Below are 232,550 nucleotides of genomic sequence, written 5' to 3' on the forward strand. Positions count from 1 at the left end.
CAGACAAAACCTCTTATCTTTCAGGCTAAGGGAAAATCACAAAACAAAACAGGCTAGTTGTTCCATGTTACGCTGGAAAGCTGTAAATAGGCAGAAAAGTAGATGGTGAAAACATAGTTTTGTACTAGCTCTACTCTTTAATACTCAGCAATACAAAATTAGTAAAGTTGGTCATAATTCTATTTGCAGATCAAGCGCTTAACAGAAAGCTGACCTAACAAGTTTTGACTAAGCACTCTGCTGAAAAAAACGTTCTTACCTGCGCTCTTATCTGTATTACAAAACTACTCAACTGTATTTTTAGAAAACACAATTTAGAAAAAGGATCCCTCATATCACGTCTTCTCCGTCTTGCCCATTCTGTCGTTTTTTCTTTTTATACAATGAAGAGCTTTTCTTGAGAGAATCATGTAACTGTGACAATACCGGTATTTCACCCCTCACTATTACACCCCATGAGCAGCACAGCTGGCCAAAATAAAAAGAGTCAGATTACAAAGTCGTTACTTACATTATGTTGTGTATACGGAGCAACAGAGCAATGTATTTTAGTTCTTAGGATACCCTCAGTTCTCTGTTACCCCAGGTCTCCCCAGCTGCTGCCTGGGCCCTTCTCTCTGTGGCAGCCCTTGGCAGCTAGCAAGGCTTAGACATCCTCGCCCCACTTCGCATCTTATCTGCCCACCTTTCTTAGGTGTAGGAGGTGCTGTTGCCAGGCTTTAGCTGCATCTGCCATTGCTGTTGGATTTTTTTTCTCTCTAATCTTCTATAAAAAACATTGTGGGGTGTTTTTTAGTGCCAAAAAGGCTTTGTGTTCCTTAGAGTCTGTTATATATTAACAGAAGTTATGTTTTGGTGAGTGAGGTTGGGCTTAAGTGCCCAATACAAAAATGCTGACTGTCAGATGTTTGCATCTCAATAAGGTTGTCTGTGCTGGAGAGCTTTCAGGGATAAAGTCCCAAATAGTTTAAGTATCACGCTGCATGTTTTCCTCTGCCACAACGGAGAACAGCTTAATAGCTTGCAAACATTTTTAGAACAGCACTTTTTCTCTTTTCTTACCAAAAAAAACTTCAGAATATTCTTAAGGCCTAGAAATACAATTCATTTTGTTAGCTGTGTTTTAAACTGAAATAAAGACAAGGGTCCCTAAGCCTTAAGATATTGTTTTTTATATATTCATTATTATGGAATGAGATTCTCCCCTAGAGGTAAAATTACCACCAGGATTGGGTAGGATGGTCTTGATCTCCTTTGCCAGGCAAAAAACAAACACTTCATTTTTCAATTTAAAATAAAACCCCTAATTTATTCTTAAAATCTTGAGGAAATGAAATACCTTTTGGGGCTGGGCATTTAAAGCTGGTTCCTTTGTAAAGGGTTGCAAGCTGTTTAAAATTTTTGTAATTTCTTCTAGAGACTCAACCAAATTATCCAACCTTATTAAGGTCTGTGTACAAGTTTATCTGAGCCGTAATCTTTTCTGAAGTGGCAGTTTTCAAGGGCTGGAAAATAAAACAGTGAGCACTATCACGTGTTACTGGCTGAGGAAATTAAAGACAACATCCAATGTCTGTTTGCTCATTACCATCGGGCTCCAAGCTTAGGAAACATTTGTTACACCCACTGGCACTGGTGTCCTTTCCACTGAAATGTTCTCTCCCTCTCATGCTCTCCAGCATCTCTGGAAGCTCTCCCCAAAGCTTCTGCTGAGATTACTGTATTTGCCTGCCTTGTCTCTCAAGCACACATACTCCTCCTTCTGCTCCGGACTTCAGCCCGCCTCTGCCTGCCTTACCTGAACTTCCATGAAACTCTTTCGCTTAGTGCACCTATCTGCTGCGTCCCATATCTGATCCCCTTTGAAGTCCATTCCATCAGCATTCTTCATGTTTCTTCTCCCAATACAAACTTTTTCAGTCACATACTTGTTCGACCTGCTTTATCACTCTTGCTTTATTAAACTAGGTTCATTAAGCTCGCTTAGTGCTGAGCCATTAAATCTTCCCTCTCTGCTGCTTTAAATTTCGCCTGCTGGATAATCCCCACACCCATCACTGTACCCCAACTAACCTATCTGCCTACTTATTTCTGCACTATCCTTCCGTAAATGCTGTTGCTTAAAATTGCTATGACTTAGTGAAACCTTTCTGCCATCTTCTTGTAGAAATATCTATTTTTTAGCCATAAAATCTCAAAAACCTCTCTTTAAACCTTTCACATTAAATCTCTTACTGTAACTTCCTTCTAACCTTCCTGTAAAATCCCCACTTAGGATCCATGGCATTTCTAATGTCAAATCTCCCCCTAAAAGTCAAATAATCCTCCAACATAGCACCACTATCCCTCTTGACTCTTCCTTTTAACCTTTTCTTACTAATGCTTTCCAAGCCCATGCTCTGCTGTCCTGCAGCAACACTTCTCTCTCCAACCACTTATGCTGCCTTACACCACATGCCTAGGATGCGACAAAACCTAGGGAAACACCTTTTGCAAGTGTCTTCCTCCTTGCACTCTTTTGTTATTCCCAGTTACATTGCTAACAGAACATTTAACATCTCTCTCAGAGATGGTCAAAAGTTAGGTGGCACTCCATAGTCTTGACAATTTGCCTCTTTCCCATGACTTCAGATCCCAGTGAAGGCATGAAGCTGTGAAGGGTAACGTGGAGATGCTGGGAGTCTTGTTTCTGGACAGTGAAGTGATTGCATGTTTTGTCTCTAACCAACTTCCTTTTTTTTAAGTACATAGAGGGCGTTTTTATTTCTGTTTACGTCTGTACTGTTTTCTCTTCAAATTCTCTCTTAATCTTCGTTTTAGCTCCTCTTACCTACCAAATTCTGCTATCACTTGGTCTTGGTTGTTTTTGTGTTTTTGTCTAAATGCGGATAAACTGCTGTCCCTTGCAATTTAATACCACTTTCTGCTACTTCTGAGCTATGCGCACTATCTAAATCTGAGAGGCTTAGCCTATCATCATGGATTTTTATTTCTTCAACTTTGCTTCCAGAAATTAATTAAATTATTCCTTTTTTTTTTCCCCCTCACTGGAGCTTGGTGTCACAGTGCTAACCTTCTGGCAAGGTTTTCCTCTGTAAGGTTCTAACAATTAATTATGTTCTAGTCACTGTAGTCAGTGGTTTAACTGGATTACCTTCTTAAGACTTGTGCCTGGAAACTCATACAAATCTGACAATCCCACTTTTATTGAAATATCAATTTTATCCTATTTGTTGTGCTACTGAATTGGATGCTCAAAGCTTTTTTTTCCAAGTGCTAGGGCCTGATTTGAAATCGTGCATGTCAGTACAGGAGAGCTTTATGAAATAGCTGGATTTATCAGGAGGTATTAGCATTCAAGATCAATCCTAGAGTCCATCTTCTAGTCTCGTTTCTGTATTTTTAAGAATATACCATTGAACTCTGCTAACATTTGACTAAAAATATCTACGTAGTTTCTTTGAACTAGTTTGGTTTGACAGACAAACTAGCATTGTTTCTTGCAGCTAAGTTCATTCAGCTGATGGAGGAGTGCAGTGTGAAAAGGAAAAAAACCCAAACTTACAGAAAAAGTTTGCTTGATTTTTGAAGTATTTCATCTTATAGTATGAGAAATTAGTGTGGAGATTGCCATCTGTCTCCCTCTGGCAGTTGTTGGATAAGAATGACAGTGGGGATGGGAATGGATGCAGTATCTGTGCAGATGACTTCAAAGGCACGATGAGAACATTTTCTGCCACAATCTCACTCTGTAAGATGGTCTGTGGCTGCTTCTTGTGTTCTGCACCGTATGAGGGTACAGAGCGATGACTTGGCTTATGAAGTTCAGTCAGCATAGCTTTGAAACAGTTTATTGAGAAACCATGCTACCTATTTTTTCCTGCCCAAATAGGTACTCTTAGGGCCAGATTGGAAGAGTGAACCCGGTAAGTATGCCCTAGAGCAACCTGTTGACGAGTAGGGATGAAAACCAGACATGGAGTCAAAACGTTACACAGTGAGGTCTAAGAAGGTAGAGAAAAACAGACGCTGACAAGCCTCACAGTGCTTAGGAGATAAGGGAGGAACGGGTGGATGCTATAAGGCAGGCTATAAATATGCTTGAGGACCAGCTTGCAAAAGGCATGGAAGCAAATCCCCTGATGGCAAATCAGCAGGGCCAGGATATGACGACCATACAAAAGAAGCACTTGGAGGAGACAGTTTTTCCATTATGGCCCTCGCTTTTGTGTTCACTGTGAAGGACCCTAGGTTGCATCTCAACAGTGGAGCTCTTCGTTATGGAGGATCCATGGAAATCAAAGTATCGGAAAGAAACAGAACAAATTGAGAAAGTGAAAAATAACAAATTGCCAAACTGATTGGCAGTGATAAGGTAGCGGATGGCATTCAGTGTAGATAAATGTCAAGTGACTTATGCTGCGGAAAATTTTCTAAGGTAACAAGCTACCTAGAAATACGTGAGCAGCGCTGAGTCTGTCAAACTAAAATGCTCCTGGAGGATGCCCATGCTGCCTCACAGTAAGAACACCAGAGAGTGTAACACGGAGGAATGGGATTTGTCTGTACACTGGCTCATTAGTCCAGCCTCTGCACTTGCCCTTTTGGGAACAAACTGCTCTCGGACAGAGGTGCCTCTGGTATCTTTGCGTTCCTCCATGAGAGAGCGAGCTCATGTAGTCTTCCAGACATAAGCTAGCCCTGGGTGTTTTCTGTGGCATGTCTTTGTGCCATGTTGTCCTCTAGACTCCTGAATTCTCGGGGATACCCTACGTGGACAGCTGGGCTGCCACCATCTTAGCTAGTGGGGGAGCTGCCAGGGTGCCAAGCTGTTGTGCCATCTAAGATACTGTCTGTCACCTTGGTAATGAAGAGCTGACTGTATCTATCCATAAGACAGGAATAATATCGTAGGCTTAAGTTACCCTTAAGACAAACTTAATTTATCTGAATAATACTACCTTTGTTGGTTTTTATATTTATGATATGTTTCCAGCACCTACAGAGCCTATTCTTCTTAAAGACAGCATCCTCTGGCCATACTCACCTCTATACAGCTAACTCTCATTACAGTTTAAAACATCATTAAACACATTTTGGTCCACACCAAAGACAATTCGGTTCCTGTCTTTCGTATCTCCAAATGTAAGCACACAAATGAATAATTAGAAACCAAATCTGGTGGTTACTGGCTCACTGTGAGTCTGTGTCTTGTTGGTACTGGTTACAATTCATAACCCTTCGGGGCCTTTTTATTAAAAAAAAAAAATAACAGCCCTCTAGCTCTTAAGAGTTATTTTTACTTTTTGAAGGACCAATACAAAGTCAGTAAAAATTAATCAGGTCTCTGGATTCTCACTGCTTACCTCTTGGTCAAACTGTTGTACCTGCATCCTTTTGATCTAACCTCATGCAGGTGATGAGCTGCATGCAGTAGGAAAGTGCAGCGGGCACAAAACTGTGTCCCAAAAGAATCATAGTTAGGGCTGACAGATCTCCTCGGAGAGCTGACTAAGAAACTTGGCCTTCACTGAAATGCAGTAGATGATGCATGCAGAATTCAGTGTGATGGCTTTTTACAACGCTTTGTTTGAGCTATCCGTTCATTTGGCAATTATTTTTCTCCTGCACCGCAGTATTCCGAGGGCCTACTGTGTTTCATATGATGAACCACATTGAAGTTGCCTTGTAAAAGGAATCGGGCAGATATTTCAGGAATTTAGTACTGGTTATTAGTAGCAATCATCTGGAAGTGTCCAAAACAAACACAAACAGCAATCAATCAATGGCTGTGACGTATCAGTGAGTGTAAGCAGAGGAGTGGGAAGCACTTGGAAGAGTTCAGTGTGTATGAAACCAGACTATAAAGGGAGAGAATAGCTTAAAGAACATAAAAAATAAAGCCCTCTTCCTATTGTTAAAATTATGTTGATATTTTATATTATGAAATTTATTTCAATGATACATGGTGAGGCTATAAACAACTAGGATGAAAGCTTGGGACTGCATTTTCTTGTAAGCAATTGGAAAAAAATCTGTGCGCCTGTCTTGTAATGATTTTATATAAATAAACATGGCCCGTGCTTAAAAATGAATTTTGTGTTTTGCTCATAATATACATTATTTACTGTTTCAAGGTGAAAACTGCCAAGGTATGTAAGATGACAAGCTTTAAATACATATTAAAAAGATATTTTAAGTTAAAAAGTTGCTTGAAAGAGGACAAACTGCATACTTCATCCTTTGTGTACAAGCAAATCCACAGCCAATGCTCAGATTGTAGTATTTATTCCCAAATTAGGCATTGGGACCGAACAGGCCTTGCCTTCTGTATTTGCTTTATTGTTGGACACTCAAAAAGGGATGAAAGGAAACTAATTAAGGAACAGTGAATGGCTGTTTGCCTGCAAACACCTCGATGGGTTGAAAACAAGGGAAGTGTAAGACCTTTTGTTTCTTTCACCCTGGAACTGTTTAGGGAGAAGGAGAAAGACAGGGAAGAGGCCTATGGGAAATATTCCTGAGGATTCCTGAGGAGGAGAATAACTGGATGAAGTGGGAACAGGTGACTTGCAGAGTATGCTTAGTTTATGGTAAAACCACCCCCTTGGATTAGAGAGAAACAAGAGTAGGTGGGAACTAAATGGCTGTGTAGAGACATTCCTACAGAGTAAAGGTTAGATTATCAGCGAAAAAAAAAAGATGCAGTGGTCAGGAGAAGATTAATGGGGTCTGTGAAACCATTAGGGATATGTGCGTCTGAGGAGTTCGGGATAAGGCGGTGAGAGAAAGGGGGGAGCAGGAGGTGAGTAACAGAGGTGGAGGGAGAGCACACAAAGTGTCAGGGCTGCTGGAGTTGTGGAGAGAGGAACTGTGGACAGTAGGGAAGTCAACAGAAGATACAACGGGAGAGCAATTAGCTCGGGAAGAAGTTACTAGTGATTAGTTCTGAAGGGGGAGTGAAACAGGAGAGAGAAGCAGCGAATGAGGAGAAAATGCAAGAAGCAAGCAGAAGGATGGGAGATGGTCTAATTGGGCAGGAATAGGCAGCAAGTACCAGAAGGATTGAATGAGAAGTGCAGGGAACTGAATGTCCAAGGAGGGTCTTGGTGATCTGGGTGGCACGCAGGAGCGACTGAGAAGACTGAGATGAGCAGAAGACAGAGGAGAGCCTGTTCTCACCAGCAGCTGTGGCATGTCAGTAAGCTTGTAGTGACTTGTTAGTAAAATATGAAAGGAGTTCTTACACTCAGTGTCTGTGTAGCAATTCTGAGTGCCACTCCCCAGACACGGGGAAATTCAGAGGGTGCTCAAGGTCGCAGGGGAAGTGGCTTCTGGGGTCTTTCGGTTATTGTGGCTATCACCCTGAATAAGAAGGAACGTAATTAGACCTCAAAGCCCTCTCTTGCAGAGAAAATTATTATATATGGTGGCTTGGAAATAGGGCAGAACCCTATCCACGCAGAGCTGGGAAGAAAAGGTTGAGGAGACTGGAGCGGGATGTGAGTGCCTGTGGTGTGCTCCACATGCTTGCAAGGCAACGAACAAGGAGGAGAGATTGAAGGGGGCAAAGGGAGGACTGCAAGGACCTCACAGTGTACAGAGTGCTCTGGTTACAAAGCAAAGCAACACGCTTACATAGTGATCATATAGAAAGGGGGTTGAGCACGACGGAGTTAACCAGTGTTTTGTCATTTCAGCCAAGTTCAGTGCTGCTATGAACTGCTGGCATGACAACTTCTGATATGGAGGATTATTTTTTTGCTATTCCCCTCTCTCAGCTGTAGCAGAGCTGTCCTGTGGTGCCTGGTGAGTGTCTGCTCATAGTCTCTAAGTCTCGTCACACAGCACGGGAGTGCTCACTGTGCAGCGTGTCCCCATCAGCGCTCACTGACAGATGCGTTCCCCCAGACCCACTGGCCAGCCCTCCTTGGGTTACACTTTCTGCCTCCCGAAGGGATAGAGTTCAGCTCACCGGCCAAGCCGAGAGCTCTCTGCCATTCCCAGGGCGTTAAATCACGCAGCTCCTTTCACAGGCTTTCAGCGTCCGATATTGAAGCGGAGTCCTTGCCGCGTTCAGGCTGACCCAGCGCATCCCTGGTGTCTAAATTCATTTGCGATGGCTGTTCTCTGCCACGCTCCATCTGTCACACTACAACCGGCTCAACTTACAGCAGAGGCAGAACTGCCGCGAGTCGCTGTCGTTGGAGCTGTTACCTACGTGCTGTTGAGAGGAAAAACAAGAGGGGGGGAAGCTGTAGAAGCCATGGTGCCCCCCCAGACAAGCACCGAGCGGGTCGCGCAGAGCTCTGGCGCAGAGCTGTGCGGCGGGGGGGCCGCTCGCCCCGCCGAGGAGCCCGGGAGGAGCCCGGGAGGCCGGAGCCCGGAGCCCCGCAGAAGCGAAGCCGTCTGGTGCCACCTCCCGGCCCCGCCGCCGCCAGCCGCCCTTCCCCGGGCCGGGGCTGCTCCGCCGGCTCGGAACTGATCCCGGTGTCAGCTTCTAGGCAGAAACTGGTAACGTACTATTAGCACGTCGGTCCCTAAGGAGCATTACATCCCCCTCACGCCACCCCCCTTGTAAGTTGCAATAGGGTCTCTCCTTTTCTACGCACCGGACCAAGGAAGCGTAACAAAAGCCCGTAGTGAAAGCTCCTGTATTTTCATAGAGCACTGGCGTTTTATACAAGGGGAGCTGAGGGCGAGTTACTTAACATAATGCAGCACCTATAGCCACGGAGTAAGTGGGAGGAAAGAACTTAGTGTAAAGTGCTGCTTTTCGTACAGCTGAAAATAGAGAGGTGAGCTGATAACAGCTGGAGAATCATGCCCGTGGTATCAGCAGTTGATGTAAATGTGGATTTTTATTTTTAAACAAACTCACTTTTTCATTAAATCTTTCTGGGCAGTGACTAGACTGTGTATCTCCACGTGTATTTTGTGTAAATTTTGTGTAAATGTGTATTTTGTACTAGCTGGTGTAATGAAGTCATGCTCTTTTCTTTGGAAGACTTGGGGTGCAGGTCTGGGTAACCACTCACACGGAGCAGTAGCTTAATTTTAGCTGTCAAGTAGCAACTCCCTCAGACCAGGCCTGTCGTTTTTTGAGGTAGAGACTTATCATTAAAACAGGGGTATATAATGTAGACACAAATGAGGGCATCAGGGCTATTTTCTGTTTTCTTTTGGGGGGAGATGAGGGGGCAAGGGGAGGCGCAGCAGCCGGCCGTGACAGGGCTCCCACCAGAGGCGGTGCAGGCAGATGGGGTGTGCAGGATGGTGAGATCTGCAGCAGCTTCTCCCTGCGCTTGTTTGCTAGAAGAGGGATTCAGCCCAGCGAGTCTCTCTGCTCGAAGGACTCCGTAGCGGAACAGGTGGAGCGCAGAAAGACAGTACGCAGAAAGAAATAGGTTCTTCTCACCCACCACCCCCCCACATTTTTTTCTCCAGCAAATAAAGGGAAAAGACCACACTGGAAGATGAATTGTGCTGTCTGGGCTAACTATGTCTGCTAAGCTTGAATAGGTTTGCAAAACAGACATGTAGAAACCAAGTAAGAAGGGTGAAATAATTAGAGTTGGAATGTGGGGCTTTTGTCCCTGCTGTAATTATCCCTGGGCCAGATCAGAAACATTAGACATCCAACAGGTGATGTTTTCAGAGGAAAAAAAGAACAGTTCCTCCGTTCTCTAAAGGCTACGTACTTTTCCTATCTAATCAGTAATACAAAATGGGGAGGTGCTGACACAAGCAAGAGTAGCCGATGACTTCATCAGTGTGGCAGCAGCTCTCCCTTCAAAGTGTGAGCAATTCATCGTGGGTTTGGGACGTTTTGTGGTTTTCTTAAATTCTGCCTTCTATGCAGGAACCTGCAGTCACCTTTAGGACTGTTCTAGTCTTACTTAATCTACACTGAGGCAGAGCACAATTACTATTGCTATTACTCTTACCAAACCCCGACTGCTGCTCTTGCAATCAAAACAAATGTAAAGCAAATAACTCTAGTCACCAGCATTTCTTACCCTTGTTATTAGTGGCTTTGACCTAAAAACTGGAGCAAACTGAATCACCACAGCTAAATGTTAACATTGTGTACGTAACCATGAACAGCAAGAACAACTTCTGAAAAACTTAAGCAAATAATTTCTGCTGTCCCCCAACAGACAAAATGGCTACTCCTGCATGGGGAAAAAAACCCCTGTAATTTCACAGAGGTGACCAGCACAGCTGCAATAAAACTATTCTAAGATTTAAAGCAGGTGGGAAAGCAGCCCTCTACAATGCAGTTACAATTGTTTCTCCACCCTCTTTAAAAATATGCTCCACAAAATCTTCTGTGATGTTAGTATGGCTGTGTTTTCTTTTTTAAACTGTACATTATGTAGTGAATTTGTGTCATCTTTTGCTGTGAGAGTCCTCCAGATTGTAGATGACAATTAAATTTCATCTATAAAGCATATTAACCTCTCAGCTGCACAATTAAAGTGTCAAAATTATCTACTGCCCGCACTGCATCATGTCAAGTTAGAGAAGCTGAAGCTACCACTAAAAGGGGAAAAGTGACTTTCAGTTAACTAAAAACATGGCTGCCTACACCTTCCGTACTGGAGAGGCTTGAGGCCACAGCTGCCCAGAGCCCTTGGCACCCCACACCCCACAGAGGACCTGGGCACGCTCTGGGAGGCCCAGCTGGAGCTCCCGGGACCCATGGCTACACCCCATTGCAGCATGGCAGATCTGACCACCTCCATTTAAGCTTCTGACCACAAGACCACAAGCAACACAATAGAGGCGAACGGGTGTGTGTTCCTTTCCAGAGGAGCTGTGCGCTACACAGACCTCAGGACGCCCATAAAGGAACTGTCACGTGCCAGCTGCGTGGAGTCAAGCCATTTCCAGGATCATCCAGATCAAGTAAGAGTCAGTGTAATGATTATTTTCATTATCACAACTTCATTTAACAATAAATTAATACCTCCTCTGAGCAGTAGTACAAGCCAGCAGCAAGGCATAATTCATAGTGTTGCTAACTTTGGACAATTTTTCTCCGTTCAGGCGTTGGGATGCGATGGGGCCCCCTGAACTCTTGGACTTCGGACCAGTTTTGTTCAGATGTGTCCCCTACCTTTCTCCATGTGAACTGTTCATTTTCTGACACGGTGTTGCCTTTCCACGTCCGGCATCGCGGCATACGCCCTCCATGCCACCTGCTTTTCTTTGTGTAGATTCCCCATCTACTGTCATACGGATGTTTTTGGCATTATGTGGTGCCCTCCCTCTTGCCTATAAACCTCTTGGCTAAGTCAGCTAGCAGGGGTAGGAGCCATCCTGTATGGAGCCCACTTCTGTATGATAAAGGTGGAGGAAATAATTAAAATTTCTCCTTTGATGCACATCTAAAGCAGGTTGTCTTCAGCTCCCCAAAAGCATGCTTTTTTCCTCTTCTATAAGATGACACATATATAGTTACTCTTTCTAAAAAAGAAATGAGAGAACACTTGTTCTGTGATAACACATTTGCTCTGAAAAGACCACCAAATGGACAGCAGCGGCCAGGAATATTGAACAGGTAAGATAAATACCCACTAGTTTAAAGTTCATCTGAGCACAAGCCAAAGTTTAGCATGGAAGGCATTTCTAAAGGAGAGAAACACCGAGACTCACATTTTGTACTTGGTGCTGCGCAAACAAATGCACCAACCTACAGAGTATGAATTATAACTGTTCTTTTTGGAGTCTAGCAAGGAAATAACAAAAGCCTAAAAGTGGTACGTAGGAGGAATTGGGGAGGTCCCGAGGGACTTGTTTATGATGTGGGAGATGAGGTGGGGAAAAAATGAAGTTCCAGCTCCAGAGTCTTTTCTTCTAGGTAGCTGCTACCGTTTGGAGCCATGAAGTCAGGCAGCCCTTACACAGCCACGCTGCCCCCACCCTCCCGGCCGCTTCCCCACGGGCGGTCACTCCTCCTCCCCAGGTTAAGGCCTCCTTCATGGCTGGGGCTGGTTCTGGGCATGCCCTTTGCCTCTTCACTCTCCAGCACCAGCTACTGCCTTGCCTCCGTATGTATTTGATGTTAATTCTGGGATGTGAAAGATCCCTTTCCACACTGTGACAAGTCCCCTGAAAATCTAAGTTGCTGTTTTGAATTACCATTTAAGCAATTAGTCGCTTAAGGAAGCCTGCCGGAGTCAGTAGCCAGAAATAATGTATTTCTTGTATGCAAACTGTCCCCTAAATAATAAAATAGTCCTCCACTACTCATTTTGCCTCTGTGGTAGCTGGATTTTCTGGGGATGTGTTTGATCTGCAAATCAAAATTGATCAGAAGAATATGATGGTGACACAAGTTTAGCAATTGCTTTGTGAGATTCAGTTAATATCACATAAAAAATGGTTCTCAGATTCTGCACACAGACAGGTTTATGTAAAATATATAAACATTTGTCCAAGTTGTTACAGATTGCATAAATATGGCATTTTTACTGTTGCATTTACAGATGTGCATGTACAAGGATGTGCAAATAAACACAATTTGATTACAATCTTTGAAAGGTACTTGAACTTTGCATCCAAGTAACGCAATGAATGAAAAATGCCCACCAAAGAATTTAAATAGCAGACTTATAACATGGTTTAAATTCATAACAAATTTCAATGTCTTCTCAGTAAAACTTTCACACATTTAAAATAGTTTGTATTCATTTTATTTGTATATGTCAAAATACAATTTTTTTTTCCAAAATAGTGGGTTTTGCAACTAGTTTCATGCAGATACAAGGTCTGCTCAGTACTACCAATAAAATCAATATAGCACAGTAGCCATTCATTTTTTAGATATAAAGAATAAATAACCTAAATATAAAACACTAAAATATTAGAAACATGTATTTAATCATTCACAGGCACCCAAACTTTACCAAATATAATCCAGAATATGCCTAACTGTCTTGTAACAGAACTCAATATGTTGCAGCCATTCAATTCTTTATGTTATGTTAGCGTGAGACAATGGAAGTCCCTATGGTTCAGACCCACCTCTCATACAGATCAATTACAATCAGATCTCTCAAACTATCTGTGTACCTTTAAAATCAAGAATCCTGAGCTTGGTAGTAAGAGCATAACCTTACATCTTCAAAAAACCAATCAACAGAGAGAGGACATCATGTCTTCCTTACCAAAACATATCCCACCCCCGTAAAACTAACCCCCAGCCCCCAAGTAGGCAGTAGAACACAATGACCTTTTTAAATGAAGGGGTACAAATTCACATTTAATATAGTATACAATATAATCAATAATACAATTGCTACTACAAGCTTTACAATGTACAATTTGTTTTAATGGCTGATCTGTTCAGTGGTTTTAGGCAATAAACTATGTGCCAATAGGATGTCGTATTTTGAATGCTTTAGTGAAAATATAAAAGCTGTTTCTAACAAAAGCGATCTTCACTTAAGTACTTTTTTTGTTTTTAAAGGCCACTGAAATGTATAAAATGGTCTGACACGATGGTGTTATCAAATTGGATGCCTTCTCACATGGCAACAACAGTGCATATAAACATTAATGTGAGTGTAACGGGTTATGTTTTTCAAATGATTTAGTACATTACTTTGGCTAGCACAACAGTTTTGGACAGCACTCAGATAAATACAGGTATGTGAAAGGTAGTGAAGCAGTTATATTTATGCAATTTTTTATTATGGTGAACACTATCAAATGAAAAAAAAATGGGAGGAAAAGATAATAAAGTATTTTATATAGTTTAGACATTTTGTAAAGATAGGGCTCCATACAATGTACAATGTCTAAATTCTTTATACCATAAAAATTAATGAACTTTGTTAAACACACTATTCTGGAGTAGCCTAATTTGCATTAACAGACATTTGCAATAGGGAAATATATTCAAGCATGCCACGTGGTGGTCTGAAAAATCAAACCAGTACACATTTATATATACAGCATCACTCAGTACCTGCTCAAATGAATGTGACGATTACAGGATCTAACGTCTTTCACTACAAACTTCTCTTTTTTTTTTTTTTCTTTAAAGTGACCAATAAAGGCAGGAAACAGGACTCTTAAAATATTTCTAGTTTCAACTGACTTTTAAAGCATTTTGTATAGGAAATAAATGCATATTGCACAAACAGTGAAAGCAAATGTTCCACCAAACATCTCTGTTCCAGGTGGTTGGACAATACAACTCTAGGTAGCTACACAAATACGTAATTTAAAAGGGTGTGTGGTCTCTGCAAATGGTAAAGCTGTGAAAACACTGTACAAAATCTGGTACATGAATAATTAGAAGGGAAAAAAATCCAAACTTAAGATTTAAGGAAAAACTGAGTATAGAAAAAAACCTGGGAATTGTGGCACAACAAAAACATTATTGAGTAACTGTCTTCTGTGAGAGCTGAAAGCTTTTGTTGATGTAAAAGTGTTTATGTACAACTAAGGCTTACTGGTTAAATATCTGAGGCGTATCTGGCCTTGAACACTTTCCTTATTATGCTGTAGCTGTAAACAAGATTTCTCAGTCATTTTATCTTCTCAGCAGCTGCATTTTAACAGAAACAATGATCTTGATACAAAAAAAACACACAGGTAAGAGGGCGTTTGGCAGGATATCTGAAAATGACAGTCTCCAAGGGATCTTCCCACACTTCCAGTGACTGCCACGCTATGGTCCACTGGAGTTACTAGTGATGTGCAATACCGTTATTTGCTGCTGCAGTAAACCCTTTATTTGGAAAGTTTGCTTATCACTCTGATCAAGGCCCCATTTTCATCTTTTAGCCTCTGGTTGTCTGCCTTCAGGTCTGGTAGCATCTATGAAAAATGAAACACGATGGTTATTTGCTGTTATATCCCAAGTAAAAGCAGCAAGACTAGACAAGCACTAGGGATAAAAATCTTTATTCAGCTTAAGCATCTTGGCAGTTCTCCCCCTTCATATCAATAGTTCAGAAAAATCTCACCTTTTAGCATGATACAGTTAAGAGTTACAGCTTAGGAGTTTTTATTTGCTTGGACTAGATGCACTAAAACTCAGTGGTGCAGATGACAAGCCTCTAACAAAAGCATTTACAGTAGCGTGAGGAGAGTAATTAAATGCTTCAAATTCCAGTGCAAAACAAAAAAAGTTAATTACCAACACTTTAAAGAGGCTTGTCTATGCTGCACTTGCACAGTTTCAAAAAAACATGCTGTGGCTAAGCATATCTACCGCTGTGCTCTTGGATGACTTCATCCTGATCAGATACAGTGTGATTCAGCTTGTTAGCTCATAGCATTAATCTTCCAGCCACTTCCAAACTCGTGTTGAAGCAGACATCCTATCATTTGAGATCATATCCCTGAATAGCATGGTTCACACAAGATCAGATCATTGAAAGAGATCACTGGAACACCAGGCTGCATACTCAGGCACACAAGTTAGGAGATGGCAAGTTAAGGTTGCCAAAGGAGATGGGTGACACACAAGCACAAAAGCTGGAAGGCAGAAGCCAAGTGAGGTGAGAGTTGGACAGGATCAGACACGAAAGGAGGACAAGTCAGTGCACAGAGGTTTGTACTGGGAGGATAGAACTTGTCAGAGAAACCAGAAGTAATCTCAGCAGTTCTCCATATCTACATTCACACACTGATAAGAAACCACCTGTAATACTCATGGCTAAATTACATGTATGGTTTCTAGCAGCAGGTTTACACAGGAGGTAACCACCTATTCCTGCAGAGCAGTTACTCAGTAACCTCAGGGGCAAGTGCACGCAAGAGGTCTAAGTCCAGCTAGTGACCTATGTAACAACTGCTATACAGTTTTTCATGATGAAGTTTCCTTGCCACTAGTTTTGTTTTCATTTTATTCAAGCAAAATTATAATTTCAACCCCATTATATTTAGAAAATTATAATGGAACAGAAATAACTAAGAAATTTAAAAATGCAGGGTTAATTAACTGTGCATTACACTAGACACTTCATTTCCCCATTTCCTCCAAAGGATTCCTGTCCACACTCAGTTCACCAAACAGCACATCCTCTCACAGACTAAAACATGAAGGTGCACTGAAGATGACTGAGGTTATAGGATCTCTAGTTTCTTTACCTGCCAATATCAGAGCATGTGAAATGAAGATGACAGGAGATCACAAGAGGAGAAGAGGTGGTCTCCACAGTTAAGAGTAAGTAAAAATCATTCTGCTAACTTCTGCTCCATGGTGGAGCACAGGGCAAGCCATCTAAACCGAGCTCTTCACAGAGCTGGAGGGAAGCTTCCATTACAGTCAAGTGAGAGCTGTGCTCTGAACAGGAAGTGCTGTAAAATGCTGGTTACTTTCAAAAACCATGTCAAGGTGTTTGAAATTGGGCAACACAAGTAATCATGTGGCAATTTTCAAGTACTATCTGTATTGTTTGTGAAAAACTACTACTGTACACGTGCCAGGCGTCATACCCAGATAACAGGCGCGCGTACCAAGCATTTGTGCACACACCTGTAATGTCAGGATAAACTCGAGGTTGTTCTATGACGTGTATCAGCAAACAATGAAAGAGCCATCTGTTCAGGCAAAGCAACTAACACCTTTCCTTCCTCCTTTTCATTCTGTTACGGACTTCATACCTAAGATACTGGGTGAAACCACAACAGCCTTCATCTAGCCATGTACAAGGAAGCAAGGGAGTCTGATTTGGTTCTTGGTAATTGTGTATCTCAACAATTGTTGTCATGTATGCCTTCCAGTGAAACCTCCAAGTAACTCCAGGAATCTCAAGAGTCCTCTTTCAACTCACTGACTAGGGAGACCTGCAGCCAATAATGCTTAATTACATACAGGCAGACCCACAGACTGGTATATTTTCTGGTGAACTATTTTAACAAAAAAGTCACTGTTCAAATTTAGAGCTTTAACATAATACAGTACCATTATATGTCTGCAAATCTCTGTAGATAAGATTTTAATCCTGATTAAACTAATAGGTAGAATAGGTATTAAGAAAGTATTTTCTCTTTTGTTGTGAGTCTGCTAAAGAATAAGGGAAGACTGGTAGGAGACAAAAGCAGTTATGAGTAATAGGAGATTGATCAGGGAGGATAAGCTCAAGTAACCTAAAATACTTATGCTTCTCATCTATACTAATCCTCACATACTTTAAACCTAGCCAAAAACATTTAGACAATTTTCTTGGAGCAGTGCATTCCTATGGTACTCGAACCTCTCATGAGGTGACACCACACACCTTTAATGTGCAGAGGCAGGAAAAAGTCTTGCAGTAAATTCAGTAAAATTACATTTACATATTGTACTTAACACTTTCAATCCAATTTGTTGCTCACTAAAGTAGCAGAGTATCTTCCTGTAATGAGATTCTTGAATAATGATTACCAATGCACTATTTTGCCTGTCTGTATTATAGGACTAGCTAGTAACTTTGCAGTGATGTCATTGAGCAAATAATTGTTCAATAATCACCTGACATGTCGAGCCAACTCAGATCTGTACAGTAACAATAATGTCTGTGTTTGCTGGAGGATTTAACAATTTTTACATACAAAACATCTTTGTAAGTTAAGATTACAGAAAGCTCAAGAACTGTTAAAGTACCTGTTCAGATTAATCAGGCAAACTGCTATGGTTAAACTACCAGCATAATGTCAAGCCTCCCTGCTATGTTTCCATTGCTTTTCTTTTGCTAGCCCAGCTCCTCCAGCTCCACAACGATCTGCCGTTGAAAACTCCCCCTACAAAAAGGAATACTGAATAGTTTTCTGTGGGTTAACACCCTGAGCTGGCTTACCATGGTTAAAGGAATGTCTGTGCTAGCAAAAAAAAAGATGGTATGGACGTGTGGCTGTGGACAGCAGTCATTAGATTAGCTCAGCTGTGTTGAAAAATCACATTGTGAGCTGAAGCTGATGTAAGACAGGCTGCCCTAAAAGGACGGCTCTCCCTCCTCATGCAGCAGTATGCTCCTGCTGCTTTCTGCGTGCTACTTCAGTGATTGAACAATGCTAGGGTGAGATGGATGAAATAATACAACAAATAAATGGATTTGGTTTCACCCAGGTCAGTGAGCTGACTTGACTCACTCAGCAAGGGTTAACACAAGGGAACACTGAGGAATGAAGGGCCTGGACCAGGAACAACCTTTCTATCCACATCATATTGTTAGACCAACTCCAGAAAGACAGGAGGCCAAAGGATAAACCTTCTCTTTATTTCATGCCTCTTAGTGGGGAAAACGTGAGATAGGACTCAGAGCAGAATGAAAAAATGCCTTGCTTCTAAGCGGGCAGGGGGGTAGGCGAGGGGAAACAGTTTAGCAAGAGTCACTGTGCAGAAGGAAAATTTGGTTTTCACCTACAGATCGCTGAAATTTCCACCCTATACAGCTGTTATATAAGAGGAGGAAGACAGGCATATAGCTTTCGTGTGGAATGAAACCACATTTTGTTCCTCATAGAAATTTTGAGCTTTCAGTGGGTTTCTGAAACAGCCCTGCAATAACACTAAGGACAACAAATGGGATTTTTTTTCCAAGGTGAAACTCAAACCAGTTCATACAGTTAACAGAAGGGGACTGAACCAGATGACCTAGTAAGTACGAACCAATCTGACACATGGCAGGTTTTTTTGTTTCTGTGTTTGTACAGTCCTTGCATGACAGAATTCCAGTCCATGACTGGAATGCCTATATATGTAGCAATATAAATCAATAACCTTACCTCAGTGCTAAAACTGGATTTTTTAAGCTGTTTAGATAAAAATAAGGATTGGCCAGAACCACATGGGAAGTTAATATGCGAAAATATTAATCGACTTGAAACTCCAATACATTTTTGAAAGGAAAGACTTTGGTCCCCTCTAAACACTAAAATACACAAATGTAAGAAATAAAGTTGCTAATGCAACTGTTCAGGAATGCACAGTACTGAAACCACTTCTCAAACCATCTTTAGTTGAGACTAGATTTGTATCAGTTCTATGCACTTCAATTATACTGCAGTAAGAAAGCTCAATTCTTAATTTCAATTTGTTAGAAAACTAGAGGCAAATCTATTTGAGCATTTACTCAAACATCAAAACAAAGGAGTGACTTCAGTGTACCCTAGTGCAAACTCAAATCCTTTCCATTGTTGCCAAGGTTTTAACATGTCAAAGGTCTCCTGGATCATTGCCAATTTATCTTCAAATAAGCCAGGACAAGCTTCAGTGCTAGTAAGGACAATACCACACCATACCACCTGTAGCTGGTACACCAGACACCATGCTTTAGCCACACTTCCATAACAGAACAGCAGTTAAGTCAGTTTCTGACACACAAGTGTTAATAGTAAAATTCTCCCAAGCACAAACTGAATGTCAACACCTGCCTGGCTACACAAAGGAGAAGGAAGAAATTACAAGTCCACAGAGCGCAGCTGCCTACAGGACCCTGACAGCTTGGCAACCACTCGGGTCAAGGCCCTATTCTCAGTCACCAGTCGCTCATTTATGTGTCTCAAAGATTGAATCTGCTTTATTTGTTGCAGGTTCTGCAGGAATCAAAGAAATAGGAGTGAAAACAAGAAAAAAACATGTACATTATGTTTAAAAGAACTAGAGATGAGGAGAACTGAAAGAAAACTTAGAAGAGACAGTCCTGTTTAAAGTAGATAAGTCACTGTGAAAGGAAAGTATCAAACAAGTGGCACATTCTTGAAAAGCAATCTAAGAACCAGCAGTGATTAGTCACAGCTTTCCAAAACAGTTCAAGATACATTAACAGTGAGAGGTATTCCTGGAATTCTTTACTTAACATCCTAATTGCACAAACTAAATCTCCTATTCCAAAGTCTGTAAATAATGACACATTTAACATATACTTTTACACAGCAGTGCAACAAATGATAGGAGGAGTATTTAATCTTTAATTCAAAACTTTCACATATTGCTTACTGAAAGTAAGCTTTTGAAAAAAGGCAATATATTTGCATACTCTATTTTTCTTGGAAGCCCAACCTTCCTTAACAGGAATTTACAGGTTGATGATAGAAGCTCACGTCCTGTCTTCCACTCTTAGACACAATTATTTTCCTATACCATAGTTTGCTTTCTACATATTTCACTCCTAAAGACCCCTCAAGGAACCACAGACATTGTGTCCTCCCTTACAGCAAACTCTCTTGGCCTGAATCCAAGGGAGCTGGAGGCATCGTGGTTGCCTTCTGCCTACATCTGCCTGTCAGCTTCAATTATTTCAACAAAACTCTGTCCATATATTTCAAAGAAAAGTACTTGGAAGTTAATGCTGTTTCCAAGCACCAGAGGGAGCTCAGAAATGAGCTTGAAAGGAAACTTTCTATGATCAATGACAAATATCAAATGTCAAAACAGTGGTACTTCTTTAAAATTTTGGAGTGTAAATGTTTTCTATTTTATCATGTTCCACTAGTTTTCTAGTCATACTTTAATTCCATCGGTTGGCCCTGTCCAATATTATATCCAAGGACACAATACAAAACAAAACTGTCAAATTTCTCACCCTTCTTAATCATATCAGAGGACTTAACATTGATAAACCAGGAAATGAGAAAAGTCATACCATGACTGGTTAAAAAAAAAAAAAGCCAGAAATGCATTTAAAAAGTATTTTCCTTCTGGGATTCAGTTTATACATAGTTGAAAAAAATGGAAATAAGTGCATGTGGTAAATGGTACTTATTTGTCAACATGTGAAATCTATCCACTGCTCTTTGTTAACTAAAAACTGATTATTATTCACTCTATACAAATTAAAGTTTTTCTTTTGACATTGGTAACATGCTGTCTACTACATAATTTAAAGAGCATGAGATAAAGGTTGATGCAACATTTAATGCTTAAATATCTACGGAATTACATGCTACTGTTATTTTTAAGTTAATAAAATACAGAGTATCACAATTCCATATTGATTAGATCAAGATATATTTCACTCCAACCATCTCTGAATGTTTCTTTTCAGCCAATATGTTATAGAAGCATAAGTCTCAGCACCTTCTTAGAAGTCCTACATGTACGACTGCTTACACCAGTGTAACAGCTTTGCTACAAGCTTTATGACATGAGTGATTTTGAAATGCAGCTATAACTTAGTTACTTTCTAATGAAATTATAGACCAGTAACACTGCCAGACTACAGGTGGCCCTGACCTAGTCACACACTTTGTTATTAATAGTTTAACATGCAATAGTTCGCTTACTTTCAGTTCCTCTTCCATTTCAGATATCCTTCTTTCTAGAGCTCTTCTTTCCTAAATAAAAAGATGTGTGTTAACACTGAACAATACCATTTTGTGTTAACACTGAACAATACCATTTTTTTAAAAATTACTGCTTGTAAATACTGTGGTAACAGTGAAATACTTAAAGTTTCAAAGATCATACAACCAAAAGCACAGTGTGGACAGGAAACTTGTGACAGCAGTGATACATAGAAATTCTGTCAAAATGGCATTTTTATATCTGAGGAGGAAGAGATACAGAAATTTACATCAAGACCTACAAAATATACCCCTTCCTTTACACAAATTTGGACAGGTCGTAAATACCATTTGTTTGGATTTAGTTTTCAGGATCTAGGCTTCCATAATAGCTGAATATAAAAGAAACGCAGAAAATGATCAGAAACAAACAAGAATATTAAAAAAAAACAAGCGCAAAAGCATAAGCTTTCACAGACAAGCAAACGTAGCTGAAACATCTGTCTCAGCTCAGTGGGATCTGTCCACACTATAACCTGCATCATAGTGTAGACACCCCCAAATTTACATTAAAGCAGTTCAGCTGAGTACCAAAGAAACCTAGCTACGTAAGACCACCTGCTTCTTGAGTAAATGTTTCCTGAATATTTTCTGCATTTCTAGTATAATTTTCTTCTCTCTCTTTTTTTTAAAAAAACCTCAGAAGCAGGACAAATTATCCTTTGTAGAGAACTTCAGGTTGTTTTGATTACACTGATTCCAGTACCCAAGCTAGCTTATGGAAAGTTAGCTTACGGTTTTCTATACTATGCTGCAGTCTGCTGCAGTGCAGACACACTACTATTTTTCTAAATGACATTATTTCGTTTAAACCTGCTTTTCAACACATCTGACAGATGAACAGCTAATGCAGCAGACTTCAGGGGTTTACAGCTTGATTGCTTGCTTTCCTGTGTCAGACAATGCAGTGTGTCTCATTTAAAAGCAGCTGCGGTTATCAGTACTCTACATTCAGATTTTTCCAAAGTGTGAAAGGCAAAAGCAACAGATTATTGCGAAGTGGACATATGCATCTGCATACAACGGTGTTATGCAAACAGCAAGCAGCATTGACTGAGGTGTGTAAAACTTTGGTTAGATCATACCGCCCAGGAGATACTGACTCTTGCTGGTCACCTTTCAGATATAAATCATTTGAATTTAGTTTAATCATAGTGCAGTTATACTCCAACATTTTCTCATTTTTGCAAACAACTTTAAAGGTTTATCAAAGTAAAAGATTACTGCAGTTGTTAGTACTTAACTCCTTTGTGAGTTAAGACTTTTCCCATAATGATACTGACTGACAGTAATGGGCATAGTAAGTACCAGCGAGTTAACTGCAGTAAACAAGTGACTAACAAAAAACCCACACCATCTTACATAACTTAGAATTGTACCGGTTACCTACTAGCTTTGTAGAATAACATATATTGTCAGTGTTCTTATATTAAGCGATATTTGACAATTCCTGCAATTACCAAGAGACGAATGATCAATGAATCTCAAAATTTCAGATGGTTAGAAATGGTTAGTCCTTTTGATGCATTTGCTTAACTAGCACGTTGAACTTGTCTAAGAACAACTATTAGCAATAAAAGCCTATTAAATAAAATCCTTATTTCACCAACTTTGTATACTTCACATTATATAAAAGAAACATTTAAATAGACTAGCCTAGATATACATTTTTTTGTGAAAACGTATTGTTCTGATTAGATGAAGATACGCTTCTCCTTTTCCTGAACTGCTTACTCTTTTAGGAACTGGCTTGAGGAATGACAACAAAATAACACATTGCAGTTCCACTGGGAAGATTTGCCAGTATTATTTGATTAGTCCCTGGACTCAAAGAAAGAGTTTGAAATTTATGCAGTCTAAAATTTTATTATATACTTCAACAACTCTGTAAGGTACACCAAGACACATTTGTAACCCCCAAAATGAAAAAAAATACATGCTAGTCTCTCAGCTTAAAAAATACAACAGCTTATTTGTATTTATCAAAGCAACTAGGAACCACAGGCTTGGTGCAGTGAGATTTGAGATATGGGGATTGACCCGAGTTATAAAATTATTAAGAAGTAAAACCAGATGTATATACCTGCATATATTTGTATATTTAGTAATACCAAAAAATAAACCTCTCCACAACCCAAATTCCCAGATGATGAATTCTAAATTTGGGGGAAACTGGTTAAAGGTACCTCCAATTCTGAATTCTGATCCAGACTGAACCCTTGCAGTTTGAGTTTTATTATCACATCACACGAAATTCTGCAAAGGACTTTTAGCATACTTTTCAGAGTGACAGGTTGTTAATGAAACCCTTATTTTTCCTATGTATTGCTAAGACTTTGCACCTGTGATCCGATCTGTACCCTCATCCCCATGGAATAGCCCCTTTCAGGTAAACAGTTCTCAAATGAACAATATTGACAACGCATCACCAAATCACGTCATGGAAGCACTTCTGAAGGCTGAGGTCAAATAAATTTAAAGCCAGTATTTTCTGATTTTTTTTACTGTGCAATTCTAGGCTTAATAAATGTTCCCATCTTCTTTACTGAAAAGGTATGTTTCAGCTTGAAAATGTCATAGTTCAAAGATGCCTTCAGATTCTTCTGTCAGCCTTTTATTTCTTCCAATTTATTCTCACCGCTTTTACTTTTTCCCCTCCCCTTTTCTCTACATAAATTATACAAACATCTGCAGTTTTATATTTTATTTTAGTGAAGTCATATACTTAGAAAAGCTCTACAATTTTTTTCTACCTTCTACATTTATATTGTTACACTACACATTAAAAAGGTATCTTTAAAATTATTCTTAAAGATCCACAATCTGAACTGAACTAGCTAAGCTTATTTCTAGAGATCAGCTATTGATGACTAGTGTGCCACCACAGCAAAGAAAGCCATTAGGATGGTGGGTTGCATCAACAAGGGCATTACCAGCAGAGATAAAGAAGTCATTATCCCACTCTGCTCAGTGCTTGTCAGGCCACACCTGGAATACTGTGTTCAGTTCTGGTCCCTGCTATATAAAGAAGATGTGGACAGGCTGGAGAGGGTCTGGAAAAGGGCCATAATGATCAAAGGACTGGGAAGCCTGCCATATGAGGAAAGGCTGAGAGAACTGGGTTTGTTCAGCCTCGATAAAAGGCTTAGGGGAGACCTTATCACTTTGTTCAGTACTTAAAGGGTGGCGACAAAGAAGATGGAGATTCCCTTTTTGCAAGGAGTCATATGGAAAAGACGGAAAACACGAGGGGTAATGGGTACAAGTTACTCCTCGGGAGATTCCTATTGGACACAAGAGGAAAATTTTTCACAATGACAATCAGCCATTGCAATAATCTCCCCAGGGAAGTGGTGGATTCCCCAGCATTGGACATTTTTAAGATTTGGCTGGACAGGGTGCTGGGCCATCTTGTCTACACTGTGCTTTTGCCAAGAGATGTTGGACCAGATGGTCCTTGAGGTCCCTTCCAACCTGCTATTCTATGATTCTAACATAGCCAATTGTTTTAATGCAATGGCCTGTTCTGGGAAAAAAGCAAAGCAGTAACTTAAAACCAAAATAATGTCTAGCTATGCAGTACTCAATGCTCTGCAGTATGGAACCTATAGAGTAATGGACACAGCTACATCTATGAAATAATTAAATGTCCGCTTGTGTGGCCATGATAGCAAGCAAGAAACCAATTAAAGCTGCTGATGAAATTTTTCTACTGATGAAATCACTGTCTACAGCAGGATGACAAAATTCAGGGAGAAATAGGTGCTAAAAGGCCGCTGCAATTATCTGGAGAGATTATTAAGATAAAGATAATGGAAGTTCAGGAAGTGCCTGAGAGCATTTCTACATCTCCATGTGCTCCTATAAAATCTACTAAGTCTTTGTTTATACACCAGACAGGTTTGTAGAACTAAAAATGGTTTTCTAAACCTCAAATATTGGAAAGTAAACATAAAAGGCTAGTGAATGTGAAGTTTATCAGGGATAAATAAATGTATACCATGTCACTTATTACTGTCAATGTCCATTTAGTTTTCTTCCTGTTTAAGTGTCTAGTGTGTCACTCCAGGATCAGAGGAGGAGAAAGACACATATGGCCAGGGTCATGACGGAAGCCAGGACCACAATAAAACCAGTGTAGTTTGCTTTATATTGCTGTGGAACTAAACTTTTATAGGGATGGATTTTAAACTAGCATGAAACTACAGCCTAAAATTATCACATGGCCAACTTCTGAAATAATTCCTGTAGTCTATCTCACATAGGGATTTATTACATGACTCCTTTCCCATTCAGTTTAGGGTTGTCTCTGACCCTGATGCACCTCCTCCCACACTGCTTACTCGTTCTTCTCCCTGTGCCCCAGTATCATATTCCCTCTGGAAAAAGTTACAGTACAAGGAAAGAGACAGATTATGATTAATTTTATATGATTAGCAGGTTTAAGGTCTCACTTCTGAGAGGTAGAAACAGCTACTTCATTACCAACAATAATTGGTAAAACAATATGCATGCCTCTGGAAAGCTCTGAGGAAATTAAAGTCTCTGAATGTTGGAAATGCATTAGAAGATGAGACGCTCTGAATCTGCTTAACCCTCCGGAGTGCCAACATTGTTTTGGATGAGATGGAACAAGCAGCAGATCCCTGGAGGGCAGTGTGGTTTAGAACCTGGTTATCACAAACCAACAGGGAACCTGAAGGCAATTCTTAAAGAGTAATTCCATCTCACGGTATCTCACATTCATTGCCACTTTGAAACCTAAACTCCTCAAATCTTCTAAAAAATGCAAGTTATAAGAAAGGCTTCTGTTCCCACTGAAATATATCCAAGCCACGGGTTGCAAAAGAAATTAAAACAAAGCCTGAATTTGAGTACTTAAGAGATCTTTGGCAGAAACTCACCCTTTTCTCCATTTCCAAGAGTGATCTGTCAGCAAATCTTTCTTGTCTCTGAAACACAAAATTAATAAAGACATTGGTACTTGTTCTTAAACAATATGAAACTGAGGAAAACCAATTCAATTGGACATTTTAGTATTCTGTCCAAAGTATGTCCTCAAAAGTATTTTAAAGTGTGTTCAGGGAAGTAACACTGAAATAAAGAATAAAGAAGAACGAACAGGATTTATCACGTACTTCCTCTGTGACCATCCCTAAGTACTTTAACCACTACACAGCCTTTGGCAAATAGGAGTAATATAGTATTCCTATCTAAAGGCATTACAAAACAAACATCTTTTTAATGTACTTCACTGATATTTACGGAGTGCACATGGAAGACACTTAAGTACCTACATAGGTGAACTGTAGCAAATGTGATCTGAGAATAGGAAACACTCTACAGCAATTTAAGACAAATTTACCTTTTGTGTACATATTTGGTATTACTGTATGCAGCACTGTTATCTGACAGCAGTTATCTGTAACCAGAGTACACTATTTGCTCTTCAGTTCTGAGATAAAGCTATCTAACCAGCCAGGAAGAACTGGCAGGTTATGCCAATCTGCTAGCAGGTTTATGAATTAATCCATCAGTCCTGACTGACAGCTTGAATATAAGCTTAACAGTGTAGAAAGTGTTTATCCCTACCCTGCAAAGAAGTTACAGATACATGCTGGCAAGAACCACTTACTACATAAACAGGCAGGAGGCAGTCTCACACATTTTGTTCACAGCTGAAGACCAGAATCCTGCCCTTTTTTCTCTTTAGAAACAGACAGGTGCTCTTCTTCACTCCCATCTTCGAGTAAGAAACAAAGCTGATGCCTAGTAAAGAGCAGCCCATACCCTGGGGGTGCTCCTAGTTTGCTATCTACCTTGTCAGCTAAGTACAGGCTTTTTTGTTTTATACAAACCTGAGTGGTCTTCTCCAGCTGTAGCTTAAGATCTGTAAGTTCCATGTTGGTATCATGTAACTGTGCTTTCAGTTTTTCATTTTCAGCTAGAATCTGTTCATAAAGCTAAGAGAAAATACTCATTTAAAAAAATACCAAATAATAATTCAGTGAGATTATCTGAAAAATTTAGAAACCATGATTGAGCTGCACGTAAAATGAACAAATACATTAATAGTCTAAGAAGTAAAAATCAGTTACAGATTTTAAAGACGTTTAGAATTAGAAAGCACTGTAAAGAACTGTTACCAAATATTTCTAGAAACAAGCAACTTTGCATAGGGAGCATACCACTTACCTTACACATATTAAAAAAAATACTTGCCACTTTTTTTTGCTTCAGACTTCACAGATTAGACACAAGAGTAAACTTTTCGACAAACTCCTCCTCTATTTTAAAGCAAGATCTAAACAAATTTTTACATCATATGTATGCAAGCTAGCAAACATAAAATACAAGGCTTCACATATGTATAAAGCAGTTTTAATGATACAATCAACTAAAAAAAGTATGATAGTATTTGTCATAAAAAATGGATCTTGGCTCCTCTGGATTTCTCTCTTGCATTGAAGAGAAAAGTGCAAGAGCCAGAAGCTGTTTTGTAATGTGTATTTTTCCCCAGTGTAGTGGTAGCTCTGCTCCTCCATTCAGCTGAGTTGCTTTAAGCAGCATTTGTGATGCAATGTGAGATTATTTCCAGACAATCTATGGAAAACAACAATAAAATTCTATTTTCACACCAAAATTATTGGACCAGATACCTTCTTAAAATCAGTGCTATCTTCTTTTTCTAGTCTACTGCAGTACGGTTTTCGATCTTCAAGGTAACTCTGTGACCCCGATCGCCCCTGCGCTGAATCGTAACGATCACCTGAAGACGTGCTGAGGGATCCTGTATCATATCTGTAAAAAAAAAGTTCTTATTTTTCTTTGCCTTTGTGTTCAAACTGAGACCACTTGCTGTATCAAACATTGTGAGTTTGCTGTTACCCAGCTGAAAACAACCAAATGCAATCATGTATTTTATATTTAAGCCACTACCTTCTAATTTGACGCAAATTTAATTTTTACATTCCCTCAGTACTTCAAGATTCTCTGTGTGAAGATGTTTTCAAATTGCTCAGTCTGCCAAGTAAGTGCCTGCACTGTATGCAGAGAAATCTTTTAAATTAAATTAAAATATTTAATTCAAGCAAATATTTACATGTCTTAAAGGACTTTATATTAGGATAGATAATTTAATTCTTCTCTATTTATAAAGAAGACCTATTTTAAAAAAAATTTATTACTTTAATTGAAGGGTTTTTAAAAAGTAATCTCTAAAATATTGGCCTAGATGAATTCTCCAAGTTTTTTTAGAGAAACCAAGGAGATTAAGACCACTTGTTGTGAATTCCAGCATATCAACATAAGCAGTTTATGAAACAAATCTTCAGTGAAGTCTTTATCCTATTAATCACTAAATTATAACGAGTATTAATAAAGTTTAGAATAATTTCACACTGCTTACTCTTCACTGATCACGTGCTGTAGTAGTTCTATTAACAGATTTTCAGCACAGACAGAACATAATAAAATCCAGTAATTAATTCTACAGGTCTAAAAACAAATGAAAACTTTTTTTTTAAAGAATGATTGATACTTCTGCATTTCTTTTTTAACAAATCTTAAGGAAATCTGATTTTCAGAGGCTCTAGTGCTTTTCTTGAGATTCCTTAGAAAATTTTCAGTAGGGTATTCTAAAAGAGGGGCAACAAGAACCTCTTGTCTTCTTTGTAAAAGCTGACTTCATACTGAAAAATTTGTAGGCAAGGGTACTGTATTCACTATGTTCTACAAAATGCCCAGCCTGCCTTCAGTGCACTACAAACACAGAGTCCAATACATTCCCCAGAATGGAGTAACCCACCCACACATGGAAAAAAATATTCAGTACTGTAGCTTTACAACCATATTTCATACAAATGTTAAATATCATTAATGCCTTTTAAAGCTCAATCCAGCTGACTACTGAGGTTAAGCTGAATTTGTACATAAAGAACTTAAAATGAGACTATGTAAAAAGTATAACAATTTTAAATTCATTTGTTTAAATTGCACATACCTTGAAAGGCTATCACTCTGAGGTGGGGAGAGGTAAAAGGAGAGAAAAAGAATAGATCAAGTCAATAATTTCATTAAATAAAATATATAGCAATCTGTGAACAAGTATAGCTAAACAGTTATGCTAAAGGCACACCCTATCCAACAGTATCCAACAGTATCTAAACATTGTCAAGCTTCGATTTTGTTATGTCTGGAACAGAAAAGAAATATGTTCTAGAATGTGCCTGCCAAAATATGATTTACAAGCATATTAACATTACACTCTAAAAGTTTGGACTGTCCTAAACATTGGAGTCATTTCAGCAGTCGGTGCGTTCTGCAATTTGCCTGCCTGTTATCAAAGGCATCAGAACTGTGCTTCCTGAATTCCCTGTTCCTCCTTCCTCTTCTCTAATATTAGCAATAATGTTTTGAAAGGTCAACATAATAATGACTTCAGCTCAAAATAATAATATAAAATAAGGTACAAGATCATAATTTCAACATAGGTCGATGGGAAACAAGCTACTATACCAACAACACAAGGAAGTACTTATTATACTTAATTTAAGTGACATAATTTCTTTTTTTTTATTACTTTCATTCATTCCAGGCACAAAGTTCACTCACTTTACTTGACAAGCGAAATTTAATTAGAAGTGATGACTTAAGAGTGAGGGAGTGCCCTCTAAGCATTACATCAGTTGTACAAACCTTTTTCTCCTCTGGGTGGTCAATACAGATTCATCATTTATTCCAATTATAATAACAATCTTGAGTGAAGACATTTCAGTCAAGAAACTCTACTGATGTATCATCACCTGGACATCCTCCAACATTATTCACCTAGCAGTTGCTGAAGCCTTCCTCATGGATGGGTTTTTTGGGGGGTGATGTGGTTTGTTTGGTTTCCTTTCTTTAGAAGGAAACTGTATTTTTTCAACTTGCATAAAAGAAAATAGCAACATTCTGCACAATAGACTCAATTTCCCCTTTGACATCTTGAAGTGCAGGTACTACGCATAGGTTATCAAAAGTACGTGCTCTAGCCTAACCACTCCTAATAAAACATTGTTATTTTCTAAGACCATGAATAATGCTGAGAACTCAAGAGATTTTGTAGAAAATGTCACAGTTGGGTGGCACACACCTATACATGGATAGTTTTTAAGCTACCAGCCATAACAAGATTAACTTCCATGTAAGTATGAGTCTTATCTTGCATTATTGTATGTTTAAGTAAGATCAGTGTGAGATTAGAGAATTCCATCATGTAATCAACGATGTACAAAAATCCCTTTTCCACTGCTTCCTTCTTACCTCAACAAAACAGAGGAAGATTTGTCCATAAAGACTTTAGGTTTTCTCTTTTTACCTTGAAGGAATGTTGTATACAGAAAAATGCTAAGCTGGTCCTTTTAACCTTTACCTACAATATAGGACAGCCACTACAAGGAAGTAAACCATTCCTACGTTATTTCTTAACAAATATGCTTTTTAAAGGTCATTTTTCTTTGCTTCTAGTGGACTCCCCATGGTGCCATGGGAATGTGACAACCTCCCAGATCTCCATTCCCCTGCTGCACTATAGTTTCCTGAATGGAAAGGCAAGTTATTAAGTCACACACAGTTCATTTTAGAAACAAAATTTTCCAGCTACACAGGGGAACAACATGAACTGGTGAAGTAAGAGAGCACTAATTACTAGAGGCAGGAAAATACAGATGCATTCCCATTCTCCTGGCTGAGGCTGGGACCCTGAGAAGCCGGACAAGGACTCCGTAATCTTCAGAAAACTGTACATCAGCAGTTTCCATTCCCTGAAAGCTGTGATGCCCTCTTCCTGCTGCTCAAGCACCATCCAGCCTCCACACCTCACTGTAAGAGCAGCACATTTCTCAAGCACATGCCTCTTCTTGTTCCCCTCACTTTTCACAAAACACTTTTGGGGTTGTTTTTTTTTTTTAGCACAGTCTTAGCAGTTTTCTTTCTTTATTTTCCCCTTCAATTTCTGTCAGTTCAGCTCATTCACAATTTTTGACATTTGACAAAAAAAAAAATGTGAAAAGGTGTTAAGTCTACACACTTTGCATTAAAGCCTGAGGAGAAATGATGCCAACACAGATATCCCCGTGCATCCAAATCACGAGACAGATGTTCTTCATACAGTTACAGAACTGAGCAGCCACAGTTACACTGGCTACACAAGCAGTAACGAAAAATTAAGACATACGTATCTTTAGCTACGCAACCTGAAATAACACTTACTTCTAATCCTGTACCATCAGCCTATACGGACCATAAGGGTGCCCCAAAAGAAACTGTGTATTTGAAAATGTACATTAAGCTTCTAGACAGGCACATTACATTTTATTGAGGTTAGGATAATTACTGGTAATGGAAATAAAATATCAATGTCAGGTGGAATTTGCTGTACTGTTATAAATCAGCATTTCTGTAAAACTGCCACAGCAGTGAAACCAAGAAACAAAATTTGAGTACAGCATTTAATCAACACTATTAATGCCAGTTTCTCATGTTTATTCCCACAGAATTAGAAGACCTAATGACATTTATTATCCTAATACTGCTAGCTTTCACCTTTCAGAAGTCACATATCTTATCTCTGGCAAACAAAAATTCAGTCCATTTAATTATAACCTAATCACAATTGTAGTACTTATTCAAATTCTTTTTTTTTTTAATACATCAAGCTGAAAAACAGGCTTCACAGAAACCCTTTTTCACTTAGAATCTCTCAGTTGCCAAAGTTCTGACTTCCTTATTTTTAAAGTGCTCTCCTACAACTTAGTTCTAAGATTATCCTTCTGCAGGAACACCAATCTCCTTTAAGTAACACGGCCTTTTTTGTGCAAATGGAAGACACTCTCAGCTCTTAACACTAAAAAGCCTAAACAAAATTTCATTAGAACAACCTCCAACTGTCAAAGTGCTTAGCAAAGTCTGACTTCTCTTTAATAGCTCTCCTTTATGGACAAATGATCAGCTAAGAAGTTAAAAGACAGTTCTAAAGAACAAGAAAGCACAAACTGGAATCTTATAGTTCTTTCAAAGACCTCTGAGGTGAGTAAGATAATAATTTTTCTGTTTTCTTAAAGATTTCAGACCAGAAATTATTTTGTCTAAGGTCCTTTTAATTTTCTTTGTAGCATGAACCCATGTGCAAGGCTTGTTCTTGTCCTCCTCCCTTTAGTTTAAATTTTTGAGTTACCGCCAAAGCCCTTGGAAGTTTATAGTTACCATCTTCTACCTCTGGCCTGCAGCTTCACCAAGCAAAAAAGCCAACAGCAGCACCACATAAGGGAGTAACAGAGAATTTCAGTATTTCCAAAGTTTCTGTCTTCTGAATAGCAGTACATTAAATAATCAACACAACTGAAAAAGCATAAATATTTTCTGAATGTCTTTCATTATAATTCTAGTTTATTCATATCTCTTTCCTCTTCTCTTCCTAGAACTGAAAAGGATTTATAAGCAAGTAATGATGGATTTCTACAACAAAGCAAAGTATGCAAGATTTCTGTCAAAGCGAAAGTAGATTTAGCAACTGCAAAAAGGAAAGTGCAGTTTCTTTAGGCATTTAAAAAATACGCAAAACAGTTGTTCATCAAGGAGAGGGAGTTACTTGAAATCTACATGATGTTTTAAATCTCTGATAAACTGTTTGTGTGCAAAGGAAAAAACAATCTTAATATGAAAACAATGAAATTATAATATATAAATTTTAAGATATCTCAGGATTATAATAATTACAAGGCTAGGACATTTTCCACAATTTTGATACTATACTGGAAATTCTGTACTAGGTTTGACAAAATTTGAAAAGAAAACTTAAAAACACATGAAATACTTATTTTGATGTTCAACTCACTTTCACTGTTTTCATATTTCCTGCAGCTGATGTGACAAAAGAGCTTATATCAACAAAGCAAAATCAATTTATGTAGCCAGGTGACAGTGAACTTGTTTCACACATTTGATTTATTTCAGAGCTCTCCATGAACTCAAATCTGTTATTACATTGATTTATAATGAAATCAAACTGCCAAAGTCTTCTGTATGAAGTATACAGGCTAGGAGAATGTTTTGACTCCTAAGTCAAGCCATGATTAGGCAGCCAGTTCTACACTTCTCCACCATCCCACCCCAACACACCCACCCTTTTAATCATAGATCATATTCATAATTTTGGGCCTGATTTACCACTATTTCACTGTAGCTTTATATGAGTCTAATTCTATCAGAAGCACCACATGCACTTTCTACCAAAATGAATTTCTACAGAACAGAATATGGAGTAATTACAGATCTAAGGATAACTATATGTACTAGTGGGAGGAAAGGAAACAGGACTATGCATTTATGTTATGTGACACGGAAATGAAAAATACAGCAAACCAAAACAGCATGGAATGAATCTCTTAACTGACGTATTTAAGGAATGTGTAACGGAAGCTTTTACAAAAAGGAGAAAAACTTCACTTGAGTTTTATCCCTCAGTAACGAACCTGATGCTGTAGTGTGTTACTCCAGGGTTTAGATCAAAAGGTATACATTCTGCTATACCACTGTATAGTACAGCTTAAGTCACTACTTCCTTTTAAACCCCTCTTCATCCTACTGTCACACACCATTCAGTTTACAAGGACTTTTTGCATCAAATCAAGCCTATTATACTGTTTTCCACTGACTTTTTAACAAGACTAATAATACTGAATTAGGATGTTCAGAAATCCACTTTCTTCAATAGAGAAATCAGGTACATTGCGCTCTTCAACTTTCTATGCTTCGTTATATTAACTTCTCATATTATTTGTTAATTACATTATTGACAGCATTGGGTTTAATTTTAAACATCAGTTTTAGCCATTGTTAGTATGTTAAAAATTGTTATTAAAGCCTGCAAACGAAATGGCACTGAACCATAGCCACAAATTATGAATCAGAAAGCACTCGTAAGAACACTACCATATGTACTCTTCTGATTGAATCCAACTGCAACAGCAATTTTACGATCAAAATGTATCTGTTAGAAAGTGAATATATTAATTATCTTTTTTAAATTACCTGAGTTTCTTTCTTATTTGTTCCTTCTTCTGAATCAGACTGGTGTTCCTGTTCATTTTCATCACTCTGGTGAAAGAGGTGGGAGAGGAAAAATAATTAAACTGTTGAAAGCTTACTAAGATTTTAAGGCATTCTACACTTTTAATATGAAAATCTAAGAGCAGCAGAATTCTACCTAAAATGTATAGAGCATATATGGGATATATGATGAAAATTCTCAAAGTACGTTTTCAGTACCAAAAGGAGGGGAAACAGAACGTTCCAATTGGCACATGAAAATGTGGCTTTTACAAAATTACATACTGATCCCATGACAAAGAAAAGGGAAAGGGAAACATCTCAAACATCCAACTATAACTCTTCTATTCTGACAGCAGTTCTTTCAGTTGTAAGTACGTGGCTACTTCTAACGTGCCAGATAATGAGTCTCATTCTTACAGCTTTGGTATGCATGCAATAGAAAGAATTGTTCAATGATTATTTTTTCCTTAGATTATGATTAATTCCTATTAAGTTGTGTTTATTATGGTATTTTAGAATTCTTTTTAGCATTATCAACATAACTTAGATTTAATTTTGATTTTGCTCCTGAAAGCTTCAAAACAGAGAAACACAAAATACATGACTTGAACAAGCATCAGTTTTTCCAGACCAATTAGTTATATACTGTATTACTCTAAACTATTCTCTATTTTAAGAATACACTATACACATTCCATATTGCTACAAGCTAAGGCTACAAACAAGCAGTAGCAGTAGTTTACTTACATCTTGAGTCCAAAAAGAAACTCCCGTTGATCGTCGTTTTTCTCTTGGTCGCCGCCTTTCCCTTATAGACTTAGGCTGTGACTTATCTTCTTCCTTTTCTTCCTCTTTTTTGCCTCCTTCTGTTAATAACAACTTCCTTATTCATTTAAGTGAGACACAATCTAATTTTCTGAAAATTTTCTAAAATAATTCTCAGTCTTTAAAATGCTTACAATTAATTTTTTTACCTGAAATAAATTCTCTAAAGAGCTTCTTACCACATACAGGGTTTGCTGTAATATACATTCCTCAGAATATAGCTCTAAAATACTGCAAATATTGTTCCAATTCTTGAACAGCAGCTGCAAAATACTAATTCCATCTCAGCCACCTAAACAAAATGTTTCAATGTAACAGTAATACACTACAAATTGGACTTAAAATTTCATTTTCAAAACTGTCACATAATAATTCAAACATCTGTGTCCATAGGTGCATAAAAGTACAAAATAAGAGAAGATAGTTCTTCACTATCCTTCATCAAACAACTTTTGTTTTGCTTACATCAAGAATTCGATATTAAAAAAACCCACAACTTTTAAAAAGTCTCTTAAGTCCTCCTTAGAGAGTCTTTCTGTTCATGACAGTCCTCTCCATTTTTGCTCTAAGGAAGAATAAAACGGGATCTCCTAGATTAGATTAATACTATATCACATATTTCCTTTTTCTTTAAAAGAAATGCAACTGCAATTCAAAACCAACATAATACCTCAGGATCGTGTTTGTTCCCCTGTGTTTACAAGTAATTTGTACCAAAAAAAAATTAAACAAGCCTGCCCAAACCAAATTTATTTACCTATTATCATGCAGTCTATTCAGTCTGCTCCTCTTTTATTAAAGAAAGAAACCACAGATTTGAGTTGAGACAGAAGCACTTAACTTTACCATCACTAGTCTTCAGAGGCAAATAAGCATTTTAGTGTCAAGCAAGAATTAAACAGAAAAGAAGGAAATACAAATATTCATGGTGAACATATACGTTTCCTAATTAAATAAATGATGATTTTACCTCTGGGCTTTCAGATGGTAATGTATTTCTCCTCCTAAAGTCATAATTTGAAAAAAAACCCTGCTGTAGCTAATATTTACCCATAAAAATCTTTTCCATAGAACAGCAGAAAGAGTTTCCTAGAGTAAGCATGCATTACCAAAGAATCTTAATCCACATTTCAGTTCATGTTAGAACAGAAGGAAAAAAATCAGAAAGCATATCCCTGAAGCTTAGCCCCAAAAACCTCCTCAGAAAATACCAGTCCAGGGAACGTGGCAATACTGCTATATAGTTCATGGAGATTTGATCAATGGATCATTTAATCTGATCCTCCGTATAACAGACTTATAAATTTCAATCAGTAATCCTATTCAAGTTTCTGGTCAATAACTTGAATTAAAGTATTTCACAGAATCACAGAATCACAGAATGTTAGGGATTGGAAGGGACCTCGAAAGATCATCTAGTCCAATCCCCCTGCCGGAGCAGGATTGCCTAGACCATATCACACAGGAACGCGTCCAGGCGGGTTTTGAATGTCTCCAGAGAAGGAGACTCCACAACCTCTCTGGGCAGCCTGTTCCAGTGTTCAGTCACCCTTACAGTAAAGAAGTTTTTCCTCAAATTTAAGTGGAACCTCCTGTGCTCCAGCTTGCACCCATTGCCCCTTGTCCTGTCAAGGGATGTCACTGAGAAGAGCCTGGCTCCATCCTCTTGACACTTGCCCTTTACATATTTATAAACATTAATGAGGTCACCCCTCAGTCTCCTCTTCTCTAAGCTAAAGAGACCCAGCTCCCTCAGCCTCTCCTCATAAGGGAGATGTTCCACTCCCTTAATCATCTTTGTGGCTCTGCGCTGGACTCTCTCTAGCAGTTCCCTGTCCTTCTTGAACTGAGGGGCCCAGAACTGGACACAATACTCCAGATGCGGCCTCACCAGGGCAGAGTAGAGGGGGAGGAGAACCTCTCTCGACCTGCTGACCACACCCCTTCTAATACACCCCACGATGCCATTGGCCTTCTTGGCCACAAGGGCACACTGCTGGCTCATGGTCACCCTGTTGTCCACTAGGACCCCCAGGTCCCTTTCCCCTACGCTGCTCTCCAACAGCTCTGTCCCCAACTTGTACTGGTACATGGGGTTGTTCTTGCCCAGATGCAGGACTCTACACTTGCCCTTGTTATATTTCATTAAATTTCTCCCCGCCCAACTCTCCAGCCTGTCCAGGTCTCTCTGAATGGCTGCGCAGCCTTCCGGCACATCAGCCACTCCTCCCAGTTTTGTGTCATCAGCGAACTTGCTGACAGCGCACTCTAATCCCTCATCCAAGTCATTAATGAATATATTGAATAGAACTGGTCCCAGAACCGACCCTTGCGGAACTCCGCTAGACACAGACCTCCAACTGGACTCTGTCCCGCTATTGACTTTCTCCCAAGTCAACTGTGGCATGCCTCTGAGAGAGAACAAGAGATCACACTGTATGTCACCAGCCTCCTCCTCTGACCAGCAACTGATCATGCACAACATCTCTGAGAATTATAGCAGGTGATTCATATTTGAAATGAGGGCAAAAACTGACAACAAAGAAAAGCTTTTCCCTGACCTCTCAATCACACATCTGATCCTCAGTTTAAGATTACATAAACCAGTTAAGTATCTAGAAGTATGGTTTCATTACATATTGTGAACTACCACTAAAAATATCACCCTTCCTTTGTTTTCAGCTGCTAATGAAACTGAGAGGTCCTTAAAGCATTAAAGCATCATTCCAATCCTTCAGTGTCAAAGGACTGAAACAAAACCCCAGTTATTTAGCAATTACTTAATCAAGGAAATTAATCCTCCTCAATACCTGCAAGTAGTTAAATTCTGAAATGTGGTATTTTATTATAGTTGCTGTGTTAAAGAGGAAATGAAAGCATTATGCGGATTCTGACAGTAGTATACTTGACGTTTTTATGACCCACCAATGGAAAACACAGATTCACACTCTAAACAGCTGCAAAACACCACCAAGTATAGAAAATCTTTTTTCCTCTCGATATGCAAGTTTTGGATTTTCTTACAGAAGATAACAGTAAGATACATCCCTAGTGGTCTTACATACCGCACCCCATTTTGAACTATCTTTAGGAACACAAGCTGCCCTTTGACAACTAAAATAAAAAGAAAAACCCTCCTTCACAAACAGTACTCCTACCTCTCTCACTTTCCTTTGCTCCACTCCGAGAATAGGCAGAAGTTATACCTATAAGGCTGTTTGGTCTGTTTAGTTGACTTGAAGTTGAAAGAGAGCTAGTGGAGGTGGAGAGCGAAGTGGTGGATGATGAAGAAGTTGAAGTTGAAGTTGGTCTATAGCGATGATAAGGCTATTCAGCAGAAAAATGTCAAAATTAATTTACCAAGATTAAACAAATATAAATCACAGGATATTAAAACATTTATATACTTAAATAATTCTTACAGTAGTACCAAAATTAAAATATTATAGTTGGAGTTAAGATTCATTTAATTTCTCTACCTAAAGAGACCCATCATGAAAATACCTCTTCAACAGTTCGGGAATATCTTTGTCTATAATCATCATCTTTAGTTTCAGATTCTTTCTTTTCTTCTTGTTTTTCTTTGTCTTGCTTTTCTTTCTCTTCTTTTTCTTTTTCTTCATTTTCCTGTTCTCTGGTTCGCATGGGACGACTTCTTCCTATAGTTTTTTCAGCTTCTTGAAGATCTGTCAGTGTTACACCCTGTGAAAAGAGCAGTCAGCAAACAACGTTTCAATATATCACTCATATTAATATAGATTATCACATTATATAAATAAATATTTTAAAGACAAAATTCAGCTTAAGAAAATTAATTCTATCTATTAAGAAATAAATTTTAACATATATTTTACCTATAACCTTTTCTCTCAAATTTTGGAACCAAACATCCCTCTTGGATTAGTGGCAAGTGTTTGCTGTACCGTGATCTACCACAGATCCTCCAGCAACACAATTTTTAGTTGAACTAGTACATACAGATCACATAGAAAATTATCTAGAAATCATTTAAGAACCCACTAGATCCTTCCAATATCATTGTAAGCATACTAAATATTCTTGAAAGAACCCTAAAAATACAATACTTACCAAATTGTCAGAAACGACGATACTTTACAACTTCACTCACTGCAACTGGGTTTTTAGGTCAACACCACATAAAAAATTGCATTGACAGCACCAGAGAAAGTTGCAACTCATTTCTCATTTCCTTGTTACTCTGGGGCTAAAAACTAGTTTTGAAATAAGCTCAGAAAGCAAACAATTTTTTCAAGACAGCTTTTCTCTACTGCACTTTTCAGCTGATGTATCTTACTGCTCAAAACACTTCGTAACCTAATCTTCAAAGCCAACTTTGCAGCTTGTTAATTATTTAATCACTTTTTGTGTTGATAATGTTTTAATACAGTAATTCTTGGCAGCTTCTTCACTGTAAAGATTCAACAATAGTTGGCCTGTGGTTTGACCATCTCTCAGGGCTCTGAATTAGTATCAAGAGGTAAAAAAGAACTCCAGTAAGATAAGGTTGTATCAAGCAGTGTGGATCTCTCAACAGGAAAGGTATCCAGAAATATTTGAGGGGTTTAAAACTGCAAAGATTTGAAAGTAACATCAATAAACAATGTAGATACAGACTCGGCCTTAAAGCAGATAAGGACGATGGCTAGAGTATTTCTTTGTGCTGTTTTATCCAGGGACTATTTTGCTGATTATGCTGTTTGTCAGCAGAGACAAGAAGAGATGGGTAGACACACTCCAGAGGATAGTGGTTGGTAATTGCTCCACTGCCCAAAGAGCACTCAAGTACTGTTTAGAGATAATCTATTTTGCTACTGTCACATCCTTCTCTATGTTAGGATTGCACTGGTTGCAGTTCAGTACAAGATAGTTCTGATAGAAATTGGGAAGAACCACCAAATATATTAGTATGTAAACTAAGAGAGAGAAACGCTGAAAGGAGACACACAGTTAGATTCTAGATTATCAACAAGCAACAAAAACCTCTTCCTTAGTACTCTTCTGTGTCCACAGAAAGTAGGTTGAACATATTTTGTTCTATGCCATGGATCTTATCAGCTATCCGTATGCTGGTCAGGTCAATCACATTATCTTCAACAGTCCACGCACAGAAAAAAGACTTAGAAGTGTAAGTAAATACAGTACGCTATGCCTGCTTCTCAAGTATGAAGTCTTCAGCCAGAAGCGCATACCTGTTAGTTCTTGACAAATTCAAAGTCTTGGATTTAAACATCTACATAACATCAGATACAAGTACTTGAGTAAGCCATTTTACCATAATACAATCAAAAACTTCCTTTCAGTGGAGGAGCCTATGCTTTCAAATTTGTATTAAGTCACTCTTCAGTGATTAGAAAAAGCAATTTTCAGTACACAATGAAGGGTCCTAAAGCTTTCAGGGAAGAAAGGGAAAAAAATAGGCTTTATTTCATCTGGTACAAGTTGTTTTATACCAGGAAGACCCATCAGTTTATTTGGAGCTTTACTGGGAAATTAAAATGTCACAGTACTCAGGGAGCTACATGGGCATGTTTCCGTAATTGTAGAAGCTGTAATAAAACTATACCTGCGTAGATCTTCTAGACTGTCTGGCTTGCCTGGATCTAGCTTTTCTTTGGGACTCTGACTCTTCATCCCGCACTGGAGTGAGGTATGATCTATAGAGTTAATTACGAACAAAATTAGCAAATGATAATTTTTGTACAAATGCATTAAATTGTCAGAAAAAAACCCCACAACACGATATGACTGAAAACCAAAGCAGTTAGAAGAAAATCTTTAACTATATGAGACGGATTACCTTTTGGACATTTCATCTGTATCATAATGATCTATTCATTGAGACAGCAGCCTTACGACTCAAGTAAAATTCACAGTGTTTTCCTACTTAATTTAGATTTGTTTTTACCATTTTCTCTAAATACAACTGAAGCTTTTTCAGTATTTCACTAGTCTACTAACATAGGGGTAGCAGAACTCAAAGACTCAGCCAGTTACACATTTATACACAAAACACGTGTGCGTGCGTGTGTATTAACTTTTAACGTAACTTACAGGCTTTTAGAAAATGCTAAATGTACTGCTAATGCAGAAAACCTAATTATATCATCTATTGCACCAGAGATTAAAAATTCTTGAGGAGGTGGTTACCATATTTTCACATGAATCATCTATGCTTTGAGTAATCCAACTCCCTTTGAAAAAACTGTGCTTAAAAATAAATCCTCATGAAACCCATAAAAATCCATAATCAAAGCCAGAAGGCTACTAGAGTAGACACACAAGGTCTGGACTCTTTAAAGAAATTCTCCAACCCAGGCAACTGGGGTAAAAAAAGTATAGAGAGACACATATACCTGCATAAACATATATATTTGTATGTATGTTATATATAGATGTATGTACGTATGTAAAACCATCATTAAAGAACGTGAAGTTTTTAATGCATTTGTTGACTTTCAGAATATTCTGGGAATACTGTTATAATTTAACATTTTAAAAAAATCCTTAATTAGCTAAAAACTAGAAAAATTTGAAAAAACAAAATCAGAAGGTTGCTAAAATGTTGCTTAAAACACAAAACCTCTCTGAGTTTCTTTAGATCATAAAATTAGTTACATTAAAAAGAGTAGAGTCAGATTCCATAATATTTTCTGATCATCTATATTTAAAAAATTTAATTAGTTAAGAACAATTGGCTAATGATTCAAATATTTTATGTTTGAGAAGCCATTACCTATTAACACTTAAATCACTGACCTATGGAAAGAGCACTCTTTGGTCACCTAATTATATGTTTGTCAGTCTAGCACACACTAAAAACAGTGATAAAAAAATTCTAAGTTTTAAAAATAAACTTCAGTTACCCGGACTATGGCTTACCACCCATGTTCTATCTCTATTAAACAAATTACCCCCAAAATAGAGGAAAATATTTATAATTAGCTGTTATATTTACAAACGTAGAAATATCCCCTATCTTACCATTGTACAAAAACCACAAAACTATATTAATTTGAATTCCCTATCCTATTCTCTTGCGAATAGCATTTTTGATAGACTCTCCATTTTCCTAGAGCCCTAGGCCCCATCTGTAATAGGGAAAGGGTGCCTGGTAGCTGGTTTAGCTGACATGACCTGAAATACTACCTACCTAGGTGGCTTTGATTGCAGAGCAGCTGTAATCTTTAGGGCTTGAAAATTGCTACAAATTACTCCACATAACTTGCTCTTTAGTAACTGGTGTATGCGCCCCTATCCTCCAATAAATCTGCAATACTTTAAACCTCACTGAGGGAAAATGAAAACTCTCAATTTGCCAGGTGCACACTACAGCTACAGAAAGTGCCCTTCCCTCACATCCCCTGTGTATGCCTCACAGGTTACCTCTGCAGTATTGTTCATGATACAAAGGTTTAAAGATTCAAGTTTACCGTTCTCTTCCCTGTTTCTCTAAACCAATCCTAAAAATTGGCTAAAGAATATAGCTTCTTCAGCTACTCCCAAAAGGATGGACCATTACATGCTTCATTACCAGAAGTAGTTTATAAAGTGTTTACTTTTCAAATATTCTTTGAAAAACTATTTCAAACATACTTTCTAAATACGCACTTTCCATCTATAAATATGGATAAACAAACTGCTTTTCTTAAGAAAATATTTAGCGTATAATATTTCATACACAGGCAAGTTTTCCATGTGCATATAAACATATATAGATACACACACGCACATATATATATGTATCTGTATATATACAGATAGATACGCATGTGCTGATAGTTAGAGCACTACCTTCTCACATGCACGCAGTAAACATTCCAGTTTTGCTGATTTCTAAGACTTAATGGATATCTTAATATGCCATCAAGAATGCATCTGCAAGAGTATATTACACGATCAGCCTAGAGTCAGATAAAAGCAAGGAATTTCAGGCCAACTGCAGGTATCTAAAACATATGTAGTATATGCGCATTAGTACACACACACTAGTGATAGCAAACGAGACAGCAAAAGCCTTAATTCTAAATTTCCTTGCTTTTCTAGCTCATGTGAGACTGAAATAGCTTTTGCAGTTTAAAATTGCAACTACTTTTGAAAAAAAAAATGCATTTTACTGGTTTTGCTTTTGCTTTGTTGGGTTCAGTCAAATTTCACTACAGAAAATGCAGGTTCTGACTATGGTTGTTACTGAAATGGGTTGTAAGCACCTGTGGGCAACTCCTGAATCACAGTGGGAAAGAAAAAACATAAATGCCCATTTCATAGAAGTTATTTCACCTCAGCTTTGGGCAGGAATGGAAAACTATGGAAAAGAGACTATCCTAAAGAGTCCTAAAGCTATGAGAAATATTTAAACATTGTTGCTGCCTTAAGTGAACCAAAAAAATCCAGGTTTCTTCTGTAACAACGAACAAGCTTCAGTGCCTCTGTAAACATACAGAGATACACACATCAGGCACTGATACAGGAGTTACATTTCAAAACTACTACAGGAGCAACACAGAAATCTGAACTTGCATTTCAGCAGAAGGGTTAAAGGATAAACATTTATAAATATCCAGAAGAAGAACAACCCAGGGAAAGTTAACAGGAATTAACAACCTCATGAAAACTTATTTTTGCTTCCATAAATAGCAGGTAACAGCTCTTTATGGAAACAAATATGCACCAGTCTCAAAGCATCCTCCATGTAGCTATAACAGAAAAAACACCTTATTCTTAAAATAAGATTTACGTCAGATTGCTACTCATTCTTCATACTAAATAGCTCTTAAACCATTGCATTTACAACTGTGTATTACGTTTCAAATAGAAGAGACCCTAAATGATGCAATGAAATAAACAGAATGTGTTGGGTTCAATACTCTCTTCTCAGTAGTGCCAGGAATACAAAATGACTGAAAAAATGCTTCATTGTGACTTACTAGCATACTGCCAGTGGCACAGTACTCAATCAGCAGCAGTGCACTTGTAGTAAGTAATTAATTATTGATTTTCTTATTTTTAATTACGCACTTTTGCAGTTTCATTATGGGTATTTTTAAGAGGGCTCATTTAATCTATTAACAGAAACACAAATACAAAAATACTGCATACCAAATGAGAACCCAAGGCCAGCCAAAAATACACAACATCGAAGTTTAAATTTCATGAATGGTCTCTACCAGTACTAAGCTCTTAGATTAACCGAGGCACATTGCTAGTTGTTTCAATACGCAGCAAGCAAACAACACTGCTTTACATACTGTACTATCCAAATTTGTGGTAACCAAAACATTGCTTTAAATAAGAAAAAAATATAACTTTTGTAGAAGAGCAACATTACTCTTAGGACCTTTACACACCTCCGTCTCTCCCTGACCTCTGACGTTGAGGACACAGTGCCAGAAGTAGCTGTAGTCATGGCTGTGGTAGTGGCTGTAGCATTTACAACAGATGGTGCAACAGGAACGGTCACTGCTGTAGGAACACTGTCCTTTTCTTTCTCAGTACTATCCTCAGCCCACAAACGATTTGAGGTACTACAGCATAACAAGCAGCAACACAAAAAAAGAGAAAAGGAAACAGCTAAACAATGAAAGCACTTTACTAAACAACTAATAACATGTAAATTGAGGGATGGATTTTTTTAAAAGCAAACTGAGAAATGTCTCTACTATGAGAGCTCAACTTGAGCTATTAAATTGAATAAATTAAGAATTGAGCAGTTCACAATAACTGAACTTTTATTCTTCACACCCTTCTAACATTGGATTTATTCTTTTATACCAACATGGCTATCACTTTACAGCAGAAAGCCATTCCCAATTTTTGAGCCAAATTATACAAAATTAAACCGAATTTAACAAGAAAGTGAAAAAATCCAGAGCCCCAGGATCTACTAAACAAGAACGCATGCACATACATAAGCACACAGTAGACCTGACAAAAAAAAAAAAAAAAAAAAGGAAAAAAGAAGTGTGCTGGTGCCATTACCTGCTTTGTACACCTGCTGAAGTAGAACCCGTTGTACTCTTTGTAGTAGTGTTTGTGCTGGCAGGCAGTGTTTTCTGAAGACCAGCAGAAGAGGTAACTGTTGATGCAGTACTTGGAACATTAGAACTAATCAAATCATCCTGTCTTCTACCAAAGGAGCCACTGAAGGAGAGACATGTACAATGGGTGCATTTATATTACTTATCTTTGCTTATTAAAATATCACAAAGCTGTGAATGATCCATTAAATTCCTGCCCGTGTATTCTGTGTCTCAGGTGAGTCTTGGAAACTTCTGGGGTAAAAAAAGCGTCTTCAAAAGCCATTCTATTCACTATTTCCTTGACTAGGACTTTCAATTTATGACTTCAGAGGGCAGCAGCAGTGTCCCTTAGTTCCAACCATTTCTCCACAGAAAGAAGAGATAAAGAATGGCATCTCACTGGTTGATGTATGACACTGTTAATCGCATCTACTGAACGATTCATATAGGGCCCTCAATGTCCCATTTTTAAACTGCTGTTAAAAATGAGTGCCTGGATACCTGAGAAAATGCACAATTTTACTCCACAGCTTGTCAGAAAAGAAAATGTCATCAATATCACTCCTCTTATAATTTTCAATTAATTAAATCTACTGCTGTTTGTTTGGTTTTTTTGTGGTTTTTTTTGTTTTTTTTTGTTTTTTTTTTTGTTGTTTTTTTGTTTTGTTTTGTTTTTGTTTTTTGTTTTTTTTTAATTTAATAATTTCAAGAAATATTAACCTCCCACTCAGGCTTTTCCCTTGCTCTTCAAGTTGTAAAGAAAATCCAGTGGTTTCCACATTTTCATTCATTGGTTCTGGCTGAACAAATTTTGCATTACCAAGTCAGGATGCTTGCCCATGACCAAACCTCAGAAACCACAGTTAGGACAGACAGAGCATCATATTACTAACTGCAAAAGATTTAAGGAAAGATGCTTCTTTGTCATTCTGCAATTGATCATTTTTTCTATTACTATCAATTCTAAAATGACGAAGAAATAATTATACAAGAACAACTAAGGAACGACACCATTAAAGCACCACATGCAATTTAAAAGCCATGAGTACATTTTGTTTGAAGACTGAAGCATAAATATTGATAAAAGCTAACATGCAAAGATTGTTCTCAAATATCAACTGTTGATATTTTCCATCCAGAACAGGAAACCTGTGCAACATCTTTCCTAAACCTAAAGTTAGGAAAATTGAGTTTTCTTTTTCAGGCAGGAGGTTAGCTAAGATGTAAGACGTATTACGCTGTAGTAAACAGCCTGATTACATGCCACTGACAACATCAATCAAGACAAAAAAAAAAGTACTCATCATCATGGACATCATCAGCACGTATCAATATGCAGCTTAGCTACCTGAATGACCACCTTTTCTTTTCATGTTTATTTTAGATAGTTATTGCTTCACTAAGTCCAATGAAGAACTTTACTCACATAGCTACATTGAAACTACAAAATGGAGTAAAGTTAATCATGTATATATTTGCAGGATACAATTCCTTCTGAGAAAATCCTGCAAGATAGGAACCACGCGCACCTGAAAATTATTTTCATATTAATCAGCACTTACTTTGCATTCAAGTTAGCTTTATGTATGCATTCTATGATGCTGATACTCAAGGCAGGTGTGGTTATAATCTACCATTATGGAGAGCAGCCCAAGACCTCTGATACTGTCATGCAAAACCAAACTTTGAGACAGTACTTTTCCCCTTTTCTTTTCAGAGACCAAGCAGAGTTGTTTCTATTCCAATATTTAAAATAGTTGTCTTTGGCTACTGAACTAATCTGGAAAGATCCAAATGAACCTCAAACTGAAATAAACAATAGGAAAAAGGAAGCATATAATTTTAATTATATAGCAGTTGCTGCAACACTCTAAGCTAGTAAAACGGCATAGCTTTAAAATCAGCACAAGCATTGCCTCAGCATAAGTACATACTTTGCAATTATTATGAGCAACATTTCAACACGTCACCATTCAATTTTAAACTGTCCTTACAAAGTGATTCAGTACTTAATTTGTTTCTTCTAATTTGTAAGCTTGTTTTCATAAAAATAAAGATAAGAGAAAATCCCACACCTTCTTTGATAACTTGTGTTTAATGATGTAGGACCTTCATTCAAACTGTTTTTCTTGACATCTTCCTCCCATTTTCTCCTGGTGTAGGAACTGCCACCACGTATTGAGCTAGCAGATGAGTCCCTGTAAAAAAAGATTTTATTTTAGCAAACTCATCTTAAAGAAGGTTGTTCTTGATGTGAGCTGAAAAGGCATTTCAAATTAAGGATTAAAACCCTGGATAACACACTTAAAATAAACATAACCACACAGAACAGGAATAAAATGACCTTTAATGACAATCATTTACAAGCTCTTGTGGAAAAATACTACATTCATACTAACACTGTTAGAAATAGAATAGAAAAGTAGCATCAAAAGAAAAACTGCTAAAGAGGATTTAATCAACATGAAGTCAATCATCAGCTTTTATCTGTGAAAATTGCTGGCTTTGTTTTTCTCAAAAAAGGAACAAGAGGCTTTTCTGTTTGCTACTGAGATTATCCAGTGCAAGAAAGGGAAAACCTACCTGGGTTTTTTAGAAATCGATTTCATGGGAATTTTCATTCTTGGATGTTATTAAGAAGTTGTTCAAAAGCTGACTCGCCTTTAGAACAGGCCTGCAGTAGCCATTCCCGAGTGGCCTGCCATGTATCACTAGCTGACATTACTTTAGTCATAAGGAATTTCTAGCCTGTTGTTGCAGTTTACAGCAGCAAGAAACAGTCTTGCAAAAATCTACTTAGAAAAACTACCCCGAAAACTGATACTGAGATGTAAAAACCTGAATTTCTAATGAAAATGTCAGCTCAATATTTGAAGTAAAGTTCAGACAGAAGGAAGAAAAAAATACCTTTCACAAAGCTATACATAAAAGGCAACCAGGTGTGCGAAGGAAAATAGAACAAAATTTTGTAAAGATGTGTTTTATACTCAGATACCTTTGGCCTTCAGAATGTACCTCTTTTTGCACAAAAATTTATGCTAGCACTTCTGCGGTCGGAAACAACTTTAGAAAAGGATCAAACATAGGCCAGCACAGTGTTATCTCTTACAACCACAGAGAAACACAAATTCTGAGATATCATCTACCACAGAAAGGTCCTGCTGCATGACAAATTTTTCATAATTATGAAGGTTTCACTTTGCCAAGACACTACAGACTTCAGCACTTTTGCTGTAGCATTGGCTACTCGACTGAGGCTGGATGTCTGAGATTTGTTAATCTAAAAGCCCAGCTGGGATTCATTTTGAAGTCCTTTCCATTACTCACAGTACGATGTTAGCTGGATTACTATACATCATTGATAAACTAGACAAGCAGGTGTTCAGACAGGCAGAACAAGAACCCAGCATTAAGCTAAGTAACAAGGACAGAGATCTGGGACAAAGGCAGAAACCTTAATAATTTATTAAGGTACCTGTAGGGCAGATGGTTAAATTCTACATGTGAAGAAGGTCAGACTAAATGTCAAAAATCTCTTATAGCTTCAAGTAAGTAAGGTGGGTTGTCTGCCACATCATACACTAGGCAAAGTATTGGTGCCTAAATAGGCTGGTCTAAAAGCAGGCTTCCTCTCTGGTACACCAAGGAATACAGCAAGTTCTCAGCTCAATTGTTTGGTCAGCACTGGGACTAACAAGACTGATGACCCCAGTTCACCCAATGCATATGAGGAAAAATATGTTATTGCTGATACCCACTTTTGGAACTGTGTCTGTGAATAAGCCGCAAAGTTAAGACTGGCACGTCAAGGACACAAATAAACCTCAACACTGAAGCAAAATTGAATCCTTTTGTTACAAGCAATAACAGCTTCTAAGAAATAAAATTTCAATGAAATATTTATCCCAATCTTAAGGTATCATCTAGTTAAGACACTTTTGGAGAACAAGAGTTTTTGAGAAGATCTCAAAAGAATAAAAAATGAAATCATAATAATCCCTCATATAAACAAATCAAAACTGACTAATAAACTCAGCCTCAAAGAATATAGTACTCCAGAGAATGACAAGCACAAACAGAAACTCCAAACTGCCCTGTTACAGACATACAGATTAAAAAAACCTGGCCAAGTAACGTGAGAGACACTAACAAACTAAGCTGAACTTTAGGGGAATGTGAGAGCTGGAATATCCCTGTTTGGAAGCAGAATTTGTCACCCAGAGACTAAACTTAAGCAACAGCATTTTGCAAGTATAAGAAAAGACAGTATTTATCTTGTGTTTGCATTGAACTGAACCATTCTCAAGAGTAGCAACAAAGCAGCTCCTCTTCAGACATAAGGAGATTTATCAGTCTTATAGACAATGATTACAATAGCACATTTTGAGCAATGAGAGGATTTTCAGTTCAGGTCATCAACATTCAGCTATCTAGATATGATCCAACAGAAACAAGACATTAGGGAGGCTTCTAATTTTATACTATGCATTCGATATCAACTCCCGAAAATGTCAGAGGAGAACCTCAATAAAGGAGAGAAGAGAAAAATGGGAAGGTTCTGACAATATAAATATGCCATGAAAGTACCCCAAATCCTAACAGGTAACAAGCCTATGCACCTAAACTTTTTGTTTCTTTTATACTGAAAGCTACAGAAGAAATATCAACAAAGAAAGTAAAAATCTCCAAAAGACGACAGAAGGTCAACATGTAAACAACAGAAGAATTGCTTTTGTAACATAACCATGATTTTTGTAAATCACTGCTGCTGCACGATATGGTTGTAAGCAAAGACCATAAGAAACACAGTATTTTATTATTATCAAAATTATTTATTATTATTACAATGGAGCCGAGTAGCAGCACTTCATGGCTCAAGACAAAGCAGTAAAATGCTTTTAGCTCCCTTCAGTAGCTTAAAGTTTATGACTTCATATTTTGGATTTTATTTACTTTCTCCCTCAAGAACTCAACACTCATTGCCCAGTTCTGCTCCTGTCATATAACAACCTGGATTTTAAAAAGGGTCATTGTAATTTACAAGATCAAAAACCTTCAGGAACTGGATTATCCTATAGAGTAGGATAATGCTATAAATTATCATTGTCTTAAAATCTGTAAGTTTGTCAGCCACTTCAAAATCAAGTAATTTTATATTTAACAGATATGATAACTTCAGAGTCACCTGTTTTCTTTTTCATCAATGTCAGAGGTACTGGCCAGTCGTCTTGGTATTGTAGGTGCAACATATGCAAGTCTAGTTCCTTTTCCATCTTTCTCCTGAAAGACAAGTATTTTTTAGTAAGTGTTACTGTTATTGATTATACTGCTATTGGCTGGAAAAACATCACTATGACAACTTCAGCTGTATTTTTTGTGACCTGATTATACAAATTAGTTTTAAGCTTTAGTTAAATATCATAAGGACTACAATGGGAAAAGGAAACTATTTATGTTTTCATTCTAGTGATGCAAATGACTTGATTTCTCTTTTTTCTGCTTTGCTGCAGTACAGTTCCAAAACTGATTACTGAAAGCAACTGTTTTCATATTTTTGTATAGTATAGTGTAGTATGGTATAGTATAGTATGGCATTATTCTTAATCCTGAAAACATTTAAGCATTTGTACTTGAAACAGAACCACAAGTTCTATGCTGTTCAGTTACCTGTTTCAAATTAGTCCTTCACTTGGTTCAGTGTATTCATGTTAAATTATAGAACTAAATTTTTGTAAATAAAAAATGACGATGGAATACAAAAAGAGACGCCTTTTTTTATAAGATTCTTTCAACATCACTCCCCAAGTGATGCTGAAACTATCAAACCTCTGATCTCCCTTAACTGTAAAAACTACTACTAGCATTGCAAGTCCAAAAAGGGGAAAGCTCTAGACCTATGTACCATGTCACCAAACAATGAGGGTGCATACTACACTTTTAAAGAGACTACGCAGAAGCTGCATAACTTAACTTTTTGGAATTTTAGTAAAGAACAGATGTGTAATACAGTCTACAGAGAACATCTTACTTCTACAATACATCATAAATATCTATACTAAGTAAGGTAGATCCGTTCCTCAAAATGTTGTTTCACACTGAAAACGATTACCTTTTCTTTGTTGTCCAATGAAGAGGAAAGTCTAGGACTTGAAGCAGAACGCATAACACCTGCAGAGTCCTTTTCTTTTTGAGCTTCTTTGGAAGCAGTAATCTCTGCAAGTGCACCATAACTACCAGTTTTTCTAAGACCTAACCTCCACGAAGCAGGAGATTCATCTTTCCTCTCTTCTTCTTTGGGAGAAACCTTGGTTGTAGATGTTGGAAACTATAAAACACAGGTAAATAAATTTAGATTATTAATTTACATTACCTCTGGTAATTCATGCTCCTTGAAGAGATTTGAGAACACAACTGGTTTTAATAATCATAGAAGTGTTGAATTCATAGGGGGGGTTGTGGTGAGAATCAACCTACACACTCTTCTCTTGAATTAGTTAACGAGATAAGAAATGTAAGACTGGTCAATATATACTAGTCCTCTAAAAGTTAGCTTAGAAAAACCCACACTTTGTAATACACACTGTGGTAATGAGATGCAAACTTAGAAACATGCAAATCCAGTATCAATATTTTGATTAAATGTTATTTTGCAACCTGTACGCAAACCTGTGCACACCAGAACCTCACCATAGATTTTTCACCCTTATTGGGCACAAGAACAATGCCAGTTTTGCGCAAGCCCTGCCTCCATGATGCAGGATCTACTGACTCCACGACAGGCATGATAGGAGGAATGAAATCATACTAAAGCCAATTAAGACAAGACAAAGATGAAGATTGAAAGAATGGAAAACAGAAACAAAAGATTTTTTTAAAACCACATAGTTTGTTCCTACATTTATGTTATGTAGCTCTTCATTACAGCACAAAATACCAAAAAGCAGTAAGAGACTTAAAACCTTAGTAACAGATTCTTATTAAACACAACACAGCACGTTTAGGTAATTCAGAGACAGAATTACAGTTTGCATAGAAAGGACAGCGAAGCCTGTTGACCTAACAAGGTCCATGGTCTAAATCCTCATACGGTTGAGAATACTGAAAGATTCACACTAACGTAGCTCTTAACTTTCTTATCTTCTTATTATATTTCATTCACATCCCTTAATTACATCCAATGCTAGCTTAGCTATCAAACCCATACCTTCACTCCCAAACTCGCCTTACTTCAGTACCCTCAGACAGAAATCAGCATTACTGAATGCCATATAGGCTGAAAAAAACCCAAATTCAAGCTTAGTACACTGCACCTGTACCCCTCATGAGCAACATACAGTTTGGCCATCTATGGTTTAAAAGCAGAAGAGTAGCTGCAGTAGCACAGATGGTACAAACCTGAAAAGGCAGGTGCAAGAGTAGGTGCAAGATCACACGTACAGTGCTGTTTTACCTTCATCAGTAAAAACAGTTTAAAGCCTTTTTGTTCATTGATATGAGCTGCAACTGCTTCTCTAGATCACATGGACATGCTATCTATGTTACCAGATGATCAGTCTTGATATAAATGTGCATTTATCTTGTAGCTACAGAAAGGCCCTGAATTTTTCACATATAGTATTAGAAAGATAACTACAGTTTACTTTTAACCTGCACCTTTTACCTTCAAGACCAAAAGATAAGCCATTAATTAATGCATAATAAAATCAGAACAAACTAAATGCCAGTGTACTAGTAACTTATAAAAGGTTATCATTCAGCTTAAAATCACACTTATTTCTTCTTCTTATAAAGAAATTCTGCCCCCCCCTCACATTGTCATTTAATCATGTACCAAAAAATTATGTCTCTTTGACCATTCAACTCTGGAATATCAAGCCACACCCCAGCTAGCAACAATCTGGTAACGTCCTATTGCTGAAGGTCATATAGTTTAGAAAGCTTTTGAGCAATATGAAATAAATTGATTGGAAGGCACAAGCTAGGAAACTTCTGACTTCAAGATGAAGTTCAGACAATTACAAGGAAAATGAAGCGTTTGAAGTGTTAGGTATCTTAGAATCTCTAGCATGCAAAGATAATTAAGTGCAGTAAAAAAACTGGGTGGAAAGCACATCAATTAAACCGCCCAGCTCTCACAAGTGCTTGTATTACTGAAGTGATTTAAAAAAATAAACTATATAAAGTAGGCCTATTTCCTTGCAGTAAAGTTCACACTATGTATTTGAATTCATTCCAGTTAGGCGCCATCAGCAAACCAGCAATTACTCACAATGTCTTCCCTCCCTCACGCATTTGCTATGGTTTGTGTGGAGAACTTGTGGCTCTCGAGCTCTGCACAGCTCCTGAGCAATGCAAATGCAGCTCCCATGACAGAGAACCATAATTCCTTATTGAGCCAGAAGGAACTGTTTAGATTAGTGTCACAAGATCACCCTGAAATCTATCTGACTGCCTAGCCACAAAGCTCAGCGAGGGGTAACAGTAGTCATTCCTGCTGGTGAGCCATGCCCACAATTCCCCTTTTGCACTCATGTGTTTTTGAGATAAATCTTGTGGACGTCAGTCACAATGATTTTTGTAAAGCCTTTTTAGGAAGGTTGGCCCAACCCTATCGTACAGTAGCATATAATATGATGCAGTTAGGCAATATATTCCCTGCATCTGTTACATTAAAGTATACTTTGTAAGACAGATCATCATTAGGTTCTATTCTGAATATGAAAGTATAAATCCAATAAGCTCCTGGGAGCTAAATACAATACATACTATTAGCCCAGCAGTACGTCTTTTCTCTCTCTGTGGCTTCAGTATATCATGGCTACCGTTTCTCCTCAACGTGCTTTTCAGAAGCATCAGTAGAGGGTTACGCTTTGACTACGATGTGTATAGAAAAGTTGTAATGATTGACAAATGAAGCCTTACTGGTTTACTGTCTGGTTTGCTTTGATATTCCAGAAGTTTGACTTGTATACCACCTTCTGACTACGCATTATTATCTACTGTCATTTTTTCCCCCAGGCATACATATCTTCCCTTTGACAAGCAAAACAAAAATTCATTCCAATTAATGTTTCACATCAAGCTGTAAAAAGCTTTCTGCTAGCAATATGACTTTGCTAGGTGTGTTTTTGAGCTGTGCATTGAATAAATCATGTGTCCCAATTCTCTATGAGAATCTCCATGAGATCCTAACCATACTGAAATCAAGGGTGGGACGTACAGCACTTTCTACTTCTTATTTCAGGTATCATTTTCAACTTCTACACCTAAGCACTAGCTGAATGCTCTAAGGACTCCTTAAAGTACCTTAGTCATACCTGCCTCCCTTGCCTTAAGTGCATCACAAATACAGGCAGAGACAGACACTAGAACTGTAGTTTCTAAAAATTTTGCAGGCATCTGGAACAGAAAAGACTTTCAAAAGATGAAGTTTAGCCTCAGAAAACAAGAACTCCACTCACTGTGCAACAGATTTTTGCTTTTTTAAAAGGATCTTATGTTCAGCTATTTCATAGTTCTGTATTTTAGATCCCCGTTTAGAATCAAAACCACTCAAAATTTTAAAAAATTGAATGCAGTTTCTGCAGAAAAACGCAAAATATTTTAGGAATCAGTGCATATTTTCATCAATTCACTGGATAACCCATTCTACTTTTTATACAAGAATCAAAAAATGTATGCTTACACAGAAGAACAGGAATCTAAAATCATGAGAAAGGTATTTTATTTTACCTTCTTAACAGGTGATGTAGGTGCCCCTTGGCCACCGGCTACTGAAGGCGCTGTCACAGCTACTGATGCTGACTGTGTACTTGTGGTATTTGCATTATTAGTTACAGCTGCCAAGGTTTTGGTCTTATCTGCAAAACATTTACAAGATGTTAATCTTCATTCTTCATTCAAAATTTCTTCACTTCTACAACACAGAGTCGAATTTCTTTTAAACAAATTTGACAGTCAACTTTCGGAACAGCATTTTATTATTTATTCCTCAGTGTTTTCCCCCTCACTCCCAATCTGTATCTTAGGTCCATCTTTTTTTCCATAACCGTCATGCATGTAACATTTTTTTTGGTTATTCAGCAAGTGTTAACACTCAGAGATGCAGAGACAGAACCACAAAATCATTTGGGTTGAAAGTGACCTCAGGAGGTCACCTAATACAACCTCCTGCTCAAAGCAGCGTCAATATTGCATACAGACCAGGTTGCTCAGGGCTTTGGTAAGTCAGGTCTTTCTTGAAAACCTCTAGAGACAGAGATTCCACAGCCTCCCAAGTCAGCCTCTATTTTAGTAGAAGGCTAATGACCATACAGTAGGAGGTATGTTGGCATGTAACAGTTAATTTGAACTACAGAAGATGCTAATTCAAAGTAAAACATTTATTTTTGGATAACTGTGTATGTTGAGTGCAAAGAAATATTTAACTGCACAGAGAACCCAGCCAGGGATTCTGGTCACTGGAATGAGCTGAGCCAGGGACTTTCCTTCTAGAGCTCTGACTTTCCATTTGCTTCATTCCTTCTTTGTCCCTTGTTTTTCCTACCTAAATTTCACTACCTACTCTACTCTCTTCCGCTTGTCCTTCCTGCCCACATTTCTTCCTCTGTCCTTTGTCTGTGTACCTTAACCCCTCTTACACAAACATACAGAAAATGTCATGGTTGTGATACAACAACTGTTGTCACTGCACTTGCTTGTGCGTGAGCTTCATAATCCTACACCTCACTTCTGTTTCACCTTTTCAAATTGCACATTCATTGGAGTAGGATGCTACATCCTATTTGCGCAGTACAGAGCAACATGGGGTTCAATTCCCATTGGGTTTGGCCCTACTATAATCATACCTTTATGTCTATACTACCCATAGAGCATAGAAGCAGTTAATTTAGAAAGTATGCAATGTTTTCATACAGTGTTCTCACATCTAACATTCAAATTCAACAAAGTATCAATCTATGATTGGAAATCGTATAATTAATGGTATTGCTGTTACACACTTGTTTCAGTTACGGACGTAGCTGAACAGATGCTCTGAATAATTACTTATGCAGTAAACAAATACAAATATAAAAAAAAATCAGCTTACATGACTAACTGTGCACTTAACGGAAAGTTCTTTTTAAACACAAGTGAAAATAAATGGTGGTAAACTTCTAGGTCATGGTGATAAAAAGTTCAACAGGGCAATGCGGACTGATAGTACGATTTGAGACGATGCACAGGCAGATCTGCTGGAAATTTGCAAATGAGTAATACAGCTTTAAAATATACAGAAAAAGTTATCAGGAGTGAAAGCATGGAAGGAGAAAAATGGATTTTTCACAACTGTGTCCTGAAATTATTTCAAAGACAGCAAGAACACAGTTGTATGCAAGATTGAGCTAATATTGGCTAACTTTCAAAAAACATTAAATTAGCTCAAAGTAAGTAAGTTAAAAAACCTGAACTGCGGAAAAATTTATTTTTCAGCTTGTTTCCCTGTCCTTTAGGAGATGCTAGCTTCATATTCATATTTCTCTTCTTGGTCTTATGGACAGAAATGTATTTATTTTAACACTGTATTCTCACATAATCAGTGAAATGGAATGTAAGTTTTAGGGTAACATTTCAAATATCCCAATAGATTAGAAATCGCAGTTTCCAGTATTTCAGAATATTGAGCCCTGTTAAAATATTTTACAACCAGAATGCTCCTTATAATCTTAACATTTTTCACTAGAAAACTACCTTAAGCTGAATAATGGGAAAAAAGAGAAAGTACAAGCTTGGAATTTAGAGATGCAGCTCTACAGGGAAAAGCTTAAAGTCTAGCTTGCCAAATAAAGTATGATAAAGCCTTGTTGATACTAAAAAACCCAAAGTTTACATAAATTAATTCTTGTGTCACAGTCAAATTTTCCTGGCACAAACTATCTACTGGTAACGAAGAGAACACAGTTACCAGAGTCATAAAGTTCAGGAGACACTACAGTGACTGAGAAATTACTACATGTTATATATTACAAGTGTTTTGAGCTTATCAAAGCTCAGTCTCTGTAAATAACAGATGCAAGCATACTAAGGTGAAAGACTAATGACAAAGCCTGACAGACCTTTTTTCCAGCTTAATGATGAAATACTGGTTTATTTCAAAATACAAAAATAATGAAACCATAATAGACAGTTTGTTTTTGCAACTTTTATTTCTGCTTACATTAAACATTTATGATATATTGGTTAGCTCTAAAATCCCTCCTTAGTCTTATCTTTTCAGGTGAAGAAAATAGAATGTTTTAAAATGAGAACCGACAGCTCACCAAAAAGGGTTACTTATTTTAAAAAGTGGAAGTATAAAATACTAACAAGGTATTTCCAATGATGTCTTTGTCTATGTATTATATTGCTGCACTGTAATTCTAAAATTCTTTATCAGGATTGAACATACATCTTCAAACACTGATTACCCAACATTTGTTTTCTGATTTGAAAGAAAAAGATGCTGTGCTGTTCTTCAATCACTACTTGCTTTAAGACTCTCATAATTTTCAAGAAAAACCCCAAAAATTCCATTTAAGAGAGAAGTAGAGTAACGTGTTTCTTTGCATACAATTCTAAACTTTTCAAAGAACATTCCTCTTCGAATGAAGTTGTATGTGAAGTAACCATTACATTAAAATAGCACCTTTAAAAGTTTATTTCAGTACACACTGAAAATATATGCACCATTACTTTATGAATACCTGAGTCAAGATTGCCAGATTAATCGGTATTTACTTCAGGATGGCAAGAACAAATGAGAATGTTTGCACTTCTGCTGTTCCATTCTCTATACTAGTTCCACAAGCAAATACTGCTATGGAGCCTTCATTTCTGCACTGGTCTTCTAACTTCTTCAATGCTTTCTGACACGCTACTTAAGGCTTATATTATTCAAACTATTTAATTAAAAGTATCAATTGTTAAGTAGCCAATCAAATACGTAGGTTAATAGCTTCAACCTAAATAGCCACCAGTAAAGACATCTGTTACGACTTGACTTTAGACGTATATAAACTTGCTTTAAAATGACTGGAAGCTTAGTGAAATGCAGAAGAATAAGTGAAACTTAAAATACTTAACTCTGTATCATGTGATATTAAGTAAATAAATTTATAAAGTAAAAACTTAAAGACAGACAATACTCCAAATAATGTACCTGTCTCTGCTTCAGATTCCGAGTCATCATCCTCTTCCTCTTCACTAGAACAACTGGATTCATCCTTCTTTCCCTCCTCTTCCTCATCTGCTTTTTCTTGCTCCAGAGACTCTATACTAGATGCATTCTTCTCTTGCTCCATAATCAATGTCTCCTTACTGAGTTTGAAAAGAGAAATACTTACTAAATCCTGAAAAATTTACTAAAGCCTGTCAAGCAGGACTTTGTGAGAGCTTGTATAGTTACCTTTTTTACTAAGAGCTTATAGTTTTTCCTAGTTTACTTACTTTTTGAATGTTTTCTGTGTCTGATTATTATCCATGTTGGCTGTGGATTCAATTAGGGGAGATTTCTTTTCCCGTTTTTCGCTATGAAGCTTCAAAACATATAGAATGATGCAGTTAAATCAATAGAATGGTATCAGTGTGACGAAATTACAAACGGAGGGAAATCTCTAACTATTACAAACATTAGAACACGTATAAGCTTTCAAAGTGTTAAAGTTCAAAATTCTAAAATCTCAGAAACTCTCATTCCAAGTAAGTTGCTCATGGTTGATCCTTCAGATCATAAAATGCCCACTGGACAAGGCAAGCAGAAGATCACCTTCTTTCTTCCAAGGCTTTTTGGTCACCATAATTGACCAAATAAGGGCACAAAAGATCTTTTGAGATGACTGTGGCATTACCTGAATGGAAGCCCCAAATCAGACCTTTGTTTTTAATCTATATGCTGCTCTGAGCTGTATACCATAATCATATGTATAATAAAGTATAACATATACATGTATCTCTTTACATGAAAAAGGCCTACCAGATTCTGCTTCTTTTGTAATTCTTCTAAATATCCTAGAATATCTTCATCTGCCACATCAAATGCTGTCTGCCCCTGGAGAAGGGGAAGAAGTAAAACACCATAATTGTAGAGTAGAATTTAAATATAATGTATTGTGATGCCTTATCACATGATGATGCGGGTAACGAGCACATTCAGAGAGAAAAATTAGAAAGTATAAGCCAAGCTCTATTACAAACTGTTAGTCTGTCAGTAGTTGAAAACAATTTTGCAATATTACTTTTTTTTGAGTAATTGAAACACAAACATCTATACCTGATGAGTAAACACGTTTTTTAAGAGATAAAAACATGACTTCAATCAAATTTTGCTGTCCTTTGAAGGAAAAAAAAACTATCAAGGAAAAGAAAAGTAGATTGAAAGAATATGATTCTCACAATATTAGTTCCAAATAACTATTCCAATGGCAGTTGTATGGATGGATCCTGAGCAGTTCAGTATCCTGTCCATCTCAGACTACCATATACAGCTTGATTTTTTAAAGTTTAAATTATTTAAGCAAGCTATACTAAATTTAAGTAGTCGTGCTTTCACATTTTTACAGTAAAACTGTACTTTATATTTTACATTCAAGTTTAGAAAAGATCTCCTACAACCATTTGTTCTTATCCTCCCTTAGTGTATGATTTCCATGGGACATGTACGTGAATGAACAGATCATCATGTGATTCATTAACACAAAGTAATGCTGTCAGCTGGAATTTCTTCAGCTTGCCATATCTTACATCTACATATTCACTGCAATTCTCGACTACACCAGATGCCCACAGGACGTGAGATTCTATCTTTAAGGTCTGAATTGGTAAAGATTTCAAAAATTCCCTTTCTTCACCTCTACTTGAACACAAGAAGGGCTAAAGCTCACACAGTTTCATTAAGAAAGCCTAACTTACTATGATACTGCAATACAAAGTTTTGTATTTGGAAGTTTGCATTCAAATGCAAGAAGGCTGGAATCTAGCCAAAGTCATAGATCCACTGGAATAAATGCAGCAGCATCAACACGCAGGGTGGACATACCAAAATGCTGGGAGGATCATGCCAAGATCAGTCAAATACGTACTTCTGGACAATACCCAGCGATAAATACAGAGATGTCATTTAAAAGGGGTCACATGAGCTTATAAAGATAATTAAAGGTGTTCATGTTTGTTTATTTCAGTTTTCTCAAAATGTTAACTAAAGGCAAACGTATTCCTAATTACAGTGTGAAGGCTATCTTAACTAGTTAGAAAGGATGGACCTTCAAACCACTAATTTTCACATTCACAAAACTTCTGACCATACAGCAGAAGCACATGAACTTTTCAACAAGCATTACCCAAAAGAGCTTGAGGTCCTCTGACATTTGAACTATTCCATTTAGGATAACACAGCACTAACCTGGAAACTAAACAACATTATCTCAAGTTTATATTTGCATTATGACCACAGTTTTTAATATGGCCTTCTATTTCTAGGTAGCTATTAAGTAGGTTTATTTCAAAAAAATACGAGTTAGACCTACCTTGACCACAAAAAATCACTTTGCAAAAAACTGTTGTAGTTGGAAGGTTATTTCTAAACCCAGTCCATAAAAGTTAATACCTGAAGTCCAGTGCCTAAACAGTAATGGTTGAGTTCTCTGAGATGCTAAGCACCTACAACTGACACCAAATCCAGAGGAGTTTTCAATCTTTATATCTCCAAAGGCAAAAATGCTTACTAGCTTACTTAAGAACACAACAGGCAGAACTTTCCTAGCTTGCACAGACAAGCCCATACACCAAATAAACCAGCTTATATCTCTCTGTACCGCCCTTTATTCTTATTCTTGCCCCAGTTGAGTTGAACATACTTTCATAAGAGTGCTTTCTGGAATACCACCCTCCACATTTTCACAATCCCAGTAAAAATCTAACAGATAACTTGATAAACTGGCTTCTATTAATTGCATCAGCTTTTGATTGCCTGATACAAAATACAGTTATACAGTTCATATTCAGAAGTTCTATAAGCATTATACAGAAACAGAGCTGAAGCTATTTGAAATGTAATTCCAGATTTCACTGATTTTATTATAAGCAACCTCAATTTCTAAGGAAGAAAAAGCCGACAAACACTAAAAATGTTAAGCAGTAGTTTTGCCCTTACATAGAGTAAATACTTGCTAATTCATGTTCTGTATCTGCATGTTTCCCTAATTTATTTTTAAAAGTTTATGAAAAAATCCAATGAAGAATCCATCTTAAAAATTGGGCAGGTAATTTACATATACAGTATTGACAGAAATTGGAAGCAGATCAGAAACTATGTGTAAAACATGGTGCAAAGAGAAGAAAGAGAGCTTCAGCACTTACACAGTTGAATGAAGAGTTTTGGATCCTTGCCATGCCTATGTGAATCATGAATATATTTATATCTGTTGGGGAGCAAGATCTTGCAAAGCCAGCAAGCTACGCAGGCCTTTACGTAGAAGTCGAGAAAATATAGCTTAGGAAGCATCCAAGTTATGTCTAGGGAGTCCAGAGATGCCTACAAGCTTCCTTCAGCACACCCAAACCAGCATATAGTGATAACTCTTTACTATGCCAACACAAGCTGATTTTGAGAGTTAAAACACAACCCAAAGGCATCATCTTTGTCTTCAGTGATCAAATGAAAGCCTGTATGCAAACCATCAAGTCACTAATTTTGTACCTCTGAAATGTCAATAAACCCATTCTATTTTGAATTTCCCTGTCAAAGATTACATGGATCATTTAATACAGAACTAAGCATGAAGTGGGCCTAGAAATTAATTTAGACAATCGGAGAATTTAGTTTGGAACACAAACATGCTGTTTTGACAAAACATGCATTATATAAAGCTCCACGTACAGCAAACAGCAGTTGATCATCACTTTTCTTACCCTGGCTTCTAAAGTCACTTTAGAGACCAGAACTTTGTATCTTGACAAGGATTACATAAAAATCCTACCACTTTGTTGACAGCCTCCATATCACATAGGTTTTCCACTAAAATGCGACATGCTTCTTCTTTACCCCAGTGAGCAGCAGCATGAAGTGGTGTCCAGCCATCATAATCTTTAATATTTACATCGTAGCGAGCCTGTATTAAAAGCCTAAAGAAATTAAAAGAATTAGATATTGACACTGCTGGCAGGGATAAATAAATTGTCGTAAAATCATAAAATTATTCTACAATAATATCCTCCTTCTTTTTCACAGTACATATTTTTAGTTGGGCTATTGACAATTGATTGATTTTATTTCCTCACAGAAACATTTGCCTTTTCATTGTTCAGTAGGTGTATATACAATTTTAAGGAAAATTCAAGAAAAATAGCCTTTTCCATTTTCTTCTTTACTCACTTCCTCTTCATTCAAAGTCCACTATTTCTATAGTTAGATATTTTTCTCTACTTATGCAGTAATAGAGCGCAGCCCTTTTAAGGAAAGGAGAGCTGTAAAACATCAAAAATTGTTAGATACAGTGTTCTTATCCAGTAAATTATCAAAACCTCCTCCTATTCTAATATTATTTGCTTGAAATTTGCATCTCCTCCTGTTATTAACATTTGATGTTGTACAATCTACTGTTTATGTGCTTCAGTTGCTCTCTGAGAGGGACTAGAGCTCCTCAAATAGAGGAGCTGCTTTTCAGCCTGCACTGAACACCCAAATTCGGCATGGTTCTGATGTGAGTGTCAAAGTGATAACGGACACTTAACCTGACAAACAGTTTTGTGTAAAGGGTTATCAGCTCTCTGAAACACTGTTCATAATTATTAAAAATCACATAACTGTGAAGTATTCTTCTCAAAAAATTCTCTCAATTTCTCAAGAGCCAGTATACTTATAGTACTACCTTCCAATGAGTCAACTTTCACACACGCTCAGCCGCAAAGTCTTGCAGTCGTACATCCTACACAGAGCACACATTTTTGATAATTTGAAGCCATTATGAAAACTGCCTGCACGTATATTTTTCACCTCCTAGGAAAAATATATGGACTGGCCTACAAAAATGATACTAATTGAGAGAGCTAAGAAAAAAAAACCAGTTACAGATAAAACTCCCTTACAGGCACATGCTATTCTAAAACAAAAGTTCTTCTTTTCCAACAGAATAATTTCTCTTCATCATGTTGAAGCATCAGGGTTTTTTGAAGCAGAACTCCCATTCAGTAAATTGTGTGTAACAGTTATAATGATTAAAAAAAACTCTGTCATTCAGCTTCTGCATTGAAAAACATTACAAGGCTCTGAAGACCTTAAAGGCAGCAATACTTACACAGTCAGTGTGTGCTCATTTTCGTTCATGTTGTAATATATAACTGTTCCTAGTATTGCTAAAGGAGTCAAATACATTTACAATCACAGTAAAGCAATGTATTATTAAGTATGCTTTACTTAATAAAAGCAGAGCTTTGACAAAAAACAAATTAAACCTCTGTTACAGTATATACTTGTATTAATGAAAACCTACCTGTGAATTAGGGGACACCAAAAGCCTGAAGCTTTCCAGGAAAGATTTCAAGAGTCATGATTTTCAACAACAATATCAAAAAAGGAAAATTAAATTATCTATTATTTAGGTCTAAAAACCTTTAGTCTGGATTACAAACTTTGTTTTATGTATGCAAATAAATATGGTGTCTTGAAAATATGCATCAACTAGAATGCTAACTGCTATTATAAAAAGATATTAAGCTTGTTTACACAGTTGGCTTTAGAAACAGGGCAAGTTGTTTGTCCACTTTCTTCTTTTAAGTAAGTATTCAGGCTCAATATGTACACTGTGTTCACATTCTGAATGCCTTAATGTAGAAAGTTAACAGCAGCATGATTTATGAGTGCCTGAAAACATAAAATCAAGCTTTGAGGAAAAGATAGTTCCAGAGATTGTTATTTTCCAATATACAACCCCTAAAAGAAGTGTCCAATCCTATCGATTCCAAGCAGCATTACATCAACAAGACAATAAAATATGAAAAATTTCCATTTAAACCACACTTACTTTAAGACTTCTGTATAGCCCTTAGCAGCAGCTACATGAAGTGCTGTACCACCAGATTTTGCATGCCTGACATCATTTATATGGCCGCTGTTGAGCCACTGTCTTGCATCTCTTAGCATTATTCGTTCTTCTTCTTTTCGAGCTGCCTCTATATCAACCCCTAATTCAGATAGAGAGAGGGAGAGGGGAAGAGAGGACACAAAATATTTTAGTTCAAATACTTCAATTCAGTTATGTAACTAATCTTATACCATGTTTATGTGATACAATAAAATAACAGCTAAACAATATGAATAATGTTCACGGTTAGATATGAATATCTTTTTGAAGATGAAACTCAAGAGGTTATGGAAACATCCGTTACTGCATGACACTTTGCACGCATAATGCAATTTTTTCCCAAAAGAAGGGGAAAAAAAAAAGAAGAAAGCTATGAAAACTGGCTCTTCGATTTTAAGAATGTCCACCATCACAGTAATAATCACTGAAGTGACCTGTTAAAAAAAGAGAAAAATTGTATTTCGACCTTCTAAGCACCAAAATATAGGTCTGGTTCAATGTATCTGTAGAAAGTAGAAAACAGCTACAATTTTTTACAAGGAGATATCTATGGGAAGAGTAACAGCCTAGCTTCTCCACATTGATGATAAGAAAGATGGAGCTATGTTTTTTATACTTTCTAAAGAATATCTGGTTTGTCTTCTATCACTGCGAAACACAAACCTTATACTCAAATAGCCAAGCCTTTGGAAATCTCCCTTCATATCTCAGGTCAAAAAAATCAAAAACGCTGAAAACTTTTTATAGTACATCTCACAAAAAATGATCATACACTGATGAAAAGGGAGGTATGCCATATAACATTTACAAGTATACACATCAGCTTAAACAGATTGAAAAAAAACCCAGACCCTGAATGGGCAAAGCAAAGCACGTATTTGCAAGCATTTTTTAATTACTACCACATGGAGTGATCTAAAGAACATAGCAGGAAAGGGGTCTTGAAGAGCACTATGCACGAGCACTGGTCTATCTACACTGACTGAGCTGTGACAGCTTTGTGAGGAAAAGGGCCTTAGGAATTGTGGTCATCAAGAGAACAAATTGTATCTGGGGTGACCTTTAACAGAAAATCAGTGGGCCAACCTGCAGCAAAATTATTTTATGTGTATGATTTGTCTAATCTTGGACATATACTGTCCTTCTATCTTCTGAATTTTTAATTGCTCATGGAGCAAAGCATTAACTTGAACATAATAAAAATAAGTGAAATCTAGAAACAGGTACTGCTTTACTAGATAAAACCACAAACCTTGACAGTAGTCCCTATAGCCTATAAAATAGAAGTTAAGATGATTTTTTAAAAACACTTAAGAAATAGATGCTCCTTGACTCAGATCTAATTCCGCCTTTTCAGTATTTTCTGCTAAAGCTTCATCTGTCCCCAAATCGTTTTTCCCCAGCAAACCTGTTTCTATCACGTAACTCTCCTAACTGTCCAACTAATCAAAGCACAACAATATAAAGCAGACTGCAAACAAGACTGTGCAAAGCTAGAACATCTCTTTTCAAAACTTCTGCACATCATAATTAATTAATTTTAATTAATTTTCAAAGTCTTTATAATAAACAGCAATTTCAGGCTCTAATGTTTTCAAAGAAACTGTGAGCTATTAATCCTTTACAGGGTAAATGAATCCCCAGAATATGGAAACCAAATGAAATCCAGCTTGACTGCTGCCCATGTAGACATGCAGCAGAAACTGAGCTAAGGGATGAAGTGGCCTTCATTAAAGAAATTAAGATCACAAAATTAAAAGACACAGATAATATAGAGATGATCATATGCAGTGCAGTGCATCATTCTACTGTGTAAAACGTGATAAAACAGACTATAATAAAACAGATTCATGAAGCTCTTACCAATCCCCTGGCAACCAGAAACCCAGCGCAACAAACTGGCAAACTGAAAGCAATTATATTGGCACTGCTGAAATACCCTTAAGGCAGTGGATAGCAGGCTGATATATCTATTACGTTATGTATGAATTAGTATTTCACAGATGCTGCAACTCCCCAATTATAGTGCAAGAAAACCCTTGAAAATGACATGACCAAATCAAAATTACCTGAAATGCAGAAAGAAGGAATGTAATTATTACATGCTTTTGGAAACATAACATGTAATTTGTTTGGTTTGTGGTAGCATACGACAGTGCTACAACAGATTTCACTTCTTTTTTATTGTTCTTCCATCATTTCACACCATAGCAGATATTCCCTGTCTACAAATATGTAAAAAAAAAATAATTTAATTTAAAAAAAAACACACAAAGAAAGATCAATTGGAGAAAAGATTCTGTTCACTAAGTAAATCTGGTAAAACTTTATGCTAAGGATAGATGAAAAGATAAAACCTTATTAGGTATCATAAAATAACTGAGGCAGGTTATATATTAAGTGTTCTAAGCAGTTGACCGAACTCCTGGACTCGTTCACTTAATCAACTGAAACAATCATTTCAGTCTTGGCAATTTAATAAAAATTAATAGAATGATGTTTTATCAGAAACTGATGAAAACCCATAATCTGGAGACTATGTCTGCAAGATGCAGGAAGATACAAAAGATTGTTGAAGCTCTAAGCAGAGGAAAAAGCTAAAACGTACTTGTTTGAAAGAAGCCGTGGTAAAAATTAAAGATGCAAGTTTCTAAAACTCTCTCTCTCAAGAAAACCTGTGACTAAATAAATCTGAACAGAGATTAAATTTTACATATCTAATAATCTTTATAACCCTGACAGATACAAAGAATGAAAATAAGGAACTTTGAATCAATAATGGATTGATAATCATGTATTCTCATTCCTCCAGAAGGCTCCTACATATTGATGTGTGAACTACTGCAAACCGTAACTTCCTTGGGCCTTCACATCTGTTTGCCTTTCAGAATGACACAGCAGTGCAGATCAGCAGATCCTGGGAAAATAATTCTCTAGAGTACAGTCATTTACATGTTAGTGTTGCTGCAAAACACTACTACGCAAATAAATAGTTTATATATCATCTGTTAGTCACATTTATGTCAATGCCCTTTTTGCATGCCCAGGGTCTAACTGTGAATCCTTAGCATGAGTAACCTTCTCCACCTAAGAATCAGAATCTGACATAAGTTCCTATCAGCGTAAAACCATTCATGTGTGTGGCTGGTCTCTTTGAGGCACTTTTGTATAAAAGGAAGAAAAGGAAAAACTTCCTCCCAAACCCTGATCTTGAACTTCTAACAGGTAATATCTAAGTATACTTTCCAGGTATGCCTAAAGACCCAGTGAATTATGTCAAAATAGCAATATTTTTGCAGAAAAAGTAACTAATACTTAATACAGACTTCTATCAATATCACAAATGATTGCATTTCTGAAGCCCAAACAAGATACAATGGCTGCAGAGGACTAATGGTTGCATCAATACGTTATTTTACAAGACAGTAAAATTCTGATCATGTTTCAACAGAAGAAAGTATGAGAATCTTGCCAATCTAATAAAACACCCCACATTAATAACTGGCACAAAAATGTGTCCTGGTTTCATTGGGATTTTGTTAAACCCAGGACAGCTGACCCAGGCTGGCCCACAAGTGTATTCTATATCATTAATAACAAGTTCACTATAAAAGAGAGGGCTTGGAGGGGAGAGGTGGGGCTCTTTCTGCTCTTCTTATCTCTCTTCCCTTCTCCCTCTTCCTTACTGTGATTCCTGGAGCAACTTGCCAGTGATCTGTGGATAAGTATATTTTTGTCTGTTTTGTGTTGTCATTTATATTGATTTCTTCATTTCATTAAATCTAGTTAACTTCAACCTACAAGTCTTCCTCCTTTTCCCAATCCCCTTCCTCATTTGGGGAAGGGAGATTGGGTGAGAGAAAAACTGCTATTGTTTAGCCCTGGGTGCGGGCTTAACGAAGACAACTGGGAATTGAACTTTGTGTCACAGAAAAAAAAAAAGCTGCTCTCTGAGATAAGCTACACACAGTTCCCATTATTAACCACAGAAAAAGGAATGTAAACAGCCTTCTTTATACCTTGTACGGACCTTTCTCCTGGCTTTTGTTTTCCAGACTCTTTTAAGATATCAGGGAAAAAGAAAATGCTCATCATACGTTTCCAACACTTTCTTCATACAGCCCATAGATGGCAATGCGCTGCCTCCAGCCCCACTGCAGCCGGAGTATTCGCTCATAACACCAGCACACTTAACCTCTCTGGCAGTCTAACAACTTCTTAAATCGTTAATAATTTATTGCTAAACGTTTTCATTTTTTTTCTGATCAACAAGTGTTCTTGAACTGTTCCAAACACGTTGGAAAACAGTGTGCCGTCCAGTGAGCATTTAATGAAATTCAGCATGAATTTAAATGCTGAATCATTGTTTCAGGACTCCTCAGCCATATAAAGGCATGTTTTATAAATACTGCATGGAAGATCAACCCACTTTTTACTTCATGTAGTGAATGTTTATATACAAATGCAATAGTTCCCATTTTATCCACATAAACAAAGCTGAGTTACGCAATACATCCGAGAGAGTCTCCTTACATTTACCTGTCATCAAGGATGAGGAACGTTTGCTTCTCCTTGGAAAAGAAGTGATCTCTCTGATAGTTACTGAATAGCTACCATGCTGTATCATGAACTCCTGATTCGCCTCATGTCACCTCTCCCCACTAACTCACCTCCTGAGAATGTTTCCTACAATTCAAAATAACTGCTTAAGCAGTTAAAAATAATTTTAAGAGGACATCTGATGATAAACAGCTAAAAAATCACTTCAAACCGTTACACTTAACCCTGCTCAAGACCTGAGGAGAGGCGACATTTAAAACTGGCCAGGGCTAGCCGGGACTAAGGCCACAACTCTCTCAAGTCTGCTAGTTTTCACCAGTGCAAACGAAAGCCTTACACTACTGGCAAAAGACCACTTCCACAACTATGATCTGCTGAAACACTGCAGAGCAGAAAGATCAGGGATCATATCAAGATAAACATTTTTAATGAAGATAAAGCAGTGGCGCCTATACACATGGGGTTCGCCCATGATAGAGGTCTCAGCCATATGGAGAAACAACAAAACACGTTTTTTGTATAACACACAAAACAGTTAAAACCCACAGCATGCAAAGAGAATAGTTGTTCAGCACTACTTCGGAATAATTTCTATAAAACACCTAGTTTTGCTATCTGTGAAGTGTTCCTAACTGTGTCAAAAATCTTTACATCTTACCGAAGCATTTATGAAATTTATCCTCTCAGAAAATATAAAACTAAACTAGGTTTTAAGCTTAAAAAATAATTAAGCCAATAATTTCCCTTTGAAGACTTGGGTAGAAAAATGCTTTCCTTACTATCGGAGTGCTATGGCTTCATTTATAGGATAGCTAGTCCATCAGTTCAGAATTACTGCATAGTCCATTGTATCAACAGGGTCCCACTATATGCTCAGAGAACACAGGCAGCCTTGTCTGGGGATCTGCGGCTCACACAAGAGACACATGAAAAGATGCCTGAACCAAGGGTCACAATTTAGAAGTGTCACATATGGAGATCAGAATAACTGAAGACAGATATTGGACAATAACACTATGAAAAATCTCTTTGTTCATGTCCAACACTCCTTACAACAGAACTTGTAAAACAAGAAGATGAATTTGGATCACTGACCATGTCCTCTCCAGACAGGTCAGATTTTGGAATCTGAATGATAAAATAGGATGAGCAAACACTGCAGATCCTTCTTTTTATTAAGCCTGTAATGTAACATAGAGCTGAATTGTGTTGTGTTCTCTAACTTGTTTCTGTGAATTTAGAGTCTCCAGAGGCTCCTGGGTTTTATCCTGTTGTTAGACATGTCCTGAAAATATAATTTGATACCTGTAAAAATTAGGCATAAGAACAAACTGATGATCTGCAGAAGACTGAAGAGCTGCACAACTGGAAGGCTCTGTTTGAACTTTTCCGATAGACTGAAAGTCTGCAAAAGCAGCAAAAAGGGTGAGCTAACATGGTGATTCTCCTCGGGTTTCTAACAGAAACAAACATCAAATGTCATCACTTAAACATATCTGAAATCACAATGAACCTGACTGATCTTCCCAGGAGATCTTTTGCCACCAAACAATTGCTGATGCCAGTATGTAGGAAGCCACACTCACAGCATTAACTAAGCAACACAAAAATGAAACTATAATGACTGTAGGAATAAATACACACAAAAAGGCTGCAAGGCAAGAACGCTACAGAAAACATCTACTTAATTTTCATGCTGCATGTTTTAACTACACAGAGGTAAGATTTTTTGGCATCCATGTTTGTTTATTCTCAGAATAAATAGGCTGATCTTCCACTACTGGTAACACCGAAATGTGGCAGATCATTCCCTAGACCCCACAGTTAACTTGCATTATCAAAACTGCAGCACTGCTTTATTTTATACGAGGAGCAATGCTAAAGCTGGAGGGATAATTGCATTCAGCCACATGTATAGTCAAAGATGAAACAGTCACAATGCATCAGTGTTAATTCCACATGTCGCTCCAGTCTTCAAAAAGGGCAAGAAGGAGGACCCGGGTAACTATAGACCGGTCAGCCTCACCTCCATCCCCGGAAAGGTGATGGAACAACTTGTCCTTGGTGCTGTCTCTAGGCACATGAAGGATAGGGGGATCATTAGGGGCACTCAGCATGGCTTCACCAACGGGAAGTCATGCTTAACCAACTTGATAGCCTTTTATGAGGACATAACCCGGTGGATAGACGATGGTAAAGCTGTGGATGTGGTCTATCTCGATTTCAGTAAAGCGTTTGACACTCTCTCCCACAGCATCCTCGCAGCTAAACTGAGGAAGTGTGGTCTGGATGATCGGGTAGTGAGGTGGATTGTGAACTGGCTGAAGGAAAGAAGCCAGAGAGTGGTGGTCAATGGGACGGAGTCCAGTTGGAGGCCTGTGTCTAGCGGAGTCCCTCAAGGGTCGGTACTGGGACCAGTACTATTCAATATATTCATTAATGACTTGGATGAGGGAATAGAGTGCACTGTCAGCAAGTTCGCTGATGACACAAAACTGGGAGGAGTGGCTGACACAACAGAAGGCTGCGCAGCCATTCAGAGAGACCTGGACAGGCTGGAGAGTTGGGCGGGGAGAAATTTAATGAAATATAACAAGGGCAAGTGTGGAGTCCTGCATCTGGGCAAGAACAACCCCATGTATGAGTACAAGTTGGGGACAGACCTGTTGGAGAGCAGCGTAGGGGAAAGGGACCTGGGGGTCCTAGTGGACAGCAGGATGACCATGAGCCAGCAGTGTGCCCTTGTGGCCAAGAAGGCCAATGGCATCCTGGGGTGTATTAGAAGGGGTGTGGTCAGCAGGTCAAGAGAGGTTCTCCTCCCCCTCTACTCTGCCCTGGTGAGGCCGCATCTGGAATATTGTGTCCAGTTCTGGGCCCCTCAGTTCAAGAAGGACAGGGAACTGCTAGAGAGAGTCCAGCGCAGAGCCACGAAGATGATTAAGGGAGTGGAACATCTCCCTTATGAGGAGAGGCTGGGGGAGCTGGGTCTCTTTAGCTTGGAGAAGAGGAGACTGAGGGGTGACCTCATTAATGTTTATAAATATGTAAAGGGCAAGTGTCATGAGGATGGAGCCAGGCTCTTCTCAGTGACATCCCTTGACAGGACAAGGGGCAATGGGTGCAAGCTGGAACACAGGAGGTTCCACATAAAGATGAGAAAAAACTTCTTTACGGTGAGGGTGACCGAACACTGGAACAGGCTGCCCAGAGAGGTTGTGGAGTCTCCTTCTCTGGAGACATTCAAAACCCGCCTGGACGCGTTCCTGTGTGATATGGTCTAGGTAATCCTGCTCCGGCAGGGGGATTGGACTAGATGATCTTTCAAGATCCCTTCCAATCCCTAACATTCTGTGATTCTGTGATAGTATTAACTTTACATGCAAGTTAATCATGTGCTTTTGATGGCATCCTTAAAATCTTATTCCTGAGACAACTGTCTTGTGATTTAGTAAGATACACACTACAAATTCAGGTCCAGATTCATACCCTTTCTATTCCATTCTCATTCACAATCATTAAATATTTGCTATGATTTCATCCCTGCAGGTAAAAGCCCTTAGTTCTTACACCTTCAGACACAAATTCAGAAGGAGAGGTGCTGCACGCCTTCTTCCCTGCTTCTGTGAAACTGAAGCTCCTAAGTGGTCTAATAGCAAAACAAGTTAGGTAGAATACATATATATAAAAGCATTCATATATATATGTGTGTGTGTGTGTAAATATATATACATATATATACAAAAATATAAAATAGCATATATATATATATGTGCTATATATATAACCATAGGCTTTAGTGCTCTATTAAGACCACAAAGGCAGAAATGCTGTCAGGGATGTTCACAGTGTGGTCACTCTTCAGGACAGCATCCAGTTCCTGTTCTCCATAGAGGGAGGTCAAACCACTCTGAAGCACAGCCCTAGCAAGTTTTTTCTTATTTGACGTGGTGCCTCATTCAACAAATACATTTTTCGAATTATCTGAGAAAGACCAATCTTCTGAAAATCCTTTAGCTAGTCAGCAAGCCAACTGACATAACAATGCAAAAGGAATGCTTGGAAAATAGGTTTTCCATAGTAAATGCAATTTAGTATTTTATAACAACCTGAATTATCCGTTTATAAGCTAACAGCTAAAGTGTGGGAACACCTACATTCTTCTCAGACTTATAAAGATAGTACCATAGTTTATTGTAAGCTTTAAATATGAAATATGGAAACCATACTGAAATTTTCAGTGAATTGTGGCATTTAGTTTAGGTTCCCAATGCTAATTACACAATTGGGCTGTTCAAAATAATTAAATTTGAAAAAGAATAAAAATTAGCATGTCATGTTGAATCTCTGCATTCTAAAAATGTACACAAAACCCCCATATAATAAGTAATATTTTTTTTTAAAAAAAAGCAGTAACATATAAATAAGACATTTTGGAAGAGTTCTTTTCCCAAATAATGTCAATTTTACAAAGAACTACTACAGTCAATTAGTATAGCACATCAGTCAAGTCAAACATTTCAAAAACAACCTTAAAGAATTTAGGCTGAGGCACATTCCAGAAACAACTCTCCAGCAAAGATTGACAGTACTGTTAGAAAAGAGAACAACAACTGTATTTTTTCCAAACTAATTGAAACAGACAAATGCTAGTACAGACAAAAAAAAGATTTGCAACTATCTAATCTGATGTTCTTTGTGTTGTTAACTGTAAGAACTGTTAATCAAAATTCCATTAACACCACCAAATAATTGAATCAAAGCTTTTGTCAAATCTACAGTCTACTTCTGTATATCAGCAGGTATCTCTTATTTCCCCGCATATCATGTCATCCACTTTCTTCTTACCATTTGCTTTGGGCATTAAATGGGTTTACCCATACAAATTAAAACAGGGCAAAGCCTGAAGCAATTACTAGTTTACTGTTAAATTACGTAAATCTGTCTTAGAGATATAAATTCAATGCTACAAAAAAAGTAACATTTTCAAGGAGTAAGAAGCCTTTTAAGAGACAGGCAGGGGTCTAGAAGTAATGGAGATGCAGTCCCCTAGCATGCCTCCTATGAAGTCTCCGTCTTCACTCTGAATGTCGTTTTCCTTCAATAATTAACATAGCTCAGGCCCCATCACCCCAGTTCTTGTACAGGGAGTTCTGGGATAGCTGTGCATTTCTCTTGGACTCAAGATGGTCAGTCAAGAACAACTGAACATTCTTTCCTTTGTGGAATGGAAAAACCAGCAACTTTCAAAGACCTTTCCCTGGAAAACCCACCTGAGGATGGGAACATGGAAAACAGCAGTGTAGAACAGGAAACAAAACAGGGAAAAACTAATCAATATACTTTTCCAAAGGTCAATTTCTCTTGTAAAGACACCACTGCCAATACTGGCAATTTTCTAGGAGCAAGGTGCATAAATTTAAGGTACATATTTTTAAACAATACTGTAAAAACTTAACACCTCTATAGTGCTCTCAGAAGAGTACACAAAACCGGGAGAAACTTAAATGTTCATGATAGGTTCTCAGGCCTAAAATAAGTGCAATCTAAGACTCCTTATCCCAAGGAGTAGTTTCAGACATTTAGCATTGTAGAAGGGCATTCAAAAGTTCAGAAATAGACACAAAGGGTGATTTATGGGATACAGTATAGTTGTTTACTCTTGTTTAGTTATTCTAGGCTTTCTTGTAGTCAACGGAAAGAAACTGTTACCTTAGGCCCAGATTCACCTCATCCTAAAACTGACATCTGAGTCACCCTAGAAGTGCCTATTTTCTCTCCTCTCTCAGGCAGGAACTTCTTTAGACATAGTATAAAGCTGGAACATAGAAGTCTATATCCCAGATGCACTGAATACCATCCACAGTATCTGAACACCACCTAAATTCTGTTAAGTGAATGCAGGTATCCAATCAACACCTACGTTCAATACTTCTGACCTCTTTCTTCACAAGAGGCTGGGCTGAGTAAAAACACCTATAACAGCTTGAGTACTGTACATCGTATTTTCAATTCTCTTTAGAAAATAGATTGAGTGACTTTAAAACTCCTAATTTAGCATAAGTTTTCAAAAACATATGTAGTGTTCAATAAAAAAAAAACACCCTTCCATATTCAAAATTACCTTGTCTATTTACTTCATTTTGAAGCAGCTCTTCCATTGCCTCCTCTTCAGCAATATCTAATGGAGTGTCTCCTTCACTATTTACAGCTCCTACATGTGCTCCTTGACTAATTAAATACCTGCCAATAGAAAACCAAACTGTAAGCAACACAGTAAAGCTGATGCAAAAAAAATAGCAGCCACTAGGATATCATATGCAATGGGTATATACATGCACTCATACAATTAATAGAAACAACTATATTAGGTATAAGTAAAAAAACTCATGACTGTCTACAGTCCCTGTACGTCTTTTCATCATAATACCCATTAATACAAATAGCCCTCTGTTTGCTCTTCAGTTTGCCACAAAAACTTCCGACATGTTGAAATACATACTCGGAAGAACTGAAAGAAGAAAATGGTTAGATGATGAACAAAAGCAAACATAAGGTGAACACGGGTTGAACCACAGGCTTTCATAAGCTCCTCATATTAAGCCACTTTTCCTGGAACTTCTACATTCAGCGGCACATCATGTTTCTATACTTTGCGAGAATGATGACTCCTGGCCTCTGAGGCAGCTTCATGAAGTTAATAAAACCAGAATCATCTCTGCTCCTAACTATTCATAAGGTCAGTTTTCGGTGAGGAAAGAGGCGAGGGGGAGAAAGGAGCAGTACTTTACACTCTATTCCAATCCCACTAAGTGTTTTCTTACTTAAAGTACTACTGTCTCAGGAGTCAACAATCCAGACTGAGTGGAATTTATTTCTGAATTTCCAATTAAGTCAAATGTATCAATTCCAACAATAAGTCACAAAAGGATTATTTCATTGTATTAAACCATAAGCCTATAAAGTTACTGAGAACCTAAAGCTTAGCATATAGGCTGTTTCTAAGTAGACAAAAAACAATAATTAAAACATCAATACAGATCAGTCTTATACCTTCTGACTGTAACATTTCCACTACCCTAACAAATTCAACAGTTTGAGCCACAATAGGACTCAAAACAAGCAAAAAACTGCAAACGTACCTCTTGCCTTGAAGAGCTTAATTTACACTTTATATGTATTTGAGAAAAAACAACTCAGGAAATACTCAGACCTGAAGAACTAGTTATCCATTTGGTAACAGGTGTATGAAATCAAAAGTGCTTTCTTAACCTCACTATTGCAGAATGCCAAATTATGCAGGGGCCAATCACAAAATCACAACACTAATACAAATGCTTTAAAGTATTTCTGCTTAACTACTGCCAATTAACAATAACAGATTCCAGATCTAGAATCATATTTTCCATATCTTTATTCAATAACTCAGCATCAAGTACTCTCATACATTTCTATTTTTTTAACGTATGATTTAAATAGCACTTGTTATTAAGCCTCTGTAATTACGTCAAGATGACATAAGAACTGACAGATCACAAAATGAAAATTAATTCCCAGAAGTGTAACCATATCTCCTGGGATATGCATCATCAGCTGCCACCACTAGCTTTGATGCTGGTATGTGGTGTTGGTTTTCCACTGTTCCTCTGTGCTGCTGTGACTCTTATCTCTCTCCAGTTTAAAGATTTAACTTCTGCAGGAATGAAAAATTAATACAAAGTAACAACATTTCTGAAGATTACCAGTTGTACAGTTTTAACAGTGACACAGCCTTCCAGGTTACAGATCAGATAATTGCTATGCAGGGTGTCTGCTAAACAGGCAAAAACAGCAGTGGGGAAACTAAATTTCTTACAAAGACAGAACATTGATTCAAAATCAAAGTCAACCACTGACAAAAATATCTTTATAAAAAAATCTCAAGTCAACATGCGTGTTCTTTCAACCTGTTTTTTTTTTTTTTGTTTGTTTGTTTTTTAATATAGACATAAAAAAAGTGATGTTTAAAAAAAACCCTGATTTTTACTTGTTTCCACATAATACCTTTAGGGAAAATTTAAGCTGCTTTTGTAAGGAAAACACATTATCTCATTGAAGTGGTTGTATCTGGTCAACGAGGTCAGTAACTTATAGACACCATAAAAGGAGCAATGCATAAGTGTAGGGAATGAAAAAAGGCTACAGTGGCATTTCAGAAAGTTACTATTTAGATATATGAACAACTTCATGATTAAATGATCCTTTAAAGTAGACTCCAAAAATGAAGCTGCTTACAGACAAAAATCAGATCAGCAGAGCTAGGGGGATTAGTACAGCTGGAGAAGTCAAGTTATCTGAGTTCCCCTTTGCACGTGCTTAGAGGGCTTTGGTTCTCCTGGGTCAGCAAAGGAAGAATGGGAGAACCTGTCCCGAGTTCACAGGTTTTGAAGGGATGGGAGAAACAGAAGAAAGATGAAAGGCAGCACACTCCTCGCCAGGGAAGCAAGTAGTCCTTTCCCAACCTTCCTTCAGCCACTCCAACTAGGCCTCCCCTCTGCTATCCCCACCAAAAAATTAGCAGTGATCCCCTCAAGTAAATTAATAGTGAAAGCGCAATACTCATTATAAACCAAATTATTCAAAACCCAACTCTTTTAAAGACACCTTTTAAGCCTGGTAATGAAATCCATGTTTGTTCTGTTTTCCACATCATTCAGTAACAAATGACCCTGTCCTGGAAAAGTTTATGCATTTGTTCATCTTCATTTACACTAAAAACAGTTTCAGCAAAGCAATGACAGGGTTCAGATGGTGCATGAAGTCCCCCTGGTGCCTACAGGATTGTAGCTTTAATTAGGAAACCTAGAGCTGCCAAGGGAAAGGAGAGCAATCGTTTCAGACGTGTAGGTAACTTGACTCTGTATCATACAGAAAGGAAACAGATTTGGTAAACAAGACCAACAGAATGATGCTCTGCATTTGCAAGGTGTAGCTGAGCAGAAGCCAGTACCAGAATAATCCTAAAAATCAGTAGGTTTTGTTGGTTTTTTTTTTAAAAAAAAATTACTTTCCAAACAAATTGTACTTCAACCTAAATGTTAATTAAAAGTTATTGTATGACTTCATATATGGGTGTATTTGACATTTCAGTTATTCTGGTACCATATACTACAATCTTCACATGCAACAGCTTTATCATTGTGTGTAGGTATGTATGCATATTTAAAGAATCATCCACGTTTTGGAAAAAAAAAGGCAAATAATTGCTTGTATTTTATCTATATTAAGTAGGTGTTAACCTTCATCTTGAAATTTCATCTTTCTAAAGCAAGTAAACATAATATAACTTTAATTTCCTCAGCTAATATTTAATTGATACAGCTACATGTATGCAGTGAAAAAGAAACTGTAGCTGTGTAATAAAAAGTCCAGAACAATGTCCTTTGATACCATGTCCAGAAAAAGGTGCTTTTTTTGCAAACTTGGATGTAGTGGTAAAGTAAAAACATATATAGGACTCCCACCATCACCTACCCTCAAAACCAATTCTGGTTGAATTTTGTCTTTTGTAATTCACTTGTTGCTAAATGGTCATGTTCAACAGACAGCTACAGAAGAATAATTCAGAAAATCCAATGACAATTTATATAATATTCTGGTAGGTGCTCATTCAAAATGTAAATAAATGAGAAGAAAACAGTAGCTTGATCGATACCATGCTTATTTTTGGAGCTAAACCTTTCAAGTGTTGATATTGAAGGTAAAGGTACCTCTTTTAGACACTCTTGTGGTCTAAGTGCAGAGAACTGCAAGTATCCCAGAAATACTAGGAAAGACAAAAGCAGGAAAATAAAATAAAATCGTTCCTGATACTTTTGCCCTGATGCCTCCATGACAAGCATTATGCAGTCTGGGAAAGACTGGAAGAATAAGTTTACTTTGTGATACCACTGTTTTACGAAGGAAAAAATATTTCTATTTGAAATTTGCCTTCTAGGAATCACCGCTGTATACTCCTCAATAGCTACTACAGACTGAAATTAACAACGAAAAAAACATGAAGCATTTATTTTCTGTAATGATTATGAAACCCAGACTCTCTCCCATCATTTTATGGAAAATACATTTCAATACCTTTCATAAAGGGTTGGAATCTCAGTATCTCTGAGACAATAAATAAATAACAACCCTCTGAGACTACTGTACAAAAGCCAAACAGTCCACACCAAAACCATGCTCAGGAATTGGAAGTTAAAAATTTTACCTAGCAACTTGGCCTACATTCTGAATTAAAAATCAAACAAACAAAAAACCCTTACAGCTGACTTTTGTCAGCTATTAACAACATGCATATAGAGACACAAAGTAAAGAGAGAGGAAGACACCTCTCTCTGAAGGCAGTTACATCCAAACTTGAGTCTTATTTATGAATTTAGGAAGCATTTACTTAAGAATCTGGAAGACGCTCAAACTTTGGCTTTACTAAAGCTTGTTAGCTGCAGACAACAAGATATGCTGCAGGTAACATTTTAATATTATTTACCTCAGCAACAGAAAGAGGGGCCTATGTTTACATTCGAACCTTGCCCCAGTTCACAATATCTGGAATCAAGTTTGCAAAGGCATCAGGGATATAATTAACTTCAAGTATTCACTGAACCTGAAGGTCACCAGAACGGTGGTAAGCACAGGGCAAGGCAGAGAAGTGGCTGCTGAATTGATTCGGTTCATTAAAAATTGCTTACTGAGCTCATTGGAGACTCACTACTGAAAACAAGAGGTGCCTTCAGACTAGTCAGAAGACTGGACGGCAGTCTCCAACTCCCAAAATGTTAGCAGAGGGACCCTCCTAAAAAAATCTCTTGCTGAACAGAGCTTCAACGTGTTGTATATTAAAATAAATATGTTCAGTGTGGACTTTAAGGGAAACATGGCTTAATTGCTAGCAGGGGCACCAACCAACAGCACAACTGGTCTCCCAACAGCTTTTAGCTAACTAGCAATTTCAGCTAAACCAAGCTGCTTTTTTTTAAAATCCATAGATGGTGGAGTTTAAATTAATTCCATGAGTGTCTTAACTGAGTGATAATAGGAGCCAAAGACAGAAAAAGTGTCACTGTGTTCATGCAGCTGTGCAAACCATCATTTGAAGAAACAATGAATGAAAAAAAAAATTTGGTTTGGGTCTGGTTTGGTGGGGTTTTTTTATTTTGCAGCAAAAATACTTACAGGCAAGGCAAGCAAAGCTATACCTACCTGCATATACGGCATATCAAGAGATAAAATCACAGCTGCTATGTGATTCTTGAATTTTTAAGGTGCGCTTGACATATTAAAGAAAGGCCTAGCCTTTTTCTTTAAAAATCTTAAATAATACAAACTTGAAACAAATACAATAGCATTAGAACAACATTGTGCTAAATTCTGTTGTGGTACATAGTACATATATGCCCTGTGTCAGTGGGCAAGTTTCAAGGAAAATGTAGTCGGTGGAACACAAGTGAAGGGCCAGCACCCAGCCACCCCTCAAATACTCTGTCATGCACCCTCACACAGTCACGCTCACTTTTAAACACATTATTCAAAACCCATATATATGTAATAATAAAAAGTCACCATTTCACTATTTTTGAAATATATATGGTAACACTTGTAAGCACTTCATGGAGAGTGTTAAAATGCGTGCAACACGGGGCAGGTGGCCAGCAGGTCTCGCAAGGCATGGAGGAGCCCTCCTTGCCTGGGCAGGCGGCACCCCGCACAGCACCCTGCTCTGCACAGTAGGGGATGTCCTCACCCTCCTTAGTGACAACGTATGGATAATTTCTCTTGTCCTCCTTTCTCCACAGCTGAGCTACTCCTGCAGCTATCTTTTCTCTTCAATCTACAATTTATAGAAGAAAATGGAGACTCCACGTTCAATACTGGAACCAAAGCTGTAAAATTTTAATTGGGCCAAAAACACTTTCTCCTGCATCATATTAAGACCAATGTAGAAGAAATCAAATAACTTGAAAAACAATTAAGTCAAACTCATAGGGATGTCTTATTCAGGCACTCCGCAAAATGCCATCCCACGCTGTCAGTCGCTGCTGTGCCTCAATCTTCTGCCTCTACACATTTAGATTTTAATACAGACTGACATAAGAAGACAGGCTTCTGTGATGGCATTTAAATTAAAATCAAATCATGATAAAACTCAGGCACTTTTAAGGTTATGTTTCTTTGCAAATTCCATATGATTCTCACTCGCATCTTTCTCTCTTGGGAAAAAAATGCTGCAGCACTTTCTAAATAGGCATGCTCCCCCTATGAGCAGCATGATCAGGCAGCAGCTACATGAAACACCAAGTTAAGTAAGGCTGATTAGGATTATTTGGCAAAACTACATAATTATTATGTGATGATGATTTTAAGACAGCTGACACCAACAAGAGATCTGAGGTGAATTTATGATTTCCTCTTGCAGAACACAAGAGCTGAGAACTTCAGATAGCTAGAGATGTTTAAAAAAACGAATGCAAGAGCTCCTCCAGATAGCAGCAAATTCAGCTTCTGATTCTCCCTCGTGAAGCTGTTACGAAAGGCATCTTGGACAGACACACATCTTTGCTTCAAAACTGTCAAATACTCCCAAAGCTATCAAAGTAGTATGACACAGAGATGAGAAAAAAAATTCCCCCTATGCAAACAGCACTTTCTATCCATTCTAAATACTGTACCTCTATGAAAAACATATTTATGTTTATGAAGCCAAGACTCCACAAAGTACCAACACACCACTGAGCTCTGCACATAGCTGGCTGTCCCTAGCCTCCACTGCAACTTGCATGCCCAAGGAAGTACAGTAACTAGACTCACATCTGTTTTCATTCTTGGCGTGCAGGAGCATAGAAGAAACAGTATAGATAACAGTATCTGGTTAGTCTTAGTCCTCCTGTGTTCCAAGAAACCTCTGAAAAAAGCCAGCAACAAGCTCTAGAAATATTTGTACGTAGGCGGCCACCTAAACATTAACAGTGCAAAGATGGAACAGGAAAAATTCCTACTTGCAGCATATGAAAAGCAACTAAGCCTTCATATTTTACCATATCCATATAGAGGAAAGACATATGAGAGGTGGCAAAGCAATGTTTAGGCAAAATTAAACAGTGACTGAGAAGAAGAAAGTAGGAAACATGAAGAAAGCCATATAGAGAAACATGCTATAACCAACTTACCAAAAAAAAAAAAAAAAAGGAAGAAGAAAAAAAAAGAACTGGAGCCTGGTAATGACAGGATGAATACAGGGCAAAACCTTCAGCAGGAAAGAAAGAAAGCAAAACAAAAAGTATTTTTAAAGTGTATATCAAATGTTAATTTCATTATGCACTTTGTGAACAAGAGTTTTTCTCCCTTACTTTGAAGTCTGCACCCTCTAGTGCAAAAATGAAGGCTGAGTTTGAAAACTATCTTGTTGCAGCTGCAGAAGAGTACATACAGTAACTCTAGCTCACAATGCTCTCTATGCTCAGGATGCTTTCCTTAGCAAGTCTCCAAGCTTTAGTGCTGATTTACGGAAATGTCGTCAAGGTGAATACCTGGGATTGGGTTACATTGGATGAAAAGAAGAGGTAACAACAGCATGGAGGCAGAAAAGGAGGAGGAAGAAGGAAAACCATGCTGCTGCCCGCCTTCCTCAGCTAACTCCTCACCAAAAAGAGATGATCACACCACTAGCTCACCGCCCCTCCTGCCTTGTGCCAAGAGTAGCATTGCTGTATTTGGCTAGTGTAGCACCACAAATTCTGATTTTTAACTGCTCCTTTCTATTTCAGTGGAAGTTGTGAGTATGGACCTAACTTAACAAGCTTATTTTCCTCCAACAGCCACGTGTTGGCATTTGTATCAGAAAAAATTTAAACAAAGGTAAACTCTTTTACTGTGCTTAAACAGATATTAGCAAATATGATCGCTACATCACAGAACTTATCTTGTTTGCAATTATATCATGCAATAATATAGTGACCAAATCTCTCTACAAAGCAACATTACTATCACAGTGCAGCTTTTAGCATCACACAGTAGTACTGAACTCAGTCTGAACATTCAGGGGTGACCTCATTAATGTTTATAAATATGTAAAGGGCAAGTGTCATGAGGATGGTGCCAGGCTCTTCTCAGTGACATCCACTGACAGGACAAGGGGCAATGGGTGCAAGCTGGAACACAGGAGGTTCCACTTAAATTTGAGGAAAAACTTCTTTACGGTGAGGGTAACTGAACACTGGAACAGGCTGCCCAGAGAGGTTGTGGAGTCTCCTTCTCTGGAGACATTCAAAACCCGCCTGGACGCATTCCTGTGTGATATGGTCTAGGTAATCCCGCTCCGGCAGGGGGATTGGACTAGATGATCTTTCGAGGTCTCTTCCAATCCCTAACATTCTGTGATTCTGTGATTCGTTAGGTATCAGCAATCTGCAATTCATAGCTGTTGTTTACCTGTCCAGTCCACTTTGAACTTCCTTGAAAACACATTTCTTCGAAAAGAAACTCTTACTCTTCATTCAAATTTGATAAGCAGTACCTCATCTATAATCAAGAGGTTTCAAGTAATTCCTTTTTTATACTTTTTTCCTGTCATACCTGCCATTTATAAAAAAACCTACATATTTGTGTCTTAGTATCTGACTTGTATCCAAATAACTCACTCTCATCAATGCACAGCAGCCTTATGTCTCTAGAGATACCACACTATATTTATATGGATTTCAGAAGAATTCAAGCAGCTTTTATCCTGCCTCAGTTAGGGAAAAGACTAGAAAAATACACACAGATTAGGATCATTTGCACCGAAATGACATAGTTTAGGATATCCAACAAAAGACATAGCTGTAAGAAAGGATAAGTAGGTCTTAAGTTGCTTTAGTGTCATTAGAAAGTCTACTGTACGTGGCAGAATAGGGTCAAACTCACAATAGAGAAATACACTCAAGTAAAAGCTGAAAGAAAATAAAAACTGAGATGTACAGAAGTGAATCTACACCACATCCATGTTTTCTCCTAGAAAATAACACTCAAAACCAACTTTACTGTGAATTAAATTATTTCTATATCTGATAACTGAATAAATACTATATTCAGTATCTAATGGCACTAACAATTCCATAGATTCCATAGTCTAAGAAGAATCTATCGCTGCCTCTCTCTAGAACAGCAATTTTGAGTTAGTTGATGAGGCCCTCATAAGTGACGATACGCCATACTTACCAAGCACTTGCTTAATTCAAGACCTGGTTGCTCACGTATCTAGAGCTGCTCTCCCATGTTTCAGTCACACCTAGAAAATAGGAGTCGATCGGTGGCAACAGGCAGTTACAAGCCATCATCCAGGGAGAACCTGATGTGTTATGTTTCTCGGGAGTGTACCCGAGCTCCCAGGCTTCCATATGTATCGCTCTTCCATATGTCTTCTCTTCCACATGTACCACATTGAACTTCAGAATTCATAGGTCAGATTCTACTCTAAATTGTCCTCAGGACACCAATAAAACCAATGCTCTGTGATAAACAAGTAAGATCTTTCCTATGCATATCACTTCTCAAAGCAGCACGTTTTTTTTAGACATGAGCTGCACTTTCAAATTCTTTTTCAGCCAAAAATTAGAGTGCTCTGAGCTTTACATTGGGCATCAGTCCCTTGACTTTTCACTAGATCCAATGAACTGCTAACGCGTATTAAAAGAAAAAAGATACTTCCCACTAAATCGTATGTCCCTGAAGAAGATATCTCTGAACTTAAAGGTCTAGTAGATTTACCTTTAGAAGAACAGAAATGCAATGTACTTACTAACAAATATTTAGGGTCACAAGTGGAGATGCACACAGTAATCTAACATGAAGAAGACAGCTATACAGCACACACTGTTTTTGTGCACCCTAGAGTGACCAGCTCTCCTAGACTCCCTCAGTTGAACAAACAGGTATCAAATCAGTTAGGTCCTATAACTTCCTCTAACCCATCAACCATATCTCACTATGTATTTCTGTCAGCTGGTTTTTATCCAAACATCAGATCACACCTACACAGTAGATTAAACTCTACCATATAATGACATGATTTCAAAAAGGGAATTTCATCGTCAACCTAAACAACTTAATTAGTGTTTCATTATTCTTAGGATGTACACACGTACAGCAAAAACATGTTGAAAACAGTAGACTGCCACAGTACATCTTCATAAAAGAAAATACCGATACTAGTTCACTGATCTTCTCCCAAGTTTCTCCATTATTTTCTCTAATGGAATTTAGCTTTATCCTTGCAGATACCTAATACAAGTTCAGAGGAGGAGGAACTTTTATGTTGCTGATAAAGAATGAGCATCTCACTTTGATCTGAAGGAAAAAAAAAAAAAGACTACCATACTAGCATATTTTCTCTCCCATTAACTTTTTTTCCCAATCTGTTTTTCCAGAACGAAACAAGGCAGCAAATAGAAATGAATTAACTGAAACAATCTTCCAAAGCCTGCAGTGACCTTTTTGCAGCTCTCAAAACAAACATTGAATCTTTATCAGTATCACCTCGTAAGAAGTCAGTCATTCTTCTAGAAGAGCTGTTCTTTGGCTGGGAATAAATCTTCTTTCCCTGCTTTTAATTTGTCATGTGGCTTGTTTTATAATACAACCTTCTCATTTCCTGAGTGGGTTGTATCAAGTTTCGTCTTTGGTCCTTTTTCCTTTTAATTCTACTCCTCTAGTTAACATTTCCTTGTGTCATATAAAGTAATATCTTGAATCCTGACAAAAACGTTCATTCACCTTGTAGCACCTCTATCAGACCAAACCCCGCAATAGTTTGCATAATCAGTTTGTGTGGGGTTTATATCAGACCACCAACTTCACCTTGTCATTCACAAATCAAAACTTCTGATTACTCTCCAAAGATCCATTTCTAAATGGATCTCACTAATAACACCCCTTTATACTCAGCTAAAACCATAACTGGGAACAAAGCTAAAGCGGATGGGAGCCAGCCGTGATATTTTTATCAGTCAGCTTTGCCAAAGTAATGTCTTGGTCTTCTAGGATTATAATGGGTTACAACAAAAGAGTTTAGATTAAAAACACTCGAGTAAGTAATAGCTCCAGATGATCAAATTATTAAAACTTACAGAGAAATGGATTAGAAACAACTGCTTTGAAACATATTTCATGGCACCACCACCCTCAGATATCGTAGAAGAACATTCAACAGTACCAGCTGGTTCAGGCTCATGAGGTGGGAGATGAAGGAGGGAACTCTGCCTCAGCACAGGCAGCTCTCCACAGCCAGGCTTCTGATCAGAGGTACAAGCTATATCTGAAAAGCAGCCCAGACTTTTTTTTTTATATCCATGTATCTATGCTAACTGCTGCTGGCAGCTTACTGATCCAAAAGAGAATAAACCCTCCAAACCCCCGAAGGCTAGTATTACGCTAATAGTTCCCACATCTTTGTATGATCATTAGATAATGCAAAAGAGGGGGTAAGAGGCTGTGGAGGAGGGAAAACCAAGGAGAGAAGGGAATGACTGCCTACTTCTGCAGTAGACTCAAGTTAGATCACATTAAGCATATTGTGAAACTGCACTGAATTCCCTTTACTAGCTGTTGCCAAATGAGCACTGGTCCTATCCTTGTACCATGGGCAGGAATCACTCCCACCCAGCACCCGCAGCTTTCCCCGCAAGGCAATTAGAGCTGTAAGTAAACCACCTATCACTGAACATCTACGTATTCAACTACAGGTCTGCAGGACTGTCTCTCACTCCTCCATACACCAGACAATGATCACTCATTTAGTCTTAATGGACTGTTACTAAAATAGAGACATCCCGGGACAATGGCTTGCTGAGGTTCATCAAACTAGTATGGCTGGGTTCACTTTCAGGTGTCTGGAGTCTTGAAAACCAGGTGGGCGTCAGCAGCAAGGCAGTGGTTACACACAAGCCTTTTAAAGTCTGCTTTAAATATTAGGGGAAGGAGGGGATACAACATCGGAAACTTTGGGCAGGAAGGAAAGCAGGTGAGCTGGGTTTTAGAGAAGCGGAGTTGGTCAAGGTGCTATTCTCTTCCTAAATGAACTGAGTGAGGAGGCTCTGAACTTAAGAAGTTATTATCTTTCTAACTGTAATCGTATGCTTCAGCCTTTCAAACCTGAAAAACAAAGAAGGTGTATTTTGAAACTGTGCTAAGTCTTAGGATCTCTATGTGTAACTACGTGTATCAAACACGCCTCCCACACATAAAAGCAAGCATACTGAGTTAGACCAAACATCCTTTTAACATCTAGCCTGTCTCCAAAAGTGAGCACATCTTCAAGGAGAACAAAAACGGGGCAAATACACGCTACTTTTCCTGTAATACCCTTCCAGTCTCTAGCTACTTTCACAGATTTTCTGAATCTGATCCCATTTGTACGTATGTATTCTGCATTTGTATTTTTTTATGTATCCACCCTCAGTGGATTTCTCATCCCTTGAACTCATGTGAAATTTCAGTATCTACAGCAATATTTGGCAAACTGTTACTCAGATGTAGCACCCACTGCATGAAGGTGTAAAAACCCTATTCTTCCCTTAGGAGACATCTCCCTCCCCCTCATTTTCTTTGCACAAAAGTGTAACTGTCATGGACTTCTCTGGTATTTTTGAAAAATGCTTTTCTTACACTTGCTGGAAGATGCACCTTCTTTCATTCTGGGGAAAATGAAAAAAGCATTTGTATGTAAGTAGTAAAACCGTATTATAGCCTCTAAATACTTGCAAACAAGTTTCGAAATACATCAATTACGCACTCACAACTAGGCACGGTACAAATCCCACAAGAAAATACTTTTTTAACACAAACTTTAATTCTTGAACAGAAAAGAAATTTCTACCATTTCAGATTTATTTTACATTAATCTGGTAGAATACAAAACAGAATACAAAGCAGAGAGAAATAAAAAAGTAAGCATTTTAAAATTCTTTTTCTTAAATGCCACTTTGTACTATTTTTCCTGCTCTATTACATTTTTTGCATCCTAAAAAGTAATTTGTTTATTCCCTGATACTGAAATAATATACAAGCTTTTAAACTGTAGAAGAGATCTATCAGATAAAAAAATTCATTATATACATCCAAATAGTTTTACAAGAGTTTTACAAAGGTAAATCTAAGGGTCCTACCCATTAAATACCATCTTAAAGAATGCACACAAAATTTCTGTTTAAGTCCTCCTGCATTAAAGTTTGTTTCCACATAACTACAATTTTTCAAAGCATTTAATACTGACTTTTTAATGCATACTAACACAGTGGAGGAAAAAAGGCTCCTTTGTGTAAACCTTTCTGTATATGAAAAAAATTAAGAAGAACAGAAAAAGAGAACATTCTATACAAAAACCACCTGTTTTGGCAATTTTGAAGAATTTTCATTTAAAATATGTTCATATTACAATTACTTGTAAGATAATTCACATGACCATAAACTAGATGAACACTAACTTAAGTAGGCAATTCTAAAATTAAACTATTCAAAGAATTTCCAGTAAGCTGAAGCACTCCCAGCATTTACAGATCTCAGAAACATCAACAGAAACAAAAGAAGCAGTTTCCCTCCATGGCAGAGGTTTTGCTTTTACAGCACAACTCTCCATCTGCAACCAGCTGACACTTCTTTTCACACTAAACTACGTTCTCGTGCTGTATTTCACCTGAAGTGGGTTTCTACAAGACTAACATTTCTTAAACTGGAAGATGCATTTTTTAGAGGAGATGGGAAGCATATTCAAGAGAAGGTGGTTGTTCCAGAGGAGAATAAAAGTGAAATGGGGCAGGAGATGTTGCTGGGAGAAGATGCCATAGGACTGGTGAACACAGTGGAGGATGACAGGGAATATACCTGCACTGAGAAGCCCACTGGCCAGACAGCACAGTTAGTGAAAGCAAAATAAAAACCCCAATGAGTGCGGACCATGCCACCAATTCACTCAGCCCATTAGCAATTAGCATGGGACTAGTGCCAAAACATGGCTGAAGTGGTGGCTCCCTGAGATATCCAGGGTTTTTTCGGAGAAGCTCCCTACCACCTACATATCCGGTACTTCTCCCAGATCTCCAGCACACGGTGCACTCACCCAGGAACATCTGAGTAGCAGCAGGTGCTATTTAAGAAGAATGTGTTCATTGAGAGATAATCAGGTGTTCAGTGAAAGCACAGCGAGATGGGAAGGTTCCTGCACTGAACAAATGGGCAGGCACCATTCTGTATTAACCCAGAGTGACTCCCCGTCATTCCCATTTCCTGTACATAATAGGAAATGGGTGTTAGTAGCAAATGGATGGAACACACAGGACAGCTGAACTGTGACATTGTTTGTGTACTGATTCAATCACAGAAGCAATCTGAACAGGAACCTTTCTCACTCTAAGAAAGTACATTTTAACCACCCCAAATATAATCCTATGGAAGTCAAATGAGCACCAGAAGAAAAACTATCATAAAGATTGTACTACAAAGGTTTGTAACGATTAATTTTTTTTTCATTTTGAAAGCAGAGCCAAGGTTTCACATCCTATTAACAGATCCGCAAACTCCAACACACCCCATCTCAGTTACATTTCATAGACTCTAGCCCTAGTGATGATGAATCATGCAAGAGGTATCATGCCAAGTTAACAGAACTTCTGCTTTCTTTCCCCCTCTTTTAAGACCACAAAATGATGTACACGCATACATGAAGAATGTTAAGGTTGAAAGGGGAACAAAGTCAACATACAGAGGACATACCTAGTGCTAGAAAGTCCCTAAATTACATTCTAAACATAGAAATGCATTTCGTAACAGAAAGTATCTCCATCTCCTAGCTCTGTTGCTTTCTTAGACATAATTTTAGATTTTCAGACATGAAAACCTGAAATAATGAAAGTATGCTATCATGCCACATTTTTGTTATGAATTGTAAAAATACAAGCACTGTAAACAAAATCAATACATTACCTACATTTGCATATTTGGAGGATTTTACTATTTCAAGAGAAATAAATTCCAGCTATTTACACCTGAAGGAAGCCCTAAGAAGACTTAAGATGGCAGCAGAGGAAGCAGAAATAGATTGCTGAGTCTCCAATCTGAGAAGCTCTACAAAGCTGTGCAACAGGCAGCTCCACAGGAGGAGAAAGCGAAGGACAGGTCAGACTCTCCCCAGCTCTTCATTAAAAAAGTTAGGAAACACCAGAACCCATTCCCTAACTTTCTTCTCTCTTGCACCTTGCAAGAAAATAGGAAATGAACAGAAGCTGTTCTGTACAAAAATGCTAGTCCATATCATATACATCAGAGAGATGACAAACTATTAGCTGGAATCTTTTCAGAACTGTATATATAAGCTCCATAATTTACGAAATTAAAAGTTCCCTTCCATGAACCAGAAAATTTAGTGCTAAAAATGAAACATAGCAGATTCAGCCACAAACACACACTCTCATGTTTCCCAAGAAAGATGCATCCTCACTAAAGCAAATGCTGGACCCAGTGTTTACTATGGGCCAAATAAAAATCAAATTTCTATCCTCTGGTAATTTATTGTATCATCCTTTCATCTTCCCCCAGTTTTGCCTCAGCTGTAAATTCTGCTGTCAGTTTTGTAAATTATTTGAAGCTGAGCTCCTGAAGCAGCAGTTTGAAGAAAATCTGAACTCTACAGGCCTCATCAGATATAAATATTGCACCATTCCGGTTAGTTTAGCCTTCTCAGTTGTACATGGAAATTTGTTTCAACAGCTTATCTTCAAAACTCCTTGCACCTGAAAAACTCTGCTCTTCCAACAGCTTAGATGTCCCATATCCCACAGAATTATACTCCAATAATCTCACTTCTTTAAAGGATACCTAGAGAAAATATGCAGACAGGTCTTGTGCCAGTCTGAGAGAATGAAAAACAGACGACAGTCTTCAGCGATGTTACACATTTCAGATACTCAAGTCAATAGTGAAAAACTGTCTTGCGGACAAGAGACATCACTCTTTCTTTCCTGAACATCTGCCTACATTAGGCTGCAATGCCAAACCAATAACATTTATTCAACTTTTTCCTATTGTGGAAAAAGGCAGGTGTTTTACCTTCACTAAACTGAAGAAAGGCTTATATTATCTCAGTTTGTAGGGCAATTCTTGTCATAGTATAGCCAACAAGTAAACACTTCAGTGTGCATGCAAGAGAGATGACAGCACCAAATATCTGCACAGTGTAGAAAGGCAGATTACAGAAGCTAACAGTCAGTGTCCCAGTTATAGAAAGGATATACAAAGCACTTCACTCTATGAACACCCAAAAAAAAATTTTTTCCCAGTGAAAACGATATACAAAAGTGTCTCCAGAATTTTTCCTTTCCCTTAAGATTCAAGCAATTAAACCTCTCAAACTCACAGAACAGAACATCAATAAACTATCCCCTAAACTTACAATTTCCATCTTTCACCACTGTAATTACTACAGTAACGTAATTATGTGATAAAATACTACTTTATATTTTTTCCAAGTCTTACACTGGATTGGACGTCACACTGTGTTTAGCAGAATTAATGAAGTCTGTGTTTACCCAAAGGGTCTTAAGAAAGACGCTATTACCTTCTTTACTGCAAGAACAGTGTGTTGAAGAACACACAAGAACACCATATGCCACACATTTTCTCAAATCAATCATTACTTCAGGTTAAAACAGACAACCCCTGGAAAAATTTTATTTTAGCATATCTTCAGTGACCCTCAACAGGCTTCAAAAATAAAAAACCACTCCCGGAATTTAGTACTGAGTAAGCTTTGACTAATACTGTAACAGGCATCTAACTTCAACTGTAAGATTTTGCTCCACAGCCAAAACAATTAGCAAAAGTCACCACTTTATACCAGACCTGAAAAACAAAAGTTTCAAGACTGTAAAAACAATTGCAAAATTAATACCCTACACATAGACTTATCCTGGGATAATATTTCAGACTACTAATAAAATCTATATTTGAACTTCTTCCCCATGCCTCCTCCCATAACAACCATTTTACAAAAGAAAATAATTTTTAATAATCATCTGACAGTCATGAACAGTCTTAAATGTTTACACCTTATAGCTAATAAGATACAACATAAGAAAGCTAGGAGGAGAAAATGCAGTGCACAAATAGACACACAGCACACTTCACAACCAACACAGAATATGAAAGCATTCTCTCTCACTATTTGTCCTAGAAGCAACTGAAAAGACAATTTATGCATGCCATTTGCTTATAGTGCCCCTCTAACAATGTATTAGCAAAATATATGTATTTCAAAAAATAGAGGAAAAAGCCTTACTCTGCTATATCAAGATATCCACAGGAAGCAGCTGCATGTAGAGGTATCCAGCCTTCATTATCTGGTTGATTAATATTTGCTCCATTTTCCACCAGAAATTTCACCATATCTACGTTATCATCTATACAAGCCTATAAAGAAAGAAAGATTTAAGAAATAAGTTCATATTAAAGCTGTTCTACAATACTGTGCATCTTTAAGCAACATCTTCAGGAAAAAAGATACATATTTTCAGGTCTGATGAGGGAGTAGGGTTTATTTGTTGGGGTTTGACAGCAAGACAGGAAGAATTTGAGAGAAAAGCAGCAGGTGTTACAGTTTTGTAAAAAAAAAAAATATCCTTAAATAAATGAATTCAAACAGAGTTTCACAAAACCAACAGATATGATTTCCTCAGGTAAATTTGCTCCAGTTTCCTGAGGAGCCACTTACAGTCCCCACTGCAACCTTGCTCCCCAGTACAAAGAGGCTCCCTTTATAAAGCCCCCAGGCCCTCGCCCTCGCTCCATCCCAGGCCCAGCTCACTCACTTGAGTGGATACCACAACTGAATAAACAGCTACACCATGAAGTAGAATTGTGACCAAGAGGTGGGGAGCAGTTTGGAAAACAATACCATAATGTGGTTTTAATTATAATGCAGTCAAGACTACGGAGTATGGAAGGGGATGCTACGTTGCGTTTCAACACCCCCCTGCCGTTTTCTACTGCAGCATATTCTATTACCACCATATATCTTTTAATAGTCTATTAATCACTGCTGTTTATAAACTTACTTGAGAATCAGTCTGGCACATTGCAAAGATGTTATCATTTGTGCACATCTCTCAACTACCAAGCAAACAGTGTTGCCCAGATGCAAAACTACTGCTGCTCTCCAGATCTCCATCTTGACTGGCTCCTATTTTGCCTTTCTTCTCTGCGTTTGAGTATTTTTCTCACAGGGTGCTCAGTGAGTTTTCTTGCCAGCTTCCCTACTGCTGCCCTTAAAAGGTCAGAGCAACAGAGAGAAAAGTCCCTCTGCATTTCAGGACAGCAAGGACTCAAAACAGCTAGACCCCACAAGACTGGTATTAATTTTTTAGCTTAATAAATCAACAATATTACATAACCAGAAGGCTGAAACAAGAACTTTTACTGCTGGACTCTTAAATCCTTCTAGAGAATTATGCCTCTAATGAAATGCAATTAAGGTATAGATTTTACTTTTCAGAATACCTCTACAGAAATAAAGACTGAAAATTATATACTGCTTTATCATGGCAAAAAATCTCAGATTTCCTTATTTAAGCAATTGTGCCTTCCAAGATGAATCCTGACGCTTTCCTCCATTCTGTAGTGCTGAGGTAACAGCTACACCTTGAAGGAGATGTGTTGCTGCCCTGTTTAACCAGCCAAACAAAAACAGCAAGAAATTATCCCTCTTTGACCCCATTTGCTTTAGTTAGGCATGAACTTAAGGCTTTGTTTAGAATGTAACACAGAACTGTTTTAACAACGAGTCTCATCTGGGCTTGTTCATCCATAAACTTGCAGCTAGACTGCAACTAGACTGCAGTATACTGCTTGCATTATTTGTTTTTCAATTAAAAAAAAACACATTATTGAGTGAAAACTTTCAGAAGCATTCCTAACTTTTCAGGTATTCTTGAAAACTGCCTTTATCCCTAAAATCAGCAATTCTTTTAATAAAATAATTTACAAACATATGCCAACAATAGAGACTACAAATTCCTCAAGCATATTGTCTTCAATTTCTTCCACTTATCATCAGTGTACAATGCTTATATGCTAGTAACAAGCTCTGCAAGAAAAGAATCACCTCTCTTTGCAAGGCATTTTGTTACTTAAATGAAAAGGAACTAAATGCAAGACATCATTAACTCAGTTCAGGAGGAAAACAAATTCAAGAAATGCAGATGTTTACACTTAACAGAAACACTAACCTAGCCATATTTCACACATGCCATACATCCAGTTTTTCTGGATATCCAGTTTGCCTGACCATTGATATCCTATGCATAGTATAATATTCACCAATTTATTATAAGGAAAATAAATTTATATCAGAAAACTTTTAAATTGCCTAAGCATTTTATAGATCTTTTAATATTACATTTCAATATGCTGCATACTTGTGTATCTTAAAATCCCCTAAAATTCATAATCTGTGAAAAAAAGGATATCTTAAAGTTGATCAGCACTATTAAAAAAAAAAAAAAAGCCAGACCATCTGGTTGTAACAGAACCCAACACAGAACAATCCTTGCCCATTTTTCAAGTATACATAAGAAAAACTGGCAAGACATACTCATAAAAATACTGTTGCTAAGTGAATCAAAAGCTTACATATGCAGCACATTAAAAGACATATGACTAAGTGGCTAAAAATATTTGACCAAATTTGGGCAGTTTATTGTGCCATACATGGCAAGAATCAGGAGAGCTCAAATACACTTCTCATGTATTATCAGAACTCGCACATTCATGACAAACAAAGATAAACAATCTGTGAGATTATATATATTAGGATGATAGAAGAATAACTATTAAGATAATAAAAGAATTTATTGCATATGCAAATAGGAGAGTACTTGCATTACTAGTGATCACATTTGTGAGGTTTAAATACTGTTCCTCATAACTGATTATACATTCTGAACAACTGTTCTAACAGTTTCATTACGGGGCAACAGGAGCCACAGAAGCTGAAGCTGCTGAAATGAAAGACAGTTGTATAATTTAAAAAATACGACCTATGAGCTTCCTTGGAATAAAAATTACTTAAAAATTAGCCTTGTACCTGAAATACTTTATAGAAAACCCACTGTGGCCTCCAAGAAAGTTATTACCTAACTTAAGGTGAAGAAAAGCAAATGCAATTGATCCTATTGCTGAAGAACATGTATATAATATGTCCTATTTCTCCTTGTCCTCTTTTTCCCCTGAACAGCACCGCAGGTGTTTGAGGGACTCTATCACTCTCAGCACTTTCCATATGAAAGACACCTCTGACTATCAGCAGGTACCTTAAGTCAGAAAGCCAAGAAACAAATGTTATAAAAGAAATTTTATCTTAATGTTTTTCCATTTCTACTCCGATTGTCATTGCACTATCTTCGTAGTCCCTTCTAAAAGCAGTATTTATCAAGTGCCAGAAGTGCCTCTGTTGTTAAAGACTGACATCTCAACCCCAAAAGGAAAGCTTGTCAGAACAGCATGATAAACTTAAAGCAACAGCCTCCGAAAAGTCTGCCCTTCTAGACCTCAGCCTGAAAGTTATCACAAAGGAAAAAGCGACGTACATGTAAAATGTAAATAACAAGAGTTCCACTAATGTTACAGTGAATCAAAAAGACAAATTCCCACGATGACTTCTGTCCCAGTCTCTGCACAGAGGATAGATAGCCACAGGCCTTCCTCTTCCACGTCTGCTACAATCCTTCTAGGAATAATCTCAGTGCTTGGCATTCTTCTCCCCATCCCTGGTCTCTCCCTTCACAGTCCTTAGTTCCCACCTAGAGCCTCAGTTACCACTTAGTGAAACAACAGGTCATCTTAAAGCTCTTTCCAAGTATTTGCTCACTCGCTGAATCTGTAGAGCACCCACATCAGCCAGCTCCTGGGCAAGCAGAAGAGCCTGGGAGCTCACGCTCAAGCTTCCCTTCATCCCATGCACTGTCTCTCAACCCCATTCCCAGCCTCCACAAACTGGTAGAAAGGCAGCATTTCTGCATGAAGCACTCATTACCCTGCCAAATTTGATGGAAGTTAGCCAGCAGGCCCCAAACAGAACAACAGCTGGACAGTGCAATCATATAAACCTCATTTCCTTTGGGAACTAATTTAGAAACTAGGTTAATTAGTCATAAAGGAAGCAAAACAAAGTTGATAATACAAAGTCTGGTTACCTTTTCTGATAAGAACAGAGATGAAATCTCAAAGGAAGTATATTAAGGTTCAGGAAAGAAAATCTTTTTGTATTTGTACAACCTGAAACCTGGACTGCAAAGACCAGCAAAGATCAACAGCGCCTGGCTCCCACACAGACCAACCCCAGGGAGGTCCAAATTGTCCTGGAAACAACATGCCTATGATACGTGAAACAACTTTTTAAACTTTTCCCAGAAATACTTTCTGATCACTTAGAAGGGGATAACCAGATGCCTGCTGAACATGCTAGATTTTCACTGTCTTCACCATGACTTCGTATCCCAGTGCAAGTGGCATGTGATCTAGCTGGCTCTCCTTACTATCAGGTGTTAAATACATAGCTGAAGGGTAGACCTAAGTTAGTAAGTAACCTTAAAAACAGATAGCTTTAAAAGAGAGATCTACAGTGCTTGGTCTCTCAGTGAGTAACTACCCAAAGAATTCAGCAGACAGTACTCCTCCCCAGAAGACAGGAAAAACAAGTCTGTATTTTTTTAAAAAATCAGAAATCTTGTGCAGAAAGAGACAAGCAATCAGCTAGACTACTGTCCCATATACATGCAGCAAAGCTATACAGTATGTACCCGACATTGAACTACAATTTTTATCGTTTTTCCATCAATAATGAGATCTCATGAGGTAATGCCATCTAACAAGGTTTAGACGTTCGATATTTTACCAGTATTTTCTAGAGATTAAAACCTACCTTTTACTCTTACCTGATTAGTATCCTGATTTATTACACAAATTAAGATATTTTGCCTCTAATAGCAGAAAATAAACATTGTATATTCAACCTCTGTCATCACATTTCATTTTTCCTTATTTACTCTAAGTACTGAGAGGAGTCAAAAATATGAACATGGGATGATACATTAGACTTAAAGGGATAAAACAAGCCAAACAACCATTCTGAATTCCTGTGGGAATGCTGGAAACAGGAGAAAGACCTCACGCAGTGGCCTGGAGAACAGTTTATCTCTTCCTTTGCTTTATCTCATGAACCAAGTCCAGTGAGACCAATGGAACTAAGCAGGACATTTAACATTTTTGTTGACATACCGGAGAATCAAATTAAAGGAGGGCATCCACACCTAGCAGCAGAGCTGATTAAAAGCGGTTCCTGTTCTCTTCACCCTGGATTGCTTGTTCCCTCTGCCATCACATACCACACCCTTATAGCTACGCCAACATACTTTGCTGAACTGGATCTAAAGCAGATTAGAAAAGTAATTAGAATTTAAAATTAAATAAGTAAAGAAAGGACAGCAATAAACTATTAAGTTTATCTGACTAAAGAAGAACTATTTGCTTTGATTACATTAAAAAGATTTTTATATTCAGAGAAGCCTTGGTTCTGAAATTCATGTCCTAATTCCACTATCAGAGAAACAAGATTTTGTTTTACTATGAAATTTCACCCATTGCAAACCCTGTGCTAAAGCTTCTTGTTTCAAACCGACACTTTTCAAAAAACACATTTCTAAATTTCCAACCACTTCTACCACTCTCACTTTTGAATTTATAACACATTTTAGCCTACTTTCTTGTTTGTACAGACTTCCTAGGAAATTACATTACTCACTCTGTCTACCTGTCTGTCCTCCCTCCCTCAGCAAATTCAAATGAAATTGAGACAGGAATAGAGGCTGCAGAGAATTAAATTCACTATTACGTCATGAAATGGTGGTTTAAGGATGAGTCCTCTGAAATAACGCTGCCATAGAGCAGGTCACAGTGTGAAGTCAACAATTACCACTCCTACCTGGGTCCTTTCGCTGGCCCACCAGTGAGCTCAGCATCACCAGATAATACCCACGGTTTGACAGTCGGTCTCCATCTGCAATGATTTTTGCCCTCATGAGGAAAGATTTTGATAGGACAGAGGACATTACAGTTCACTAGTCACACTGTTTATGAGCATCTTCTGTTCATCTTCACTCTCCTTGGGGAAAAAAAAGAATAAACGTACATATTGCAATTCTTAATTTGTTTTCTTTCAATAAACTACTAATTGAGAAGGTATAAAAAGAAATTTGGTCAAAAGATCCAAAGCAAGCTTGAGTAACACCACCTTTGGTAGGTAACATATTCATGCTGCACATTAATTAAGAAAGCAGCACAAACAAGTGAACTGGCAGTAAGGCATATGAAATGAAATCATAAACCTTATCTAACTTCCAAGCTACAGATCTGAGGTAACCTGGCAGTTACAGCCACTAGAACAAAGGAGGAATATTTTTTGCACTTTAGATTTGTTTGCAGGTCATTAATTCAATGTTTTTGTATAAAGCATGACACCTTAAAAGTCTAATATTAGTAATAACAGTGTCCTAAGACTCACTATTTGGGAACGTTTCCAGGATAAAGGGTAATAAGAATGACCAAAAAATTAGGTCATGAAATATTAGTGATTATTACACTTATTTACTATTTAAGGAATGACTATAAAAGCATGTGTTTTACATTTGCTGAATATTCTTTTTTAATACAGTACATACAGGGTGGAAAGGCTGCTGTTGATGTCCACGTTTATGGTAAGAAACAGGGTAGTTCTGGTGTTGTAACAGAACTTCAGGCACTAAACTAGTATTATGGACGACAAATATTGCTCAATTATTAAATTAAGTATAATCTTCCCAGTGTTCATTTAGCCAACCCACAAGTCACAGCTTACGTTTTTCAGTGAGCTGGAGTAATAATGCATATCTCTGCATACTGATGAAATACACTTTTAGGATTAAGTATTTTACTTCTTTGAAGTATGTTTACTAGTAAAAATAGAATGGTTTACCTTGCAAATATTCTTGATAAACTAGTAATATTACCCTTTTGCTACACTAGTGTTGTTTAACTTGTTTGTAAATAATGTGTGTATGAGGCATGTGTGTGTATTTTCAGTTAAGAACAGCCTACTATTTAAAATCCTGCAGAGCTGGTCCATACAAAATTGTTAAAATGATAGCTTCCATATCCAATAACTCAAATTAACAAATCATTTCAAAAGCATCTCATTGCTTCTGCAAGTTTCAGCAGTTTCAAGTTTATTCTATTTCTCTCACCTCAGAATATGAGTCAATCTTGGCATAAATTTCAATGTAAACCCTTTCCCCCACTGCAGGGCAGCACACTTTTCTCCAGAGAAACTTCTTTGAACCGTTTCACTTCTAAGTGTAGAAAATGAGAATCCTTTTAGACACCTGCAACAGCAGGTGGGCAAGACACTCTCTCCTAAGGAGAAAACACCACTTCAGCCTGATGCAATGTTTCATGTCCATTCAGGTCTCATGGGGAAGGCATGCAGACTGTTGAAACTGAGCACCCACTAACCATCATTACTTAATTCGAATGCTGCAGAGCTGTCAAACATTGACAAAAATAGACAAATCATTCCAGAACTCAAACCTCTCTAGCCATTAATTCCAATTCATGTAAACCCCTTGTCATATGCATGAGTATATCTCAATAGAAGTTCACTTAGATTTTGTTTCAGCTCCAAGAGGTGGATAAAACCAGGAGCTGCATGAAACGGGTAATTGTTTAGCTCAAATATTCACTAAGAGCATAATGTCATTACTATACTACAACGTTGTCTTGTTTTCTGTTACACTGAACTACTAAATTAATTACATGCACTTAAGCTTTGCTAGTTTGTAATTTATAGTTAAACCCATAAATTCAATTAAGGGCATAATTCATGAAAAACACTAAAATCTATGGCTGTTGAGAGTGATATAATCTACATGTTATAAAACTAACTTAATCGGGGATTTCCCACTATTTAAACCCTAATGAATGCTTAATCATAGTTCTTAATCAGGACTGTAACAGAATACTTATATTTAAGTGGGTTTAGTGTGTTTCAGGTAAAGATAGAGTTATTCTTGTCCTCTAACCTCCTGCCGAGATAAATAAGGGGGAGAGCTGGCCATAACATGTTATTTACTATAACCAGAGATGTTACCATTCCTGTCAGTAATCCCAGTAATGGATCAAGACTCACTCTGATAGACATTATATGGACAAAACAACCCAGTCTAATGCCTGCTTTCCTATTCTTGCTGCACAGAACCCCAAATATTCCAGACTACCTAGTATTACATGCAAATCTGCTTTCAAATAAATATTTGTTTTCTTTTTTAGCTGCGTGCAAATGTATTTTCAGGGACACTTGAAATTGCCACACTAGAACTTCTCTCTTAATTAAAACTACCATACTGAATATTTATTATTAAACTTTACTGGTATTCATTTATTTCAACTCCAAATAAAATCTCAAGACAACCTGCCAAAAAAATATCTGCAAAAAGACTGCCAAAAATACCCAAACAAACCTGGAAAAATGAGATGTCATGGAAAAAAATGCTAGCCCTTACAAAATTATTTTAGAAGAGATCAAACCAAACAGCATTCAAAGACTAAAATACTGATACTGGAGTACTTCTATTTTCCTGAATGCCTTTTTCTCTCCTGGCTCAATATATTGACATGAAGTTGGTGAAGATACCGAACACAAAGGACTGTACGAAGCAACCTTTGCCTAAACTTCACACAAATAAGGCTCTCCCTTAAACTCATGGTATTAAGCATCTGAGAAACAACTTCTGCTGTTCCTTCTGGGTTCTTTCCATTTAAAAACAAAACTAGTACATGCTGTGGAACAACAGAACTTGTTTTTAAATGTAGATGCAGCTTTCTTAGTCAGCTTTATAACCACACCGCAGGTGAAAAGAGCATGAGTTTACTGAGCGAAACGGAGAAGTGAAGATCTGACTGACAGCATGGTATTACAGCTAGTACGATGTACAAATTCACAAGCTGTCTTGAACCCTCAAGGCTTAGGCAGGCAGGTATGTACAAATTACATATGACAGATTCTCATCTTAGCTACATGTTGTTGAAATGCCATTTCTCCAGCAGCACCAAATCTGTGAATTTGGGAGTTAAATCCAGAACTGAATTTCAGACTTATTCATTTCACAAATGGCGTTCTCATTCTGGTCTGTGCCTTCTCAGTTTGCTTTCTAAGGCAATATCAACAGTTGTGGCTCATGCACCATGCTCAGTAGCACACAGACATACAACCCTCCACATCTACCTCCTGACAGGTACAGAAGCAGTCTTTATTCACTGAAAGAAACGTTGTGTAGGAGGAGACAAAATTTTCATACTGTAAAATACCGTGCCGTTATGCAGCTATGCTTTCAAGTATTTATTGTTATAATTTCGGCAGATAGTGATTAGTTTTCACGGTCACACAATGTGTAAATACTAAATTTGAGAAGGAAAAAGCAATGTCATATAATATACGTATTTCTGTCCCAGTCAAATTTAAGAATATGCCAATCATATTTCAAATACTTACATTTTTTCGTCAGTAAACATAATCGGCTTTTAGCATATGGGCAACTAAGCAAGTCCATGTGCCAAAGCAGCTTTCCAGTTCAAAATACCTAACATACTGATACCCTCTAATACACTTTCTTAAGCAAATTAATCATCTAGGAAAACAAAAAGGTATCAAGAAAACTTACTAGAAGAATGTGTTTACATAAACAGGTTTGTTCACTTTTATGTTCCTTGGATTTAATTTAAACCACATTTGCCAAGTTCCCCTTTTTCCCTCTGCTTCTGACTATCACCTCTATACAGCTCCGAGTTCTTTGGAGAGGAAAACTGCGCTGCCTTGGAAGAAAGCAAATCAGCGCTCCACTGCGAACTTATGGGCTACATTAGTGATCTAGTCATCAACTGACATTTAATCTTCTGCTTTAGCAGGATTTAGGGGAAGTTCTCATTGCTTTCTAATTTTAGCCAAATGAAGTGGCAAAGCTGAGCAGAATAAAAGTAATAACAAGGAATTTAATAAAAACAATAATAATCCTTCATCCCATCAAGGGCAAAAACATACACGTTGATAGAGCATACTAAACTAACCAAGACAGACCTTCCATGTGCTCACTTTCCTACTACACGTTACTGTTGACAGTAAAAAGCACTTTTAACAGAAGAAACCAAGACTGCAGGTAGAAAAAGGCAGTAAGACACTCAAATTTGCAACTACACACCTATGAATGCTTCATTCAATTAGCACTTGCCATGTGTGCTTTTATCCTCATCAGTATACAATACATCAGAAGTAAAAGCGTATTTTCAGTAAGCTGATAAGGCTGGGATCGTTCAGGGCTTTTTTCCCGCCTAAGTAGGGGAATCTATGTAAATAAACAACTAATTTGTATAATTCAATTTAACACAATAGAATAAAAAAGTACATGTGAGGTATGAATGATATGTCAGATTTATATACGTTTCATATGTAAAAAATTAATATAGTCATGTCATACCTGGATGGAAAAAAGAATTAGAAGTAAAAGTGGCATTTTGAATTGCTTAAACATTAATCAAATTATCTTAAATGTGCTAAATATATTAGTTTATCAAAACTGCATTTTGTACACAAAACGAATTAAACAAAGGTAGTACTACACATAAACAGGAAACTTAACTGATTGTTTCTCATCATTTTCCAAATTTATGGAAAGAATATATTGCTACTCCTACTTTCTATTCCTAGGCTCGGAAAAGAAAAGCTCTCCTCCTGTAATATAAATCCCAGTAAATTTTTCAATTTATGATCAAACTTATGATTCACTGAATTGACTAGATAAATTGGAAAGCATTGTCAGCTCTTCAAAAATGGTACTCTCAAAGCTGACGTAGGTTGTAAATCAGCAGGTCCGGGATGAAAGCGGAGTATTCTGACAGTCTCGCTAAAATTTTAGCGGAAACCCAAGGACTGTCTAAAACCAACTAAACAGAGTTTTAGTGAAATTATCCAAAAGCAAATTAGCTAAACTTGTTACAGTAAATATCAAACAGTTGCTCTTTCTTAAAACTGTAATTTTTCATACAGAGTTTGTCTGTTCAGACGGTAACAAAGTGAGAAACCTGCAGCCCCCAGTCCTCGCAAGGTACCCCCCCAGTGTACCAGAAGTATCACCTCAGGGCAGCCGTAGCTCCGAAGCCGGGCAACACAGACATGCTGATAAACCTCCAGGATAATCCTGTTAGCATTTTAAACACCTAAAGGCAGCACAGTATGTTTTACACTCATCAGTAGCGTATACACATTTTAACTTCACTTTTCAACAGAAAAAACAAGAAGCAGCTCTCCAATTTTCCTTTTTAGAAAAGACTGGCTGTGGTACACACATATATACATAACTACATTTTTAAATAGCTCAATTCATTCCTGCCTTCAGAAATATATTCAGTACAAAACCTAAAGAAACTGGGACCTGGTTTGCTTTCTGATCTGCAGAAAGTTTGAAGAAATTACTCAGGAGAGCACATAAGGTATAGAAAATGCTAAAAAAATCAGTGTCGGGTAATTTCCATACACATTTTCATATTCCACCTTGTAGTTAAACACACAGCATCACTTGGAACAACCTGTCCAGAGCCGCCTTTCTCATTTAATCTGCACAAAGAAATGTCACTGTGATCCCCAAAAGCCAAGGTACTTGCAACAGACAAAGGTCACCAAGACTCAAATAAATCCTCTGCAAGGATAAGATCAACTCAGACTACACCTAAAGCCGAAATTCGAGTCAGACTAGGCACTTCAGGAATGCCTTCGAAGTTAAATAAGCATGTACTCAGGCTGTGCCTTCGCTAAATAATATTCTAAAATAACTTACATGAAATACATTGCCATGTTTTACTACACTTAACAAAACTGTTTGTACAAACAAATAAGGAGATGATAATCAAATGCGTTACAAGCCTCTGTCAAGTGTAAAGAAGACTAAAAAAAAATATTCAACACCAAACTCCCTCTCTCTCAAAGGCCAGCTATGCAGCTGTTCATCTACACAGATATGGTTTGCGACTTCTAAAAAAGGCACTTTTGCCACAGTGTAATTTAATCCTCTCTTTTCAATAGGTTAGCCACATCGTGCAACTGGCTGAGCAAACCCTGACCGGCTGGAACGAAGAGGAAACCTGCGCTCACTTGTGTGTGCTTCCTCTGCCCCGGCAGCAATCCCAGTCCCACCTCCAACAACTATCTTTCAAGTGCATTCAAATTTTTCACCAGAAGAAAATAACCGTGAGTACTTAACAGAGATTTCTAACAATTTACCTCCAGCCACACAAGTAAAAAAACAACATCCACCTTGTGAAATTTCTCTCTCCCAAAAGAGGATGATGGAAGTACCAGCTTTGACATCGGACTCCCCCTGGTCTATCTAAACAGGAAATACTCTGGTACAGTTGTCCCATTAGAAACTCATTATGAGAGGTCAACGAAGAAACTGCAAGTAATCACAAGTTCCTAGGAAACCACTTACATCCCAGTTACACTGAAAAATGGACAGCAAGACAACAGTCAACAAGTAAAATCTAAGTTTATATATATAGTTTATATAGGAACAGTGTAGCCAGCTGGTCTAGGGAAGCGATCGTCCCCCTGTACTCAGCACTGGTGAGGCCACACCTTGAATACTGTGTCCAGTTCTGGGCCCCGCACTTCAAGGAAGATGTTGAGGTGTTGGAGCAAGTCCAGAGGAGGGCGACCAAGCTGGTGAAGGCTCTGGAGGGTCTGACCTACGAGGAATGGCTGAGGGAGCTGGGGTTGTTTAGCCTGGAGAAGAGGAGGCTCAGAGGTGACCTTATTGCAGTCTACAACTACCTGAAGGGAGGTTGTAGTGGAGTGGGAGTTGGCCTCTTCTCCCAGGCAACTAGCGATAGGACAAGAGGACATAGCCTCAAGCTTCGCCAGGGGAGGTTCAGGTTGGACATTAGGAAGCATTTCTTCTCAGAAAAGGTCATTAGACATTGGAACGGGCTGCCCAAGGAGGTGGTGGAGTCACCATCTCTGGATGTGTTTAAGAAAAGACTGGACATGGCACTTAGTGCCATGGTCTAGCTGACATGGTGGTGTCAGGGCAATGGTTGGACTTGATGATCCCAGAGGTCTCTTCCAACCTGATTGATTCTGTGATTCTGTGACTCATCTACTACAGTATATACCACTATATATACACAATACACGGCATTTTAAAAGGGTCAATTTTCAAGTCTTTTTTTTTTTTTTTTTTAATGATTATCACAAGGACCAGAAGCCATCATTCTACAAAGCAATTTGATTAGGAAGCTACAGTAGTACAGAGAAAAAGCAAAGGAATGGCAGCAATTAAAAATAAAATGTTTAACAAATAAAACTGTGGAAATCAATACAAAATCAGAATTTTAAAAATGAGTATAAATAGTATAAACTTTAAGTAACAGAGAGTAGAAATTTGGAAGGAAAAGCTATGAACATCAACGAAAAAACACAGCTGTCAGGGGCAGGAATGCTAAGAATGGGAAAAAACCTAGCAATTATATAGGGCATATATATAAGAATAATATAGGAGAGAATTTGTCAACAAGTACCTCCACTTTGTGTTTTGAAAGAAGCAGAAAGTTTTCTTTGTCTTGCATAATGAGGATTATGTACCTTCTAGTCTACTAGTAATAAAGAAAAATGCTAAAAACTCACAGCTTACTGTTTAACTCAATAGATCTTGGTAATACAAATCACAAATATGCTTAGGCAGCTCTCTAGCCACTATTCAAGAACTTAAGGCAGCTTCAAGTTTGTGAATATTTATTTTCTTAACAGATCTTGAAATACCTGGGAAACAGCAGGACTGTTAACACTGTACCAGTGCTGCAAAGTAGTAACACAGATGCCTAAATGAGTTAGCTTGTCAGTCATGCTGGATAAAACAAATAAAAAACACACACAAAAAAATTCCATGTGACAGACATCAAGATAACTGAGGTTCATTAGGCTTATTAGCAGGAAGGCAACACTGTGCCAAGAGAGTTATATTGCTTCAAAGGCTTGCTTAGCTTCACCACCAGCACCACAGCTTTTTTTGCACGGTGGAGCTAGACCCGATCAACACTGAGGGACCCCAGCTGACACACATTCCTAAGACCTGGGGCACCAGCAAACACAGTTTTAAACCAACATGGGTCCAACAAGGCTTTTTAAGCTTGTAGCCTTGCCAGATGAAAGTTGACTCCACACAGGGCAACTGTTCATAAATATTCATGAAAACTTATTAGCAAAGACAACTTAGGTGCAGAACCTGAACAGGCCTTCCTCATCAGAGGACACCTTTAAGTACATCTCCTCAAATCTGAGTTAAACAGATTTCTCTTTTTTTGGCCATAGTAGCCCCTTATCACATCAAGTATCAAAGACTAACTTCATCGTTTTGGCACACAATGCATGAAAAGCCAGCAGGAATTGCATATTTTTGAGAAGCAGTTCTCTCAACCGCATCTGCAACCAGCGGCACTGTTGTTCTCCTCACGGCAATAAAGGGGAAAGCAAACCAGACTCCTCAGCTCCATATTTACTCTGATACAGGACAAAAGGAAGAGATACGCTGACTTCTGGTCATTATACTAAGAGAGTCAGTACACTAAGAATGTTACACCTTTGATCACTATATTTCAAAAGTAGCTTCTTTTTCTTCAAACTGCTGCATGTCCTCCAGTGCCGACAACGTCTCCAGCCCCATTCTGGTGTATTTGTATACTATGATTCATGCTGTACCACCTTCACCAAACACTTAGACAGTAGATCTGCAGCATCTCACATGGCAGGACTTAAGGACTCTCCAAGTCACAGCTGTGGTCACTGCCTATTCTGTGCAGCACGACCTGCACTACTTCTCTGCAAACGTCTAAGAGCTTACAAAAAGGGCAAGGATACAGCTGTACTTTGCCCATCCTCTACAGACCCTTTGGTCCCCACAAACCAAGTTATCTCCATGTGTAAAGGTAAACCTGTAGTCTAGTAACCTCTAAATTTTCCACTTCTCGCTAATGTTCTGAAGAGCAATTTTATCCAAGCAAGCAACAGGAAAATACTGTACCTAGATGAGCAATTGTAACCTATAGCATACATGCCAAAATCAGCACGGCTCTTGTGTCGTCTGCTCTTTTGCCAGAGCACAAGGAATTCACACATTCTTACACATGCTGTGGCAGTTCATCTCTAGCTTCTCAGTCCTGCATACCAGATTTTGGAAGCTAAGATATCAGTTTCAAGGAGATAAGGCACTTTTCACTTTTTTTTAAAGAAACTTGCCAGAAAAACAAAATATTTCTAAAAAAACGTTAAGTATTTATGCTCACTGCTTCATCAACAGTGTCACTTTGCAGGAAGCTTTCACTTGAGTCGAAGTAAGGCATTGACATATTTCTTCCACTATATCTGGCAGCACATAATACCACTTTCAAGTAGTTAGCAGAAGATACCTTTGGTAAAAGTTGTTGTAGTCAAATGCTGATAAAAACACATACTTTAAAAGTATTCTAATTGAGCTTATAGGATCTTCTTCCCCTGCGACTCTCGATTTTAGGCAGTTATAAGAAAATTATATCCCAGTTGATAATAATTAGATCCTCACCTAAATATTCTGCATTAGAATCTCTGACATTCAGGAGATGATAATGTTTCGAAGTACCCACAAATACCATCCCTAGTGGATAATTTGCATTTCTATGTTTCAAGATGAGTTTTAAGCAATATTCTGTTCCCTGCAGGAGATAGTGTTATAAAACCAGCAAACCCTAACTCCTTTGAGCTAACACACGCTAATCACTCAGGGCATGATTCTACAGGAGCTCACTGTTGACAAACAGGGAGGTCCCAGTCTCCCTCCTCATTCTCAACTGCACACTCCCAAAAGTATGTCAGACTCTCCATTAGCCAATTCAACTCATCAGCAAGGCAGAAACAACACTTTCTCCCTCCCCGCCCATTGAAATAAATAAATTTTAAAAAGGAGGGAAAGAAAACAGCATCGTGGGAGGAGGAAGCAAGGGCACGCCCTTTCAAGGCAGTGAAGTACAGTATTACCTTAGTTGCACCTGGAGCTGCAGCCACTTCTGACTTCCCTTCTCAGAAAGGATTCTGGAGAAAGGGGTAAAAGCCTACTTTTCTAATTATGTAGTAACTCATTTGTGTTAACTAACTTCCGAGAGACTGCTGACGTCTTTGAATTGTACCAGAACAGAAAACACACTGGCCTTCTCTTTACCAGGACTGTGTCAGCTTGAAAGAAATAACAAGAACCCAGAAGTCTGTTGTTTACCTGACCGTAGCAGTATGCACGTCATCATGAAATTAATCACAAATGTTTTAAAGTCTGTTTCTCGTGCATCAGACTGCTAGATAAACACGATTATTACCAAAGAACACAAAAACGAAAGCATACGCACGGCCTGAGCATGGGGAAAGTTTGTGTGCTGCAGAGTTTTTGCAGGTAACCATTCCGTGGCCCTGGCAGGGACAGAGCAGCGGCAGGGGCAGGGGTAGGGTTTGACAGGGAAGACTTCCAAGTTTCCTCATTTCAGACAAATGGACAAAGTCCCATCTGGTTTTCTCTACTATTCAATTATCCACCATTCATGCTGCAAACTGAAAGCTCCTGCAATGCGAACTGTTTTTAAAACTGGTTCTCAACTTATTTTCATGAAAGATCTATCCATCTGGCTGGGGACTATGCTCCAAATACCTTGGAGTGCGTGGTGAGAAACTGCCTTCACGTTAAACAGAAAAGAGAAACCCACTCCCTGACATGCCAGAAGACTACCTTCGCTGCCTTGAGCTTGCTTTTTCTCCTCTATGGTGCACACCTCTACAAGAATTCCTGGAGGGGAAAGCTATTCTGCCAGCTTAATTTACACTACTAAATTAGCCAAAACGTGCTTAAGCTTTATGCTTCTCTAAGGACTCTACTTTTACATTAAATATTCATTTATGCACAGACCTATATATAAGCAATAGTAAGGCCGAACAGCCAAATATTCCAGGACTGGGAAATGCCTTAATTAATGCTGCCTAAGCCAAAGCAACTGGCCCCACAAACATACGATCTGTGTACAGACAGATCTACATGATGTCTATTTCCCTGTGGCCAAAGGAACTAGTTTCATTCAATACATGAGATGATCAGTGCTTTCATAATGTGCAGCTACACAAAATCATGGAGTTTTCTTCACTGTTTAGTGTTCAGCCTGTAATAATTAAATCTTGTTCCAAATGGAACTCATTTTCTCATGGTCTCTTCCACCTACCAGTACTTACCACCATTTAGGTACATAAGCAGGATTTTCATAAAACCTCCACCACAGAAGTTATCATTTTACAGATGGTAAACATACAAAGGTCATCGTAAGCCATATCCCCTGATTTAACCACACAATTTGAAATACCATGGAACTGAGGTTTTAGAATATACATCACTTCATGTCTAAAGAAAAGCTTCCTTTCATTACACTTACAGCCACAGGGGCATAATGTTTCTACAGATTTCCCTGCAGTCTCCTGCCCCATATACAGAATCACAGAATCACAGAATGATAGGGATTGGAAGGGACCTCGAAAGATCATCTAGTCCAATCCCCCTGCCGGAGCAGGATTACCTAGATCATATCACACAGGAACGCGTCCAGGCGGGTTTTGAATGTCTCCAGAGAAGGAGACTCCACAACCTCTCTGGGCAGCCTGTTCCAGTGTTCAGTCACCCTCACCGTAAAGAAGTTTTTCCTCAAATTTAAGTGGAACCTCCTGTGCTCCAGCTTGCACCCATTGCCCCTTGTCCTGTCAAGGGATGTCACTGAGAAGAGCCTGGCTCCATCCTCTTGACACTTGCCCTTTACATATTTATAAACATTAATGAGGTCACCCCTCAGTCTCCTCTTCTCTAAGCTAAAGAGACCCAGCTCCCTCAGCCTCTCCTCATAAGGGAGATGTTCCACTCCCTTAATCATCTTCGTGGCTCTGCGCTGGACTCTCTCTAGCAGTTCCCTGTCCTTCTTGAACTGAGGGGCCCAGAACTGGACACAATACTCCAGATGCGGCCTCACCAGGGCAGAGTAGAGGGGGAGGAGAACCTCTCTCGACCTGCTGACCACACCCCTTCTAATACACCCCACGATGCCATTGGCCTTCTTGGCCACAAGGGCACACTGCTGGCTCATGGTCATCCTGTTGTCCACTAGGACCCCCAGGTCCCTTTCCCCTACGCTGCTCTCCAACAGCTCTGTCCCCAACTTGTACTGGTACATGGGGTTGTTCTTGCCCAGATGCAGGACTCTACACTTGCCCTTGTTATATTTCATTAAATTTCTCCCCGCCCAACTCTCCAGCCTGTCCAGGTCTCTCTGAATGGCTGCGCAGCCTTACAGTGTGTCAGCCACTCCTCCCAGTTTTGTGTCATCAGCGAACTTGCTGACAGTGCACTCTAGTCCCTCATCCAAGTCATTAATGAATATATTGAATAGAACTGGTCCCAGAACCGACCCTTGAGGGACTCCGCTAGACACAGACCTCCAACTGGACTCTGTCCCGCTGACCACTACTCTCTGGCTTCTTTCCTTCAGCCAGTTTACAATCCACCTCACTACCCGATCATCCAGACCACACTTCCCCAGTTTAGCTGCGAGGATGCTGTGGGAGACCGTGTCAAACGCTTTACTGAAATTGAGATAGACCACATCCACAGCTTTACCATCATCTATCCACCGGGTAACATCCTCTTTTTTCCCCCACTGATAAAGCAGAAGTCCCACAAGCAAAAGCATATTTTATCAGATGTCCTGAACTATCCCAAGAGCAAATCCTCTATACAGGCCCTATAACCTAGGTACGATGACATAAGAGTATTAAAAGGTTAATGTGCGTTAAGTCCAAGTACAGATTTCACAGACAACATTAATTACCTGATATCCAATACACCAACACCCAAGTTCCATTATTTCAGTATTCCCAGTATCAGCGTTCCTTTCCCACTTCCTTTTCCACACCACCAATTTATTTTCCTAACTCTCAGTTTCATCCTGATAGTCAGCCCACATCTGACAGCTTGCTTTTGCCTCCACTCTTCTGACTCACTCCTACAGCCCTACTCTATTTTTGCATCTTGCAGCTTCCTCCCCTGTGCTAGCGGAGGCAAAGAGGTCACAGCACAGATAGGACTAGCCTACCCCTAAATGAGTTTCAGAAGTCCACAGCAACCTGACATCTGTACTGCTTCCATGCTCTGACTTACCATATTCAAAATTAACTTAGATCACAGAATCAACCAGGTTGGAAGAGACCTCAGGGATCATCGAGTCCAACCGTTGCCCTGACACCACCCTATCAACTAGACCATGGCACTAAGTGCCATGTCCAGTCTTGTCTTAAACACTTCCAGAGATGGTGACTCCACCACCTCCTTGGGCAGCCCATTCCAATGTCTAATAACCCTTTCTGAAAAGAAATTCTTCCTAATGTCCAACCTGAACCTCCCCTGGCAAAGCCTGAGGCTGTGTCCTCTTGTCCTATCGCTAGTTGCCCGGGAGAAGAGGCCAACTCCCACTTCACTACAACCTCCCTTCAGGTAGTTGTAGACTGCAATAAGGTCACCTCGGAGCCTCCTCTTCTCCAGGCTAAACAACCCCAGCTCCCTTAGCCATTCCTCGTAGGTCAGACCCTCCAGAGCCTTCACCAGCTTGGTCGCCCTCCTCTGGACTCGCTCCAACCCCTCAACATCTTTCTTGAAGTGCGGGGCCCAGAACTGGACACAGTACTCAAGATGCGGCCTCACCAGTGCCGAGTAGAGAGGGACGATCACTTCCCTAGACTGGCTGGCTACACTATTCCTAATAGAGGCCAGGATGCCATTGGTCTTCTTGGCCACCTGGGCACACTGCTGGCTCATGTTTAGCGGGCTGTCGATCAGCACCCCCAGGTCTCTTTCCGCCGGGCCGCTTTCTAACCACTCTTCCCCCAGCCTGTAGCGCTGCATGGGGTTGTTGTGGCCAAAGTGTAAGACCCGGCACTTGTTCTTGTTGAACCTCATGCCGTTGGTCTCGGCCCATCTATCTAACCTGTCCAGATCCCTCTGTAGGGCCTTCCTACCCTCCAGCAGATCGACACTCCCACCCAGCTTGGTGTCATCTGCAAATTTGCTGAGGGTGCACTCAATCCCTATATCTAGATCATCAAATATAGATATATCAGTAAGTACAGTACTGCAGTTTTTCTTTAGGGCTTGGTAAATTCTGCTGGATATTAGCTTTTCTCTGCAGCACTCTTCTCTTCTGATGAATCTGAAAACGTTTGAAAAAAGGAGTTGTTCTGAAAAATCCTAGCACCTTCCAAAATGCTAGAATATTAGAAACATAGATCCATCCAAGAAGACTTGCTCTTTGCTTCTCCCAACCTGATTAAGTTTAAGAAAATCCATCCTCCTTTACAGCTCTTAGCTGAAAATAGTAAGAGAACAGACTTTGTAGAGATTCATAATTTTGATCAAAGGTAAGGACTGTCTTCCAGAAAAAGAACTCAGTAGGCCAGAATGCTTCCGCCTGGACTGATGACTGTATAATAAATGACTACAAAATCATGAATAAAGCAGAGAAAGTAAATAGGAATCAGCTGTTCACCCTTTCTACTAGTGTAAGGAGTTGAAGTCATTACATGAAACTAGTAAGAGCTGAAACCAAAAGGCATAAAGAAACAAAAGCCGCTTTTCTGAAAGCTGACTAGAATGCCCCACATCAGCAGAAGCAGAGATGACTTATTACTGAGCTCAGTAGATTGGCCTTTCCTTTTCAAGCAAATCAGGCACTGGAGCTATATGATTAACTGAAAGAGTCCTAAAGGCCTTAAGCAGCCCAGATATAGAAAAAAACCCTCTTTACTACAAGTCAAAAGAATACTATAGCATTTTTACTGCATACTACTCTCATCACAGGAGGGAAGTGACAAAGTGCTCTGTTTTCTCTTTTCTGCAATAGGAACTATGTTGTGTTTTTCATTAGTATTCCAAGTAAAGGTACTGACATTCTTGCATTCCCAATTTGTCATACTTCTTGTAAAACAGGATTCTGCAAATCTGAATAAAGAGATATGACTAAGTTTAACAGTCTAGCCTTTCATTCAGGAGGGTTTTTTAAAGTATAGGTATATAAGTTACCACAAGGAGAATTACAGTAAAGCTTATGTGCATCCTAATACTTGAGAGTAAATACAGGATAGCTTACCTCACTGCAAACATAGTCATTTTCAATGAGTGGTGCCACCATACTCAGATGCTCTTTCCAGAGGAACCTGAACCAGATCTCTCTTAAGCAATCCCTTAATATGCAAGCCTCAACAGGTGCTTATTTAAACTGTTAGCATCTATTCAAGCAGGTAACAAACAGGTCAAACACACAGAAAAAAAAGCATGCTGGATTCTGTGGACTAAACTTTGTTTATAACAGCTACAGGAATTATCACTTTACAAGCAGCTTGAGTAAAGGCACAACAGCTTATCTGATGGCAAAAGTTCATTATGCAACAAAACTGTATTATCAATGTGCTACTATTCTTTATTAAATTAGCATTCAATCTTTAGTATACAGTCACTGCCACAAAAGGAATTTCTTCTACTAGCTACATAGGCTCTTGCCACATTTTTAGTTTTAATAATTAGCTACCGTGCTACTGAAGGAGGCCAAGAAAGAGGGTATTATAGACAAAGCTAAAGTCAGCTGGGCTGGTTTTTTTTTTATGTTGTTGGATGGCTGCCTCCATTTCACTGAAACACTACAAAGCAAGCTGACCATATAAGGCACTGGGATTCCCATGGAAAATGCTTACACGAATCAGATCCATGCAGTCTTTTTAGTTTATACATTACAGTTAACGCGAACATTTGCACTACATTTTTAAAAGACACTTCAGAATTTAATCTTACAGATACAGCATTACTTTGGCCTTAACTGAGTTCGTGGAAGTAGCCTTCCAGAAGAATCTACAGCTTAACACTCAAATGAATACATTTCTTTACGTAATATTAGACCAGATCAATTTCAAAACTGCAGGCAGCATTCACAAACACAATGTCCTTGATTTTGGTGCAAATGAAAAGTACCAGAAAAGCCCAATTCACAATTCAGGGGTCTGACAGCAAATGAATCTCCCTGCTAGCTGCTGGCTGCAGCCTGCATTTATCAGAGGCAGCAACTTGCTGCACGGAAAGATTATTTGTAGCCTAGATTCCAACAAGAATAACTCTAACGAGCAAGGGCTTATAAGGAGATGGTAATACACAGTCTACAGAGAAAGGGCAGGAAGAACTGGAGAAAGCACCATTCTTGAACAGGCGGGGGTGCGAAACAGAGAGGATTGCAGGGCTACCACTTCAGAGGGGCAGGGGAGCTTTTGAGATGACGGAAGGAAAACGGTCAGTCTCCAAGAAAAGGCAAGAAAGAAATATATGCGGACTTTAGGGTTAGACAGACAAATACAGGAATACAAAAAGCCTCAGTGAGAGGTATGTGGCAGCATGACGATGGTATCTTCCTAGCTCCAGGATTTATTTTTCAGAAGGAATCAAGCACCTACATGTTAGGAAGCAACACTTCTAATACAGTCTCAAAATTACTAGAGAACTCTGCCATTCCTCTTATATCCAACCTTCACTTACTATTTGCATTTATTAAAAGGTTAATAAATTAATTTAATTAATGTCTTTTTAGGTATGAATTTCACAACACAGATCAATGCTTTGTGAGAACTCAATTTTGTCAATACATTCTACAGGTTGGTCAGCACTGGGTTTCCTTTTCAAACAGATATCCAAACCTCACAGTATTCTGTATACCAGACTACTGGTTCTGTTAAATTTACTAGGACATTTGCACCTGCTTTAGCTGGGACTAGAATATAATTCGTCAATCAACATATAGTCTATTGATACGTAAGGACAAAAAATGTCTGTAGTTTAAAACAATCTGAACAGAATTATTCCTTCCAATAAATTCCAGCTGCTGCCAGATCTTGCTGCCTTCTTGTACCTGAGAGAATATAAGCCATCTAACATAGACACTAACCTATGTACTAGTATTAAAAATAATACTCAGCAATTTTTGAAAGCATCCCTACTTCCTCATTACTATATGCACTGCTTACCAAATGCCTGTATGACACAGGCTCGTCTAGCATGATGCTGGAAGTTGGTATTTTCAATACAGAATTCTCCACCTAAAAATGTCCTTCCCCTAACAGAGGAGTGAAATTTCAGATTGTTGCTATCCCATCTATCATGGGAGCACGATATGTTCAGTGAAACAATGTGAAGTAATAACACAGTAATTAGCATCAGTCACCAGCAATTCTATCCATTAAATACTCAAAATTTAAATGCTTCCTCCATTGCATATGGCTTATGTTATTCATCTTTAATAGCTTTTTTGGGATTCCCTCTGTCACAGCCCAACTGCTTACAAACTGAATGACAACATCACCAATCTATTAGCTACTATTCCAATCACTCACATCAAAAAATCTGCAAAATGACTGGTAGTGAGAGCAACTTCATACATCCTCCATAAAAAGACAGGCGTTTCAAATTAATGTAACCATTTTCATTATATATTGTCTACAAAAGCATCTGAGTTTTTCCTGCAAGCCCACCGAAAAATTATGTTAACTATCACCGCACACACCACCCTCTCTAATGCCTAACCAGCCATCACATCACTATGGCACCCCTACACATAACAATTCCACTATCCAAAAACGAAAGTCAACTTTAAAGATTTTTCTTGAATTCTACATCCCCTATGTTTGCTGATTTTTTTCTTAATTTCCTAAGGAAGAGGAAGACTATGTTCCACTTACTTCAATGTTTGAATTTTATGTAATCATTAACCGGCATTTTTAGTTGAGGCAACAGTCAAGAGACAGGATTCCTATCTGGAAAAGCACATCCACTTTAGAGAAGGATGAACTTTCTGTTCTAAGTACAATACTGATTTGTATTTGTATCCACAACCAGAATATAACAGCCACAACTGATAAACACAAACAACTCTCTACTCATTGAGAACTTCAAGCACAGACTTCCAAGTACTAAAAGAACACATGGGGGTTTTTTCCTCAATGCAAATAAACAGATTCAGAACAGGATGGGCTGACAAAATAAAAAAGTTTATTTAGAGAGACAGTCATGAAGATTTGGGATAGAACATAAAAGCAGCAAGATTCAGAAATCTGACTTCTTTCTGGGGAAAGGCTAGTTTGGGCATCCAAGAACAAACTCTTCAAGCTCTATGAGGCAGGTAGGATGCACATCTTTGATCAAGTAAGATTTCACGTATAGATGTAATACTTATGGATGGCACTATGGTCTTCTAAGCATTAAACTTTAGAAAGGATTAACAAATCCACTGCTTTCTCATCTCATGAGATATTTATTTAACATACGCTAGCAGGGAGGATCTTTTCACCGTCATATAATATAAAACGGCTACCACTTTAAGTCAGAAGAGAACTTTCTGTCAAGAGACAATTTTCCTATTAAACTATGTAAGTATATACATACAGATCTCCTGAAGATGCCTATTCTATTCCAGTTGAGGTGTGAGTTACTGGCAAAAGTCACAAAAATCAGTAAGTCCAGACGTTCTAGGAACAATCTTTCACTTAGTTTCCCCCCAGCCCCAAATGGACTGGAAGATTTTGCTCATAACTAAAGAGGACTAACCATATAGCATGGTTTCACATGGTTTCACACTTACTAAGTTTAGTATGGAAGTTCAACATCAAAATCTAACTATCAGGAAAAGAAGATCATTCTGGACCAATAAAGACAGAAAAATGAACCCAGAGAAAATTTTCTGGGCCAGATCTCTACGAACTTTACATCTCAATTTTGCCTCATATATATTAAATTAAAAAAAAAGTGTGATGTTTAAGGCAGTCTTAAATCTCATAGCCACTAAGATTTCTATGATTAATAGTATAGGCAATTACACCAGTTAAAAAAAAAGTAGAAAAAGACAGTGTAGCCAAACAGGACCCATAATCAGTTTTATTACAGAAATTAAGTACGTATGTGTCACAGTTTAAAGCTGGGCCAGCTATTAACCAGGTGACAGATGCTCTCTGTTAACCCTCTCCCCCCCGCTAAGGGAAAGGGAAAGGGAAAAGGGAGAGAGACTTATGGGTTGGAAAGTTAAAACAGTTTTAATAAACTATAATAATGAAAAAGAGTATAATAACAATAATAATAGAAATAATCAAATATAATCAAATATATACAAATATATACAAAACCAAGACTGAGAGCTTGGAAATCCTCCTCAGGCAGAGTTGCTCCCCCCAGCACAGGCAGAGGGGAAAATGCAGTAGCTCCCCCCAGCACAGGCAGAGAGGAAAATGCAGTAGCTCCCCCTGCCATCACACCTGCAGGCTTTTAACTGGAAAATTGGCAAAGCTGGTACCAATCAGTGGAAGACAGGAGGGCCCCTCCCTCCTGGGCCCCACCTCCAGGAGGCAGTGGGTTAGTGATAAATAGGAAAGTGAGAATGACGTGTATGGGATGGAATACCTCGTTGGTGAATCTTGGGTCACCTGCCCTGTCTGCTCCTCCCTGCAGGTGCGACCCCCCTTCGGCTCTTCACTCATAAGCAGTGAGGAATTTAGCAGTGACCTTGGTTTCTCTAAGACTAATTGGCCTGGTTTGGGCCAAACCAGGACATTCCACCCCTTATTCCATACCATTCACGTCATACTCAGATCACCACTACCTTTTCATTTTCAAATATATATATACACGTATCACTAGTTTATGATTCTTCTCTATACAAAAAATTCATCAAGTTCATTTGGTTCAGGATTGTGGGTTTCCATCTGGCTAGCAGTCTCTCAGCAGTCTCTCTGGCTAGCAGTCTCTCTTTCGTCATGGTTCGTGCCCACGGGTTGCAGGTTAAAGATGTCAGACTCGAGGAGGTTACTGGACGCCACTTGATGAAGCTAGCTCCGGTCTCATCACCACTGTCTTAACCTGAAAGACACTTATGCAGTAACAACATACAGTTCAGAATTAAGTAGTCTCACCCAGAATCACATCACCTTCAGGGACACATCGGACTTCACCATCTTGCAACATCACCCACCAAGTACATCCAGGTCCCTGAGCAAAAGCAATCCCACGAATGGGTTTACCTTTGCCCGTTGCAGGAAGAACCCAGACAGTTTTTCCCAATAGATTCCTTTCATGCACCACAGGGACTTTATCTCCTTCTACTGTATGTAGAAGGTCTGACTGAGCAGGGCCAGCTCAATTGATAGATCCCCTGGTGTTAACTAACCAGGTAGCTTGTGCCAGATGTTTATCCCAGTTTTTAAAGGTTCCACCCCCCATTGCTTTCAGGGTAGTTTTTAACAGCCCATTATACCGTTCAGTTTTCCCAGAGGCTGGTGCATGATAGGGGATGTGATATACCCATTCGATGCCATGCTCTTTGGCCCAGTTGTCTATGAGACTGTTTTTGAAATGAGTCCCATTGTCCGACTCAATTCTCTCTGGCGTGCCGTGTCGCCACAAGATTTGCTTTTCAAGGCCCAGAATAGTGTTCCGGGCAGTGGCATGGGGCACAGGGTATGTTTCCAACCATCCGGTGGTCGCCTCCACCATGGTAAGCACATAGCGTTTACCCTGGCGGGTTTGAGGGAGTGTGATATAGTCAATTTGCCAGGCCTCCCCATATTTATATTTCAACCACCGCCCCCCATACCACAAAGGTTTTAACCGTTTGGCTTGCTTAATTGCGGCGCATGTTTCACAATCATGGATAACCTGTGCAATAGAGTCCATGGTTAAGTCCACCCCTCGGTCACGAGCCCATCTGTATGTTGCATCTCTTCCTTGATGACCTGAAGTGTCATGAGCCCACCGAGCTAAAATTAGTTCACTTTTGTGTTCCCAGTCCAAATCTATTTGGAACACTTTAGCAGCTTGATCCGCTTGTTGGTTGTTTCGATGTTCCTCAGTTGCCCGACTTTTAGGTACGTGAGCATCTACATGACGTACCTTCACGACTAGTTTCTCTAGCCGAGCAGCAATATCTTGCCACAATTCAGCAGCCCAAATAGGTTTCCCTTTGCGCTGCCAGTTGCTTCGCTTCCACTGCTTTAACCACCCCCACAAGGCATTTGCTACCATCCATGAGTCAGTATAAAGATACAGCCTTGGCCACTTTTCTCGTTCAGCAATGTCTAAAGCCAGCTGGATGGCTTTTACCTCTGCAAATTGACTTGATTCACCTTGTCCTTCTGCGGCTTCTGTGACTCGTCGTATGGGACTCCATACAGCAGCTTTCCACTTCCGATGCTTTCCTACAAGACGGCAGGATCCGTCGGTGAACAGGGCATACTGCTTCTCATCCTCTGGTAGTTCATTATATGGTGGGGCTTCTTCAGCACGTGTCACCTCCTTTTCTGGTGGCATTCCGAAGTCTTTGCCTTCTGGCCAGTCCATGATCACTTCTAAGATTCCTGGGCGATTAGGGTTTCCTATTCGAGCCCTCTGTGTAATTAATGCAATCCATTTACTCCATGTAGCATCAGTTGCATGATGGGTAGTGGGAACCTTACCCTTGAACATCCAGCCTAGTACTGGTAATCGAGGTGCTAGGAGAAGTTGTGCTTCAGTACCAATTACCTCTGAGGCAGCTCTAACTCCTTCATATGCTGCCAGTATCTCTTTTTCAGTTGGGGTGTAACTGGCCTCAGAGCCCTTGTATCCTCGACTCCAAAATCCTAGGGGTCGACCTCGAGTCTCCCCCGGTACTTTCTGCCAGAGGCTCCAGGTAGGACCATTGTCCCCAGCTGCAGTGTAGAGCACATTTTTAACATCTTGTCCCGTACGGACTGGTCCAAGGGCTACTGCATGCACAATCTCTTGTTTAATCTGTTCAAAAGCCTGTCGTTGTTCAGGGCCCCACTGAAAATCATTCTTCTTTCTGGTCACTTGATAAAGAGGGCGTACAATCTGGCTGTAATCTGGAATATGCATTCTCCAGAAACCCACAACGCCTAAGAAGGCTTGTGTTTCCTTTTTGTTAGTAGGTGGGGACATAGCTGTTATTTTGTTGATCACCTCTATCGGGATCTGGCGACGCCCATCTTGCCATTTAATCCCTAAAAACTGGATCTCCCGGGCAGGTCCCTTGACCTTGCCTCTTTTTATGGCAAAACCAGCTTTCAGAAGAATTTGGATTATTTTCTCCCCTTTGTCAAAAACTTCTGCTGCTGTATCACCCCACACAATGATGTCATCAATGTACTGCAAATGTTCTGGAGCTCCACCCTTTTCTAGTGCAGTCTGGATCAGTCCGTGGCAAATAGTAGGACTGTGTTTCCACCCCTGGGGCAGTCGATTCCAGGTGTACTGGATACCTCTCCAGGTAAAAGCAAACTGCGGCCTGCACTTTGGTGCCAAGGGAATAGAGAAAAATGCATTAGCAATGTCTATGGTGGCGTACCACTTGGCTGCCTTTGACTCCAGTTCGTATTGAAGTTCTAGCATGTCTGGCACAGCAGCACTCAGTGGTGGCGTAACTTCATTTAGGCCACGATAGTCCACAGTTAATCTCTATTCTCCATCAGACTTTCGCACTGGCCATATAGGACTATTAAAGGGTGAGCGAGTCTTGCCAATCACTCCTTGATTTTCTAATTGTCTAATCAGTTTGTGAATGGGGATCAGGGAGTCTCGATTGGTGCGATATTGTCGTCGGTGCACCGTGGTAGTAGCAATTGGCACCTGTTGTTCTTCAACCTTCAGCAACCCCACAACAGAAGGATCTTCTGAGAGGCCAGGCAAGGTAGACAGCTGTTTAATGTCCTCAGTCTCTACAGCTGCTATACCAAAGGCCCATCTATACCCTTTTGGGTCCTTAAAATACCCTCTCTTGAGGTAGTCTATGCCAAGGATGCACGGAGCATCTGGGCCAGTCACAATGGGGTGCTTTTTCCATTCATTTTTAGTTAGGCTCACTTCGGCCTCCAATACAGATAACACTTGAGATCCTCCTGTTACTCCTGAAATACTGATAGATTCTGCCCCTTTATGATCCGATGGCATGAGGGTGCACTGTGCACCAGTGTCTACCAAGGCTCGATACCTTTGTGGTTTTGATGTGCCAGGCCATCGAATCCACACAGTCCAATAAACTCGGTTGTCCCTCTCCTCCACCTGGCTGGAGGCAGGGCCCCCCTAATTAAGAAATGGATTCGTGCTGCTCACAGGGACTGGACCTTCATTTCTCCTATTCACACTTGGGAAAAAGTGATTTGAGGCCCATCTACCCTGGCTGGGGTCCTGCTCACTGGTAACTGGAGCAACCATCCTTATAGAAAAATTCTCTCTGGTATTTCTTTTAGCTTGCAACTCACGTACTCGTGCCTGTAGGGTACTGGTAGGTTGTCCATGCCATCTGCTCATGTCCTCCCCATAACCACGCAGGGCAAACCACAGGATACCTCGTGATGTGTTCCGTTTCCTTTGAGCTGGTCCTGTAGGAGAACGTTTTCTCTTAACAGCTGCAACACGCGCCTGCGTAGGTAGAGAGTCAAGTTTATTCTCGATCCTGGACAGTTTGTCTGACAGTTGTTTAAATGAGTCCTTGTTCTCCTTAGTCAGTTTTTCCACAGCCGAGATGCGGGTCTGCAGTGGGGAAGAAATACTATCTTCATACTGTCGCATACAGTTAGCCATTTCGCCCACACTAGATCGTGCCATAGCATCTTCTCCCCATACTAATATTGACAATGTATGGGTATATGTCGGTGGAGCATTCTTCACAACCTTCCGGAACATGGATCGGTTGCATTCCACTTCATCAGGATCTACAGGATCTACAATGTCCCACGGGTGTCTATAAATGATCTCTTGCACAGCCAGTTCTCTAAGGTAGTTAATACCTTTTTCTATAGTGGTCCATTTGCTTAGGTGACTCATAACGTCATCTTTATAGGGATACCTGCTCTTTACAGCTGACAAGAGTCGCCTCCAGAGACTGACAGTGTTTGACTTTCTTGCGAGCGCCTTATCAATACCACCATCTCTGGACAGGGATCCCAACTGTCTGGCTTCTCTGCCATCCAATTGCATGCTGTCTGCCCCATTGTCCCAGCATCGGAGCAACCAGGTAATAATAGGTTCACCGTCATAACGGCTGAAGTCTTTCCTCATATTTCTCAGGTCCTTCAGGGATAAGGAGTGGTAGGTTATCTCTACGTCCGAGTCCTCCTCTTGTGATAGTTCTGCTTTAGAAGGACCTTTCTTCTGTGATGGGTCTGCTTTAAAAGGACGATTGACGAAACCCCCATCTGTGTCGGGCCCTAACTCTGCCTGAGAAGGGCCCTCACCTGGGTCATATGATGGCTCTGCCTTAGAAGGCTCCGAGTCATCATCCTTCACTTCACGAGCTGATTTCTTTTGGTATTTCTTCCTGGTTACAGGAGCAATTGGTACAGATTCGATAGATGCTGGAGTCTGAGTAGATGCAGTGGCTGTCGTGGGAGTGCTGAGAGTCTGAGTAGCTGCAGTGGCCATCTTGGGGGGTGTAGCAGCTGTGGTACAGGCTGCCGAGGCTTCAGTGGGTTTAGTGGCTGTAGCGGCAGTACACACTGTAGGATCTGAGGTGGCTGCATAACACCTACAACTGTCCCTGCACCGATATTTAATCTTATCCCACATCAGAAACATATTCAGGACAACCAAAAATAAAAACATGCCACCTAGACAGCACCATCCTAATTTCGCAAAATCTGGTGGTATCAGCTTGGCAGAAAAGGAGAAGGTACTATTTCCCAAAGTAAAACTGGAAGTGTAATCATTAACAGAATCAGCTAAAGGACGCCTGGAGCGTGCAGATGAAGTCGCTGCTACTGATTCGTGATTAAAGCTGCCAATCATTGTGTCATAGAGATAAGAGATCGGAATAGTAACTGCCCAGTTTATCACAGCATAAATCAGTATCAAACCCCATACCAAAACAATACATTTCGACCAGCGCCCACTGCTAGACTGCATGTAAACATTCATAAGAAGCAAGCAATAACACAGTGCCCACAGCAGGTAAGGCATCATTGCAATACTCAATTGTGAAAGAAACTCCATAAAATGATGAGATAACACAGCATTCAAAAATGACATCACCATCTTCACTATCTGTTTTAACTTTCCAACCCCTCGTAAATCTCAAAGGAAGAAATGTGATATTCTCTCAGCTGAGCTCTCCGGGTCTCCTCCCACCAGAGCCAGGATTCAACTTATCAGAGCAACCTGTTGGAGCTTCTCTCGTGCCCCACGTTGGGCACCAATTAAATCTGTCACAGTTTAAAGCTGGGCCAGCTATTAACCAGGTGGCAGATGCTCTCTGTTAACCCTCTCCCCCCCGCTAAGGGAAAGGGAAAGGGAAAAGGGAGAGAGACTTATGGGTTGGAAAGTTAAAACAGTTTTAATAAACTATAATAATGAAAAAGAGTATAATAACAATAATAATAGAAATAATCAAATATAATCAAATATATACAAATATATACAAAACCAAGACTGAGAGCTTGGAAATCCTCCTCAGGCAGAGTTGCTCCCCCCAGCACAGGCAGAGGGGAAAATGCAGTAGCTCCCCCCAGCACAGGCAGAGGGCAAAATGCAGTAGCTCCCCCTGCCATCACACCTGCAGGCTTTTAACTGGAAAATTGGCAAAGCTGGTACCAATCAGTGGAAGACAGGAGGGCCCCTCCCTCCTGGGCCCCACCTCCAGGAGGCAGTGGGTTAGTGATAAATAGGAAAGTGAGAATGACGTGTATGGGATGGAATACCTCGTTGGTGAATCTTGGGTCACCTGCCCTGTCTGCTCCTCCCTGTAGGTGCGACCCCCCTTCGGCTCTTCACTCATAAGCAGTGAGGAATTTAGCAGTGACCTTGGTTTCTCTAAGACTAATTGGCCTGGTTTGGGCCAAACCAGGACAGTATGTGACCATGGTATAAATACACACACGAAGAGGAGATATGACAACTACATTTGTAAGATGACATTTTAGTCTGTTCTTAAATTTGCCCCCAACATTAACCACCTTTGAAACCTATGTGCCACACTGGGAATCAGAGCCATCGCTATTCAAGTTTGGAATTCATTTGGCTAGCACTCCCCCAAATTAAAAAGATCCCTTAAGGAGCTGTAATGCATTTAGATTTATGTGATTTTATCCAGAGGAGAGCTAACACTCCAGTTCTCAAGATCTTGTCATTGGGTTGTGCTAAGCAGTAATTTAACGGACTACTCAATTAGTTCTTATACCAATATTTTAGAAGTTACTGCACTCCAACTGCAAGCTTGTCTACCTCGTGACTTGCGAAATGGACAAATTAAACTTCTCTACACACAAGTGAATGAGCACAGGAATGTACAGGAGCTATGAACGAGTAAGTACTGTGCTTAAGTAGGCATTTACTCTATAATAATGACAGCACTGTAGTTCACAGTATCTACATCTCTAACTATCTAAAGTAAATGCACACTTAGTTCAGAACAACTATCATTATACCAAGCTACTTCAGATAACTTTATAGTAGCTACAACTGTATTTCTGTTCTGCAGGGTATCAATTTGCTAAAAGCACGTTTTATGTGGCCTTGGACTCAAAAAGCCACATATATGGGCTCTCTGTAGAAGAAATGCCTAAGGAAGTGTACTCACTCAATTCCTATGGGCATCCCAGGGATTGCCTCTGTGGCAGCTGGGATGGTGAGCTTTCATTTGGAAGGACTGTATTCGGTATTGAGACGCTTCTAGAATTCAACAGTTATTCTCTAACAGTCCTGCACTAAATATATAACATCAGGTTAACACTGAAGCAATATAGCACTAAGGCACTGATGGCCTTAGGAACGGCACAGAAAATATCTACTGCTCTGCTGAGGACTTACTCTTGTTAGACTAAATTAGGTTAGGCAAAAAACACAGCACAACTGTAGTGTGCTGCAGGCATATGAATATCATGAGCATGTCAAAGTCCTCTGCAATGTGCTAGCAGGTGAGAGGGAAATGAGATGGAAGGTGAGATTTTGCTTTTCAAGGTTAGTCTGGGCTATAGATTACTTTCTTCCCACGGAAATAATTAATGTCTGAGACAGAATAGGTTGCTAAAACAGCCAAGTACTTTGCACTTAAATATCCTAAGCTGAAGTGTACAAGGGGTGGTGTTCTACACAGACAACAGCTGATTCTGCACAGTCACTCTGGACCTTCTTATCCAGCCACTAGCAGTCACTAGTTTAAAATTTTAGGATTAGTTTGTATCTTGCCCCTTCCTCATTCCCCTCCTGCTGCCTAGGAACTGTGAGAAGAGAGGGTAATTGATTAGCAACAAAATTCAGCCCAGTAGTCTTTATGATCACTTAGGAAAAGAACAGAAATTCAGGTCAGGGCAAAACAAAAGCATACAGCCTTCTTAGTTTGATGAGCAACAATTTAGGAGTCTTAAGCCTTGTAAGGTCACAAAGAATAACAAGCACTCTTCTTTCAAAACCTACAAGAAGCTGACCTTGATCACTGGGACAGTGCTCATCCTCATTCTTATCACAAAGTTGCATCTCACAACTGTGGAGGATAGTTGTGAAAGAAGACAATGTTGCAGAACGCAACCATCACTTTCTGAAGTCAAAGTGAAGAAAAGTTCAGATCCAGACTAGTTGAATCCAAAACCAACTCAGTCACTTTCTGGCCAAGAAACTTCCAGTAACTTTGCAGTTGTTCTTTTTATCTTCATACAACACCATACTGTTGATATATTCATCAACAAAATCACGTGTATATATTTGCGTTAAAATCAATGTAGATGTTGAGTTTCAGAAGAAAAGGCTTTGTTTTACGACAATTATGAGAATTAATTCTCCCATTCCTAATGAAAAAGCAAGAGGACATCAGGGACACCAGCAGCAGCTCACTTATGAATGGATGAGGTTATCCAAACAGAAGAAACAGCTGAGTTGTGTCAAAGTGCCTCCACGTGAAGATGGCAAGCAAAACCAGTGGTGAGACAGAAGACAATTGCACCGCCTTGCTGCTCTAGAGGTTTGTGTTTACCACACTATTCCAAAAGTAGAGTATGTAATTATCCAGCAGACTACAAAAAAGTACTTTGATAGTGTCTGCAGTAAAACAGGTTTAGGTTATTACCATAGATGGTTCCTTCTGCTAAGTAATGTATTTAGTTAAAACAGATGCAAACTGTGTGTTAAATAAGAGCTGTTTATTGTTCTAGAGATGGGGAAAGCAATGCCTTTGCAAACTGGAAAGCTGCACTTAAGTTACAGCTATAGTTTTCGAGAATCTAGAATATATGATTTTAAATGTGGGGATTGACAAAAGGAAGCTCCAATGATACCAAGAAAGGGCTGTAGAGTTTGGCCCCAGCTGGACAAGCCTTATGGATAATTCCACTAAAGCTGTGGAATTTACAGGAGTTTAAGTGTTTCCAGGTGTAGAAGCAACATCTAGTTCTTGAGTCTGTGCTCATTACTGTCTATAGTAGAACCCTATAAAGACTTGTAAATAAATTAATCGTTTCTTAGGCAAGCATTGATAACTGAGATTTTCAGATGAAGGTGTCAGACGTGGATTAACATGGATTAACAGTATTCTTAGAAGAATGATTAATAGTATTTGGTTAAGCAGTTATCAAGTGTAACTTGAATCAATTTTATCACAAATAAAACAAAAAGACAACAAAAACAGATGAACTGTATTTATTTTCCTGGTGTTTTAAATCACTGCATTCAGGTAATTGTAGAGTCATTATCTCTAACAATGAGACTAGCAAATGTTGGACTTAAACTTGGCCAATGCCTACAAAGGTAACCCAAAGCCCTTGTTCAGAACTTCCCCATTTTATTTGGAAAGCTAATGCTATCTAGGGAAGAAGTCTATGCATGCTTGTGCCTTAAACCACTTATATAGTAGAGACATCATTCATGCAAGAGCCAACATCATCAGAGATCGGATGTGGGAAGGGAAAAGGAGTGTAAAACTGAGAATTATCACCTTGAAAAAGTGATGAAGAGTAAGCTGTGTTTAGTTTTCACTTCCTCTTGGGAAACCAGCTGACCAAGACACTTTTCTGTAATTTAGAACTCATTTGGATACCATAAAAACAGGAGTTAGTTCCTCCTATGTTATAAGCATGCTTAGGGAGTACTGAGGTTACAAAAGTGTCTATAAAATAAAAATAAACATCTACCCAATTGCAACATGCATTAAAACACAAGTTCCAGGTATTGTTTTGGTAGATACCTGCTATATGTCCAGCAATGCAGAGTATAACATTGCAGAATATGACTAGGTAGTTTAAGCAGAATATTCTAGTTATTAGCTGTAGTTTGGGCAAAGGTACATTTAGAACAACTTGAATTAGACAGGAATCCAAGGAAAGAAGCACCTCATTGTTAATTTGATTAACACCATTAATTTATACGAGACGTCTATGAACTAGCCTCATTCCTAACTATGAAGTAATGAGTCTCTAATTGCAGCAATCTTCCCTATTGACACTTAATATTTAAAATTAGGCTGTACTTAAGGTCTTGAACTGAAGATATGAGATCTAAATGAAGGTTAAATGCGGAACTGCAATACATGATTTTTCTTGCTCAGAAGGAAATGGCTTCTTTCTTTCATTTGAGATTTATTTGATCTACATCTCAGAACTCTGTTAGGTAGACACAGAACTGGAGAAGCTAAACAGTCGATGGTTCTCATGTTACCAGCAACCTCCTGATTACTTCAGTGACGTGTGCACTTTTACTGGCACAACCAGCAGAAAATGACAAAACTGGTACTACTGTCCTTATTCTTCAGGTGACATTCTAAACTGTGTAGCATGAGTTTCCTCAGTTAAATAGTACCTTAATCTCAGATAGCTGCACTCCCTTTGGCTTATGGTTCTTGAAATAAAGTAATAATTGACCAACCCTAGAATACCAAAGTATGAAATCTGTTTGGCAAAACTGGGAAATTTTAGTAAAAACTACACATGAACTATGTCTGAAGTGCTTGTGTAACAGGAAAACCAGCAGAATAGACTGATCTTCAACCTAGTTTATAAAGTGCTTAAACTTAACTTCTGTTCTAAGGGATTACTGTTTGCCTTTTAGCTAATTTCTGTTCTCAACTTGTACTGAGTCATTTTTTCCGTTACTGCAAGCTACTTTGTTTTTATTGGATGCTTTCAGTCAAAGCATGTTCAGAACATCACAACTTTAAAACTATGGTTAAAGCAAGATAATGTTTGCTGAAATTAACAATTAAAATGAGCTCAAAGCAAGAGTTATGGCCCATCTACTTTAAAAAACCCTGCAGAATACTTCATTACCAAAATATAAATTTAACCCATTCCTTTTTTTTTTTTTTTCATCAAGTAACAAACAGCAACAGTTTTATCACCTTTTGGATGGATGTTAGGGACTCAACATACAGATCTTTATCACCATGGATCTTAAGTTATACCATCACAGTTTTCATTTCTTACTTTAAGGTCTTGGCTTTATAGAAATGAAAGCTTAATAAAAACTACAGACTGTTAAAAGATCCTCTGCTTTGTCACAGTACAAATAAAGTCTCTGAATGGCAAGATTGCATATTTATTCCTTTAGTAGCTATTGCATTAAATACATGCATACACTATTACAAAAAACCCCACAGTTTACAGGATTGGATAATTTAACATATTTCACAGTATTCCAGTTTTCAAAGAGAAAAAAACACGTTTAAAAAGTTGAAGAAAAATTGCCCTAAAGAAGTTCTAAATAATTATTCCTACCCAACTACTCAAATTAAATTAATCTGGTAAGGAAGAAAAAAACCCACAAAACAAAAACTGAGCATCACAGGAACAGTGAACAATTTTTTTTTTCCCAGTATTACTACAGTTCCCCTCAATTTGCAGGTACAGATACAAATGGAGTACAACCTACCTTTGACAGAATAGTATAATAAGACAACAATTTATTTTCCTTAAACAAGAAACCTACATTAAAATGCAAGCTAGCATAATTTTATGTGTTTGATTGTATTCTTCCTCTCCAAACTTCATATACATCTTCCACTATGATGCACTGTAGAGCAGGAATGATGTCTTCAGAGGTCTGTACATAGTCTAGCACAAGTGAAGCCACTGTTTCATTAGGAATTTCTGCTGGGTCTGTATGTATGTTAGGCAGATTATGGAATAAAAGCTATTGAATACAGCAGTTACCACATAACTCCCTGTATTACTGTAACACCTACGAGCTCTAGACACAGACCAGAATCTCCAGAAGCATCTAAATCCACATCTGTGGAGCCATTCAGGTTTTCTGGAAAAGGTTTCTGCTTTGATAGCAAAAAATCTGAGTGTAGCAAAAACAGGAGAGTCTCCAAAAAGGGAAGGGGGAAAAAAAAAGAAAAAAAAAAAAAGAGATGAGCTTTAGTTAGCATGCCATCAAAAGTCCTGAACTCCACAAATACTGCTGAAGAACTAACCTGGGTATCTAAATTTCTGCATCCAATTCTAAGAATGACTATTCAAAGCAGACAACCTAAACCATACTTTCATTAAAAAAATACTTCTGTTCAAACTGATTGCTCATGAAGCCAGTGCACCTCATCTCTTCTCTTACTGACCTATTTGCACACTTGTCACATTAAAAGAAAAGGTAAAAAGCCAATCCAAGGCACAGACTGCTGCAAAATGTAGAAAGGTACTGCAAGATAACCTACATATTTAATAAATACTTGCTTAGTTATACAGCATTAAAGGTAAGAACTGCATTTTACATCTCTACTTTGTGGAATAAAGAATACTTTGCTGTAACAAAACTTGTTACTCTCTTTTCACATCAAATCTTTTCTATTTGGTATGCTGTTGCCATTCCTCCTCTTCACTAGTTTCTCCGCTTCCTACCTTACGCTTTTCAGGAACTAAGACCACTTAAGATGAGCACAACTTCTGTCCAGACTAACTTTGCAGTAGGTGGGAAGACTGTAACACATACTTACCTGCTAAAGAAATAAGCTCTTAGGTCTAGAAATAGGCTGAGCAGAGACATATCCCTTCTCTTCTCAACAGACTGAAGTTTGCACACTTGCATTTAGACTGGAATAACAGATTGAAGCTTGCGTTTAGACTGGAGCAAAACTCCTTGCTTGGTCTGACTGAAACAGGAGAGACCACAACACAAGCTATCGAGGTCAATATAATACCAAACAACATTCTAAAACTGTCTGTCTGCTAAATGTACCTAGTTAACAGAAGAGCAGAGATCATCTTACTCCTTCTGGTAACCTTGAAAAAGAAGGGCCAACCAGAATATAGCAGGAAACAGAAGACCGTTTGGTACCCCACTGCAGTAAGTACCCAGTCTCCATATATTTACTTGACTTCCATGGCCAGGGACCTGAGGAAGTCAGAATTCCTTAGACCCTATAAATCAAAAGCCACATAAATCAGACTAAAGCCTTTTTTTTTTTTTTAAAATAGAAGACAGCCATCCCATTTTTATTTCACCTAGGGACAAAGATTAAGTAAGTATCTTCCAGATTCCTCAGTGGCAGAAGTAGTACAGCCTTCCACTAGGCACTCAACAGCTGGCATCTAAAGATACTTTATATACTTTAAATACATCCCACCTCATAACAGAAAGTAGTACCATGTTCACAGTGTCTACTCCTTGAAAGCTGAATCAGAAGGTTGTGAAACCCATGCAACAGCAGCTTCTTGTCTTGAAGGCACAGTAGAAGACTTTTTTTAAAAAAATAATTTTAAGCAAACCGCAGCTCTACTTTGTCTTTCACCTTCTTCATGATCCTCCAAAAGAACGCTTTCCACCAAAAAGAATTCCTAGTCTGACCTGGCCATTGGGAAAGGATCCTAACCATTCTGCATATGTGTGCTATTGTATTAAGTTTTTTTGCAGCCCTAGGGCACAATTACAGGAGCCTTCTTTCTTTAAAGGCAATGTTTGAATATGGCTACCAGGACTGCAGTTTAAGGAGGCTACACCATTTTTCTTCCAGTTTATGTAGGACCCTTGGGAACATGTAAGCAGAACTGTTTGGTAGTTTGCCTGCATATATTCCCAGCTCCGCTTTTCTTACAAGTCAGATCTTTGTCAAAAACAAAACCGGAAGTAGCACTAGTTGGACACCTCCATCAAAACCTGAAATATACAGCAAGCTTTCACACAAGACCGAAAATTTCTACATGATGGTTTTGTAAGTTTAAATAGGTAGTCCCCTGGGAACAGCACAGAAAACTAGCCTTAGCATCAATACAATTTCACCCAGTTTTTGACTTTAATTTCCAAAGCTAAACCAAGGATGGAACAGTAAACCTTCCATCTAAGCAAGACCATTTATACTGAGGTCACAGTGGAACACAGATTCGTGGAAGTGTCATTTATAAGCATGTAGCTTCTGACTTCTGCTTTTGTAATAGCCCTTTTAATTCTACAGTTCCACAGTGACCTCTCAGACTGCAGGTAATCAGAGTCACTGCTGCACATGTAGGAAAACATGCACACAAAGTTGTCAAGCTATCCTAGTTTCCTGCCATTCGGTCTGTAAGAGCTGATTAAATGCTAATTAACAACTCCCTGAAACAGCAGCCACAGAAGTAGAGGTTGGGGGAATAGAGAGAGTTTGCTGTTTTAGGGGAGGAAGCTAGGTAAGACTTACAAAAAAACCCTAAACTTTGGATATTAAGCAGTGCCCTCATACAAATACTTGCTGGCTTCAGGTAAAAGATCTTTGGATCACAGATTGAAAGCAAGTGGCAAATACTGGAATCAACTGTCATTATGTTGTTGAACAGAAGAGCAAAGTTATGAATTTGCCTCAGTATTTATTTATCTCCAGGAATTCACAGCTGCTTGGCTCGAATTTCCATCTGCAAAATGAATGATTTCCATTTTAGGAGACCAACTTGCAGGAGGTCAGAGCAATCTGGCTATCCTCGATTACACATCATGGTTGGTTACAAGCTGAAGGATCTGCTTGTGCCAGTACATGCACAAAATATAATCTAAGTTCATCAAGTGTAGCAAAACTTCATCAGCTGAGGCAGAAGTTGCACTAAACTTTACTACTTAGATTCACCTACTACTGGAGAATTTAACGTCTGCTACTAGCAATTTTAGCTCAAGCGTTGGATGAAATTACAAATTCCATAATCCCATATCACAGTAATGGCGGGTAAGCATTTTTGCTTCATGCATTCAAAGACTTCTCTATCTTCAAATTCAGTGGCCATGTACAACTCAATGTCTGTTTGCTGACCAGCAAGTGCAGAACATCCATGCTTCTCCTTCCCCAGGAGTTGGGAAAAAAAAGGATTACTGGCTTAAGGCATTTAGTGGAAGTACAAAGTGTTATAACTGCTGGCATAATAAGGAAAGAATTATGACAATACAGAAAAATCACAATTCTTTCATTGTATGTGGTATGCATATTAAGTCCCAGGTCAAACCCAGCACAAACATAAATTAGAGAGGACAAAGTTAAAGCTTGCCAATTTGAACAGTCTTCTGAAAAAGTTACTGCTGACACATTCGCTTGAATTCCCAAGCTCGAAAAGAATGCTGTAAAACCTTAATGCACCAAAGATTCAGAGCCACAATTAAAGCCAAAATTTTAACTATTCGTTTTATGGCTGAAGAGTACTGTCAACCAGCTATGCACCTGTACTGTTGATTAATCAAGTCTGCCAAAACTCTAGTAAAACCAGTATGAAGACCCAGTAATAACATGGAGATATTACAGGTTAGTTACATCACTACTATACATCTGAAGGTTCTAGAGCACACCTGTCTATTCAACCCCAAACTCAAGGGATGCCACGAGAGTCAAACTATATGGCATGGAAACATCTCCTCCTAATAGCTGCAAAGAACAGCCGCTCAGACTGTTAAGAATTATTAACTATAAATGTAGCTTACACTTGAAGTGGGAAGGGAAGAAAAATATATACACTTACACCATAACCATCACAGCAGTCTGTTTTAAAGATACACTACCACTCTTTGGGCTAGAAAGTGAAAGTTCTTTAAGTGGAATAGATCAGAAAATCTGACGCCTCCAAATAATTTTAAAACTAGACAAACAATCAAAATCACTATGAGTTTGCTCTTACCTATAACCTCTTGATACTTGCTGATAAAGGATATCTGTTTCTGTTGCAAAAATATAACTTCTCTTCTCCACAGCCGCTTACAACTACAGCATCTTCCGCACAAGTTTTTCACTGAGCTTTACTTTGTATTGCAACTGCTACAGCCTTTACCATAACCAGTCCAATCCGACATTTTACACTCACTCATTCAGCAAGATGCAGCACTTCCCTTCGATTCTTGCTTTTGTGGACATTAGCTGTCACAGAGCCAAAGGGATAAACCTGATGACAAGTCAAAAGCCTCAGAATACACATTCAAATACGAGATAGCAAAGTAGCCAGAACTACCGGATCAACTACAGAAACAGGTGCCTTGCTGGCTAAAGAGGGGATTCTCGTGGCATGATGGACCAGTCCATTTAGCCAGTAACTTGCTGCCTAATTGCAATTTTCAGCTTACACATTGTGCCAAGCTTAAAGTGTAATTTTACAAATTAAGTGCTCTTCTCATCCCCTACACCCCCATAAAGCAGATGGGACAGACAAATTACCTTTCCCTGGTTATTCAAGCAGGCCACCAACAGTCTGCTACTCACCTTTATGTATCAGCGTAATCTTGTAAGCAGCAACTTCCCTCCATTCACATTCTCTTCTACATTGGCAACAGTATTATTGTATGACTAACGTGTTTCAGGGAAAGAGGGAATCATACTTTCCTCCAAGAGACTGACAGCTTGTTGCAATATTCACTGGAGCAGTTAATAACTTTTTTCCAAGCATTTTGTTACCATGGGGTCAGGTTCCACGAAGTGTCAAAAGTCAGTCACTGAAGTATATGGAAGTCTAAGTCTTATATTCAGAAATCAAGAAAATTGCAGGAAACCCACATACCACATTGTGCCTAAAACAGGCAAATTATCTGCATCTTAATGTAAGGATTTAAGAAAGATTCTTATACGCAACTTCTAAAGCCAGAGCATTACTAAAATTGGACTTCACTCAGAAATATTTGAGATTAAGAAGGCAAACAGCCTAACAGAGTTATCAATATTCTCAGTGAATCAAGACTCACTGGAAGTGCCAGAAGCATTTCAGACTACACCATGGGACTGACAAAAGCAAGAATTCACAAAAATCTTTGGTTCACATAATTGGCTTTACAGGAACAACTCCTCGCATTCTGCTATTCCTTGCATTAAGCAGCGTTAAAAGATTCCACAGAGAAATTTATAGTGCAATCATGGGTTTGGGGGCCTGGAGTGTCATCTTAGGTATCCTCATGAAGCCAAGAGGAGCAGAGATGTAAATATCCTGTGTCTCAATGGTTGCTGATACTACTAAAGAAAGGAAACGAACCTGCAACGGACCTTTCTTGGAGGAAGAAACCGAAGTAGGGCACATGCTGGGTTTCCATAAGCATCAGCACCTTGTTTAAGTCTCTACAGATGTAGACTTTAATTCAGAGCCTGCTTTTATAACTCTAAAAGCACAAATAACTAACCAGTGCTGCTTATTTATTAAAAGTTACAAGGCAGAAGAACTTGATTGCCAAGATCCAGTTTCTATAACACAAGCAGAGCAAGTAGACAGGAGGAAAGAAAAAGACAAAAAGGGGCAAATTACCTGGATTAAAAAATTCCTACCTCTGTCACTGTTCTATCTTACGATCAGGGCAATATTTTCTACCCTGTCTCTCCTTGTGCCCACCTTTGTCTAGGTCGAAGAAGTTCTTCAAAGAGCAACTCATGCAACTGTACGATGTCATATGGGTCTCACCTTTGGTAGCTGTCTGTGATTTATAAGTACTGAAGTGTATTGATAAAAAAGTTAGTGATGTCATTCCTAGTTAAGTGACACTCCTCAGTTTTACAGCCTACCACATGAGAAAAACTGCTAAACATCCGAAGCCAGATTTTAAACCATCTCTGTTTTAAAAATTGAAGTTTCTGGCTTAAGGTTTAAATGGTTTTAATACCCAACTAAGTAATATTTGTAGTTAAACTGCAATAAAGCAGTCCAAATCAGTTGACTTAGGCTGTTATTTGTTTAGATTCTGCATAAACACCTTCCAAGTAGTAACAGAATGCAAAGCATGTTATCAGATACATTATCAGCAGTGAAACATGACAAACCAAAATGAACAGGAAAAAAACACCAAGAAAATTCTCCCATATTTAAGTCATTTAACTTGGCTATAGAAAATAATATTAGATAATTATAGAGAAGAAGTGAAAAGTGCTCAAAATCCTAGAAGAAAGAAATTAAGGCAGCAAAGCCTTCCAAACGCAGTCACAAGAGCTTCTGTCTTGAAAAGACTAAGAACTTGTTACTGTATGTGCAGGTAAGCAAACAGCTGCTGAGATACAAAGTCCCTGGAGGATCTCCAAAAATGGGGAAATTACACATCAGCTCTTCAAGCAAACACTTGAGTCACATTTCCGTGTAGCTGATCATAAACTATGTCACTGAAGAACTATGTCTCTGATGCCAACAAGGCTTCTTAATACAAAGTTATTTTTAAGTGCTGTTTGGTCTTTTATCCGAATCCCCATAGCTTGCGTGCCTTCAGCTTTTACTGATGCTTTTTATTTATATGCCGTATTTTGAAGAAAACTTAAATGGAAAAATAAGACTACTATCATGTAAGTTTTTCCATGCCAGAACTTTGTTTTCATGTTTTAATACAGCATATACACCTGACATGACAGGTCACTTACTCTAAAAAACAATGCCAAACAATTAGTAGTATCAACAGCTTTTAAAATCCATCATCTTATTAATCAAGTATTTTGTTTTAGTAGGCTTTTCTGGCTTCTATAAAGTTTTTACAAGTCAAACTGAAGTTGACACCCAACAGCTGACCTTCCCTCAGGAACTGCTCCATACACATCCAGAAAAACTCCCCTATTTCCATGTTCCTCGTGCCAGAGAACCTACTAATGATTAGGCTCCAGAAAGCCATGGTAACTTGTTCACAGGTACAGCGATTCTCACATGGGTAGGCTTCTTGCAACAAAGCCAGATGACAGCTCTATACACATTTAAATCGATTTTAATCCCTCACAAACATGTCATCCAGTCAATCTGTCTGCTACACCATATACAAAACTTCACCCAATGCAGTGTGCCCTTCTCTTTTTGAGTTGTGTGTAAATTTTTTTCTTTCCTCTGTTGCACTGAACATGGAGATGAGCGTCTTCTCAGGTTACTGTACCATTCCTGCCTTGGCAATAGGATGGACAATTATGCTAGAATCAAGAGAAAGTCAAGTCACCGAATGATTACAGTAGGCTTATTTGAGTTTCAATGGGAAATCTGTAATCCTAGGCAGAAATTGGGAGGTTCTGAAAAGAAGTCTAGCTAATGGCACTTTGGATTAGGAATTGGCAATGACTATAGCATTCCGGACATAGCACACTTCTCAAACCGGACAAATTGAGTTCGTATATATAAATCTCAATTGGCAGATACAAAATAATGCAACTCCTTAAAGCGACTGGCTAACCAGTCATAGGCCTCCAATCACCTTAGCAAATATAACCAGGTATGGAATGTTGTAGGTGCTACACGACCTTTATGAATCATGAACTGAAAAGGCTGATTGAGAAAAAACTCAGAACTCCAATAGTCATTTTGCTGAAGAACTGTATTCAACTGTACTCAAAACCATATTAAATATTTGTACTAGTCTTTATTAAAGCTTGTTCAAGGTGGTAGTTTTTCTTGAAAGGAGAAGGGAAATGACATGTCTGTCTTCAGTAAGAACTTCGTGCTCAATGTGACATTCAAATACTTGGAGGAAGCCTCTAGCCTTAAACAAGACCAAAACCAACAAACTAAACCCAAATGCTAGCTAACTTTTAACTAGCAAGAAGATAAAGCAAACTGTCCTTCTCAGGCACACTAAGACAATATCACAGAATCACCTAGCACTTCAAGTCTACGATGCATGTTTGTCCAAACAGAATTTCCATCATCTGTGGTATATTCAGACCTATCCATATAGTATAGCTTGGCTTTTCTACGGACTGTGGGAAAAAGTGCTGTTTAAGAATTTAGATAATTGCTAGACTCCATTCAGTGTAAGATTTTTATTTTTTTTAAAATATAAAAAGCAGTATCTCAAGCTGCCACAAAAGAATTACATGATAAAAAAAAGTCAAAGGGACAGCTAAATGGAAATGGTCTTTTCCATTTTCCTTTTCCATTCTCTATAGGGACAAAAAGGAAAAGATGCCTAATCTGCATTTAGCTTTTTAGAAGTAACCTCATCATAAGACAGCACTGTCTTTAACATTGCTTAGACACTAGAACAGCACATGGATTCCAAACTTGACAGCCTTACGAAATTAGACTATCATTGCTATTCATTAGCGCAAAGCTAGCCTATTACTAGTTTTAAGTGAAGGGTAACTGCATATAGAGGTTAGCGCCAGGATAATCTAATTCAAGAACAACTCTCTAGAGGAAATTAGGGAAAGGATAAAATCCCCCCACATCTGTTACCCTACTTTCAGAAAAGCAAGTAATACCTCTTTTAAACAAGAATTCCTATATACAAGCAGCCAGAGGTTGCCTGTGTTTCCAGACTTCACATTGGTATCTACAGTTGCATCCAGCACTGGTTTATGTTGCCAAAGTCTAAGTTTCTTAAGACAGCCTCTTCCTGGATCCCAACTGCAGCTCCTCTAACTTAGGTCTTTCTTTTCACAAGCTATTAAAATCTATAAATTAATTTATATCCCCCACCCCCCTCAGTTTTACATTCATTACGTTTATACCTGGAGCTATTTGTGTAGTAAAATGAAAAGCAGCAAGTGCAACATATCCAGTACTATTTATTTGCAGCAGTTGAAACTTTTAACAAACAGTAGAGAAGGTATTCTGCAAGTCCAAACGCCACTTGAGCTTGCAAACACAGAGATATAATAACAATTGACACTTTTTTACTATATTATGGAGTACAGCATCCTCTTCAATTGCTGAGAAAACAATTGGAAAAGAGCTCCCCCACTCCCACATCTTCTTACATGGGTCAGTAACCAATAAAACTTTTTCACAAAATATGCAATGTCTCTCTGGCATTCACACTAAGTTGTTCTGTATTTTCCTTTGAAACTATAGTTTTTAAGTCACCACTGCTATATTTACCCACAGGTATAGGTAAAACTTGTTTATACAATAACTTCATGAGCTTTCTTTGAAGTCACATTCAATAGATCAGGCCAAAGCCAGGTAGACTGTGGATAAGATATGATATTGTAAATTGCAGGTAAAAATATGAAGAAATTATTTCACATAAAACCAAGTCTGAGGGCAGCTCAACTAAAACAGGGGGCCATTACATACGTGTCAGTGGCCGCCTTCAGCATTTTACGAGTATGGTACAAGTGTTAAGCACAAGAGCCACTAGATCTGTTAAGTTACTCCTTTCCAGAGATGAAGGAAGCTGTTTCTCTTCCTAAGCATACAAATACACAATAAGCACTGTGACATACAAGTATTAGCATTCAATACCACTATTACACACATACAAGCATAGCTATACAGAGACACAAGTGTCAAGCATTTGGCTAGGTTGTCTGCAAGCAAGTAGAAAATGTATAACCAGAAAGCCACATGCAGAGATTCACAAACAGAAGCCCACTGACAGCCACAGTGTTAGCACAACCCACCCTCTCTGCCCTGCTATACTCAGAAGCCAAGAAACTGACGTTACACAAAAATTCTTTTTTCAGAGATGAAGTATTAAACCTTTATTTTCCACTCTGTAGGAGAGACAAAGTGTAGACTCCTCACGAAAAAAATCTTTATCATTAGGACCTAAAATAATTCAAGTTGCAGTAGTTGAACAATATAAAAGTAGTCGCAAATTGTGAAGTTTGGCAAGCTTTCTAAAAACATTGTTTTATACGGTTTGATAGAATGAGATTATTACTTAACAACAGGAGTCCCAATTTGTCCCACAGGCACAATGCTGTCACCCCAGTCTTCACTTTTCATTTTGATGAAAACCTAAGGCAAGTCATTTCTGCCCAAGTTTGCAGCAAGTTCAGCACCTAAAGCACCAGGCTGGATTGATTTGAAAACATTTCAGAAGAACAGGTTAGCAATACAAGTTTAAGAGTTGTTGACTTTTTGTAACTAGACAAAAAAGAAAACTTAATGCTGCAACAGCAATAAGGAGGGTTACTTACATTTTATAGAATATAGGGAAGGTAGGCAAAATTAAGACTGATCGAGGAGATAATATCAATGGCTTTGGATTGTTTCATTTCTGGGATGGGGGGGCACACTTTTGGAAAACTCTCATTGATTTCATTAAGATTATTCACTTAATTAAGCCTACTCATTCAAGTATAATTGCATATACTTGTGAACACACTGCAAGCAACAACGCTTTTGTTAAAACTTGGGACGACACGCTTTGCAGCTTTAAAATAACAAATTTTCCACTTCAGTAACGGAAGCATAGGTTTTCAGTCAAGAATGCTAAAGCAAATTTCAGGACATTAGAGAGCCAAAAGTTTCAAAGCTAGAAGTCCGAGATGGCATTTTGGTTTCAAAAGGGGCCCACAAGGATCCCGGATTTGACAGAGGAATGCAGCTTCTTAGTGAAAGCTTCATCCAAGTTAAGTGTTTCAGAAGGTAGCACTGACCACACACATACATCACTGCACACACCTGTCATCGGTGTTCGCATTTGTTACCAGATGAAGGTATTGTTCTTTTGCCTTAGACAAATACTCCATTCAACAGTGAAATTTTAAGAAAAATACTGTTAGGTAAGTTCATCCTAGAAGTTTGTGGCAGAACTATTAACAAACAGGTTTCACATGGCTAACATTCATCTTAGTCATTCTGTGAAAGAACCAAAAAAATCACAGGAAAATGAAATTAACATGAAAACCGGCATATATGTATTTCAGATCCACAACACAAGGCCAAGACTTGCATGTAATCCCCTGACGTACAAGGAACCTCAAACACTCAAGTATGTATATAGAAGACACTTTGGTTACTCTTCTAGCTTCACTATCAGGATAGTAAAACAGCAACAGCAAAACTAAATAAATATTCACCACAGAACTAAAAATTGTGTAGTAATCACCACTCGCTGGCTAACTGATCACGTCAAAGCAAGCTGTCACAGTCTGAACTCAAGACCCTGAATTACAATTATAACATGGGAAAATAAATCAAAGGATATTTTAGAATGATTTTAGAAAAAAGAAAGAAAAAAAACAGTGAGACTTGGCCCCTGACAATGTTTTAGAGCTGGAACCATTTCTAACAACCACAGCTTACAGATATTTTAGTATCAAAATAGACGGTTATGTGCTAGTTATAGACCAAATGTAAAATTAGAGTATTCAGAAGTCACAGTTGTATAGGAACTATTTACTTGCAGCCTTGAAGACAAACTTAATTCTGTGTGGAGGCCCAAAACGAGGCTGCATTTGCTGGGTAAGTTTTTTTTTCAGGGGTTTCACCCTCTTCTTAAAGCCAACTCCACTCTTCACTCTGTTTAACAGACCTTTAGAAGCCATTAGTTTAAGAAATATATTGTTAATGGAGTAAGTGCTAACACCACTCAGGCATAAATGGGAAACAGACTTGTTCAAAGACTTGATCATATTGCTCTAATTTTGGTTTTGTGAATGAGTCGTCAAAGATTCAATGTTTCCAGGATAAGCACAGTGGCTGATTCAGTGTTCTCAAAAAACAACTGAAATAGAAAAGCTGGGTACCAGATCTTGTCAAAACAACGTATTAAAAAAAAGAAAGAAAATCCAGAAATGCTCCCCCGCTATCCCCAAGTATCCTGATTATCTTTTGCGTTCTTGTTCTATCCTTACAGCCTTGAAGTTACTAGAAAGGAAACAGCTGAGGAATGCTGCCACTCTTATGCCATGCTTTCCATTGACTGTCATTTCAGGAATGCATATAGGAAAGTAAAGCAGCTTGGAATGTCTCCACCCATCCAGCAGCATCAGAAACTGCCCAGCTTACCAACAGCTCCACTGCCTTGCAGCTGCATTCCAGTTTGCATTTTTATGGTTGCCCAGAGCAATGAAGAAAGATATATTGTTAAGCACTGATATAACATTTGTTAGGTAAACGTCCTCACACGTTGCATGCCCTATATGCATACACTCTATATTGTTACTACAGTAGGGCATAATTTACAATTTCTTGGTTGCAAGCATCTCACAAGGGGGTACTCACAGAATCACAGAATGTTAGGGATTGGAAGGGACCTCGAAAGATCATCTAGTCCAATCCCCCTGCCGGAGCAGGATTACCTAGATCATATCACACAGGAACGCGTCCAGGCGGGTTTTGAATGTCTCCAGAGAAGGAGACTCCACAACCTCTCTGGGCAGCCTGTTCCAGTGTTCGGTCACCCTCACCGTAAAGAAGTTTTTCCTCATATTTATGTGGAACCTCCTGTGTTCCAGCTTGCACCCATTGCCCCTTGTCCTGTCAAGGGATGTCACTGAGAAGAGCCTGGCTCCATCCTCATGACACTTGCCCTTTACATATTTATAAACATTAATGAGGTCACCCCTCAGTCTCCTCTTCTCCAAGCTAAAGAGACCCAGTTCCCTCAGCCTCTCCTCATAAGGGAGATGTTCCACTCCCTTAATCATCTTCGTGGCTCTGCGCTGGACTCTCTCTAGCAGTTCCCTGTCCTTCTTGAACTGAGGGGCCCAGAACTGGACACAATATTCCAGATGCGGCCTCACCAGGGCAGAGTAGAGGGGGAGGAGAACCTCTCTTGACCTGCTGACCACACCCCTTCTAATACACCCCAGGATGCCATTGGCCTTCTTGGCCACAAGGGCACACTGCTGGCTCATGGTCATCCTGCTGTCCACTAGGACCCCCAGGTCCCTTTCCCCTACGCTGCTCTCCAACAGGTCTGTCCCCAACTTGTACTCATGCTGTAGTTGTCCAAAACTACCACCACATTCCTTTCGGAGCATATTAGTTTGTCTAAGTCTAACCCATCTGAATATATTCTTGGATAGAATTAAAATAATTGCTAGAACACATGCATGTTCCTCAATTCCAAATCCTGTCAGCCCAGCCTCAGGGGTCACAATTACACAGAAAGAGGCAAGCAATTTGCTGGGCTTTCAATTTTTGAAAAGATTGCAGAAGTGTCTTACTAGCCCAAGCAACAACTTTGAGAAAGAGAGCCAGTGAGCATCCAAGGAAAGGGATAAACAAGTGAAGAACTGGCCAAAAGCCTGTCAAACCATCTGTTCCAACTACAATTTAGCATATACCCTTAAGCCTGGAATACAGATCCTCAGAAGACCTACGTTGTAGCTCTACTAATGATTTATACTGACTGCTTCTGTCTCCTAGTCTCAAATTTAGCTAACAAACTGAAATTTAGTAATTTGGAAAAAAATAACATGCTTGCTACTATAATGCCAAGATCACAAAGGCCTCAAATCAAGAGTGTTTTATTCAGTTTCATTCATACATTCAAGAGCACGTCATCTACTCTTACAAGGTGCTTTTGATGATTTATCATGAAAAAGTGTTCTAATACAAAGAATATGCCAGAATACATAGAAAAACATAGATAAAGCTTTACTGTAAAAACAGCATTAATGCTACAGTGAAATTCATAGCTATAGACCAGCAGAAATTGTCCCTGAACATTAGCTTCGTTAAATACTAAAGCCCTACCAGCTGAATTCATCCTTACGTTGAACACAGAACTCTTCCTCCATGACTAGGTAACTTTAAGAAATCTGTCAGTTACACCAACATGGCAACTTGCTTTAAATACTTAAAATAATTACTATATGCTAGAATTCACCTGGGTTGTTCTACTTGTGCAGAAGAAATACGCATAGCAATGAAAACTGCTATGTAACCAGACATAGAAATCCCAGGTTCAAACTTGACAGACTATGAAGAGGCCAAGAGACATTCAGAGACAACAAATCTGAAAACGTAAAAAGATTGTTACTTGCTTCTTTTATAAAACACCAAGCAGAACACAATTCTTTTGAATGAAGCATTTAAATTCCCACTATTAAAGTATATTATGAAGAAATCATATCCTTTTTCTCTTCTTGCCCCCATTTCAAAGGGTAAAAAAAAAAAAAAAAATGATCTTAGATGACAAGGTTGGTAGGAAGTTAACAAGTACCTACTGCAGAATCTGAACCTAGCTACTGTAACTATGGAGAGAAAGATCTATGGTCCACACAAGAACCAACTCCTATTACAATGGGGATTTTAAACAAATGTCTCTAGTCTAATCACTGAGTGAAGTCAACAGTACACTTATTTCAGGACTCCTTCTCTCTGTGCTTTGCTGTACAGATAGAGAATAAAAAAATAAATCAGGGTAACATAATACAAGCTGAGCAAACAACTCCAAAATTCACAGTTGTATATCATCTACAATGACAGCATCAGGGGGTTCACTGGGTGGGAGGTTGTTTCCCCTCCAGACAGTGAGATTTAGGCATTGGGTTCATAACTGAGTACAAACCTTTCTGTACAAAAGGAAGTTCTCTCACTTGACAGTCTGGAAAAATTAACAAGTTTACCATACACACCAGTATTTTCCCTCTCCAAAAGAGGCAGTGCAGAAGTCACAGCCAGGAGGTTACTAAGATAGCTTTGAGCTATTTCCATACCTTCCTTAACCTTGTTTGTTGAGCACTGCTGCTATGATGCAAACACCCTAGAGATTTAAGACTGTAGCAACGAGTCCTTTGCTCTTACGACTTGACACGCTCCGCATGCTGTGGCCCCAGCTCAAATACATGACCTATGTTATCATTCGTCAAAAAGGACCCCGACAGCGCAGCCTTAATGCCTTCTATCAAGTTCTAAGGCAAAGCGATCCAGTGCTGGTAGATTTTATGCCCCTTTTTCACCACTCCCTGCTGTTTGAAAGGATGGCGTAACAAGGACGACAGTTGATACCAACTGTAATGATACCCTTTACTTTATCTAAGTAAAGTTACCCTTTACTAGGAGGATGCCACCAGGAGTTCTGATAGAATTTTTCACATGAACTACTGCAGAAACTCCTGCAAAGGAAGGTAATCCTTATCCAAGAAATATATCCCATAGAACCCATAGGAAACAATAAGACAGCAATAACTGTCCTTAATCAGAAAGAGTAAGTGTTCAGCGAAACACACTTGTGAAGAGTTTCTCAGCATCTTAATTACTCCTGAGGGATCAAGGCAGCAGAGTCCTACAGCAGTGGCATCAAATCAAAATTTCTAACACTGAGTACTGCTATGCCTGCAAACTAATACATAACTATAATGTCGGTAAAACAGTCTCACCTTCATATTCAATTTAGTACTTGAAGAGTTGCAGAAAAACACTGATATTTGCAACAGAGAGATAGCTTTTGGGGAACTCTGCTTAATTAAACTGTACTTGTCCTGGACAAAAAAGAGCATGTGAATCCTTCATTAAGGATTAGGAGCCTCTCTTGCTGTTCAGCCTTCACCAGTGACAACATCTATAGTACTCAATGATCCCCATGCACAAAAGCCAAGTCAATTTCCCTTATCTTACCTCCAAAGCAGTACCCTCCCCAGGAAGAAGCAAGATCAAGACAGCAGGACACGCTCCTTTCATGCTATGTGGTGGAATTAGGCCGCAGCACCCACCTTCCTCACCCAGAGAGAATGAGGCCAAAAACCAGGTTACTACCTCCTAAGTCTGTGCAGCCTCAAAGAAAAAGGGCAGCCAAAAAGCTGGCTGCATAAATTGTCATAGCTAACCATAGCCTAATCTCAGCTGCCTTCTTTATCAGGAGCGTGCAGGTACTCCACAGTGCACAGCCCGTGCTCCCTGGGGAGCAGCATGAGCAGGAAATCCAGCCTTCCAGGGAACTGGTCACATCACAGTCCCTCCCCACCACACGCAGCCTTCCCACAGTGCTGCCCAGAAAGGGGGGCTCCTCTTTCCTGTACAAAGCTCTATATAACTTTGAGACAAACTACTTCCAGTCACTTAAGCAATAAATTCCAGTCAGAGCTAGTGAACCAAGTTCTCTTGTGGAAGGGAAGAAAAAAAGAGTCCAAACTCTGAGGAAGGATAGGTGCTAAGCTTTCAGGATGATAGAATTGAATCCCACTCAGAATAGGTATGTCTGCCATAGAAGGGACCAGGTTTACTGAAAACAGTATACAGTCTCTTCTTCACATTTTTTCAGAATATGCCACTTCCCCTGCAGAAACTGCGAGGTCACAGCTCACCTTTGGGCTTCATTTTTCTTTCAAGTTCTCCTTATATTCAATTGTTAAGGCAGATTAGAAAAGCTGCACTATCTGTAAATTAGATCTCATCCTGTGTGACAACTGTCTGGGAATGCAATACTTAAAAACAATCAACTTCAGCCTCCACTAAATTAACAGAACAGACATCTGATTGTAAATTTAAGGTCTAATTTAAAATCAAGTTTTCTGGTCTTACAGACATAAACACACAATATGTATATAACACAGGATATTGCAGCAGAATACATACTACCTTGCTGCAATATCCTACATTATATATATCTCCTATAGATAGAAAAGTGATATACCCAGTTTTGCCCTTCGTGCTGAAGGCCTAACCTGAACTTATGTTAAAACAACTTCTTAAAGAGAACAACATTTGAATCCGACATTACATACAGGAATAATAATTATCATCTAATGACAAATTTTCCCCCTTCTCCAAGATCTTTAACTCAAAGAAATTTAACTGACATGTCCTCAGATATGATGCACTCAAGTCCACTCATTTATGCATGTACAAACACAAAACAAAATCACTCATTGGCAGTGTCAAAGGATGAAGAAAGTACCTGTATATATACTCTCCCCCTTCCTCCTCTGAGTTACTAAGCCAATATTAATTTTTCTTTGCCATATGCATTAGGAGAAACAATTCTACATAAAGCTTTCTGATGGTGGTGGCATTCTACCCACTGATATAGGAAAAGTTTAGCTATTGGCTTCAGTAATAAAGCTTGAGGCTCCATTAAAGACCAGATCCAAAGTTCACCAGAATTTCAGATTAATGGTACTTTCCCCTCAGCACTTCCAACCACCTGGGCTGTAGAAAAGAAAACACAGCTTAAATCTCTTCCTCTAACTGTCATATCTAGCAGGAAAAACAAAGGCTGAATAGTATATTAAATATTTAATTCTATTCCTATTTCAGACCACGCATTTGTTCTCACTAACCACAAAAAACATTAGATGCAACACAAAAGGACACAACCCAAAATAGGTAGAGTCACTTCATCTTTGCTGAGATAAATTTATTCCTGTGAATCAGTAAAGTCGACAGGGGATCTGACAGACAACAACAAAAAAAACCCCAAACAAATAAACAAAAAACAACAAAGCAACAGCAAACCATGGCAGTCAAACACAACAACGTGGACTTCAACACAATTGACATCAGTCAGTCAAAACTACCAGGAAGAATGACAAGTTTTTGGAATGTCCTTTGGGAACAGATACAGCTTTCTTCCATGCCACAACCAAATCTGATTAAATGAATTCATGTTATAGACTGCATCATGTACTCTTTGCACCTTTTATATGGTATATTAGAGGAAAATAAGATTTATTGATAATAATGAAGTGAAGCCATTCAGAGGTGGGCAAGGGTTTGTTATATGCCTTTTTTTTTTTTAATAGCAACAGGCAACATTCATTTACTGGACTGCCTCAAGAGGATTATAACTTCACAACTGATCTTCTCATTTGCTTTTAATATCATAAAACCAGAAAAGTCTCTTTGGTATCACTAGAGGAGGGGAGAGGAGTGAGCAAGAGTTTTAGCAGTGATGTAAATCTTCACCTCTGTTCCCTTAGACTTTGCCCTTCCAAACTGCAAGCTGACTACGGGTAAAAAGAAGGGGAGAATAAGCTCAGGATGATCTTGATGAAAGCTTTGTTGTATATATAGTATCAAAGACATTTTGAAAATGCCATCTGGACTTCATGAAAAGAGATAACACCATTCACCTCTTATTCTAACAATAGAGTTAAACTAAACATCACCCTTTCCTACCAATCACTGAAGTACAGTAACTTGTAGACCCAACAACCTAACCAGTTAAAGGTATGACTTCTAATACAGAGCTCCCTGGAAGCATGAAGCAATCACGACTTGATTAGAGAAGGATAAATATGCAAAACCTCACTATGAAGTGACAGGCTAGCCTGAAGTCAGGTAACTGTGCTGCAGTAACATGCTGACAGGCTTAACCACAACACACATTCATTCTTCCAGTTCAGTTCACAACTGAAAGTAAGCCTATACCCTTTACCGGAGAGCAAGTGACAACTTATACACAGGAAATAGAGGAAACAGTAGTAGAATTTTACATCTTATGTTCAGGAGGAGATTCTAGACAGTACTATAGGGCAACTTACGTATTTGTAGAGCCTCACATCCTTAAGAAATTTATATGGGATGGATAAAATACATTAAACAAAAATGAGGTGATGAATTTAAGAAAAGCGCTGTATAACAACGTCCTAATTACCTCACCTAACCATTCTGTGAAAATTTCTACTTGATCAACCTACATCTCATAATCATTAAGATTTTTTTTTTTTTTAAACTACTGAACAACTTCTAAACTTAAGAACAAGAAGCTAGCCTGTCAAAGATCATTTTTTGATTTTTGGATATCCAGTGTATCCAATATTGTGTGGAAGCTTTTGGCCTTCTAAAGAAACAAAAACTATTCAGGCAAACCCGCATTATCTCCGGATTGCCACAGCCTTTCCTTATTTGGCTAACGTTTTGAGATTCCAATCAGACTGCTATGAAGTTCAACATGCACAAAGCATCCATTTTGAGGAAACTTCACAGCCAGTTTCCCTTCCATTCCCCCCCCTGCCCCAAGTGAAAGTTATCTCCCTCGGCACCAACCCCCCTCCCACATACCCACACCAGAACAAAGCAATATGGATTCGGTTTTTTTTACTGCTCTCCAACGCCACGAAAGAAAAATGTAAGAGCCCTGCTCCCCTTAAAGTTCAGCTCTCACACTGCGGCAGAAGCCCTCCCTACAGAAAGCAAGCAGCCTGTTATTGATACACGTTTCTATATTAGGAACAAAACACTGGTTCCCCTTAGAAACCGGAGAGAAATAGATGACCCGTCTTCTCCGCACGCCCGCCCGCACACACGAGCGGGGTTTAATCGGCTCAACTGCTGCGAAACCGGCGAGACGGGGGCAGCAGGGAACTGCCCCGGGACCCCGGGCAAGGGCCGGCCGGGGGAAGCGCCCCCGAGGCGGGCCCGACCCCTCACCTGCCGGCCGCCACCCCTCCGCCGGAGGGCACCTGTCCCCGTCCCCCCCGCCGCCTCCCGGGCACCACGGGGCAGGGCCCGCTCCCCCGTCCCTCCCGAGAGAGGCACTGCCATGAGGGGCAGCGAGGCGAGCGAAAGAGGGTCACCGGCACCTCCTCCCCAACGAAGGAGAGGCCCAACCGCCCCCTTCCGACGCCCGGCCTGCGGAGAGGGCGCGCAGCCTCTCACCCCTCCAGCCCAGCCAGCCTGGGCCGCTCCCCCGCGGCCCCCTCCGGCCGACCGGCCGGCCGCCCCCCCCCAGCCTGACCACGGTCGCCGCCGCCTCCCGCCCCGCGCTCCAGCCCCTCCCCGCCCCGACACCCCCCAGCGGAGGTGAGAGCAGCCGCCTCCGGCCCCTTCCTCCTCCACCTCCTCCCGGGGGGGCACTCCGCCGGCCGGCCTCGCTCCCCCCGCCCCCACCTTCCCAAGCCCCGGTCCCGTCGCCGAGCTCGCGCAGGCCCTCCCTGGCCGGCGGGAACGGCTCCGCACCGACCTGGTGGAGCGCGGTGAGCCCGTCCACATTGGCGTAGTTGATGTCGGCGCCCCGCTCCAGCAGCCGCAGCACCTCCTCGGTGTCCCCGCTGGAGCAGGCAGCCAGGAAGACGGCGCCGTCGTCGAACTTCACCTTGGTCTTTTTGCGCTTGACCACGGGCGGCTCCAAGTCGGTCTCGGAGCCGATCCAGCGCTTCAGCTGCTCGTTCCGCTTCTGCTTGGCGTCCGCCATCTTCATACCCCGCTCCTGCCTGGCCCCTCAGCTAACGCCGCACCGAGGATACACTATATACCGCCAGTATCCCACAGCGCACCGCGGGCCGCACTCGCCCTCGCTCACTCACCCACCCAGATGGAGGGCGCAGGGCGGGAGGGAACCGGAGGGGCGGGGCGGCGGCGGCCTCGTTAGCATAACCCCGCGAGATTTCCCGGGGGCGGGGAGGCGGGGCTGGGAGGTGCGGGGGGACTCAGGCGGAGGGGTCGGAGGGCGGGAACGGGCGCGCGAGCGGCGGGGCGGGGCCGTGGCGTCACTGGCGGGCGGTGGCGTGCCCGGCGGGGCGGGGCGGCGGCGGGGGGCCGGGCGGGGGAGTGGCGGCGTTGCCGCCGCCCTTGCCTGTGTTGTGACTGGGGCGAGAACGCCTCAGTTTGCCTCATCCCGGGCCCGTGAGTTCAAGAGTTCAGCCGAAGGGTCACCGGCTTCCCCTGCCCCGCCGCGGCGGAAATCCCCGCGATCGCGGGGGAAGAGCCGGGCCGAGAGAGGGCCTCGCCCGCTGCCTGCCTGGGCCTCGCCTCGGGGGCGGCTGGGGCACAGGCCTTGTCCCGCTGCGGCCTGAGTCTGCTGTCAAGGCTGAAAAAATACATTGAAAAAGCGATGAGGGCCTCGCCAATAAAACGACCATCACCGACGGTGACCGGGGACACGCCTCTCCCAACGAAGTGTGTAGGGAGGGCGAACAGTACGGGTTTTTGGGGCGTCTGGGGTAGGCCTTCAACCCCAAAAACCTAAGGCAGGCTTCGGGCGTGCGGCTCCCAGCGGCTTCTGGGGCTGGGAGCACCACGGCGCTCCTCCACCTCTCCCTCTTAGTTAAAGCTGCCGCCTGTCCCTGCCAGCGACCTTGCGCCACATGCAACAACGTCAGCGTTTCTGCCTGCATTGGCAAACAGGGCAAATGTTTGGAGGAAAGAAGGAAAGAAACGGGGCAACTTAATGAGGATCCTTTGTTTTGGGAGGTTAGACGTGTCCGCATTACGGCAGCTTGCGGTGCAAAAGCACCATCTCCCATTTGCTCTGACACTTCTGCGTGGCAGTGGACAAATCCCTGTGCTTATTGTTCGTTTTACTTAGAAATTCACTTCCGTTATCTGAAAACCTGAGGTAATAGATCCATCTTTTCTGTTGGGAGAAAAGAAGTAGTTACAAAGCATACAGCATTTGAAGACACAAAGACTAAAATGTATTCGTTCGCAGTTGCGACTTCTAGGAACCAAGCTGTTACACGTAGTAATTTTTTTTCCATGCGTAGCATGTTTTCTTTAGCTAAAAGCAATATGTATTTTGTTTTAAATTGAATCATCTCTGGGGATAAAATGTGGTTTTCAACTTACTGGAAAAAAAGTTTTATTTTCAACTAATTATAGGAAACAAAGTATAGTTTGAGAGGGTCACCAAACCTCATATACTTCATTTTGCATGGTTTGTTCTTTTCTAATTATAATGTCTCTTTCTTAATGGTGGGCAGTCTCACAGCCTACTCAGGCTTCTTCTTTCCATTTTTATTGATTAAAATGTCAGCGGCATTTCACAAGAAGTAATACTTGTAAGGTACCTGCAGCTATGTGTTGTTCTTAATGTCTTTCAGAACCCATTTTGATCTGGAGCTATTTGTAGAGCATCCATCAGATTTACTCATACAGCAATGCGTGAGATACTATGCACTGACAGTTTGCAGGCGCAATGTGATTGTGACGAAAGACGACATCTTGTAGTCAAGGTGAAAGATGTGCCAGAGGAAGAATTGCAGTCTAAGTAGGTGAATGACCTTACCTGGCACCTAATTTATACCTTCCCATTGACAGCCTGTGTGAGTATCCAGAGGTCAGGTTTAGGCTCCTGTGTTTGGAAGTATGGCTGACTCTGCATAGTGCACTTCAGAAGCAGTCTTCGCAGTCTTTATTAGTCACACAGGTGATTGAGTTGTGCTTTGGCATAGCACTGGGACCATCGGGCCAGTATGGAAAGTTAACAGCCAGGAGCTTGGCTACATCGACTGACTCATGTCTAAGGAGGGGATTTGTGCAGGCTGCAGCTGCCTGCTCTGGTCTTGTCCTCGTGGGCAAACTTTCTTGGGGACAGACTCTCAATCCAGTGCCATTTCCTAAGGAGCTGAAAACTATAACCCAGAAAAAGGTAACAAAAGATAAAAGGTAACTCCTTCTTCCCCAGATGTCTCTGATATTTTACATGTACCCTCCCCAACATGCTGCTTCTCTTTCTCTCTCTCACAGTTGGCTGTCTGAAAATTTGACTCTTCAAAGAAACCGCATAGCTGAAGAATGCAATACACTGATTTCATCAAGCAATATTTAAATCAAGTGCTTTATTAGCAGCAAAGTAATTCAAGGCAAATTGATAGGCACTTGTTCAAAATGCAGTCTCTTAGGAATGTCATTGTCATGGAGCATGTTTTTAGGTTTCCATCAGAGCTCCAGTCCCCTCTCCTTGACTTCATTCCTCCAGCTCAGCTTTTTCTTTCTGGTCACGGATCCTCCTTTAACTCCTTCAGTTCACTCTCCTTGGCTTGTTAGCAAAATGCAGAGGTTCCACAGCTCAGAAAGCACACCCCTGTCTGTTCTTAAGTATCCTACAGTCTAGTTTTGAAGACCAGATCTAATACTTCACTTTTGTTCCTTTCTCCAGGGCATTTTTCACTGATTCAGCTCCAGCTTTTCAGTGAACTTCAGCAAATATCTTTCCTCACACTGCAGCTATTTGTATATTCTGCATTTTTTACTTTATTTTTCCTTGACTTTTTCGTTTTTTTGGGTTGCACCTCATTTGGGAGTTATGTTATCTTTGAGGCTTTTTACAGACTCCACAGGCAACATAAAACTCATTTGTGGAGCCAGCTGAAATTCAGATACTCCCTATATATGGAGTATATATGCCTTTCCGAGATAGCTGTGTGCTCTGCAGTAAATTATATGTGGTCTTTGAACGTGATCTAGCAAAGCATGTGGTCTTCCTCAAGCAAAAAGTAGTGCTGTCATTCATGTAGAATGGTTAATCTCTGCAATTGTTCACATTTTCTGTATTCAACAAAATTCAGAACAAAAAGGGAATAATGATAAAAGTAATAATAATTCTTAAAACTTGTTTTTAATTTCTGTACTTTTCCTGTCTCATATCTCACATAAAAGTTTATAACTTCAATAGCAAAGGCATACTGGGCCATATACTTTACCCCATCCTACCAGTCTGATGTCATTCAATTTCATTGTAAAATCAGTGTAACTGAGAGGAGATGAGACTTTCTACAGCTTCTAATTCAGTACTAATTGAGATGAACATATACAATTACAAATAATATTTGCTGCAGAAACCTGATATTCTTTTCCAATTATCTACCTAAGCACGGAGGGTGAAGTTCATCTGTGCAGAGGGTTAGACCCAACTCTACATATTAAGGCTGTCTTTGAAAACCATATTGAAAGTGAGTATAAAATTTGTTCCAAAAAAGTTATTACTGCTAAGACAATATCACAAGACTGAATTACTGCATAAGTGTGCATGTGTGTTTACAATAATAATATTATGCTAACAAGAGACATTTGTCATTTTAGGTATCATCTGATGTGTACAACTTCAGGACGCACTAAGTAGACCTAGTTTTACCAGACTATTTTGATGTATCTCTACCAGACTACCCAACACACTAGATGTGCAGTAAAATCCTTTGTTCGCATGTAGATATGTAACACTAAAGGTGACTGAATATGTAATTTTCCACATACAAATACTAGCACTGAATTCAGTAGGACTACTTTTCTCTAGAGGTAACCATGTAAACATTTGCAGAGATAGCATCTATGCGTGTACATATTTTCAGTTAATTTAATGGCAGGCTTCAAGTGATCAATAAAATGATTTAGCAACGGGATTGTTATCAGTGTGCTTTCTGGTTTTCCATTTTTTCTTAAAAGCATGACAACCATCATTCAAAGCTATTTCACACAGGCTTCTGGAACACAGAAGCACACAGATGAAGCTTTTGCACTACCCAAAATAGTCCGCTTCTGGGATGTAGAGTTTTTGTTCTGACCTCCTAAGGATAATTGTTGTCTTGTCTTTCATCTTGAACAGCAACAGACACAGTGGGGCTTCTAAAAATTTTGTCCTAACATTTTTCTCTCCCCAGTGAAGAAAACTAATATATCAAAGTTAATTTCATTGACTCCAGCACTGGGAAAAATGGATAATTTGAAGAGATAGTGACAAATACTGTATATATTGACACAAAACTTCCTAATAAATCTTCTAGATTTTTATAAAGAATCATGGATTGTAAAAGGAGAGATGGGATAAGAAAATACAAAAGTCTTTTTCAACATGAAAAGGCCGTGACAGAGGTACTTATCATAAGAATAAGGCATTTCTTTCATTTTTTTATTTGACAGTCATAGTCCTTTCTGTTTTTAAATCTGGTGTATTCTCTACTTTGTGTGACAAACCCACACAAGTAACAATGAAAACTCTGGTACATTCCTTATCCAGAAAAAAAAGAGATAAGAAGACTGCACAAAGTGCTATCAAAATTTTAAAGTAAATTATGTAAGAAGCAGACTTCTTGCTTTTTGATTTCTGTCAGTTCTGAGTAAGATTCTTACACAGAAAACCCACATTTCAAGGTGGGTTACTTTTTGATGCTGCATAATCCTGAGTCATCAAAACCAAAACTAAAATTACCATAGCAACCAGGGCACACATTTATGAACTATGCAGTTCTGAATCAGGTTTGCCATGGTGTATTCTCCCAGCATCTTTCATGAGCTTTACACAGATTGCTGTCTCCATATTCTTGGATGGCAATGCAAGCTAACATTTAAACTTGATTCACACAGAGCTGCTCTCACATACTTCTATGTGTACCCATCTGTTAAATGGGCATTCGTTCTACAGGCAATTTCAATAGCGCATGGGTTAAGCTAAAAATAGTTGTCTTGGCTAGTAAAAAGTAACACTGTGTCCTTTAGAAATAGGGAAATACACTTATTTATAAAATTGACTTTATAAAACCATTCTTACTTTCAATTAAATGTAAGTTTTGCCTAGTCACTTCATGAAAAAACAGAACTGAGCCATATGTTGTGTAACAGAAATATAGGCGCTCTGTTTCTATTCCGTCTCTGCAGTCCTGGGAATGCTGCGTGTATATGGATGGAGACACAGTGTTACACACTCTGCAGTGACAGTTGTCCATTTTGGCCTCTTGCTGTTGAGAACAAGTATCTTTGCTTTATTTTGATGTCCAAAAGGCCACATAATTTTACAGTAGTTTTTATGAACCCCTATTCAGCATTTCTGCAGGTAAATTGTTTCTTTTCCACGATTGTGTGTGGCTCAAGTCAAGGAGTGCTGTTGAAAAGCACATTTTAAATACTGAGGGGGAAGAGAATGACCTGTCCCTCTGAAATGCATGCAAGATGTTCCCTGTGAGCTGCATTCTGAACATATCACAGCTGAGAAACATACTTCCAGGGCTGCAGGAGAATGATTTGGGCAAAGAGAAATGAAAGACGTCCTGTTCTAACTTCTCACTCACAACACAGATATACATACACTCAAGGGTTATTGACGGCCGTGACACTTAGGTTCTTGCCTTTCTGCTACTGGAAGGTATAGGAATTTCCTTTTTAAGTATTTGTTTTGGTATATGAAAGTGTCCTTTCTCTAACTTGGGGTTTAAAAATACTAAAACCTCTGTGTGGCTCAACAATTGGCTTGGCTTGGATTTGGGGCATCTAGGAGTGTGCCCTGCTGCTCATGGTGCCTACAGGCTCTATTTTTATGAGCCAGCAGAGCATATGACATAACTGCGCGCTCACATCTTGTTTAGGCTTAGCAATGTAGTAACGTACGTAACACATCTATATCACTGACAAAAATAATGTCATCCTTTAGCCTATTCAGACAGCCATTAAAAGGCAAACTAAGTGTTTTTTTTAAAAAGAGAACTGGCTGATAGAGTATGGCAATGCTTATTTATAAGACTATTCATAAAGACCGGTTTCCCTGAATACAGCAGAAACAAGCAGCTGAAAGCAGTTTCCTTGCTCAGAAATCACTTTTGCTAGTAGTGCAGTGTCCTAATAAATGCTTCCACTATTCCTTTTCTGTCTCCTGTTTTTGTTACTAGCACCGTGTTTGCTACAGAAAGTTACTTCTGTAGGTAACTCCTCAGGCTACAGCTTAACTGATCAGACTTCATCCCAAACCATCAAGTGACGCCTTTGGTGGCCTCCTATTGTTCCTTAACACAAGGCCATAAATAAATTGAATTGCTTCATCCTGTCAGTTCAAAAGAAGAGTGACTTAATTGAGACAATTAATCTGAGGCAACATTAATCTGCAGCAACCACTAATGTAACGCTAAGGTACTCCAGAAGCTTTAACGTCTATATCCTGAATGCACAGAGATGTGCACTTCAGAATCTTCTTAAATGGCTTCTGGTTTGACAGGCTTGTGACTTTCAACCCTCGTCTGATGAAATTACAGTTCCTAACCGTTCATAAATTGGCTTGCTGGCCTGCAACTCCTCTGTTCAGTCACCACGACAACTCAAAAGGCCCCATTGAGAAGGGACTCGTAAAAATCCTTTTCCTTTAGCAGATGCTAAAGGAAACCAGCTTCTTCCCACCAAAGCATTATTTAGTCACTTAGTGTAAGACGACGAAAAGGCTGTAACATCTAGATGTTAGCCAAAATTTTTTCTTTCCCTAAACATTTTGGGTTTGTGACACAGCCTTCTCTTTGCCTGAGAGAAAGGCATCTATCTCTTCCAGCATTTTCTCAGAGACCTAGGCTGAGGTTTCACTAGATAACGGAGACATTCAGGCAGGTTACTACCATGGAAAGGGGCCAGTCTTCCTTTCTTTGTACTGCCCATTCCCTGCCCCTGGATACACAGACACCATTCACGACCTTTCCCCAGGCTTTGGTGTTCATTTGACACCTGAGTTGTCTGTGCTGGCAGACTAGTTACTTCTTGGCTTGGCTAGTTTTCTGCTGGTCTAGCAAACTGAGCAGGATCATCAAAGGGTGACACGAGGCTTCCAAATGAGATGTGAGTGTGTGGCCAGGCCTGAGGAAGGACAGAGTCACTCTCCTCAGAAGCAGGGAGACATGGTGTAGGCTCAAGCATCACATGAAATCCCACTCATAGTTCTAGCTGTGACCATTAAGTCATTATTTTTCCTCTCTGAGAAGGTTTCTTTAATGATTTGGTGTCCTTTGAACCTGGATTCTGGCTTGTGGAAAATAAATCTGCTAACTAGAGTCAGGCAAGCAAGCACTGCCAAGTTAATTCCCCATGCTCTTTTAACAACAATTTTGTCTTCTCCGTGGAGGTAATGTGTCTGTTTTCGTTTCACTTTCTGTTTGTTTCCACATGGCAGCTAGCAAATAGGATTCTGTGCAGGCATGGTCGTGAGTGGAGGGCTAGATAACTTCCATGTTAAAGAATAAAAATAACTTTCTCATTCTTGTCAGTCTTCATTTTAAAAAGCGACAATCTTGAGAGGACACACTTAGCATACACTCAGCCCTGGGAGTATAGCAACAGCGGCATGAAGCAAGCCAGGACCCCAGCTGAAACTCAGCCCCCAAGCCACAACCAGGCAATGCTGACGTTCATCTCCCGTGTCCACCTGCCCCTTCCTCCCAGGCATGTTTGGGTCGTGGTCTCTTCCCTGCATGCAACACTGGTATAGCTACTTCTTTATGAAACAGTCATGGTATACTTTTACTTCAAGCACCAACTGAGATCTAAAACACTGATTTTGCCGAGATCAGACACTTGGCTCCAGGTTGCATTAAGCCTTCCTTTATTTGTATTTTTATTTATGTGCATTTTGTTGCTGTCTCCCTCTAATAGAACTGGCTCAAGAAAATAGAGGCTGGTCCTAGTAAAGTTCTACATTACACTTATTTTAAGACAAATGAGTGGATAGATAGGTAGATAGATAGATAGATAGATGTGAAATGACATTATTTCAACTAGATTAATAACAGTAAAATTAGCTTTCTACTTGTGTATTTAATTGTAGTTTAAAGATAGAATTTTATTGGTTTGATTATTTTGATTATTAATGTTTTGATTACTTATTTTGGACTGTGGGCTGATAAGTACAATAACTAATAGGAAGTTGGAACATTTCTGGCTCTGCATCTGAATCTTGATTTTCCATGGGATAAATAACTCAAAGTTCTTAATTTTGCATTTCTGACCTCGGTTTGTATTTAAACCTCAAGAGCTGAATAAAGAATTTTGATCACACTAATTAGAATCTTTCCACTCCCAGTGTTCACAACTTAAGAGTTAAAATATTTCAATTAAAGCCTTAAAAATATAGAAGAATCTGCTGGAGATAAAGCACCCAATGCTGCAGCTTCTTTTCCGGTAGGAATTTTGATTGAGCAAGGAGTGCTCTGAAAAAATGCAAACACTCATGTGTTAGAAAACACTAAAGTGATTTCTGTGCTAAAATGTCTGTGTTACAGTTCTGTGGGCTCCTATATTTAAAAAACCTAGGTTTAGCATAATTTTGAAATTGTGCATAATATTACATCTTATGATCTTGATAAAATCACAGTGTTGCTCCCAGGAAAATAAATGGCAAATGATTACCTCAAAAGGAGAAGGATCTGGCCCTACTCTCTCATCACTTTGCATTTAGATAAGATTGGAGAAGAGGCCTAACTACTATAGAAAAAAGGAAACAGTGTAAAAAATAAATAGCTTAAAGTACCATTCTGATGTCTTCTTTCTGTAAAAAATAGCTAATCCATACTTAAAATTCAAAATCTATGTCACTGCTTTTCTGCATTGCATATTTCAGAAGATCCTTACTTTCAAAGAGACACCAGGCAGTTCCCCACACAAAACAGGAATATCCTGCAACCGTATCCTACATACAATCACCATCGTATAACACTGTGGTTAAACCACAACACACGCTTCTCTGCAGCAGCAGTAAGCACAAAGGAAAACACATTTCTTCATACTTTGTACCCAAAAAACATGCAGTATTAATGGCAATTTCTTCTAGAAGTATAATAATTGTACAGGTGATACATACATAGGTCACATTAGACACTTGCTCTGTTTAGAGAATGTCTAGATGCATTAATTTATTTTTATTTAAAACAGTCAAGGCTCGATTTAGGAACTCCTACTTGTTTTAGTGAGTTTGTATTAGCTCCCAGTAATATCCCACTGAATCCCACTGGAGTTACTTACACAAGTAAATGATTTCCAGTATAAGTTCCAAAATCTGAAGTGTAATTACATGTTAACTTATGATGGGGTTATACAACACACAGACAATTTCCAGCCCAGCTATTTATTCAGGTTCAACGTATTATAGCAGGTCTGGGGTCTCATTGCCCTGTTATAGAACGTTCCCACAGATTCACACTTCAGCTTTAGTAAGGAGATGAGGATCAGGCCACAAAGCAGCAATTACCCCATGTGGTCCTCATACGTAGAGAGAGAAAGCTAAATATAACATAAAGCATGCCATTTGCCCATACAGTGTTAAATAAGCTCCATACCATAATCAAAACATAGTTAAACAAAACCAGGCAGTTACCTAGAAACAAAAGCACAAAGTCTCTGTCTCTATCACATGCCTGAAAGCATTTATGGTCAGATCCTGCCACTGTTGCTCACATTGTACAGTACTTATGAGTGGTCCCATTGAGGTACTAGGGTATTAGAAACAATTTGGAAGTTAATAAATGCTTCATTTACTTTTGAAACTGCCATAAAGTAGGCACTGTTTAGATTCAATATGTGCTTTAATGATTCCAGTGTACAGTGGCTTTGTTAGGTTTTTGTTACCTGGCTTGGGTACAAGCTATGCAAGCACAGAGCTCAGCCTAAGCTGCAAAGTTCTGGTAGTCTAAATTAAATCTAGCTTAACTTAGTTTACACTTGAGCTTTATGCAGCTCTGGGTATGCTACTACCAGTAGCCAAGCTAGTTAGTTTTAAGGTAGCTCAAGCACATCTTCCTGGCATCTTCTATATCTGTTGATGTTTCATCTGCTGTTGTGGAAGTTACATAGGATCAAATCATCATCTGGTATAAACTTATTGTAACGACACTGGATAAAGGCCTGAACTTCAAATTTTAGTACTTTAGGTATAAGATTTGGGTTTCACTTATAGAAATAAATATTTTGAGAAAGTCCAGACTAACTCTACTGAAACAAATAGTGACACCTAATTCACAAAAGCATGCTTGAGACTAGAATTTGGTTGATAGCCAAATGTAATGAAATACAGTTGCTATGCTTCACCTGAATGTCATGGTGAACATAGATAATATTCTCAGGTAAGCTAAAACCAGCTTCTAGAAAGTTTAGTAGAAATCTCTCTGCCTTGGTCCCCTCTGACCCACATGGTAGATTTCTGTCTATCTATCTGTGTGTCACGAGGGATGCTGCTCAACATCTGGGCAAACATTTGAGACATGTACACAGTCTGTCTCTATTTAGTATTTAAATTTACTCTGTACCCTAAAAGTTATATAGGTTTACACAGTATGTCTAACTGAGCAAGTATAGACAGAGATGGATTCAGTTTGTCTGTGCTCCAAGCTGCTCTGTATCTTGTCTGGAAATAAAAGAGCTCTTCCTTTTGGGTAATGTAGCTGTATGGCTCCTAGACCAAAGCTAGCTTGTTTCTGCCCAGCTTGGAGCACTAGCGAAACAAGCTACTGTCTGTCTACACCTGTCTGTGTAGACTGTTATGACAGGACATGGGTTTTGTAAGCCTCATAGTGAGGCCCCAGGCTGGAGTCTGGGTGGAGGCAGGAGCCAGGTGATGTAATTAAAGCAATCTGAAGTCAAGAACCAGAGACATAGAATACTCATTAGCCTAACAGAGCAAGGCAAGCATACTGTTGGAGGTAGGTTTGGCACCAAGAAGCCAGGGAGCTTGCACGCACCTTGACAAGAGCGTAGCTAAACTTCAGATGGAGCCAGGAAACCAGGCAGTGAAATTCATGAGGTGGGTCCAGGAGCAGACAGATCATCAGCAAGGACAGACAGCTTGGGCCAGAACTATGACTGAACAGGCAGCAGATGCAAGCTGGATCCTCAACGGTGAAAACGAAGACAACAACAGAGACCAGGCCCAGAGGCAAGGCAGAGAACAGAGTTCAAGCCACTGTCCTTGTTCTCAGGACATCTGCTGTGCACGCCCTATCTACCAACATCTAATGACATCTGTCTGCTGGCTATAACACCTGTTGTGGAAGCCGGGTCCACTTCCTGAGGGCACAGCACCCGATGACTGTCTGTGCGAGGGAAGAGTCATCTTCCTTGGCTAGTCATTGCATAGTCATACCTAGAAGGGACTGCATTTATTAATTTTAATGAAGTTAGAGCAGGACTGTAAAGAAATCTGTGGAACATTTGTTTCCACACAATATTAATCAATATAATGAGGTGCAATCATGTAATCGGTCCCATTGAAACCTATAAGGTCTAGTAGGTATGCATATGCTTACATGTACACTTATTAAGAAAGCATATACTTATTAAGGCCTCTACTTCAACATAAGCAGGAGCCTTAATTTTTAAGGGGATGAAAGGATGTAATAAACAGTGGAACTGGGCATTTCAGTACCTGCAGGGCTGAAGGTGGTGCAAGAAGATGGGTTAGCTTTCTAGCATGACTGTCAGTCATTATAATAAAACATTTTGCTGCAGAGGTGTGTACATCTTTGCACAGTGCCTGTGAAATGATTTCCAGGAGATTAATTAGGATATTAATCTAACCAAAGAGATTTAACAACAATTATGTCTGTGGCACCCATTGCTTTCATGCAGTGCAACAGAACTGGATGTGAGACTTTTTCCCTTGGTGCATCTGCTTCTAGCTGGAAAGCTGTGAAGCTTATATATACATGTGAGAAGCTGGGCTTCTGCCAAAGTGCCATTTGACACTGTGCCAGCTTTTGGTCCTTAAAAAACAAAATGCTTTTGGCCTTTGCCATTTAGACAGTGCACCAGTTCATCCCCAGCTTACATTTCAACTTATAAACTATTAGTAAGACTAATTACTGTCAGCAATGAGATGGGTTTTTCAGGATGGGATGTTCTTAACTAACTATAAATGTACATGAGAAAGCTTAAGTAAAGGGAATTAGCCTGCATGCTGCATTATCCACATTTGCTTGTTTTCTGTCAGATATCTTCCTCAAACAGAACTTTCTTCTTCCAGTGACATGTATAAGATTGTAAAATGCACTCACAGTAACTTGTCTTCCAGATTAGTTGACAGTTGTCTTTGTTTATCCCAGAGGAAAAAAAAAGAGCAACAATTTCAAATCATTTTAGTATTTCTTCCACATTCAATAAGGAAATGAAAAAGATAATGCCATATCTTACATTATGTTTAGGATATGTATCCAAAGCAAATGTGAGGTTTCCAGTGCTTTGTGTTTTTTCAGATGACTTTGTCATGTCCCAGTAAACAGATTGTAATCATGTATTATCCTTGCTTTAACTGGAAGCTTTGGTAGGTTTTTTGTTCTTGAAGCAAGTCATCTCCTGTTTGCTGTTTATCAAGTAGCTTAAAAAGGAAAATTTTATAAAGCTTTAGGATTATTTTCCTCTAGTTCTAAAACCTAAAATTCTATTGCATCAGTTTTAAGAATCACATGGGTTTCTCATGAAATAACCATGCTTATTTTCGATTCCATGCTGTACAAAAATAATTGATTTTCCATAATTTTTAATGCATTAAAATGCATTAATTCATTATTTTAATGCACTGTTACATTATAGAGGTCCTATTTCTATTGGCAGTAAGCTTGATTCTCTGTTGCTGTGTATTCAAGAGTGTTTCCACAGTCTGAGTTCAGTCATCAAAGTTAGGTGATCAGAGTTGCCGTCTGAAAAGGCCTTTCTCTTTCCAGTGAATACAGGGCCCAAGGAGACTGCTTTCCTAAGATGGGTGCCTGAAGTCAGGCAGCATTAATATCCCCCACTTCACACTCATTTAAACCAATAAAATGCAAGTGCAAAGTGGAATGAAAGGACTGGGCTTCTGGCAAGATAATTTTAAACATTCCCATTACATTTTCTTTGCATGCCTGTAAATGGGTGGACAGTGAATCTTTCAATTACGTCTCAGCCTGCAAAGAGTCTCATTGACTATATGCAACTGATACGAGCAAAGGAAGCAGAATCCAAAGACTTACCTTGCAGAGAACAACCTGTAAGAAGTAATTATTATTCACAACTTTAGCTACAGCTCTTGGATTTCCACAGCTTTTGCTGTTGATCCCATGCTTTGTAAATCTGTTTTGGAAATGTGTGTTGTTACAGAACCTGGCTCCCCGTTCAATACTCCAGAGTCAGCTGCATGCTACTGTACGGTCACATCTACATCAACAAGTAATTCAATGCAATAGGAGCAGATCAGCAGCTGGAAAAGGCAGATACCAAGTCCTACATTTACATTCTGTATGTGTGGGCGTCTTACCTTATGTCATATTTATGGTGATGCTTGAACTATTTCTAGATTTATATTGTGGGTGGTGCCTACCATACATGTGGTTCAAAATCCGTCTGCCCTAATTAGGCTTGGAGCACAGTAGATGTACTTGTGGAGTGAAAGTTACGGTTTCATTTCCCCCAGAAAGAATATCTTTTGTATGCACCAAACCCACTCTGCAAACCAAGCCAACATGCAGTGAGTGGGGATGATCAGAGGATTCACTTCAAAACCTCACTACTATTCTGACCAAAAAACCCTGCTGGAGGTGCAGCTTCTAGGTACTGAAGACTACTTACTGAGACTGTTCCTGCTCCACTGTAAATCAGTGACCTAATCCTCAGCAGGATCAGGACCACTGCCTTTAATTAAAATGCACATTATATTACTGCACATTTGGGCGATAAACTACATCACTCTGCTATTTCAGCACTGCTAAAGCTTGTATTTAGAACAATGGAAAACAATTGGAGAATTACAGTTTTTCACTCTGTTTTGTTATGTGACATTCATTTGTGTATAGTGGATATAAACCAGCTATCCTGGGTCTTACGTGCAGGAAGAATTCACTTTTAAAGAACTGAAGATAGATGCTTGTTTTCATTTTTTAGAAGCAAATAAGACATTACAGAAGATACTGTGAATATGTGAATGATAATAATCTAAAAACTTGTATTTCATTAAATATTCTCCTAATAAATCACTCTTAGTCTTCTTACGTTTGTAGCGTTTCAGAACAATTTGCTGCTGTCCCAAGGCATGAACTTTTCAGTCTGACAATGAGAGCATTTAATTTCCAGCTCACTTGAAATGATTCTTCCAGCTCAGAACAGAGAGGTCTGGCAACAAAAGTATGTGTTAATGCCATAGTGGTGAATGATTTAAAAGAGGTTCTTTAACTTGGCTACTAATAAAAGCTATTTTCCTGTGACTTTAAAATTTTAATGTAAATAACAAAAACTCCTGGTCCTTGTGCAGCCTTTGTAACATTTGATAACTGCTTTACAAAAGCTATCATGTCTATTAAATCCTTGGGAAGAGGCTCAAAAATTCTGGTTAAAAATCTATTATCTCAAAAGCTCTGGTTTTACAAAAAAAATGAGTTTGCTGAGAACTTCTAAAGAAGAGGAACAAAAGTAAAATCGAAGACACACAAAAGAAGGTTATTTTTTAAATTATTCAAGTTAGTAGTATAGAGCATATAAAATTTCTGAGGTTTTAGAAAATCAGGTGTAAACTAAGATAACCCAGACTAGCGAAGTTTATTTAGAAACAGCATCCATTTAATGAGAATAATTTAAGGAGTGTTCAGAAGCACTAGGGATGCTGTAGAATGAATCACAATCTAGTTTTCTCTACCACATTTTCCTTAGATAATATATATGAGATGCTCAAGGGAGGTGTGATAAAAGTGATAAGCTTTTTTTGCTGGTAGTTAGTGTCCTAAATCTGTTAAAATATTAATACTGTTGTAACTGGCAGTAGAGGAAGATCCTGCTTTAGAGTATAGTGCATGGAGGTGCTTGCTTACTGCAGAGATTTGGATGTTTCTCTTCAGAAAGAGCTAGAGAAGTATTTTTGGTGTCTTTGGTGTAACAAAGTCTTTCCAGCATTCCAAAAATGAGTTGTATTTCAGAGAGGTTTGTTAAGGGAAAAGTCTTTGGGTGAAAAACAATTACTTAAAAAGAAACTATTGCTGAAGAGGTATTTATATGCCTTTAGTGCAGAGAAGCCTCAATTGCTTCCATGGAGTTATGGCAATAGTGACTCAAAATGATTCAGCAATTGTGGTTCCATAATAAGCAGAGATGAAGAATAATTTTTTAAAAAAGAAGGGCCGTTATTTGAGCTGGCTTCCATAGATTTAAATTTTAGCCACTATTCCAGGTGGGTTTATGGATTAAGTCTGTCTTTATTGAATGATGAAGACTCAAATTAGAGAAGGTTGCAAGAATTTCTGTTAAGTTGGTATGTCTTTGCTGGTAATTAGTGTGGACTTTGTATTTGTCCTGAAAGCCAGGCATAATCACTCTTACAGCTCAGCCTTCTGATGCCTTCCAGCCTGGCCACTCTGTTGAACTAGGACATGAGATATACTCTGCCTTTCTTTGTTTCATAAGCCAGCCCTTTGGCACCCAGGCATTCTGGGACCTAGAGAAAGGCAGGGAAAAAATTCTCTCTGAGTTGCACTGTTGAAGGAGATCTTTAAGGCTGATCCTGAGCAGTGGTTATATAAACTGAGATATGAAGACAGGTTTCCTGATAGATGGAATTAAGGTACCAGAGTCTGTAGCTGTAGACTGCAAACAGTAGAAGCAGAAAGATATCTTGTCAATTTGATTGTCAGCATCCTGTTCGCATGCATAACTATAGTTTCTATGCTATGGTGATGATAAAGTTTGACATATTTTACAAGGCATTGTCAGAATAATGATGAAGACTACTAACATTCAGCAAATCTGATGTGGCTAGTGTTAAATATAGGTAGGCAAGGTCTAGCCACCATGATTTTACCAGTAGAACTACCCTTGGTTTGGCATTTACTTCCATGTTGCAATCTGAAATCTGGTTGATAAAATCTCAAATGTTTGCTGATTAAATAAAACTAGCTGACATGTATTCCCTTTTGATCCTTTTCCATTAGTGCATGTCTGGATGCTGCATCAATCCTCAGTGAAAGCAGTCCTTCACCAATGATGCCTATGTTCCTACAAGTAGGACTGTTCATGTTATCGACTTGAACCCCATGGCCCAAAGTTACAGCAATTACATCTCAAAGCCCTCCTTTCCCTCCGTTATAATTCCCAGTGACTTGGTGCAGATCTAAAGAAAAAAAGTGCTATTCGAAGTCTAGCTCCTCGACTTTCTCAGGAAAGAAGCCCTGAACTTCCTCAGTCCATGTGGAGAAGAATCAGTGATAAGCTTGGCTGCAGAACAACTCCAGGAATAATGATGAAACTCTGGCAGAATTATCACTCTCAAATACCCCATAGCACAGGTCCTTGATCCATTTCAGTTTATTCCACTGACCCTTTGGCACCCTGGCAAGCCAAATATCAGTCAGAATCACAAGTACAGTCAGTTATCTCTTCACTGTTGACATCCATCTGTCCATTGGTCACGTCCTTCATGTACTCATTATACTGGGATTTGCTGAACTGTCCTGAATGAGCCATATAAGCAAATTAAATACTTACAAGAATATCCTTATGGAAAACTTTAAAGAGTTTTCTCATTTATGGTTTTCTCCTTGCTCATCAGATACTTCCTAGTGTCCTTCCTCTGCTATACTTGAAAAGCAAGTATAGAAACTTAACCAGAAGAAAGAATAAATAAAAAAAAGGAGAACATGATCTCTAACTTGGTCAAGATCGTGCAGAAGCTAAGAAGTGAAGGGAGTATCTTTTCAAGAGAGGGCAGAAAAACCAGAAGGTGGTTCAGGAAGTATACAAGATGTTTGCAGCCCTTCAAATACCAAAATAATGTATTACAAAGCATTAGGACGGAGAAGAACCTAAAACTTACTTGCCAGGAGCTACTGTACCTCACGGATGGTTTTGTGATCTAGGCTACAGCCATCTTCTGCCACATGATAACATATTATGGCCAAACCAAGTCTTTTCACTTGACCACAGCGTACACTAAGGGGAATGATACTCTAATCTGTGATTAATGTAAGAATGGTCAGTACTCTAAATTTGCCTTGTTCATGGCTCAAATCTTCATAGAAATGTCTCTGTTTGCTATGGTTTCTTAGTAGATCATGATTTACTTTGGCTTTCAAAACTGACATATTCATTTAAAATCGGCAGTCCACTATAAGTCTGTATGCAAGCCAACTACAATGACACAAATTAGCACAAAGCAGATACTCCTCTGATTCTGACATACCATCAAAGCATGCCCTTAAGGCCTCCTTCAGGTGCACATCTCCACAGTCTGCTCTGATAATTGCCTTTGTGTCTGGCAGTTCAAAATCAGCAGAGGTATTTCTGTCCCTACTCCCTTTTCTGGTAACATTTTCCTTTTTGTTTTACAAATATTCTGTAAAATGCGACATTCAAATATCACAACAAAAATATTTTGGCTTGCTTAGACACAGTCTAATTATGAGGCATTTCCAGTATCAGTCTACAAATACACATTAAACAGCCATTTTGCATGGCAATGCAAAATGTTCAAGCTATGCTTACATCCGCGTTTGCATCCCAGTGGCTCCACAATGAACAGGAAAAATAGGTGGTTCCTAAGGAAGCTGTTAGTCTGGCAACAATACCAATGTCAATGTGCCAGTCTAGGAAGATATCCCCCCTTAGGACTTCCAAAAAGCTTAAAAAAAATCCTTTTATTCTGAAGTCTTATCACGGATCTCCCCAACCAGTTGTCTTCACAGTAATGATATGTCCCCAGTGATCCAATAACATTTTCACAGCCCTGGCAAATTAGCTCTTTTGCTTTCATTGGCAAAGTAGAGAGGAGGCTGTGGGTGGCAAAGTTGTGATATTACTTCTCTCTAAAGCACAGTTTGGGAGGCAGATTGCATTGTGTTCCTCTGTTACTTTCCCTATATTGCCCGTGGTCACTATGCCATGCAGACTCGGTAGCTTTGCAGTCTTGGATGAAATGCCTCAGATCTTCCAGCTTCTACATAGTTGCTGAAAAGCCAAATAATAGTCTTCAGCAGTGTAAGTGTCATCTCTTTTTTTTCCATCAAAGCTCTTGTCATTCAGTGGATGCCAAATTAGAGGGCTGGGGCTGAACTCTCCAAGAGTTGTCTTCCATAGCCTTTCTCCTCCTGGTGATCGTCAAGGCTTATATGACAGTTCAGCTTCACTTCTCATTACTTGTTTCATAATCTTTGTAGCTTTACCTTACCAAGTGTAGGTGTTATTTAATGCCAATAACATTCAGGAACTAATTTGCTGTCCACTCCAGTTATTCTCATTGCTTTACCAGTCATTTTAGTAGTTGTTGAAATTCTGCAAATAATAATTAAAAAAAACCACAAAACCCCCAGATGTGATACATCTCTAATACCAAAACATATATTGACCTGCATACCACCTGTATTTCTATGCAAATTAAAGAAGAGAATGAACCGTGACAGGAAAAAGAATATGGATGTTACAGAGGAAATGCAAAATAAAAGACAGGAGAAGAGAAGGTTATAGGAGGTGTAGGCTGGTATGTAAACTTTTCCCCATCAGTCCCATCACAAACCTAAAAAAAGGGATTTCGGACTCACAGCACAGCGCTGTACCACTGCAGGCAGTGTGGTGGGGGACGCTGGGGCACATCACCTCGTGGGGTTCCCCGGGGAAGGCCACCACAGGTGAAAGCACTGGCTGTTCACCTTGTCTCTCCAAACTGTGGTGCTGGCAGCTGCGCGCTAGAAGTAACCCCAGTGGGTAAACATCCTCCTGCCGACATGACCCCGAGTATTTGCAAATCAGCCAACTATACATAGCTCCTGTTGGCTGTGTCTGAGAAGTTGAGCTCTGCCATAGCAAAGACAAGGTGTTATAGCAAGTACTTTACTACAATATTCATATGGTTTCTCTCCAAGGTGCATCTGCAACTGCAGCTTGCCGGTACATGCAGTGTTGACCTCGTCAGCCTAAGGGCAGAGTAAAGGCTGTGCTTCAGAAGTGGATGTATTTCACCTCTGTACTTCCTACATTTTAGGAGCGCGAGTTTCTGCCATTTTAGTGATTCATTTCCTACTTTTTAGAGACTTAATTCCTGCAAGGACAAAGCTGGTAGGTAGCTCAGGGAGTGCTCTGTTCCCCAGCCAGGAACTGTACAGCTCCTGCTGACTGCCCCACATGGCTACCACAGTCAAACTTCACCACTTGGAGAAGTTAATTTTTATATGGCTGAAGATAAATTTTTATCATGACGTTGGCTTCTAGTGTAGTTTCTCTATGTTCTAAGTCTAAAGCATATGTGATCAGCATGGGAACTGTCTGAGTCACAGCCTGAGCTCTTGTGTACTTGAGAACATGTTAGCAAAAACACAGTGATTTTCTAAACACAGATTTTGGGGGAGAGTATAATTTTGAAAATCAAAATAAACTTGGCCACTTAAGCTTCTCCAGCATTAGCTACATCAAATTTCAAGAGCAACAGGAATGAGAAAAGCTTTTTATTTCACTCAAAATTGCCATCTTTGAACAGTAAGTACCATTCTGTCTTCACAGAGATTGTCAGAGCAGCAGTGTTGAGTTTGAAGAGAATAAGTTCAGGCCACAGACCGTTGTCTTTAAGAGGAATGGAAATGTTCTGAAAGTATTTGAATAACATCAATTTAAAATTGGCCGTGAAAACATATTCATAAGTCAAGTTAATCTTTGTAAAACATTAGAGCACCAACATATTTTACAATGCTTGTCCTGCAGTTAAGGAAAGTTTGTGACTTTTAACCAGAACCAGAAAGAAAGAATAAAAAGCTGGTTTGCAGGAGACCTTCTGCTTGCAGAGGCAAATGTGGCAGCCATTATGCACTTAGCATTAATCACACTCTGTTTTGATACTAGTTCTGCTGAAGACTGGGATGTTGGCCAAGGCATTGGGGTTATTCTCCTTTTCTTTCCAAAATATGCCCTGAAATCTTCAACTTTCAGAAACCCTAGGTCAATATCTTGTTTGAGAGATAAAGCCACTAATTGTTCAGACTTCTGTCCACAGCATCAGAAAATGACATTTCAACACGACCTCTCAGCCCACAGGCCAGAAGGCCACAGCCTGAGCGACACTGACACATGTCCCCACTGCTCTTGCTGCCCAACAGCCTTGCCTCCACTCTCGGTGCCATCGTGTGATCTCCATGATGCAGTACTTAGTTCTGCTCTTTATGGACTAAGTCTGCCCCTTCTTTTTCTATACCATTGCGAGAATAGCTTTTTAAAAGGTTAAAGGTAGCAGGTTGCTCTAAGCCCACTGTTAAGAACTGGTGAAATGGTAAAATAAATCAGAATTAATCAAAGGGAAGAAATCAATTTTATAGTGGATATAGATAAAGGCAATGAAGTCTTTGCTATTTTAAAATCATAAACCAGAAAATAAATTAATTGCTGAATGGATAGAGCAATGTTTTGGTACATGATTAGACAGACTTCAAGAAACAAAAAGAACAAAAAACTTCTTGTATTGGTGGCTAAAAAGAACTTGCCTTTCAAATTATAGAAAGGCCCTAATGAAATTTTATATAACGTATACCAGTCATTTATGATTGAACATTGTTTCTCTCTTAGCCATCTCTAAAGCCATATTATTCACCTATTTGGACAATTTTTTTCATGTTGATGTGAACAGAAAGTGAAAAGATTGTTCCATCTATGTATGTATTTATCTTATGAAAACGAAAAGATACGAGGCAGGTGGATAGAATGGATGGATGGATGGACAGACGGACGGCAGGCAGGCTAGATACACACACGCATGGACACACACATGCAAGCACCCCACAAGAATAACTGAAAAAGAATGAATGATGGAGCTGAAGCTGGATGTGTCAGTAGGCCTTAGCATACACTGAGTATATACTTTGACAGATTTCAAAAATATGAGTTGGAATTGTGAGACAGAACATCCGTGATAGAAAATCCTTTTAAACTCTGCCCCTGTTTTCCCTGGGGCAAAATCTGAAAAACAGATATGCAGGTGTCAGGGTGGGGCTACAGTATTAATTCCCAAGGGCCATTGCATGTCTGTTCCACAAATACTATGTTTTTAGGATTAAAGCTGGTTAAAAATCTTCCATCAAGATAAATTCCCTCCAAGAGAAAATTCCCCCATGATAATGACTTCTGTGAGAATGATCCATTTTTATTGATTTTTTTTTAAACATGGTTTCAAAGGTAGTTTCAGCTAAAAAACATTTCCTGACCATCTTGACTCAGGAATTCACATCGCTGCAGGCTGCCTGTGCAAGGAAGAGTGACCTTTAGAGCAGCATAGTCCCAGACTGAGCTGTTTCCCACCCCCTTCTGCTACACAAAGCCCTGGCTAAGACAGTGACCGTGCAAGTCTGGTTTAGCTCTGTTTGGCCCCTGGAGTTGAGATCTGTGGAAAACACTGATTTGAACTTGAGCTATTATCCAGAGTTAGACCCCAAGTTACCTTGTTTTCTCGCTGTTTTAACCTGTTAAGTGAACTTAGCTGTTAACAAGGCACTACTTTTTCCCCTGTAGACATGCTGTAAACAGAGAGTAGCAAGTTACCCTCTCAATGACTGCACGATACTGTTACAGTCGTGCAATTTCTTTCAAGGGAAATTAATTTTAGGAAAGCACTTAACATATTTACATACATCTTCTAATACAGTTTTGACATGGAAATAAGGAGGAGCCAACATAGTATAAACAGCTCTTTGCTGACATAAATAAAATCACTAAAAAATTGAGAACTACTGCTCAGTATGCCACTGAATGGACTCCTACTGACCCTCCCCTTTTGGAGTATAAACTTCTGTTGGAAACACATAGCAATGTTTTTCTTCATTACACAGCTGGTACAGAGGTTTCCTCCTGCTGGAGGTTTCCTCCTACCTGTAACCTTCTTTCCTGAAGGACATCTGGGTGGACCTTCCACCATTAAGTTTACCTGAACAGTAGATGAAGCGGGGAGGTAACTCTGCTGAAAAAAGCTATGGAGTTATTCAACAAGGTAATGTAAGTGGTAGTTAAGATACTATGAGGAAACTTTTAAGTAACAGCCATCAAAAAAACAGATTCATGTTTTCCTGTAGCACTACTGAGGTCAATGGATTTGCTTCAGATCTATACTTATATAAAAGCAGATTCCTTTCACTTAAAAACGGCAGTCATATCCTTGATAAATATATATGAACAAAGATGTTTCATAATAAAGATCTCATGTAGGTAGCCCTGCCTTTATGTGAGAGCACAGATCTTAACTGAAGATGTAGAGGAATGCACAAAGTTAGCTGTCTTGCTTGCAGTGTTATGGGCCGTCCTAGAGCAAGGTCAGACTCACAGTTATGCATTAGTATGATTTGTTATGGAAAGTGGCATTTAAATATTTAAATGTACCAGGTCCTATGTGTTTAATTCCATTGTTTAATCATTGCATAGTTTCCCAGCTAAGTAGTAGCTGGCACAGAGTGGTGGGCTGCTCTTTATTTATGTGCTGCTGCAGCTTTCCAGAGCTTTTCAGTGTTGGTGGACCATTTCAGCTATATATTATTCCTTTTTTGCTCTTGAAGCTGTACATCAAGATATGCCGGATATTAGCAAACTTTTCTTCCCTGGAACACGGTAAAAAAAAAAAGATATCCCAGTATATATTCAGCAGTACCTGTACAGAAATCCGTGCTCTTTTAGAGTGCAGCTATAAATCCATAGTTAATGTATCATGCCAAGAGTGAAGCACACAGCAGATGTATATCCTACTGATAATAACAGGGGTTGCATGTATATAAATGCCTTACACCATGCTAAAGATGCACTTTGAGGCATTTAAACAACATTTATCAGGTTGTAGCTACTGTATAAGATAATTTGCTACAGCAAAAACCGTAGATGGCATCCTAACTGTCTCGTTGTATACGCTAACAAACCTTTCTAGCATCACATGGTTTATACAAAATAGGCACCCTCACTGGAGGAATGGGATTGCTTTCTAAGGATTGCAACCATGCTGATGTCCAATTTAAACACACAGAAGATTAAGAAATTGAGATCAAAAAAAAAAAAAAGTTTATATTAATATTGCTGAGCACCAGAAGTGTAATAAAGTGAAGTCACAGATGCTCCCACATTTAAGTCTACTATGATGTTTGCAAAAAAAAATGCCCCAAGCTGGAGGGATGTGAGGACCAAATAAATGGAGGTAGAGGGGAAAGACAGAACATGATTCAAGACAGAGATGAGAAAAGAAAGTCAAATATCATAATGCAAACATGTAACAGCATTTGGAAATAAGCTACTTGAAAATCAGTGCTAAGCAGTGGGGCTTCGAATATTTATTCAAATATTTCTTTCTGTTCCTGCTTTCCCTACATGCCCAGTGAAAGACTGTTCAACGGGCCTTCTTCCACTGGGAGACGGACATAAAGGTGCTGAGGCAATGCAGGGTATATATATCTCTGTGTTGGTAGGTGTAGTGTTGTGTATGTGTACTGCTTGCCCTGGAAAAAGCTCCTAAGCAAGCCCTCTTTCTTCCCAAGAGGATTACTCTAGCTTTCCAGAGGAAAATCTGAAAAAAAAAAACCCCAAACAACAAACCCACCCTGAAATCCACCTCCCTTGTGCTTTGTGCTTTGGACAACTGTTTATTAGCATAACGGTGCATGCTAAATTTACTCTTGCAGTATTGGCATTTGCTCTTCTTAGGATTGTTGGATGCATTTGGCTAATAAAAGGGATATTTTAAAATTTGATTAATTAATAATTTCAAACGTCCTCCTAAAACTTACATAAATTTATAATTCTGTCTCCAACATTCTCTGAGTTTATGTCACCACAAAAGCCCCCATGAGGAGTTAAAGGCATCTTATGCACAGTTCACGTAAGGACAAATCCTTTTCTTCCCCCCCAGTGAATGCTTGATTGCACTGTAACTAGTGCAGCCTGCTGCATAGTTGTCTATAAACTCCGTTCACAGATTTGGGTAGGGACAGGGCTTGTTTTCCCACAAAAGTTGTGGGTTTGTTAGTTGACACAAGCCAGATTAAAGTAGAGGTTAGGCTGTCCACAGATATGTCAATTAAAAAAACATCTTGAGTACAGTTTGTTGTTAAACTGGTACATATCTTGACTGAACTGGCCTCCAGCTTTGGCTTTGCGAGGCAGTGTTTATGCAGAGGGAGAGCTCTTTGCAAAGCCGTGCACACAGGCTTGTCCATCCATATTCAAGTCATACACAAACTTAGATGGAATGAAGTTTATTTTTATCTGGGAAGATGGAGCTGCCCTGTGAGTACACAGCAACACAGTTCCAGCTGCATCAGGCACATGTGCGGGTGGTACTAATGGGGAGCCACTCTCCCTCTATTTCCATTGAAAATGCACCATCGGAATGTATACGTAATAAATTTACTGGCATTTGCTACCACATGGATAACATAAATAGCATTTTTTTTTTTTTAGAAAAAAACAGGCTGTTAAATATCTCACAAACTATGCTTGCAACTGGTGTATTCAGCTATTGTGAAGACAACCTTTGTTTTGGCAGTGGCCTCTTCTCTGCCTAAATAATACAAAGAATTTAAAAGTATATGGTCATAGAAAACAATGTCAGTAAAATGAAGTTTCATTATTATCCATGTTCTCTTCAAAAACAGAATAAAAAGAATTACTAAACCCAAGCTGTCCAGCCCCCGGAGACCTAGCAGTCCCTATATCCTGCAAAGATCGTCCCCTGAAACATTCTTTCAAAGACAGAGAGTTCTGCTTTAGATTAGATTGCCTTGTCCTGGAGCTCACAACAGCCCTACTGAAAACAATTAAGTAATTTATACTTAGAAGCAACTGTGACCTTATCCAGACAAATACCTTCCCATTATTAGGACAAAAGAAACAGTATGTTATTTTACTTTCTCTAATATTATCTGCTGTAGTGGTATGTTTTAAATTATGGGAAATCAACTGAAAACTAATAAGTTGTCTAGCAACAAAGAAAACAGACACAAACAAAGGAGAAACAGAGTGACAATTCTGCTTTTCATATTGTATATTTCTACCTTCAGGTAAGCTCAGTAAAACTAAAACAACAAACAAGTTAAAATGAACTGGCAAATCAGCCTCCCAATGGTGAATTGATACCAGGCCTCTGGGTCAGTCCAAATGTTGGGTTTTTGGTTTGGTTTTTTTTTTTTTCAATTTCAAAAGCATCTGAGATTCATTAAGTTCTTCTAAGGATATTTAACTTCATAATTCAATCATCTTTTAAATTTAATCATTAACTTACAGAACAAACATCCATTATTTTCCCCTTCAGCCAATTTTTGCTCTTGAATGAAAAGGCTTTAACTTTTCGATGTTACTGAAGCTGCACAACGAAAAATGGTCAATTCAGAATCAGTGATATCCTGATGAGTTCTGCGGTTTTCTGCAAAACTTAGTATTTGTATAGAAATATCTAATTTGTGCCATGATAATATGCTAAATGGCACAGTCAAGCTATTAATAGCAATGTTGGTATAAACAAGTTCCACATTTAGATTTGCAAGATATGAATAGAAAAAATGATAATGAAAGAAAGAGGAAAATAACTATGTTGAAAAATACAGAATCAGTTAAGATCCACTGAAGTCAGTGGTGGTTATAGCTATAGTACTAAAAGCAAAGTGTTAAGGCTGAGTTCAAAGGCTAAGCATAGTGACAGGTCCACACTGCTCACTCAGTGGAGTACCCCTGGAGATGATGTCTATATGTTATGTTTGAAGGAAACCACCAACTATGCCCCGTGCTTTAAATTATACTTAAGCATGTTCTTTTCTGCAATATAGAGGAGATCTACTTGTGCTTGGCTCAGCCACCTCCAAGCACCTGTCTGCCATTGCAGTGGTCATTACTGGACAGAAAGGATGGTTCAGGTTGACAGCAAGGGTGGTCCCATCCTGCACTGACTGCTGCAGTGTCAGATGGGATTGCTCACCAGGTCAAACTCAGGCCTCTGAGGATGATGTGAACACACAAAGCTGGATCTTGGGCATCTCTGAATTGCCGAAAGCTCCTGAGACAATGTAGAGACAGTGGAAAAATATGTATGTGTTGTCCTCAGTGAGGGGTGGATTTGAGACACAGAACTCTTTTGGGCAAGGAAGAGTAGTGCCACTTTGATCTTTTTTGGTGACCTCAGAAAACATTGTTGTTTTGAAGGTACTGGGAATTCAGGAAGTGCACATACAACCTCCTTCCCCCTCCCCTGCTCCCACACGCGTTTACACATACATATGCAGAAAATAAGAAAAATAGTCAGAAAAGCAATGAGGAAAGAATCTTCTGCATGTTTGCACTGCACCTTCAATAGGGGTGGAGTGAGCGCCTACACAATGAGCACTGGAGAGACTCGGTCTTGCTTTGCCATAGGAAAAAATGAGGTTTTGACAAAAGCAAGCCCAATAAGAGGTATCCCAGTCTGTCTCTGTGCATCCTGAGAGGATAACAAAGCAAGGAGTAAGGAGCAGCAGCCTCTGAGGAACTGCAAGAATAATTTGTCTATCTAATTTCCTTTATAACAAGGTACTGGGCCCCGCAGACTGAAGAGTGAGTCAATGAAGCAGAAAATAAATTCCTCAGAAGAACATAAGAGAAGAGGAATAACAAGACTGAGTCAGACTAAAGAGTCCACTTAGCCCAGTATCCTGTCTCTGACAATGGCCAAAGCAGTTGTTTATGGAAGAATAGAAAACCAGGGCAAACACATAACAATGTGTCCTTGGTATATTCTTGTATTGGGTTTGTGTGGCAAGGTGTGCCATTGGGGGGGCTATGGGGTGGCTTCTGTGAGAAGCTGCTAGAAGCTTCCCCTATGTCTGACAGAGACAATGCCAGCTGGCTCCAAGACAGACCCACTGCTGGCCAAGGCTGAGCCCATCAGCAATGGTGGTAGCACCTCTGGGATAACGTATTTAAGAAGGGGAAAAAAACCCAAACTTGAACTCACTCTTTCAGACACTACCACACTGACTTCAGCAGCTGACTCTTTGCTGCTCAGGGTAGGATAAACAAACTAGGATGGAACCTATTGCTGCATATGTACAGTATTTTGGAACTCAGCATTGGCTAAGTTATGTAGTGTCATTACAAGCTTGCATATACTCAAGAAAGAACATGGAAAATAAGCCATAAAAACGATTTTGTTCCCAGAAAAACAGAATGTATTGTCCACAGGCAATCCAGTGGAGAAAATCTCCTGGTGAGATTATTCAAATATGTTTTGAAAAAGACTGAAATGGAAATGTAGCAGGCTGAATATGCCTACAGTTCCCAGAAAACAGTTTAGCCCCACAAGTCATACTTGCTGCACTTCTGAGTCTTAGGACCATGCCAAAAGAAGATGCAATTTGTTGGTCTCAGTGATCATCATATTAGGAGTGGGAAATGGTATGAGTAGAATGTGCAAAAATATTTTTTTACAAGTTGCTCCAGGGAACATAAGAAACCAAACAGTGTTTCTTGCTTTACTAGAGGACGTTCCTTGTACAGGAAAAGTCCTATTATTATGGCACGTTGTTTATCATCTCTATACTGAGTGAGAAAGTTAAAGGTTTAATTTTTTTCTCTCCAGCCATATAATCCTAGAAACAAAGCAAGTCTTTAAGCTGGTCTTATTCTCTCCCTCCTGAAGAGTGGCCTCGTGGTACCTGCCAAGAGCCATTAGATTTCAGCGCTGATTCAGAGCCCACCACTGCCCCTGCCTATGGTGATGGAGAACTCACTACTGTAAATGGATTCAGCAGTGCAAAGATCATGGGAAGCTGTTTCCCTTTGTTTTTAATTTCCTCCCTAAGGGCAATTTGTTCCAATTAGTGCCTCAGCTAGCAATTATTGCTGCACAGTGCTCTGATTTATTTTTGTCTGAACCAACTGACTCAAAATCAGAGAATCTCACATGTGATGTCATATATACCATGGCCTAGTGCCCTTGCCATAAAGAAGATCCCTTGCCAGGCCTCATGGCAGTGCCCTCTGGAAAAGGTCCTTCCTCACCATCAGACTTGGTTCTCTCTTCCGTGGATGTACAGGAATCATTTTAAACGAGAGCCTTCCTTTGCTGTAAGGGTATCTGTACCTAATGCATATGAACAAAAGAACCTGCCACAAATGTGTATGAGTGACTTTTTTTTGTTGTTACTGCTTTGTCTGGCCTGGGTGCTGACACCTCCTCCCAGATGGGTCTCTCACCAGCTCCAGCAGCCGGCACTCCTGAAGGGAGCCTGGTGCTGCACGGCGCATCGGTGCGAGAGTCTCACTCACAGCGTGTACCAGCTCCACTTGTTTTGTCCTGTTTTCCTAAGCAAGGACAAACCCACCTCAGAGAGTTACGTAATAGCTGGTTTTGTCACATATTTAAAAATCAAGATACATCAGTACACACAGCTCACTATTTCATACAAAAAGCTTCATCTGAATATAAAATTTTAATGATGTAATGGAGCAAGACACTTGCCAGAACTTTATTCTATGTGTTTCACTTTTCTGACATTGAACAGTTTATTTAAAGGAAGAGGCCGTGTGCTGATGGACAGCTAATCATGGTTAGTAATCTATTTTCCATGCAAATAATAGTGAAAAAATAGATGACATAAATTCAGCTGCTTATCTTCCGATATTGTCTGAAACTGTGCAATATGGCAAACTTTAATTTCCCGAAGGTACATTTGCCTATAATTTCTTTGGCTACTAGATCATGCAAAATATCTTTAAATATTATCAAGCAATGCCCCATTACCTGAATTACAGTGTGTTCATGTTCCTACCATTCTCATCAATACTTGCTAAGAAAAGTTAATAAAGAAGACACAGCTCACTGAATCTTAAAGCTTTCATTTATGAAAAGGTAAACAATATTCCCTTAATGCTCTATACAAAACCTTTTTTTTAGGGAGTCCATGCTAGGATTATTTTTTTTTCCTTTCTTGTGAAGTTAGACTCTTGCTGAGGTGAGCTGCTGGCAAGCATGCACTCACTCCCTACAGGCCTATTAGCAAACAAGTCTCCAAATGCAAAGTGCAGCTCAGAACTCCCTGAGGTCAATGCCATTAAATTTAACAGGCTTTGAACCAATTAATTCAAAGACAGGTACATTACGCTGGCTACACTAGGATAGATTTGGATCTGGATTCCTCAGTCTGTGTTTTGAATGGGAACACCATAGTCTTCAATTACATGCATGGCTTCCACCAACATAAAATTCAACAGCAGCAGAGGGTTTCTGTTTTCAGAGGACTAGAGAGTCTTAAAGCTCAAGTTTTATTTGGGCATGATCAAAAGCGATTATATAACACATAGAGGATATGGCAAGTTTCATGGAATTCCTAATAATTGCTGTAAGATGGGATAAGACTGCCTCATCCTGTGTTCGCTCCACGATTATATCTGCATCTACATCTTTTAAGACTTCGTGATGCCTACAATCATAGTTAAAGCAGTTCATTTCCTAATTAGGCATCACTTTGCTCTCCCAATTCTGAGATAATAGCTGGCAAGTGGTTAACAGGCTACACAAAAATTTAGAGTAGGAAATACATAGCAGGTCCCTTCGAAGAGACATCTTGAACTGCACACTGCCTCCCAGCAACTGGCTGGGGAATGTGTTTCATAATGAGTCAGAAGGAAGGGTCCAATATACAGCAACGCTGCTTTCCATGGCACTGTATATTTTTCTTGGAGGATTCCCAGTCAAGTACAGGCTTAGCTCAACCTTGCTCAGCTTGGAAAGCTGGAAAGTCATTATGGTATTGATTCAGGATAAATTTGTGAAAATATAACATCTTTGTGGGCTGTCTACCTCAGGGGCCAGACTCTTCTCAGTGGTGCCCAGTGACAGGACAAGGGGCAATGGGCACAAGCTGAAACATGGGAAGTTCCATCTGAATATGAGGAGGAACTTCTTTACTTTGAGGGTGACAGAGCACTGGAACAGGATGCCCAGGGAGGTTGTGGAGTCTCCTTCTCTGGAGGTATTCAAAACCTGCCTGGACGCAACCCTGTACAATATGCTCTAGGTGAACCTGCTTTGGCAGGTGGTTGGACTAGGTCCCTTCCAACACTTAACCATTCTGTGATTCTATGATTCTGTGGAATGGCAATATGACTCTCTGCCTTGACTAAAGCCAACAACTGATAGCATATATTCTTACTTTGTTACATTAATAAGGTCAATGGATTGTAGGAGACAATTAATGATAGATATTAAGGCAAGTGATAGTTTAGAAAGGAAAAGATTTCTAAAAGTAGTTGCTATTATATACTAAAAATTGGAGGATTTAATCAAGACAGCATTGTTTCCAATGCTTTTGGTAGACAAAAGATAAAGAATGGCTATGGCCTAGATATTTAATTAACATTTCCTACATCTATTTCATGTGCTTGCATTTGGATTAAATTTTCTACACATCACTAGAATTTTAGATAGATAGATGCCATAACAGCATTTAAATAGGGAGGTGATGAGCTGCATTGGCAGCTCTTTTCCCTGCATAAAGAATGAATACTACTATGTACAATAAATAATATAAAATATAGAATTTTAAGATAATAAATACTGTTCTTTATTTTTAACGTGTATATGCCTTGTACCACTGATAAAGCAAGAATTACATGCTGTATTGGAACCTCATTTGCATTTCTAGAGTGTTTATAGACCCAAACCTAAAATTAGTAGAGCATCTATAGTTCACAGCTTTATTTAGAAGTGAGTATTTGGGAGAGCTCTGGAATGCAGTCCAATCTTCAAATCCAGAGTGCAACTGGAAATTTTCATTTGGCTTTCTGTGTCTTTTCACTCCAAATCAAGTGCGATGATTCTTTTCTGATTAGAGTCTTCTTAGCAACTGAGAAGACAATATCTGGACCATGCAAGGGTTTCCAGCAAGGGTTTCCATATTATAAGTATGTCAGTCACTTCAATGAGACTATTTGTGGAGTAATACAGTTCATGTGGTGTGTAAATACAGAATGATATGGCCCCCTATTCATTTATAAAAATGAACCAATCAAATGGATAACAGGACTTTAGTAAACACCCCTTTCAACATTTTCCTTCTAGCAAGAAATTATGAAGTTTGATATGCAGTTTTGTGGTCCCAGGGGAGGCACCAACTAAGCTATCTCAAAAGAAATTACATCGTTATCGCACAGCTTGTTTGTTGTGGCAAGCAAGCAGATGTTAGTCAACTACCAGAATAATAAGGCTTTGATATAGTTATCTGATTTAGAACTGCAATAGACATAAGGAATGCTGTAAAAGTGGTTTACCACAGATGCAGTCCAGGTATTCATAGAGAAATCTGAGTTTAGTGATCTGGAGCTCTAGTACATTCATTGCTCACCGTGCATTTGTAATTATTTAGGCTTACATGACTATGTTAGGAGTGACTGTATATAGTTTTGTATTTCATATCATCTCCCATACTGGAAATATTTCATAGCAACTGTTTTAACAATGCATTGCTGTTAACCTTGTAGGACTCTGGCAGCTTAGTCTCTAGCCAGTTTGCTTCTCTGGAGTGTTTCACCTGAGTTTCTTTTAAGTGATACTATCGTTTTAATTTGAAGTCACTTTAGGTTTCTTGTTAAAGAGGACTTGAAAATTAAGATGGAGTTTTTTCACTCCACAGAAGAGGCTGATTCTTAGGACTAGTCACCAGTCATAGCCTGATCCCCAATCCACATCTGACCAGAGAAACATGCTGCATCTGGTCTAAGTAAATTCTTATGGTTTTCCAAAGTAGATTGCTCCTGACTAAGACCTTAAACCATCTCACAAGTATTAACTCTTTTTTACATGTAGTTTTTGATCTAGAGCAGACCAATGGTTTTTTTATCACTCTGAGTGAAATCATCTACTTGAACTCGCTTCTAGTAATAACAGCCCTTTAGGTGGATGCAAGGGAGGAGGTGGCGGTCTGCTGAGGAGATGATGTTTACTAGCTGCTCTCTGATGCCCTAGGCTGATGCTGTTGAGGAGACAAAGTAAAGCTACCCAGGTTGATGGCACAATAAACTGTGCCAGGCACAGTTGCTAAAAACTGATGATACCTTTAAAGAAAAGCCCTGCTGCTAAATGCTGTGAAAAGGCAATTCTGTAAGAGGTAGGCAGAGTACAGAGGGATGTCCTTGTCTTTTTTGATTCTCCTAGCCAGGTGAAAAGCATTTCTAGCCTGGAAATTCCCTCTGCAGTGACATCCTAAGTGAGGACCCTCCACTTAGATTGCAGGGAACCTAAAAATAGGGCTTCAGCCATGGCTAATGGAAATGCCGAAAAGTAGATATATCTACACTGTTCCTGTCATTGCACTCACGTGTCCTGAAATGGGCATTAGCTTTTTGGTATCTGCTAGGTCAAATCTTGAACAAAAGGAAAGGGGACATTGTTGAAGATGTAGCTTCTTGAGCCAATATCGCAGGCATGTTTGGTGACAGCACACTCAGGTCAGAGAAGTGAGGTCTTGAGGTTGGTTCTGATTCATGGTGGGAAACTTTCAGGTGGTCTAATCATTCAGCGATCAAAACTAGCTCTTAGTCCTCTGCTGGTTAATGAAATATATGGCATGAGGGCACAAGACTCCCAAAATACAAGGGAACATCAGTACCACATTGTATATCAGTAAGCTCCTGCAGTTGCTGTGTTTGTATACAACATTTTGAAAGTGTACAGAGGTCAGAGAATATTCAGGTCAGATACTATTCCCAAAGTTGCACTTACAGGCTCTGGGAAATTGGTGATTACCAGCAATGGTCTGAGGAGATGTGACTCTCTCTGGTTCCATTAAGTAAGCAGGTTCATAGCCTATAGCGGAAGCTTGATCCTGACTAGCAGAAGGAGATGCAAATGAGAATTAGTCCTTAATCTGTTTGGTTCCCCAGCAGTATGGCTCTTCTGATCACCTGACTTAAAGTGAGAAAAGGATCTCACATACAAAAATTTGAATTAGCCCATATATTCCTGGAGAAGATTAACATAGAAAGAGATAGGAGCAAACTTTACCTTAAAACTATTTGGTACTACACTAAAGAAGAAATACACCTTAAAGTAGCTCCTTATCATTCTCCATTTAATTTCCCAAAGTTGAAACATTGGATAAATATTAAAAAATTAACTGAAATTATGCATATAATTTTCTTCAAAGAGGGTGGTGCTGTTGAAAATCAAGAAGCCTGCCACCACTATTCACAGATGAAAAAAACACATCCCTTTTGGAGTATGGTCCCTGAGGACTGTCAGGTATCATATACTCACGCAACCCTCTGGGCTCATTTGTTTTCTTATTTGGGTAGTTCGGCTTATGCCTATGCAGCAAAAGCACTAAATAAAAAGCAACTTACGTAGTCAATTATATACAACATTAAAATCAAACAGATGTATACAAAATAGAGAACTTAAACATATATAATCATCTTTACCAAACACAACAAATAACAGGAGATAGATACAATCCAGGCTACAATTATCTGGCTCAGCTAAATTACATATTATAGCAGCTTCAAATTTCTTTAAGCTAATTACAAAGGTGATGATATAATATCCCTCTGATGCTGCTGTCACTGAAGATTGCTCTTCCAATAATGCAATTCTTACTTTTTCCTCTCTTTCATTTTATAAACGTGAAGTAGGCAGGAGTAAATAATTTCGCTAAGTAATACATAGTCTATGTAAAACATTGGATTACTTCTCTGATGTCATCATAACATAATAACAAGTAAATGTTATTATGCAAAAAGTATGTTGTTTAATGCCTAGATGCTTCTGTCGTGAGAACCATATTCTGCTTAAATGAGATAAATATTACCTATTCTATTTCTTCTATAATATATGCAATAATATAAAAGGTTTTGGTTTGAAAATGTGACAAAACACTTGATGAAGAAGTAAAAAACATACCTGCAAATACTAGTAAATGTCTAAATGAGAATGCATTTTAGAGCTCCAGATCCTTTAGACTATGGACACTCTTCCTTAGTTTTGCGCTGGTGACTGCTTTGTGACTGCACAACAACTGCATTTAATGCCTATGAAGGTAAACAGAATTGCCTTGATTTGTATAGTATCGAGATAGCTTGTCTACACTGTAAAAACTGCACTAATCTAACTACATTTAATACATTTGCCTAATTAATTACAAGCATAAAGCACATATGAATGTGTTCAGAAGGTATAAACCGTGCAAAAGCTGTTATGCTTGTATCAGTACGTTACCATAGTAAACTAAACTAAGTTTTGGGTTGGTTGTACCATCATATCCGCTCCAGTAAAAGAGAAATTAAAAAAATTACCCTCCCTCACCAAAGAGGTGACCCCTAACTGCACGTGTATTCTTTGTGCAGAGTAAATCACTAATGATTTGTTTAAACAAATGCATTTTGCTTTGCATTGAAACAGATCAGGAATACACAGTTTCAACTCTTCTCATGCAGACATGGCCTAAATAATAAAACCCTATAAACCATGTTAAACAGTCACAATCTTTGCAGGAATTCTGCAGTGTTTGTCATTTGGAAACATGGTCTAAGATGCAAAGCTTCTACCCAGATAGGTCTGAGCCAGCTCACATCTAAGTTTTGTTTTCATCTGCTAAGGATGGGGAGGTCACAGGGTTCTCACTGGAACATGAAGTTTCCAAAATAAGAGGCTGCCCATGTACGCTGTCAACGTTCAGACCCGCATTACCCTTTTATTTACTGTCATGAACAAAGAAAATTCCATGAGGTGGTAAACTGACTCTCCCTTCTCATTGTGCAAGCTGCTGACAGTTCGGAGGAAATCCAGATGCATTTGCATGGAGTAAACTTCTGTAAACATGTTCTGCACGCCAGCAGAGAAATAAATGTCAAGGTAAGCTTGGCAAGCGACAAAAAAGGGTGAGTCATATTTCTCCAGTTTCATTCCAAATATGCTATCTTTCACCTTCCTCAGTACTGTAGTCACAAGACTGACGATGTTTCTGCTCCTTTATGGGAAGCAGTATTCAGACACTGCGGGTAAATGATTTAGTGGAGCCCCACAGTCGTTTTTCACACATACTTTGTTTTCATTACCAAAATCTGGAAGGAATAAGTTTCTATATGCAGCAATCAATGTGCAATTGCCTATCTAAAATGTTTATAACTCACTCCTCATCCACACTTTTAGCTGATACATTTACATTAAAACGGATAGGATGAAGTCATTTTGTGAAAGGCTTCTTGTTAAGTAATTAATGGAAAATGTTATGTCCATTTTGCAAAAGAAGTAACTGAGGCAGCATCTCTAAGACCACATTTCCAAGCAATCATTAGCTTTGAGTTGTTTAACTTATGATTAACCAAATTGACATGTCTTGGAAACCATTTTTCAAGACTGCTATGCATTTGTTGTTTCAGTTAAAGTCAACAGGATCTGTATGCACCTAGCAGATCTGAAATTCAGGCCAACTACTCAGAAATAAAGGAATCAGGAATGAAAGGCCACTTGTGAAAAGATTTGCACAAGATGACATGTGATGTCTGGGACACAGCCCAGAACTAAACTCCGTCCTCTAGCTCTCAGTCCAGAGAATTAACAGAGTAATTATCATTCCTGCTAACACTACTGATTAGTAAGTATTTTCCTAAAAGCAGCATAGAAAGTACTTCTGTCTAGCTCATCCCTATTGCATACTGGTTTGTTAATCTGACTGCACCTAATTAGTATTTTTTCTCTGGAATGGTTAATTATTCTTACTTTAGTCAACAAAAGTCAGTACATGATACAAGTATTGTGATATTAAATGGAGAACCCAGCAGTTTATAAAAGGTTTTTGGCTGAGTTCATCCGTGGTTTGTGCTAATCAGATCTCTCAGGTGAAACTTTATGTACGATGTATTCCTTTCCTCTCATGACCTAAGGTGTTGCCACTTCTGTTTTCAATGAAATTTTTGAAAAACTGAAATACATAGGAGAGTTTAATGTTTACAAAAGCAATTCAATTTGAATAGTTACATGCCTAATATCCCAGGATTGTGACTTTTTTCAGACTATCCAGGTAAGGCTTTTAGATAAAGAGATTCCAGAATGCTGTTCATTAAAAATTACATTTATGCTTGGCCCGATTCTCCTACCATTACTCATGCAAGTACTAATCCTTGAAAATGCAGTGGAAATGTCCTAATGACATGGTGTTATTCTGCATGATTAGCATTGCAGAATACAGCTAGGTTCATTTTTTTTGTGGTCAATTTCTACCTAATCCAGATGATATAATCCAGATTATATATGGATTATAAAAGCATTTGTGGTCTGTTGAATTCACCAGCAGGCTGGAGATTCCTAAGCATGTCAATTTAAGACAATACGAGTATAAATAAAGCTCATCATTTACAAAGGAGATGGAAGCTATGCTTTAATGCGTTTTTGATTATTGCTTACGTACGTCAATATGCATGGTGATGCACAGAGAAGACATTTATTTCCATGCCAATGAACAACATCAAACCTATTTTGAAAAAGCAAAGTCACCACAGTTTCATTCAGTTCTGCCTATTGTCTGTCAGAGCTAAGTGCAAGAAAGAGAAGTATCCCGAAAATCCATTCTGAAACCTTATGGCAAGCATCTTCAAGGTAGTGATAGATACATTTCCAAGACATGCATCTTGGTGTTATTGCTTTAAAAATCTCCCAAAATTGGGTTTCTATATTTGGGAATGATTTCTGGTTCCTCTTGGTTATGAAGAAATCAGAAAGATTTCTTAACAGCAGTTGCCCTGGGAGCTTCAGTTTTACCAGTTTTCTCAGGCTCTGTAAGTAAGCAGAGATGCGCAAGAGAGAAACGCTAAAATTGCAATGAGTTGCAATTTTGGTTCAAAGAAGCTTTGATCTTATCTGCATCAGTTCATTCAACTTTGCTTTATCCACTTAGCAATGTGATTCCCTCAGCTGTGCCTGTGCACATCCATTGAAGTGACTGGGGTGACAAGACCCCAGGAAACTATCAGCCCCTGTATGATAACAGCCAAGTAAGATCTCCCCTTACATCTCTTGTCCCTCATCACCTTCTCTCCAAGCCTACCTCTCATATATCTCTTCCTTTGCATTTTCATATGTCGGTTGCTATCAATTCCCTGCTTCCTGCCACTCTCTCTCATATTATCTTCATCTTTAGTTTTTAAACATTGGAAGAAACAGGTAAGTGAATTAGACCAGTCAAATCCATGCACATTGCGTAGTCATGCCCTGTAACCACGATGTGTTTACTGTGTCCTCCCTTTGTACCTTTTCCCCAGTTACTCAGTCTCAGATCAGACTTTCAGGGTTGAACTCATCTCTTCTGAATTCAGACATGAACCCCTGAGTCAGCCTCCCATCGTCCTGCCTTATAGCAGAAAGAAATAGGTGCTTGGAGACCTAAAATGCATTCATGTCATGCATTTTAGATACCTATCTTTGGACGAAACTACTTGAATCTTGGAAGACCCTCTTTCTTTCCACTGACTAGAAGGGTAGCCCAGATAACAAGCTCAGCAGCTGATAGGCCCATTTGAGATACTTACGTTTGGTCAGACAGATCTTTCATTGTCCTACTCTATGTAGACTTGAAGAAGTCAAAGGGATTTTGAAATAGGGAGATGGTGAAAACTACAATTCCAGCTCTGAACAGAAAAAAAAAACAACTTAGAGTTGTCACTACCAAACAACTATCTACTGTTGCATGTTTTTCATGCAATTGACCTTTTTAAATTGGCAATTTGTATGTTATACATAAAACAAAGTTTCCACAAAATCCAAATCAACAGAGACTGTAATCCCCAAAATGATCTGGTAGAAAAAACTTTTACACTACAGGTTTGGCTTGATGCTTTAGATGTTACAGCTGCCACTCTTCATCCAGTTTCTGAACACTAAAGATTGGATTTATGGCCCTACAAGCATGGAAGTGAGGAATCATAAGGAAAATAAGGACACTGATTCACATGAAAAATATGTGCCAAATAAAGCCTTAAATCATTTTATGTGGCCTGTCATTCAAACATATTTGACTGTCATCCAAATTGTTGGAATTGTCTTTCATACAGAAAAAAAACCTCTTTAATTTTAGGATAATTGGAAAAGCAATAGATTATCTTCAAATTAATGAATAGGTCAAATTGTTTTTATAAGCTTAATAATATTTTCCATTGTCCCTCCCTCCTTAACACCTATCTTCATTGCCTAATCATTCACATACTTTATTTTTTTGTGTTTGGGTGAGTCACGAAGTGTACATTGCGATGATAAATATATCATCTCTGCTTCCTCTTAGTGTTAACTCAGTGGTGTGATTCACGCCATAAACCTATTTTACTCATTCTATCCTTTATTGTTCATAACATTGACTCTGTTAAGATCAACAGCACTGCCAGATTCACGTGTTTTTTCTTAAAAGCTAACATAAAGGTTTTATCTGCTTTACATTTTATAAATTCAGTCTGGCACATTTTTTTCTATTACACCAGTTATTCACATGAAATCACAACTGTTATTGTAATGCAAGCTGAAGAAACTCTCCTTATATATGAAGGTGATATTTCTCATATATGATGCTATTTAAACTGATTTATTTGAGTTAATTAAATATTGTAAAAGATATTTGAGAAGCTCGCTCTTTCTTTTACAGCCTAGGCCACAAATTCAAGCTCAGCTGGGACTGCTTTCCAGTGCTGTGTTAGAAAATTGATGCACCCTCTGTGTGTGGCCCAAACTGCATCATATTTGGGGCTTTCTTGCCCGACTCCAAGGGCTATACTTATATTCACACCATCCCTGAAACCTGGAGTACGTACTTGGCTTCTGCGATTTCACGTGAGTAATAAATGGATTTGTAATAGTTCTGAGACTGTAGTGGTTGATGATCCTGACTGAGAGCAATTACGTGTGTCATTAAAGCAACGTGTAGCTGAGGTGTAATATTCTAAAGATAGTAATACATCATTATGTGTGCTTGTGACTGAATAGTAAGGGAACATAAGATCTTCCTTAAGAGGAAGTTACTGGAAAGTTAAAAAAGCAACATAGTATGAGTTGCTTTCTGAGCAATCCTTTCAGAAATAGGAGGCTCCATCTTGAAATTAACTCACTGTTTCACAGAATCAGCCAGGCTGGAAGAGACCTCAGGGATCATTGAGTCCAACCGCTGCCCCTACACCACCCTGTCAACTAGACCATGGCACTCAGTGCCATGTCCAGTCTTTTCTTAAACACATCCAGAGATGGTGACTCCACCACCTCCCTGGGCAGCCCATTCCAATGTCTAATAACCCTTTCTGTAAAGAAATTCTTCCTGATGTCCAACCTGAACCTCCCCTGGAATGTGATGTGTTTCATCACATTTGTGAGCTCAGAGGAAGACAGAATGATTAGAAGTTGCTGGCTAATGATAAGGTGGAGAGAAAATGGTGAGATCTTTTGGACGTGAACACAAAAGCTCACACACATGGTATGGGAGTTACCGAAAGCAGAAAGATAACCATTTTCAGCTTCCACCCTTGGAAAAGACAAGCAAGTGCAGAGACTGTTTCTTGTAACTCCAGTTTTTTGTTGTTTTTTTTTTTTCTGAAAATAAATAATTTCAAATAAAATATTTTGTCCAGTGATAATCAATAACCAATGGCTTGCCTTTCCATTCAGGACTGAATACATGCCAGATTTATTTGGAAGGGGCTTTACAGGGAAGTGACGTGGGAGTATGTGCTATGAAGCTGTTAAGAGATGGAGGCGGAAGGAGGGACAGGTGGTGGTGGAGGAGACTGGGAAGCTTCCTAAACTGGCTTCTCCCTGGTAAATCTTTATCTGTTGCTCCAATGGGACAAGATCTACTGAATGCAAATCTGCTAAGGTAACCAGACTGAATAGCCCTAGACCGGTTCTTGGTCCAGCCCTAGACCAGGCAATTGCATGGCAAATTGACTGAGGAAATCTTACTATTAACTTCAGTGGGTCAAGACACATACATTAATTAAAGCACTTACTGGGACTTGCTTTTTAAACGTCCTCTTTGACCACGGATCTGGGAACATCTTTGGTAGCCATCACATTTATGATGTTTAAACAGCAATAAAACTTAATTTTCCATTTTCATTCAAGGATGGAAGTTGGAGTAAGTTTTGACATAATTAAAATTTCTATGACTAATTTTAATATCAAGATTAAACAAGGAAGTGGTGTACTACTTGAAAAGCTCCTTTCCTTGGAAATCTAATTTATAGTACAATGTTGAAGAAAGAGGCCAGGACTATCTAAACACTTGCTGTCCTGTTTACTGTGGTTATCAGCTGAGAACTAGTATATGCTCATTACAGAATGGTTAGTTGTTCTGGTACAGCTTACATATCTGGAGCTTTTATTTATTTTTGCTTTCAGGATGACCACTGTCTGCTTAGCCTGGCTTCAGAGGAGCACAGCATGCAAAAGCAGCTATTTCCATACCTATGAGCTACACCACCCTGCGACACCTTGCTGGCCTGTCCCACACCCACCCTTCCCGTGGCGGGCCATGACCTCCATCCCTCCCTTCATCCCTCCCTCCCTCCCCAGGTGAAGACGCAGCATTCTCCCACCCACAGCCCCGGCTCCTCTGGCACTCAGCCACCGCTCCGCAGCAGGTCTGACTGGATCTGATGCCTACCGGAGACTGCCCTTCAGCAGCTGGACCCGAGAAGGTAAGTGCAGTGACTGAGAAAGGCTCCTCCCAACAAAATATGACTTATTCATAGGAACAGAGCACTTCAGGAGAAAAATGTTAATGTGCGATGAGACAATGTCTCACTCAAAAGGTAGGCAGGCCTAACTCTTTCTCGGACCCCCCCCTTCTGGATGGAAATGCCTCTGAAGAACTTCACTTTTCGTAGCCTCAGAGCACATTCCTTTTTTATAATCAGGCAGCCCCTCTGTTTTCTGCGTCCACAAGCTCCTCTTGCCAAGCTCATCCAGTGAAGAAACTAATGGACACTGGAAACATTCCGCTGACTGCCCTGCTTCATGTACTGCATGCTGCACATCAGCACGAGAGGACTCCCTGTTTCTAAAATTGAACTGTCTCTTTATTAACAGCCTCATTTACTGGGACACTGAGCTAGCAAATCAGATGCACACGACTTGCCTGGCTGTGCTGCCTCCAAGCTCTTCCTGCAACATGTGCTCTTCCCTCCGAGTTCACTGCAGGCAATTTCATCTGTAAGTACTTGTAGGTGGCTGGCTATCTACTTTTATGCTGCTTATTGCACTGGGAATCTGGGGAAAACTCTTGAAATGAGTTGTCTCCTTGCTGCTTTGACAGACCATGCCATGAGAAAGGGACATGTAATATTCAAAAAGAGAATCAAGTGTCTCCCAAAATCTGTACAGTTGATTTAAAAACTGTTTAGAAATCTTCTTGTTTTGTGTTTCATTTAATTATTAGTTGCCAACAGAACAATTATTCTATCATTTGCACTCACAGAATAATCTGGAAAGCATTCATAAATGCAGATGAACCTTTTTAAAGTAGTGTGTATACACATAATAAACAAAAAACCTCCTACTTCATTTTGTGTGTTTCAAAATTCTGCACATTAAATATGAATGGTATTATCTAAAGATATAATCTAGAGATTTCTTTTTCTTAAAAGTAGTGACTATTATCTTGGTTCAGGAAGTAAATTAAATACTTCAGAATATAGACTATCTGAATATAGAAAAAATTCGGTGGAACAAATATTTGCTGCATCTTGTATTACTTGCAGGGAGTAGTTTCTTTCCTGGTGTCATTGCAAATGATATAAACATGTTATTACTTGCTTGTTGGCATACAGGCTAGAAATAAACTTATCTATTTAATATATGTCCTTCCTGCTGGATCTCAGGTTTCTATCCAATGAGTTCAAGAGTAACTCTCAGCTTTCTGGCTATGAGTTAAACCTCAGCCCCATAAATGTCAATGGAAGATTTGCCATTATGTTAATTGGGACCAGGATTTCAATCGATGAATATTTCTTGGAGAAGGTCTTAAATACTGTGTTAAAAATCAAATGAGAGAAATCTCAGCTTACAAGTATGTAAGGCATTAATTTCTATCCTAATGTAAAACTACTTGGTTAATACCCAGAGGCAGTTAAGTTAAGCTTGGTGAGAGCTTTTACTTGCTGCTAAAAATTCAGCAGCTCACATCTAGAATAGATTTTGTTTTCACTAAGAGAGAAGCAGGCTCCAGATATTTAGCTTGTGACATAGCTATGATTTATTTTAGACCACGCATCAGTCTATAGTAGATGGTTTAAGCTGCCAATGTCAAAGGCTGGTTGTCTCAGAAGCCCTTCTAATTGTGCTAGAAGGTTATGCATCAAGTTATGCATAATTGTGCATAAGGTTCTGTGGACAGCACAACACACAGGCATTTTTCCTGAAAAAACAGATGAATGCATTAGCCAAGGATTTCTGTCTCAAAAAGCAATGTGTTGCTTCAGTGACAGCTGATCAGTAGTGCTCTTTAGCTCAAGAAATTCAATTGCCACTTGACAGCATGAAGATCAGTAACTTCTTAATACACCTAACAACAGCATCTTGAATTTGGAGCTTACATCTATAATACTATAGCCTATGTGTACTACAAAATAATACACAGCATTTCACAGATGCTATTCCCCTAGCCATTAGGCTTCCAATTGGAGCAGGAAGAAAATAATACAAGCAACATAAAAATAGAGTCTTGCCATTTCTGCGTAAACTTTTCAACACAAAAGCAAGCTTGGATCATCAGACTGGTGAAGAGAGAGTTCAGTGCAGCACCCGGGCTGTGCACTACCGGCTTTAAGCCAACTTTATTTTCTCCTGGTTGTGGAACCCTGTTGGGGCTAGTGTATAGCAGAGAGTTTAAAGGCTAGTGTAGATGCCAGCAGTCTCAAAAAGGGTATTTTAGTAGCCAGGATTATTGGGGCATAAAGGGACCGCAGAGCCCTCGCTCTCTGGCTGTCTTGTGCCAATAACACACAGCGAGGGAGCGACAGAAGACACTTATTGCATATGAGGGTTTTGCAGTTCTTGGGGAATCTCTTTGTGACTGACTCCTCTGGGATCCTGGACTGACGCAGATCTGTCCTGGTTTACCAGCACGCTGGTATTATAGTTTTGGGGAGACAGCTGGAGCGCTGCAGATTACATTTTAAAGACGTGATGCTGACAAATTAAGTTCAAAGTCTTAGCAGGTCCCTTCCAAGTGGCAGCTCTCCAGGGCTGGACAGTTATAGCAGTAACTTCTATAAATCTTTTCAGAAGCTCCTTGAGCTTCAAATACTTCCAACATTTCGTCATTCCCTTTAAACAGGGAAAATTGCCCAATCCCTTTTTGGAGGCCAGCATAATTATACTCTCAGAAAATAATAATAATAAAAAAGTTTAAAAACCAGAACACTGTAGTTCACAACACGTGATAGAATTAGTCAATTCTAACAGTAAATACTCGCAAACATGTTAATACAATGGCTGCTTAGATGCACTCCTGTAAATTTATGTTGATGCAAAGAAGTGCAAAAAGAGCTTTTAGAGATTTGTTTCGAACTCTTCTTTGTAGACAGGGAGTAGTTTAATTTCAGCTACAAAATCTCTGCCAAGCTGTGTCCATGTCTCGCTGTATGGTGTGCATTTCTTTATTTAAAGACACAAGATAGTATGAGCTGTATGCTCATACAGCTGGATACCTCCATGAATGATTCAAATAAAGTATCACTTCTTTAAAAATGAATCTCTCCTGTGAATTCACACTTTACAGTAAAGCCTCTAATGAAGGCATGCTTTTTTTCTGCGTGACTGAAGTCATCTTGATAAAACACAGCAGCCATCCTCACATACTGTATGTATAACAAAACAAAACAAAAGAAAACAAACCAAAAGAAATCAGATGATAGAACCTGGGACAACTTTACATGGCTTCAAAAGAAGAAGAGAATCAAACTGATGAAGATTCAAAAAGAAAATGAAAGGAAATATCAGTCTGGCAAATTGAGCAAATGCGATGCACTGTGTTTGGACCCTGATATGTTTCAGACTCTCCGAATACCTTCACTTGGCAGGGCACTACACTGCCTATCACTATTTATTTTTTACGCTGATGCATGATGAATGTGATTTTGGTGTTCGCACAATGTCTTAATTGAATTAATTCATCTGACACAAAGTCCTCTCCATTTCCTACATGGAAAAAAGGAAACAAGGGTTAGTGCCATTTATAGCACCTTAAATGAATACTCACATAAATGAGCTGCTGGATTTATACCAAGTTTTCAGGAAGGTGAAAATCACAAAAGGAGGAGATCCAAAGGACTACTGGACTTAAGAGACCTTTCCTAAAGCATATATTGCTTCAAATTCATAATTTCAGTTTAAGCAACATCTTCTCTTGATTTCTACTTATAAGTGTGATATAAAAGAGAAACTTTGTGATTACTAAAAAGAGAAACATGCTGTCTGGGAGAAAACAGATTGTAACTGGAAGAAACCTGCAGGTGTGGCTGTGGTGCTCCTGCAGTTGCCATTTCAGCACAGTGTGGTAGGGCAGCGGCGGTGAGGCCCTTGCAGGCAAGGCATGTGGGAGCTGGAGGATGGAGCTGAGGAGGGGGATACCTCTGTGAAGCAAACAGTGGGTGCTGGCCTTGCAGGGAGAAGAGCAGCAGTAGCAAAGAGCAGGGCCAAACCAGACGAGATCAAACGGCCTTAATTTTAACAATCGATTTACTACATATTGGGGTGGCTTTTTTTGTCAGTGAAGAAATTGTGTATGATCCTATGAACTAAAAAATGCATATGTTTAACAACGTCTCAGCATGGCTTGCATAGCACCTTAAAAAACAAAGTCTGTGTTTACAAGAAGAATACTCAGAGAGCCAAGGTGCAAGGCCTGTGAGGAAAAAGGATCTTTGCCTGCTACAGTACTTAAATACTGAATCATTTCCAGTATTCTGTGCCAGACAATGATTCCAATACATGTAAGTTGTACCAGTATGATCTGATACGTCAAGAGGTAAGCAGGTTACATCAGTCGTTGTGATCTTATCAGAACACAAAACCCGTGTCTGTTTTTTTGTGTTCAATGCATCATTTCCCAAACTATTTTTCTTGTGTTCCCTTCCCAGATGAACTTTTCCATTCATTGCCTGCTAATTCCTCAATGCAATTAATTCCTCGATGCAATTAACATGTCCCAGCATAATTCCTTTAGTTCATTACCTGCCGCCTGAGCATAACCCCAGAATTTGTTTAGCTGTTGTTCTAGTAGCCTGAAGGCTATATCAGTCACTAAGAGAGCAATTCAGTTGCCTAACTTGGGTGCCTGATGCTATTTGAGAAGCTCTGGGGTGTCTAAGCCACCCATCAGAGCTGATAACAGCTCAGTTATCCTTGGGAGGCCTACACCCTTGTCGAGTGGCAGGTAGAGACGAGGGCAGATGACCTTTGGTTCACGTGAAGTTACACAAGATGCCTACATTTGGGTAACTGGATTGAGCCTCAACAGCTGATCATAAACATATTATTGTGCCATGGAAGTTTCAGCTCAAATATAAACCAGTATTTTCATGCCTGTTAACTATTCCTGGTGCTGTACATCTCTTCTTGCAGTCTGTTCTCTGAAAAGCAGTTAACAAGTAATTATGCTCTGCCTCATCTCTTGCTCATGTAAAGGAACCTCAAGTACAGGAAGCCAGAATAACGTTCAGAACTAAACTGTTATTTACACATTTATTCATCTGCCATATTAAACATATGCATCATTCAGTTTCTAAGCTGGGGTTTCAGTAGCCATAGTAACTGAAGAAGACTAAAAAAGGCATCACTTACTTACTTTCTTTTTCGTTTACTGATCTTGAAAAGAATTCCTGAATCTGCAGTCCCATACTGTATTTCATGCACAATTTCTTCCAATCTAATTTAATGTCAAATAATGTAGGTAACTTAAAAAACGTTATCAGGTACCTCATATTTTAGCATTTCATATTAAAACAGAAGCAATGGTTCACTTGTGGTACTGTTTCATTGCACTTAAAAAATTTGCTTTCCTTGGTGACTCTATCCACCTTATGAGTAGATGTTTTCTTATACCGTGTTCCTACTTTATAGTCCTACCTTTTTTCATTGCTTGCTACATGCCCTCCTTGGCTGCTGCTGAGTATGATGTTTGCAGGAGGAAATAGATGTAAAGTACTGCTACTAGAAAAATACTTAGCACCTCAAAGCTGTTCCTATGGCAACTGAGGCCTACAAAATACTAGAACATTTATGAAACCTCATGTAGTTTTCAAGCATGGCATTTTTGCAAATGCTGATCATTATAAAAATACCATATTATATCATTTTTTCTGTTAAACTTGCTAGACAAACATGAAAATGTATTTTTAAGAACAGAATTCTTTTGATATCATGACTTATTCATTACTTCATTATGCTTTTGGGGTGTCCATTGCCACACCACATTACTTTCAATTTACAAAATCAAATCATGTTAATAATAAAAGAAGGAGATGTTAGTCATACATATTCAAGTATGTTATCTTGAATACCTTAAGTTTTTTAATGAAATGTAAGCACCTCCTTTATTTTTCTTAACAGCTTTATAAGTATATAAATCTAGTTTCAAAATTAACCTTGTATGTATTTTCCTGTGTGTGCTGCCTCTGCTTTCTGAAATAGTCATTGCAATAGATTAGAAAGTCCTGGTCTGGTCCAGGAGCCTGATGTGAAACTTGAGGTTTGCCACTTATGCCTGGTGTATGTCTGGACGAGCTCACCCCTTCTCCCCAGAGCTGGTTTCGAGATGCTGCACAGCCCTGATACCAGGGTGCATCCTGGTCCTGCTTGTGGGTCCTACCCAGTGCAGAGGGGACAAAGCAGCGAGAGCAGGGTAATCAGCAGTTCTCTTTGCTACGAGATAATGTCTTCCTTCACTAACATATCTCCTTGTATACACAGCACTTAAATACACAGGAAAATAACCATATGACAAACCACAGGGATGATCCAGACTGAGGGTGATCAGTCCTTGCTCCACTGGTAGCTGGAGTCTTAGCAGCAGTGTCCTGGTTTGGCCCAAACCAGGCCAATTAGTCTTAGAGAAACCAAGGTCACTGCTAAATTCCTCACTGCTTACGAGTGAAGAGCCGAAGGGGGTTGTACCTGCAGGGAGGAGTGGACGGGGCAGGTGACCCAGGATTGACCAACGAGGTATTCCATCCCATACATGTCATTCTCACTTTCCTGCTTATCACTAACCCACTGCCTCCTGGAGGTGGGGCCCAGGAGGGAGGGGCCCTCCTGTCTCCCACTGATTGGTACCAGCTTTGCCAAATCTCCAGTTAAAAGCCTGCAGGTGTGATGGCAGGGGAGCTACTGCATTTTCCCCTCTGCCCGTGCTGGGGAGAGCTACTACATTTTCCCCTCTGCCTGTGCTGGGGGGAGGTACTGCCTTTTCCCCTCTGCCTGTACTGGGGGGAGCAACTCTGCCTGAGGAGGATTTCCAAGCTCTTGATCTTGGTTTTGTACATATTTGTATATATTTGGTTATTTCTATTATTATTGTTATTATATTCTTTTTCATTATTATAGTTTATTAAAACTGTTTTAACTTTCCAACCCATAAGTCTCTCTCCCTTTTCCCTTTCCCTTTCCCTTGGGGGGGGTGGGGAGAGGGTTAACAGAGAGCATCTGCCACCTGGTTAATAGCTGGCCCAGCTTTAAACCGTGACAAGCAGCAACTGTAGTAGCATCCACGTGCATATAGTTTTCCTGTAGATGCATCACCAGCGCCTGCACGCTGCTGGCCTGCAAGTTTGAGCCTGTTCTTGTACATGGGCAAGGGTATGTGACTACAGCCCCATGGTCCAGCCATACTGCTGTCTGTCCAGATCCCGCTGGCTCACTCTGTATGAACCATCCGACATCATGCTCAGTGAGAGGCACTTGTCTTACAGGTCAGGTGAAAGGAATTTTCCACATTAATCCATCTCCAGAAGCATCTTTCCCTCTGTACTGTCATGAGATTTGCTGATTTCTAACGCAATAGATCTTTGTTCTGCATCTTTAGCTTTTTGGTGAACCAAGCCTTTGTAATTCATGCAAGTTAAAAAAAAAATGTTTCTCTTATGCTTCCGTTGGTCGCCTGTCCCACGCTGTATCCTACTCAATAGCCAACTACTAAAATTTAACATTTGGGAAATACAGGCAAGAGTCTTGTCAGCAAAAATGAATATCCGTGCAAGGAGCTTCATGATACAATGATTTTAAGGTAATAATTACTTGCTAGGGTTCTTCTTAGCCACTGAAGAATTCACCATCAACAGGGACTTTCAGGCTTTCTCCTAGGACTGTCTTTGATTAATACAATTCAAATATAATAAAGCAACAGAACAATCCATCATCTTGCATCACTGGTGTACTTAAAATGATATTTCAGGCTGTGTTTCTGTCCGGCCTCCTACTTGATCATGAGTGGAGGCCTACAGTCACCTCCAATGTGATCGAAGAAGCTATGTACATAGCATTCTTCACTGAATACCCCACAGGAAGGGATCTGGATTAAGGCTCTCACAGAACCTTCCCTGCCTTTGGGTATTTTTCTTACAACCTCTCTTACCACTATTGTCCTCAGTTACCATGATACAACACAGAGGAATGGGTAATCCTCAGAGAGATTTGTCTGGCAATAAGGAAGTAGAAGACACCAAGTGCCATCCTCTACTATCACAAGCACTGCATCAGGAATGTATCTATATGTAAAAAGCAAGACCTTAAAATCAAGATTTTGTTTTATAAGTGTAAAGCAAAAGTGACATCCAGTGGCCTGCAAATCCAGACAGATTGTATTACAAAAGCACTGCAGAATTTTTCAAGGCAATTTCATCTTTGCTGACTTCCATGAATTTGCTTTCCAGTAGCCTCTTTTATAAAGTTATAATTTGACTTAAAAAGTAAAATCATTGTGCTAGGGTGGTGAACAAATTCAGTTTGAACATATAAGGTTCTCAATAACACCACAGTGAATAAGAAAACATTTAAAGATTGCATATAAGGTCAAGAAGGAGAAAGAATAACTTCACAAGGATTTGAATACTTCATTCTTGACACTGGACCTAAGGAATGCTTTATAATTGCTTTCTAAAATTAGATCAATGCGAGTGTAGACATTTTATAGGCAATTTTATAAATGTGAGTAAATAATGAGCTTAATAAGATGTGCCTTCTGGCTAAACATTTCCCAGACCACTCTGCAAAGAGGTCCCAATTCCACAATGTGCTAATCATCTCCTAGGACATGATAAAGCCCCATGGGAGGCAAGGTCCTTCTGCGAGGAGTGAACCATGCAGCAACCAACAGCTGTGAGCAAAATTGGAAGAGCAAACACAGTGATTGGAGGTAACCTAAACCCCCATGGCAAGGAGTGAAGAGCATCAGTACCCTGAAACCAGGACAGGCAGGGAAGCACTAGGCTATGACATTTTGCAAACCCAAACTATTTTGCTATGTGCTCTTGTCCTGCCTTCTCAAGTGAGACTGATTTCAGATGGATAAACCTGCCCATATAACTCTGCTAATACATCTCTGTCTAGAACGGTTCACAGGGTTTTTTTCTATGAAGAGACTAGACATAAGCAGTTTTCAATTGCTGGACCTCTGCCTTCTGGTACTAAAGGCTATCAATACACACAGTAAATCCCAGTAAATAATTGGAGAAGACAAAGAAAAAAATACAGCCAAAAGATGGTTGAACACACAAGGAAATGAACAGTAAGATGATAATCAAAAAGACAGGAGCTAGAGGCATTGTAAAGGAGGAAAGCCTACACAGTTGCTTTGTCATCTTTCCTGGAGCAACCTCTATTAAAAGGAAGACTATACAAATACCAGCGCAGAGGCACCTTTTTCTCTTAGTAAACCAAGACATGAAGTAGCCATGTTTTCTCACGTGCTCTCTCTCTCTCTTAAGAGTTCTCTAGTCATCATATTGGAGACAGTTCCAAAGGCAAGTAGACTGTCACATCAAGTTTCACTTGGGATTCAAATTTACCTAAATGAGAAGGCCTGTCTGTATTCAATAACTTTTAAAAACAGTTGAAGAAAAGTTAGTAAAACACTAGCTTTTTTGAGTTATTTCAAGGGCAAGAGGCTCTAGAATAGACACATTTTGAGCAGTGACATCTGGATCCGGAAAGACTGCCAGTTAAAAATCACATGAAAGGAGCGTGGTAAGGAAGCGAGAGAAGTCCCTTCAGAACAGCTAAAGAAATATAAATAACTTCAGTCCTTCCAGCTTGTGCCTCTTTAGCAGAAACACTCAGCTGCAGACTCAGAGGACTTGAGAAGCAGCTGAACTGGTGCTAGTGGCTCCTTTCCTGACTCGGGGGGTAATGGGAGACTGAGATTGCAATGGTTCTTCTGCAGTCACCACTGCAGTCACATCTGCTGAGCAAGAAGTGCAAGTGATGAGGAATTGGTACTTTTCCATTAAAAAAAACAAAACATTTCCCTCTATTGACACAACAATCGGGCACCTCTGTAATCAACCTTTCCACCGATGGATAGTCTTGTTTGGGTATCTTTCATTGGCAGTACAAAACTAAAAGAGGAAAGAGAGTTTAACTAGGACACAGCCACCAAATCTGGCAGTCGTCCCTTCGAATATTTTTCTAAGGATTTTGTCCATATGAGCTCTGAGTGAAAATGCCAAATGACATTCAGAAGAAAAAGATTAAGCTGACAAAACTGTGCAGCAGGGTTTTTCTACTATTTTGGCTGCCTGTGGTACACAAGTTACATTACATTTTTTGCTTGATTAAAATGAAAGGAAGTAAAAGTAGGTACTAGTCTTCCTTTTTAATTAAACTGATTAAAAAGGATCATCTGCGTGTTTGTCCTTTCATTTCATATTTCACTTGGCCAAATGAGTTCTCAAAAGAGCTGTGCTGCAAGATAGGATATCTCTAATGAGGTAGCAATTTTTTTTTGCAGGTATCTACTCACTTTATCTGATGCCTCATTGTTAATAGTCTCCTCTGCCCAGGCAGCTGTGCCTGTGATAACAGAACAACATGTTCCAGTACAGCGTGTGGAGTTATTTCATGTCCAACCAGAGATAAAATGTAAGCTACTCAAAAGGAATTTCCAAATCACCCTGTAAAAGAAAACTGCAGAGAGACAAGCTGCTGGCAAGAAGAGAGATGAAAGGGTTATATTAAGGACTTATTGACCATATTTCTCTTTCATTGGGATGGATTATGCAATCTGCCAGGTGCAGAATACTTGCAGTCTCTAAGAGCTGAGCAAGAATTAGAGATATGTGTGGAGCGAATACCTTCATTTAAATGACATGCAGGGAAAACAAAGTCATTTTGCATGGAGGTCAGGATGTGGAGGGAACAGGTGGCAGATGCAGATATTTTGGAATGGTTCTTCCACACTTTGGAGCATGAAAGGGAAAATATTTAATCTGCATTGTTACAGGGGTCGGTGGATATTTCCCTTCCTTATTTAGACATATTTACTGAAAAGGGAGTGAGACCACCTGGTAATATATTTTTAAGCTTAAGTGTTCCTGCAGGGCAGGGCTGTGGGGAGCTGCAGACTGGCCCTGCTGCAGTGTCACTGGAGCAGGGACTGATGGTCCCAGGGGGCTGAAATGGGGTCCTGGGCTGTGGACGGGGTTGGGGGAGCCCTGAGGAGGTGTCAGGGACCCCTAAAATAAAGAAACAGTTTGCACGGGATGCCGAACTTTCAGCTGGCTACATTTAAATGAGGTTAATCCCCCATAGCAGACCTAGGCTTACTCTGTCTAATGCTTCAGGATGAATTTCATCAGGCAACGTTCTCACTAGCTGATTTGGGAATCTTAAAACTTAAGTGCTTGTGTTTTCTTTACCCTAGCACTTTGTCACTTGGGTGATTTGTGCCAGCCATCTGGTAGCAGATGTCCTTCGCAGGGAGTTCTGCAGTAAAAAGGCATTAAACACTTTAGCCTTCTCAGCATCATCTGTTTAGATCTTTCCTCCCCTCGACGCAGCAGACCAAAGCTTTCTCAGCCTTCCTCTTGCTATTAGTGCAATTACAGAAGGATTTCCTGTTACTCCTTGCAGTCACAGCCTTTCTGCTTTTCTCCCAACTTACTTGTTTCCCTCTGACTTTACCTATCACCCTCTGAGGGTGGTGAAATCTGCTTTTTTTTTTTTTGAGTATCTATTGCCTCATACTGTTCCTCTTTTCAGAAATAGGGAACTCTGCAACTTCAGAAACAGCCCAGGCTGTCCCCACCGTGATCTCTAAACTTGTTGAATAGTTAATCCTGGTGTATTATTTTTCCAAGTACTTAAAGCACTTCATTACCACTCCCATCCTTTGGATGTAGAAATGTAAAAGCACTCAGAAATCAAAATAAACTTCATGTCTCTTGCTTTTGTGTGCTGAAACAGTTGCTCACTGATGTGTTAGCATATGAAGAGGGCAGAAAAATTTATTTTTTAAAAATGTAAGTCACCCTTGGTACAATAAACTCACAGTTCAAAGATAAAGATAAATACAGCTCTCAGGTCTTGCATTCTAATTGAGCAATCTGTTGGAAACATGAAAGCTGCAGACAGCTTTTAAAGAAGTTGCTTGTACTTTCAATTTGATTCTCTTCAAAACTGCACAATAATTTAAATCTAAAGGACCTGACTCACATTCCAACAAAGCCAATGGAGAATTTCTTGTACTCATTGGTGGATTTTAGCTACGACTGAAAGTATGGAGCAAAGATGTTCAGTACTTTAAGTTAAATCTTAATAATAAAAATTAGGATGGATAATTTTAATTGTTTGTTTATATCCATAATATTATTATGTTTATGATTACCATCTCTTATTTTGTTGGATTAATAAGAAGCAGAGAATGTTCTTAAAATAAACTATTATTAATGATCATGTGCAGGGATCTTGTAAAAAGTAGACTGTCTTTTAGATATTTTAATATCTGTCTAAAATACAAATAATTAATAGTACTTTAGCATTAGCTTTAGCTTCACTGTCTTTCTCAGTAATTCATACTGCTTTAAAAGATTAGCAAACAAACAAAAAATATGACAAATAACAAATTACCAAACTATTGGTGCAATTCTGTACAAGCATATTTCAGAGCTAGGAAAAGATAAAAAACAATGGAGGAAGTAGAGGACTATTATATGTCTTATTTCTTTTCCTCTCTTTGTGAGCAAGGTAGAAACACACAAAAGATGTTTAGAAGATAAAACAAAGCAATATTTTTATCTCCTGCTCTTCATTTTCTCAGCCAAAAAAGAATTACAAGCAAAATGTGGACTGACATCCCCCAAACTCTGAGCAAAATTTGGGTGACTATTTCCAAGTGCAAAAGCATGCTTTTGAAAATCAATATTTTGATGAAAATGAAATGATATCCATATTTTTATGAAGATAAGATCTTTGAAATGAAAAAAATAACCAGAACCAAAAATGATTTCTGATATGACATAAACTGTTTGCATCTGTGGATGTGCAATGACAGCACTAAGTATTTCCAGATTTTTGCTTGTTTATTCTGGGGAATACTTTGCAAATGCAACTTATACCATTCTGGGCAAAGATGAGTCAAAGTATGGTCCTGGGATGCCCCACAAAACTGTTCCGTCCATCATTGGAGAGAGACGCAGTATTTATAAAAGGTAAAATAACAGGTTGATAAGGATTTAGCTCTGCAGTCCCACAGTGATGAAGCGTCTGAGAGAGGTGCGTTTATTTCAACAGATCTTGATTTAAAGCAGAGGGAAGCTGGTGGCTGAGCAGCCCGGCACCTATTCCCCACGGCAGCGAGGGGAGCTGTGTGGCCACGGCAGTGCTGTGTGTTGGCATTCCAGCTCCTGCTCCCACACAAAAGGAGCTTTCATTTCAACTGAGAGGTATTGAGTAACGAGCCTCCACACAACACAACAAACCAAACACAACTGTCTCAGGTGAGGCTTCATTAAAGCACGGGAAATTTGCCACAGCCCCGTGATTTATCATTTTAATTGGAATAGACAGATTCCATAAACGATTACAGAGCAGAGCAAGAAATATGTTTTTCTTTAGCAGCTTTTATTATGCAGCATAGACAAAGAGCTAAGGTAGGGGCAAAACCCCTCTTCAGTGTAAACAGATATCCATCTGATCTATAGAAGACATGCAGGAGAAGAAGGGAAACAGGATCTTTCAGATACAATCAATACTGAAGAAGCAAAATCATGCCTTTTCCACAGCCCTCATATGGCTACAGCAGCCGTCCTTACCTCTTACAAATTCCTCTGCTAGTGCTACAGCAACTTCTCTCCACTTCTCGTTGGCATATTTGAACAAGAATTTTCAAAGAGTCATTCTTTGACCTTCCCAGGTGCTGCTCATTTAGAGGTTCTTTTTATAGGCAGTAAGTTAAGTAGGGCTCAATGAGGACCACCACCAAGCAGGGAAAAACAGAATGCAGCACAGTATGCCTTCTTATAGATCTGGAATTTTCACTACATTAAATTAAGGATTTTAATATTATGCCTCAATGCTGATATAAAATACCATAATAATTAAGTTTAAGGGTATAATTTTAATTAATAAATATCATAGCCTACTGTGTTTTTTTTTCCAATGTCTCATAGTCTTTGTGGAAACGACATATTATTGTTGAGCAGAGGACCAACGGACTTAAAGCAGGTTCATTTTTAATGCAAACTGGTTTTCTGCTGTCAGAAAGATCTCTAGTGATCCACAGTTTTCTAAACTGAAGATCACTATTCCATCCTCTGAATACATACTGATCTCAGAGCAGACAATGTAAGATTAGGGACCTGGCCGTCAGAGTGCAATACAAAACCATGTCTGAAGGATAGGCTTCCACTTTAGGACATAGGGAGATGTACGAATCTCTAAAAGTAATCTAAAAAATACCTAGCAGATATTCAGCTAGAAATGCCTGCAACGGTCAGCAATGGTCAAAAGACAAATAAAATAAAAAAACTATGGGTTTTTTTGGTGACTATGCCACCACAATCCAAATGTGAATACTATGACCAGTTTTGGTAAGCAGTGGTAGAAACATCTTAGAGGTGAGCAACAGATACTGGCCAGCTCCCATGTAAGAACATCGTATAGAAAAAATTTTTCACCTTGGGAAAGATGCAAGTGAAAAAGGCATGCTGGGGACCTACAAAAAACATGGTTGGGATCAAGAAGGTGAATAGAATTATGACTCATTATTTCTTATGATAAGGGACATTGAATGAAATTGGTAGAGCAAACTGAAAACAATTTTTTTGGTTTTTTTACTTAATGCAGAAGTAACTGAACTGCAGAATTTGGACTTAGAAGTACAAATGATTTAAGAAAAATAGGTGAGAGAAATTCATGGAGTGTAGGTCCAAAGCTGCCTATTAAACAGGATAACCCATGTGCAGTTTATATTGGAGGAAGAGCTAATTGCTAGCTGTTCACTGGATAGGTCAGGAAAGGAAGGACATTTGTTGGTTCATGCCTTTTCTTCCAACTTTTATTTTTCTCAAGCAACCGTTGTTGGAAATAGGATTCTGAACTGTTTCATTAGCTATACAAGAGTTGTTGAAAATAAGAAATTAAATATATGGATTTAAACCACTACAGAAAAAGCACATTTGTATTTTCATTACAGTTAAGAGTGCTCACACAGCTCAGCTGACGAGCTGTCATTTTTGAGTGATGAACCATGTCTACTTTTGATTGTCATCCCATATCCACTGTTGTAGTGCAAGAAAGAATAAATTTTAGTTCTCAAAGCTAAACTTGTTGCCTAGTCCATATTAATAGTGAAAACATAATCAAGACTAATTCAATGAAACAAATGGGTTTTGATTAAATAATGTCATGCAGAAACACCAGACAAATCAAAACACCATTTCCCAGAGTTGCGCTCCCCTCTAGTCCTGGTAGAGATTAAATCTGAGTGTGTAATATATCATAATTAAATCCATTTCTGTTAACCATTTCATCAAAAATACGCAGTCAGTGGTACATAGTAGGCTAAAGAGTAGGACGCTGTCATGGGTTTGCTAAGTAGAAAACCAGGAAATCGCCAGACCTCCCTTCTTTCACATCCCTCCCATGCACAGGGGACAGAGAAGAGGTATCTTTTTTCCCATGTGAAAAAAAAACCTTAAATTCTAAACTACCTCCTACACTTTCCTGTGAGTTAAAACTCCAAGTGCATCCTGACCAGCTCTTGGCTCCTCACAGTTACCCGCTGTCAACTTGGAAATCTGCAGCACATTAAGAAAACACCAGTTGAGGACAGCCCAAAGTGAAGTGAATTAAAATGACGATAAATATCACAAGGAATATAATCTTAATTCAATAAATCCATTCTATTTTTATTCAATGCTATAGCAGAGTTTCCATTCTGAGATGCCACAGAAACAGAAAAAAAAACGGCAAAGTCAGGGAGAGCTTACATTACAATACAGTGCACCTTGGTTTGAGCATTTATGATCTTCTCTTCAAAACCTAACTCTGCAAACAGCATGCAAGTGTAACGTGTGGTTTGAGAAAAAAGCCAAATAAAAATAAAAATATATCACCCCTGTCAATCTCTATTTCAGGAAGTGAGGCAAGCGAAGTCCACAGCGAAGTGTGCCTCCCAGAAATACTCTGCCACCCACAGCATTGTGTAACTTTCCTTTAGCATGAAACACGGTTGGGCTTAGCTACTGTTCGCACCAGTTCATGGCACCCCATGCAACCTCGCTGAAAGTTAAAGAAACAACAAACAGATGATGTTATTTCCCTCCCTCTGCAAAAGTGGGTCTGAATAAACTCCTGTTACAAAGCCCCCCGACAGCAGAAACGAGTCCTGCAGTTTCTGATAGGAAAACTGCCTGCTCCACATCCCACCGAAGGGAATGGAAAGGCTGGTTTGCTTGAGAACTGTTTGTGTTTTGGATCTTGCCTCTTCCGCACCACTGGTGCTTCTCTAATTTCAACTTTATTGGTTTTGTTTCATTTCTCTTATTTTCTCTCCCATCGGCTAATTTTCTTTTTGTTCCTTTCTAGTCACAGTTTCCAAAACTGAATAAACAAGGAAAATGTATGGTCAGGTGACAAAACTTAACACCTGACAGTTACTTTTAGGTGACACCGATGCAAAGATCACACCTGATAAATGACTGTATTACATCATTTTTAATTTGGCTGCCATCATAGTAAGTTTTGCATATAGAGCATCCCACTGCATTACCTCAAAGCCAATGACACTTTCTATGCATATCTACACGGACTATTTCCTGGCAGAGTAACGGCTGCCTCAAAACTATTGCACAGGCAAAGTGGATCTAGAAGAGAGCGCGTTATTTGACGTTACTTGTGCTGCTCTCAGGATATTCGGTTGTGTTTTTCAGTTACCCTATTCCTGTGAGGCCACAGCTTCCCACTGCTGCTGCAGAAATAGCTCATCTGCTATTGCTTTCTTGCTTTCTGAGCAGGGCTGGTGGCAGGAAGCCACAATTGCTCCCTGTGTTTATCTCTCCCTATCTCACAGCCCTGACAGAGCAACTCTATTTGGATAGCAAGAAGCTGTGGTAACTAAGCAGCCAGAAAATCTAAAAGGGACATTTCCCAGCTACTTGCACTGCTAAGAGTAAGTGCAAAACAAGTCCTTTATAACAGAACAAGTATATTTTTTAATGTGAATGAAGAAAAGGAATAGCAGGTTTTGTCTGGGTGCTTTACTTACATAATCTTAAACTAAATCTTCCTGCTTTAGAATAAAAACTCTTCTTCTTCCTAGAGACAGTTTTTACTGGCAAGGATATTAGCAATAACTTCAAATTCCTGTTATAATCTTTACAAAATTCATCTTGAGTCTTTCTGTGGGTTGTTCAGAACCATTCACAGCCCATGTCCCTTCTTTCTCTAGAAAGTAGCTCCAGTTTCCTTAGGGAATAACAAAAATGCCTTCCTTTATGAAACAGCCAGACCCACTTAACTCCTTCCTGGCATATTTAACACCTCACCTCTGGAAGAGGCGTTTCAAGCAAATACTACCAGATAGTTACAGAAAACATGTGAAGGGGTAGGTTTAAAATGCAAGCTTCAGACCCAGACCTCAGCTTTCCCAAAGGAGGCAGTGCTTAGACCTAGGACTTTGGTTCAAGGTCCCCTGGGGGGTCAGGAGCAGACTCAGAGCGCAGACTGGGATCAGCATTGCTCCCAGACCTGCCTCCTGTGCTCAGACCACTTCTGTTGTTTGCAGTTTTTAAACAAACAATGCTAGTGACCCCAACAGTCTCCAAGAAAGACTAACAAAATGGTGATGAGACTGCTAGCAGTAAAGTTATTCTTCTATTTCCAGATGGGTTACTAGAAGTGAAGACAAAATTTTACATCAGCAGTGCTCCTGAAAAGTAAGATTTGATCCTAAAAACATCACCACTAATTTCAGGGGGTTTTCTGCTCACACACAGCCTAAGAGTTTGACGAGATCAGGGTCCAATTTTTACATCTCAAGCACCACTATCTTCAGTGGACTTGTATTATAAACAACGAAAAGTACATTTTGAAGAAGAATGGGCTATGCTTGCATTCCTGCAAAGATAAACTGCCTAAACTCTGTGTACAGAATTTACCTTGTCTCCTTCAGACATCCTGTGGCCAGCATGGCCCAGCCAGGCCAGAGATGATGCTCAGCCTCTCTGCATGGGCTGGAGGCTGATCTGAGGAGGTGCTTGTGCATCCTTAGTTTTTCCAACTGATGGGTGAGATTTCCTGGTGCATTCTGGCTGCCTTTTACTGCTTCAGGGATGCAGAGAAGTCAAAAAATTTAATTGCCTAATGAAGCAGGCTTTACAGTTTCTTTGCGTTGCTGGAGTGCCACAAAGCAGACTGAACAAACTAGTGAAGCTGGCCCTTTTTTATTTTTGTCAGAAAAACATGAAATACATGGGCTAAACTAACCTAACTACAGAGGTGGGTATAGCTTGTACAGGAACACATGTGTTTCAGTGTTTTGGAACGAGTCACAAGCGAGAGCCCTCATCCCTCCTGTTCTCTTTACAAGATGGCTGGGGGAGCACCGGGTGTGCAAGTAAAGCTGGCACAGCCAGGGCTCTGTCAGGGCTGTGAGATGGACGGGGACACACAGAGCGGCTGGGGCTTCCTGCCACTCTCCCGGGGCAGCAGAAACAACCTTTTGAGAACAAATAATGGGAAAAGGAAAAAAAAAAGCATATAAGCATCAATGACTATTTGCAAATGGAAGAGTCTAAACTTTAAAGGGGAGCGGAGTTCAGTGAAGGCGGCAGTAGGTGAGGGCTCAGACCAGCTGGGCCCGCAGCTCTGCCTCTCACCGCCTGCTTGTCCTTTACCAGGTCCCTTCGGCAGCCCCACAAACTTTTCTCCCCATCCACCCACCATTGGCAGGTTCCTGTTTCTTTTCAAGCCTCTTGGTTGTGGGGTGATGCCAGATGCACATGCCTAAGGGGAGGAGAACAGCAAACACTTTAGGGCGGTGGAGGCCTCTAGAGACAATTTCACTACAAATAAATACTGTGGTTATCTAAATGCCAGCAGGCATCTCACTAAAAGGGGCTTCATGTTCAAGAAAGCTGTCTGATTACTTCCAGGTTAATTTTTTTTTATTTATTTAACAAAGCAGTTTGCTGACAATATAAACTATTGGCTATAGCAGTGCTTCTCAAAGTGCCAGCTGCAGCTACAGAGGAGCCATGGGAGAGTTCAAAAGGACTGAAGCTCACAAAAAGTTAATTATTTCACAATCTTTTTATACTTAAATGGCAACAATTTAAGGCAGTAAGTATTTCCCTTGATAAGTAGGTGGTATTCAGGGCTTGCAGGATTTTCATGGAAACAGACAAATCAAAAAGAAAGCCATGCTTGCAAAAACAAAATAATAAAAAAACGTGAAACGGACCCCGTTAGCAGCCCCCAGCTCAGCCCCCATGGGATGGTGCCCCTTTGGTAAGGCACTGCCTGTGCTGGGGTCACCCTTAGCTCCCAGCTCATCCCACCTTGAGGAGCAGCCCTACTCCTCCTGCCCTCTGACAAAGTCAGCCCAAAGAGTGCTGGTTTTTTGGATCCATGTCAAAATTTATTACAACATTTTTTCAAGTATTATTTTTGAGTTAGTGAAACTAATGTAAATCAGCTGATTTCTAGTTGTTCTTTAGTGGGGATTAGTAGAGACAAATTTGAGTTAGTGCAAACACACTTCAGTTTAGCTCATCCATTATGTAATGATGGGGTCTGAGGTGCAGTTCTCACTCGGTGGAGATGGAAAAGCTGAGGGAGCTTTTGCTTTCATCTCCATGGCAGCTGGCAGTAACGCCGACCCGGTGTGATCCCCCCTTCCATGTCCCAGGAGCACTCACAGCTACGCAGGGCTGCGCACTAGCCCAGCTTCACCCTCCCCATCCCCTACCATCCACACACACTTAGATCAGCACTGAGTCTGTTCCAGGCTTGTCACAATCCTCTGACAAAGTAAAGAGAGACAAGGGTCTACAGGACCCTGATGATGACGGAAGTTGCAAAGGCCACTTTAAGTGAACTGATTTCAAATCTAGCTCAAATTAGAAGGGCAGGAGGGCTGATCACTAGATAGTTATGCAATGGTCACATGTGCAACCATCAGCTGGTCCTTACAGTGTAGTTCAAGTGGCATGAGCTGGCACTGTAAAAGGTGTAAACCCTCTGTCTGACGTAAACCCTCTGCCCAGTCTTTCCTCTGCAGAGTTAATGCAGGAATAGCATAAAGTGCATTTTGAGATTACTTTCTCATTCTCAGAAGAGCTCACAAAGTGGTTGTTTCTTTTGGATGTTTGGGAAAGAATAACTACATATATTCTTTAGAGCAGAGTTATATCATTTGGACCAGAGCTACCTATTGAAGAGTTGTCACATTGTTACTTAGGGACATATCCCAACAAAATTTGAAATCCAAACATGCAGATGTTAACAGGAACCTAGAGACTTTAGATAAAATGTGCATTGCAAACTCTAAACAGAGAAGTGTGCACTGACACTGCTTTATATAAAGCAAGATTTCAGTTGCTACAGTTTCCAAATGGCCATATTTTGTGAGCAATCAATAAAGGCACTGAATCAAAATTAAATCAGGAAGACTGACAGGAACCTTGCAGCTTCTGATGCTGAAGACACGGGTTCTGTGCATGTTCAGTCAGAACTATTGGTTAGTTTGTTTAAGTCTTTGTATTCAGAGGATTTGATAATTGCATAAAGGAAATTCATGCATGCACAGGCTGAGATCACACAGACACAAGATGGTCTTTTTTTTCTTTTTCCACAAATGATGGTTTGACTTTTTGCGCTATTGAAAGGCAAGTATCCTGTCCAGCTCATATGAGATACAGCTAACTGCAAAAGATTATGTTCAGAATGATAAATCACTATATTACATTTTAATATTTTATTGAAGCATGGTTAAAATCATTTTTATTACATGTGAACTGTATGAATGTGTTAAAAATTAATACAATATGGAAAATCGCAAGTCTTCTATGATTTTAATTAAAAAGGTATAAACACCAAATACGTTAAAATCAAACTACAACAGTTTTGAAACCTGATGCTGTCTATGGATAACAAAAAATTATTTATATCAGTCAGCTTCATATGATATGGCAAAAATACATAATTGTCATTAAACTGATTTTGGGATAACGGAAGATTGTGAAAAGTGTGCGAAAAGTTATGTTGATGGCTTATCTAAATGTCACTGACCATGGAATGGAATTACATGGTAGAGATTATATGGGCATTTTTTGTCAAAATACTTTAACTCTTAAAATAAACGACTAGCAACTGAGTCCAGAATGCACAATAAACAGACTTGAAGAGCTTGTAACTCCAGTCGTAAAAAAAAAAAAAAAGGAAAAGAAAAAGTGTTTATATAAGAATAACAGTTCAGAGTATCTTTAAATCCAATAGAATACATTCTTTCGGTCCTTAATACTCTGCTGCTTTTGTCCCAAGCACAGCCCTGGCCTGTGAGATAATGGACCTGTTTGCTTTCAGCCCCTACCAAATAATGGATTTGCTAGAACAGAGAGGGCTACTCCCCTCGATACAGAGACCATGCCTGATGGAAAATAAATGTTCCAAAGGCTTCCAGTGACAATGAACAGAAGTCCTATTTTCAAAAGTCACAGATACTTTAAAAAGTCTAATCTAATTAACTTTCAATTAGACATAGACTACAAATCTATGTCATTCTGCAAACAGAACTCCGGCTCCTAAGTTACTTAAAGGCAGAGGTTTTCTATTCCTTTGGGAGTTAGGCACCTAAATGCCAGATATATTTTAAACGTTTTTGAAACCTGGGGTTCACTTCCCATCTAACTACTGATTTCTGTGTGGTATAAAGTCACCAGAGTTTGTATTTCCATACTTATATTACTCTCCAAACTCCTTCATTTGACGAGACTTTGCAAGCTTGCATCAACAGCAACTTCCACCATGTAAGACTACAGGCAACGATCATAGAATCATTTCGGTTAGAAAGGACCTTTAAGATCATTGAGTACAACCATAAAATGCCAAGTCCACCACTAAACCACATCCCTAAGCACCACGTCTACAGGTCTTTTAAATACGTCCAGGGATGGTGACTCCACCACAAACCTTCGGTGAAGACATTTTTCTTGATATCCAATCTAAACCTCACCTGGTGCAACTTGAGGCCGTTTCCTCTCATCCTATTGCTCGTTATCTGGGAGAAGAGACTGACACCTGCCTCACTACAACCTCCTTTCAGGTAGTTGTAGAGAGCGATAGGGTCTCCCCTGAGCCTCCTTTTCTCCAGGCTAAACCACCCCAGTTCCCCCAGCCACTCCTCATAAGGCTTGTGCTCTAGACCCTTCACCAGCTTCGTTGCCCTCCTCTGGACTCGCTCCAGCACCTCAATGTCTTTCTTGTAGTGAGGGGCCCAAAACTGAACACAGTATTTGAGGTGCAACGTAGTATTTGAGGTGCAACGATGATCACTGTGGGAGGATTCCTGCTCACTGTTCTAACTAATATCAACATACTATGTAGTTGATACACAGTATTTTTATTCCTCATGAAGTAAACGTGCCAAACTCAGAGATTCCCATGGAGCCCAAAGCAGCATCTGACCTACGGAAGTGAAACAACATCCAAGGTGCCTATTAGAGCATGAAGGGTCATGTACAAAGCATGCATATCTCACACTGTGAGAAGTGTCTTGCTTTGGCAAGGCATTATTATTTCTCCAGTGTCCATTCAATGTCTGTATTCAATAACTAGAGGAAAATTCTACTTAATTTCTTTTACAGTTTGAAATGCATATGGGTCTCCTGTTCCCTTGGGGAACTATAATTTCTGTGTTGATGTGCTTAGTGGTTTTTTTTTTCCCCAGCTCAGTTTTTTCTCATATTGAGATATTGTACTTTCTCCTTGATTTTGATTGCCATAAAATTGAGTCATTTTTATTTTTAAAAGTACATATTTTCCTCTTGTTGTAGTTCATAGATGCAATGCTAGTGCCGTAATTTCTATGATATCCATTCTGAAAAGATAACACTTTCCCAGAAAAATCATGAGGTGGTCTTTCTAACATTTAGATCAGTCTGACACTTTTGCTCTGTATTTTCTGAATCTCCAGAGCTCTACTGAGCACTCATAACCCTTAAAGAACACTTTTATAAAACAAATAGCTGAACAAGAATATGGATAAGATGAAATTTTCAGCAAAGCTGAAATTTGGATGGAATGTAAATAGGAAGAGAGTCCAGAATGGATCTCTGTTGAAGAGGTTTTTACAGTTTAGGTGGATGATAAAAGTTCATGCATCTGTTATTTTTTAACTACATTTAAGAAAGTAACCAAAGCAATTTATTTTGCTTTTTATTCTGCTAATCACAATATATGTTTCACTATGCCTCACCTATGTTAAATTGTGGAAATACACTTTCCAGAAATACTTTTTTCTACGATCAGCAAGAAGCTATAGGTAGCGCTGTCAGAAAAAAAATTTAAAAAAAAATCTGAGTCAAAAGCTCCTGTGAAATTATGACATCAGCACTCAAAAAAGATTTGTGTTAAGACATTATAGATGATAAGCTACTATGACTGCTGTGTTGCTGGAGGCTGCTGCCTGAGTAGTAGAGCTAGGGTAAGGATTTTAGCCTCAGATGTTGACTTTGCATTGAAATAATCTGGAATCCACCTATTGTTTGCCATTCTGTCAGAGAACTGTTCCCCACCAGACAGGGCAACAGTTTCTTGGAGTGAAGAAGCACATTCTGGAGCACAGCTGAATGACTAGAGATGACAATTCACAAAACAGGGCATTTCAAGGGACCTTGAGATTTTAACCTTGAGGTTTTGATGAAGCAGCTTTTAAAAGAGAAGGAAAAGTCAGTATGCATATACTTTATAGTAAAGACAAATGTACTTTCTGGGTTTGCAGTAAAACTAAAACCAAAGGACTAGAAGGTCAATGTGGTTAACTTCATAGATACTCTGAAGGAGAGTGAGTTTCTAGTTGAAACCCATCAGTAACAGCCTACAGTCTCTCTCCTAATTTCCTCTAATATTTGTCAACTCCTGTGTTACATTTTGTCTTCCCGAGACTCTAAATTCTTCTGAGCAAGGACTGTATATTCCTGTGCAATTTTATGACACGTAACAAAAGCTGCTCATAATCCTCACTAAAGCCTTTGGGTGCTGCTGCAGTAAAAAGAAGAAACACCATGTACAAGAGCAGCCAACAAGTATCTCAGTGATGTAATTATGATATTTCTATTGAAAGGACAATGGACTTACATTTGTATGAATGTTCCAGTCCATCATCATAGGACATGTATAGAATTATTTTACTTTGTGTGCGAAACCTTCTCTAGAAGAACAAAGTACCTCACTAAATGTGAACTTTGTCTGCATAAATAAAACCATCTGGTTTGCTGTCTAACCATCTGGTTTGCCTAAAGTTTGTAGTCTCCTGAGTGTTACTCACAGGCCCACATATGATCAAGCCTCCACAGACATTTTTATTTGGTAAAAGCTTTCCCACAGCACTTTATTTTTTCTATCTGTTTTTGATCTTGTAAAAAAATGTCATTTTAATATGTGTGTTGTAATACTGCATGTGTTTGTGTTTCTGTGAACTGTGTGTAGATCTTCTAGTGCGTAGATATTACGGGCTAGATTCTCTTGGGAATAGTGGAGGAAAGAACTACAGAAGAGCCATTTGGAGATACCAGACCCTACAATTTCTTCACCACTGTCCTGGAAGAAAAGGCTAGGTGAGGGTGAGCAGATTATTTTAAAATGCATCAGCTATTAGCATGTAACAAGGCACTGAAAACTGACCTCTCTCAGTTCAAGAGCTACAGCTGGTAACAGGTAACAACCACTTTGTCAATCCTACTCCAGATGGGGACTCTGCTGGGTTTGACAGCTCCATGACTCCTGGCAGCATGCAGCGTCCTGATAACCTAGCCATATTCAGCCCTGTGTGAATAAAATGTATTATTATTTTCCCTTAATGCTACAAGCTAGACAGTCACTACGTTTCTGCTCGCTCTCTCTGCTTCATAAACACAAGATTTTCCATCCAGAGCCCTTACAAGGCCTTGCCAAAAGGGTTCATTCTCCTTCAGAGTTCAATTGCTCCACTTTCTGGAGAAAATGTCTCAGTTCTCTGGTAGGTCAGTAAGTACACAACAGTTCATGAGCTCTGATACTTCTGCCTTATCTCCCCTCTTACCACAGGCAATGGAAAATGTTTCCCTTGAAACAACAGATTCAAAATCAGAAATAGAAATGACCTCAGTAGAGATGAACATAACTTCACAGAAACCCACCTCTTTCTGCTCTAAACCACGATTCATGTTTCAGCAAATTAAGCACGTGCATAATTGCCTATTTCTGCAGTCAATAACAATAATTGTACCTTTTCATCTACCTAGAAGACAGAAACTTTCTGTATGCGTTACATCAAAAGTGAGATTTAAAAAGAAATATAGATTTACAGATCGTGGAGTGTGATATCGTATTTGTAATCTGAACATAACTAAAGCAACTGGGGCAAACACCCCTGTATTTTAGAGATGTGCACAATAGGCGTCCATTTCTATGGTCACTCTTCCTCAAATTTCTTTAACATAGAAAAGTAGGAAGGATCCCAACAGGCCTGCGGAAGCTAAGATCCAGGACAACACCTCTCTCTGCAGAAGAGTTGAGAGAGGGCAGCTGGATCCCACTGGACCCTGCTGTGTTTAGTTTCTAAAAAAGGGAACTAAACCGAGAAGCAGCCTCCAGGGGCAGCAAAATACAGCAGGAAGCTTAGAGACGCTGTTCTGTTCTAAAAAAATAAATTGTTTCATGTACGTGATTCTATTTACTTGTTAGCTTATTTGTCTAGCTTGGGGGCACTGGGTTGTTGCCCAGTCAGCTTCTTACAACTTTGATTCCTGTTGACATAGCAAAGTGTGAGTATATGAGCTCACGCATGCATACTTAAGAGCAGCTTCTGTGGATGTACAGGAGAAGAGTTTTAAGTAATTCTAATTTACTGTCACTAAATTTCCCTAAAGCCTTCTATACTGCAAGAGAGGTTGAACATAGATGAAGTCATATTCCAAATCTAAGTCCTAGATTTTTAGCTTTTATCCTTTAATTTATGGACAGATTATAAAATGAGCCGTTAATACACTATCACCTTCCAGCTAAACTATGTTAACTGATAATATGAATTTCCAGCCATTTTAAATAGGATGCATGTTGTAACTTTAAGTCACAACATTTTATCAGATTCCAGCAACAAGCCAGGTAACAGAGCTAAAACAATGAGACTTAATATCTGTCTATATGTTCAGATCCAAGATGGGCTTTGTATGTCTTTTGTTTAGTGTACTGACAGAGCTACCCTATTCATTCAAAACTAAAGTCAAGACAATCATTAATTGTGATTTTTCCCAAGTAGCAATGCTGAGTGGGTCCTGAGTAACCTATTGTATTGCTAACTATTTACATACACTGAATTTCAGTGTGAATATGCCTATCACTGTATCAATTTCTACATTACAAATTGACTCGTGTTTTCAATCTCAGTGTGACATTAACGTTTATAATTGCAAATGGGAGTCAGTATTCACACCAATCAGGACAATCCACATCCTTATGTTCCAGAACTTACATTATAGAGCTTCCTTAGAGAAGGATAACTAAACCAAAATTTTTGCTTTAGATTTTAAATATTTTCTTAGGAAAAAAGTATTTATTAATACAAAAATCTTGTGTGATCCTTATTTGTTTTCAGAACATATTTCCAAGAGCTGGGAAGATTTGTTTTCTGGCATGCATCAAACATTTTTCCATTGGTCACAGCATTCTTGCACTAATTGAGTTTAGAAAACTCTTCAGCTGCTGCCTGGATGAATATGATCTGTGAAAAGCAAGCATCAGAAATAATGGGATCCATTAGCTAATTACACTTTATCATCAAACACGCATCAGTTGCAAAATGTAATATGAGAACTATATTCTGGTATCCCAGATCTTTCAGATTGTAAAAGCTGCCATAAAAAAAAAAGCACGTCAGTATCATCTTTCCTGAAATACTTCATACTTCTCAGTGAAGGAACCCACTGATTTTCAAAAAGTATAAATCTGTACAAGACAGAAACCTTCTGAAGCGTATGGAGATGATTTTGCTGTCTAAAGTAAAAACTTCAGGCAATATGCTTTATCATGCATGAAATATGAACAAATCTTTTCCCTGGTTAAAATTATCCACCCTGCTAAAATAAAAACCCCTACAATCTATAATTCAATTTGCAAATTGGGATGTTTTGGTAGAAGGCATGGATTTTTTTTAATGTTATTATGGACTACGTAGAGAATATTTCTTCATATTTCCCCTAAATGCCCCTTTACTTCTACAATTATTTTTTTTTAAAATTTTCTGTCACAACATATGTAGAAGTAACTGACCATTTTTTGCCTAGCTCTCACCTTTCTATTAATGCTTCAGATATGACATGAGGAAGATAATCTCACTAATTCTCACACTATTTTTCCATGGTGAGCATTTTCTCTCCTTTAAACAGGAGGAAATTTAGAGTCACATTACAGCTGGCCCTGTTAACATATTGACCTTGACTCTTTGTTGCCTTACACTCTCAGTATCTACATACTTCTGTGTTAAGTGGAAGCTAAACTGCCATCCTCTTGGAATGTTTACCTTTTGAACTTACATATGAATTTGATTTGAAAGATGACAAGGTTCAAGTGGATAACCAACATCATGATTTCACATAGAAGTCCAGTTACTTGCTATTTTAAATTCCAAACTACATAAAATCCCAGAAAAAAAAAAAAACAACACACAAACACATAAATAGCAAAAATCTTCAACAGATTTGATTCCTGCATAGGGATGCCAAATAAAATCTCTGTTAGCCTTCAAGTAACAAATAAGTATACATTTAAAATTCACTGGTTGCACTACATCAGCCTGACAGTGTTGGTGGGCAGTGGCCTGACACCCAGGTTTTCTACTGCAGCTTTCCACACACTCCACGCTGGCAAATTTCCAAACGAACAGATATAATGCTGCTCTGCTTAGCCCAGCTCACCGATTCTGCTTAGTCCACATTTGCCCATCTCCTGCCATTCCCTTCCTGCCCTCCTCCCCATCGAGCCATGTTTCCTACACAACGTTTGTGCTCTTGTTGCAAAGCGAGGAAATAACCGGAGACATCGTCGGAGACTTTCCCCTATAGCGCTATGCCCTGCTGCCGTACCCTAGCTGTTTCCAGCAAACTGGCAGAGCAGCAGTGTGTGTGCCTGGTCTGGGGGAGGACAGCAGGTCACAGCAGCATCTGACACCACAGCCTGCAATGAGGTCAAAGCGGCTCCAGTGCAGGAGGTCAGGCAGCCAGAGACTCTCAATCCCTCAAAGCCTCACTAAACATCCATGTAAAACATTTAGTAGTTGTAAGATGCTTGTTGGCACAAAGATACACAAGAGATCATCTGTTAGTACAATACAGAATCCCTGTGAAATCAAGCATTTGGACTTGAGTCAAATCCAAGTATTTTTCCTCCTCTTAGGAAATAACATGCTCTGTCAAGATGGGTTCAAACCTGCCAGCTTCCTCTTGAAATGCTGTTTCTGGTAAGAGTAGTTTACCAGCAAATATGTCTTAATTTCTCTGGGCCTGATTATTCACTGTTTTGCATGCTGTATAACTCTTCACATGGGTGCAAAGTCAGGTTAAAAAAAAAAAGGGCTGCCAAACACGTGCCTCACATTCCACAGGTGCAATTATTTTACAAATAAAAAGGAAGTGAAGACAAGAGTCTGTAGGTGGTGCTTGGAGATCCATACTATGTTATTCTTTTTGAAATCAGAGCTACACTACCATTTTAAAGTATTCTGTGCTCAGTAAAACTAAGTAGGGATATTGTTAGTGCTTGGACTTTTCTTCAAAGTATAGTATCTTACCTGAGGTTTTTTTCCCAGTCTGGTATCTTTCTGTTTCATTTGTATATGGTGATATTTATGAACTAATTCTTTCTTCCCATGTTACAGCCTAATTTCTGTGGTAGGTGGTTTCTAAATGCCTTTTCGTTCCTATTCCCCTTTTTATGCTAGAAAGCAAAGGAAACACACAGCACAAAGCCTTTAACCTTATCTGCCAGGCAACACTATCAATATACTTTGGTTATCTTCTTATTTTGCTAACAGAAAACAAAAAGATACATATGTGTAGGCGTCTTTGTTTAGCCTGCACCCAGGGCTAAACAATAACAGATTTTCTCTCACCCAATGTCCCTTCCCTAGCCAAAGAAGGAAATTGGGAAAGAAAGGTAGACTCATGGGTTAAAATTGAACAGATTTAATAAAATAATCAGTATCAACAATAACACAAAACACACAAAAGTATACTTAGCTACAGCATTGCAGCAGGTTGTTCCAGGAATACCAATCATTGGCAATGAAAAAAAAGTACTACTAGAAGAGAGAAGAGCAAAAAGAGCCCTACCTCTCCCCCAAGCTTTCCCTTTTGTAGTGAACTTAATGTCAATGATATAGAATACACCTGTGGGCCAGCCTGGGTCACTGCCCTGGATTTAACTGCTAAGGGCCTTGATCACCATGGCTGGCCACAAACTGAAATCAAATCCACATGAAAGCAGGACAGTAGGCATATCACTGGTTTTATACACAGGCTCTTCTAAGATGAATGTTTGCAGTTCCAGCAAGAGGGTATGGCAGATGAACACCCAAATGAGGATGAATGTTGAAGGATCTAAGAAAGAACGCTCTCAAAATGTAAGCATTATACAAACAGACATTTGAAAACTCTGTATTTAATGGTGTACTTGGTATAAAACACAGGTCTTCATTAGCAGACTTCAGATAATCCCTACAAAAAGAACAGATTTAGATTTGCTTTCTTTTACTTTAAAAGTGCCCTGAACACCCGGCAAAACTCTACTAATAGCTCACCTTGGGGTTAGTAAGTCGTCTTAGGTTGAACCTTTTTGTCTAACTGGGTTAATTAGGTATTATGTTTTTTCTTTTTTCACCTAAATAAAAGTTTTGTAATGTCTAATATTTCAGCTCCTGCAGCTGCTTTCATTATGCAAATAAAAGATCTCCCGTATACAGAGCCACTTATTTTCACCAAATATGTACAAGCTAAATTGGTTTTGAAATTTCCATTCTTCGGTGAAAACTAACTGAAATTGTCCAACAAGCTGGCGACCATTCCCCTTTCCCCCAGTGATGGGGAGAGTAGATTAGATAGACACATGTGACTGCATAAACACCGTTCCTTAGGAAACAGCCTTAAAAAAACCCCCACTTTTTGGGTCACATGTTAAAGCTTCGTACAATTGGGGTTTGAAATGTGCTAAATCTTACACGCTCTGCACAGTACTATTCACTTGAATAGAACTAATCACTCAAATTACATAAAGCTAAGTGCTTGTTTAAATGCTCACACGACTGATGACTAATGTTCAGTATTTAAAATCCTGTCCAAAGACAAAGAAACTGATTGTTTCATTTGAGTAGTCAACTTTCTAATTAATCATAGAAATTTAAATCTTCATCAACAGATTCTGCTTTTGTCCTTCTGGAAAGTTTTGCATACTAAACGCCAAGCCTTAAAAGTAAAATATTTTCAGTCTGAAACTGACTTAAATTCCATGTTTTATGACAGTTATTAAACAAGGAAAAGAGATATAAAAACTCAAATTCATGGTGCTCCGCAGATGCCCTGAATCTAAGAACTCCTTGACTTGGTCTTAAACGTAATGGTCGCTGACTATTTAAGTGGGTGTAAAGAATTGCCTGAATATGCCTTAGTGTACAATGCTAGAATAGAATACAGGGTTTAATGCTTCATCTTCTCCAGCAGTTCACCAAACTTTAAAACCAAAAAAGCTATGTAGTTTGTATGGCTCCATCTCAAGGAGGTCCCAAGAGTGACTGTAAGCCTTTCGGGGAAGGCATCATTTGTTCTCTTTACACCAGAAGCCCAGCTGGGTTCTGCTTGTCACTGAGATGCCTAACAGAAGATACGCTATGGCGTCAACACTAGATGTTCAGTAAGTAACTCAAGAAAAAGCCTCTCCGCAGGCTTCACATCCTCTTCATCCCTCTCAAGAAGTGCTTCAAGCTGCTGTAATCCAGGTCAGAGCTAGGGCAGTGACCGACCTCCCCGCCCCGTTCTAACCTCACCCGTTTGAGCACGGGCTGTGCTTCTGCCCGGTCACCTGGGGAAGGCGCCCGGGCGCCCGCCGCGCAGAGGCAGCCGCGTTCCCCCCGCGGAGCGGCGCGGAAGCCCGTCCGGCAGATTCCAAAGCAGCAGCACCAAGCCGGTGCGCGAGCCCCAGGTGCCACAAGCCGGCTTCTGGAAGGGGAACGACGCCTGCCCAGCGCTTAGGGAGGCTACCGGGGCTCCATCCCTTTACATCAGAAGGAGAAAGCGAGGCGATTCTGCGTGCGACGAAAGTCACTTTAAATAAAAACCACGGAGCAAAACGGGGATGGGGGGAAAAGACGCGGTGACCCTACACCACGGCGCCGAGGGCGAGGCGGAGAGCCGAGCCTCACAAAAGGTCCGGCCCACCCCGCTTAACCTTCCCCCGCGCGCACCGAGCCCCTCCGGCCGGCCGTAGGACCCGCGCCTATCTGCTAGCAGCCGCAGCTCCACCAGAAGGAGTCGGAGAGACCGCGGCGCGGCGCGGCCCCCCCGCCGTGCCTCCCCCCCGGGGGGCCGAGCGGAGCCCCCGGCGCGCCGTGCCCGAGGGCCGGCGGTTAACGGAAGGCGCGCACCCGCGCTCCCGGCCCGCCCAGCTCCGGGCTGCCGCAAAGCACGGCTGGGCGGGGGGAGGAGTGGCCGGGCGCTCTGCCGCACTGTCGGAAGACGGCGTTGCGCTTTGCGGCCCGGCTGCCCCTGAGAAGAGGCTGGGAAACCCCATTCGGCCTTTTCCCGGTGCCGCCGCTGAGGGGAGGGTGAGCGTCCGGGGGTCTCCGGCCCCCGCCGCCCGGCTTGCCCCCTCTCCCCCAGCAGTGCTAACGCCGCCTCCCTCTCTCTTGCAGGAGCAGTCATGCCGGCCAAGGGCCCCCTGCAGAGCGTCCAGGTCTTCGGGCGGAAGGTGAGGCCGGGCTGCCGCGGCCCGCTCCGTCTCCTCCTGGTTCTCGGGCTGGGCCGCGCCTTGTGGCCTTACGATCTCGGGGTCCCTCGGCCCCGGCTTGGGGGCAGCGGCGCCGGCTTCTTGCCAGGGCCGCGTGCGGGGCTGCTGCGCGGGAGGGCCAGCGGTGGCGAGGCCTGCTCGGTAGCTCCACGTGTCCTGCTCCGTAGGTGCCGGGGCGCGCCGTGTCCCCGGGGCCGTGCGGAGGCGGCGGGAAAGATTTGCCCTCTTAGGGAGTGGGTCTGGGTCCTCTGGGTCGGAGCTCTGCCCTCTCTCTCGGGAGCGGCTGCCCCTCGTCTCCAGGCCATCATTGCCTGTGTCTGAGAGCCATGTTGTGAGGTGGCGGTGGTGGGAAGGTAATACTGTTGGGATCCAGTGGCTTGAATAATTCTAGGTAACAGGCTCTTGCGAGGAAATGAGCCACAAAAATACCGTGTTGCAAAATGGAGAGGGTATCCTTCCCTCATTTATTTATAACTAAATCTTATAACTATATAGCATTTATAACTATAAACTAAACGTAACTTTATTAAGACGATGCCTTAATATATTGAGTGAATGGTAAGGAGTGGTACTGTTTTGTTTAGTGTGAGACGTTAGTCTTTGGCATAAAACTAAGATTTTTACATTGTTAAATAGAAATTCACTGGTGCAAAAATGAAGTGCTGTGCTAATACGTGTTTGGATTTTTAGAAAACAGCAACTGCTGTTGCCCACTGCAAGAGAGGAAATGGCCTCATTAAAGTGAATGGAAGACCTCTGGAAATGATTGAGCCCAGAACTCTGCAGTATAAAGTAAGCATCCACCCAGCCTCCCCCACCACCCTTGCATATTAAAATACTATTGTACACATAATTGCTTGGTGGTGGAGAAGAATTGCTTGCCTTGTTGACTGTAATAAACCTTTGGTTGTGTGCTACCTGATCACTTGAAATGTAGACGCTGTTGTCAGAATTCAGAAAACTGCCTTTTTATGATTGTTTTGCTGGGAGGGGTGGGTTTTTTTTTGCTTAGTTGGATTAATGTATATTAATGTAATGTGAAGCACTTCACGTCCATTTTTTAAGTTGAAATGAGGCACTTAAACCCATCCTTTTTAAGATCTTTTAGGACTTAATACAGTAGCTCTTTGAACACTGCTGAGGATCTAAAACTGGCTAGATAAATATAAAGTGTAATAAATAGTGGAGAAAAACACCCATTAGTTAGTTTTAATAACTTGATTTATTTTTCTAGTGCTGATGTAATTATGGCACTCTACTTAAACTATTTCCTTGCTCTTAATTCCCATGTACATATGCTTTGCTATTAAGATTTTTGAAACTTAAAAAGTCTTCAGGACTTCAGTAAGTTTATTTTACAACAGCACTAGTAGATGTCAGCTCTGCAAGAGGTGTACTTAACTTGGGTGTGTGTTTGTAAAATCAAGCCTTCATTTTTCAGAACATTTAATAACTTCACATTTGGTAAACCTACTAGAAGCTCTAATCCTTCTCGTCTCTGATCACAAATTTTCTTCCTGTGTTTTGTTTCCCAGCTGCTTGAACCTGTCCTCCTCCTGGGGAAGGAACGGTTTGCTGGTGTTGACATCAGAGTCCGTGTAAAGGGTGGTGGCCACGTAGCACAAATCTACGGTACGATTTTTGGTGGGATCTCCAGTGTGGGCTAGAACAGGTCAAGCCACATATTTATACGCATGAGTTCAGAATAGTAACTTGCACGTCTCGATGTTCTGTTTCTTTTTCCACTGCGCAAATGTAGTAACCAATAAGGGCTTATTGGTTATATTTTATGTGCAAAGCTGTAGCATCTAGAGTAAGTTGAATGAAGTAAATTGATGAAATTCTGCGACTGTGAAAAACAATCTTTGTGTCTTGCAGCATGACAGCACAGTTCAAGTGCAGCTGAGCACAAAGATTTTGGGAGGGGAAAAGGGGATTTATCATTAGAAATTAGATCTTTAGTTGTAAATTTTCATGTTCAGAAGCATCTTTCAGCTGACTTGCAAAACTAGGCAGTCTTATCCCCTTTCAGAGAAGATTGAGAATGTACTTGCATTAGCTGTTGGTAGAGTTGCTCTTTACAAATGGTAGATTTGTTCTGCTGTTTCAGTTTGAGTATAGGTTAGTGAAGTGGAGCTGAAGCTGCATAAAGAGCAGAGACATACTTCAGTCTCACAAGTTGATTGCTTTTCAGAAAAGATGTTCATCAAAATGCTGGTCTTTGTGTTCTAACAGATAACAGCCTAACAAAAACTTTACAGTTACTCCCATACGCCTGGTTTGAGTTCCAATTACTGTGTTAGTATGCTACAGGCTAGTTGTATTGAGGTGTGTTAGAAGAACTGCTCACACCGTCCTGTTGTCCCTTCTGCCTCCTTAGTCTTTGAACACATTGATCAAATTTACCCTTGCTGAAAAGAGCAGGCATTTCAGAGAGCTGTGTTCCCAAGGATTTTGAAAATTGACTGCTTGTAGGTAGAAGATGGCCCTGTGTTAGTACTCAGGAGAGAAGGTGATCAAGACTGCCCTTGGACAATTCCTTGGCTAGCTGGCAGTTGTCAAATCAGCACATGAACCTCTTGGCACAGATTTCTTCAGATCACCAAAGTAAAGGTCATGTGGAGTATGTGGGAGGGGAGATTAAGGAGGAAAAGGACAATTTGGCAGAAAACAAGACAGCAAGTTTGTCATAACTGGTACTTTGTGTTTTAAGTTTTAAATACATTTGCAATCCTTACTGATCCATTATCTTTTTTTAACAGCTATCCGTCAAGCTATTTCCAAAGCATTGGTGGCTTACTATCAAAAATGTAAGTTCTTTTGATTGTTGTATTAGCCTTAAACTGGAAGTGTATGGCGCAAAAATGTTAATATGGATTTGTTCCATATGAAACTTCTTAAACTGAAGATATTTTTTTTTTTTCTTGCGTGAAACAGATGTTGATGAAGCTTCCAAGAAAGAGATCAAGGATATTCTGATCCAGTATGATAGGACTCTGTTGGTTGCAGATCCTCGCCGTTGTGAGTCCAAGAAATTTGGAGGACCTGGTGCTCGTGCACGCTACCAGAAGTCTTACCGTTAAAATTGTTCTGCAGTAATGTGACATCAATAAACATGAAGAGAATTTGATAAATTTCATATTTCTAAATTGTGTTTTTCTGTGTGGGCAAGTATATTTTCCATTGTGTATTAAACTTAAGATTGATACACAAATTGATCGGTACTAAAGTGAGAGGGCTGTTGGCAGTTCTTTTTTATCCCTTCATACTAAGTCAGTCTAGATAGATAGGATCTTGGGAATAAAGAAAAGCTTTCTCCTGTTGATGAATGCGTGGCTGTCAGAACATAAAGAAGGCTTACATCCTATTTTTTTTTTGTGGGTACATGCAACAGTGTGGTAGTTCATTAGAGCTGAATTCAATCTTTGCCTTTCTGGTAAATCTCAACAAAGATGGAACTTTTCCAGTACCCGGCCAATCACTCTTCCTGGTGTTACGAACCAATGTGAGTATCCCATGTTCTTCCCATGTCTGTCTCAGTGTGCTTACAGACTTAGCCCATCATGCACACAAGTGTGGATCTTATTCCTAGCCGGTTACTTCTGTGTCGTGTTATGTGACTTGCTTTAGTATGCCGCCCTAGTGTAACGCAGCGCATTAAGCATCTTTCTGCATGCAATTCAGTGCTGGCAGTTTGTGTTTTTGTAAAGGATTTCTGTTTTCCTTGTATATGCATCTGAAATACCACACTGAGAGTGAAGTTCCAAATACCACTGTGGTTAACTGGAGAAGTTCCAGCTGACTGGAAATTAGCGAATGTAATGCCCATCTAAGAAGGGTCGGAAGGACAATCCAGGGAACTATAGGCCTGTCAGCCTGACCTCGGTGCCAGGCAAGGTGATGGAACAGATCATCCTGAGTGCCATTACACGGCACATGCAGGACAATCGGGGCATCGGGGCCAGCCAACATGGATTCATGAAAGGCAGGTCCTGCTCGACCAACCTGGTCTCCTTCTATGACCAAGTGACCCGCTTAGTAGATGAGGGCAGGGCTGTGGATGTAGTCTATCTAGACTTCAGTAAGGCATTCGACACTGTCTCCCACAGCATCCTCCTGGACAAACTGGCTGCCCGGGGCTTGGATGGGTGGACTCTTCAATGGGTTAAAAACTGGCTGGCTGGCCGAGCCCAGAGAGTGGTGGTGAATGGGGCAAAGTCCAGCTGGCGGCCGGTCACTAGCAGTGTTCCCCAGGGCTCAGTTCTGGGGCCGGTGCTGTTCAATATCTTTATAGATGATCTAGACGTAGGGATTGAGTGCACCCTCAGCAAATTTGCAGATGACACCAATCTGGGTGGGAGTGTCGATCTGCTGGAGGGTAGGAAGGCCCTACAGAGGGGTCTGGACAGGTTAGATAGATGGGCCGAGACCAACGGCATGAGGTTCAACAAGAACAAGTGCCAGGTCTTACACTTCGGCCACAACAACCCCATGCAGCGCTACAGGCTGGGGGAAGAGTGGTTAGGAAGCGGCCCGGTGGAAAGAGTCCTGGGGGTGCTGATCGACAGCCGGCTAAACATGAGCCAGCAGTGTGCCCAGGTAGCCAAGAAGGCCAATGGCATCCTGGCCTCCATTGGGAATAGTGTAGCCATCCGGTCTAGGGAAGTGATCGTCCCTCTGTACTCGGCACTGGTGAGGCCGCACCTTGAGTACTGTGTCCAGTTCTGGGCCCCGCACTTCAAGAAAGATGTTGAGGTGTTGGAGCGAGTCCAGAGGAGGGCGACCAAGCTGGTGAAGGCTCTGGAGGGTCTGAGCTACAAGGAACGGCTGAGGGAGCTGGGGTTATTTAGCCTGGAGAAGAGGAGTCTCCGAGGTGACCTTATTGCAGTCTACAACTACATGAAGGGAGGTTGTAGTGAAGTGGGAGTCGGCCTCTTCTCCCAGGCAACTAGCGATAGGACAAGAGGACATAGCCTCAAGCTTCGCCAGGGGAGGTTCAGGTTGGACATTAGGAAGAATTTCTTTTCAGAAAGGGTTATTAGACATTGGAATGGGCTGCCCAGGGAGGTGGTGGAGTCACCATCTCTGGATGTGTTTAAGAAAAGACTGGACATGGCGCTTAGTGCCATGGTCTAGTCAACAGGGTGGTGTCAGGGCAACGGTTGGACTCGATGATCCCTGAGGTCTCTTCCAACCTGGTTGATTCTGTGATTCTGTGAATACTATATGGCAACGAGTATTGTTGGTCTGCATGAACTGCTTTTGTTTGTGCTTGCTTAGTGGTTAGTGGCAAGGAATTTACCCCCTTGAGGGTAACTCCCTCAGCCTAGTGCTGAAGTTGGTATTCAGGCAGCTGTTCTGAAGTTTGTATTTAAAGTTTGCATTGTCAAAACCGAAGTCGTCATGGGGGCAGGGGAGGGAGGTTTATTGAACTCTCACCATACCAGGTAGTACAGAGGCAAGAGTTTTCTGGATTTGTGTGTCTAAATGTAGGGAACTTTTTTTTTGAAGTAACAAACCCCATGTACTCTGTTTCCAAGTAGTAGTTTGTAAATATAAAAAAAGGATTTTGTGTTACAAATAAGATTGGGTCTAAATGTTTCATCCTTCAACCACATGTTTACACAGTATAAGCATAGAGGGATCTAGACCTGGAGAAAACATTAAATGATTTAACAAAAAAAAAAAGGAAAAAGCCAGACAGTTGCTTATGTCATGAGCTAGGTGAGGCAATTTGAAGGCCCTAGGGAAATAAGTGGGAAAAACCTGGACTTGAAAATAGGACTAATTTTCAAAGATCTAGCTAGGGTGTGTGTGCATCAAACATGAAATGTTGGAGAAGTTCCAGCTTCTTGTCCATAGAAACTCTGCAGATTTTTGTTGTGGAAGTGATCTCCTGGGGACGAAAAAGGAGAGTAAAGTTCTGAGTAAGACGGGGGGTGCCAACAAAAGGCTGTTGGAAAGGCTAATTCTCTCCTTTGGAAGAGTTGCAAGTAATTGAGTGAGGCTTTGGATATGAGCTGACCCAACAGGCACAGGCACAACCCTGGACTTGTTTCCTGTGTGTGAAAACCAGTTTGGAGAGGGACTGGAAGAAACGTTGGAGACTAAGCGACTGAGAGCCTAGCTTCTGCTGTATTGCTCTCTGAGCCTCGTATTTTTGTGTCTGTTGTTGTATGCCAATGCTGAAATTGTTTTAGGAGCACCTTGATGCCTGAGATTTTTGTTGGGCTTTCTATTAACGTGGTATTTCTTCTCTCACTTGTGTAATGGTAGGTCATTTCAGTGTACTTGGTCAACACAGAGTTAAACCAGCTTCCTTTGTGAGTTGGGTTGGGGAACTGGAAAGAATAGTACATTTTTCCCTTTTGCTCTAGTTTAGGAAAATAGGTGCTCGTGGCTTTTCATAAATGTTAATATTTGTTACGATGTCTCTTTGCTTGTTCTGTAGAAAGGCATTTAAGGCGTCTTCACTGAAGTGTAGTTATTCAAGAGTTAAACGTGTAACTTGAACAAATTCCTTCTGAAAAGGAATTCTCCATCCATCTCCCATTTTAGCTGTCAGTGTCTGCCACAAAATACTGCATTACATGACCTGAATAGAAGTAGAACACACTTATTGAAACCCCTCACGCTCCCATTGAAGTGGAGGGGACTGCTGTACTTTCTATCACCAATTTACATACCAGGATTTTTTGTCTTACACTAAGAGAATGAGACATTCTATTCCAGACACTTGCTGTCTCTTTGGCAAGATGCACGGTTTGCTTTCCTCAGTCTCCCCTTTCTGCATCCTCAGATCTGACCCATTTCTTGTCTGGTGAGTTCCTCAGAGTTTCTAACTTGCAGTAGAGTTGCCACAAAGTATTCTAGCTCTTGGGCAGCATGCTGAGAACTGCGATGTTCTGCCTCCTAGCCTGGCTTTCTAAGGAAAAGATGTTATGCAGGGCTAACTTCAATCTGATTACTTGAATTTCTATGAGTTTTGTGAAAACTGGCATCTTGTTAGATGTTAATTATCTTCAGCTGAGGAAAAATAAGCCTTCTAGTTGTTTGGTTTCTGTCGTGACTGAAAAGCAATGGCTCACTCATTGCTTAGGAAATGCATACTGGCCTGCCAGCTGGCACATAGGTACCCTGTGCTGTGGCTTCTCCAAAACTGACTCTTGCCTAGTGTTAGAGCAGTTGGATGCAGGGAAAAAGAGAGGACACAAAGTTACTGTGGTGTGAAACTCAGCGAGGCAGGGGGAGATGCGATACCTGGTGCCAGTAACCTTAGGGGTGGATTTCACAGTTATGGGGAAACCTGATGTATCAGTTTTTCTGACCACAGCACAGCTTGTAACAATTGGGGATTTTTGTTTTGCTGTTCTTTTATGGAAAGGCTGAAAATAAAACTTACATTGCTACTAATATATCCAGAGATGATATCTGCATGTCATTTCTTCAACCAAAAGGCTCTTAGCGTAATAAAAATGCCTTCTGAACTGAACTCTGATCCTATAAAAATGCCCCATTAATTCTGTAGAGTGATGTCATCCCCACAGGCTCGCTTTCTAAATGAGAAAAGTTCATGGAATTGGGCTGGTGTCTGCCTGGGTGGCTGAAAATTTTTATTCTAAATGGTTACTTACTGATCACCCACTAGAGAGCTTAACTTCATTGGGGAAGTGTAACTACCATGAAGTTTGAAGCTGTAAGGAGGAAACCTGTTCATAAAAATGGTTCCTTTCCTGATGTCCTGATTCTGCAGGGATGGCAATCAAGCTCTTGTCATTGAGCATCCACTCTGGCCAGAGACACACGTCCACAGAGAAATAGTAACAGTTTGATCTTCAAGCCCCTAGCGAGGTTCTTTGAGCAGCTGTGGAGGTGGTTCTTAGAAAGGAAGAAGTGCCCCAAACCTCGTATCACCCGTCTCTTTCATTAGTTTCCCTGATACTAATCCTTAGGAAGATCAAGTGTGCACATCAAACTGTGGCCTCACTTGAATTCTTCATTGAAAATACCAGTTCAATGCAGGCTGGAGTGTGAGCTCTAAAAAGTACCATGTTAATGATGACAGTGGATCCGATTCCAAAGGGCAAGCTTGTACCCATGGCACTGAAGGCGGTTATTTTCTCACTCGTTGTTTATAATCCTGGTAAACTGCGTAGCCTGTATATAACATTAAGTCCTCTCAAATGTTATGTTGGAAAATTTGGGGCAAATTAATCTTGACTGTAATATACAAATATATTAACATTGAAATGTTTAAATTTTATTTTTAAAGAAAAAAATGTAATTTAAAAATGTAACACTAGCGTTTTTTTAGTATGGACCAGTGTGTTCTGTATTGTGTTTGTTTTCTTACAAAAGTGATTATTTTTTAATGCATTTTTCCTGTTCAATTTTTTCAGAAGTATCAGTCTGTGAGTATCCTACTACTTGGGTAGGTAATGTGTGTCATTGCCTCCATATAATTGGATTCAATTTTTAAAAGTCTCTTTCTTAATATAGTCCTCTGAGTTACAGTTCAGTGTACTTGGCTGAATAATTCTCTTTCCTTATTAGCTAACATCCTTCATGTGCTTGGGACTGTGCTGTTTCCTACCGTGCCTTGAGCAGAGATATCCAGACCTAACAAAGCCCATTGCTCTAGCTCTTAAAAAGTCCCTTTGCTGCTGATGAGCCTTGGCCTACTTTTTAAATATTAGAAGTTAAACAACTGTGAAATACTAACACGCATCAAATATTCCCTCAACTTTTCTATAGAAAAATTGTAAAAGAAAAATAAGGCTATTTTTGACAGTTTCTGTTAAACCAAAAGAGTTCATTTATATTAATGGAAAGATTTATTTGTGAAGCTGCGTATGAAGCACGGTGTGAAATATGGTCTTGGGGAAGGGAAGAATCCCAGATCAGATTTCTCAGAAGAGTGTGAAACAGTTTTTAAACTAGATTTAGCTTGAAAGTAAGATAACACAGAGATAGGTAATGGAATCAGGAAGCTCCAATGCTTGGGTTCATTTCAGCATGAGAGCAACCTAAGGAGAGTAGGTTTATGAGAGGGTGAAATGTTCAGTAGCCTCTGCCACTTCCTATGAAATGTTCAGTAGCCTCTGCCACTTCCTATAAGCTAGATGCCCACGTAATAGTTCACGGTCTGTGAGTATGACTACATCAGTGTGTTAATTTGGATCAGGAAATCACTTCTTTTGCTTCTGTTTGCAGTCTGGAGTGGTTTTGGACCACGTGGAGCAGATGAAACTAAGCTGGGAGATGCAGTCCAGCTGCAGATAATCAGCCAGTCCATGGGATCAGCCCATAGCGAGTCGGAAACAAACACAAAGCAAAAAACCTCTTGAAATGCGAATTATGTGAATGTCAGCTCCTCAGATCCAACAATAATAAAAATAATTCTTAGGAAATACTCCAAACACAGTGTAGCGTTATATATCAGTTTGCAATAAGCATCCTTGGGCCACCAGTGATCCCCAGCCTGCGTGAGTCCTGTTGGCTGCTGTGTGGACACAGGGTTTTGTCTGTGTCTGTGGTTGGAGAGATTGAGTGTTTTCCTTTGCCTTGTCTTCTAGTCCAGCTGGGGAGCAGAGAAAAGGGCTAGAAGAAATGATGGGAGAACTTTCTACCTGAGAGAGGCCATCAATTTCTACATTTTATTTTGGTCCAAACCCACCTTCTGTAGCATGCTCAGAGGGTCTCACAAAGCACATCCTAGGGAGAGTGGAGGGTTAGGTAAAAGATAGGCTTCACAAAATAAAATGAGTAGTAGCAGTTTCAATTAGCATTATATGTGTCTTTAAAACCGCGCTTTTGAATGATTCTGTTAATGTTAGGGTAAGGCAGGTAAGATTTTTCTGTTTTAAAATATGATCATTTTCAATTTTGGTGAAATTATATTTTTATATTTTAATGAAAATCAGAAAAAAACCCCCATTGGCCCTGTTGACTTCTTTCTCCTTTTTGCTAGTATTAGATTTTTATAACATGTTTTATTAAAAACGAAATATAATTATCCTCTGGGAAGCCTTCTTTCGTGATATAAGCAAACTATACACGAAAATCTATCTAAAATATTTTTGAAAATCCAGATGTATTATTTAATGAAAGTTCATGTCTCTCCTTTTAGAACAGATAATGAACATTACTATGTTAATCTGTAAAACCATCTGGTTATAATTCATACAGTAGCATCATTGCAGGGTCTTGCAAAAATATCTCACGGTAATAAGCAGTAAAGGGCAGCGCTCAGCGCAAGCCTTGAAGCACACAAAGGTGTGTGACGACTGAAGGAACTCTCAAACCAT

General features: G+C 39.4%; 2 protein-coding genes across 10 annotated transcripts; one reads left to right on the top strand and one right to left on the bottom strand.

The window, feature by feature from the left end:
• Positions 1–12,685: 12,685 nt before the first annotated feature.
• On the bottom strand, positions 12,686–149,422 carry PPP1R12A (protein phosphatase 1 regulatory subunit 12A). 9 transcript variants are annotated; one of them, XM_068402474.1, is made up of 27 exons: positions 149,071–149,422; positions 92,232–92,362; positions 75,021–75,139; positions 64,280–64,439; positions 62,237–62,381; positions 59,236–59,310; positions 58,710–58,798; positions 58,423–58,580; positions 54,978–55,105; positions 51,933–52,049; positions 51,355–51,570; positions 50,431–50,525; positions 47,321–47,443; positions 45,205–45,366; positions 44,574–44,750; positions 40,793–40,883; positions 38,713–38,910; positions 38,367–38,535; positions 35,131–35,249; positions 34,363–34,428; positions 29,294–29,310; positions 27,951–28,092; positions 27,150–27,254; positions 26,196–26,243; positions 22,377–22,407; positions 21,232–21,282; positions 14,746–14,835 (listed from the first exon to the last, which is right to left on the bottom strand). In XM_068402474.1, exons 1-26 carry the CDS (start codon positions 149,305–149,307, stop codon positions 21,251–21,253), a joined length of 3,150 nt encoding a protein of 1,049 aa, XP_068258575.1. In that variant the 5' UTR covers positions 149,308–149,422; the 3' UTR covers positions 14,746–14,835; positions 21,232–21,250. The 9 variants fall into 9 exon arrangements, with proteins under 9 accessions (XP_068258572.1, XP_068258577.1, XP_068258575.1 ...); XM_068402470.1 differs by lacking the exon at positions 22,377–22,407 and adding an exon at positions 19,381–19,542 and having other exon boundaries at positions 14,747–14,835; positions 35,131–35,246; XM_068402469.1 differs by lacking the exon at positions 22,377–22,407 and adding an exon at positions 19,381–19,542 and having other exon boundaries at positions 14,747–14,835.
• Positions 149,423–221,961: 72,539 nt separating this feature from the next.
• Positions 221,962–225,382, top strand: RPS16 (ribosomal protein S16). Its single transcript, XM_068401286.1, has 6 exons — positions 221,962–222,061; positions 222,149–222,204; positions 222,934–223,035; positions 223,779–223,875; positions 225,006–225,053; positions 225,181–225,382. Exons 2-6 carry the CDS (start codon positions 222,157–222,159, stop codon positions 225,324–225,326), a joined length of 441 nt encoding a protein of 146 aa, XP_068257387.1. The 5' UTR covers positions 221,962–222,061; positions 222,149–222,156; the 3' UTR covers positions 225,327–225,382.
• The last annotated feature ends 7,168 nt before the right edge of the window (positions 225,383–232,550 follow it).

This window comes from Nyctibius grandis, chromosome 5, assembly GCF_013368605.1.
Source record: "Nyctibius grandis isolate bNycGra1 chromosome 5, bNycGra1.pri, whole genome shotgun sequence".
Taxonomy (NCBI): Eukaryota; Metazoa; Chordata; class Aves; order Nyctibiiformes; family Nyctibiidae; genus Nyctibius; species Nyctibius grandis.

What these genes read in the sequence shown, in the direction of transcription:
- PPP1R12A (XM_068402469.1), bottom strand. Translation starts at nt 149,307, where the DNA reads ATGAAGATGGCGGACGCCAAGCAGAAGCGGAACGAGCAGCTGAAGCGC. An exon ending in CATTGGACAACAAAGAAAAG is followed by an intron (nt 50,526 to 51,354) that starts GTAATCGTTTTC and finishes CTTGTCTTTCAG; the next exon opens with GAGAAAGATGGAAAAGGAAC. An exon ending in AACACAAGTTATCAAAGAAG is followed by an intron (nt 45,367 to 47,320) that starts GTGTGGGATTTT and finishes TCTCTCCTTCAG; the next exon opens with TGGCTCCTTTGGTAGAAGAC.
- RPS16 (XM_068401286.1), top strand. Translation starts at nt 222,157, where the DNA reads ATGCCGGCCAAGGGCCCCCTGCAGAGCGTCCAGGTCTTCGGGCGGAAG. An exon ending in TCCAGGTCTTCGGGCGGAAG is followed by an intron (nt 222,205 to 222,933) that starts GTGAGGCCGGGC and finishes TTGGATTTTTAG; the next exon opens with AAAACAGCAACTGCTGTTGC. An exon ending in GGTGGCTTACTATCAAAAAT is followed by an intron (nt 225,054 to 225,180) that starts GTAAGTTCTTTT and finishes TGCGTGAAACAG; the next exon opens with ATGTTGATGAAGCTTCCAAG.